Source organism: Schistocerca cancellata, chromosome 3, assembly GCF_023864275.1.
Source record: "Schistocerca cancellata isolate TAMUIC-IGC-003103 chromosome 3, iqSchCanc2.1, whole genome shotgun sequence".
Taxonomy (NCBI): domain Eukaryota; kingdom Metazoa; phylum Arthropoda; class Insecta; order Orthoptera; family Acrididae; genus Schistocerca; species Schistocerca cancellata.
In genome coordinates, this window is record NC_064628.1 from 407,752,166 (window position 1) to 408,011,091 (window position 258,926).

At 40.4% G+C, this 258,926-nt stretch overlaps 1 protein-coding gene and 1 non-coding gene across 2 annotated transcripts; both read right to left on the reverse strand.

Annotated features, from left to right (window-relative positions):
- Positions 1–32,620: 32,620 nt before the first annotated feature.
- On the reverse strand, positions 32,621–171,031 carry LOC126176729 (zinc carboxypeptidase-like). The gene is made up of 10 exons (XM_049923897.1): positions 171,006–171,031; positions 144,882–145,041; positions 131,379–131,515; positions 128,913–128,988; positions 102,977–103,121; positions 69,536–69,696; positions 68,253–68,337; positions 66,015–66,217; positions 46,090–46,174; positions 32,621–32,974 (listed from the first exon to the last, which is right to left on the reverse strand). The coding sequence occupies exons 2-10, from the start codon at positions 145,032–145,034 to the stop codon at positions 32,772–32,774; spliced, it is 1,248 nt and encodes a 415-aa protein (XP_049779854.1). The 5' UTR covers positions 145,035–145,041; positions 171,006–171,031; the 3' UTR covers positions 32,621–32,771.
- Trnas-cga (transfer RNA serine (anticodon CGA)) lies at positions 142,090–142,171 on the reverse strand. Its single transcript has one exon. It is a non-coding gene; the product is annotated as a tRNA-Ser (tRNA).
- Positions 171,032–258,926: the final 87,895 nt, after the last annotated feature.

A 258,926-nucleotide genomic window follows, 5' to 3' on the forward strand; every position in this document is an offset into this window, starting at 1 on the left:
TTCTACTTCCATGGTAAATGTTATGTTGGCATGGAGGCTGTTGAAGTGTCTTAGGAAGTCACCGAGCTATTCTTCACCATGGCTCCACACCACGAAAGTATAGTTGACGTACCTGTACCGTACCTTAGCTGCACTCAGTACTTCCCGGAAGAAAGTTACTGTGATAGCCTACGCAATTATGCAAAAGTTCCTACAGCACCTTTTGAACGAGCAATATCATACTGATACAGAAAAAATACTATTTCAAACTGTAGTCAAAGTGACGAAAGCGTATTTTTCACTAAAATGCGTCATTAAGCACAAGCATTTATTTTTCCAATACCAGTGACCCAAGCTGGAAGCAGAGACAACTTCCTCAAGACCACCGCAACAATTTCCACTGTGTTCTACTGGCGACACAGTACTCCAGCGAGCACCGCGCACGAGGTAATGACCGTGCCCACACGTGGCCATGTGAATAGCGTAGCACCTAACATGATTCACAACTCTGTAATTCCATGCTGCATAGACCAAAAACAAAGTCGTTATCGCCATTAATACTGATTTAGAGCATTCATTCTTACTAGTATCGCCTGTGATCGAAATCGGACCAATTACGTTTATAAAGTAACGAAAGTCAATTATTTTTAATGTACGTGATTAGAATTTATTCATATACCGATTCTTAATCCTTACCTGAACAGTATGCAGATTTTTAAGTCTTACCTGAGTGCTATGAGACAAGGAGAGAGAGTGGACGACGAGAAAGTGTGAGAGAATGAAAGACAAAATGATAATATTTGCTTTATTCTACAATTTGACGATACAGAAGCATAGTATAAATAATATTTTTAGTAAATATTCTTTCATCGTTAGCTAAGTGTCCTTGCTCGCTAGGCTCACAAACGTAAAATTTCAAACCACTGAAACATCGAACTCCACCTTTCGCAGCATAAAACTGACCACACATAAAAACTGGTTGCCTAAATAAAATCCCAACTTTTACGAGTATTTGTCCTTGTGATTTATTAATGATAATAACAAACGCAGAAATAATTGGGAACTGCGTTCTTTGAAAGTGAAAAAGTAAAATTGTACCAGAGTAAGTAGTATGTACATGTCTAGCCAAAACTCGCTTATTTTGTACTCGTATGATTCCAGTCAATAGTTAGCAATCAACAGTATTATTACACAAACATTTGACACTCATTCTGATTCCTTTACGTAATCCTTCTTTCGTATTTATATTTCTGATAAGAAGAACAATGCAGTTACTTATGAATTTTAATTTGTATGGTGGTAAACCACTTACACACAGAGCATTCCAAGACTTTAGTGGATAGCCATTGTTAATTTTGTATTCATTATCACAAATTATTTTTTCATATCTGTGACAAATTTTTACTTCACGAGGCACAGCACTGAGTACATCATTATTTATTATGGCACAGAGTTAATTTTTTGGCGCTAGATTAAGTGAATTTAACGATGATTGTGATAAAGTATTTTGTGCAATAGTGCCATAAATATCAGTAATGATATTATTTTCGTCACTGACTAATGGCTGTGATATTTCAATAATATTGTCACCAAACTATGGAAGTTTCCTTGTTTGTTTCAAAAAATCCACAGACTCTACTTTATGTGACAAAGCCCTAATATTTTGAGTTAAGGCATAATGACGAAATTTATGAACTCATTCTAACGTGTAATGCACTTCCAAAGTAAAACTGCATATGATCCATGTAAAATTGACGATTGGTAATATTTATCAAAAATCATCACACAGAACAACAGTTTCACCTCCATATGTTTATTACTTTCATCTGTACAGAGATCTCTAAATAATCTATCTATAAGTTTAAACACTTGATGTGGACACATGGTAACTTCATCAGCAAGAATCAGTGAACATCAGTTAAAGTATGGGCCACAGTAATTTTCTGATGTTTATATTGGGCACTGGATTTTACAAAATTGGAATGGGAAGCTTAAACAAATTGTGCAAGGTTCTACTTCAAATTAGAAGATTTGAACCTATGCCTCTAAAGACTGTTGCAGTGCAAACAAGATTCAAAGAATTTAATTTATTAATGATTGTATTTTGTGTGTTTTATCACAACCTGCATGAGCAGTTAAGCAAAACACATTTGTGCCAGTGTTATGGTACTGAACTTCAAAGTAGCACTGTCAGTTACAGTAAGCTCTTCACAATGAGCTTTTTTGCATAGTTCATTATATTGTAGCTCCTCATGTATTGGATCCCAGATATCCACTTCAGGACGTTTTGGCATTAACGTTAGAGTAGGTAATCCAGATAACCAACATATCAAATTATGACTATTCAAAATATCATCAGTTTCTAATAGTGCTATACTCTGAGAAATTTCTTCATTTTATTCCCTTAAGAAATCGCCACAATGGTATATTCTATATTCAAGCGAGAATACTAAAGCAACAGCTTTTATGTTTTAAGCACAAATTACACCAAATAAATGATGCCTTAGCTTTGGCGAATTCAGTTACTTTGCTTCATTAAAACATTCATGTCATTCGTGGTCAGACATTTTTTCACGTTTTCAGCTGCATTCCATTCTTGTCCTACTCTGAAGTAAATGTTTGGTCTATAGGTCAAATGAACATCAACCCTAGTGATAGTGTGCTACTGAAAATACATTGCAAATTCACAAATACACTGTACCACTTGAGTTGATGCAGCATAACGGCCATTCACAAAATTTCTCACTTTGTCAATCTAATCTTCTTCCTTCCCATGTAATCTTTCATTGCCTGCTTCTATAGCTGCACTATTATATCCTTTATATATTTATTTATAAATGTATTTAACACTTTCAACTGTAGTGCCAACTCTAGTGTTAACTGGTCCCGAGATTTTTTCGACTGAAACAATGTTTTCTTTCGGAAAGTGGTTCATTGACACTTGTGGTAAAAATAGCGGCAACATTAAATTGAATTGCATCATTGTAATGCCAGGAGTCTAAATTTTTATTAACCATAATAACCATTCAAATTACTGTATTTTCATTACCCGCTCTTGAAAAACATTTTCTCATCACAATGGAGGAACACTCAAAATTATTACTGCATTCTAGTTCAGTAGCACTTCCATGTATTACATTGTTGTAAGTGTAGCAGGACTGATTTTATTGCTCATTTAGTCTACAGCGAACAACAACGTCTGTGTCATAAAAGTATAATTGCCCATTATCATGTTGAATGACAATATAGAGAAGTCATTGGACGTGACCTGTGACAAAAAATGCCGTCTGTTTTAAAGCGATACACCCCACTTAAAACTGTGTGTGGAATTTTTGCCTCAAAACTGACCATATCAAATGCTGCATTGCAGGTACGAATATTATTGAATTAATTCTTTGATTTCTCATGAATTCTTGGATCACTTGAAGTAGTGCGCCCTTGATTTCTCATGAATTCTTGGAACATTCGAAGTGCTTCCTTGATAAGGCACTTTGAAAAAGGATTTTTATATTAATGCCAGCAAATTAACTTCTCACATACGACAGCACAATGTGAATACCGTTGCACCACGTACAGCAACCTCTAATGCGAACTGTTTTGCATTTCAAAATCTGCATTGTAAATTCATGAAACCGCAGTTGTAAGTGGCACTATTGTTTTAAATTACCGTCAGTGCACATTCAAAGGTATATAAATAGTTGTATTATCATTATGAATGTCCACATTCCTATTGTTCTGTCTGTGCAAAAATTGTGTGTGCCTGGCTCTGCGTCTTTCACTCTGACCCATTACAGTTCCCATTCCACGCATAGCCTAAAACGAAAATGGTTTCCGTATAGCAAGGGAAATTGGAAGTCACAGTTATTCAAAATGAAGAAATTAAAAATTAAGACCTTATTTCATGTTACCTGGGAATGGTGGCAAATGAGCAAAAATTACTCTCACAGATGTAAGCGAAATAACGAAACCACTGTATAACGTTACTTACAGACTTCGTTGCTATGATATTTTGACTCCACTGTTAACATCGTCGACCTAACAGTGGTTGCATTGTAGCTGCCCAGAATGTGTATGTTACTGCAAACGAACCATGTAAACATGAACGTCCCTAGAATGTGATTCCACGAAACGTTGTTACTTTCGTGTGTCATTTCTACCATACTGCCTGATCAGTATGTAGGGCAGAAGTTGGTAACACTTCAAATATTGCTGTTCACATAATGGAGATTCTACTGCGTGCTAGGGAAGGTATTATCAGAGTTATGAATATGAAAGCATCTACTTCCTTTTACCACTCTTAACGGCTACGTACACTCTTGATTTTTTTAAATACATCTATGGCAAAGTACATTTCGAATTATGTGTTTCATTGACCTCCTTGTATAAATAATATTAAAAATCGCTATTTCAATTTCCGTATTTACATATTAACATTATGGTGACCTGCGCCTCTCAGGTGGTAGCATAATCACGAAAATGCTTTGTAGCTAATCTGCAGCAGAAAACCTGCGGAACAGCTAGCAATTGCGTACTGCAACAGAGTAACGTTTTTTTCTAGGCAGTGGATATATTTGGTGTATTATGGAACAAATTAGCATAATTCGTTCATATGATAAGCTGTGCAGTTTGCACTCTATGTCGCCTATTTGCTCAAAAGATCACTCTTCTACGTGAATGAAGACAGAAAGTTTAACATATTTATCGCATCTTAAAAGTTTACGCTGGCGTGGCATGATTTAATGATGCACCTCAACGAAGGATCGGCTGAAGAGAACGTACAGATCTCGCATTGCACCTTTGCTGACCAAGACCATCTGATGTAAGGGGTGCTTTTCTTGACTTTGGGGGGAAAGGGAGAGGTTTTAAATGCTTCGTTCCATCAACTTTCGACGTCTGGAACTTAGCGGGATTGCGGTTCTAATTACGTGTAAGTACCACTGTTATTGTATCGAAGTTCTGCAATCACTGAAAACTGTCATAGGTAGCATGGCTTTCATATCCGCTTGGTCGGGTTCGAGCAACTTTGATTTTTAGGCAGCATAAGTAGCATACCAACAGAATTTGTACTTATTATAGACTCTGAGAGCACCTTTTAACACCGACGGAGCAACCCGTACCATAATAGTTGTAGCCAAGGTTAGTCTCTTTCAAGATTATCAAGATTTTTACTAATGAAGTGCGTAGTTCCCTTATCAGATTAATACAAGCATACAAGAGTTTGGTAAATACAGGCAAGTTTGGCACCGGCTGGAAAAGCACATGAATGACGTTGAGCTCAGGCATAAACATTTCTAGTCGCACCGTCATGAGATGGCCGGCAATCATGCTTACAAGAGATTGTGAGCGTAGTGCTCCGAAGGGGATAAGGGTTAATCGTTAGCCGGAGCCGAAACGAAACTTTAGCTCGTGCTTTTGAAACACTTAAACTGAACCAAATGACAATTTGACCCTCTTTCACGAGAGACTTTAAATTGTTATTAAAAAACGGAACGTAAATCTTTTGTTCACCTGCATAATGTGCACGGGGTACTGTGCAGGGAAATTGAACTTTATAACGCGACCAATAGTTCATCAGCGTGTTAAAACTCGAGCATCGTCGAAAAATACGTGTATACAGAACCAAGCGCCAGAGTCACCCAGCTCGTTGTAGATGCATAATGGCTAACGAATGCGAACTACAGGCAAACTACACAGGTGAACCTATTCTAATTCAGGAATAAAATCCACAGCCTGGCTCGTAAATTGATGTGTGTATACGCAGATGTAAATCCTGCTAATAATCAGAACCATTTCAGAACACTCGGCGAAGTGTCCGAACTTTCATTGGAAACTAACTTATGCATTACTAGCACTTAGGTTAGTGCTTAACGGAGTGATAGTTCATACGCCTGCGCTCTGGTCATCAAGCTGCGATGGTTTGCTGCCAAAGTATCAGCAATGAAGGTTGCAAGATACCACCTGTGGGAGGGAGAAAGAGATGTGGATTTTGATTTAAATTCTATAAATGAAATGCAAGGAGTGCTGTTCAACATATAAGTGGTTCATTCAGCGAAACTGCATTAAACGGCACATGCAATAATTATTGATATTTAATCAAATTCATTTAACAATCACTCACAAATTATTCAAATAATGATGAACAAAAATAAAAAATTTGGGTCGCCAGATGCTGTAGAAAGTGTCAAATAAAAAAACAACAAACAGAACTGAATTGACACCAAGAGCTCACAACAAGTGAATTATATGAGGTGCCTGCCCTGGTATTTGCCTTTTAACATGAGCATTGTATGACTTCATTATAATTTAACATATAAATAAATTACACAACACGGGTTGACTGGTATAATAAATGAAGAAGGAATAAAAAAAGAAAAACAGCTGAACATATTACTCTCTTAGCGGGCAAACGGTGAATACTGTGCCTTGTGTCTTTATGAGCATCTAACACATTGCAAGGAAATTGAAGACAGCGAAAGAAGAATGCGCAGCTAGGAAGGCGGGCGTTTTCTGTATTACCATATTCATAGAGTGGTCGGCGTGGCGTTGGAGTCGGCTGATTGCGTGCCGCTCAAATGGCTCTGAGCACTATGGGACTTAACATCTGAGGTCATCAGTCCCCTAGAACTTAGAACTACTTAAACCTAACTAACCTAAGAACAGCACACACGACCATGGACGAGGCAGGATTCGAACCTGCGGCCGTAGCGGTCGCGCAGTTCCAGACTGGAGCGCCTAGAACCGCTCGGCCACACTGGCCGGCTGATTGCGTGCGGCTGCATCGAGACTCTGGCGACGACGTAGTTGATAGCGTCTAACATGCCCTGCGCTGAAAATAGTGACCGAAACTTGCTACTGGAAGTTATCATTACTGGACGACAGTATGTGTCCATCTGCAAGTGCAAACCTACGCGAAACTGCATTCAACAAAGCTCAAAACTGTTCTAACAGTACTACCGTCATCGGACATGTAGTAAATCAAAATGATCCTGAGTTAAGCTCTTGATAACGCGCACAGTGAGTGAAGCTCGCGTACTTGTATCTAACAAACTTTGCTCTCTACGCTGTTTGCGACGAATTCAAAGTGCATTGTCTCATGACAAGCGATAACAGAATCGTTGCGATTTACCGGAAGCAGTCAAGAGTGAACTCCTGCCTGCTCACAAGGAAACCTCCCCGTCGCACCCGCCTCAGATTTAGTTATAAGTTGGCCAGTGGATAGGCCTTGAAAAACTGAACACAGATCAATCGAGAAAACAAGAAGAAGTTGTGTGGAACTATGAAAAAATAAGCAAAATATACAAACTGAGTAGTCGATGTGCAAGACAGGTAACATCAAGGATAGTGTGAACTCCGGAGCGCAGGGGTCCCGCGATCAGCGTGAGCAGCTGCGAAACGAGAGGTCCTTGGTTGAAGTCCTCCCTCGAGTGAAAAGTTTTATTTTTTATTTTCAGACAATTATTGTCTGTCCGTTTACTTTCTTTATTTTCGCGGACTATATTTGCTGGATTCATATTGCCCACGGAATACATCTCACGTATTTAATGCACTCTCGTCCAAAGTAGCGAACAGTCAACTGCCAGCCATGCAGCCTCGTTAGCAGGAATACTCTCTCTTCCGTGCCCTGTAGTCGACTGACGTCGTGTGTTTCGATGTTTGTTTAGGTGTAGCGGACAGATAATAATTGTCTGAAAATAAAAAGTTAAACTGTTCACCCGAACAAGGACTTGAACCAAGGAGCTCTCGCTTTGCAGCTGCTCACGCCAACCACGGGACCATGGCGCTCCTGAGCTCACACTATCCTTGATGTTGCCTATCTTGCGCATGGACTACTCAGTTTGTATATTTTGCTTATTTTTTCATAGTTCCACACAACTTTTTCCTGTTTTCTCGATTGATCTGTGTTCAGTTTTTCAAGGCCTATCCACTGTGCCAACTTATAACTAAATCTGAGGGGGGTGCGATGGGGAGGTTCCCTTGTCAGAAGCAATATTCGGTAAGCCCAATACTAGTGCTCTCCTCGCACCTGGAGAGAGAGACCCACTCCCCTCCAGCGTCTTGTCTCCGCCCTTCCGCAAATTATGTAGCTCGTACCATTTTTCAAAGCGAACATTAGATTCTTGCCAATGAAGAAGTCCCTTCAAAATTATCTCCCTCCTTGCCGTCGCATTCCGCGAGGAAAAGAGAGCGCCACTCTGTGTGAGACAGAGTATACAAATAAACCAAGACTTCTCCCTTTGAGTATTGCCGCTACGTTCCCAGGTGTTCTGCTCGCCGGAAACGGCTAAAATTCGCCGGACCACTTGAGATTCTTGGACATCCAAGTCGTGTTGTTGCTATTCAACTTGCCACTCTGTCCGCGTTACCTAGAATCGTGAGAAAACTGTTTTTCGCTCTAATTTTGTAGTTTCCGCTGCCTCGGGCACACGTGCGAATGTCCACGGCTTCCCTTGGCAGCGTGTTGATGTATGCAGCGTCTTCGCCTGTCGCTAATCCTGATATGTTACTCTGTGCCTCTGTAAAGCGTGCCGACATGGGCGCGAGACCGCCGCTCGCCCGTGGGTGCACTACCTGTGTCCACCTGGTCGCCGGGCTTCCCAGCTAGGAACGCATCAGAAGAATTCCTTTGATGCACAAAGTGTACCAAGTTTGCAAAGAAAAGAACCATAGCCCTTTACCGATGCTTCATATATTGCAATAAACTAATGACCGATTTTAAAAGCAATTATCTCCTTTAAATATAAACATGAAAAGCTTTGACGCTTTTCAAAGTTCCGTACACGTGTCGACATTACCACTGAGATCACTTTATACACTTCTGACATTAGTCTTGAATTATGTGAATGCTAGATAACCTGAAAGTTTAACCTATCTAGCATAATTTTTCGTAATGTCATCGACAGCTTGCTGTATTTTGCTGCAGATCTACAACTGTACAGTTAGTAGAATGTCTCGCGCAGTGGTAGGTATAGATGCACCGCATAGCGCCTAGAATGCTCTGGAAGCTTGTAACTTCCCCGTCCTCGAGATATGTAAACTGCTTCTGGTCACGTGCCCTTAACCATAGCCTTGTCGTTCCGTAGCGGCCTACCACCTTCTCTCTGTGACGTTCTACGTATGCCTGTTTCATACGACTTTCTGAGTTATATGCAGTTCTCTTGGCGGATATTGAAGCAAGACATTGATTTAAATATTAACACATTTCACAAATCAGTCACCTTGCCTTACAGGAGGTACGATGCTGTTTTAATTTCAGATGAAGCCTTTTTGAGTTTTACTATTAACTGGAATACTACAGCAAATTTCCAGAGGAAAAACATTAGTATTAAAAAGGTATGTGTAATTACTACACTACATGCCACGTGGAAATGTAAGCAGCAGAACTGAATGCAATAACTTGACATGCTTGCTAAAATATGGAAAAACCTTTGACTGTTTTCTCGATGTTTGCCTCGCATCCCGTAATGGGATGTTGACTATTTGTGGAAGGTAAATGAAAAATTATATCATAATCGTAATTGTAAAAATAAGTCCAAGATTACGTGGACATGCATGTAAAAGATATACACTTGTAAAATCGGATGGCTCTTTTGACAGCAAAAACTGTGAGACCTATGAGTAAATTAAAATTCATCCTATCTTCTTTCATATGGAAGGTATAGACTCTTAAAATTGGCTAAATCTATTCGAAACACCTTGTGTATCTAATTGCGAATTTCGGCATATGTAATTCCGATTCACCATCTCTGATAGAATGCTCAGCATCATACACTTTTGAAAGCATACGCAGTTTGAAAGAATTTAGTTTTCTGCGGTACTCGGAACTCTGTGTGATAGATGACACATTTGTGATGTTAGCGTGTTGTTCCTGAAGTTACGGAATCTAGGAATCAAAGCATAACATCAGACCAGTAAGGTGTGTTGAGTGTATGGCAGAACGGTTCACCCTATGTAGAACTCATGATTTAACAAGGAGTGGCTGCAACAAACTAATGGCTAGTTTTTGGCTATTTATGCGCTACATAGCTTGTGTTAATACCAATCAACGGTATGTAGCGCCTCTTAAAAAAGGATATCACAATGTGCTCTCCACTTGGAACTAAACATCCACATAGCTTTCACTTGAGACGTGACATTCACATAAATAATTTACCTGGATCTCTAACAGGCATTGTCGTTCTTTCAGTTATCTAACCATAATGTTGTTATTGTGCAATTCTGTACTCCCCTGGTCAGCCCTAACGAAGCGATTCTTTGTCAATAATATATTTTAATTACAGAATCAGTGACCATTTAACAAAAGGGAGCTCCTTAAAAGAATTTCACGTTTTTGTCGTTGTGACATTAATGTAACACTACATAATTTTTGCTGATATCATCTTTTTCTTCTGCCTTTCTCCTAAATCGGCACAGGGTCGACATGGTTGTGAACGATTTTGGCAGTTGAAGGAGTGACCGGATGCCCTTCCTGTTACCACCTCATCTCCCCCATCCCCTCTGCCCCACCATGAGACAGAGTATGTGTGCAGTGTGATCCGTATGAAAGTGGGCGACAGTTCTCTAAATATTTGCGAATCGTGTAACTGAAGGAACGTCGGTACCAGCCCAGTATTCATCTAGCGGAATGTGGTAACCCGCCTAAAGAACCGCATCCAGGCTGGCCGGTATATCGATCCTCGACGCTAATCAGCCACGTCGATTCGCTGTGGGGTTGGCGCACCTCACTGTCCTGGATGCGGCGCTCAAATACGCATGGCTGTACGAGTGGCTGTCAATTTTGCTGACGTACTGATATATTTCCCTTACTCGTTATTACCACCTGCTCAATTTATTACGTCATTATAATCTGTTCTTCAAATGTTTTTCAGTGGAACAAAAACTAAAGTTACTGTTAGGATGCAAAGAACAGAGGACCAGAGAAATTCTGAAGTTCATCTTCTTATGACCTTTGTCCAGTGTGACAAGCATAATAGTGACCGTTTACGACCAGCAGTAGGTGAACGTCAGTCGGGAGCAGCACTCACACCACACCTAAACACGACAGTAAAATAGCAGCCACCGGAGTTAATCGCTATGAAAATAAAATTTTCAAATTTGTAGTACATTTAAATAAAGATGTAGTAATTTCATAGCAGTATACTGAATTACAAAATTTGGCGTAGCCTGGGGTTGCAGAAGAGGTAGGAGTAAGAATGTCCTTGTCCTAAACATTATGTCACTACCAAACACACTCGCTGGCTGCTCAGCTTGATAGTGGATTCTGCTTAATATCGACGCAGGCTGATAAAATTTCTTTGTATTTGTTAAATAGCTTTTGATATATGAATGAACAGAACCAGACAATGTCATCTGAATTATGAACACGTATTTACACTGCAGTTAAAAATCTGCTTACTGACATTTTATCTTTTTCTCTAAGCAACAACATATCAAAATTTGATATCCATCTATCAGTATGTACTTTCACAATTTTTCTTGATTGATAAAACTGTGTCATGTATTACTATAGAACTGTTCATACTGATTGAAACCATTTGTCACATTGATGTCGACTACATCACGAACTCTTAATTCGTATGCAGTTTGTATGCACCGCTCACAAACAAGGTTTTACGTATATTTAGGATTTCATCCTTCAGAAGCACCGTCAAATGAGCAATTTACACCAAGAACGTTTCTTCATCAGTTGTGTCAGTAAAGCCCAACTGGAGTAGGTAGACTTTTAGTCTGTTCCTTTACAATCATAAAATGACATACCGATTACAATTTCCACTCAATATTTGTAATATAGCGTCATCGTTCAATAGGAATATCGACAAAGCCCTACTGAAACCAATATTCCAGTCTGAACAGGAAGTGTATCCCTCTTTTATTTTCAGTACATTGCGACCAGGTATGCTTTGCATTTTGAATGGAAACTGAATAAATACGTATTTCAGTATGTACGTCATACCAATGGCCATTATGTACGAACATGGTACAGCACACATTCTTTTTTCAACAATATGATGTGCATTGTTTCCTCATTGCAGTGCTCGTTGTAGCTTTAAAGGTTGCGGGATGAGACAGCAACGTGAATTCCTAATGCTCTACCCTACATTTTTAAATATATTTTATGTTAATTATTCTGGTAGATACATTATGGTATCACCTCAGGAGGTAATACCGCTTCTTGCTCTTGTGGGAAACATCACTGCCTACTCCGAGGGCTAAGTATACAAAGGAAATTCTATTTTGCGTCAGTAGCAAATATCTTGGAACACTTTCCGATACGTCTGTACTGAATAAAATGCACAAGTGCTCGTGGGGAAAGAAATTAGGAAAAAGTTTAAAAAGTGTACATTATTTACAGGTGTGAGGTTTATAGCTACAACACCCAGAATACAAGAGCACTGGACCACTTAATAGACTTGATTTGAACGACATGCTGCTCTTCACTGAGCATGCCTGGACAAGGAATAGTCTGTTCGAAAATTCTTAAAACCCATAAAGTATAGCTCAGTCAGATTAACCCTTATACGAAATATTAAATCTACTTTCTAAATGCAAGCATTCAGGACGGTATGACATCAGCAGCTGTATGTATAACTATCAGTACATTCACAACCTCGGCTTTAGTCATATCTGAGTTCCCCCCCCCACCCCTCCCCCCTCCCCGCTCCGTCTTCCGTGCCTCCACGAACTCCCACATCCCCACCCCCTCACCCACTATCCATAGATTCCGGTATCGGGAATATCATGACAAATGAGATTAGAATTGCACCTTAAGTACTAATCTTCAATGTGCTCTTTAATATAATACGTATCCATTCCTGTGGTCCAGTAATTTGATTGGTAGTTTTAAATTACCTTTCTATATCAGGTTTGACACAGGAGAAAATTATTACTTTTTTCTAAAGCTTGGTAACCAAAATGAAAGTGGTGTGTTTTGGGTTCATGCCCAGTATTCTATAGGAACTTAGTGTTACCACGACAGCCTCACTTTTATACTCGTGAAACTAATTTTAAGATGAAGCACTATTTTAAAGTTCTGTTACAAATATGCTGTTAATTAATATCTTAATGTTTTATTACTGATATCTGCTCTACTCTCATTTCTTGAGAGGTAAAACAATGGAGTTCCACATTACGAAGAAAACCGTACGTCTACATACGATGTGTTACAACGTTAATTTTGTGAGTATGGGGCATTGTTACCATGAGTTCAATCGCAGATGTACCACAAATTTTGTCTGATTATTCGTACTGATTTTATACCCGACTGTGTGGTTTTACCATCATTTTGCCTGATTTTTATGTAACTGTTTTACACCCGATTGGACGCTTTTATTTATGTTGATCTTCCTTATCTTACCATGTTGTACTGAGTTGATTCTTATTTCAGAATTTATGTAGCGATTTATACTTGAATGTGTGGTTTTACCACTCTTTTATGTCTGACTTTATGTAGTGTTTTATAACTGAATGTGTGGTTTTATTAACGGTGGAGTTTCTTATCTTGCCATGTCGTATTAGACTGTGTGTTAAAACTTTGTCTCTTGATCTATTTGTTGGTATTGTCACAATTTGTTTTCGTATGACTAGCAACATAGAGGAACTCACAATTTTTTTCACCAGTTTTCTGAGTATAGCAGTGACATGATAACGTACAGGACATGATGACGTACAGACAGCATTTTGCTTACATTACAAATAGTTACTAAAATATCTTCTTGTAAAGCTTTTTGATTGTATTTGAAATATGCGTTTTGTGATTCATGTTACTGCATGTGCGGTTAACCACTTTATATGAAACTGAAAAAAAGAAAAAAGTATGTAAATAAAGCTGCAGCCAGAGGGTGCCGTTCCGGTAAGTGCCTCCTATCCTAGTCTTCCTGACACCTTCCACGCTTCGGTGTCTCATTTTAGTGAATGAAGTTCAGCCCTGCACTGCTTTCCAAGATGTTTTTAACTAAAATGAACAGTCATGTGGCTGTCATATGTTATTTCATATGTTGCTGGTACATATCAGTTGTCATCAGTTTCGTTTGTACTTCGGCACTAATTTGTAATGTACAGAGTACTTACTATTTGGTTCCGGTGTTTTAGGATGATTTGATAATCAACTTACGAAACTAGTCATCAAGTGATAAAGAAAATTAATATTGCAACTTCAACGGTTCTCTGCAGTTTACTGCATAATACGAAAATATTCCTACACGAACGTAACTCAAAATGTTACTGCAATAACTTAATGAAAAATCTGGTATTAATATTAGCAATCACCGATCCTAAGAGAGGAACTATTTCCCCGGCTTCGTAATTATCTGTCCTCTGTGGTCTCATAACGATGGAAAAACCAGTGGAATAATTACTAGGTAATACTGGAGTGAACAACTACATTATGCAATAATTTTTGTATCGCAAGAACTCTCTGCCAACTAACAACCACAATATCTTAAACTACCGCCAGATTGCAAAACGTACAAATGATTCTCTCCTATTACAAAAGGTACCTTATGTGAGAGACTCACTTCACTGCGGTATAAAACCATCTTCTTCCGTAATTGGTGTCATAATTTATGTCTGTACTCATAGTTTTCCCACCAGCCTTCGTATCAGATTGGCATCGCAAGCAGAAAGAGCTTATAAGAATGTTGGAACTTTAATACTGGCAACTATTTATTTACAGCTCGTAGAAAATAGACACGTGTTTCAAAGTTTTAGTGATCTCCAAAATAGTCACCAGCATTTTGTATAACCCGTTGCTGGCGATGTTGAAGTCGTAGGATACTCTTAGTAGTGCCAGTTGTGTTGACAGTTCGTGCGGCGCGGTCTATTTCCCGACGAATTTGTAGCAGTTCTGAAGCAAATGCCGTGAAGTGCTTCCTTCAGTTTAGAAATCGAGTAGAACTCACGAGGGCTTAAGTCAGGGGAGTGCAGTAGGTGGTATAGCATTTAGCAGACCTATCAGTCAAACAAATCAGTAACAGTTTGCACTGTACGCGCTTGAGCATTGTCCTGCAAAATGATGGTCAGTTCCTGCAGAAAGTGTCATCACTTCTGTCTCCATGCTGTTCATTTTCGGAAGGCAACCTACGACCAGCTTAGAGACAGAAGTGATGACACTTTCTGCAGGACATGACAATTATTTTGCAGGACAATGCTCAAGCAACTGCATTGCAAGCTGTTACTGATTTGTTTGACTGATCGGGCTGCTAAGTGCTATATCAACTGCTGTAATCTCATTACTTAAGCCAACGTGAATTCAACTCCATTTCTAAACTGAAGGAAACAATTGACGGCATTTGCTTCAGAATTGTTACAAATTCGTCGGGCAATACACAGCACCGCTCCAAATGTCAACACAAGTGGCACTGCTAAGAGTATCCTAAGACTTACACATCGCTAGCAACGAGTTATACACAATGCTGGTGACTATTTTGAAGGTCAGTAAAACTTTGTACGAGCTGTAAATAAATAGTTGCCACTATTAAAGTTCCAACCCTCATATTTCACATAAAAAGCTTTCAGTTCTTGAGCGCAAACTGGCAGTCGTTTCGGTCAAAGATAATATCATTGCATCAGCTTTTAAGTAGCATCTTTAAACAAAGAACGTCGAATTAAGATAGTCTGTAACCATTTATAACTGTAGGTCGAGTATAGTGTCTTAAAAAAGTTCAGGCAGGAGCGGACCGAAGTTGAAAAATTCAGGCGAGACACCCCCTTGTTACAGATGCCGGTCAAGTAACACCAAGACACCTCAGAATACAATTCTTTGATACGTTGGACCAGATGCTTGTCAACGGAACTCGCGCGTCCTAGCGACAGTGCAGCTGCTTGCCAGACCCTGGGATCCACTCCATCACACGATTGAGATCACATTTTATCATGAGATATAGTTAAGCTTAGACGTAAATACTTATTTTTGTAGACCTTATAATCATCTTTATCTATTTATTTTTTATGTCTTGCCGGCAGCGGTGGCCGAGCGGTTCTAGGCGCTCCAGTCGGAAACCGCGCTGCTGCCACGGTCGCAGGTTCGAATCCTGCCTCGGGCATGGATGTTTGTGATGTCCTTAGGTTTAAGTAGTTCTAAATCTAGGGGACTAATGACCTCAGATGTTAAGTCCCGTAGTGCTCAGAACCATTTGAACCATTTTTTTGTGTCTTCGGTGATTATGTTTTCATGTATCATAGTTGAAAAATCTAGTCTTTCCCCACAAACAATTTATATGCGTTTCTCGTGAATTTTTTTCATTGTTTTGTACGCATAATAAGCAGTTCACTGTCCCCTTCAGGTCAGTTATACAAAAAATTATAGGCACTCTTCTCCCACTGGAAGACAGCCTCGATGATTCCTTTCCCAAAGCGTTTTGTGACGAAGGAGATCAATCAGATTCGTTTTATAAACTGGAGATATATAAAACAACTGACTGTGTTTGGAAAATTGCGTTTACCATACACACATCACTCTGTGGAGCTAACAGTAACAGTAAGGCTTTGGAGAGAGGATGAGGTAACGTGATCGTTTATTTCGTACGTCTGAAACCTATCAGTTATCAATATCTCCCATGAATGACCGTAAATGGCTGGGAATGTTTGGAAAGTGAGCGCATTTGAAAAGTTCCTGTGAGCAACCACAGCAAGTAGGGTAGTGGATGAGCGCTGTTACCGTAATGGAAGGGAATAGCAGAGGGGGTGTTGTGTACGACTTGTACTCAGTGATAAGGAATGGTGGGCTACAGAGGTGATGCGGCAACTGTCATTGCAGGAAAGCTGGATAGGAGCATAAATGATTAGCGAAAGAGTTACCACACTAGGCGGAAGTTTTGCTTAACATATATTTCTCCAAGCGTACGAGGACTCATTACAAATAATGTTGCAAGGAACAGAGTCATCTTTCATTGCTAACAAGGATGAACTAAAGCACAAAAGATGGTGTTGGAGCTACGTATAGGTGGTGTCCACGTACCATCACGTAGCGAGGAGTTTCCAAGTGGAAGTGGGCTGTCTGGTTGCCGCCGGCCATCCTATATCAGAGCGGCAGAGGACGCTCACAGTCCAGAGCCGCTGCAGTTGTGGCTCAGTGGGCGTGCCCCCATTAGGTCCACCAGAACCCAACAACTATCGGTCTCTGAGAGAGACTTGCAATTCTGTTGCAAACTTTAACAACTGTAAGGTGGTACTGATACGCGATACCAAAAGGGGCAATGTCAGAGATGTAATTTAATTCCAGATGTCACAGTGTGCAGTTCGCCATACTACTGTTAACAGTATCTCTCCCTACACTCCTGTTGGCCAAGAGAGGAACTGTATGGCTTCATGCTTTTTGGTTGCACTTACTGTCATTTTGTAAGTATACAGTCACACTTTTATGAGCAATTGTACTAGGTCATGGATCAATGTATTAGAATGAAAAAGTTGAATTTCTAAAAGTGCTTAATCTCTTTATTTCACGAAATGGTTTCACATATTGTGAATCTGGACTGACATCAGCTGTTTGCGGTTTGTGACAGACTGGGCCTCGAATTCGGATATTCCACTCACTGTGAGCAGTCGCCTTAACCATTTCTGCTGTCTAAGTACACCTCCAGTAAACACAGCTATTTTAACCATAAATAATCTATTTATTTCAGTTACGTTATGTTAAAGAAGTGGTTTGTGATCAGTTTTTGGTTCCTATTTCCAAATTTTCACTTGCTGAATGTAACTTGAAATGGCGCACTTTTTTCCTTCCGAAACTACCACCATGTGTCTGCTTTGTTGGAGGTGCTAGGTTATCATGAACTGTCTAACTACTAGCTTGATTGCAAATTATTTATAAACCTCTGTGATAAATAGTGTTTGCATGTATTGTTGTTTTAACAGGATAGTCTCTGTGAGCGATGTTACAACTTTGCCCAAGTGGAACTGAACTGAACACACAATGGCGAAGTGTTGAGTGAAAGTGCCTTCAGAAATTACTTCTTGCCCATTCACGATATCTTTTCCCACATTTCGAATCAGTTGTGGTTTTTACACGAACATATGATTTACCTGCACTAGATAGCACCTGGCAAGTGTGAAGCACACCACATGTTCTCCTTTCGAAAGCTACTATTTAGTGCTTCCATGCGTGTTGTAGAATGCAAAACTATGTGTCTAAACTATAGGGGTTCAGTCTAAGACCCCTACAGGTGTCACGAATCGGCCAACCAGGCTCGAGTCATGCTCGAGAGCATCATGAAAACGTTATTCACAACATAACAGTTATTGAGCAGAAATATAGGACTGTCTTCCTCAGGCACTGACAACCCAGTCAAGCCAGCAGTGTGCGAACCCAGCCAGCAGTAACGGGAGCACGTCGCCCATCAGTTCTGCTGCGTCACAGAAGAATCGCTTGGCAGCCGTTACTTCACGGGCAGATGATGCTCCCAGCGGACTCACAGCAGACAGCATGCTCTACGAGCTTATTTAGGAAACGCTCTCGCTGAAGCCGCACGGACAGGAGACTCGTCCAGAAGCCCAGCCTGTAACACTGGTTGTCATGTTTAATTCGACCTTGTAAGTAAGCAAATAATACGATATCAACTTTGTCTAAGGTGTTGCTATTACTTTCCCTTAGGAATCGTTTATGTGAATTACGACATTGTTGTGTAAACAAGAAAGGCACGATTCACCGTCTGCCGTTTGTAACTTCTCCATCCATCACAGATCATTTCAAATGTCGCAATCTTAATAAAACATTGGGCAGGCCACAATCCATTCAGTAGTCGGGGGAGTACCGACTAGAGTTCTATTAACACAGGTGATATGGTGAGTCTAATTCATCTGATAACATACTTGAGATTAGTAAAGTACCAACCTATACAGTGTAAAATTATTGGATCACTAGGGTTACTAAAGTGAAACTACACAATATGAAGATGCCAGGGCAATTGGATATGAAGCTAGAAAATGGAGCAGTAAAATACCTGTTACTAGTCATTAGTGAAATAGTGATCGAATGTCGAATGCATTTTGATCATCAATTTCTTTCGTAAGAAGGCTGCAGTTATCGATTTTTGTACAGGAAAATGTGCTTTGAATTTCGATGGTTAAGAAATAATAGTATGCTGGATAAAAACCAAGTTGTATCTTGCTAAATACTGCCAGGATTTGAGAGTAAGATTACTTGGGACAAAAACTGTGGTAACGTTGAAGATACAGAAAGTTTAGTAAAAGATTACTAAATCCACTACTATTGATTCACTGCTTTTAGCAGAACCTTAAGATTTATTCTTAAAATATGTTCATGTTTTGTATGCAAACCTGGTGTTGTCAAAAGGCATCAGTATAATTTGGAAGGCAGCCACCATGAAGTGTACTGTTAAAAAATGTAGTCTATTCCTTGGATCAAGATGGCAGCCATGGCTGCAAAATTTAAACAAATGCTAGAATGGTGAATCATTGAACCGTTTTTTACTCCCTTGTTATCAGTGGCAAAGCCTGACGTCAGTTTTCCCTTGGTTCTGAACGAAAGGTCATTTAATAAAATCATTGTAACTGTGAAAATATGTCCAGTGAACTAGGATGAGCAGCTAAAGAAATTTCAGGACGTAAGGTATCTTACTAGCATTGATTAAGAAGTTCCTGCTGGCAGGTGAGTCTTCCAAATGAATTTAGGAATTACAGGGCCTTTATCATTGGTGGATGTAACTACCAATTTTATGTGCTACCATTTGATCTCAATGTATGTTCAGGCATGTACGTAATCGCATTAGTTGCAGTACTTTACAGGGTTACATTATACGATTACGATGTACTAGTAGCCACACACACCTGGGATGAACACGTAGGTTTAATAAGAAAGACCCTTCAGAAGTTCTCTGAAGCAGAAGTACCTGCATACTTAAGGGAATCAAAGTTTGTTGGATACACGGAATCTTCTGAAGGAATCGTACCTGACCTTGACAAAATCAGTGCCTAAGAACACCTTCCTTACCCCAGCACAAAAAGATAGCTTAAGGTGTTTTCTGATTTATAATCGTTTCTTAGAAAGTTCTTATAAAATCAGCTTTTAAAGAGTAGTGTCCTTTTGAATCTGCTGAAGAAAAATGCACAGTGGGCGTGGACCAATGAGTGTAAAAAAGATTTTGATTCCATAAACGACACGTATGTTAATTCAAACATACTGCACCATCCTGATATGAACAAGAATTTCTGTTAGTCCACTCAAGCATCGTTTTCTGGTATAGGAGCTTGTCTGTCTCAGATAAGCAATGAAGTTGGAAATCCAAATGTTTGTGATATCAGTTTTGCAAGTTGAACCCTATCAGAATGCAAAAGTTCATACTCAGCCATAGAACTCGAAACAGTAGCAACAGTGTGTCAATTAAAAATATTAATTATTACATTTGTGGGTAGAAAATTAAAGTTTTCTAGGATCATCAAGCTTTAAGCATTTTGTTAGTTTACAAGTTACTTCATCTGCACTTAGTCTGCTGGTCCTTTTTCTGCCAAAATGCTATTATGAGGTCGTTCATATTTCTGGTAGGGATGACAGCATGTCCAGTGCTCTGTCATGGCTACCTCAGGAACTAGCCAAATACATGGAACTTATTGAGCAGTCTAATGTCTACCATATTCTACTCATGGAAGATAATAATACACAGACAATACTACCTAGATATGTAGAAGATCATTGCAGAACTACAGAATGCTGCCCCACATTTCTACGTTTTTAAAACATTGCTTACAATAAAATCAATAGATAAGATAAAATAATACCATACATTTCCAAAATGATGTTCTGTTTTTACAGTAGTGACTCAAGATCCAACGTATGGTGCGCTTGTGTACCAGTTTCATGCCTGAATGCACTAATCTGATATACCCATGAGACACAGCCAGCAACTCTTTAAAACATTGTAAGGCGGCAGATTAGATGAATGTCAATTTCGCACCTTACATGAGAGATTTTATACATCGTAATGAGAAGATGAGCCGGCCAGGGTGGCCGAGCGGTTCTCGGCGCTACAGTCTGGAACCGCGTGACCGCTACGGTCGCAGGTTCGAATCCTGCCTCGGGCATGGATGTATGTGATGTCCTCAGGTTAGTTAGGTTTAAGTAGTTCTAAGTTCTAGGGGACTGATGACCTCAGAAGTTAAGTCCCATAATGCTGAGAGCCATTTTTGAGAAGATGAATATGTCACCTGACATACTTCAACGAAAACGAGCAGTTTTGCCTATAAAAATGTACAGTATGCAATGCAAAGGGATGACACTCAGTTTACGGTATTAACACACCAAACCTAAATCTTGCATGTCAGTGAGCAAGAGGTGAAAAAAGCTGCTGGAGGAAACATTTAGTTTGGGGCAGAAGTGAGTTGTGCCATCACGGGCCCGAGTACAGCGGAACGCTTTTAAGGCAACTCATGGTGAGGGACAAGGAACGCGCCGGGTGATGCATGGAGGAGAACTGGTAGCGGGCCAGTGCGGCGTGCTACGGAAATAATCTTTAGAAAACTGCGTTGGGGAATTTCCAAATGGATACAAACAGACGAGCGATGCAGTCGATCATGTGAAAGGCGTGTGGTATGTTCATAGCGTACGCATGTAGCTTTTAGACAGTTTTGCTACGAGAGACACAAGACCGAATATTTCGGAGAACTCTCCTCTGATCCAGCGTAAATTGCAAAACAGGGCGCATCACACTCTGTACGACGCAAAGGAGGATTTGTGTGTGAACACTGCATTCACTTCAGATGACATTCAGTTCGAAATTAGCTGTAGCTACAACAGCGTAGAAACGAAACGGCCACATAGTTAATTGTTCTTGTGAGAACTGAGAGGGCATTTTAATATGCAAACAGTTCCTTCCATGCACGAGCATATCGCCATATTTCAAGATTAGGGATGGGTGCAGGTTTTCCCGCTTAACGAGAAACATAGGACAGTTTCTGCTTCACTACCCTAAATGTCATCCTGAAATATTGAGTCACGTCCAGTATGAACATCTTAAGTTTTTCCTTGGCTGATACAAGTCTTATCTCAAATATCATCAATTCTTTTACCATCAGCACTTGCCAATTTAGACTCATAAATAGTAGTTATACTAAGTACTAAACATTAATTCAATAAGGATAAGCTCATTTCCTTAATTTTGAAAGTATTTCTTCAGATCCTGATGGAAATACAACCACTTAATCTTATTGGTTCTAGGGTATGCCAGAAGATAACTCCCCTCATGCAGACTTCTAGCAGCCTTGTAAGGAGCCCTGTACAACAATTGCCGTTTTCAGTTTTTCTTTCAAAGAAATGACGATATTGCACGATTTTCAGCAAAATGTGTTCCTCTATTCGGTACTTCTGTGTCCGTTACTATTTTTTTGTCGTAATATATCTTCCTTATACGAGCTTGTTCAGTAAGTTCAATTAAAACTCTCCTTACCTTTTCTTCCCAGGGACTAGTGTCTCTGCATATACAACGAAGAGAATCGATCCATTAATTGCTCTCCTTCAAGATACCTATGAGTTCTGCAAATGTAATTCGTGTAATGTATAGTGGCAAATTGTTCAACACCTACTCAAAAAGACCTATATATTCTATCCACCTTTCTTGATTACTATGTACATAAGTCCTAATAAATTGGTTGAATTCTCGTAAAATATGTTATGTTGTATTTCCTTGAGGATGAAAGGAAACTTCATTTGTGAGGAAAAAATGTTTTCCATTTGTGTGAAGTAAAATCTGTAGCATTTTCTGACAGTGGAGTGGCAAGTTTGCCAACTGTTGGAACACAGTTTTTCATTACTCTCATTATGACGGGTCCCACTGCAGTCGACCATGTACCATATCATTTAATGTACTTAAAAAAAGTCATACAGTGCGACCACATATTTACTTCCACACTTACTTCACGGAAGGGAGTCTCTGACGCCAATAGCGACAGTTTCGGATGGCTTTGTTGGTATTATGGGGTGTACATCTCTATGACAGTACCTGTTTGTGGGTTTAGCTTTTTAACGTAATAAATGTTCTGCCACTCCACAACTGTTCTCTACCATCAGACATCGTCAAAAACAACCAGTGAGTGGTTTAAAATAAATGACTGAGGTAAGGAGTAGACCCTTATTCTATGATAGAGCACAACAGTGTTTAGCTGTACACAAATTGTTTTTAATTCAGGATTATTGTCAAGAAGTACACGAATTTACATAAATTGTAACATGACAATGTTAGGACACTTCTCATGATAACGCATTACGCCCTATTTAATCGAAATAATACTGAACACGACATTATCTAGTTTTAACCAGAAGGTTCTCTACAAATTATTCTTGCTACTACATCATGAAGTTGGCCAATATTACGACAAATCGTCCGATTCCAGTTCTAAGTTCGGTACTGTTTAGGGTGACAATCAAGTCTACAGAGGATGATAAGTTTTTATGACAAGGTGAGCAAAGGATTACTCAAGGTTGCTCGAGTTCACAGTGGAGAGAAGCTGGTGAACCAACAAGTTTATGCCTCTGCTGGAGGTACTTACCTTAGGTAATTTCTCCTACTCGCAAATTATGCTTGCAGAGTACACTTCACTGATAGGTATTTCTCATTCTGGAGTGTTCAATCCATCAGCAGGTATATATAATTAACGTAAATAGTGAGATGGTTTAAACACAAATGCTGCAGTGTTAATTATGCTACTTGCGGTAGAATTAAACCCAAGTGATGTGATGACGGTAAGTGAATTCACTATTTTCAACGAAGAAACTAATGGGAAGATTTATTTCTAGAAGTTGTTTGAACTTACTAGTTAGAAAATGGAAAAACCTTATCGTTAAGACGTTGATGTGGTGGTGACGAAAAGATAAAGGAATCGTTACACAGATCTATTCGTTAACGAGGGAGTTGTCCAATAAGACGTGTCGAAACCTATCCTGAAATTATTTACACAGGAAGAAGACAACGAAAGAAATGCACCGGCAAAATTTTAGCTGCTAAGAGGTACTGCAAGTATTAAAAAAAATGCAGAAAATTGCCAAATTCGTAGCGCGCCATGCTGCAGTAGAAATGTACACCCCTACTGGCGCTGTAGCAACTGCAAAATACACACACACAGTCGAGGTTGACGGTACACTTGTAAACAGGAAACCACAACACAATCCGATCTTAATTTGTTAAGGACGTTCCAGGTTACAATTCGTTGACAGTTTCTCTGACACTACAGTACATAGTTACTATTCTCTCCAATTAGCCACTCAAGTAACATATATTACAAATTATCAGTTGCTTTTTGTAGTATTTGTAAGTATTGACAATGCAGATAAAGCTGAATTAATACTTATTGAGTTCGAGTCTCGGTCCGGCACACAGTTTTAATCCGCCAGGAAGTTTCATCGTATTCTACTATTTATTGTGCTTTTTTAAGGCATGCCTCCTAATAGTCCTTTTTTTTTTTCAGTTTGACAGCAGTGTGGAATCCAATTAACTTTCTCATTTTAGCAATGCTGAATTATGAAGAACGTGGTTTCCAGCCGAAATCACCTACTTCTCATGAGAACATACTTATGTCTCATTTGTTACTTGATTTCCTTGACATTTCCTTGACATTCCGTCGAACGATAACGACATTTCGTTTGAAATTGTGGATACGTTACAAGAAATAGGAAATAACGACGATTCCATGAATTGTGGTTCGGACGACGTCAGTTGTGCCAGTAACAGTTCTGAAGAAGAATATCCTCCAAGAAAAAAACTGCAACAGCTTTCAGCGACAAAGAAAAGGCGGGAAAGGCAATGAAATATTGGTTAAACATAGGAGGGAAAAGGCGCTTCAAGTTACGCAGTGTGCACAGACGTTTTCGTTTCGTAAAATCGGAGCGTGAACCGTACAAATGGAAGACTGAATTACATGAAGTTAGAAATATGCGCCAAACGGAAATCCGAAACCATCTGAATGAAAAACTGTTCGAAAGATATATAACTGCTCGTGAGAGGTTATGCACCGTTACCTATGGAAATTTACGAGACTGGGCCCTCCGAACTGCTTCTGACATGAACATTGCTAATTTCCAGGCTTCCTCGACCTGGCTACGCAGGTTCAAGATATCTTACAGAATAAGAAGTCGCAGAATTACCAAGTTCACGTCACGTAGGCATGTAGAGTAGCTGCCAGTAATAGACAGTGATATAGAGAAATTCATAGCTGACGTTTAGACGAAACTTGTTGTTATCTCCGCAACTGCTGTTTATAACGCTTATCAGTCAGGTTTCGTGAAAGAACTGCGTGCATACCGCACTTTATCACTTCGGGGCGAAAAAAAGGAGTTACTTGCCCAATCAATGAATGCAATGACACATTCATGTAGGATAATTCCAGTGATAAGTATGAGTGGCTTCCTGTTTCCATAGCCTTGTATATCTGTCTTCAAGAACCGCAAAAAATGGTTCAAATGGCTCTGAGCACTGTGGGACTTAACATCTGAGGTCATCAGTCTCCTAGAACTTATAACTACTTAAACCTAACCAACCTAAGGACATCACACACATCCATGCTCGAGGCAGGATTCGAACCTGCGACCGTAGCGGTCGCTCGGTTCCAGACTGAAGCGCTTAGAACAGCTCGGCCACTCCGGCTGGCCAAGAACCGCAAGGCAAATTAGGACCAAAGATAAAAAATGGAATGTTTAGTTGCAAAAAACTTATAATCGACGTATCAAAATCTGCAAAAATGGGAAAGAATAATTTTCAACATTTCGTTCGAAACGTATTCCTACCAGCTGCAGAAACTAATGTATTGCTTTTGTTGGATTCACGGTCTGGACATAACAGCGCCTCTGTTTTTGTGGAGGACGACGAAAAATCTCCAGATGTAATGTGGCTTCCGCCTGGAATTACTAGTGCGATTCAACCTCTCTATAAAGAGTTTTTTTCGCCAGTGGAAAGCATTTTTCAGGAAATTACCAGGCAACATAATTTCCGATACAGCTCTCTGATTTCAGGTTTATCAGCGGAACAGTATTCTTAAGCTCCAGTCATTTGTACATTACCAGTTTTCCTCGTCACGATTTACGAATTTGATCAAGTATGCCTGGTACGTAGCGCAATATGCAGAACAGCGGCTGGGACCGTTTCTGACTCCACCCCAGTTCTGTCTAAATAAAACTAGTGGATGCAGCGAAGTGCCTGACTGCATCTGTTTTTCCTTTGTCCGGTGTTCCTGGTCCAAGCAAATGTTTATTTTTGTCGCTCAATAGACAATTCGCATTTTTGTGAAAACTACAAGGAATAAATAATGAACTGTGTCACAGGTAGTCAAATGTACAACATTTTTATAAATTTCCCTTCAATGGTAGTGAGAAGCAAGGGAAAATGGCAGCCAACTTACAAGGAAAATTTTGGGTCAGTGCTAAGGAGAGATGGAGATGCAGTTCCGTGTAAAGTGCACGATCTCCACGCATGTCACGCTTCCATACAAATTGAGACACATTTCTTCCTTCCCTGAGCCATTTTGCATACTCCGTCAAGAACAGTGCGCTCGCCGCTCGCCATGCAAAATAATCCTCATTGAATAGCAAAGTTTCTCACTGTGGCTCTAACAAGATAAAGTTGTATCTTGTATGCCGAATATTAGCTCCAAAAACTAAAAACTAATAACACAGTGTTGTAGGCAATGTTCGCTACCTTGTGTTCTCTTCCGTTCCCTCTAGTATAAACGATTCAATCCACATATAAGCGAATGGTAGCGAATTTTATGCAAATGCTCATTCGCACGTTTTGGCTTCCATTCCCTCCATTATAAACCAGGCTTTAAGTGCTTAAAATAGGTGTCTGTGAACTCCGCATAATTCAGCTACGCAGCGCTGCGTGAGTGATCGCAGAATCTCGCGCTAGGCGGGCTGTATAAACCGCTGTTATAAGCTATTCTGCGCGCGGCAAAAGTGTGTAACTTAAACATTTTTTACAAAATACTTGCAGTGCCTCTTAGCAGCTAAAATTTTTGCTGTGCATTTCTTTCGTTGCCTTCTTCTTGTGTAAAAATTTCAGGGTGGGTTTCGACATGTCTTATTGGACCATTCCCTTGCAAGTAATTTCTTACGATGTGAACACTTTATTACAAGTTTCGTCGTATTTAGTAGTTAACTTGATGAATAAGCACAGGGAATGTCTTTCCAGTTCTTCTGGAGTCAGTACATAAGACCGTTGGCTCGATGAGGAAGGTTCTACTGAAGCCAGACGTGTTTATATTCATGTATTTATGTTACCACGAAACGGTTTATATAGTTCTCTACAAATCTTGTAAATATTAGTGGATCAAGCAAGTTTTGCATAAGTATGACTTCCTAGTTTCTTGAGATTTTGAAGACTGCTCGGCTTTGAGCCTTGATTTTCTTTCGTATTTAGTTACCCTTTTCGTGTCCCACACGTTGACTTAACCTGACACTATATGCGAAAGACTTGTCACTCTACAAAAAGGCAAAATCGGTCTAACCATGCTGTAAATGGTCCTAATATGGCATTAGTATATACGCTGGTCAGGCCTCTCTGGTAAGTGACATGAGAAAGTTACTGCTTCCTCATTCTGCTGCAATGTATGGCAATAATCTTTATGCCATGAGGCGAACTAACTGTCTTTAACTATGTTAATTAGGAATATTATGTCAAATGGAGGAAATAATATAGAGTATAAGATGTTAAACCATTGGACTACGATGATGTGAGCTCGGTTTCTAGGAAATAAGGCTCATGATTGTGAATAAGCCATAACAGCGACGAACACTAGAAACGTCATTGTGCCACGATCTGAGCTAGTACTGTGTAGCAGTGTGTTGTTATGAGCTGCAAAACAAACTAAAAAAAAACTGCGAGCACATGCTTCCAACGGAACATGGTATTCACCAGTGATACACTCAGCAATGGGTTGTCTGGTACAAGCCTCATGACTGCGTAGTTGGTGTAAAGTGCGTTCTCTGCCTCGTGATGACTGGGTGTTGTGTGATGTCCTTAGGTTAGTTAGGTTTAAGTAGTTCTAAGTTCCAGGGGACTGATGACCATAGATGTTAAGTCCCATAGTGCTCAGAGCCATTTTTTTGTAAAGTGCGACGTCTGCTACACGGGACGCCATTTCCCACACTGAATGATGCTCTGCAACAACTCACGGAAGTTGGTAACCTGAGGTATGCCTAACCACAACTTTGAGCAGGGGCTTCCCGGATTGTCGCTATAAACACTAGCACGCCACTGTTGTTAAATGTGAACGCTAGTTTTTAAAACTAGAAGAACTTGCTGACGGAAAGACTAAAGAAATGGATGTTGTAGACATTAAATGAAATTAGGACTTACCTCATGGACTGTTTCATTATTAACTTAAGTAGCGTACGCTGCGTCAACAAAAGTGACACTTGCAAAAATTCGAATTATAAGAGACTCTACTTCCCTCAAATAAAACCGAATCCATTCCATGTACCAAGAATTCACATTATTGTTGTATATGATAAAAAGGACTGTTATTTATAGTCTAATGAAAATTTGTTTTAATATAATTTTCGTAAGTTTACGTCTACGTAGCAGTAATCCAGTTGTATAACAGTTTCATGTGATGTAACGATTCTATGGTGTATGATGACAGAGAAGAAACTCTGGGTGAATTATCATGCCTACTGTTCGATGGCGAGCTATCTTGCCGAAAATCTAATCATTCACCTGGATTCGATCCCATCTGATAATACCATCTCAACCAAGTTCTCTGTCTGTCACATCTGGTCATGCTGCTGCAACATTCAACTTACAACCATAACATAAACAACATGAAGAGCTCCACCTCAACTTTGTAAAGCAAGGATGAAATTCGTATTATGTAGCCATTGTCATCACCGAAGTAATAATATAGGAGTTACGAGGACTGTTCAAATTAATGAACTTCATGCGAATCACAGTTCGTTTCCAAAATTTTAAGCCTTTAATTGCTATTTATTTAAACTATCTGGAACATATTGAATTCCAGTCGTTTAGTAAGCGCTAAACGCGTGATATATTACTAATGGGAGCTCTATGCTGTACGTTATGACGACTGTCTTGAAAGTATTTGTTCGAAGACGACTATTGTATTATGTAAACTAGTTGTTTTAGACTTTTCACATTAATGCAAGGAACATAAAGGCTTATGTAATTTCACGCTAAATGAAATAGCGCAGTATGACTATCACAACTTATATGTTCCGTGCTGTCTGAAAGCAAGCCTCCGAAATGTTACAGCGGAATAGCTGCCGTTGTATTGTTGCCAATAACACCACCGCATTCAAGTAAGTATTTCGCTATCAGTTTTACCTAAGATGTTGCCGTTACATTCCCATTAAAATCGTTGATGTGAATTTACGACATTCTTTTGTAAATAAGGGAGACATGTTTCGCCTTCTGACTTTGTCCTTCTTCTCTCTTGCAGCAGCTTAGCATATAAGCGTCGTTGTGATCAATTTTCAGGAGTTTAGTAGTAATAATTATAATCTCGATATTTATCGATGTTTCGTTCGAAGAGCATTGCTGTTATCCTTTGTTATCAATGATATTGAAAGTTTGTGTGTTTCAGAGTGATTTGTACAGGAAAGAAATCATTTCGGTGACGTGTCGACTTGTGCGCCAACCAAGCACCATTACGTGCAGATTTGCACAGAGCAAAAAAGTCGAACCATAGCAGTCCCAATTTACCACACGAAGTCACTTAATACAGTGCAAAATTATTTGTTTAATATTTTCATGTTTAATTCCTGTGGTGGTCACTGTGGCTCATTCCGAATTTCGAACAATTCAGTTTCGTAAGAGTTTCAGCATTTCTTTTCTTTTAACGTGTGAGTCACAACCTGCAGTTAGCAGACAGTGACCTGCAGCGTCAGCGTCGGCTACGGGAGCGGAGCGAGCAGCAACAGTGAATCCTCTGCAGGACGGCGGGTATCGCACGGCTTCTCATCGCTGTTGGTCAAGTGTCTTGTAGGCCAGCAGAATGATGGCGGTTATCGCATCCCGTCAGTGGAGACTCAGAAGTTGGCGCCACAGCTTACAGTGGCAGAGTCTGTCAGTGGAACTTGCGACTCCATAGGTCATCGTAGATGATTAGGCGCGCATAGGGCCGACTGTAACACGGGATTGCTGCAACTCAAGAGTAACTAAGAAAGGTGGAGTACTTACGCGGCACTCTGTTGCGGTGGCTGTAGCACTGACATAATATGTACCAGTTTTCTTGTGTGGTCGGCTCTCCTAATGGCTTCAGACTTTCGTAACTTAGTCTTTCAGACGCTCCTTTCCGCTGAATAGTTACTGTTGCGTTACAACTGGGCTTTGTGGCACATTGCTCTGTCAATAGTCTGACGATATTTGTCTGTTGCTATGATGGCACTGTGTTCGGACTGGGGTGCTCCGCCAGTTCCATTTGTCGCAATCGTTTCCAAGTTCACCTCGGCATGCTCAGCATTTCCTCCTGGCTGGCAGTTTGCCTGTCATAGACTCAAATGGCTTGAATCGTGGCGTCGCTAGTAAATAACTTCAACAAATTTTTAGTGTTAACCTGCGATAGTATTCTGGGGAGAAGTTTCTTTCGTTTGCTTTTCCTTCCTTTTTAGTCGCTTTTATGCAGCCATTTGTCTCTGGTACCACACGTTTAATTCTCCTCTCTGTTTGTGCTGTAAATGCTCTGATGGGAGAACATTGTTGGAGTAGAAGTTACCTGATTCTCTGTCGATGCGTTCTTGTGGATAAAATGAGTCTTTCTCCATCCTTCGCGTTGCTTCATTGTTTCGAACATGAGGCTTGTCACACTTAACAACAGAATCAATATTTCCCCTGCATCCATTCTGTAATGCAGTACGGAAACGAAACCGAATGTTAAATCATATGTTCCTGTTTTTACTGTAAGTGCTCTCTATTGTAAACATGTTTCGAAGCTGCATGTCAGTGGCAGTTCCAAGCCTCATTTGAGTAAAATGTCATTTGTGTCGTAAGAGACTTAGTTTTCCTAGTATGTTTTTTTATACCACTCCGATCTCCATCAGCTGCTGGTGTATTCATCAGAATATCTGTCTAAAAGGAATAAACTGAGTAGTTTTCCATGAAGTAGACAACAATGCAACCACCACTACGCAACTTTCTACTACAGGCTTGCATAAAGGCATCCAAGTTATCCCTTGTGCAAAACATTACTAATCTCATTGAATGGCCTTATTTGATAATGCAAATTCGTTTGGTGGAACGAGAATGAAGTTGACAAAAATGAGGTAGGTGGAAATAAAAGATTATCAGTCGAATTCATGAACAGAGGCCTTATATGAATACTCTTTTCAAAATTAACGATATATTCCTTTTAGCAGACGTCTTATTATAGCGTTGTAACTAGAAGGAACCAATCACCTTTTATCTGGCGTCCCTATTCAAGGTGCTTTTTCTTTTGTTCGTCAACAATAAATTAGTTTCAATCGATCCTTTTTAAATGAACAGCAACGATCCAACTCTATTCAATACAAGCTTCTATCGTCCTAGACAAATTGAAGTTTTATAAAATTGATGCTATAGCCAACCAACGGATAATGTCATATTTAACCAAAAAACTGCTGAACGTTTTACTTAGTAATTCATGACTGGAGAGAAATAATATATGGTGTTCCCCAAGGTTCAATCTTAGACCCACTATTGTCACTCATATATGTAAACGATCCTCTGTCTATTACACAAGAAATGGCATTAGTTCTTATTGCAGATGACACTAGTATTGTAATCAGTCCATAAAGAAGCTGAAGAAATTATAAACAATGTTCCTAGAAGTATCTGCGAATGGTCTTAGCCTCAATTCTAAAAAGACACAGCCTATACACTTCTGCAAATATAGGGGTACTACACCACTGATATGCATAACACATGGTAATGAAATAACGCATAGGTCATAAATGTAAAAATTCTTAGGTGTCTGTATTGATGAGAATTTAAACTGGGAAAAGCATGTTTTGGAACACATAAAACAATTTAATTCAGCCACATTAGCATCACTGCAAATCTTTGGGAGAGAAAAATTATTGATTTGACATATTTTGCATATTTTCATTTAGTAATGTTATATGGAATAATGTTCTGGGGTAACTCATCTTTGTGAATGAAAGCCTTCATTGCTCAAAAACATGCTGTAAGAATGATATGTGGTGCTCACTGAAAATCATCTTGTTGACCTGTGTTTAAGTATTTGGATATTCTGAGTACTGCTTCACTGTACATTTGTTCCCTCATCAAGTTTGCTGTAAATTTTCCACTACATTTCAAAAGGAACAATGATGTACATAATGACAATATGAGGAGAAGAAAGACATTTGTTACTAAACATTAAGGTTTCCTTTAGAACAATAATGTGTGCACAATGCTGAAACTAGCAATTTTGGTCGCCTACCCAATTATATAAATTGTGTAACAGACAGAAACTTTAAAAAGTAAAAAAAAAAAACTGAAAAATTTTCTCCTTTTTAACTCTGTCTAGCTGTAGAATAATCTGTATTATTGTAATGTATAACAGGTGACAGGTAGGAATTACTGACTCATATCTGCATATGAAAAAAAGTTCTAAATGTTAAGCATGTAGCCATATTTATAAATCAATCTGCAATGTGAATGTAAAATGACTCATTCCACATCGTTACAATTTACATGCAGAACGGTACATGAAACTAACTTACATTTAAGTTACCTTCAATTTCAACTTTTTGGTTTTCTGACATCGGACCGTGTCTTGTAAGAATAAGGTTATCAGAAATGTTGATAACTGATTGCCTATTAAATATAATTTACTGTGCAATAATTGTGATGAAATTCCCAGTTATTTTATGAATGGCTGCTCTTGATCCGGACGAGCACATCACGTAGGATTGACAAGATGCTGTCGAAGGTCTCTTCACTGTTGGGGATGATCTGGTCAGCCGGCAGCAGCTGGCCATACTGCCCCTTGTCGCGCAGTTCCCAGACGAAGACGAAACGCTTCCCCAGCACGCCCATCACCCAATCGAGGCTGGAGCCCGCCGCCGCATCTATAATAGGAATGGGCGATATTTAACTCAACTGTTAAAGCAACACATTTACTGAGTAATTGGGGACAGCGTTCTACAAGGAGGATATTGTACCTAGGAACACATCATTTTTCCTGATCGTATTTAATCTAGTGACTGCTTTAAGAACCACATGAAAGGAATATGTGCTAGGAACCGACATAAGCAGTATCTTGTATTTTCTACTATTGTTGCTGTTGTGAGAAACGCAGGTATGCTTTGTGCAGCACTTGTAAATATTATGAGTTCTGCATATGTAAGTGCTGTATAATATGTTAAATTTATCTGGAGGATGTTGCTAATTCTTCAGTTACAGGACTGTATAATGCATGTTTTTAGAACAAGTTACGTAAAATGAGGACAGTTAAGCCATACTTCATCAGTCTGGCATTGTCTTGTACCTTGAAAAGGGTCTTCCACGTGGAGCACTTGATGTTTGGAAACAAACTTAGTTTCTTCAATGTCTTAACCATTATTCCTGTCACGAAAATGAAAATATGAGATAGTTCCCAGCAGTTCATATTTCAAAATGTTTTTAACACTTAGCAGCTTTTTGATGATAATTCTTGTTAATATGATTTCACTTACTGATTACTGGTGTGTAGTAGAGTAATAAGGTAACACATAGGCCTTTAAATGCAGTAATGACATAATTTCCTCGTTTACAACACTTTTAAATTTGAATAGAATATTTATTGCTATGTAGAAGACCACGTTTTACCTTAGAATAAATTTTCACATTTGGAAAACCCTTACTTTCTCAGAGTAACTTTTGTAATATCGGAAAAAGATTGCAGCACATAGGTAGGGAATTCTGTCATTTACGAGGGTTGAAATGAAAGTAATGCCTCCACCTTCGTTAATTGTGTTTGGATGGGCATAGTTTAATAAATCAAACACAAAAATAAGCCTTAGAATGTGATTTTTAATTACTAATGTTCACTTTTCCACATAATCACCAGCCAATTGGATACATAAGGGACTATTTTACCTCCGGAATATTTTACCCAAGAGGACGCCATCATCATTTTCATCATTTAACCATACAGTAAAACTGCATGCCCTCAGGAAAAATTATGGCTGTAGTTTCTCCTTGCTTTCAGCCATTTGCAGTAGCAGCACAGCAAGGCCATTTTGGGCGATGTTACAAGGCCAGATCATATAATTATCCAGACTGTTGCCTCTGTAAGTACTGAAAAGGCTGCTGCACGTCTTCAGTAACAACATGACTGTCTGGCCTCTCAACAGATGACCCTACATTGTGGTCGGACCTACAGTATGGCTCTCTGTATCGTGGAGGCACACGAGCCTTCTCATCAATGGCAAGGTCCATATATACATATACACGGCTCACCAGCTTTCTGGGTTGATGCGCCACCACAAGCACGGATTTCTCTCATGTGCCAAACTGTACATCTCAATGAGCATTTGCACATGAAGTCCTCAATTATTTGTTGAATCTGTCCCCGTCTCAGTCTTCTCGACAGTTTTTAGCGCTAGTACCACTGAGGTTATTTCCTGATGCCTTAACAATTGTCCTATCATCCTGTCCCGTCTTCTTGTCAATGTTTCTCATACATTTTATCTCATGGATTCTGAGGAGAACCTCCTCATTCTGTACCTTATTGGTATACACACATTTTAACATTCTTCTGTAGCACCACAGCGTTTGACCGCTTCGATTATCTTCTGTTGTGGTATTCCCGTAATCCAAGATTCACTACCATACAACACTGTGCTTCATATGCACAATCCCCCAAAATTCGTCAAAAACTTAAAGGCCATATTTGATTCTAATAGACTTCCTTTGTCTGGGAATGCCTGCTTAAGAGTTGTAGTCTACCTTGTGTGCCCTCCTTGCTTCATTCGTCATTTTGGTCTGAAGTAGCAGACTTTCTTAACGTTGTCTACTTCGTGATCAACAATTCCGATGTTAAGCTTTTCGCTATACTCCTTTCTGCTACCTCTCATTACTTTCGTCTTTCTTCACTGTACTGTCAATTCTTATTCTACAGTCATTAGGCTATCCATTCAGCTCTACAGGATCTGTCATTCTTCCTCGCTTTTGTTGACAACAGCAATGCAGTCTCATCATTGATATTACTTTTGTATTTCAGTGAGACTCTCCAAACTTCCCTTTATTTCCGTCATTGCTTCCCAAACAGCAGGGGCGAAAGACTGTATCCCTGTCTTTCATATTAACCATGTTTCCCTGTAGCTTACTTATAATTTTCTCAGAATATCTTGCACCACTATACACTGTTGAATGCTTTGTCCAGGTCGACAAATACTATGGATGTGTTGAACTTACTTCAGTCATGCTTCCATTAACAAGCTCAACGCCAGAATTACTTTTCGGTTCTCTTTACCTTACTGAAACCACACTGATCGTCATCCAGTAGATCCTTAATTCTCTTTTCCATTCTTCTGTATTTTATTCTTGGTAGCAAATTAAATGCATGAGCTGTTAGGCTGTTTGTGCGATAGTTCTCGCTGTCATCTGCCATTGCTAACTTCGCAACTGTGTGGATGATTTTTTTCCGAAAATCTGGTGATTCGTCATCAGTCTCGTGCATTCTGCATAAAAACTGGAATAAGCGTTTGGTTGCTACTTCCCAGAATGATTTCAAAAATTCCTCTGTTATCTACCCTTTCTGCCATATTTGATCACAAGTCTTCCAGAGCTCTTTAAAGTTATGCTGAATCCACTATGTCATCCCTATTGACTCCAATTTATTTTCTAACACGTCATCAGACAAGTCCTCACACTGACAGAGGTCTTTCTATGTATTATATCTACCTTTCCTCTTCTGCATTTACTAGTGGAATTCCCATTGCGCTCTTCATGTTTCACCCTCACTTTTCATTTCAATCAAGGATCTTTTGGCCTTTTTAAATGTTCAGTGGTCTTTCTGACAGTCATTTCTTATTCGATAACTTTTTCCATTAGCTGCATTTGTTTCTCTTTGGCTTCCCTGAATTTATGGTTCATTTTATTCCGAAGTGATTTATATTTCCATATTTCTGTCTTTCCCTGAATAATTGTTTATTTTGTTCTTTCGTTGATGAGTGCGAGTATATCTCATGATACCCAAGGTTACTTCACCTTAGTTGTACCTGCGTTTGTCTGTCCAAAATCCTTGGTCTCTCTTTTTAGAGATGTCTACTCCTCTTCAACTGAACTGACCCTTATGGTATTTCTCATTGCTAATTCCACATCTTTAGTGAACTTCAAATGGATCACATCACTGCTCACTTCTTAAGTATCCCACTTCCTCCTAATCTGGTATTTCCCATCGATTCTCATAAACTTCAGCTTTGCTCATCATAATTACAAATTTGTGAGCTGTGTCTACTTCTGCACCTTGGTAGGCCTTACAATCCAGTACCAGTATCTGATTTCTGAATCACTATGTGATCATGATGTATTCCCACTGAGTAGAATTTATGTATGGCGTTTCTGGACCAAAGAGAACACTTTTAGATATTTGTTGATGTAAAACCAAGATTTCATTTTTGTTGTTTCCCTGATTTAAAAATTTATCTATATCTGTGGACTAAAATTTTCATTTATTTAAAAAAATAAAAAATAGAAGTATAAAAATTTGAAATTTATTCTTATTCAATAACATCAACTCATTTATCTTTATTTTGATTTTTATCTGGATAAATAAAATGTAACTCAATAATTTTATCTAATTTATCATCATCTTCTGAAAATGTTTTAGTACAATGATCTTGAAGAGTAATTTTTATCTATCATTTAAAAGCAATAAAACATTTTCATCATATTTAGTTATTAACATTTAAGCTTTTGAAATACTGTAAGATTTATTCATTTTAAGTTCTGGTAATTTAGTGAACACTTCTGCACAACCATTATGACAACTGTTAACTTCACTTACTAGGTTTTCAATACTACCAATCATGTTCATTTTATTTTTCTTTTATTCATATATAAAAATATAGATTTTCAGAAATTAAAATGTTAATCAAAAGTTCTAAATTTTTAAAATCTAATTTTTTCAATTTGAAAGGTATCTTTACAATTATGGGTATCTTTACAATTAATCTGAATATGGGGGTAAAGTGTGGCCTCAATACAACTGTCATAGTAATGGAATGCAGTAGGATGTGCTGTACATCAGAGCTGGATGAAGCATGGAGTGGAATTTTAGCAGTGAGAGCATAAACAAAAATTCTGGTAAAAGAACACTTATTAGATCGGTAAGTTGCATAAATGAACGAGTATAGTGCCTGCAATCTATTACATTGCATATTAATTAACCCAGAACTTTACTGTGGAGTCCCCTAGACGTTCTATAGTCTATGGAAGAGGAATGTTCAAATGATGGTTTAATTACGAACACTTACATTCACACACACTTGAGAGACTAACAGGAAGGAAAAGAACTGAAAACCTTCACCACAGCACACATGGGTAGCAAGAACAGCTGTTCTCTTGATTTCAACATGCAAGATAGATGAATAAAACTTGTATTTTATAAAAATTAAGCATAATTAAAAATCATAATTAATTCAGAATGAAACTTGCACTCTGCAGCGGAGTGTGTGTTGATCTGAAACTACCTGGTTGATTAAAACTGCGTGCCAGACAGACTCAAACTGAGGAACTTTGCCTTTCGCTGGCAAGTGCTCAGACAAGGTATGAGGACAGGATGTGAGTCATGCTTGGGTACCTCAGTTGGTAGAGCACTTGCCTGCGAAAGGCAAAGGTCCTGCATTCTAGTCTGAGTTCGGCACACAGTTTTAATCTGCCAGGAAGTTTCATATCAGCGCACACTCAACTGCAGAGTTGAAATTTCATTACGTAAACTTCCCCCAGGCTGTCACAAAGCCATGTCTCCAGAATATCTTTTCTTCCAGGTGTGCTAGTTCTGCAAGACACGAAGGAGAGCTCCTGTGAAGTTTGGAAGGTAGGAGATGAGGTACTGGCGGAAGTAAAGCTGAGAGGACAGGACGTGATTCGTGGTTGGGTAGCTCAGTAGGTAGAGCACTTGTCAAATAAACACAAATAAATATTTTCAAATTATTTTAGTTTATTACATTACAATGGAAATCTTTCATTCTCATTTTCAAAATATCTTGGATAGTCATTAAAAAATTGGTTAACTGAATTTTACTATTGTTTCTTTTCATATGAACTACAACTAGATTTTCTGAAATTGCAGCAGTATGTCTGCGATTTGGTTTTTAAATGTATCATATGTGTTTTTCTGGATGTATTATTATTTCAATAATTTGTCAAATATTAAAATTTTCCATTGTCTTACCAAATACTAAATTATTCATGAACCTATAAGGTGCATTCAAGTTCTAAGGCCTCCGATTTTTTTTCTAAGTAACTACTCAACCGAAATCGATGAAACTGGCGTTACTTCTCGACGTAATCGCCCTGCAGATGTACACATTTTTCACAACGCTGACGTCATGATTCCATGGCAGCGCCGAAGGCTTCTTTAGGAGTCAGTTTTACCACTGGCTTAAGCAATAGCAGCTTGGTTGGTGAATGTGCGGCCATGGAGAGTGTCTTTCATTGTTGGAAAAAGCCAAAAGTCACTAGGAGGCAGGTCAGGTGAGTAGGGAGCATGAGGAATCACTTCAAAGTTTTTATCACGAAGAAACTGTTGCGTAACGTTAGCTCCATGTGCGAGTGCGTTATCTTGGTGAAATAGCACACGCGCAGCCCTTCCCGGACGTTTTTGTTGCAGTGCAGGAAGGAATTTGTTCTTCAAAATATTTTCGTAGGATGCACCTGTTACCATAGTGCCATTTGGAACACAATGGGTAAGGATTACGCCCTCGCTGTCCCAGAACATGGACACCATCAATTTTTCAGCACTGGCGGTTACCCGAAATTTTTTTGGTGGCAGTGAATCAGTGTGCTTCCATTGAGCTGACTAGCGCTTTGTTTCTGGATTGAAAAATGACATCCACATCTCATCCATTGTCACAACCGACGAAAAGAAAGTCCCATTCATGCTGTCGTTGCGCGTCAACATTGTTTGGCAACATGCCACATGGGCAGCCATGTGGTCGTCCGTCAGCATTCGTGGCACCCACCTGGATGACACTTTTCGCATTTTCAGGTCGTCATGCAGGATTGTGTGCACAGAACCCACAGAAATGCCAACTCTGGAGGCGATCTGTTCAACAGTCATTTGGCGATCCCCCAAAACAATTCTCTCCACTTTCTCGATCATGTGGTCAGACCGGCTTGTGTGAGCCCGAGGTTGTTTTGGTTTGTTGTCTCACGATGTTCTCCATTCATTAAACTGTCGCACCCACGAACACACTTTCGACACATCCATAACTCCATCACCACATATCTCCTTCAATTTTCGATGAATTTCAATTGGTTTCACACCACACAAATTCAGAAAACGAATGATTGCACGCTGTTCAAGTAAGGAAACCGTCGCCATTTTAAGTATTTATAACAGTTCTCATTCTCGCCACTGGCGGTAAAATTCCATCTGCCGTATGGTGCTGCCATCTCTGGGACATATTGAAAATGAATGCCACCTCATTTTAAAACAATGCGCATGTTTCTATCTCTTTCCAGTCCAGAGAAAAAAAATCGGAGGCCTTAGAACTTGAAAGCACCTCATATAGAAATCTTTTTCTAAATCCTTTTTTTTGTTTTAGTTTCCATTTCTTTATTACAATTATATTATATTTTGTAAATGGATCCAGTTGTTCAAATAATAATAATGCTAAAATTTTTGTTAATTTCACCGAAATTTAAACGTTTTTTAAGAGTTCCATGATTTTAAATATATTTTGCTTATTATTTAATGTTAATGATTTATGTCCTCCTTCTAGCGCTAATGTAAAAGCTATGTGTAAATATTTGCTATTTTTTGATATTGTGAATGTACTTCTAAATGCAACCATATTTATTGTCATCTGTTATTTTTTTATTTTAAGAATCCTTTCAGAATTAAAGCAAACTGGATTTAACCAACTGAAATCTCTAAATGATAGAAATGGAGACATTGGTCAACCATATACACTATCTGTATCTAAATTGTAATATAATTTGATTGTTACCTGTCTCAAATTTTTAGGTATTTAGTATCTGATTTAGCATATTTTTTAATACTTTGAGAAATTCCACCTCGAATTCCTGTGTCAAGAAAAAAAAACACTCTTCAGGAAAGATGTTGATATGCATTAACATCTTTAAAAAGGCATTCAGATCCTGTATTTAATGCTAAAGGTGCTTACAATAAATTGTGGGTACTTATCAATTTAATTATTTTACCTTCTACAGGCATATCAATTTGTACTTCTTTATGTTCTTTACAATAATTTCCATATTTTCTTGAGAATAAAATACCTTATCTATCTACGTAAGGATAAATTTTTGATTTGTATTTAGTCATTGAGATTTAATTGATTTAGATAAAACTGTTATCCAAGAATAATGTCAAATGTGTTTATCTCAAATTAATAGAAGAATAACTTGTTTTTCTTGTTTATTTTTTATGGTAAAAAGGATTCACAATCAATGTTTCATTGTGTAAACATTCATTGAAATATCTTACTTCTTTTCAAATTTTGGAATATCTGTTAGGTAAACAGGAAATTATATTTCCCCATTTCCAAAATTTCATCTAATTCTACACAAACTTTTTATGATTTTTGAACCTTTCAACCTGATCATTTAGTGGATATAAATCTTATTTTATTGAATAAAGAAAACGTTTCTGATCTGTGTTTTTACATTAATTACAGTTTTTCATTTTAATATCTTTAATGAATCGATATAAGAAGAACCAAACATGGATTTTGCCTGTTAACCTTTAATTCTGGACTATTTATATAAAATAGAGAAATTACTTGATTTTTTTTTTTTGCATTTCTTCCACTTCAGTTAAATTTTATTTGTTGTTTTTTATAACAACCTTGTAAATCAGTTGTTATAAAATTTTATTACTTGTTATAAAATTAAATTCTTGTGATTTCTAAAAATGGAATATAATTTCATATTAACCTCAATCACTATTCTTTGTGTTAAAGTATTTGTAAATTTAGTGGTTACTTCTCTTTAGTTTGATTAAAAAATTCTTGGGGTTTAACAATATTATTAGCATTTTTAATTTTGTTAGTTATTATCCTCGATTTAAAAGTCGAAATTTTTCTTATAATTCGTTGAGGTGATTTTAAAAGATTGTAATCATCTAGAAAATTGATTCCAGACATATTTTTCTGTTAATGTTTTCAAATCTTCTTCATATTGTTAATATTACCCTCAGATCTTGTAAGAAGATAGATAAATTGTTTTTTTATCAAGTTTCGAGTATTCTTGTAATTTTTTGTTTTATAGATTTTACAAATGGAAGTTAAAATATTTTAATTCAGTTCATTATCATTATTATTAATATTGTTATCTATTTTTTTGATAAGATCATTTAGTTATTGTTTATTGAATTGGGGTTAATTCTTTTATTTTTTTGTTTTACAGATTTCATGCAGTTCCATTATAGTTTTTTAAAAGTATTATTTGGATTATTAATATTATCAAAAAAATTTGGAATGAGAGTCTTTTAATTTTCTTTGTTAAGTTCACCGTAATTTTGTAATTTTCGTATTTTACAAATTATTCATTTATATTTTTATGTCTTAGTTCTCTCTTCTTCATTACTCTTATATTAAAATAATCAAATAATTCCTCTAGATCTTTTCTAGTTGCATTTGAATGGCCCTTTTACTTACAACAATTTTCTAAATCAGTATAGCTTAATCCACATTTCTCTTTAGAATAATTCTCTAAGATTTGAAATAGCTGATTTTCAAAGTAGATTTGGTTTTGCATTTACTGATGCCAAAAAATTAATCTTTTTAAAAACTTGAAATATTTACAATTGAAATGTACCTTTGGGTTTTCTTTTAAAATTTCAATCGATTATATAGATATATGAGGTTTAACAGACTTTATTTACAAACAGAAAAATATATTGGAAACTTAATTAAATTGAATTAAATGACAATTTTCTTCGTGGATACACATAAACACGATCTTGGAGTGCTTCTTAGTAAGGGAAAAAATGTGTAACATTTTTATTTTTTAAATGAATGAAAATTTCGTTCATGGATAAAGATAACACAATTGGGAGAATCTATTTATAATGAAAAATAATTACTATACTTTCAGTTTCTATATAAATAAAAATTCGATTTATAGATATAGATAAATTTTTAAATGGGGAAAATTACAAATATAAAATTTTTGTTTTGTATCAAGAAATTTTAAAAAAATATCCTCTTTGGTCCAGAAACCCCAAACATTTACTACTCAACTGGACTCATCTTGTCTCATGTGCAAGTATACTTCCTCCTCTTGTGGTTCTTTAACAGAATTTTGGTTTTCACGATCTGAAACTTATGGCATAACTCAATTAATTTTCCATGCCTCTGGCTTCAAGCTCACATCCTTCCATAACTCCTTCTTCTGAATCTTTCCCAGCAGTCCCAGCTCAGTCCCCCATGGCTATTAGACTATCATTTCTCTTGAAGTACTGAATTACTCATTCAATATTCCCATGTACTTCCTCTGCGTCCTCATCTACTGCTTGCAAATGTGGTATGTATCCATGAGCTATCATTGTTAGTGTTTATTTACTGTCAAATGTGGCAACACTCTGCCATAATATCCCTATTCATAATGAATCCTACTCCCAGTATACCATTTTTTGCTGCTGTTGATTTAATGCTACATTCATCCAACCTGAAGTGCTTACATTTCTTTCTGTTTCGCTCCACTTGTCCCCTACATGTCGACACTGAGCCATTACTTTTCCCTTTTCAGATTTTATAGCTTTCCTAACACTTTCAAACTTCAGTATGACTCGTAGAGCATTGTCCATTTGGTAGTTATTCATTCTTTGTATCATAGTCACTTAACCCATTGGCACTCACTTCTGTAGGAACCAAATGGGGAACTAATGTGGAATCTTTTGCCAATGGATAAATCGTAATGACACATTTTCAGTTATAACACATGTACTGTGGACTCCCCCTATGTCCCTTTGATTCAGTGGCTTCGAGTGTCTTCCGCGATCTGATGCCATTGATCATCGCTGAGTTTCCAGCGTTTTAGGAGCAGTTTTCCGCCCTGTGGGGAAGACAGTCCCTTGAACTTTTGTCCACTCCTCTGCCTTATACAAGGATATTAGCACAAAAGTCTTATACTGGAAGTCTTTGGCTGCCATTATGTATGATTCTTATTCAGAATTTTAAACAGTGGATATGTTGAACCCACATTGTCTAAATTATTAGCCATAGACCCTATGGCAAGACTACAGGCTTTGTTATCAGAGGATGAGTCATCTAAATTCTATTTAGGTTACCAAACCACTCCATGTCTTTATTTTTTTTTCTATTCATCTAAAGGTTTTCCTTAACTACTTTAAGCACAAGAAAGGCACTAACTGGTTCAATGGCTTCTTTGTTAACTTTTTCTTCCATGTATTTATTATATACCATTGTACACTTGTTAGGTACGATTTTCACTTAGCAGATATGGTGTGAAATATATTATATGTGATGTGACTTCGAATATGGCGCAGTAGCATCCTGATTTGTTAAAGCATATAGGAAAGTAGCTGAAGCGAGTTAACTAGCAGCAAATGGAATGACACTGATAAGGCACCAACATGTATCTTGTGTCACCTGACACCACGGGGTGTGCTCCATGCAGCAGTATTTTATGTAAGTGAAACAAATGTACATCCATGTTTCTACTTAGTTTCTTAGTAAAGCTTTTACTTTTTGCATAAGTTTCTCACTACAGTTGATAAAACTGAATATCATACAAGACGTGTGGATGACACATTAGTGTTGGTTATAGAGTCAATGACTTTTATGTTACACTTAGGTGACAAAATTCAAAGCCATGCAATACTTCCTAATATTGTGTTGGGCAGCCTTTTCCTCTACATCGTGAAGAAACTCGACATGGCATGAACTTAACAAGCCGTTAAAAGTTCCCTGCAGATATATGTAAGCATGCTGCCTGCATTGCCTTCTACAGCTGGCAAAGTGTTGCCAGTGAAGGATATTGTGCACGAACTGGTCTCTCCATTAATCCTATAAATGATCGATAGGAATCATGTCAGGCGATATCGGTGGCCAAATAATTCGCTCTAATGTGTGGAATGTTCTTCAAGCCAAAAGCAAAAAATTGTGGCCCTATGACATGACGCATTGTGATTCATATAAATTCCATCTTTGTATGGGAACATAGTCCATGAATGACTGCAAATTGTCTCCAAGTAGCCAAACATAACCATTTTCCATCCCAGTCCATTCCATGTGAGCACAGTGCAAACTACGATGGAGCCACCACTAGCTTGGACAGTGCCTTGTTGATAACTTGGGTCTCACCACACTCAAGCCATACGACAGGCTCTTACCAACTGAAACTGAGGCTCATCTGATCAGGCCAAGGGTTTCCAGTCGTCTAGGTTGCAACCGATATGCTATGAGCAGTGTTATTATCAAAGGGACTCGCGTCGGTCGTCTGCTGCCGTAGCCCATTAATGCAAGATTTAGCAGCACTGTCTTAACGGATACGTTCGTCGTACATCCCACATTGATGTCTGCGGTTATTTCACACTCTGTTGCTCGTCTGTTAGCAGTGACAACACTACCAACCGCCGCTGCTCTCCACTGCTCTCGGTCGTCAAGCGAAGGCCTCGGCCACTGCACTGCCCATAGTGAGAGGAAATGGCTGAAATTTGGTATTCTCGACACACTCTTGAAACTATGGATCTCGGAATATTGAATTCCCTACAATTTCCGAAATGGAATGTTCCATTCATCTAGCTCGAACTAACATTCCGCGTTCAAAGTCTGTTAATTCAGGTCGTGCCGCTGTAATCACGTCAGCAACCTTCTCACATAAATCACCTGAGTACACCTGACAGCACCACCAATGCACAACCCTTTTATACGTTGATGCAGCGCTATGATCCTGCATATTCGGCCACCGCACACACTGATATGCTTCACCCGCCAGACATGGAGCGTACCTAACCTTGGAGGTTGTCAACACAAGAGTGACTGAGCTGCTTACCGCAAGCCTCGTGCAGCCGCCACAGCCTCTGGAGGCGCAAGCTACGTCGATACGTTGTGTGCAGGTCGCGGTAAACAGCGCTGCAGTCACAGGCATCTATCTGCGTCTTTGCGGTCACCTGTCAAGTTGACACTGCATCTGTAGTCTCCCGCGGATAGTAGCTAGGTCACTGCTCAGTCCCGCGGGAGCCAGTGTCGCTCTGGGCTCCAGGACGACCATGGCCGCCGTCGAGTGTATACTACGGATACACCTGCTGCCCGTCAGACAGTGTCGTGTAGCCTTAGGTGTGAGCCAGTCCCAAGGGCCCGCTTTGCTGGACTGTGTCTGGACTGCCCACAAGCCACTACCTCGTGGGACTGTGTCAGTTCTGCATCTGGCTGCTCAGCGGTTGAGTGTTGATGAGTGAGCTCATAGCCTCGTGCAGACACAGGTGTGCCTCCACGGCACTTGCCTGCTCCTCGCCACTCCGATGTTCGTGCATTTCATCGTGGTGACAGTTAGGCATCGACGTATCGTTTGTAATCAAATTGTGACAATATTCGTCCTGACAAGCTGTACTGAGTTCTTTCGTAGTCAATAAATAAACATTTGTTATTACACCATGTGTATTTCATTTCTGTCAGTTACACCTCACACATAAGGGACAGAGCAGTGTTAGCCCATATTAATACCACTCGCACTAACATTACCTTCACTATGGATTTGGAGAAACAACATGGCATTAACTTCATGAATCTGACTATGATGTATGGTGTTGATGTTATTAGAATTATCATCTGTACTGTTAACCTCATTCAGAATAATGCTGACCACTCATAAGCTCAAAAGAATGTAATTTTCTCCCTTTTATCATATAAACGTTAATACATCTGCTTATATATTTGTAGCAAATTGCTTACATGTTTCTGAACTGTAGCGGCCATCAATCTCATGATAACCTCAAATTTAGTGTATTGTCTGTTTCTTTTAAGAGATTACTTATTATTATACTTACAGATAGTATCCACAATGCTCCCGAATGTGTACTGCGTCCCATATCTAGCAGTCAGAGCTTCCACAGCTTTAGTAGTTATTACAAGCTGAAAAGAAGCAGAAACTGAGTTATTATTGTTCGTTCTGCAATGCTGCTTTCATAAAAATTTAAAAAAATCTGTTCATAAATGCGCTGATAAACGATAACTGTTGACTCCTGGCAATCAGAGACAGTCATACTGTTTAAAGTTTTTCTTCGTACCACCAGGTTACAGCTGTCGATTCCCTACATCAGCATATAGACGGTAGCTACCACTAATGATTGATTGATTACATGATTGCCGAACAATGACTCGAAGCAGTCGAATCTATTACCTATCTAGGAAAATACACACTGAGTAGTTAAACGTGGAACAATCGCATGAAACCATGCGTAGGAAAGGTGGATGTCTGATTCATTAGTACAAACCCACAAGACGTTTAGTCCATCTACGAAGAAAAGAGCTTACAAAACCATAGGTTAGTGGATACTCGGATAGTGCTCTTTGTTTGGGACACTTAAGAGGTAGGATTGATATAAGAAACAGAAAAGATCCAAAGAAGATCAGATCCAAGGAAGAGCAGTTTTCGTCATGGGTTCATTTAGCAAGCACGAAAGCTTCTCAGAAGTGCTGAATCAAGAGAGATTCGAACTCCTACAGCGAATTACCAAGAAACGTTCTGCCCTTGCACCATTCGAGGGTAGAACAGGAAAGGGGAGTGCAGGAGTGGAGCAAGTATCAGAGGTACTACAAAGTTCCCACCACCACAAACTTTGCTGTTGCTTGAGCAGTATAGGTTTAAATGAAGGCGCATGTTTGTATGTTGGCGTACAATTCCTTATAATAAGATAGTCATCTAGTTTCCTGGTTGCAATCGCTCACAGCTATGGCTCATAGACTGCTGGATTGTGGCACTGCTAATGGAGATCAAATTGCCCAGTGCGAACTCTGAACTATACAGTTTTCTTTGTGCAATTGGAGAGGAACAGGTTATGTACCAGTACAGGCTTGCAGTCCCTTTAATGACTGAATTCATAATTATACGCAACAATAGAAACAACATTTTGTCATACAAGGTCTCCTCGGAAATACAAATAAGATCCACAACCGTGCAATAAACGTTTACTTGTATATCTGCATTGTGTGAGATCTGCCGCCTCGTGCATGTAAGAAGGGAAACGGTAAGCAGACAGCAGTGGGTAGACCAGAGCAACAAGCGACCTCAACAGCTGGAGTACGGTGGACTTTCAATCCAGTGTAAGGGATATGGCGCTTGTTAAGTGCACGGAGCTGGGGACAGCGACCACAACAGCGGACACTGTACACCTGTAGGAATACCACTGGAATAGTATCATTGAATTTCTGTTTCATAAGGTACGATCATAAAACACAGAAACCAAATATACCAAAGACATCGCAGCGACGAGACCAGCTCAATGAACTTCAGTTCATGATCATATGACAGTTATTACAGAAGATACATGAACTTGCAGTTATGAATATTATTGAATGTTAAGTAAAATTACACACACACACACACACACACACACACACACACACACACAAACAAACACACACAAACACACAAACACAAAACGCACACAAACGCGAGCGTGAGAGATACTCACCCTTCAGGTACTCTTTCGTAATGAGAATCATAACAAATTTAATTAATTTATGATTATGAAAATGTGGGAGCACACAAGGTCCATAACAGTTACATGTAGCATGAAGTCAGCATTAGGTACTCAGACTGTGTTTCTCTTAATCCATGTGATACAAAATTAAAAGTCGATATAGTATATATTTTATTGAATTCTAAAATGACATGAATGAAAATCATTCATAATTTAAAAGCGGTGCAAGTAATGTAGATTCCACAGGCAACAAGATGTTGAGCACGGAAAGACGCTTCATTTAAGCTTGTCATTGTTATCTATTTACTTAACGTATTTTTTATTGTTTCCTAAGAAGGCTTTAATTAATAACTGAAGTCCTATTGTAATGTAAAGTAGAGGAGAAGATAGTTAAGTCGGTTTACTGTTTTACATGTAGTTACTGAACAAACGATGTTTTATCTGGGCTCCGTGGTCATATTTTGATCGTTTCAGTAACTGGCAGAGAAGGTTGAGATGACTACCCTTGCGCATGGCCGGCCGGTGTGGCCTAGCGGTTCTAGGCGCTACAGTCTGGAACTGCGCGACCGCTACTGTCGCAGGTTCGAATCCTGCCTTCGGCATGGATGTGTGTGATGTCCTTAGGTTAGTTAGGTTTAAGTAGTTCTAAGTTATAGGGGACTGATGACCTCAGAAGTTAAGTCCCATACTTGGGCATGGAGTTTCAACGAAGCTCATAAATTGCAGCACTGTCCTCATAGTCAGCGCGAGAGCGGTACCGAGATGCTCAACAAACTCCACTGCAGGCATTACAAGACAGGCGTTGTGCGTCATGGAGAGGTCTACTACTGAAATTTCGAGAGAGAACTTTCTGGGAAGAGCCGGTCGACATATTAATCCCTTCCAATCACATGTCGCGAAATGACCATGACGAAAAAATTAAAGAGAGCCAAAGCAGAGGCTTACCGTCAATCATCTTTCCACTCGCCATTCGCAAGTGAAATAGAGTAGGGGGGGATCATGAATAGTACCATCAGTACCGTCCACCACGCACCTTTAGGTGGCTTTCGGAGTATGATGTACATGTGGATGAAGATGAACCTATGGTGGCTCCGCGGTTCCAAGTCGAGTGGAAGGACTGAACCAGAAACTTCGAAGGTTCTGGGGCAAGCTGGGCTACGAGTTACCAAACTTGAGTCACAGAGATGGAAACTGTACAGTACCCGTAAATGGGTCAGATGTGCACTACATATCAGAGGTTGCTACCCAGTTGGTGCACTGTGGGTGGTGTGCACACATGAGATTTTTAGATTAGGCGACCCACCATGCAGTCCTGATAACGACAGCTATGGGAGACCCGAGAGTATTTGTGTAAAATCCAAAGGAATGTCTCCCTCAGGCGAGAGTATAAAAATTCCTAGTAGATAAATGTCGAAGCATTCGCCACAAAGTGGCAGATTTTGGAGCGCTCCTGAAATGCGGAGAAGCTCACGTAGTACTAGGTCAGAAAGCTAGTTAAAACGTTAAGTTGGTAGTAGTGAGATTTTTAGGGATAACTTAAATGTACATCGAAAGGATAAGCTGATGGGAAATGGAGGTGGAGTATTTGTCGCAATAGGAAAGAAAACCAAATCTACCTACATAGAAATTGAAGCTACTTGAGAGGTTGTTTGGGCGAGATTCATTATCAGCAGTGTGCACAAAACTGTTTGATTCTCTTGACGTAACCGAAATCTTTAGAGAAAATCCAGTTCAGTTGCACGTAATTTCCCCAATCACACTGTATTTATCAGTGGAGACTTTAATCGTTCAACAATCAGTAGGGAAAATTACAGGTTTGCTAACGGCACGCATGATAAGACACCCTGCGGAACATTACTAAATGCCTTCTCTGAAAACTACCTAGGACACGTAGCTCGAAATGCCACTCACTATGGAAATTATTACAAATAAAGTCAATAAATAGATTTGTCCTCTTTGAGGACGTCCACATCAAAAGTGGTATCAGTGACCATGAGGTGGATTGTGGCAATTATGATTACCAAAGTATAAAGGGCAACTAAAACAAGGAGAAAGATGTATATGTTCAACAATCTAGATAACAAAGCAGTAGAGTCATATCTCAATGAAAAGCTGAAACTTTTAGCACAGGACAAGAACTCGAAGAGGAACCACGGATCAAGTTGCACTGGATAGTTACGCAGCCAGTAGAACAGTTGATGATGAGGGAGATTCTCCGTGGTGGATTGTCGCTGTAGAGGAACTTCTGAAAAAACGGAGTCTACTGCATAATACGTATAAGACAAAGCTAGGGCTACGGACAAAGAGATTGCGAATTGGACGCGTTTGAGAGTCAGAACAGCAATACGTGAAGCCCTCGATCACCTCCGTAGTAGAATGTTATTAATGATCTATCACAAAAAAAAGGAAATTATGATCGTATTTAAAGGCTCCTAGTACCACAAAAGTTAGCATCCAGTCACTCGTGGATGCGGTAGAAACTGAAATTAAGAGTAGCAAAACAAAACTACAAATGCTTAACTACGTTTTCAAATATTCCTTTACAAAGGAAAACTTAGGAGTGTTCCCCCTATCTAATCCCCGTATCACTGAAAATATAAGCGAAATAAGTGTTATTGTCAGCGGTGTTGACAAACAGCGGAAATCGTTAAAACCGAACAAATCTCCAGGGCTCGATGGAATATCTATCAGATGATATACTAAATTTGTGGATGAGTAAGCCTCTTCGTGAAGTGTAATATAGTGTAGACCTCTACAGCATGACCTGTGGTGTAGGGGAACCGGTACGGTAGCTCAGCGTGTTCAGCCAGAGGGTTGACTGCCATCTGTAATTAAAAAAAATAAAAAAAAAGACTGAGGGAATGGATCAACGATGTACTTGAACGGGTGGCATGGGACGCCTGCCCCGAACTAATACAGAGTACAGTAACGCGCAAATTGAGATAAAAAAGGGATAGTGTCTTTGCTTACTAATCAAAGCGTCCTCAGTCCCGGATTCGAACCTCACCACTGATTAATTTCTGAAAAAAAAAAGCTACATAGCGTGTGACCAGTAACTGAAAAAGTGTCATGATGATATGATGATCTTCCCAATGGAAAAAGAACCTGACTAGTTCTTCATTCGGATCACCGGGAGGGTGACCATGAGAAAAATATTGATTACGTAACTAATGATATCGTCCTACGAGTCGGCGTGAGGAATATCAGAAGTTTGAACGTGGTAGGCAGGCTAGAAAACCTGAAAACGAAAATGCTAAAGATCAGTCTAGATATATTGGGGTAAGTGATGTGAAATGGAGAAAAGACAAGGATTTCTGGCTATATGAGTATAGAGTAACATCAACAGCACCGGAAAATGGTATAACAAGAATAGGAATCGTTGTGAATAGGAAGGCAGGGCAGGGAGTCAGTCACTGTGAACAGTTCAGTGCCAGGGTTGTTCTCATCGGAATCGACAGCAAACCAACACCGATGACGATAGTTCAGGCATACATGCGACATCGCCAGCCAAAGATGAAGAGACAGAGGAAGTATGCGAGGATATTCAAAGGGTAATTCAATACGTAAAGGGAGATGAAAATCTGATAATGATGGGGGACTGAAATGCAGTTGTAGGGGTAGGAGTAGAAGAAAGGCGTTCGGTAGAATATGAACTTGTTACTAGAAATGACAGAGGAGAAAGGTTAATCGAGTTCTGTAATAGATTTCAGCTACTAATAGCGAATTCTCTTTCAAGGATCACAAGAGCAGGAGATATACTTGGAAAAGGCAGGGATATACGAGAAGATTTCAGTTAGATTACATCACGGTCAGGAAGAGATTCCGAAATCAGATACTGGGTTGTAAGGTGTACCCAGAACAGTTCTAGGCTCAGATCAAAATATAGTAACGGTGAAGAGTAGAATGAAGTTTAAGAAGCTAGTCAGGAAGAATCAGAATGCAAGGAGGTGGGATACGGAAGCGCTAAGGGATGAGGAGATATGCTTGACATTCTCTGAGGATGTAGATATTGGGATAGTGAATAGCTCAGTAGGCAGCTCGTTTGAAGAGGAATGGACATCACGGAAGTACGAAAGAAAAATACAGGTACAAATAAGGTAGCTGCGAAGAAGCCTTGGGTAATACAAGAAGTGCTCCAGTTATCGATGAAATAAGGGGGTACAAAAACGTCCAGGGAAATCAGGAGTACAGACATACAAATCATTTATAAATGAAATGAACAGGGAAGCTAAGAAGGAATGGCTGCAGGAAAAATGTGACGCTATCGGAAAAGAAATGGTTGTCGGAAGGACTGACTCAGCACGTAGGGCAGTCAAAACAAAATTCGGTAAAATTAAAAGCAAATGTGGTAACATTAAGAGTGCAGTCGGATATCCAGTGTTGAATGCAGAGGTGAGAGACGACAGATGGAAAAAGAACACTGGATTCCTTTGCAAGAGGGAGGACTTGTCTGATGACAGAGTAAGAAACCGCAGTCGATCTAGAAGAGATCGTGGATCCAGTGTTAGAATCATGATTTAAAAGAGCTTTGGAAGACCTAAGATCAAATAAGGCATAAGGGATATACAACATTCAATCACAATTTTTAAAATCATTGGGGAAGTGGCAACAAATCGACTGTTCACGTTAGTGTGTAGAATATATGAGTCAGGTGATATACCATCTGACTTTCGGAAAAAACATCATCCACAACATTCCGAAGATTGCAAGAGCCTACAAGCACGACATTTATCACACATTCACCTTCACAGCTCTTACATCCAAGTTCCTGACAAGAATACTATACAGAAGAATGGAAAAGAAAACTGATGATTTGCAGGAGACTATCAGTTTGGTTTTAGGAGAGATAAAGGCACCAGAGAGGTAATTCAGATGTTGCGGTTGATAATGGAAGCAAACTTGAAGAAAAATCAAGACATGGTCATAGGATTTGTCGACCTGGAAAAAGCGTTCGACAATGTAAAATGGTGCAAGGTGTTCGAAAATCTGAGAAAAATAGGCGTAAGCTACGAGGAAATATACAATATGTTCAAGAATCAAGTGGGAACAATAGGAGTGGGAGACGAATAACGAAGTACTCCGATTAAAATGCGTGTAAGACAAAATGGTTCAAATGGCTCTGAGCACTATGGAACTTAACTTCTATGGTCATCAGTCCCCTAGAACTTAGAACTACTTAAACCTAACTAACCTAAGGACATCACACACAGCCATGCCCGGGGCAGGATTCGAACCTGCGACCGTAGCAGTCGCGCGGTTCCGGACTGAGTGCCTAGAACCGCTCGGCCACCGCGGCCGGCGCGTGTAAGACAGGGATATAGTCTTTCGCCGCTACTAATAAATCTATACACAGAAGAAGAAATGACTGAAGTAAAAGGAAGTTTCAAGAACGGAATTAAAATTGAAAGTGATAGGATATGAATGATAACATTCACTGACGACATTGCTATCCTTAGTGAAAGTGAAGAAGAATTACAGGATCTGCTAAATGTAGTGAACAGTCTAATGAGTACGGAATATGGACTGAAAGTGAATAGGACATTGCAGTGGGCACGCGACCATCGGGATTCGATCGTTGATCAATGGAAACGTGTCTGCTCTGCGGGTAAATCACTGTTTTGCTGTACTAGGTTGCTGGGCGAATCCACAAACGCCGTCGTGGAAATGAACGGCGCCTCGAAACTTGCAGCGCGCCACGGAAGTGGTGAGAGCAGTATTATGCTGTGGGAGACATTCTCCTGCACTTAAGTGGGCCCTACGGTAGGAATCGAAGACACGCTGACAGTTGCAAACCACTTGCATCCCTTAATGCTTGATGTCTTTCCCTACGGTGACGTCTTTCATCAGTATATTGGTCCGTGTCTCGCAGTCATAACCGTGCTACAATGGCCTGAGGAGCGTTACACTGTAATCACGATGATATCTCGGAGATCATATCCTATGGAACCCATCTGGGTCGCTATTGGGCGCCATCACCGCGTACACGAAACAGCGGCCGATTATTTACGCGAATTACATGAGTTGTGGGTAGACATAGAACAGGCGCACACGCACTCTTACATGAGTTAACGGCTACAACATATCTCCACAAACCTACCAAGAAACTGTCGGAGCCGACCGGGGTGACCGAGCGGTTCTAGGCGCTACAGTCTGGAACCACGTGACCACTACGGTCGCAGGTTCGAATCCTGCCTCGGGCATGGACGTGTGTGGTGTCCTTAGGTTAGTTAGGTTTAAGTAGTTCTAAGTTATAGGGGACTGATGACCTCAGAAGTTAAGTCCCATAGTGCTCAGGGCCATTTTTTGAAACGGTCGGATCCATGATACGCAGAATCAGAGATGTATTTCATTCCAAAGGCGGACAAACGAGCTATTAAGTAGCTGGTCATAATGTTTTGTCTCATCAGAGTATAGCTTAACGATAAACACGGCAAATGCGAAGTCGATTGACAGTAGGTGGAAGGAGATTGAAGACTTGCTCAAGATCAAAACTGGTAACGATACTGTAGTGGAGGAAGTGGAGGAATTCTGCTAGTTAGGAGGTAAGATTTCACGAGACTGTGGCAGTAAGGAAGATATTATAAGAAGACTGGCACATGCAAAGCTTCACTGATATCGGATACTAATATTGAACTGAGGGAGACGTTCTTGTAAGTGTACATCATGGATACAGCATTAGATGAAAATCAAACGTGGACTTAGGAAATCAAGAAACGAAGACCTTAAAAAGTTGGGAACGTGTACTATCAAACTGTGTTAAAAACTATGTGGATATGATATCAAGCATGAAATCGAATAGTTCTAATATGAGTGACTTAAGATAGATTTCTATAGACGACGTTTGCCAAAAGACGGGAATGGTTAATAGGGCATTTGCTACAACGTAGAGGAGTAGTTAAACTGGCACTAAAAACAGCGGTAAATATGAAAACATAGTTCAAGATGGAGGGCAGCATCAAACGACGAAGAAATATAGAACTAAGACTTGCTACTTTGGGTAGCAGGTCGATCTTCGTAATATCCCACGAAACTATTATGCGTATGTTAGCTGACTAATGGTGCAACGGCTAACATGGGGGTAGGATATGACTCCTGACGTTTAAAATATGCAGAAACGTAGTCTAGTCAGACATTCACATATAAAGTTTGTGTTTGTTGTAAGAAGTGAATATGCCAGTAGTGTTCATCTGGGTGGTGTTAATTTAATCATCGTGTGAGCTTCGTTCATCTGAACTGAGGGAGGACTCTCAGGTATGCCTGCAACTATCGCATCCAGACGTACAATTCCGGTACCGTCGTCGACGGGTGTGGATGCTTGATAAGTACTTGTGTATTCTACAGGATGATGAAAAAATTTCATTACCTCTATGTATTATTATATATTACTTAGATGTTATAAATTGTTGTTTTTTCTTGTTGTAGGTGCTGATACAGGCTCAAATCACGGCTGATAAGTTCACTTACACCATGGAGGAATGGATGGCAACGAGGACGTTGGCTCACGAATGATCCTGTACAGGCAACTCAATAAGAGATGTTCAGCATTGTTTCGCTCGCAGGTTTCAGAAAGCTTACCCAGCCAAACCAAAAATTTTGCAGTGTGAGGAAAAGCTCTTTGCAGCTGGCTGCATAAAAGATACGTCCTGCTCAGGACGACGACCAACAGCACTGGAAACATATGTAGAGTCTACAACGTCTGTCGAACGTTCGCCGAAAGAGTCCATTCGTAAGCAGTCACAAGAATTGGAAGATCCATACTAGATCTACATCTAAGTCTCGTGGTGTGTGGTGGAGGGTACTTCTGGTACCTCTAACTTATTTCCCCCCTCCTATCCTATTACACTCGCGAATGGGAGTAGAAATAATGATTGACGGTAGGCCTATGTATTGGTTTTTATTTTTCAAATTTTATTAGCATGGCAGGCAATAATATGTTGCCCGACTCATCCTGGAAAAATGTTCTCTCGAAATTTTAATAACAAATCTCTCCGTGATGCACAATGTTTCACTTGTCACAACCGGCAAGGTGTTTTTTGAGCCGCTCTTCGTTGCATCTTCACTCTGCTCTCTCTCTCTCTGTCTCTCTCTCTCTCTCTCTCTCTCTCTCTCTAGCTCTCTCTTCTACCGGTCATACGTGCTAAGGATCACATACTGGTGAAGGTACTAATGAATCGGTGCAGAAAACGCTTTATAAGCCACCTCCTTCGTGGATGAGTTACATTTCCTTAAGGTATTTCCTATGAATCTTAATCTGACATCTACTTTGTTTATGTGGTCGTTCCACCTAAGATCGCTCTGTATAGTTACTCCTAGATATTTGGCGGTAGATATTGTTTCCAGAAATTTCTTATCAATCGTTTTTATGTACAGCAGTGGCTTTCTTTTCCTATGTATGTGTAATATGTTACATTTATTTACGTTCAGGATCAACAGCCAGAACCTGCACCATTGATCGATCCTCTGCAGGTCATTCAGGAAATCGATACCATCTCTGGCATTGCTACTTTGTTATAGACAACAGTATCATCTGCGAACAGCCCTAAAGAACATCCGACACTACTACATCATTTATATACATTGTAAACAATAACGATCCTATCACACATCCTTGGGGTGCTCCAGATTTTGCCTTAAAGTTTGTCCATTTTGTTTCTTTAAAAGTGACGTGTTGTGTTCCTTCTGTAAGGAAGTCTTCAGTCCAGTCGCAAACCTGGTCCAGTATTCGATAATCTCGTTTTTTTTCACTAAACAACAGCGCGGGACGGTATCAAAGGCCTTCCTGAAGTCACGGAACACGGCATCAACCTGAGCGCCGTTGTCTACAGTATTATGCATCTCATGGAGGAACAAAACGAGATCAGTTTTGCAACGTCCCTGTTTTCGAAATCAATGTTGATTACAGTAATGGAGATCTTCGTCCTCCGAAAACTTCATAATTCTGTAATGAACAAAAAACATGTTCCATAATTCTACAAGATTGACTCGGCGTTGCAGAAACATATAGAGAAAAGCATTTAAATCTTAGTTTGTAACCGAATTGAGTGATAATGACATGCAAAAGGTCATCAGGTTTTCGGGCGAGTGCTCCTTTTTTTACAACTCTTCCTTCGTCGAGGAAAGGGTTTTTCCGGACAAGTGTGCAATATATCTCGGTGCAAAAGTTAGAGACTATTTCTGGAATAAAGAAAACCCACATTTTGTAAAGTACATGAAAACAATCCATTACATGTCATGATCTGGGATGCAATGTCTACAATCCACTTGATGTTTCCACAATTCTTTGCCGGTGGTGTGAATCAAATTGAGTTTGTCACCGTATTCAATGATTGGTTTATTACACACCTGCAGGATAGGGGACTGCGTGGTCGTACATGCAGAATGGAGCACCAGCCCATTATATTCTCAATGAGGTATTTTATGATAAATGGATTAGACGTCGTTTTGTTACGAAAACGGTGGTGTACACACAGACACTCTGGAGTAAATAATGAAGAATAGTCATACTACCTGAAATATGTCCTCTGCCAAGATCCCATTAATACAATGCGATCATTACAAATATGTGGACACAGGGTGGGTCTTTTTGATAACTCTATAGTATTGTGTAATCCATGTGTTTATATCGACGAATGTAAGAATCAACACCGAGTGAATAAAGTTAATTCCTTTAGAACAGTGCTAATAATACCAACAAATCCAATATTCACATTTGACACACATATCACTAACGATGAAACATGGCGTCATTTCTCTGGGCCATTGAAGAACTTTAGAGTTCAAACCATAACGTTGATGCAAATTCTGATGATCATATATAATGTCATCTATTTTTACCAAATACTGTATTTTTTTCCTTTGTCAAACTACCTACTTGAGAACTCACTGCATTCCTTTAACTAACTTCGTTAGCTTAGTGAGTCAGTGACGTGACAGTGACGAACTATTGCCAGAAAATGTTTCTGCAGTTGTTTGGATTATTTGTTGTAAATGGTAGAAGCTTCTGTTTGAAGTTCAAAACTATTAACAGCTTTGAAGTTAATGAATTTAACAAATTTAAGAGCAAACTAAATTCAGATTCTTAAGAACTTTGGTTTATATTAATTGCTAGATGCGGCAACAAAACTGTTCAATGGAGAAGAAGAGTGAAAAGATCCACTACTAATCTTAACAACATTAAATAAGGTAAAACAATAATAGAATGTTTAAGCAAATGGCTTAATTGGCCAAGACACCGTACGCCTAATTCTACGAAACCAATTTTAAGATTTGACAGTAGCCACGTAAGTATTAATAAAAGAATTCAAGAGGTAATTTCATCACACGCAGACAATGATGGGCTTAAATAACTGGCGTAAATATTTCGCCAATCAGCACTTGGGTGAATTTCAGACAACTGTTACTACTGGGAAGCAATTAGAGTAATGCAGCCACCAAGTAGTAGCCGTTGCGTAAGGCGAAACAGAAGAAGTCCAACTTAACACTACGCTCAAACTCAGATTGTAGTTTATGGACAACCATGAACCCACGATATGACAAGTAGCCAGAGAGCTTAACCAACATACTTAGGTAAAGTTGCTTATACATCTAACAAGGGCCGGCCGGAGTGGCCGTGCGGTTCTAGGCGCTACAGTCTGGAACCGCGTGACCGCTACGGTCGCAGGTTCGAATCCTGCCTCTGGCATGGATGTGTGTGATGCCCTTAGGTTAGTTAGGTTCAAGTAGTTCTAAGTTCTGGGGGACTGATGACCACAGCAGTTAAGTCCCATAGTGCTCAGAGCCTTTTGAACCATTTAACAAGGAAAGATGCCTAAATTCTAAGACTCTTGAAAGTAACACATAATAAGACGACCGTTACGGCCTGTACTGAAACACCAATTAAGCAAGCAGAATAGTAAATTAAACTCATGAATTCACTCGGGAGTAGTACTATTTAGAGTGCGCACAGCCTTTAACCTATTCCAATAGAACGCATTGCGGCCCAATATACAATAACTGCGTACAGTTTAAAATAAACGGTCAAACTTTTGATTCGGTGAGGCACAAGTCTCAGACAGCACCTCCACAACAAAGCACCAACAGCCCACAACGTAAAAACGTGTCTCAAACTGATACTTTTATTTTTTTTTTTTAAATCGCTTCCCGAGGCATAGCCCGACAGGCACAAACAGCGGACGCTACTCACAGTCAGTCACTGGTGCGTCGCGTTCCTTGTGTACAAATCTGCTGGCCGTCCAAAAGGCCCTCCTGCCCTGCAACAGGCTCAGCGCTACGTGGTCACTTCCTGAACGCCGCGGTCCTTCCTCTGTGCTTTTTTTGGTGGTAAGTTCCTAAGGGATCAAACTGTTGAGGTCATCGGTCCCTAGGCTTACACATTACTCAATCTAACTTACTCTAACTTACACTAAGGACAACACATACAGTCAAGCCCGAAGGAGGACTCGACCCTCCGAAGGGGTTAGCCCCGCGAACCGTGGCAAGGCGCCTCAAACCGCTTGGCTATCCCGCGCGGCTGGGTCCCCATGCTACTTGGAGCCAACTTCCCAATTGCGAGGCGCCGCTGTCGCACCACAGGTGCATGCCCGGACAAAGATAGCAGCACGAGGTCACAACCGACAATTGAGAGATCTAAGCGGGCCACTCGGCTCACTACTAGCATTTGTGAGCACTCTCAGGTAGGAAGGCACTTTTATCAACTACAGGGTACACATTTCACTAGGAAAAGAACAAAAGAAAGAAATAAAGGATTCAGCCAGAATGCGCAAACAGGAAATAAATATAGAACAGCAGAAAGGAAAAGAGAGGCTGTATCAACACAGATATATCTGTACCATTGTTTTTTTGTGTTGCTGTTTTTGTTGTTGTTGTGGTCTTCAGTCCAGAGACTGGTTTGATGCAGCTCTCCATGCTACTCTATCCTGTGCAAGCTTCTTCATCTCCCAGTACCTACTGCAACCTACATTCTTCTGAATCTGCTTAGTGTATTCATCTCTTGCTCTCCCTCTATGATTTTTACCCTCAACGCTGCCCTCCAATACTAAATTGGTGATCCCTTGATGCCTCATAACATGTCCTACCAACCGATCCCTTCTTCTAGTCAAGGGGTGCCACAAGTATCTCTTCTCCCTATTTCTGTTCAATACCTCCTCATTAGTTATGTGATCTACCCATCTAATCTTCAGCATTCTTCTGTAGCACCACATTTCGAAAGCTTCTATTCTCTTCTTGTCCAAACTATTATCGTCCACGTTTCACTTCCATACATGGCCACACTCCATACAAATACTTTCAGAAACGACTTCCTGACACTTAAATCTATACTCGATGTTAACAAATTTCTCTTCTTCAGAAACGTTTTCCTTGCCATTGAGAGACTACATTTTATATCCTCTCTATTTCGACCATCACCAGTTATTTTGTTCCACATATAGCAAAACTCATTTACTACTTTAAGCGTCTCATTTCCTAATCTAATACCGTCAGCATCACCCCATTTAATTCGACTATATTCCATTATCCTGATTATGCTTTTGTTGATGTTCATCTTATATCCTCCTTTCAAGACACTGTCCATTCCGTTCAGCTGCTCTTCCAGGTCCTATGCTGTCTCTGACAGAATTACAATGTCATCGGCGAACCTCAAAGTTTTTATTTCTTTTCCATGGATTTTAATTACTGCTCCGAATTTTTCTTTTGTTTCCTTTACTGCTTGCTCAATATACAGATTGAATAACATAGGGGATACGCTACAGCCCTGTCTCACTCCCTTCCCAACCACTGCTTCCCTTTCATGCCCCTCGACTTTTATAACTGCCATCTGGCTTCCGTTCAAATTGTAAATAGCCTTTCGCTCCCTGTATTGTACTCCTGCCATCTTCAGAATTTGAAAGAGTGTATTCCAATCAATATTGTCAAAAGCTATCTCTGAGTCTACAAATACTAGAAACGTGGGTTTGCCTTTCCTTAATCTACTATCTAAGAGAAGTCGTACGGTCAGTATTGCCTCATTTGTTCCAACATTTCTACGGAATCCAAAGTGATCTTCCCCGAGGCGGCTTCTACCAGTTTTTCCATTCGTCTGTAGAGAATTTGTGTTAGTATTTTGCAGCCGTGGCTTATTAAACTGATAGTTCAGTAATTTTCACATGTGTCAACGCCTGAATTATTATATTCTTCTTGAAGTCTGAGGGTATTTCTCCTGTCTCATACATCTTGCTCACCAGTTGGTAGAGTTTTGTCAGGCCTGGCTCTCCCATAGCTATCAGTAGTTCTAATGAAATGTTGTCTACACCCAGGGCCTTGTTTCAGCTTAGGTCCTTCAGTGCTCTGTCAAACTCTTCACGCAGTGAGTGTTACTTTTCTTAAATTCAATTCTATTAACCCTCTACACTTAGTCAAGGTCCCGTAATGGTTCACGTTGTGTAATTCTGTGTGGATAGGTCACCTGTTTTCTGAACTATCATAATATACATTGAATCATATCATAATATAAATTGAATAACCTTACATTTAAACTGAAAAAGAAACCGCTTATGAGTTTGTCTAGTAAAATATATAAGGAATTTAGTATAAATATTGATTGTAATAAACTTTAGACATGAAACATAATTGGTGATTTTTGTAATTAGAGGTATTTTTGAAAAAGACATCCCACAGCCCCACATGACAGAGAATCAATGTACCTGTAAAAATATTGAAAAACTGGTGACAGTGCGTGAGTTGTGAAAGTTATTAAACATTGCAACAAAGCTGGTACATGCGGCGAACTGAAATATATTTATCCCGTCATGACCTGTCGTTAGTTAGGTTTCACGTCTCTGATGTCTATAAAAACGCCACTAACTTAACTCATGTAATATATAAAGCTCGGGGCCTAGTGGTCAGCACCGCTGCCTCCAGACTGGATGAGCCCAGGCTCTATCTATTCGCAAATAGATTAGAAATTTTCTTCCGACGGGACTCGGTGTTTGTGTTGTCCTTATCATTCACATATTGTTCCCTGAACGCAAAAGTCGCTGAAGAGGTGTCCAATAAAGTGAAATGCGCCTAGTGTCTGAAACGCGAACCTCTGTCTCGAAACATGGCAGAGAACCCAAAGAGATTCTGGATGTATGTAAAGCACACCTGCGGCAGGGTGCATTCAATATGCTCAGAGCTCAATAGTAGTGGTAATGGTACTCCAGACACTGCCGCTAGAGCAGACTTAGTGAGCATGGTTTTCCAAAATTCCTTTACCAAAGATGGCGAGGTATTCTAAAATTCCTAAAAATCGAATAAAGAAGAGATGCCTGCATGACTAACTTAGGCGTAAATATGTTTGGTGCACGGAAGCCACTTAAATCACTTAATGAAAACAAGGCCTCTGGACCAGACTGTATACCAGTCACGTTTCTTTCAAAGTATGCTGCAGCAGTAGCTTCATAATTAACTGTCATATACAAGTGTAACAGCTCGCTCGTCGAAAGATCCGTGCCCGAAGACTGGAGATTCACGCGGGTCACACCAATACCAAGAAAGGAAATAGATGTAATCAGCTGAATTACAGACCCATTTAAGTAACGTCGATTTGCAGTAGGATTTTGGAATAAGAGCTGTGTTCAAACGTGAACGAGTATCGCGAAGAAAACTACTTATTGACAAATAGCCAACACGGTCTCAGAAAATATCGTTCTCGTGAAACCCAGTTAGCTCCTTATTGTTAAGGAGTAATGAGTGCTGTCAACAGGGATAGTAAATTGATTCCTCGGTTTTGGATCATTAGAAGACTTTGACGCCGTTCCTGACAATCGCCTTCTAATCAAATTACATGCCTACGGAATATCGTCTCATTTGTGCCACTGGATTTATGATTTCCTATGAGAAAGGTCACAGTTCGTAATGACTAATGTAAAGTCACCAAGTCAAACAGAAATACTACCTGGTGTTCCCCAAGGAAATGTTATAGGCTCTCTACTGTTCCTGGTCTACGTAAGTGACTTAGGAGACAATCTGAACAGTGCTTGTTTGCTGATGACGCTGCCATTTATCGTCTTCCGAAGTCCTCAGATTTTCAAAGCCAACTGCAGAATGATTTGGGCAAGATATATGTATGGTGCAAAAATTGGCAATTGGTTTTAAGTAATCAAAAGCCTGGAATCATCCACTTGAGTACTAACGGAAATCTTTCATGATAAATGACAGGAATCTAAATGCTGTGAATCTAGCTAAATACTTAGGTATTGCGATTAACAATAATTTAAAACTGCATCAGCTAGGATTGATGGAGGACATCAAAAAGTTGAAAGTGGAACGGCTCGTGTTTTATTATTACGAAATGTGGAAGAGAGTGTCACGGACATAATGAGCGAATTGTGGCGGCAGTCATTAAGATAAAGGCGTTTCTCGTTGCGGTGGAACCTTCTCTTGGAATTTCAATCACCACCTTTCTTCTCCAAAAGTGAAAATATTTCACTGGTGTCCAACTACTTAGGGATAAATGATCATCAAATATAACAAGAGAAATGAGAGCTCGATCGGAAAGATTTAAGTGTTCGTTTTTCCTATGCGCTTTTTGAGAGTGGAACGGTAGAGAAATAGTTTGAAGATGGTTCGATGAACCGTTTTCCAGGCACCTGATTATGAATTGCAGAGTAATCGTGTAGATGTAGATGCAGATGGGGTCTCTGGGCCAACAATGATATACGATTATTATCATAGTACAAACAAAGAATGTAGTTAAACATTACATTAGGTCTACGTTCGTAAAATTTTTCAGTTGATCATAGTTTTAACGACTTTTCTGTACTTTGTATTTCAATAATTCCAGTCACTGTCCTAATTTATTTACTGAAGTTTTAGTATTTGTACTTGCTAATCTTGGAAAACTGCATAAACACAGGAAATGGCCCCTGAGAATATAAAGAGAACCAGTGTATCAGTTTTGATGTACAGGGTGATTTTGATAAATGTGGGCAAACTGCAACAAACTATCCCTAAGATAATAAGGAGTAAAAGGGGTCATATAGTCATATGGCCAGGATTGCGTTGTGCGGGAGGTTAATGTACTTCAAATTAGAGACAAAAGGTATGTAATACCTTTGAGAGCTCACGTGGAAACACACCAGATATGTGCGAATGTCCCCTCTGTACTAGTGTTTGAGTGGAATGGTAGCTACGAATCACCAACACTGAGACACTCTCAGCTTGTGGGTGGGGACTATTCGCAACTGTCTCATGGGACTAGTCATCCGTTCATCATGTCTGACAGGCGAAACACATCTGTTCTTCCTGCTTGTGATCCTGTCTCCTTTTCTGGTGCCTTATATGGTACGAACAGTGAGGCGGGTGGTACATGCTCCAGCTCAGTTCTGAATTTCTGTGCGGATGCAAATCGACGACATTTACTGTACTTCGACCACACATTGAGGCTGAACTGGTGCTGATGGTCTGCTGCAACAATATCACCAAAATGCTAGTACAGACTATTCACACTTACCTGCTGTGCTCTCATGTACGTTTTCAGTCACTGATACCAGCAAAGATATTTTATCTGCAGCTTCAGGTGGGTGTACCGCCTTTGGAACACATTCCCACACATTTCCATACGTCCATATGGCCTCTCTTTCAGCGTATCCACTTAGCGATCTTTTCCTGCCGTTTGTTCCCATTTATTATAATTGCCCTATGTATCAAAGCTGATATACAGGTGCAGAATATTAGTAATCGAAAAACTCAATACCAAATTGCAATGTTGAAAGGATGCCATAGCACATAACAAAATGATGATTCAAAATGTTCTTGATGTACAGAAAATTTAAAGAGTTTTCCAAGAGCATGCAATCTTGATCAGTTAGAGATATACAAATTGTTTTCCGCTTTTGTGTATATTGGGGAGACACTGAAATATTGCCGACATTAAATATATGGAAAATTAAAAGTTTCAGCGAGTCACAGAAAACTGATAATCCGAATCCTATTAATAACAGTTTCCTCTAAGTTGTTACTGTATATGTAACAACAGGAAAAAAAATTGCAGTTCTGTACAAAATGTCAAGCGAGTCATTCAATGCGTGTTTCATTTGTTGTATTTTCGTGAAAAAAAGTGTTAACTACCTTGGTGACATCATTTTGATATTATTGAGTGAGGTTTTGGGTAATGGTGATGTCGTTTCTAACGCATCTAAGAAACGTGAGAGAAGAACGAATTTTTTTCTTTCTTTACGATGACTTTTTTATTTTGTAACCTCTTAAGGTAAATTGTACGTAGTGAAACGAAGTATAGAAACATAAAATCTTTGAAGTCTTAAACAAAAATCGAAGTTTAGGCTACATTCTATTTTTGTTAGTTAGCTTTTTCTATTTATATGAGTCATCGCTGGAGCACTTTGAGCGAATCATCCATATTAACGCTCTATGATAAAAACTCCGCTTTTTAAAGGAGAATATATAAGTCTGTATGAAAACCTAGTAATGCAACTGGTTCGCAAGAGCACCATCAGTGGCTGCTCAAGTAGTTCTTGATTAAATCAACATATATTTGTAAATTAATTATGGCTTCACAAGTGATTTTCCCGTATTCACATTTCCATCTGCTCAGTATCCTTTATCAAATATCATCTCAATGCGACATACCATATATTCTAAGAGTAATTTATTATGCAATGCCCTGTCTGTTACAACCTCCCGCAGCACAGAGCTATGCTTATCTATTTATAACTCGAAATTTCGTAAAGGAAGTTTAACGAGCTGTGACAACGTGAAGCCTTTATGTATGTGTAAATCAGTGAGGCCCTTTAGCTCGGCCAACTGGCCTTATAGATAAACCAGTGGAGATATTGCCATGGCAGTCAGATGTGTGTTTACTTTCTCAGTCTTTCACACATGTAGTTTTCTGGACTGGTACAAACACATTCTGTCACGTAGTCATGTAGTAGACATATGCTGCCAGCGTTTAACTTCTACATTAATTATTGTGTTTTACCTATATTGCGTCCACCGCAAGGCCACTTTAATTCATAATTCAGATAACGAAGTCCGGGACTTTACTTTGCAGCTTTATACTGGGATTTATGTTAACCAAGAAGTAGGTACACAATTATTTAATGTCTTCAAACGAGTGCTAATAGTGTTTCAGTTTGGTCTTAATATTCTGCAGCTACAGTCTACTACATAAACGGTTAATTAGGTGCCAGTGACTGCAATAGTGTTACAAAGTCAGCATTGAGTGACGCTAACAAACAGAACAAAATAAATACGCCGGTCCTGAGGCAATAATGCTGTCACAGAAGACTCACCAGGTCGTCGTAGTTCGGTGCTGTCACGCTGTATAAGCCATATGGGAACATGAGCATCTGCCCGTAACTGTGGAAGTCCAGGTAGACCTGGAAGTCGTCGCCCAGACTCGCCAAAAATTCTGAGAAGGTCCTCGTTTCAACCTCAGAGAAGGGTTCTGGACCGGCGAAGTCCGATGAACACACCGTGGAGCTGGCACCTTCTTCTGTCGGTGAGGAAACACATATTCTTGTGAACACATGATTCCTGAGGACATTTATTCGTTATCTATGCAGTTGCTTCTAGATTTATGAGAGTGGTTCTTCATTGTAGCAAATTACAGAATGAACACCTTTAACCTAGATATAACTAGAAAATACCACTCATATGAATATTTAAACTCAAAGAGAATTACATGCTCTGAATAACCAGACATCACCCATTGGTATTTTTGTGATCTCTCAAAGGCCTTTGATTATGTAAATAATGGAATTCTTTTAGATGAGCTAAATCATTATGGCTTGAGGGGGCAGTGCACAAATGGTATAACTCATACTTAACTGGAAGAATGCAGGAAGTTGAAATAAGTGGTTCATGTAATGTTAAAACAACAGCTGATTCCTCAAACTGGGGGGCTATCAAGTACAGGGTCCCACAGGGTTCAGTCTTAGGTCCTTTACTGTTCTTGATATACATTAATGACTTACCATTATCGATGATGCAAAGTTTGTTCTTTTTGCTGATGATGCAAGTATAGTAATAACATCCAAAAACCAAGAACTAAGTGATGTAAATAATGTTTTTCACAATATTATTAAGTGGTTCTCAGCAAACAGACTCTCTTTAAATTTTGATAAAACACAGTATATACAGTTCCGTACAGTAAGTGGCACAACTCCAGTAATAAATATAGACTTAAAACAGAAGTCTGTAGATAAGGTAAAATTTTCAAAATTTTTAGGTGTGTCCATTGATGAGAGGTTAAACTGGAAGCAACACATTGATGGTCTGCTGAAATGTCTGAGTTCAGCTAAGTATGCTATTAGGGTTATTGCAAATTTTGGTGATAAGAATCTCAGTAAATTAGCTTACTATGCCTACTTTCATTCGCTGCTTTCGTATGGCATCATATTCTGGGGTAATTCATCGTTGAGTAGAAAAGTATTCATTGCTCAAAAACGTGTAATTAGAATAATTGCTGGAGCCCACCCACAGTCATCCTGCAGACATATATTTAAGGATCTAGGGATCCTCACAGTAACCTCACAGTATTTATATTCACTTATGAAATTTGTTGTTAATAATGCAACCCAGTTCAAAAGTAATAGCAGTGTGCATAGCTATAACACCAGGAGAAAGGATGATCTTCACTATGCAGGGTTAAATCTGACTTTGGCACAGAAAGGGGTAAATTATGCTGCCACAAAAGTATTTGGTCTCCTACCAAACAGCATCAAAAGCCTGACAGATTTAAAAATAAATTAAAAGAATTTCTAAATGACAACTCCTTCTAGTCATTGGCTGAAGTGTTAGATATAAATTAAGGGAGAAAAAACAACAACTTAAACATTAGTGTCATGCAATATTTTGTGTAATGTAATATCTTGTACAGACATCTTTTATTAACCTGACACGTTCCACATCATTACAAAGAGTCGTAATCTTGATCTATGGAACAAGTATTAATCTAATCTAATCCAATCTCTCTAAAGAGCCTGTATAGATTTGCTGTTGTTCTCTTATGTTCAATGACTAGGGTCTCACCGCGTTGGTCTGTTCTGTACAAGTCTCTTCGTCGTTGCGGACCTACCACAACCAACACCCATTTCAGTTATCTCCTCAGCTCTCCTCTCGACGTTGGTTGAAGCTCTTAGGGCAGTTTTCACTACGTGTCCTCTGGCAATTAGCCTAGAATAAAGTTAAAAGATAATGCCAATGGACACTCGTTTCTAAATCCTGTAACATGTTTTCGTGATCTGACAACTGATAATTCGTACCCGAGTTAAAGAATGACGTGTTTTGTTGAGTAGAAAAACAGACAAAAGTCAGTTACATACACGTATAATTTTTCCTTGATTATCTGTAACAGTAATTTTAGTTGCCCGTATGGGAGGATCGTAAATATATCAACGTTAAGAAGGTTATTTAATTCCTGCACCACTGTGTATAAAAACACAGAAGTAATTACGTTCAGCAGATACCAATGGATATACGAATATTGTGAAAGGGGGGCCAGTACTTGCTGTAGATTCAATACTTACCTCCCCAATGGAAGTCCCAGTTACGATTCGGGTCAGCCCCGTAGCATGGCGTGTATGGGGTGCGAGTCCCGCGCCAATTGCGATCCTGCGAACACATGTCAATCCTGACCACAACGGCAGCTGGGAAGCATTTCTACTCTATATCTGCCCCCGTAGTCTACAAGCTACTGTACTGAGAAACTCCAAGGTAGAGGCTACTTTCTAATCTTCATGATAGATCAAAACTTTATGCGGGACTGCGTTTCGAAACCGAAACTTCGCACTTCCCTGCCAACTTCGCACTTACCGATTGAGTGATTCAGGCATGACTCGAGACCTATCCTCACAGCATAAATTATGCAGTGCCTTTTTCTAGCTACGTGAACTACTTGCATGGTTACCTGTATACTTTTCTATCCTACTCGGACATAGACTGAAAATCTCTGTGCTCACTCTCAAGGACAGTCTGAACAAACAGGCACTTCCATGTGTAACGTCAGACATCACCTTGGCTAGAGACATTGTACTACATGCGTTTCCTGTTGTGGGAGGGGACAACAATGATTATAGAGTGAAATGCTGGCATTTAATGTATTACTGTCACTACAATGCACCAGCATACACTGTAATTAAAATCATTTCATAGCATAAATATACATTGTTCTGTTTCAGAACTGGTCATAAGAACCTGTAGAACATATTTTCCATCATTCTAGGAATCAATGTATTGATTAACAGTATGGGCCACTGTGCATACATCTGTTTAGTGAAAACACTCTTCAGTTGCTCATATGCATTACGAAATATACGAGGTGACAGTTTAGAGTTATTCGTCCTGTACACTAATACACCCAAGACAAGGTGTCAGTAGCCTACGTTTATCTTCATTGGCGCTACGGATGCTTCTTGAAACGGTGAAACAAGTTTTAGTGCACAGTCATGAAAATCTCTGGCCGGAATTTAGGAATATGTTTCTGCAATATATTTCACTGAGTGACAGCTATTTCAAATTTTTTAGGTTTCCATTCATATAACACAGTGTGTTCAAAGAAATAAATTTAGGAAGCAGTACTCTAAAGAAACAAATATACCGAGTTCTATCCGGATTTAATTGGACCAGAAAGAAAAACAACGACATTATAGTCTAGAGTTAATGTCGTAATATGTAACATCAAATTAACTGAATTCTTATCGTCATTCTGAACTGGACTTACATATCCTATATATTCGATTCATTCAACAAAACTGAATAGCATACAGACTATTAACCTGTTAAATTAGATGAAGTTTAGTGTGCTACTCACCGTGGTCCAAGTGTATACGTATCCATCAGGGTTGAGGTTAGGGAAGACGTAAAAGTTAAACTGCCTCACGATGTCCCTTACGACCGAGTCATTGGTCGTCAGTATCTGGTTGATGATCCACGTAGCGGTGGCAGGGCTGATCCACTCACCAGCATGGATGCCTGCCAAGTCATATTTGTAATACTTCCGATCAAAAAAATGGTTCAAATGGCTCTGAGCAGTATGGGACTTAACATCTATGGTCATCAGTCCCCTAGAACTTAGAACTACTTAAACTTAACTAACCTAAGGACAGCACACAACACCCAGCCATCACGAGGCAGAGAAGATCCCTGACCCCGCCGGGAATCGAACCCGGGAACCCGGGCGTGGGAAAGGAGACCACGAGATGCGGGCACTTCCGATCAGAAATGGTAATGTGTGTCAATGCAAAATTTACTGAAAAAAGAATCGTCTAAGCAAGACAGCCCAGTGAGTTTTAATAAATAATCCAGTGATTACGGGTTCGACGCCAGATGACAAAACAATTTTGTTCCTGTTAGTTGACGGGCCCCTCGCTGCCGTGTAAGTTTTGCGAATATGACGAAAGCCATTTTTCATTATCACTACATGATTCGTCGTGAAACAGGTTAATTTTCTCACCTGCTGCTTGTGCATGTACACTACCTGACAAAAATGTAATGCTAATGTAAGTTCGCCTGTATACACACCATTGACAGGTAAGTAAATGATTTCATTTGCAATTCTGTGGGACAGGTAGAACATCTACCGAGTGCACTGGTGTGATTTCTGGTTAGTGGTGTTACCAGACTTGGTGCCATATAAAATGGGAAGACTATGGTAATGGACTCATATATGCCGCGTAATCGTCTGAGATAGCAGTATCAGCAACTGATGGAGTTGGAAAGCGTGCAGCGACTGAGCGGTCTGTGCGTCCTCTTTAGGAGTTGTGGGCGGTCAACGCCGAAAGGTGTGGCGGCTATGTCTTCTGTGGTAGGAACAGCTGCTAACGGAACTTTCGTAGAAAAGAAATCCCAAGAAATCAACAATGAACTTCAATAGTAGTGACTTTTCTGTTGGTCAGCAACTATTGAAGATGTACATAGATGGTGCAGAACGATTGCATTAAAAGTCCAATGAGAGATGTGGTGAAACCAGTTCTACATCGTTGGCCATGGACTGACAGACAAAGTTTCGACAACCAAATAACTGACGCCGAATTATCTCTCTCTTCAAGCAACGCGTCAGTGCTTCATAGACTAGGATCTCTGTTCTCTACCTTCTCATGTGGCGTCGACAGTCTGCCAATATCGAGTGACGGTTTTCCGAGAGCATCACAGAATATCCAAAACGTTCGCTTCTCCTTTCTTGTGTGGTTGAGAGGGACAGTTCCTTGTCGCTTTTGGTACACGTAATAGTAATAACTGTCGACTGTACGGCATTTGGTGTGGCAGGTCTGACTGTTGCTACGTCTTCTTTGCTTCAGTCTGGGTCGGTCTGCTCGGACGCCTTGCTTCAGCGTTCCCAGCATAAGAGACGTGAGGTATGAATTTGCACGAGACAGAGTTAGCAACCACACGCTTACAACAGGTGTGATTCACATGTCTGTACACGTACGGAATTATATATGGGTGTTTTATAATGAATTACGATGTTTTCTCACTTTTTTACATTTGTATAAATACGTTTTCTACAATTTTCAAATATAAATACGATGATTAGGCGACACTCTTCTAAAACCATTACTGTCGTACATCGCATAGAGACGCAGTTGGCTACTTTTTATGTAAAAAGGACAAAAATGTTTTCCACCACTCTCATAATGTGCATAGGTTGTGATCCTTTTCCAGGTAACCTTCTAGGTAGAGCAACCACTGCTATGAGTAATCATCTTAGATATTAATAAACTGCTTAGCTGTATTTACTCCTTTATTTTTTGATCACTACCGGTTTTGTGGCATTAAAAGCCACGTTGTCAGGTGAACATCTGTATAACAATAAAACCAGAAGGAATAAAAACCCTGAGAGAGTCACTGATATAACTTCCTAAAATTATTTTAATATTTTAAAAAATTATAGAAAGCTGTTAAAACTTTTACGTGAGATAACTAAAAACTTTTTACTCATGTAACTAAAACATTAGTATTAAAACGCTGGGAACTTTGTACTCAACATTCGTTGTCGATTAGAACAAAACACTGTTAAAAGTAAAAACAGCCGGATTCCAATCAAATATGGTGGATAAGTTGTAAACAAATTGTACCATAATGATTCACTGGCAAGGTGAAAATAAATGAAACACCATTAAGACTTAATTCGCGGCCAGCATACAAAACCGAGAATTGATTACAAAAAATGTAAAAGTTTTAATAGTTTAAAAAAAAATTTAATGGTAAAATAATTTCAGAGAATTATCATACCAGAGGTTGTCTCAGGACTGTTATTCCTTCTGGTTTTGTTGTTATACAGATGTTCACCTGAAGATGTAGCTTTTGGTGCCATGAAACCGTAAATGATACAAAAATAAAGGAGTAAATACAGCTGAACATCCAGCATGTGATTTTTTTATCAAAAACACCTTTCTCAGCACTCTAAAATCGCCGTGTGCATCCATTTATTTCGTGAAGGCAAAGCAAGTCTGCATTATCGGTGCACTTTCGTCGCTGTGTGTTCAATCTTGAGCGGGTCAGTGTGGCTCGTGCGAGCTATTTAGTCTACCATCATTCCTCTAAATTCATTTCAAGCTTAGAGAGTGGCGCATATTAGCTCTTTATCATTACGGCAAGAAGACTTGTCAGCAAGGGAAATTGCCCATCGAATTGGCGTACACAGCAACAGTATCATTCAACAATTGTACCACTATCTTACGACAAAAAAGACTACTTGTTAGTGTTCACTGGACCACTGCCAGCAAAATATGGCTCGTAGATACCCTGAAGACAGCTTCTGACTTCTTGAAAGTAAATATGAAGGGCAAAGTCGATCCTGACAATACCCAGCCACCACCAGTCTTTGTTCCAAACGTCCATTGCGAACAACAGTATATACCACGAATACTGTGATGTGCGAAGGTGGTGGGCAAAGGAACTCCTGTGATGGAAAGTGGATCAGTGATGTTGGGTTATTTTCACTGATGAATGTAGTATTTATCTGACATCTGATGATCCAGGAAGAAGGGGAAAGAGGCGACGAGCTACCACTGCACGTTATAACATGCTAGGGTACACATTCAGCAGGGATGTGATTCACGCATGTTTTGGGCCAGTATTGCGTATAGATGTGGCAAGGCTTTCATCACTACCGAAGGTAATATGAGGGCCTATCTTGTGCTGGTGGGCGAGTTTTATCAAAGACATCATCCTCAAATCTGTGAAAATATTAGGTACACGTTTAGATCTTGTTTTGTCTTTTGGAATAATTCTTGAAATAAATTCATTCTGATGTCTTTAATTTATTATGGCCACTAATACAGACATTTTTAGCTCTAGTTTTTAATTCAATTACTCTCGTATTATTAAGATTCTTTCTAGGAATAAGCAATTATGCACTAGAATTAAATTATCATTCTTACTTAATCTGTTGGAATCAGTAATATTACTTCTTCTACAATAATCACACAAATAGGCCACAGTGAATTGTTCCACTATGGTCTATTGTTTAATATAAAAGTTTGATGAAGGAATTTTAAAAAGATTCTCAGAAAGATTTTTGAATTTTGATATATTCCATAGTAGATTTCATACATTTATGTGTATGTTTATCTTTATACGGTGGATTTGAGCCAAAACATTCTGTTTCTTTAATCTCTTGACAATCAACACATTTTTTGAGTGTGTTATCGGTCTGAGTCTGTTGTTCGCCATTTTTCATTGACAACAGTATCTTCGAATGTTTTTAACTCAGAATTCGCTAAAGTGATTTATATAACCTCCACTCACACAAGGAATTCGTTTACTACCGTATAATCTTACGTGATATTCATTTTACATTGTCTGCAAATTGTCCTGTAACCATCTTTTGCATATTTTTGTGAAGTAAAATTGTCAATTGACTTTTCAGTTTTGTAAAATGTACAGAGTTTTCATTGAACGTGCTCGATTCATACAAGAAAAATTTTTGGAAGGAAAAAGTAAAATTTTCTAGTTAATAAAGATAAATCAGCTATACCTGCTTTAACTGCTTTTTTATTAATTCATTATATTCATAGTATTGTCCTTAAAGAAATACAACAAACCATTAATGTGCCTACATACAGAATTCATTCCAGTAGGTCCTCCTGGAAATTTTCTAGTTGTAACATCTCATGGTTTATATTAAAATTGCATTCATCTATTTCATATAGGAAAGTTCATTGAAGAATAATACACCATTAACTTTAAAATCTTATGTAATCCCCTATTAGATATTGACTTAGGGTAGCCTGGTGCTAATTGTAATGTGTAAAATATATGATGTATGGCATATTGTCACAAATAAAATTAACTTCTACTTGATCTTTAATATATTCCATCTATCTTTTTCTTCTAAATCTTGTTTGAAAAATGTTAATCAGTTAGTTATTGGCTGTGATCTCATATCACTACCAATCCACAACCACTTTCAATAGAATATTTATAAAATGCCATTCACAAATGATGCATAATTGTACACAGATTGTGTACTGAGTCCATCAGAGCGATTGAACTTCTTCATCTAACATAAAGATTTATTTGGTTCATATGAAACAACTGGAATTGTTTGTGGTTTTTATGGTTGTGTTGTTGTCAAAAAATTTTCAATAGAGTCGATGTCATCTTGAGATAGTTCTAAATGTGAACCACTGTAGTATGTATACATTGCTGCTGTATCACCATCTGTGTATTTTAAAGTTAATGCATGACCAGTTTCATGAACCAAAACTACAAATAGATTTGCTTTACCTTTATCAATCTCCAAGTATCACAACTTTTTGTCATCCATATGCATTCCCACTGGACCATTGTTCATAGTTGGGAAACATGCATGACATAACACATTATTACCATTTCTGTATAGATCCTTTGGACAACTGTGACCATAGATTTAATAACTATGTATTCATCTGTTATTTATAATTAAAATATCAGGTTTTATGTTATGTTGATGAAACAGAAAGCAAAAATACTTATGTCATAAATTAAAGGCACTTTTTGCCATTTGTAATACCTTTTTAGCTGTACCTTTATAATACCGTTTTATATTTCTCTTATTCCATTGATATCTAGCAATTCTATAGTCAGTAGTTTTATGTTCCACACCATATGTAGGTTTATTCATAACGTTTCTTCATTCAGTTCACCAATGATTTCAAGATCATGTGTGGCATGAAATATCATTAATGCTTATCTAAATACATCAATCACTTGAGTAAGTTTTGTATCATTCTCAGTATCTATCAATACTCATTCAAATATTTCATTGCTTTACTCTTTTCATATGCAACTGCTATTTTCACAAAGAACATTAGTAGAAAGAGGTATTATAAGACTTGATTAAAAACAGGTTTGCGTGCTCTGGATCCAGAGGGCTATGCTGGCAGTAGTTTACCTACCACAAGAGTCACTCAAGCCGGAGAGGCTGAAGGGGAGGGGCCAGACAAAGTGTATCCCACAATGGCCTTTCTGTCCTCAGTTTCCTGTCCTCATCCTGTTCCTGCCATATCTATTTTTCAACCATTCTTTGTCGTAAGTAAAGAGTGGGGTGGACAGGATCCCTTAGCCATAAAGAAGCAACTCTGAACAATAAGTCTCTCAAGCAAATAACTTGGGTAGTATCTTGAAGAGTGGCTTTCCACTGGTCCACAAAGAACAATCTTCAAGCGAGCATGGAGGAAAATGAGGATGAGTCGGAGCATCCTGAAATCACTGGATGTAAACTCAGACCAAGACGGCAAAGCTTCTTTGGAACTGAAATATCTGACCAATTCACTAATACAACACAACATAGTATTGACAGCAGTACAGGAAACCAGATTCACAGATGATCATTCCATCGAGTCCCAAGGATAGAATCCTCAATGGAAAAGTGGATCAGTGGGTAATGAAGAACGTAAGTAACTTAGGTACAAGATTTGTAATCAGTCAGGAGATACTGGATTCAGTGACTGACTTCATCTCCCAAAGCAGTTGTATAACCATCCTCTCCCTCACATGTGTTAACAAGGGCTACAATGCAGTCAATGTACATTCCCCAACCAATCCAGACAGAACTGAAAAATTCTGGGAAGACTTATAAGATATTCTCTCTAAAGTTTCAGAGACACACACAGTCATACTGTTTGGTGACTTTAATGACCAACTGGAAGGAGGGAAAAAGTACAGAAATATAGTGGCCAACTATCCAGCACATATGAGAGCCATCCACAATGGGGCATGATTAGTGGATCTTTGTATGACTTTTGGGTCGTTCATGTCAAACACCTGCCAAGGGCTTCGATTTGTCCCAACACCAACTTGGTTGAATTCCAGTTAGATCATGTGGCCATTTCAAGAAAATCTCAAAAGGAAATACAAATCATGAAGGTGTTAAGAAGTGCCACTCAGACCACTACCTGTCAAAGATCAAAATGAGACTCTGGCCTAGAAACACTAGAGTACACAGAACTTCCTAGACGATTAGATCTGAAGTAGACTTAAGAACAGACAAGAAAGAGGCCAGGGACTGAACAGCACAGATTTCAACCTCTGGGACAAACTTATGGAGACTTTTGTGAAGATAGCCAATGAACTCGCCCCCATCACGAGAATAAGAAAACATCCATGGTGGAATGAAACCAGACAATGCACTAACCCAAACACTGACAGTTTGGGGGAAGTGGAATTGTCAAAAAACCAAGAATAATTGGGAGAACTTTTTGGAACAAAGAAGGCTTACAGGTAAGATAAATCTATGAACCAAACAGATCTTCACACAATATCAACCAACCCAAATCTAAGAGAGCTTCGCTAAAAATATCTTCAGAGATTTCTACAGAACCTACAAGCAGACACTCAGAAAATACAATCCGCCAAGCCTCCACTTATGAGACTTGCAGGGTAAACTGGCTTTTAACGATGAGGATAACTGGCATCTCTTATCTCAGTACTTGAGAAACTACTCAGCTGTGATCCACCCAGCGAAGACTTCGATTACAAACAAACCACACCAAACCCAGATTCTGTGCCTCCTTCATTGGAAGAAGTTGGACAAATCATTCTATTTCTAAAGAATAATGAGGAAGCTGGAGAGGACTCTATCGTTGAGGAACTCTGGAAATGTGCTGGTAGCAATGCCATGAGTAAACTCACTGACATCATCCACGACATCTGGGAAACAGCGAAATTATCACCTGATTGGAACACGGCTCTGAACCATCCTCTTCACAAAAATGGAGCTTTTACTGATCTGAACAACTACTGGGGAATTTCTCTTGTCCCGGTAACATACAAGAATCTCTCCAAGGTGTTACTAACAAGGGCAGAAGATAAACTAGTTGGTTAACTAGGAGAATATCGGTGATGCTTGAGAAAGACCCAATTCTGTGCTGAACAGGTCCTCAACCTCAAAACTGTACTGGCATACTCCAAGATGATAAACCGCAAGGTGGCCATCACCTTTGTTGATTTCAGGAATGCCTACGACTCTGTTGATAGAGAAATGCTTAACAAAATACTCCAGGAACTAGGACTGGACAACAAAACTCGCAGACTCATTCTAGAAACCTTGAGAAACACCCATTTTGAGGTAAAATTTAGAGGTGAGATCTCAGAAAGATTCAAGATAGAAACTGAAGTGAGGCAAGGGGATGGACTCTCTCCACTTCTCTTCAGCTGTGTCCTTGAGAAGTCTGTGAGAGAATGGCGTTAGGAACTGACCAACTTGGGTGTTCAGGGTGGTGTCTATCTAGGCCATAAGGACTGATTGTAGATTTCCTTGTTTTTGCAGATATCATGGCACTGATTCCTGATTCTCTTGAAATGGAAACAATGCAGGTAACCTGCCTCAGGCTGCCAATGTGGGTTTTCAAGTGTCACTGGAGGAAACAGTTCTTCACCAACATCAAAGAAGCCAACGGGGATATGGTGCTCGACTAGGGAAACATCAAAGAACTGAGAAATTTAAGTATCTCGGCGAATGGATTGAACACAATTTATCAGAAAAACGTCTTTATCCATGAGAGTCAACAAGTTGGAACAAGTCAATCGACTGACTATGAACACCTGCAATAAAAATGCCTGTCACACAACCTGAAACTTAACCACCACACATCAGTCATACGACCAAAAGCCCTGCATGTTATGGAATGTCTTTCCATGAACTAGAGAGGTTTGATGGAGAGTTTGTGAGTCAGAGAGAGGTGTATCCTCAGGGAGATCCTAGGCCCAGTAGAAGGTGTGGAATTCGGAAGGCGGCATAACTCTGAACTCTACAAACATATCAAGAGGCTCTCCAACTCTGCAAGAAAAAGAAGGAAGCTCTCTATAGCCAAGTTACAAGATTGCCTCCAAGCAGATTGACCAACAGTCTGTTTACCTTCTGGCTAAACAAGAAGATTCACATCATTTGGCAGACAGAAACCAAAAAGGACATTAAAGGAGTGGGAGTAACTGATGTCCAGAACAGACTTTCTGTGAGTCATACCCTCAAGGAAATCTGAGGATTTCAGGAGAAGCCTCAAAGGAAATGTACCCCTGTATAGAAGAAAGGAAGGAGTTACATTGGCAAAGGATGCGACAGTACTGGGCAAAGATCCAACCCCAACAATTGAACAAGCATTGTACAAAGTAGGGCCAGAAACGAAACAGTGTTGCTTAAATATGAAATTTATCAATGAGCTCAGATCTATTTTTTAAATTATAGAACAGTCTAATTCAAATTACTTTTATTCAATAGTCAGTCATCAAACTTGTGGACAAAAGTTTACATATAGTAATAAGCAAGTGTTTATGACTATTGAAGAAAAGAACAGACCACAATTTAAAGCTAAAGATGTGGCTAAACTCTTAGAATTTACAAACACAAGAAAGGCAATGTCAGATCATGTTAAGCAAAACATAGGAAAATGTGTAAAGATTTGAAGGATGTAGATTCATTACTCTTGCATCCAGAAATTTTTTTATTAATGAACCTGGTCTGTATTCATTAATCATGAAATCAAAAATGATGTTAGCAGAAGAGTTTCAAGACTGGGTTTATGAAGAAGTTGTACCATCACTGAAATCAAAGAGATGTATCAAGGCAAAATAACTCACTTAGGAACTACAAAGAAATTTAAGGATGGACATATAGAAAACTTAAATGGATTAGTAAATAATGCTATGGGAATCATAAGAGAAACAGGAAAATGGATACTTTATTACCTCACATTTTTCCTCAAACATTCGATAAGATTTTTTTGTTCTTTTAAATTTATTTGATGAAAACTGAATACCATTATTATGACATTAGAGCACAATGAAAAACTTTACAAAGGCAATTGTGCAGAATCGAAGACAGGCATCCAAATTGTGAAGATAAGTTACTACTTAATTACAATATGAATTCAATAAATTTATACCAAATGATAAAAGAAACTTCAAGAATTTTACTTGGCACAATTGTTTCACTATTTTAAATGATTACACACAAGAGAAATTGATTAATGATATAATTATTTTTAACCAGTTATTACTGTAAGAGATGCACAAATAAATTTTAATTAACTTACTTCTGTGTTTTAAAGTATTCATACAGATTTCTTCTCAATTTAGATTGTGTAAGTAATTCATATTCTCATTGGTTAACTGATCTCTGAATGTGGATATATCATGATCAAGATAAATACAGGTAGAAAGTATGGAAGTGTCAATTTTCTCATTAGTGTGTAACATACATTTACATAGAAAAATTTTTTATTAATAAAAAAATCTAATAGAAATGGTTTCCTATTAAATGGAACTAATTCCAAGTACATTTAATACTGAGGCACTTACAATGTATATATTTGAATTCATTAACCCTAAGAAGTATTAGCTAAATTTTAGGTACCTGGTTTAATGATATTTGGGTTCCATTATTTAAAAAAAGAATGTGTCAACCACTAACAAAAATTTATGTTTTACTAAGTTTGTAATTTCAGAGTCTGGAAATCTCGCCTCTAAAAAATTAAAACAAATTAAAAAGAATTGTATTGAGTACTTAAACACATACAACCTAGAGTATCTTTAAATACCAACATTTTAGGTTTGGCTTACTGTGACTGTTATTGATATTAAATGAAACAACACGTTTACTCTGGCCAGTCACTGTTTATTTATCTCGACAATGCTTTTTGAAGGTTTAAATGTCAATTATCAGGTGGATCTACATTTGTAGTATGATGTGTGTGTGTGTGTGTGTGTGTGTGTGTGTGTGTGTGTGTGTGTGTGTGTGTGTTGTGTCAAGGTTTTTGGAGGAACTTCTCGCTCTGGCTAGTGGAGAAAACAAAACTCTATTTCAGAATTTGGATTTGGGTTTCTTTTGAAAAAAAAACTAAATCCGTATATAAGGTTAAAAATAAAATTTGTAAGATAAAGTACCGGCAGTGGTAACAGGTTCCTCTCACTATCATAACATGTCACATATATACTGTCATATTTTGTAAAAAAAATGTGATGTCTGCAAACTACTAGGTTTCACCTTGTTTTATAAATGAGTACGAGGTTTAAGCTATATTAAGTTGATAAAATCGGATATATATACCACCTGAAATGTTTATTCCAACGACTGTATTCTACACCTCAAAATACAGGTCTCCAAATTTTTTAATATTTATTCAGTAATAATATTGTAATGATGTATATTCTTTGTACTTTGTGATAACGTTTCTCTCCTGCTATATGATCATTGTACCTAATAGTGTCCAGATGCCACATTTGTATACAAAATATGTCAGTATACATATGATGTGCTACAACAGTGAAAGGAAGCTGTGACCACTGGAGGTACTCTATTTTACTTATTTCAATTTTTACCATTAGATATATGTTAAGTTTTATGTCAAAAGGACAAAAAATTCATGTTCTGAAAATGTGGCACTGGCTAGTAGAGAAAAAAAACACAAGTTCCTCCAAAAATCGTAACATAAAACACACACACCTGTCACACTAACAAATGTAAATTCACCTGATGATGGAGATTTAAACCTTAAAATCGAGTCATGGAGATAAATGAACAGTGACTGATAGTTGTAAACTTGTTTAATTTAACCTAGAATATACTGAAATATAGTACAATGAGCTATTAGCTTTAGAATGTGAATATATTCAAAATGAATTAAAAGAACACAAATAATTTGAATAAAAAACATGGATACTCTTAACACAAATTGCAAGAAACTTGTTACGGGTATATAACTAAAGCTGCAGATAAAATTAAATATTACTATATTACAATTGAGGATATACTAGTGCACTATTTTTATTGTACAAGAGATATGAAATAAACCTCAACAACTTGGGAACAAACTAAAAATAGAAGAAGAACAACAATGACAACTAGCTATATAACTAATAGAAGAGAAAGCAAGAAGTGAAAAACTAAGACAATTAAACATCAAAATATTTAAAAAGGAAAATTTAAAGAAAAGAATTCTAAATAGAACTGAATATTTAAAATTGAACTGAAATTATAAAACCTACATCATCATTACAGACAAACTACAAAAATATAATTTCTTGAAAATTGATGAAATAACTACCAAGTTAATCAAATCAAAATTATCTCCACACAAAACAGGAGAGCATTGAGCTGACAAATCTTTGTTATGTGTACAGCAAAGAGTGTAACACCAACAAAATGACTGAAGAGGAATTTGAATCTGGTTTCAAGTGTTCTAGAATAGAAGAGGATAAATAAGTATACAATATGATACTTGATGAATTAAAAGATTACACAGATAGTTATGTTCAGAAAGAAAATAATTCATTATTGCACAGACATGATCTCAATAATGAAGAAATTAAAACTGTGTTATTTGACAATCAGCAGAACATATTCAATCTGTTACCATCACTGAAGAAAGCACAACTAAAGAAAACAATAAAATAATGAATAAAACATCATAATTAATAAAACATCAGCAGAACATATTCAATCTGTTACTGTCACTGAAGAACGCATAACTAAGGAAAACAATAAAATAATTAATTGAACTTTGTTAGATGGTTTACCTAGAGAGGAACTACCTCCAGTTATTTCTGAAATCTATCAACACTTTGCGGTCTAGCTGCTCCCTGTAGGGAGCGTTGCCGACGAACGACGAGCTATGCCTGCAGTGATGTATAAAAATGCATAGAAAACTAACTACGAGTTATACTAGCAGTTCGTGTGTTCCGTTACACAGCTTGATGGTTTAGTTAAGCGAAAAATCCGCTAGATAGCAGCACCAACTGAAGTAATGTTCGTTTCTATAGATTCTGTCACATCCATGCATTAGCAGTGGCGGCAAGATGTCACAGTGTAGATAAAGACTTAGAGATGAAGAAATTTTGGATGTTCTGGTCAACGATTCGGGTTCTGAAGGAGAACTTAGTGACGATTCTGAAGATGATAGAGATACTACAGGTAATTATAACATATTTACTGGAATATAGACTATGATACGTTGAAACATGTAAGAAACAGTAGGCTGCTCATACACGTTTGCTATGTATATTTCGAGTAATGTATTTTAGACTTATAATGATAATACAAGTTTATCCAGTTCTACATATGACTTATTTATTTATAGAAGAAGAGCTTCAGAACGATATTGAGTTAACGTCTCAGCAAGAAACGCCTCCAATAGGTCGCGAATTTCGGAATGGTAATTGCTCTCACTCCCTCTCCGTGCTTATAAATAATCAGTAGACTGTAATAAAAGTAAACAAGTCAATTATGTATAGAAATGATTTACACAAAATGTAATGTTTAGTTGTGCATTCCAATTTTTTAAATTAAATACCTTTCATTTTGTTTTTATAAAACATAATCCACTGCCATGTTCTTTCTTCCAACAATAAATCCTACTATACGACGTTTTTATTTTCCTTGTTTCAGGTATCAGCTTGTAATAACCGTGTAAATTTAAGTGAAGTTGGTAACTATAATGTGTTACTTCATTGTAAAGTTTAGGTTACAGTGGTAAAAATGAAAAAAAACTGTAATGATTTATCTCTAACCGTTCCTGAATTACGATTTTTTGAAACACGGCAAACAGCCCTAGTCTCATGTGCTAGAATGTCGTACTAAGTCCCAGACCTTAAAGTGTTAAGAACATTCTCACAAAATGAACATGAATTGAAAAACACTAGAAAAGTACTTCTATCTACAGGATATACAATTAAGAAAGTATGATGAGGAGAATATGTAATGACGCTGTGACTATTTTAACAGAGAGCTAATCCAAATTCAGAATTAAATTTTAAGTACCATAGTAAGTAAGATACATTTGTTTTTATAGTAGTCATAAAATACATATTTCTTCTCTATTTAGACTGTGTAAGTAATTCACATTCTCATCAGTTAATTGATATATAAATGTAGATGTAACATCATCAGCACAGCATACAGATAGAAAACATGGAAGTGCATTGTATGATACATTTATGTACACACATTTGTTAGAAAACAGTTTTTGTTGTTGTTTAATTCATCAAGGTGGTGATTCGTTCCCCCTACGAATACGCTAAAATATTTTAGAATGAGTGAAGAAGAATATTAATTAATCAGTCTTTTGAGATATAGGTATCAGTGAATTGCTGCCCCTTTTGAGGTGGTGAATGAGCGCTCCTAAGCTTCAATGATAAAATATCGATACTCTGCAATCAGCTGGGTCTAACTTACAATGAAAAAAGATCTTAAAATATATAGCGATATACTATGGAGATACATGTGTGAATGAATCTCTTACCTAATCAGTTACATAACATAATACAATATCTAGGTAGCACCTATGGTCTAGAGGTAGTGTTTTTGATTAGTAATGAAAACGTCCTCAGTCCCAGCTTCGAAAGCCGCCACTCCTTAAATTTTGAATAATAATCAACATTGGCGATCTATGTCTTGCAGCATAAGAAGTCGCCCTCAAGCTTCCAATGGCCCTGTTAAAGAGAGCAGAGGAATGTACAAAGCTTCTGGCCCCAAAGCTGCAAGAACCAGTAATCATGAATGGCATGAGGATGCAGAAGGTAATGGAAACCACTGCATTAAACACATATAACGTTTATCCAAAGGACATGTGGCCTGTTATTGAAAAAGTGTCATCATGATCTCTCCATTGGCAAAAGATTGTGCGAGGGGAAGGTGAACATGATAAAAGTATACAACAAACAACGAAAGTATAACATTCTATGAGTCAGGGCATGGAATGTGAGAAACTTGAACATTGTGGGAAAACTAGAAAATGTGAAAAAGGAAATGAAAAGACTAAACCTAGAGATAGTAGGGGTCAGTGAAGTTAAATGGAAAGAAGACAAGTATTTCTGGTCAGATGAGTACAGGGTAGTATCAGTTGCAGCAGAAAATAGTACAATGGAAGTAGAAATCTCAATGAATAGGAAGGTAGACAGAAAATGCATTACAAGGAACAGTTCAGTGATAGGGTTGTTCTTATCAGAATCAACAGCAAATCAACATGGACAAGGGTAGTTGAGGCATACATGCCAATTTCACAAACTGAAGTTGAAGCGACAGAGAAAGTGTATGAGGATACTGAAAGGGTGATTCAGTGTGCAAAGGAAGATGAAAATATAATAGTCATTGGGGACTGGAACGCAGATGAAGGGGAAGGAGGAAAAAAAAAGGTTGCAGGAAAATATTGGCTTGGGAAAAGAAATGAGAGAGGAGAAAGACTAACAGCGTTCTGTAATAAATTTAAGCTAGTATTAGCGAGTACTCTGTTCAAGAATCACAGGGGGAAGAGGTATACTTGGAAAAGGAGGGAGTTATTGGGAGATTTCAGTTAGATTACATCATGGTCAGGCAGAGATTCTGAAATCAGACACTAGATTGTAAGGCATAACAACGAGCAGATATAGACTCAGGTCACAATGTAGTGGTGATCAAGAGTAGGCTGAGGTTTAAGAGATTAGTCAGGAAGAATCAGTACACATAGTAGTGGGATACAAAATTACTGAGGGAAGATGAGATAAGTTTGAAGTTCTCTAAGGTTTCAGAAACAGCACTATGGATTAGCATAGTAAGCAGTACAGTTGCAGAGCAATGGGAATCTCTAGAATGGCCAGTCACAGAAGCTGGAAAGGAAAACAGGTACAAAGAAGGCAACAGCAAAGAAACCATGGGTAACAAAAGAAATACGTCAGTTTATCGATGAAAGAAGGAAGTACAAAACGTTCAGGCAAATTCAGCTGTACATAAATACAAGTCGCAGAGAAATGAAATAAATAGGAACCACAAGGAGAAAAGAAGAAATGGCCACATGAAAAATATTAAGAAATTGAAAAAGAAATGATAGTCTTAAGGACTGCCTCAGCATACAGGAAAATCATAACAGCTTTTGGTGAAATTAAAAACAATGGTGGTAACATTAGAAACGTAAAGTGAATTCCGCTGTTAAATGTAGAGGAGAGAGCAGATATGTGGCAGCAGTACACTGAAGGCATGAGGGGGAAGATTTGTCTGATGTGATAGGAGTAGTCGATTTAAAAGAGGTAAGTGATACAGAATAGGACCAGAATTTAAAAGAGATTTGGAGTTCTTAAGATCAAATAATGCAAAAGGGATAGATAACAATCCATCAGAATTTCTAAAATCATCTTGGGAAATGCCTACAAAACGACTATTCATGTTCATGTGTAGAAAGTATTATTGTGGCGACATATCATCTGACTTTCAGAAAAGTATCACCTCCAAAATTCTGAAGACTACAAAACGTCACCAGTGTGAGAATTATACGACAATTAGCTTAAAAGCTCATGCATCGAATTTGCAGAAAGAAAAGATACAAACGATTGGAAAAGAAAATTGAAGGTGTGTTAGGTGATTATCAGCTTGGCTTTAGGAAAGCAATTCTGACATTGAGGTTGATAATGGAAGCAAGACTAACGAAAAATCAAGACACATTCATACGACTTCTTGACCTGGAAATACCTTTCGATAATGTAAAATGGTGCAAGATGTTCTAAATTCTGAGAAAAATATGTTGTAAGTGCTGTAGAGAGAGACGTATAATGTACAACACATACAAGAGCCAAGAAGGAATTATAAGAGTGAATGGGGAAAGGATATCAATGAAATGCTGGTAACATTGCTATCTGAGTGAAAGTGAAGAAGAACTACAAGATCTGGGGATGGAACGAACAATCCAATGAGTATCGAATATGGACTGTGGAATATGTGGAAAACATTGACAAGGAGAAGGGGCAGGATAATAGGACCTCTGTTAAGACATCTTGGAGAGACTTCAGTGGTACTACAGGGAGCTGTAGAGGCCAAAAACTGTAGAGGAAAACAGAGATTGGAAATCATCCACCTTATAATTGAGGACGTAGGTTGCAAGTGCTATTCCTAGATGAAGAGGCTTACACTCGAGAGGAATTCTATGTGGGCCACATAAAACCAGTCAGATGATCGATTACTCAAAACATAATAATATTTGGCCCTATTTCGGAAAATAAAATAAATTAAATTAAAAAATATGGTTAATAGTATTTTTGATATTCAGAATAAAAATGAACAAATATTTATGTTCCCAGAACGAGATTTTCACTTTGCAGCGGAGTGTGCGCTGATATGAAACTTCCTGGCAGATTAAAACTGTGTGCCAGACCGAGACTCGAACTCAGGACCTTTGCCTTTCACGGGCAAGTGCTGTACCAACTGAGCTACCCAAGCACGATTCACGCCCCGTCCTCACAGCTTTACTTCTGCCAGTACCTCGCCCCCTACCTTCCAAACTTTACAGAAGATCTCCTGTGAACCTTGCAGAACTAGCACTCCTGAAAGAAAGGATATTGCAGAGACATGGCTTAGCCACAGCCTGGGGGGTGTTTCCAGAATGAGATTTTCACTCTTAATATTTATGTTAATTGACAATGATACTAGTCTGTAGTAACAAATCTGCAACAGGTAAAACAGGCTTTACTTTGTGGCTGGTCTATATACCTTAAAATTATCAGCTAAAAAAGAAGTGAAAAAATTTATGAAACAACGTTATCCTTACCAACCCAACTGTTATGTAAATTAACATATACTTTATCTCCTTTATTCTGTAAAACATTCTCAGCTAGAAATACATGTGGATATTTTGTCTTCCATAGTTCATACTCACAAAAATTTCCTTTTACTTATTCTCCATCCAATGCCTTTAATTTATATGTGATTCGAGTATAATGAATCACATCATTAGTTTCGAAAATTTCTATTGGCCAGTTAGCTGCATAACTTTCTTCAAAATTCCTTTAAGTTTGCTGATATTAACATTACTGCTAACTTTGTATTTAGGTTTATTATTAGCTGTGGACATGGTTGGTTTATAATTTATTTTATTAACTTCTACTCGCTTAATTTTTATTTTCGAATTTTTTGCCTTATTATATTGATCAACCAATTTTTAACTAGTTCCATCTATTTACAATTACCTTATGGAGCAAATTTGTTCCACATCTCTTCTTTAAGTTTTCTATTAAATCCTTCTACAAAAGATGCTTCTAAATCAGTAAAAGTTGATGATGATTAATATTATAAGTTTTAATCAGTTATTGAAATTACTTAGTGTAGAATTATTTACCATTATTGAAAGAGATTTTGGGATTGCTGCCAGCCATGAACTTCAGCCCACAATATTTGGCCTGGACACCTGCCAGTCATCTTAATGTCAGCCACCTAAGTCTGAGGACGACATCTTCCACTCTATATAGGATGCTGAGAGTATTGCTCAATGTGACTGGCAGGTGACCAGCATATGTGTAAAAAACATAGAAAGGAGTTAACAAATATTTAAAACTTTAATTTATTTTCCAAATTCCTTTCAGTATACCAGAACATTTCTACTAGATCAGTTCGCCATAAATCATCTACACCAAATGAGGCAACATGTCTTATTTAATAAATTTTTCTCATTGGTTCATGTAACTCATTAACTAGTTCTTCATGAACATTAGAAGTGAGACGTTTCTGTGATGTCATCAGTCATATGACTACACTGCTGCCTGAGAGATCAATCCCCCAGATGCGATTCTCTCGGTAAATGGAACAGAAGATGTGTTACCCAAAGAGTACACAGCCAATCGCAGTACTTACGCTCGCCACGAGGAGCCACTTTATGTGCAGCAGGAGAGTAGTGCAGTTGTGCCAGTCTATTGTTTGTAGTCACACTCAGTGGTCAGCCAGTGCCAATGTTAGTCATCGTCTGCAGCTCAGTCATTGCTGCCATCAAGTCTTTGTAGCTCCGTTCCAAGTTAGTCTTCAAATTGACTGGATTCGACATTCAAGATTACGAGAGATTAATTCGTCACTGTAAGATTTGTGACTTGTAAATTATGTCATTCTACAGACGCTAAGTCTACTTGTGTCTTCTATAATTGTCAACCGACTGATCATGGACTACATGAAAGTTAAGAAATAAATAGTTTCTTATTTTGTACTCCTGATAATTAATTGTGTTTTCCTAGCATAGTAGAACCCATTTCCTTGGCTACCTCATACTTGTCACCTTATGTTGATGGACTCGATTATGGTGGAAGATCAAGAGCCGTAAGTTTCATCACCCATTCACCACAAATTTTTTAACGATTTTAAGCTTTTTAGCTTTACATATTTAACAAATTACATCAACTCTTTGTTTTACATTTTTTGTTGTTCTATTTGGACGATGTGTACTGGTATATGTTTTTCATATTAGACATGAAATATGATTGTCTGGAAGGTTATTCGCTTGTATAAGATTAAATATCACCAAATCAAAGTAATTTTGCATCTATTGGGAACATTTTACCTTTATCTTTTAATTTTACAGCTAGAAAGTTTGATTTATGCAATATTTTTGTTGGGTACATATCAGTAGCTATTTGATACTGATTATCAAACACACTTAATGAAATATCAGTATCAGTAAATGGTAAATCTTTTGTGTTTTTACCAATAAAACAACTTCTTTAAGGATGAATATATACTCATCACTATATGTTTTCTTTTCAGCACTTGTCCTAAAAGAAAATTCAACTATTTGTTAATCATATACCCTACTTTTTAGCACACCACATCTATCTAAAGCATAATTAAGAGCTATATTGATGTTATGTATCTTTTAATGATTATCTTCTGTAGAATTATCATAAATTGTATTTAATTTATTGAAATGTGTTACAATATTTTCGTATTCAGCTTTTATAGCAAGATTGTTTGGTTTCATTATAAACTGCTAACTAAAGTGACTGATAGCTGCACAACGTGTGCTGTGGCTGATGCAGACACCAGTTCTAAATATTGGTTGTAACTCCACCACAACCTGGCCTTAAAATCAATACCACTTGTAGATGCTTTGAAATGTTACTGATATCATTTTGGAATTGCTTAATTACACTGTTTGTTTTTCTGTACACTAATGATTTTAATTCTGCATACACATTATAAACATCACTGAGATTGTTGTTGAAGTGATTAATTAATCTTTTTGTTTTTGAATTTCTCTTTTTTAATATCAGATTGAAAATCTTTGGTTTTGATTCGAATATTTTTTATTTTTTTATAGTTTATTTGCTCACTGATCTCACCTTAGTTCCAAAAATGTCCATGTATTAAACTGTAAATATCAATAAACTTATAATTATATTCAGAACAAATACATTTAAACAGCCTCAAATTCCTTCATTAAGCTTTTTGCATTCGTTGTCTATAATAGTGTAACTTATTTGAGCCAAGGTATTTAAGCAATTCTTTAGAATTTTTCTTCCAAATGAATCAAACAGAAGTTTAGTATCTTAATTCTTCTAATAGCAGATCTAGTATGAACCGTAATGATCAGAGGTATCTTATTTAACTGTTTCAGGTTCATTTTCTCTAAGATGCATATGTAATACGTTAGTCACAAAAACGCCATGCAAGTATCTGGTTTTTAATGTTTAGCAAGATTTTCTGTAACAAAATTGCTTAATGTATTAGGATTTATATGAATTATTGTTTTACAGTTTATTTTATTGAAGACTACTTCTCCATCGCTAAATTATGTCCACTTTTAGATCGTCTAATTCGGTATCACCATTTTTCATGTCTGTTACTGCTTTTGCAGTACCAGCTGCTCCACATGCTAGTGAACCAGCAGTCAATACATACGGCAATACTGCCAATGATAAAGATAGAAATCCACCATCATGGCTTGTCCATTCTGAACCTTCTTTGTTTTTTGTTACTTGTTTCGACAAGTTTTCCCACAACATGTATACCTAATGCTATGAGTAAATTACCACCAGTTCATTATTCTCTCTTTCATTTTTGTGCATCAGTTGATAAATTGTGAGAACTGGTCATGGTTGATTTTAATTTTAATTGATTTTGGTTTAGTTTTGCCACTAGGTAGCAAAGAAATTTTTCTTTTTCTGTTCCACAGAATATCTTTAAAGCTTTTTTTAATAGCATTTCCTTACTATGACATTTACATTCTCAATTTATTTCCGTTTTTTTTCATTTTCTCAGCATTCTGGACCTTGCATATGTATATGATAAATAATCTTTGCTAGTTTTACATTTTTCCTTAGTTTCTTTTATTTTACAGTTATAAGAATATGCTAAAAGTACATTCAATAAAATTGACTTATCATGCTTATTTATTTCATTCTGGTCATCAATTCTGAGTTCTTTTCTTGATGAAACTATTACAGAGTTTAGAGATTCAATTCTAAAATTTTCAATTCCTAAGTTTCTCATATCATGTGAAATGGGTTTTAGATTTTGCTTTCCAACATCATCTTGATGACATGCCATGCTTTTTACATAATGTTGTAGTATTCCTAACATATATTTTGTTATTAATGCTGTATGTAATCTTATATATTGTGCTAGGAATTATATTCATTTACATTGACACATTTCTTTAAAAAATAATAATACTTTATTTACCATCCCTACTAATTTGCATCAGTATCTAGACACATGCCCATTTTCTCTTTCCAGAAATTATTCCCCTTTCTGTTCTTGCTGTTAATTTTTCGCCAAGTGATGAATGTTTAGTATACATCCTCTGTTTTGCAGTTAATTGCAGTTCTTTATCAGCTTAATGTCTGGATTTTAAATCTTAGCACTGTAGGCTAAATTGTGTTGTTCACAACTTTTATCTAATGAATTTATACCTTTATTGCCATATGCTAATCTCTATTCTAGTTTAGAATCAGGTTTGCAATATGACAGTGTGGTAGATACAGGTCTAGCCTTAGCAAATTTCTTTAAGCCCAATGTACTAAGCCTTTTCAATATTTGACACTTTTTCCAAAATTTGTGCAAGCTACTCAAAAATCTAAAGAGATGTGGTATTCTGTTCAGATTTTAGATAACAAAAACACTAAATTCATTTTTAACATTTATGTTATTCCCACTTTTTCATTATGATAATTTTTAGTTCTAACTATTTCTGCACCATGAGTAACTCCTAATATATCGATTTAATCTCTAATATCATTCATATATATATATATATATATATATATATATATATATATATTCAGTTGGTTTTTCTAAACATTCTTTAATTAAGCCTTCACCAAATTTTTCATCTTCATTTGAATTTAAATTTACTGTTAATTTTTTCGAAAATAGACACGAACTATTTCTTTATCAAACACTTATATTTATCACCTTTATTTTTGAGTATTCAATTATTTTCAGATTAAGGTTCTCTTGAATGGAATAATATATCTGTGCAATTTGATAGATAAACAGTGTCATATTTTTTACCCACATAATCCATAATAATATGTTTTTTAGATAACAGATTCATTAATCCATCTGCACTTTCATATTTTTTTCCACCAATAGTTACTTCATCTATCTCGAATTTTGCTAGTAAATTGCCAGCCTATATAACTGTGCTGACAGGTTTCAATCCAAAAACGTAGTCTTCTCTATGATTAATGTGCCTTTACATTCTTTCACATATATTTATTTTTCTGCTTCCACATTTAGCTTGAGCTCTCTTCTTTTTTATTTTTAATATCTTTGTTATATCTACTCAACACATTCTGTATTTCTGCTTCACTGAATGTATAGTTGTACTTATCAGGATTATCATCAGACCCTTCACATTTTGGACTTACATATCAAGGTACATCCCTAAATTCTTCTATGTAGTAACTATGATGATATGGAATAATTTGATTTCAGTGTTTTGGTTTCCTTCAATATCTTTCAGTACATTATGATCTAAATGTTCAATTTCTTCTTTTACTTTTTCTATTGCATCAATAACAGATTGATCTTTTTTATATTTTTGTGTTCTCTTCTTATTTGTTTCTTCCAAAACTTGAATTCTTCTTTCAGTGTTTCTTTTTATTCTATTTTGCTTGTCTGTTTTAACTACCTCTGGGCCATGTTTCAGAAACACTTTCAAAGGATAAGAAACTTTTACTGAAATCTGCTTTTATGTATGGATTTATAAAATTAAAAAGATAATGTATTCCGCTTTTACACTTAACAAAATATAGGAAACACTTGTATCTGGCCCACACTTAGCTTCATTCCAAGCCCATGAATAATTAGTACAGTGTTGACAATTTTTTTCTAATTTTTCATATTCTGTTACATATTCAAGAGCTTCCTTAAATGCATTTATATGTTCAATCAAAATACCATCATCATGGTCTAATAGATCAACAATATCAACTTTTAAGGGCCTCATTTGATAAGGAAATATTTTATATAATATCCATATTTCCTATAATTAGGTTTCTACTTATATATATTGCAAATGAATCGATACTGATCATTCCTGCATTTACTAGACGTTTCTTCAAACTCATCAAATTTTTAATCACCTCCAATAAACTCACAACAATTGTGATTTAAATTGCTAACATCTAGTCCAAAAATATTCAAAATTTAGATTGTTATTTACTATTTCTTTCAGTATTTTTTAATATGTGTGAGATAAATAAAAACAATCTATTCTTTTATTCTCTACTACTTCTTACTTTTCAAGAATCAACTTGTCAACTAATACAAGTGAATTAGAGGTATGATTTCATCATTGATTTCAATAAATGTAGTTTAAATCTCATTGTTTTTGTCTTCAACTTCGTTACATTTTTTCATAAATTCTAAATATTTCGGTTGATGTACAATTTTTGAATAAACAAACAAAAAAATTACCTTATTCGAATTCAACCATCCTGGAGCCAGAATACAATTATATCATTAATGCAGTTTTTTCGCAACTACTTGGACCTATTACAGCACATCAGTTAGAATTTGGTAAAAGCTATTCATGTCTATTTGTTGATTTCTTCTCTCAAATTCTTAATGTTGGTTACCAACCCATATTTATTTAATTACATAAATTTTTATTCATATTAAATGAGTCATTAGATTCAATGAATGGTAAGTAATCTGTCCTAAAAAAAGTGAACTGTACCTATACAAAGAAGTTTTAATAATTTTGCACTGGTGGGTTTTTAATACTAAATTTATAACTCTTAATGTTACCACAAAATATATCATGATGTAGAAAGAATAGAAATTCCTATTGGCCAATAGTCTGAAAAGCTTAGAAAAGGTTATGCAAATATTTACATTAAAATTTTAAACAGGCTTATTGTTGAGTGTGTTGTTAAGTTATATGTGTATATGAGTATATTATTGGACGTGTGCTTGGATTAAGTAATCAAATTATTGAAGCTGATAAAAAAAGCAGTTACTTACGATGATCCTAAAGTTATTTGGTTCGAATTGATCAACATAACTGACGGAATGTTTGTGAAGCACATCGATAATTTTCATTGGAAAACTAATATTATTGCAACATCAATGGGTAATTATTAATTCGGTGGACCAATAATTCAGGAACCACAGTTTACTGTATATATTCCAATTATTGGACTATACAGAAATTAGAGACAACTATGACTGATGAAAATGATAATTTGATTAATTTCAGTGGTGCTACTATAAGTTTTTTACAAATGATTTAGTAAATTTTGATCTTTCATAATTAATGAACAAAACAGAGAGCTATGAAGTCTACTCATTCTCTTTGAATGACAAATCAAGAAAATAATCTAAATATTCCTAACAAGAACACAGAAAACAACATAATTATAGGAGATGGATGCCTCATTCTTACCATGCTCAGTTGTACATGAGTTTCAGTATTACTGGTGCAAATGGTACAGATTATCCTAATCATGATAGGAAATCTATTAAAATTACTTGATAATTATGTGGCAAAGCTATATGATTTTATAACCATAAAGATAGAAAATAATGTTATATCTGGAATAGAGCTTCCTTTTATTTCATCATCAGCTTTGTTGTATGACTGTGTCTCTTGTTGATAGATTAAGTATGGAAGGACATGTACTGAAAATGGAAAAGCAAGGAGTAAAGAAAGTTAAGTAGTTTATGCACTGAATATGCTTCGTAGTTTCTTTAGGGATTGTAAAGAAATTTTTTGGGTATGGGATCTTACTGAAATTTTTACTTGCAGTTTCAGTGTTGGTAATTCTTTCGTTAGAGAGCCTGACTGCAATGAACCTAGAGTTGAAGTATATGATACACTTCCAAAAGAAGATAAAATTGTAGTAGAATGAATGAAATTCGTGTACCGGTTGTTAAATTTGAACCGAATTATTAGCCTTAACAGCGAGAAATTGTACTAAATTTTCTAAAATTCCAGTATCTTACTAAATATTACAAATGTTGAGGTATCAGGGTTAAGAGGAAAGAAAAATTTCGAGCTAGATCTCACAAACTGGTATAAATCAATAGAATTTTATTTTTGTTTTGCTTCAGACTAATCGAAAACAGAATCAGTTGGCTGATTCATTACTGTATGATGACATAAAGCTCCATAAACTAAATTTAAAATATGGAAGAAATGAAATATTTCCTCGAGAAGTGTGGAATTCAGAACCACCAGATAATTATTTGAAAGCTTTTGATCCTTTTGTTTATTTTAAACGAATTACTCAGCTGAAAGGAAATGCTAATATAAACAATTACAATTTTGTAACAAATTATCGTGTATATGTGATTAGCACAGCACATGGAAAATATATTATTAAAAGTGAAAAGACAATGATGATGATGGTGGGTACATTTTACAATAAGATACCAAAAGACGCTCTTCTCTAAATAGTCATGTACGCTAAGAAAAATTTACATGAGACAGTCAACACAGAATACTTATTGAAAAATTTTAATTAGTAAATGATATTCATTGTATTTTTCTGGAGAGCTCTTTTCATATGGCTTACGTTAGCACTTTGAATTTTTAAAATCAGTTCATATTTGGCTGAAAAATTTACGAAAATCAATCTGTTTTGCTGGTACTGGTTGTGGATACTGGCTGCTGTGATATATTGCATAGCTCCTACTTTTTGCGTGCCTCAAAGCTGACTGAAGTTACTATCTGGTACAACCAGAAGGCTGCTCTATGCTATCAAACCATAATTTCCTGGATGACATTAGCTGCTGAAGCTGGTTCAGGAAACTGCTAGTAGATGTCTCATTATTGTTCTCAAATCAACTTTGTTCCTCCAATACCAACTATATAAAAGTTCATTATTTCCATACCCTGCAAGGAACAAGTACATTGGCAGTACTGTTCTTATTTGTATTGTCATCAACTGCTCAAACCCATCCACAAGAAGATGAGGACATCTGTCATCAGCAGTTCTACCATCTACACAAGCTGCTGCCAAGACATGACCAGAAGACGAAGTTTAGTGGACGATGGTTAGCATCCAAGATACAGACCAAGAGCGACACTCAGCAAAAAAACAGCGAAAAACCTGAAGAATATCCTGAGGGAAAAACCCAATCAGGCGCCAAAAAGCTTTAAAACTAAATTAAAATTTTGTTAATTGTATACAAAGGTGTAAATAATGATAGTGAAATTAATGATTTCGAATTTTGCTAACTTTGTGACTCACATTATTTTTAAAATTAATTCTAGTGCATTAAAATGTTTATTATTTTCAGCGAAAATTTTATTTTATTCTATATAGCTTTTAATTAGGAATGAAAAAACGTCCCTAATTTTTTAAAATTCTAGTGCACTCAAAATGCCTAACATTTTCAACTTAAATGTTATTTCCCTCTATAGAGATTTTAATTAAATAATGTAATTTTTAGTGTGCTCAAAATGTCCATTATTTTCAACTAAAACTTTATTTTGTTCTTTGTGGATTTCAAGTAGTAATGAATAACTTTGCTAATATTTTAAAATTAATTATAGTGCACATAATATTGGCTTTTATTTTTTTATGCACTTGGCATTTATAATTGCATTAACTTTTTTAAAAATTCATTTAATTATTCATGTTGTTATATTATGTCGCCCATCAGATTAGCCGAGAGCGCTAATGTGCTCAGGTAAGCGCGCCGGCCCTGGCTCGAATCTGCCTGGTAGATTAACGACGAGGGTTGGTGTGTTTGCCAGCCTAGATTTCGTTTTCAGGCGGTTTTCCACATCCCACTAGGTGAATATTAGGCTGATTCCCATGTTCCACTTCAGTTACATGACTTGCGGAAATTTGAAAACAATTGCACTATTTAAAGGTGTACACTAGACACAGACAACTGGGGTACACTACTTCTGTCCCGGGGGTATGGGGTGGTGACAGGGAGGGCATCTGGCCACCCTCTGACACCAACACTGCCAAATCTGTAGTAAGAGGGCAGACCCTATGTTGAAGTGGGATAAAAGCCAAAAGGCAATAATGATGATGTTATATTACATTGTATAAACTTTTTCGTAAGATAATGAGTTGAAGTTTTTTATCTTATAAAAACATCATATAATATAATTATAATTAAATGTAACTAATTCAATAAATAATAAGAAAGATTAATGCAATAGAAACATGGCAAGTGCGCTCAATGTACCCACTTAATACTTTTCTAAAAGCCTACTTTTAATTGGGTTCTTCTTATTGTTTAACAGTAAAAACATGGAAACAGCAAGGCTTTTAAATTACCTAGGTGCTCCCATACAAGCAATTATTACTTCACATTTGAACAGAATTTCTGAACATGTGTCCTGGAATTGTTGCACTTTGTGTGTTCTGGAGTTCTTGTAGGTCATCATTTGTTGTTTAGCCATGCCATGCTCTATTTATTCGTTTTCACACGTACACTGCAGTATTCCAATAAGCTAAAACACAGTAAAATAGACGTGATGCCTGAAATATGCTGCAGTTGGCGGTTGATTAGAGGAACAATACGTGAACAATGTGGAATCATTTGTTTTCCATATTTATTGTATCGCTATACCCTAGTAAGTTAATTAGACATGATACCTGAAACATGTAGCACTTGCTGGTTGATTATAGCAGCATTACATGACCTATGTGGAGTCGTTTCTTTTACATATTGATTGTATGGCTAGGGCTTCTCAAAAGGTATCCTATTAAAACACTTTGCAAGGCGAACGGTATGCCATTTAACTACAGAGAAGTGTCAAACAATCACGAAGGTAAATTCTATTGGAAAATGAGAAAATTAATAGTACTGATGAGGTACTACCTGGATTAGAGTGTTAGTGTTTAGAAATACAACAAAATATAGGGGCCAGAAGTAATAAATGCAAACATTTATAATTTAATACAGAATGAGGCTGAAAAAATAAACAGCACGGAACTATCTTGCAAAAAATATTATTTCAGTTATTAACAGCTTGGTTGTGGCAGCGCTATTATGTCCTTTTGGTGTCTAGAAGTGCATAGATGCTGATCTACATTCTGAAGACAATAAACTTACTGACAAAGTTCTCTTACTTCAACAATACTGTTGATTTGAAAGATGTTGTTTGAAAGGGAGGCTGGAGAGGGTCTGTTCAATATCTGCTAAGTTTGTAGGAAAATGAAAAAAACGTGCTGGACATGTAGGTAAACCGTAGAGTGCAAACCAGGAAAAGCTGGAAGTGAAAGACAGATCAAGAAAATTTTTGGCGTCAATAGAATAAGAAATCAGTACACAAGCAGATGTAGCCAGTAAGGATAACAGATTACTACATTATTATATGGATATCTGACATGGAAGAAGAAATGGTGAAGAACTTACAGCTATATCAGAAATAGAGTCATCTTGTTTTGGAATTCAAATCAGTGTCTACTGTGCAGGGGCACACCAATACTGACTGACAAGACTATTGACTCCAGGAGACCTGATATATTAAATATCATCTAAATAAATGTACAGGTACAACATTATGAAATTTGATACTGCCAATGGAGAGACAGAGTCAATAATTAAAACACTGAAGAAATCTCAGGGAAATGATGGAGTACCTAGCAGAATATTATACTTCAGTGCTGTACATGCTAGCACTGTACTTAGCTACGTTTGTAATTTTTCCATTAAGAATTATTGTCATAGATTAAAATATTCAGTAGTAAAGCCACATTACAAAAGAAGATAATGTTGACAATTTTAGACCTATTTGTATACTATCACTGTTTGCTAAAGTTGTTGAAAAGACTATGTAGTAAGAATAATTAATCATTTTACTTCACACAATTGTTATGAAATGTGAAGTTCGGTTTTAGAAGTGGTTTGACAACTGAAAATGCTATATTCTCTTTTCTCTGTATGGTACTGGATGGATTGAACATAAGGTTTCTAATGCTTGGAGTCTTTTTGGCTTTAACTAATGTGTTTGATTGCGTTGATTACAAAATATTGCTCTAGAAGTTGGACCATTATGGAATACAGGGAGTAGCTCACAACTGGTTGACCTCTTACTTTAACTACAGATAGCAAAAGGTCATTATTGACAATGTTGAGAGTGGTTATGATGCAGGATCTTAGTGGGGCACAGACAAATGTGGTGTGCCCCAGGTATCAGTGTTGGGGCCACTCCTGTTCCTTATTCATATACATGATATGCCCTATAGCATTACAGGTGATTCTAAAATATTCCTGTTTGCTGATGATACTCACTTGACAGTAAAAAATGTTGTGTGCAACTTGGGCACTGTTTGAAATAGTGCAGTTCAAGATATAAGTTCATGGCCTGCAGAAAATAAACTAATGCTAAATCACAGTAAACCTCAGTTTTTACAGTTTCTAACACACAATTCAGCAAAACTTGACGTTTCAATTTCACAGAATGGGTGTATGATTAATGAATCTGAACAGTCAAATTTATATGTGTCAAGATAGACAGTAAACTGTCATGGAAAGCCCACATTCAGGATCTAAGACTTAATTCTGACATTTTTACTATTCAGACGATGTCTGAAGTAAGTGATAGTTCGATACAAAAAATAGTCTACTTCAGTTATTTTCATTCACTTGATACATATGGTATTATACTATTTCTGGGTAGCCCTTCCCATTCTCAAAAGATATTTTTGGCTCAGGAACATCGGTTGGAGCAGTAAGTAGTGTAAGATGGCGAACCTCTTGTCAACCACTCTTCATTAAATTGGGTCTTCTGATATTGGCCTCTCAATACATACATATTGTTTACTGTCGTTTTTTGTTAAAATTTCAGCTTTATTCCCAGGAATTAGCAGATTTCACTCAGTTAATACTAGGCAGAAATCGAATCTGCATTTGGATTGCACTTCCTTGACTCTTGTACAGAGAGGCATGCAGCATACTGCTGCATCCATTTTCAGTAAACTACCACAGGAATGCAAAAATCTTAGCAGTAATCCACGTGCTTTGAAATCTACACTGAAGAGTTTCCTCATGGCACACTCCTATTTTTTCGACGAATTCCTTGAAAAATCAAAGCTGATTCCTGCATTATATTGTTGATTGCATTTACATATACTTTTGGATTTTCTTTTTTTTCGGTTAATAACATTTTATTTTATCTGTTACTACTTTTCTGTTGTAATTTCATGTACTGACGCGTTACATGACCTTGGAGATTTGCTCTTCAGTTTGGTTTCATGGAACAAGAAGCGTAAAATAAAAACTTAACAAATAGACTGCCACACACCATATAGCGGAGATCTTGAGTCACAGATAGGAATAACGAAAATACTCTTAAACAAATAAGCTTTTGGTGAAAAGTCTTTTTTCCTAATTAGACAACACACCCTCACATATTCATGCAAATGCCACTCATACACACACACACACACACACACACACACACACACACACGACCAGTATCTCTGTCTCCAGAGACAGCCTGGCATCAGCAACCTGAGACAGTGATCATCTGTGTGTGAGTTGTGTTTCATAAATGTGAATCTGTATTTTGCCTAATTTGGAAGAAAGTCTTTTGGCCAAAAGCTTACTCATTTAAGAGTCTTCCTGTGCCTATCTGCTACTCAACTTCTCCATTGTGTGATGAGCAGCAATCTAACCTTTTCATAATATTGTCGTTATTCCATCATGAGTATTACATTGTTTAAATGTTGTTGTTGTTGTTGTTGTTGTGGTCTTCAGCCCTGAGACTGGTTTGATGCAGCTCTCCATGCTACTCTATCCTGTGCAAGCTTCTTCATCTCCCAGTACCTACTGCAGCCAACATCCTTCTGAATCTGCTTAGTGTATTCATGTCTTTGTCTCCCTCTACGATTTTTACCCTCCACGCTGCCCTCCACTACTAATTGGTGATTTCTCGATGTCTCAAAACATGTCCTACCAACCGATCCCTTCTTCTAGTCAAGATGTGCCACAAGCTCCTCTTCTCCCAAATTCTATTCAATACCTCCTCATTAGTTATGTGCTCTACCCATCTAATCTTCAGCATTCTTCTGTAGCACCACATTTCGAAAGCTTCTTTCTCTTCTTGTCTAAACTATTTATCGTCCACGTTTCACTACCATACATGGCTACACTCCATACAAATACTTTCAGAAACGACTTCCTGACATACTCGGTGTTAACAAATTTTTCTTCTTCAGAAACGCTTTCCTTGCCATTGCCATTCTACATTTTATATGCTCTCTACTTCGACCATCATCAGTTATTTTTCTCCCCAAATAGCAAAACCCCTTTACTACTTTAAGTATCTCATTTTCTAATCTAATTCCCTCGGCATCACCCGAGTTATTTCGACTACATTCCATTATCCTCGTTTCGCTTTTGTTGATATTCATCTTATACCCTCCTTTCAAGGCACTGTCCATTCCGTTCAGCTGCTCTTCCAAGTCCTTTGCTGTCTCTGACAGAATTACAATGCCATCGGCGAACCTCAAGGTTTTTATTCTTCTCCATGGATTTTATTACCTACTCCGAACTTTTCTTTTGTTTCCTTTATTGCTTGCTCAATATACAGATTGAATATGATCAGGGATAGGCTGCAACCCTGTCTTATTCCCTTCCCAACCGCTGCTTCCCTTTCATACCCCTCTACTCTTATAACTGCCATCTGCTTTCTGTACAAATTAGAAATAGCCTTTCACTCCCTGTATTTTACTCCTGCCACCTGCAGAATTTGGAAGAGACTATTCCAATCAACATTGTCCAAAGCTTTATCTAAGTCTACAAATGCTAGAAACGTAGGTTTGCCTTTCCTTAATCTTTCTTCTAAGATAAGTCGTAGGGTCAGTATTGCCTCACGTGTTCCAACATTTCTACAGAATCCAAACTGATCTTCCCCGAGGTCGGCTTCTATCAGTTTTTCCATTCGTCCGTAAAGAATTTGCGTTAGTATCTTGCAGCTGTGACTTATTAAAGTGATAGTTCGGTAATTTTCACATCTGTCAACACCTGCTTTCTTTGGGATTGGTATTATTGTATTCTTCTTTAAGTCTGAGGGTATTTCGCCTGTCTCATACACCTTGCTCACCAGATAGTAGAGTTTTGTCAGGACTGTCTCTCCCAAGGCTGTCAGTAGTTCTAAGGGAGTGTTGTCTACTCCGGGGGCCTTGTTTCGACTCATATTTCAGTGCTCTGTCAAACTCTTCATACAGTATCATATCTCCCATTTCATCTTCATCTACATTCTCTTCCATTTCCATAATATTGTCCTCAAGTACATCGCCCTTGTATAGACCCTCTATATACTGTTTCCACCTTTCTGCTTTCCCTTCTTTGCTTAGAACTGTGTTTCCATCTGAGCTCTTGATATTCATGCAAGTGGTTCTCCTTTCTCCAAAGGTGTCTTTAATTTTCCTGTAGGCAGTGTCTGTCTTACTCCTAGTGAGATAAGCCTATACATCCTTACAATTGTCCTCTACCCATCCCTGCTTAGCCATTTTGCACTTCCTGTCGATCTCAATTTTGAGTCATTTGTATTCCTTTTTGCCTGCTTCATTTACTGCATTTTTATATTTTCTCCTTTCATCAATTAAATTCAATATTTCTTCTGTTACCCATGGGTTTCTACTAGCCCTCGTATTTTTATCTACTTGATCCTCTGCTGCTTTCACTATTTCATCCCTCAAAGCTACCCATTCTTTTCTACCCATATATATGAATATACAAGTAAAATTAATGATATTACCGTTTATCTCACATGCACTATAAAGACCACAGAAATGGTCAAACAGAGAAATTACAAAGAATGAGCAATTGAAATAAAACATATATGGCATCTACAGCTGTGGGAACATCATGCTGAAGGAGTAATTTCAAGGAACTTCCGTAAAAATATGAAGACATGTCAGAGGGAGTTTTTAATGAGAACCATTTTATTACAATTTATGTCACAGTGTTACAAACGTTACAGGAAGAAAGAGGTGGCATCATGACATGATGTATTTACTCTTTATATGCTACAACTGCTGTGGAAAAACGTTTAACTACTGAAAACACTTTACAACTATGAAGAATCTGTTATAATTTAATAATAATGTGTTATGAACATAAGTACTATAATGATGTCAGTAATGTTAACGAGGTGGAAAGAGCAAAAGGTGACAACTGCATTGCTGCAACATTTTCTTAATTATTAGTTAATGCCTTATAAAGTGCTCAAATATATGTAGACAAACTCCACTGTCAAACCGAACGCTAATCAAAATTACTACCGAATTCTGGACGTCATTTAATGAATGATCTTAGTATTTAAGAGCTAATACTCTAGTGGAAGAAACAACGCAGGTTCCAACAGAGAATGAGAGGCTGATGTTAACATTTTAGTTTACAATGCACTGATATTTCTTGATGATAAAATTAGTGTTCTTAATAAAGGACTAGATCAACTATAATTAACTTATAAGTTAATTTAATATTATTCATGTGCGCGAGTATATGTGAACACTCTCTCTGCAATTTTTCTACTTTTACACCATCGTGGAGCCATTCCTTAAAGCGATTAATGGTGCTTCATTTGTAACACTAAGTACTTGTGTTAGGTTCCTTCTTACTTACCTCCCTCAACGACTACGATGGGGTTGCCTGGTGCAAAGGTGATGTTCACACCGAGGATCTCTCGGCCTTCGTAACTGGATCCTCCAACTATCGGCGTCACAACATCTGAGTATGTCTCTGACAGAGAGTTCAGCCATTCGTGGATCTGTAAGTCAAGTGAGCGATTAGTGTGCGATGCATGGTAATTTTCTACCGGTGTTTCTCACTGTTCCTAGTGAAATATTTCAGTAAAACTTCCGTTCACTGTGTACAGTTTCGTTGAGTTTTCCAGCTGACACTTGAATTTTTGGTTTTAAACAAGAAATTGTGTGAAATGTCTGTGGTACTGGTATTAGCTGTGAGTTAGTAGTGTTAATAGAAGTAGTTTCTTTTTTTAGTAGAGAGCGAAATTCGAGATCACTATTGTTAGTTCTTTAACTGATTCTACTATAGTAATTGAACGTAGATGTTTAAGTTTTTTCTACAATTGTTAACCTTTTTACCATGAATGAGAAGTGAGGGCTTTGTTGTAGGTTTGTGAGTAGTAATTTCATTGGGGTGTGGGGGGGTATGGGGTGGGGGGGGGAAGCAGTGGGGACTCTAGTGGGCGTTCTAGGGAGGTCGAGATCATCTCCTGGAAATACAAGATGACTATCAGAAATAAGTTAGTAGAGTACCATAAGCTTAAGATCAGGGCCCTTCAGGTTCAGTTACAAATAGCTGTACTTTGCGCATCGCCAATAGATTTGACCAAATGTAAGAGTTTAGTGGACAGGAGCCTGTAGGAAACATGCAGCGGGCTTCAGCGCTTAAAGACACTAAGACAGTTGCAGTTTCAAAGAGAAAGAAGAAGGTTCTGTTGATAGGTAGTTCACATGGCAGAGGTGTAGACGAGCAGTTGCAGGGAGTGTTGAGGAGTGAGTGCCAGGTCACCAGCATTGTGAAGCCTAGTGTGTGGTTAGCTCAGGTGACTTAACTTAGCGGTATTATGTAGGAATTTTAGAAAGAGGAACAGGTAGTGACTGTGGGTAGAGCTGGGAGTGGTCTGGACAGGGACAGAGAGTATGATGACCTGGAAAAGATACCTACTGAAGCTGATCGTACAAACGTGCACATCGCGCAACTGTTCAACTGTCATGAGCGGCCACACCTTGGTGCTGCTGTTAGGCATGTTAACATGAGGCTTGAGAATGCACTGATGCCAGAGGGCATGGCTCACAGTGCAGGGGTGCCAGATGAGTCAACCACACTAAGACTGCTGCATCAGGTTTCACTACACATTACCTGCACCTCAATAGGTATGGGAAGGGAAGGATCGCAAAGATTATAGGTGTCAGCGTAGTGGGCGGTGGTGGGAAAACTCATGGGAAAATTCTGCAAAAGTTACTGTTGGACCTGCACCCTTTTTAGATTTATGTCAGCTAATAGCTATCAGAGCTTAAGGGAAATCTCGCTAACAAAGAAACCACCTTCAAAGAAGGTCAGATATCCAAGTAGTGAAGGAATTAGCATATTTCGTCAAAACTTAAGAGGTATTAGAGATAAAAATAGTGAATTGCTTACAGATGTAACTCTGACATTATTGGTAAATTAGGGTATCGTTTAAATAATGTGACAATTCAAAGGATTGCTTTGCCAGGATACAAATCTGCTAACCATTTTACAAGGAGTTCTTTGTGGAGTGGGAGAATGACCATACATGTGAAAAATTCCATTTGAGTCTGTAGATGTATCAAAACATTGCGCAGAATAGGTGTTTGAATGCTGTGCAGGGGCCATTGAATTTAGTGTAACTAAGCTCTAATCGTTGTTATTTATAGGTTTCCTAACTCTGACTTCAGAGCATTCCTGCTCAAGCTAAAGTGTTCTTGGTTCACTTTATAGGAAATACAAAAATTAAGTTCTATGTTGTGACTTCAGTATTAGTTTTATATGAGACTGTGCAGAAGAAAGGTAATTGGAAGATCTCCTAAATTCATATGATCTGATGAATAATGTAATTTTATTTATTCTTCATTACTAGATGGGTTTTCTGTTAGCAAAAGGATAAATGGCCTTTCAGACAATTATGCATAAACTTTAACTCAAAAATGTTTTTGTACTCAAACAAATGTTACATATAATTACAAACTATGTAGAAAAGCTATTCCAACAGCAATAGAAAGGTTTTTAAATCCCATTAAGGAACAAGAGTTGCAGGATGTTTATAATGATGGTATCACAGGTGACTAATACAGTTTAAGGCTTTCCTTAACACATTTCTGAAACTCTTTGAAAGTTGTTTTCCATTAGAGCATTCAAAATAGGGCACTAGCAGTAAAGTCAGGCCTGGGTGACTGACTAATGGGGTAAATACATCATGTAGAAGAAAGTTGGAATTTTATCATAGTGTTGGAAGTAGCCACACTCTAGCTACAGTAGTCCATTACAATCAGTATTGTAAGGCGCTTAAAATGTCATGAGGAAAGCCAAGTGTATATGGTATGCACATACAGTAGCTAATTCATTGGATGAAATTAGAATCATAATGTCAATGGTGGAGGAAGTGTCTGGTCAGCAGTACAAACTCAATGATATAAAGACAGTACATAGTAAAAATGTTTTTGTTACTGATAAGTTGGATATATAGATACAGTATTTAACGATCACTCTCTGAACAAAGCTGGTGAATTAAATAAAAACTTAGTTTGTACAGGGAATCGTATAAGTCTCTTCGGATATGCCTTTCTGAGACCGTTATTTGAAATACTCACTGTGATACTGACAAGGGGGAGACTGAACCAATAATTAAATCACTGAAGACTAAGGACTCTTATTGATATGACAGAGTATCTAGCAGAATACTAAAATACTGTGCTGCACATTTTAGCCCTGTCCTTAGTCGTATTTGTAATTTTTCCTTTAAGAATAGTCAGTTTCCAGAATGATTAAAATAGTAACAAATTTATATTATAAAAAAGGGAGAAAGGAATAATGTAGACAATCTTAGACCTATTTATGTGCAATCAGTGTTTGCCAAAGTTCTTAAAAAGGATGTGTATGCATGGATAATTGATCACTTCATTTAAGATAATTTGATGTCTGACGTAGAGTTTGGTTTTAGAAGTGGTTTAACAGCAGAAAATTCTATATTATCTTTTCTCTGTGAAGTACTGAATGGGTCAGACAAATTGCTAGGCATCTTTTTTAAATAAGAAATTTGTATGTGTTGATCACAAAATGTTGGTCCAGAGGTTGGGCCATTATTGAATACGAGGAGTAGCCCTCAACTGGTTCACCTCTTACTAGAATGGACAGCAAAATGTCCTACTACACAATGCTTAGGATGGCTATGGTGCGAGGTGGACGTGAGGCACAGTTAATAGGTGGATGACATAGGGATCAGTGCTGAAGCCACTTCTGTTCCTTGTTTATATAAATGATGTACCTTCAATTGTATTACAGTGATTCTAAAATATTTCTGATTGCTGATGCTGCTGCTTAGTAATAAAGGATGCTGTGTGCAATGTTGGCATTGTTTCAAAGAGTCCTGTAGAAAATAAACTAAAGCTAAATCACATTAAGACTCAGTTTTTACAGTTTGTAACATACAGTGCAACAAAATTCGACGTTTTAATTTCACAGAATGGGCATAAGATTAGTGAAACTGAACAATTCAAGTTTCTAAGTTTTCAGACAGATAGTAAGCCATCATAGAAAGCCCATGTTCAGGATCTTGTTCAAAGACTTAATGCTGCCATTTTTACTACTACTATAGTATCTGAAGTAAGTGATAGTTCTACAGAAAAGGTAGTCTACTTTTCATTCGATTATGACACATGGTATTATATTTTGGCATAACTCTTCTGATTCTCAAAGGGTATTTTTGGCTTAAAAACTTGCTGTTCAGGTAACGAGTGGTGTGAGTCCTCAATATATTTATATATTCTTTTATGTTGTTTCTTGTTAACTGTATCAGCATATTCAAGAGAATTAGCAGCTTTGTCTCAGTCAATACTGGACAGGTATACAGTCTGCATTTGGATTGTACTTCTTTCACTCTTGTGCAGAAAAGCGTGCAGTATTCTGCTCAATTCATTTTCAATTACCACAAGAATTCAAAAATCTTAGCAGCAATTCACTTGCTTTCAAATTAAAACTGAAGAGTTTCCTTATGGGTCATTCCTATTCTGTCAACAAATTCCTTGAAAAGTTAATCTGATTCCTGTGTTATATTGTTCACTGTGTTTATATAAACTTTCAGATTCTTGCCTTTTTATGATTCATAAAAATGTTATTTTATCTGTTATTACTTTCTGTTGTAATTTCATGTACCAAAAGTTTCCACGACCACGAAGATTTGTTTCTCAGTTTGGTCATACCTGAACTATTGGTATTCTTATCGCCAACTTTTTGAGAGCCAGCTGCTCTCAAGTCGATGTCTGTAAACTACCCAAGAAACTGAAGAAGATGTGAAAATTACTTGTTTGATTATATGTTAAATGTACATTAGTGAAATGTCTTGGAATACTCAGAAATAGCAGTTTATTGAAGAAAACTATCGACAGCCGATTTGAAACTCAGTGCTTTGTATCAATGCTGACAGTTCAGATTTATTACTCATATTTATTCAATTAATTAGTTCCTGTTTTCAGATAAAAGTAGGATCTGGAAGTAACTCAAGGTCATCTTTATAATTAATAGCAGTAAACATAATGATTAACATTAATAATTACAAGAGCCACAGTGAATTAATAAAATTTTTCCCTTCCTTTATAGACTGTTATCTACCAAGTCCCAAAACCCAGCTCCACATTACATAACATCATTATTTAAAATAGAGAAAAATACTTTAAATAGGAAATGTTATACTACAAAAGGAGGAACGATAGAAGGGAAAGATTTGTGTAGCTACAAACAAATGTTAAAAGTTTTATTAAATATGCTGGCAGTAATGGGAAAAAAAAGGTCAAGAAAATTAAATTACACACTGCAATGTCACTGGAATGTGAATCTACTAACAATCACTATTCAGAACTTTGAACTGGTGGGAAACTATGCTTATGTAAAAATATCGCCTTGAATATGATTAATACATGCAGGCCTGCACTGAGGACTTTTGGTGTCCCTGGGTAAAAATCCCTGCTGCCACTCCCCTTAGCCCCCCCCCCCCAAGACTTGAAATATGAACTTTTTCCTAGCAAGTGGACTTGTTTCTCTGTCTGTGTAATGCTTACCTATGAGCTGCAAACTTAAAACAGTGATTTTATAAAAATTACAAATATAAAATCTTGATAAAGTGTCACACAATGGATATAAACGCAAATAGTATAATTGTGCTTTCATTAAAATTTAATATAAGCAATACATGCCACTTATACTCCCTTTAGAAGGTACCAGGGGGCAAACGACTTACTTTTTTAAATAACAAAGGGTTTTTCTTTGCCCTGCCATTTCGAAACAAGTTTATGATTTCTCCATAGTCCAATTCCACGGCCAAGTCTGATTCAGTAAATAGGACACCAAGATAACTAAAATAATGTCCTTAAATAATTATTTACACATCTTACAGCAGAAAAACACCTATCAGTTATGAAATTAGATGGAGGAGTACTCAAATATATTGAAAGAGTTATGATCAAATTTTTGTAAACATTCCTATCTTTAGTACCTTGCACAGTTCTGGAAGACAATGTGACTGGTATTCATTCATTACCCCACAGATGAAGCTTTTGAAGTGTAAACATTCAAGTAGAAATATTGAGTCTTCCAGATGTGAACTGTACATTTGTTGAAGGCAGGACGACATTTTCTGGACTTCAAGTGGACTTCGTCAGGCCTGACGAAAACATAAATCGTTACCGGAAGTCTTTATAAGAAGAAACTGTCTTGTTCGTCAATCAGTTTACGAAAAATAAAAAGAAAGGATATCTACATCTCATTGCGTTCATTAGTATTCTCAATACCTGAAGCAGATTCATAGAAAAATTTTTAATTTCTCTTATCGCTTTTCTTATCCCGAAATTTACTTTACTGAGTTTTAGCGGTTTAATTTTTTTGACGTTAGTTCTTGAAAACTCGATATCCTATTTTCATTATTTACAAGAAACAAATTAAAGAAACTTATCACTTAAGAACAGTGGCTGCGTCAATATCTACTTGTGTTTGCTGTTTTACAACACTGAATTTTTCGAGAATTTATTTTGTTTCATTCCGTTCATTGCGATGGGGTCCCGGGGTTTACCAGTTCCGCCCCTCCTCCAAAATAAGCAAGAACTCAGCACTAAGTGTGAAATGTTCCTCAACCACAATCGGCATTTCATTTCCTGTTTCGTTTGGTGGAAATGTTTTTCCTTCATCCTTGAGTTATTTGGGTGTAAGCGTTTCTTCCTGGTCTTCTACAATATGGCTTGAGGAGAGTGATCTCCTGTACATCTCTGAGGATATTATGAAAACTTTTCTGATATCCATGCCGTAGCGTGTACGAGCGGTACCAACCGACCGCACTGTGTAATGTTAATCCGCTATATAAGCGGAGCTCTTTTCGTAACGAGGCACTTGGTGTTCAGTTACTGTAAAAGGGGTTGGCCTACTTGCCATTAGCTTACTAACCTTTCAAGTGATTTAATTTGTTGATAATTGCGAATTTTTATTTTCTAAAATTTTATTGTAAAGTTTACCTAAAGAAATTTTAAAACTGATAAACGCTCCGAAAGTTTTGAAGTTGATGTTTAATCTATTGTAAGGTTGGTTTAATTTTTTGGTATTTGGTTTCATTGCAAGGTCTTAAGTAAATACTAATTGAAACTCTCACGGTTTAGTAAGCAAAGTAATTACCAGTCTTGAGTATTTAGAAAAATAAATACATTTTTTTAGATAGCGTTAACATGTATTGTCCCAGCATCCTCCCTACTACATATCGTTGGAGCTACCCATTTGGTCCTAAATTAATCAGTATTTTTCCGGTTATAACTGTATAACTGTGAAATAATTTAAATTATAGTAATTTCTAAACTGCCGGAGCAAGTTGTTTCATAACGGTATCAGTTTGGCGAGGAATAGAGTCCACTAGTTCGATCCTGTATACCTTATCTAGCAAACCGTTCCATTGACGATTAGATAGCGTAGAAATACAAAACTGCGGGGATATTGGCTGCTACGTTCCACCCGCTGTTTTCTATGGGATTATGACTGATTTAGCGGATCAGCTGAGGGGTAACAGAATGACTGTGTGCTCATCAAACCAGGAACGTACGCTTGCAGTCATGTGAACACTGCTGCTATCTTGCAACACGGGTGTGTTCACAGCATACTCATCTTGTGGTTGTAGAAGAAAAAGCAGCACTTCGTCACCGAGAATGTTGAAATAATCAGCTTGATTCATCCAGAATGAGATTTTCACTCTGCAGCGGAGTGGGCGCTAATATGAAACTTCCTGGCATATTAAAACTGTGTGCTGGACCGAAACTCGAACTCAGGGTCTTTGCCTTCCGCGTGCAATTGCTCTACTATTTGAGCTACCCAATCAATGGTGGAAGTAAGGCTATGAGGACGAGGTGTGAATCGTGCTAGGGTAGCTCAGATGGAAAACAATTGCCCGTGAAGGGCAAAGGTCCCTAGTTCGAGTATTAGTCCAGCACACAGCTTTAATCTGCCAGTAAGTTTCATATCAGCGCGCACTCCGCTGCAGAATAAAAATCTTATTCTGGAAGCATTCCGTAGGCTGTGGCTAAGACATGTCTCCACAATATCCTTAATTCCAGGAGTGCTAGTTCTGCAAGGTTCGCAGGAGAGCTTCTGTAAAGTTTGGAAGGTAGGAGGCGAGGTACTGGCGGAAGTAAAGCTGTGAGGATGGGGCGTGAGTCGTGCTTGGGTAGTTCTGATGGTGGAGCAATTGCCAGCGAAAGGCAAAGGTCCCGATTTCGAGTCTCGGTCCGGCACACAGTTTTAATCTGCCAGGAACTGTCAGCCTGATTCATGTACCCAAGTCATAGCATGTATTAACATTCCCAAAACGTGACAGAGCCATAGCACAACTGTACAATGCCGTCCACTCACAGCGGGTTAAATGCTTCGTTGAGCTGTTAGCACACTCGACGACTTACATTATTTGAAACGAGGCAAAACTGCAACTTGTCAAATGTTAAAATGTGTGTGAAATCTTATGGGACTTAACTGCTAAGGTCATCAGTCCCTAAGCTTACACACTACTTAACTTAAATTATTCTAAGGACAAACACACACACACACATGCCCGAGGGAGGACTCGAACCACCTCCGGGACCAGCCGCACAGTCCATGACTGCAGCGCCTGAGACCGCTCCGCTAATCACGCGCGGCTGCAACTTGTCGTATATCACTACACGGCTACAGTAACCGACTGTCTACTTTTCGCATTGTTTGTCACACTAAAGCCCAGCGGCTTAGCGTTCTGCTTTGAGTAATGACCTCTTTCAAACGCCCACATTCCAGATGTCTGTTGCAAGAAGACTCCTTCGCAATATTCACCCGGAAACTGTTTTAAATGGAACAGCGTTCACCGACAGCAACAGTTCCTGCCGGGTTGGAAATCGATTGACAATGACAAGGAGTAACATTCGTCTCCGATCTCTGCCGGTTAGAACGCTTTCACGAGCGCTCTTCCTACTGCCTGTTATGCGGTGTAGCGAAGTCTGTTAGTACCAAACACCGGCCTCAATCTGAGTAAGAAATTTCTGAGAATTTACGTATGGAACGCGGCACTGTGTGGAAATGTATCATGGACAGCGTGTAAACCGGAAAAGAAGAGAATCGAGTTCCAGATGCGGTGCTACTGAAACATACAGAAAATTATATGGGCAAGGAGGATAAGAAATAAAGAGATCTCTCGTAGATTCAGCAAAGAGAGCAACGTGTAGAAAACACTGGCGAGAAGAAGAGCTAGGATGCCAGTGCTACTATGAGATTAAGGGAGGTATGACGTCAAACGGGCCGACTTCAAGGAGAGGCACCACAGAACATTTTAATTTGCTCTATCTATACTTTTACAAATTAATTCATAAAACTTTTTCAGCATGACCAGGAAGGATTTAGGATTCACACTCATAGCAGTGGAAGTTCAAAAACACGAAACAATAATATTTTTTAAATCTGAAATTTCATGATTTTTTCACTTGCTGTTGGCTGCATTTGTTGCTATAGGTACACTTTTCTTCATAAGTAAGAGATTCTTCGATTAATTTTGCACAGCTTACAAACCATACTTACAGGCGTATGAAACTCTAGAATTTATTTAATCTATGGAAAAATGAATAGGCTGTTACGTTTTAAACTTCGTGTTTAGATAAAACTCGAATTTTATAGTTAATTGTCTCCATTTTTACCACAGTTTTTAACAGATTTAGGAAATTCTAGAGTCCCATACACCTGTAAGTATGGTTTGTATGCTGTGCAAAATTCATCAAAGAATCTCTCTTACTTAAGAAAAAAAGTGTACCAACAGCAACAAATGCAGCCAATACCAAGTGAAAAATGATGAAATTTCACATGTAAAAAAAATTGTTTTGTTATGTTTTTTAACTTTCTCTGCTATGAGTGTGAATCCTGAATCATTTCTTGTCATGCTAGCAAAGTTTTATGAATTTATTTGTAAGAGTATAGACAGTGTAAATTAAAATGTCCTGTGGTGCCTCTTCTGCTCCAAGTCGGCCCGTTTCACGTCCTACCCCCCTTTAAGAAGAGGGTACAGGAGAGAAATTCGTGGTAGTCCGCTTCAAACCAATCCAAAAATTGTAGATGCCCATAAACCCCTCCCCTCTCCCGCTTCAAAGCATGCCTGCTTCATTTACGGATTGGTCAAGGGCACATCCAAACAAGACAGCTCTTTTCTGCCATTCGGTCACGCCTTCGCGTCTACCAATGAACCCATAAAACCAACTTGCACATACACGCTTCAGTGCCAGGAGTTACTTCAGCGGTGGAGGAGCACTTTAGGGCCTGGCAGCACATTCACCTCATCTAAAGAGACTGGAGTCATCTTTTAAGGAGATGTCGAATTTTTCATCCAGTGATGTAAGAAATTTTACTGAGTAGTTAACTAGCATCAGTCAAGTGGCATATAAGCACTTGATACAGAGAATTTCCGTGTACCTAACGACCTCTGGTAATAAAAAGCAGGCAGAAACGTAAGTCAATAGAATGAAAAGTAGTCCAAGTTGCAAATATTTTATTTATCATTTGTTGACTAATTTCTGGCCGAGACCCATTTTAAAATCAACGTAATAAAGTAGAAAAGGATATTTTCAAAGATTTCAACAAAATGTGTAATGTACATGCACAGTGTATAAAGATAATTGAGTTACCCGTATGCACTGTGAATATACAATACACATGAATGTACGTTACACATTTTGTTCAAATCTTCTGAAATGCCATTTTCGACTTTGTTATGTTGATTTGAAAATGGGTCTAGTTATCGAATGTAAAGCGAAATACTTGATACTTGGAATGGTTTATCGTCCTATCGATTAACAGAGGTTGCTGACTAGAGATGGGGGATCCGCTCCTGAACTGATTCATAGAGTTGAATCTTTGAAAGGAGTGAACAATCAGTGATTCAGAAAAAAAGAACGGTAGCTCCAAACGTTTCCCACGGCAGAGAGAGAAAGAGAGAGAGAGAGAGAGAAAAGAAAGAGAGAGAGAGAGAGAGAGAGAGAGAGAGAGAGAGAGAGATGGGTTGATGGGTTTATATTGCAAGTGCTGAAAATTGTATCTATGAATAAAATAATAACTTAAAATATGTTTGTTTCAACGTTTATTTGTTATTTCTCTTCCCTACGCCCATACAAATGTTTCCTCAAATTTTCATTCTCATACGATCTGTTATGATGCCTCTGCTGGTCAGAGCACAGTGCACGCCACACAACACAGCCGGCGCCGGCCTCTGCCCTGCTTCTACCTTTGCTGCCTGCATTGTGCAGTGCCCCATTGGATTTTCTGTTTCACATATGCCGTGCCGTCTCTGTGCATCCTCTGCCGCGTGCAGTGTCTGGTGCAGCTTAACTTAGCATCGCACTCTGTCGGCGATCGTTGCAGTCGCACGTCCTGCCCTCTGGGCAGTTGATGCGAGCAACAGGACAGAGAGCCTCCTAGCGGAGAACTTAAGAACTACTTGCAACAACCTGCTCGCAAGAGAACGGACGATTTGTCTCGGAGCGGGTGACTGGTGGCCGTTTACCGCTCCCCCACCCTCGGAACTCGCCCGCTCAACGCTCACCCCACTGTTCTCGACTCTAGCCAGAGCGTTGAGCAAAGCAACTCTGGTGTCACTCTGGTCTCTGCGGTCTTAGCTCACGCAGTAATACAGGTCACGGCTCGACCTGCTTGACTCAGTGCTTCTGGATCGGAGTTCGTCTCTACTGGATATTGTTCTTTGTAGTAATACCGCTATGTATAATACATTATTATGTTATGTATACATCATTTGTTTTTATTTTATTTTTATTTGTTTAAACTGATCAGATTAGGTTCCTGATGACTCCTCTTACTATAGGATTTTTATTATGGACACTCGAATTTACACTTTAATTACGAGTGAACCGATAAACGTATCGCAAAATGTGATACACGAATATTTTCCTTGTTTTATTCTGCATAAGGCTATATGCAGCACTTTAGTCTTACAGTCAAATTTATGTTTTTTTTTTCTTATTCTGTTACGGATTTTGCGATTTTAGGCGTCTTCAGAAGGAAAGGTTCACTTTAAAAATATACGGCTTGCGATGTATTTGTACAAGGTTAATGAAATTTTAATACATTATAGCCAAATATATTGTTAATGTAAATCTCAAGATACAACATTTTCCGATCACCCAAAAAACCACGATAGTGCAAAATAAATCAGTAATAAAAAACTTTGTCATAGGATCAAATAAGATCAAAATACAGGTATAGTACTGGAATAAACCAAGTTTAAAGGGCAATATGCCTTCCATTTATTTTCTATTGTGAATGAGTGGTGAGTCATGAAAAAGAGCTAGTTCATTTCAGGGAGTGAACAGTTCTGATCCGATCTCTGAAAAGAACAGTTTTGCCCATCTCTATTGCTGACCCAAGTTACACCAGCATGCTGGAAGCTCGTCGAAATGTGTTTCACGAAACGACGATGAGATTTTGATTAGGATAGGATAGGGAGCAAAATCAGACGTCTCCTTGACGATGGGAACTTCCAGATTTATGTCTTTAGCGGTTTGTGGAAACCACCGAAAACCTCGAACTGGATGGTCAGCTGGAACACCTGTTCTGCCGTATGTGGGTCCTCTGACTTATCACTACGCCATCTTGATAGCTAGTAACAAAAAGATATTCGGTCTGACGAATTGATCACGATAACACAATATCATGTTTTCTGCGCATTCATAAAACTGTATAGGGGAATGCGCAGTCAAAAGTAGCAGGGTCAGTTGTAACACATTAGATCCACCGGCAAATGTAGAATTTCTCAGAAGTGGAAATAGGCTTCAGTTCACTTCAATCACGTGGATAATTACTTGACAGTTGTTCATGTGGGAGAGTGGGACTTCTATTTAGCACAACGAAGTGAAAATGAATTTTGAAATATTTCTTTGTGTAGATTTCTGGGTAAATGAATTATTTTAACTAATACATAAATATATGTCAGAGATTACATTTTTGTTTCTTATAGGAATTAATTATGCATTTTTTCGTACGAATGGACCTGTTCAGAGTTAATATGGCGGTAAGCGCACAGTTGTAACAGTGTACATGGGGACAGTCATAAGACGTTACAATTCATTTCCAGTGAACACGAATTATTTTTGTACATCTGTCATAATAGTTACCTTGTTTGATTAGTGTCGACAAGAAATTATTAAAATAATCTATTTTAAGCTCTTTTACAGTAAGTTAACAAATGTTATGCATACAACAGATTCCACAAGAAGCTATGGAATTACTGCCGAGGTAGATTTAAATTCCAGAAAATCAGTCAGGAGTGTGGCGAGAGAATCTGGTATAAGTCATGTGTCACTGCAAATGATTTGCCAGAAAATGACGAATCAATTATATTCGGAAAGCAGACCACAATCCACATATTCATACATTCAGTGCCCAGCAGAAAACAAAACCTGCAGATTACATAAAAAATTCTTGCTATTACTGTGCCTCAAGTAGAAACACCAAGTAATAGTTTGTAAGGAGTCTCTGAAATTGGTAACTTGCTCGTTTAAAGATTATAATTTTCTACTGTCGGGTTCCGCGCTAAGATAAATTCGGACATACCAAACTCGTAAAAGAGCCAAAGTGGCCCCGACGATAGATTGAGAGAACCCTGGACTACAGGAGCAAGGCCCCTAAAGCGTCTGAGGTTGCAACTTTTTCACCTGAGGTGGTGCGTCCGTTTCCTAAGGCCAGGACGAAGAAAAACTTGATCAAGACGTCCGGAAAGTCTCACAGGCACTCCCCAAAAACATGCTCTTCAAGGAATGGATATTAAAAATAAAATAAGTGTTGATAAAGAAAGTTTCAAATTGCCAAAGAGAAACTGCCCCTTCAAACCATTTCAGTTTCAGCACTACAAAACAGAGTGAATGTAATATGTGATTAAAAAATACGTACAATAACGGCAGATTGGGAGAGGAATGGGTCCAGTGCATAACATCTTCGGAGTAATCTCATATTACATGCACGAAGGGAGAAAAACGTTACGAGGGCTCTAACTGTTATCCAGAATAGGATATATCGATTGTCTACATCTCTTACGAATATTGGAATGCTATAATTTTATCTCGTAATGTTGTAATATTTTTATGATAACTTTTAGCTTTATCAGTAAGTGTTGAATCACAAATCTACAAGAAGTCTTTTTATAATGTGTTAAAAAGTACAGTGGTAAATAATAGTTACAGTACTTGTTACAGCGTCGCATTTAAAGAGCACTGCAGTCAAACTACATATGATCTGGTTTTATACTTACCATTTCTCGACGACATAGATCACAAACAAAACAAATTTTCAATATTAATTCTTTTTGGCGCGCTAAAGCTTATATCTGACACAAACTGTCAGCACACAGACAAATGCAGACAGATTCATAGATTTTTGCACTCAAGTTTCTAAGTAATTGTGACTTATATAGTTTCATAATAAAAAAAGTACTTCCACATAAATATGTCGATCGGAATACTATAGCACATTTACAACTTTATTATTGAGACTTGAAAACTTTACCTCAAGAAAGTAATATAGACTACCTGGACAGTTTTAACGTAAATGGGTTTCTGATTGAAACGGGAATTCTGTCTCAAAAACAGCTCGCATACATATCTAAAATGGGTAGTGTCCTGAAGACATTTAGGAGACTATCCCTGTACTTCTTTCAAGGCCACAACGGGCTCTTCAGGCTTCTCATTTAATTTAACGGCTGTGAGCTTAAGGAATTGGACTGTGTTTCAAATAACTTTCGGAAATGCAGTCGGATGACGTCGTCGCCAACCATTGCTATTTCGTCAGGAGCACACACTGCCATTTTCAAGACAAAACTGCAGCAATTAAGCTCTATGCAAGCGAATTTAAAACCTTTGTGTTCACAGAGACTCCGCAAAGATAACACAAAAACACAACGTAAACACTATCGCCATCACAAACCAAAGATAACCGAAGTCACAAGTCATCGTTAGTTAAATTAATAATCAACGGGTGAAATAGCATAATGTCGGTCCCTCTGTTTTTTACAATGGAGAGAGCAGGATTCCATGCAGAATTTAAAGAGAAACCATCACCTCCATTTACGAGGTTACTTTCTAATTTAATTTCAACAGCTTCCTTAATAACACTATGCTAATAGCTGGAAGTGCATACCAGAATATCTCAGTTGGTATATTCCGTAGGATGACCGGTCCGAAGACAATGTTTTACAATGGGGGATTGGCTTGGCTGTTGTGTATGTGCAGCTGTTGCTCGGTACATCGGTCCTCAACAGTCCTGATAGTCTGACCAATATGTGGCATGCCACAACTGCAAGGAATAGTTTAGACACGCGCCTTATGCAAACCAAGATCATCCTATACGAAACCTAAAAGGATCCTGATCTTAGACGGTGGTCGAAAAACACTCTTCACATCACATATCCAAAAAATACGACCAATCCTGTTTGAAATGCTTCCTTCATAAGACAAAAAGGCTGTAGAGTTTAGTGCTGTAGAGTATTATCATCACTCACCCGGTGCACAGTTGGTCGATAGCGCAACACACATTTGATCTGACATTCACTATAACCACACTGACGAAAGGTGACTTCAGGCTAACTCAGCTGACAGCGCTTCAGAGTCCGAGAGGGTATGGGCCCTGTGAATCAAGGTACGCAGTACCCTGTCATGTTAAGCCGTATGGTGGTAACTATCAGCCTGCAGACACAAGTCAGTGTGAGTAGGTCTCCTATAAACGGCATGTCCCAACGTACCAACACACCAAGGAATGGACGACAGCCATCCTTTTCCACTTTCACCGTGAAATAAATATTCGGGTTGGAATTGTGTTCTATTGTAAAGACAGCCGCCGACATGACGATGAATAACGGAAGAGCAGAGAGTGCTGTGAGACGACGTCAGCCAATAGTAAGCTGACACAAAGGCAGGAGCAGCATCTACATGAAGAGATCATAAGCGCCGCGCCGCCATAGCCGCAGGGAGTGGAAGACAAGCCACCATAGGAACACCACAGCAGTGACTTATGAACTGTATTGTTTTGCTTTCACTGAAATTGTATATACTGAAGGGCATTGATCATTTACATGGCTCCATTTACTTGTGACACACCTTTCACACCTTTGTGAACATGCAAAGTTAAGAATTGTCAATTTAATTTACTGTAATAAACTCCATTAATACGATTTGCCTGAGTTGTTTTGCAGCGATCCAAGAAAAACAGCATCTTAGGCACTGTGTATTAGACAAGTGGTCAGACACAAAAATTGGCGACAAGGACTCAAAGAAAAACCCCGTGCCCCACAGCCACGGGATTTTCTTTTGCGATTTGCTGGCGCCTTAATTTTCTCTTGTCTCTTCTTTGCAGGGGTGTTTACATGCTCTGACAGTCTCTTATCGTATTTTTGCTAATCAGTGTTTTCATGTGGGCATTGCAGAAATTTTCTTTGCTTTTGTACTTATATTTCTTGCTTGCCTTGTCTATTTCTTGCGCATATGTCTCTTCCAACAGGCCCACTCCATCTATCCCAACCCCTGCTCAGTCGCCACAGCTACCAGCTTTAGATGCAACACAGCTAATACAGATATTTTAGTTTCAGAGCCAGCAAATATCCTCGCTGCTGAACACAGTACAGCAGCTCATGGTGAACCAAATTACTAATGCAGCATGCAGCTCCCAGTGCTACACCGCCTTTTCGCCAGTATCATGAACAAGAATAAGAGTGGCTCGAGTGGTTGCAACTGTTTTAAGACAACATAATTGCTCACAATGTACCAGGTACTGTGAAACTTCCCTATCTATTGTCCACAGTAAACAGCGCAGTGTTTAGGCTCTTACAAAAAACTGTTCCCTAACGCCACACCAAGTGAAATCTCATATGATCAGGTTGTAGATTCGCTAGTTATTACGACCAACAAGTGAAAATAGTAGCAGCTACGTATCAATTCTTTAATTACAAAAAACGGTCAGAACAAACTTACTGCGAGTGGGTAACAGATTTGCAGGATATGACAAGGAAATGCAAATTCAAATGTGCTTGTGGCGCTTTATATTCAGATGTTATGTTGTGTGATGCGACCGTGTACAATGTAACTGATGTCAAACTCAGAGAACATATTTTGAAATAGTCTGACCCATCATTTCATCAAGCAGTGCAAATACTAGATCAGTATGACTAAGATGCCCTGTCAGCCAGTAAATCTGAGCAGCCAGCAATTTGTGAGGTTGATTCCCTTATTTGCAACTGGCCCATTCGGCAGTGGCAGGTCGCGCTCGCCATGCCACATAAACAACTCTCCACACCACGTAGGCAGCTCGCTAAACAGGCCACTACACGGATGTACAGAATTAAGCCATGCTCACAGTATTATTCGCACCACAAATAGCAAGACTGCCCCTCCTGATAACTGCAGTGTTACATTTGCGGCAAGAAAGGACATGCCCAATCCGTATGTTTGCAATGGAACGAACTTAAGAATTCAGCCCACTCACGAAAATCTATTCACAAGGTCCATGTCATTAATGCAGTATATTCGAAGTCTGCAACAGGCAGTAGCAAAACTAGCAAGCGAGCAGTTTCTTTAATGCTATGCCAGTACAACAAACTTTTTGTTCATTTGCTTCCTTGTGGGAACCGTGGGAAATTTCTGTTGGACACAGGTGCCTCTGTTAAATTGCTGAATCGTCAGACATGTGAAGTATTAGGCTTCCCATACCTGTCTAAAGCTAGTACACACCTGACGGCTTACAATAAACAATACATTCCCGTTCTCAAAAAATGTACTTTGCCTGTCATGTATCACTCGCATACACGACTTTTACGGTGCTACAATCACGCGATTGTGAGAACATATCTGATCTTGATTCATTTGATTTGTTACTGGCCGGTGTGGCCGAGTAGTTCTAGGCGCTTCAGTCTGGAACCGCGCGACCGCTACTGGTTCGAATCCTACCTCGGGCATGGATGTGTGTGAAGTCCTTAGGTTACTTAGGCTTAAGTAGTTTTAAGTTCTAGGGGACTGATGACCTCAGATGTTAAGTCCCATAGTGGTCAGAGCCATTTGAACCATTTGATTTGTTTGGCTTTAACATTCAGCGCAGTGTGTTGACAGTGTCTGCATTCCGTGATTCCATGCAAAAGACAGTGTAGCTATCTTGCTGAAAGAATTCCCAGAACTCTTTTTTGAAGGTTTAGCCAAGGTTAACCATTTTGTTGCACATATTACTCTGAAAGACAATATTCAGTCGAAATTTTGCCAGGCCAGAACTGTTCTCATTGCGCTATGGCACAAAGTCGCTGCTGAACTTAAAGAATTGTAAGACAGCGGAGCTATTGTGCCCATACAAGCTAGTCAGTGGGCAAATCCACTGGTTTTGCTCCCCAAAACCTCAGGTCGCAATCACCTCTGTGTTGACTTTAAGTGTACAGTGAACTCACAAACTGTGATTGATTCTTACTGATTGCCACGCCCAGAGGATTTCATGGACAGATCAAGCGCTGGTCGCTACTTTTCAAAAATTGATTTGCGTGACGTGTATTTGCAAATACCGCTCGATGAAGAATCTCCAAAACTGTGTGTGGTGAATACTTATTTGAGCTTGTTTAAATATTTGCATTTACCTTTTGGCAGCGCTTCCACATCAACCATTTTCCAATGATATTTGGAACAGCTAAAAGCTCAAGTGCCAAACTGTACAAACTATTTGGACGATATTGTCATAGCAGAGCGTACATCTGAAGATCATACTGAATGTTTGCGTGCTTTGTTTCGTGTGTTATCTGACGCAGGACTAAAGTGTAAACCGTAAGAGTGTGATTTTTTAAAAACTGAGTTGCACTATCTTGGTCATGTCATGAACAGTCAATGTGTATATCCTCTTCAGTCACATTTCTTAGCCATACGAAATTTGCCAGTTCCTCGCTATGTCCCTGAATTAGTCTTAGGGAAAATGAACCATTATATTCGGTTCATACCGAATGCTGCGCAAACCGCAGCTCGACAGCACCGCTTGCGTCGCAAGCGTCTGGGCAGATGACAATCAAGTGTTTTTTCAAAAACTTAGAGCTGCATTGCTCAGTTATCGATGCTTAGTTCAGTTTGATACTGACAAATCAGTTGTATTGCAAGTTGACGCTTCCTCTTATGGAATCGGTGCAGTGCTTTCGCACAGATTAGGTGAGAAAGGCAGGCCTATCGCTTTCGCATCAAAAGTGTTGTCTAAAGTTCATTGTCACTATTCACAAATTGAGAAAGAGGCTTTGGCTATTGTGTATGGTGTCACCAAATTCCACCACTATTTGTATGGCAGAAAATTCCACTTAGTAACAGATCACAAGCCTTTGCAGTCCTTGTTTCATCCGACGAAACCGGTTCCTGTTCCAACTGCCCAAAGATTGCAAAGATGGGCTTTGTTGTTGTCTCAATACCAATACGAGATTGTGTATCGTGCGATAGCTCAACATGGTAATGCGCACGCACTTTCACATCTTCCGTTTGTCCCTGATACAGACGTTGACGCTTCAGCTGCATCTTGTTGTCACATCGATCCTCAGGATTCTGAATTGCTTCTATCTTTTCCACTGAACTATAGGAAAGTTGCACAGGCGACGGAAGCTGATTGAGATTTGAACATTTTGCTAACATACATTCGCTCATATTGTCTCGTTCCTGGCATAACATAAAAAACTGTTGAGCGCCGATACTTTGCACATCGGTACAGCCTCACTATACAGAGAGGTGTGATTCTTGTACAAAATGACAGTGGTCAGTCACGTGTGTTGACCCCTAAAGCTTTGCAAAAGAAATGTAGCAGTTACTTCACCAAAGGACACTGCAGGATTGTTAGTACGAAACAGTTAGCGCGTCGACACTGTACTTGGCAGGGTTGGACACCCAGATAGAACAGATGACGTCACAGTGTCAGGCATATGCGGAAAGTCAGTCCTCTCCGCCACAAAAATTCTGTGCTTGGCGTAAGTCGCAATCACTATAGCAATGTGTGCACATAGACTTTGTGGGCCCTTTTTTTGAATACTCGTAGGTTGATTGTGGTTGACTCGTATATCAAGTTTCCTTTTGCTGTGCAAATGAACTCAACAACGGTGTTGTCCTCTATTTTTTGCCTCGAAGGTTTACCTGAAGTCATAGTGTCAGACAACGGTCTTCAGTTCATGACAAATGAATTTGAAATATTCTGTGAAAGCAATGGCATACGGCATCTAACTAGTGCACCGTTCCATCCACAGTCAAACGGAGAAGCGGAATGTTTTGTCAGAACTGAACCTTCAACGAGCAGATGGTCAAACTTCGCTCCGAACACACCAGGGATCAAACATTGCAATTGTTTCTCGCCTCCTATCGTTCGGAACCACGATATGGACCATCGCCGGTGGAACTGCTTCACGGCCGCACCATCGGACACTGCTCCACCTGCTCCACCCTCCTCAGCATCAGGCGCCCCATGGTATAGTGTTTTACAGGGTTTTCAGCGGCAGCAGATAGTGGGTGTGATGTGAGACCGTCCGTCGACTTGGCCCTTGCATGTACCTCATTTCAGGTCCAGACGGGCTGCAGTGCCAACATCAAAATCAACTTCGCCACTGTCACGTGCACGGTAAGCCTTCTGTGTCTCTTCCCCAGATGCATGGATACCGAGGACGCCGCGGCCACAACACTGCCAGAAGGTGTCATCACGACACCGCGGAACGACCTCATGGAGACGGAGCTTTCGCCTCCTCCGCCTCCTCTCGTCCTACAGATGGAACTGGACCCGCCCACACTTAAGCAGTCGACGCTTTCTATATCTGGTTATTGGCCTCCGATAGTGGACGCGTACCCTTCTGGTCCGTTTTCTGGGGGACATTTCCGCCAGAGCGAAGGTCGGATGGCGGGGTACGTCCGGATGCTTGACGTCCCCTGCAGCAGCAGCTTCTGATCCAGCTAAGCGTTCACACTCCTGCCTCCCCCGCCGTCGTCGCGCTCCCTGCACGACGACGGTGCGTTGCTTTTGGGGAGAGGAATGTTCCAGTGTAACGACAAGTGCCGGTACGAAGATGAAGAACGGAAGAGCAGAGAGGGCTGTGAGACGACGTCACCGAATAGTACGCTGGGACGCTGGTAACCACGTAGTTGAGCGACCAGCAAACCAAACATAATCAGTAGTATGCTGACGTGAAGACAGGAGTGGCATCTACACAAAGAGAATACAAGCGCAGCTCCACTGTAGCCGCGGAGAGTGGAAGACGAGCCGTCATATAAACGCCACAGTAGTGGCTGATGAAGTGTAATATTTCATTGCATTGAAATTGTGTATACCAAAGGACATTGATTATTTGCATGTCGCCGTTTGCTTGTGACACACCTTTATGAATACACATAGTTAAGTATTGTCAATTTAACTTACTGTAATAAACTCCATTAATACGATCTGCTTGAATTCTTGTCTAGCAATCCAAGAAAAACAGCATCCTAGGCACCCTGTATTCTCACAGCCACGATGTCAAACAACAATAGTATACTCTTGAGGAGTGGTGCCTTTATATCACTCCTGTCTGGAACCTGAGTATCGGGAGAATGACTCATGCGTGCACAGTGACAGACGGTCTCAAGCGGGTTCAGTCGAGTATTTAGTTCTAATTTTCATCCACCAGAGTACAGTAGCGGACAGAGACATTCAAGGAACAGATCAAGAGAATATTTGTGAGATTTGTTCTGTTTATTTCTTGAACGCTTTTTTGTTTATTTATTTTTGTACTGTTTTGTATACACCATGTGTTCAAAAGTATCCGGACACCCTCAAAAACATACGGTTTTCATATTAGGTGCATTGTGCTGCCACCCTTTGCCAGGTACTCCATATCAACGACCTCAGTTGTCATTAGACGCCGTGAGACAGTAGAATGGGGCGCTCCGCGGAACTCACGGATTTCGAACGTGGTCAGATGATTGGGTGTCACTTCTTTCATACGTCTTTACGCGAGATTTCCACATCGCTAGATCCACTGTTTCCGATGTGATAGTGAAGCGGAAACGTGAAGGGACACGTACAGCACAAAAACGAACAGGCTGACTTCATCTGTTGACTGACAAAAAAAATGGCTCTGAGCACTATGGGACTTAACATCGATGGTCATCAGTCCCCTAGAACTTAGAACTACTTAAACCTAACTAACCTAAGGACATCACACACATCCATGCCCGAGGCAGGATTCGAACCTACGACCGTAGCAGTCGCGCGGCTCCGGACTGAGCGTCTAGAGCCGCTAGACCACCGCGGCCGGCTGTTGACTGACATATTTCCTGTTGTATCAGTACGTAAAATCTGCCTGTTAGCGACGTATGAGATTTCAGACGACTCTGCTACAAAACTACATCCACTACCGTTAGTTCCATCTCTGAGGTTAGTTTCAACTTGGCGTAATCTACTGCTATTCTGAAGCAACTTATTTTCAACCTCTTCTACCTGGTTAGTTAGCTGAAGGACATTTTCTTCAGACACACCCACTCGGCCAAACACACTTTTTACTTCATTCATACATTTGGCATATTCAGAACTGATTTTACTGTGTAACAATTTGTTATCATTTACACATATAGACCCTACCGCGGCTAATTTGACCTCTACTCTCTGCACACTTTCTTTTATAAAATCTACCCTTTGTTTCCAACAGCAACTTTTTTCAAGGCATCTGTTAATTCACTTTTTACAGTTTTAGTGGACTGTTGGCAGTTATTCTCAACTTGGTTTTGGAATGAATTTGAAGGTACTCTACCTAGTTTGTGGTCAGACAGACAAGAAATAGGATTTCTTACGTCTAAATTCTTGGGAGGGTCTAGAATTTGGGGGATTATCGCTACTTAACAGTACGATACTCTAGATAAATTTAAAGAGGCGGTTTTAAAGAATATTGAGGCAAGCAAAAACAAATGGAGTTGCTAAATAGCTTCTGGGCTGGGGAAAAGATTAATTCCAGAAAGGAAAACGTAAGAAAGTGTGCGTTAAAGTGGGTGACAAATGTAAACTTTAACAGAATTAACGTGTACCGTGAGAACAGCAGGAGCAGAGGTGCCAACCGCGCGGAGTGGCGCTATGTCACGGATTGCGCGGCCCCTCCCACCGGAGGTTCGAGTCCTCCCACGGGCATGGGTGTGTGTTTTGTTGTTAGCATAATTTAGTTTAAGTAGTGTGTAAGTCTAGGGACCTCAGCAGTTTGGTCCCTTGGGAATTCACACACATTTGAATTTCAGCAGAGGTGCCGGGAGCTGGCGCTATCCAGTAAATGATAGGTGAAATAAAGGGGAGCAGGTGCATAATTATCGATCGTATTTTCCGATGCAACAAATGGGGTAAACTTAAGAAATGCTACAGAATCCCAGAATCCGTTAAACTAAATGCCGTCTGTGAAAGACGTAATTTGAACCCGCTAGCAAAACCGTTTGTACGCGTTACAACTAAACAGACAGGGATTATAAGTGAGGAGCAGAAGAAGGTGGTAACAACAGACGAAACGAGCTGCATAAAAATCTGCACATTTAACGGAGGTTTAGGGGAGTTTTTGGACAGACGTAAGCGAAATAAACACTGTATTGCAGACGAAATTGGTGATGTATCAGCGGAAAATATGACAGAACCTGATTACCAGAGAGTCTTTAGCAACCAAGTTGAAATCGAATAATGTTCTCGGGAAGGAGAAAGTACAGAAGCTGCAGAATTACAGGAGATTATTGATGTCAGTGTAGAAGAAATACTAGCGTCTGTAACTGACGACGTTTGTGAGGCTATAAGGGAGAGGCAGGAAAATGGTGACCAAAATGGAGTTCAGCCAACTAACTGTGGACAAAAGAAAGAGAGAGAGAGAGAGAGAGAGAGAGAGAGAGAGAGAGAGAGGAAATAGAGAATGGCGAAACGCCGGGAAAAATTTTTTGAGCTGTAATTAGTGGAGAGAATAGTTAGTATGGGTGAGAAAAGTGATGTGGGTAATTCTGCGAAAATCTGTGTAATTTCAGGAAACAGGGAAGGTTTCGATAGAAGGGAGGCTGTGAATGATTTGTAGGAGGAGTGTTCTGACACTAGCAACGAAAGGAAGTTGTTGAGTGAGCCAGCAATTAGTCTGCAAGTCTATAACGAAGCAGTACAGTGTTTAGCAGATAGTGGTAGTGATTTATGTGCTGTGAGTAAAAAAATGGTTAGAATCGTTGCCAAACAGAAGTGAACTTGTAAAAATGCCAGTAATGGGAGTACAGATAATTGTAGCTACAGGAAAAGTTAAAAAAACCTGTTGAACACGAAGTTCTGCTGCCAATAAAAATAAATGGTATGGAAGTACTCCATAATTTCCTTATAATTCCTTATCTATGTATAAAAATGCTAATTGGCGTAGATTTCTTTAAGCAGTACAAAGGGAGATTAAATCTGCTGCTATGAGTTGAGAGGTAGGTACTGGTTTAATCCCTGAAAGGAACCGCGCCGCCGCACTCCACATATCTGAAAAAAGCATGCAGGCTTCAAAGCCTCCGACTAGAAGGCACGTTCCTCGAAATCATTCGTAGACGAACTGCAATAAGGTGACAATGGGCTTCCCGTCGAAACTCCATCTCTCTGTTCGTACTTCTGGTTATTGAATAAAAAGCAACTGGAAATCGACACATGTTGGAAAAGGTTCGTTAATTCAGCACCAAACCTAACCTCAATCAACAGTAATGAATCAGACAGAAGAACACGAGTGAAGAGAGGGACCGCATCAAAACCTAGTAGAATATCACAGTCATTCAAACGCAATTCCCCCAACCGACGTAAGAAATCAGCCGAGTTCTTGATGTGGTGCTCGTACCGAACCACTATAGGACTCAACAGAGTAACAAGATGTTTTGCTACACGATATGTCAGAGCTCCAACGCTACTCAAAATCGACGAAGAGGTACCTCTTCCTTGTGGACCTTAGGGAGCCATATAACCTGCGACATGCCTCCCTCCTAGTGCCCTCTTCTTTCGATCATGAAACTAAATAAGTCGCATTCACGTGGAATCTTCAGTACGAAACTGTCTGCATCTCGTTGTATGCCGACAGTTCGTACCAGATCAAAATTCTTCAGCGCTCCAAAAATAATTAAATTGAAATGAAAATTTGCTTGTGATCTGTGCTGTTGAGAAATGGGATATATAAATCCAAGTCTTATATAGTGCGACTGCATTGCCATTTACATCTTGCGCGTTTGCAGTTTTGCCCGCTTCCCTCTAATCGCATTCAGACAGTGTGGCTTGACGGTGGGGGAAATGTTTGGCGAGGCAGAGCCTATGTCACTCATGGCTGGACATGCCCTGCGAGTCGAAATATTGGCTGCCCCTACTCTGCACCAAATGAATATATTACGACTGATTCCCATTTGTGACCTACACCTGAAGTCAAATGTAATACAACAGTTTTAAATACAAAATTAAAATATTGTGTAAAATAGCATAGGAATATGGCTAACGAACACATCTTCATAAATGTAAAAAAAGGAAATGGAGAAAAACGAGGATTCCCTTCAGTTGATTCTATAATGTTTCTACCACAAGAGGATTGTTAATTACAAAAAACTGATTTTTGTTAGAGTTGAAGCCAGGCTTACCTACAGTAACCAAAGAGCAGTTACTTCTCTCTTGCAAGAAGAGACGGTAGGATAGCATCGCGGCGGCTTCTTTGGAATACATCTGAAACACTAGCTCAGTTGTATAAACATGGAAGAAGGAATTGGCCGTTATTTTTTAAAATAATCGTCCTGATGTTCACCTTCAATGATCTGGGTAGCTCCAGGAGACGACTCGAAGCACGTTGCACCAGAGTACGAGACAAGACGTTTGACTACCACATATCTCGCTGTTTGTCTCTCCCAAGTGCTCCTGGTTCTGTGTCTCAACATTGCTACCTACTCGTGCCAGTGCACTGGTCAGTAGGTATTTCCTGACCTGCACACGCTGCAAGAGAGTCTGAATGTGTGGGGTTCAATGCTGTGTCTATCCTGGAGGTTATTTCATTCGCTTGTCGCTTCCTTCACCTCTATCACAGTTTTGTATCAGTGAAAAATGCCAATTTAGGAGTCCACATTCCACTGTTACTGGCTGGGAGAGTCACTTTAAAAGGATGGGGGATGTAAGACCTTGTCGCCTCCTATAGGACCACGTCTATTAAACTACTGCTGTTTTCAAACCAAGCATCGGGCTCGGGACAACATTATCTCACATGGTGTAGAAGTGACTAAGATTCTACCAACTTACCTCTTCGAGAGCAACTTACCTCTTCTAGGGTATAGTAGTCTTCCCAACCAAAGGATTCTCCCTGTCTCCGGACTCCTCTCTCATTGTCGATAAGTCTGAAACGAGGGGTTTTTAATTATTGGTGACAGTAGGCAGTTGTGTAGAAAAAACTGAAGATCAGTGCTTCAGTTTGTGACTGAGAAAGCACTTAAAGAACTAAAATGGCAGGAGCTACAAAAATAAGTAAGGTCTGCAGTAGCTATCCATTCGTTCAGTCTGGTATTGAAACACTTTAACTATGGAATTTTTCATCTTAGTTACTTACTTTATCTTTAAGCTGTTGGCTAAAATAATATATAACAATAAGGAGGACAACGATTCAAAGACGCAAATTAATTTTACGGTTAATGAAGGGAGTCTGCCTCCGTAGCTGAGTGGTAAGTTGGGTTGACCGTAATACGAAAGAGTATGGTTCGATTCCTGGTACTGTCAGGGATTTCCCCTTGGTGGCAGGACTGGAACGGGATGCAGTCAGTCTCGTGATGCCAGCTAAGGAGATAATTCACCGGCTAGTCGCTGCCCCAAGTCACGAAAACCGACAACTGCCGAGAGAGCGGTGTGCTGACTACAAACCCCTGCATATCGCATCTAGTGACGCAATTGGCGAAAGATGACACGGTGGTTGTCGGTACCGATGTACCTGCTCTGGCCTGTGGAAGGAATTCCTTTTTGTGTGAAGATATAAGGTTAAAGTCTAACGTCTTTACGTCTAAGTCATTTTGAAAGAAAACCTACTCGGACTGGACGTAAATGGGGAGTAAGGGAGCTCTACGCTATTTTTGAAGGAATTACTCCCAGCATGCACTTACAATGATTAAGGGAAGCAAAGGGAAACATGAAACAGAACGGTCAGCGATTTCAAGTTCTCTTGAGTGCTTGTCCGTTGCCTATCTACCGACCTGACAGAAAATCCTAAGAAATTTTGGTCTGATGTTAAATCAGTAACCGTATGTCCGCCCCGGGTAGCTAAGTGGTCAGCGCGACGGAATGTCATACCTAACGGCCCGGGTTCGATTCCCGGCTGGGTGGGACATTTTCTCCGCTGAGGGACTGGGTGTTGTGTTGTCCTTATCACCATCATTTCATCCCCATCGACACGCTGAAGTGGCGTCAACTCGAAGGACTTGCACCAGGCGAACGGTCTACCCGACGGGAGGTCCTAGCCACACGGCACTATTAGTAACAGTATGAAAGCAATGTGTTCACTGCGAAGAAGAATAAAAGAAAGAATGGATAAACACTAACCTTCTTTTTCCAAAACTGTTTCACAGAAGCAAATCTTACTATGGTTGCTCCTTTAAATCATCACATCAACGACGAAATTAAACATACCAAAATAAGCGATCATGGGATAGAAATTTTACTGATATTGCTGTACAGAGAAGAGGCCACCGGATCTGGTGAGATACTGTATAATTCTCCATAGAGAACGCAAAACGACTTCCTCATCCGACTGTAGTGTACCGTAGATCGCTGGAGGACAAAAACCTTCCTAATGAAAGAGCGCAGGTCGCTACAGTTTTTCAAGATGGGTAGTCGAACAGACGCATGAAACTACATACCTGTGTCGCTGATGTAGATATGTTGTAGAATTTTGGATCATATTATATATTCGCGCACTATGACCTTGCTGGAGACCGAAAGTGGAACGACCATATGTAACTAACAGAAGATAAGACAGATGCCACATCGAGGTTCATTGGAAGAATCCGAAGGATGTACAATCCACCCTCAAAGAAGGTAGCTTGCTGACCCATCGCTCGAAAAGTACTTGAGTACTATTGATCAGTTTGGTATCCGTACCAGAACGGATGACAGGCGATATAAAGAGGATACGAAGAAGAGCACCGTAGTTGGGTACAGGGCTACAGGTCTATTTACTTAATGCGAAAGCGTCAGTCAACTCCAATGGTAGACGTTACAAAAGAGGTGCTGGGTATCACATTGTGGTGCACAGTCAAAAAGTGTGCTTGCGTCCATGCGTCCCTTGAAGCGTCCATGAATATATTGCTCCCTTCTATGTATACATCGCGAAAAGGCTACGAAGATAAAGTTAAAGAAATTCTAGCTCACACCGATGCTTATCAACGTTTGTTCTTCCCGCGGACGCTTCACGATTTGGTTAGGAAAGTGGGTTAGTTATAGGGGTATACAATTTACCGTCCACCACACACGATAATGATGTTTGCAAAGTGCAGATATAGCTGTCCCAGTCACTGTTCCATCCAACTTAGTGCAAAGACAGGACGCATTAAGAAAGACTGTAGACCGACAGAAATTCTTAGAAAGCGGAAATCAGAGTAAAATTTGTGGAAAGCATGGTATTACATGTAGAAACCGACGAATCACGGGCAAAATCTGCAAGATCAAATTAAGACAAAGTCAAGTTAAGGATACGATCACAAGATGTATCATACTGTGAATAAACGGTAAAGTTAAGACCTACGTCTGCACGTTGTCCACGTAGACGGTCGCTTGGATTCCATTCGCTTCGAGGCCTTCCAGGAAACTGGTTTGCATCTCCGGCGAGACCATCACGTCTGCAGGTTTGTTCACCACTCTTGGTTCCTTCCAGAACTGAATCTGTAAGAAAGGTGCTTTTAGTATTAAATTTTGAACAGAATAAATGCGAATCGCTTCCTATAATATGTGTCTTAGCAAAGTGCGGAAATAACACAGCTCAAAAAAGGAAGACATCAGAAAACAGGTAGACTTGATTTTCTTCTAGCAGCAATTTATTGTAGGTTAGAAGGGTACCATGTTCTTGGAAAATGTCAAGACCATTCCAGTTTTGAACAAATTCTATCGGACAGAAAGGCCTACTTCACTGGCGTCCACCTGTTGCAGAATCGTGGAAAGCGTTTTAATCTCACTCAACGTAACTATTTTGAAAAAAGGAAACCTCTTCGTCGCTATAACTGACGCTGCTGATAGCAACAACCTTAAATTTTAGTTTTTAGAGTTGAAGATGGCCAATTTCATCAGACACCAGTTAGTACAGTCAAAGTAAAACACTAGATCTGGACTGATTTGTTCATAAAATATGACTAAGCGTTTGCCAGAAATTCAATAAATGGCCGTTTTCTCGGCGGATTACATCCTGTTCACTCTTCAGAGTGGTAATCGATGCAACTGTATTTGTTACTACGGCGAAACTTGATATCATCTGCTGAACATCTGTGAAAATGATGTTCTCGGACGCAGCAGTGTATACAGCAGGGGAAAACTTCATTACGGCTTCCCACCAATGATGAGACGTTGTAAAAGTGAAGAGGTGACATGCTCAGTAATTAAACCTGGTGTCTCTCCTAAGAGCCACCAGGTGCTTTTTCTCTGGTGTTTCGGCAGATATCTGCAATTTCATTTATGCAGACAAATACTGGTACCACGTCCTTGAAGTGAATCTTCGGTTTCTTTCCCGTTACAGACTACATGTTTTTTTTTTTTTAATGGAGTTTTAGGTGCCCACTCCATAGAGTGGTTCCATATTAATCTAGTGCGTTATTCGCTTTATCCTTATGTATTCATAGGAACAGCAAAATGTGAAGAATAACCAGGAATCCAGAGCTTCTCAGTAACGCTGCATGCTTGGCGGTAGGAGTCAGCGCGGGCCAGGCCGGTGCTGTCGCTGCTGCAGTGCTGGGCATTCTTCGTGTTTTACTGTCCCATTTAACACACAGCAATAAAACTAATGTCGCACTAGACTACTTTAGAACAACTCCATAGAATTAACAGGTAAAATACGTGTTTAAAAATCATTTTATTTGTGAAGGGAAACAAACCGTCGCTTTGCTGTGTGGTGAGCAGTATTTGTCTGCGCTGACTTCAGCTACACTCTGCAAAAACTAAATTGCAAATATTTGCCGAAACAACACAGAAAATGCGTGTGACTCTTAGGAGAGACACCCTGTATACATTATTAGGCCAGTGATTGATTCTGCAACACGATAACGTTCTAAGATAAAGGGTTCGTCTAGTGTCCTAATATCTTCAGTAGCGAAAGTTCAGCTCGATCTCTCTGCCCGAATGTCACAGAAAAAGTCCTGGAAGCTCTCCGAGGTCTTTCAAATGCTTGCTGTCTTCCTTCCCAGATCAAGGAACAAGGCATTCACTTCCTATGAAACTTTAAAAGTGCTTGATTATGGATTTAAAGCTAGAAGAGCTGACTTTGTGTTTATGCTACTCTACAACTCTAGTACCTTCGGGAACGTTTGTCATGGGCGCCATAAGCCTAGGCGTTGTCGATTGGTCATTAGTGCCGGTTACAGAGCTGCTTTCGCAACCCCTTCGTTGCGGTTAACAGGGAGCTACGAAATTTCAAACATGCAGCCTCTGTGGATACGAGATAGCTTCGCTTACGCCAAGTCTCTAGACAACATGGGCCCGCATCTCGTGGTCGTGCGGTAGCGTTCTCGCTTCCCACGCCCGGGTTCCCGGGTTCGATTCCCGGTGGGGTCAGGGATTTTCTCTGCCTCGTGATGGCTGGATGTTGTGTGCTGCCCTTATGTTAGTTAGGTTTACGTAGTTCTAAGTTCTAGGGGACTGATGACCGTAGCAGTTAAGTCCCATAGTGCTCAGAGCCATTTTTTAGACGGAATAGTAGCTCTAGCTGAGTTTGCTATTCTTTATCCATTCTCGAAAAGTGAACACGTTGGGAGCTAGTTCATTATTACTTAAAAACACTATAGATCTAAAACTTATTTACAAATTAACAATGCTACTGTAAGTATTTGATGTTTTACAGATAGCATCAAGCAAATTAACTTGGCAAATATTTTAATATTACTGATTTACCAAGAATGATTCCACCGCACTTCACTGTAATCTTCAAAAGAGCAGTGTACAGTTAATCGATTATCTCTTGTCTCTGCGTTGCGTTTTACTATAGAATGAATTATGAGATTCTGGTTTGTCCATATTCAATGCACCATAAGATTAAGCAAAGTCGAATTATATTTTTACTGAAAATTTTCTTCTGATCCCAACACTTCGAAATTGTCATGTCTCTGAATTCCGTACAATTAATTCCAAAAATTTTCATGTTAATCCTTTCCTTTCAGTATTTCAAGGCTTCCTGCATTTTGCCCCTCATCATTACGATAATTTTTGTGGTAAAGTCATAGTGGAGCTCAAACGTTTCTCCACCTGTGACATAAGACTACATGCAAAAGTTGCATACTGCTTGTACGATTTTGTCTTCCTGCCACAGAAGTGAAACACATAGGTTCTCCATTACGATGTACCTAAACAAAAATTATTTTCGATTAAGAGAGTAATAATAGAAGGTAGATGATTAAAAATTCAGAACAATGAAGGCGGATTGCTACAAACGCCAATTTAGCACGAAGTCTACATGCTTGGATATGCAGGTGATCAGCGTTCCAACGCAAGCAGAGAGAGTAGTAAGGAGTAACGCCGCCTGCGTTCTGTACATAAGGAAAGATTACGCAGTGAGTTTCTCGTTTAGAAACTGCATTTGAAGATTTGAGATAAGATTGTATTGTGCCTCCTGTAAAAAGGAGGATCCGACAGTAGCAAGATCATGCTCTGTGAAGACTTCGGCTGATCGTACCTGGGTCTTGGTGCACGCATTGTGTCCGCATCCAGTGATTGTTACGTGAATTTACAATCAATGAGCCGTACTCAACGCTTGGCAACATCAATGCCTAAAGCGAATAACGCCCAAGTGGACAGACGTTGTTGGCTCGGCCGAACACGATCGTATGACCACAACAATTGAATCGGTGCAGTGGTTTGTTTGCAGTAAGACAGAAATCTCCGAAGACATTGTTACGACGTCAGTAGCACCACTGGCTGTCAGCATTGCGACTGTTGCGATTTCCATTGCCGCTGCATGAGACAGAGGTGTGCCGACGGTGTTACTCCCATGGACTTCACAGTACACGTGGGTGCCATCACATATGCTTTTCAGAAAAGTTTCAGTTTCGTCTTCAGCAACTCGATGGACATTTCCGTGTGAGGAGGCACCGAAGGAGCTGACGTTTCCAGATCGCATTCGTCAACGTCATACAACAGCAACACCTAGCGCTCGTACCAACTTTGGGAACACAATACGGTTAAGTGTGGTTTCCATAGCCAGTAATTTGGACAGCATGCTCTCCATCTCTGATGTGTTAAGACCGGCAGCATTGCGCTATTTTCAAGGTGTCTACGACGTTATCTTTCAACAAGATAACCCAAGCCCGCATGTAGCCCGCGCTGTCCCGACCTATCTCGCCAGAGGGGTTATTCGACTGTTGCCCTGGCTAGCTGTTTACCCACTGAAAACGATTAGCTTCGGGTTGTCTAAAGTCTGGCACACAACCACACGTCGGCTTCTGTGATGGATGAACTTTGACGGAGCGTTGAAGCAGCGTAGAGTAAATCTTAATTCTACTCTACGGCAAGCAGGGTCAGAGCCATTCTTGGTGCCAGAGATCACTGTTCTGTACTAAACTTCACACCTTGTATACCCACGTCTACCCACAAATTTAATCGCGTATTATTCCTCCTATACTGTACATGCACAATACGCAATATTTCGATATTTGCCTCCTTGGTATTGAAATTTTAATGTCCAACAGTATGTTTTAGATAAAGCACTTCAGAAAAAGAAAAAAACGCGAGACCACGTAAAGTTCGTAAAGTTCAACGTCTCTGCTTATCTGTGTGGTATATAAAGCATATTACAACATAGGTGGTCAATGTCTGTTGCTATGAATCGCCAAATGACCGCCTCATCGTTTCATCATCGATTCCTCTTATAGTACAGTTAATTTTTTTTTAGTTACAAGAACAATACACACTTTTTCTAGAAGACCTAATTTCAAAACTTCTATACTGTCCTAAGTTTTCATGTAATAATGGTTTCTATAAATGTTTATGGCATCCTATTGCAAACTCACCCCAACTTCCTTGTATGATTTTATCATTTGATATTATGGAGTCTGAGTTTTATTCACGCCTATTATAGGCGCTTGGCTGCCTCATTTGTTAATAGTTCTGAGGGTTACAGCTTCAAGCTACGTCTCACTGCTTGCTATGGCTGGTGACAACAGGGTACCTTCTCAATTACTGCCCGACCTATTAAATGACTAATATTAATTTACTTTCATCACTCAGATTAATTGTAATAATGCAAAACGGATAACGCTTCCTGGCCGAATCAACAGTCACTACAATCAGTGGGGGGTGGGGGGTGTAGAGATTTGCTTCTGCCCATAAATTGTTGTACTTCAACTTATGATTCTTTCTCATTTTGAAGTTGATTTTCTTCAGTTATTTAATTGCCCTCCTGAATAAAATACAATCAGTTATTGGGAATATACTTTCAGTGGGAATGAGTGAAGGTTTCCTTCATATCAAGAGCACCATAGGGATCTTGCAATACAAAGTTTCTCATACTGACAATTATGTTATAGTTTCATCTCTTCTTCAGACCAGGAGTTTCACGTCTGAAATGCTAAATGTCATAATTCCCAGTTGGAATTAATCTTGGTCTCCTGGAGCTAATTGGAGATCGTCACACCATTAGGCAGCAGGACGGTTTCATCTAATGCAAAATATGAGTAATATCGTCGCAGAAAGTGAGATCCTCACTGGCACACAATATAACCACTGCGGTATGAATATCACTGTTAGTGGGAAAGCTAAGCATCGATCAGCAGAGAACGGCTCTTACAAGCAGATCGCATAATAACGTAAGTGCGCTGAAAAGCTATCATGCCACTCTTATAATTAAGGAAGGCATTAGTCAACGGAAAACTATTCGTGATTATGTTAGCAAGGAACTGAATGACACTTTAAAAATCACATCAGAGAAAATACTTAAACATGAAATGGATGTGCGATCACTTTCAAGATCTATATTAAAGACAGCTCACCGAAATTATCAAAATTACGTTAATGTGCGTGATGTTCTTAGAGAACTTGCTGTAGCGGTCTACAGAATTTAACTGAGACAAGCATTACAAAATTATATTTTAGATGAGCTACCACCACAATTTTCAAATTATATTAAACTTCAGGCACTACAAATGCTAGCACATTTCACCATACAGTACTGACTGCATATCCAAGCTATAATGATTTTGATATTCACTCAACTAATATTGTATCGTGAACCTCGGTACGGTGCACAAAGAATCCGAGGCCACACGTTGTAGACCATGTGGTACCGCCTTCCATCGCAAAGAAAACATGAAAAATAATCATCATCAATCAATAAAACTACGTTCACTAGGCTGCTAAATTCCTTAACGGGGGTAAACATTAATAAAAAACACACACTAATGATTACTGAGCACTGAGAACAGGTACTCTTACTTGGTGTGAAACACGTGGTTGAGAAGCAAGTACAAAGGAAACGAATCCAAATTTGTAAAATGATACCGGAAAATTATCTCAATTTAGCCTGTAGCTCGTCTAATAACTGTTCTAGCAAATACGCTTACATAATTATAGCGATTTCTCATAGTATCCGGTACCAAAAGAGGTGCAAAACAATATTCACACCAGTCACCAAGAAAACCCACGACTTGTTGGAACTGATCCCGTTAAACTATTCTTGTAAAACTTCTAACATATATAACTATTATTAGCGGTTGGTAATAGCCCGCAAAACTTATAAATTTTGTAGCTTAACGCTCTTTATGTGTTCAGCACGAAGTGCACTCAGTTCTGTCACACAAAGAAAAGATCATCAAAATAAAATAAAATTTATAAACACCTAATGGAGTTTCCAAACGCCTTCTAAACTATCGATACGTAGTGAAAATATTTGCAGACCTCTTTGCTGAATCTTTGCTCACATGCTCACAGATTCCTCTTTGCAAAAGTACCATCTTCTACTCACCTATGGTTAGTTCTATCCTATCTACAAACCAAACAATCACATTTTGATTCACTCATTTTCATGAGAAAGTGAGGAGAGGACTAAGAAAGTGTGACAATTTAAATGCAGTTTCAGTTCCAAATGGCCATTGTGTGAGCGAATTATTGCGCGTGGCGTCTCCTTGTGCTACCAACAACTATGATTACAACATAACGATCTCTTGTTTCCAGCCAGGAAGGCTTTAATGAACCTTACGAATAGTATCGCTTCGTTAAGTTTATGTAGGGTGTTTCATGCAGTTCTTCTTTCTCTTAACTTCATAAAATAATAAGTTGAAGGTATATGTATTGTGAAAGGTGTTAGAAACATGAAAGTAGTTTATTCAGTTATTTTCGAGCTACGAGTTACAATTTCTAAATAACATAATATTATATTTTACTATCAGATAGTTGATCTATTTAAAAATAAATATATTTAAATGGAATATCCATCAATTGTACCTGGGAAACTAAACTTGTTCAAAATTTAAAGGGTAGATGCAACATGGAGTGCATAAACTTGCTAGCGTCACAGAGAGACAAACTTCCACCACTCTCTGTTTGAAGTTACCTGGATTTGCGTCTTCGGAGACATATGAGGTTTCTTAGATATCTCCCAAGAATAAAGCTACTAGTGTTAGATCAGGCGACTGTGCAATTCATACCTGAGGTCCACGGCTTCCTGACCGTCTTCCGGGAGATCTGTTGTTCGGTTCTTGCACATCACGCGCAGATGCACAGGGTGCATCCATATACGACCACTAATGCCTAGACTGAGATTTTCAAGGACTGCACGTAAACAGTCGATAGCAAAAGATCGTTACATGTCATCTCTCAGAGCAGCTGCGAAGTAGTGTAGATCGATGATTTCCTTTCCACCTCCTTTGAGCATCTAAATGACATACCCATCTATGATTTTATCTTGCTCAGTAATATGTCGGTTCACTGCATCACTGAACGTGTACTTATCAGAAAACTTAAAGCTTTGTATCGCATCCAGAGTGAAATTATTCATGGGCCATTCGCAAGAAGTAACTCAGATTGAAATCGTTTCCATGCAGGTCCTATGTCCATGAAAGGTGGTACGAATAAAATTCGTGACCGTGCACTATTCTCCAGCTGATCCCAGAGATTGCGGCAGCTTCTCGTAAGCTGGCATTTGAATAGTGGTGTAGCTCAGAAAAAATAACGACTTCTACATGATAAGTTTTTGTTGATATTGGTCTATTGGTCTATTGCCAGCACACCTTCTGAATCTAGTTTGTCGAAGTCTTTGTTTAACACGAAAGAACATAATGGCTGATGGAGCTCTTCAACAAGGACATTTCAAGGCATAAGTCGTTACTACTTCATCAACCATCGCACCAGCATGAGCCGAGCATTAGCAACATGTCAACGTATTCGTTGGATGTGTATGTCATGAATGTTTCACGTTAATGTCCATGGCAAATGGCACTTCATTTGTTTTTGGATTCCGACCTGCCGTGCTTAGGTAGCGTAAGGAGGAGGAGGAGGAGGAGATTAGTGTTTAACGTCCCGTCGACAACGAGGTCATTAGAGACGGAGCGCAAGCTCGGGTGAGGAAAGGATGGGGAAGGAAATCGGCCGTGCCCTTTCACAGGAACCATCCCGGCATTTGCCTGAAGCGATTTAGGGAAATCACGGAAAACCTAAATCAGGATGGCCGGAGACGGGATTGAACCGTCGTCCTCCCGAATGCGAGTCCAGTGTGCTAACCACTGCGCCACCTCGCTCGGTAGGTAGCGTAAGGAGACGTTGTACAAACTAACCGAACGAAATTCCCTACTGCTATATGGGGTATCCAAGGAACGTTGTTATATCACCGAAGCCACGACTCCAGATCACTTCAAACAGCGCATCGAGGATGCTTATCGCTCCTTGACATCACACGCTGCATCCATCCTTGAAACGTTCGTAAGTTCTAGACCCGTAAATAAAATTGATAGAAATTTGATTCAAATATACACTCCTGGAAATGGAAAAAAGAACACATTGACACCGGTGTGTCAGACCCACCATACTTGCTCCGGACACTGCGAGAGGGCTGTACAAGCAATGATCACACGCACGGCACAGCGGACACACCAGGAACCGCGGTGTTGGCCGTCGAATGGCGCTAGCTGCGCAGCATTTGTGCTCCGCCGCCGTCAGTGTCAGCCAGTTTGCCGTGGCATACGGAGCTCCATCGCAGTCTTTAACACTGGTAGCATGCCGCGACAGCGTGGACGTGAACCGTATGTGCAGTTGACGGACTTTGAGCGAGTGCGTATAGTGGGCATGCGGGAGGCCGGGTGGACGTACCGCCGAATTGCTCAACACGTGGGGCGTGAGGTCTCCACAGTACATCGATGTTGTCGCCAGTGGTCGGCGGAAGGTGCACGTGCCCGTCGACCTGGGACCGGACCGCAGCGACGCACGGATGCACGCCAAGACCGTAGGATCCTACGCAGTGCCGTAGGGGACCGCACCGCCACTTCCCAGCAAATTAGGGCCACTGTTGCTCCTGGGGTATCGGCGAGGACCATTCGCAACCGTCTCCATGAAGCTGGGCTACGGTCCCGCACACCGTTAGGCCGTCTTCCGCTCACGCCCCAACATCGTGCAGCCCGCCTCCAGTGGTGTCGCGACAGGCGTGAATGGAGGGACGAATGGAGACGTGTCGTCTTCAGCGATGAGAGTCGCTTCTGCCTTGGTGCCAATGATGGTCGTATGCGTGTTTGGCGCCGTGCAGGTGAGCGCCACAATCAGGACTGCATACGACCGAGGCACACAGGGCCAACACCCGGCATCATGGTGTGGGGAGCGATCTCCTACACTGGCCGTACACCACTGGTGATCGTCGAGGGGACACTGAATAGTGCACGGTACATCCAAACCGTCATCGAACCCATCGTTCTACCATTCCTAGACCGGCAAGGGAACTTGCTGTTCCAACAGGACAATGCACGTCCGCATGTATCCCGTGCCACCCAACGTGCTCTAGAAGGTGTAAGTCAACTACCCTGGCCAGCAAGATCTCCGGATCTGTCCCCCACTGAGCATGTTTGGGACTGGATGAAGCGTCGTCTCACGCGGTCTGCACGTCCAGCACGAACGCTGGTCGAACTGAGGCGCCAGGTGGAAATGGCATGGCAAGCCGTTCCACAGGACTACATCCAGCATCTCTACGATCGTCTCCATGGGAGAATAGCAGCCTGCATTGCTGTGAAAGGTGGATATACACTGTACTAGTGCCGACATTGTGCATGCTCTGTTGCCTGTGTCTATGTGCCTGTGGTTCTGTCAGTGTGATCATGTGATGTATCTGACCCCAGGAATGTGTCAATAAAGTTTCCCCTTCCTGGGACAAAGAATTCACGGTGTTCTTATTTCACTTCCAGGAGTGTACTTGCACGTTATTGATTTAAATACAGCAGCTACACGATGGAGAAAATGTTCCGTTTAATAAGTTACAGGTCGTTGCTCTCTTTGAAAAATAATTAAACTATGTTCTTAACACTGGGGGAAGAGTAACGCTTCTTTCGTTTACCTATCTAAATAAATATTTTTTCACTTATTACTTTATACTTATTAAGAGATTCCTAGCTATTCCACTGTGATCTTATTGAAACCCAACGTTCCGTTCATCTTACTGAAACCCAAAGTTCCGCCCCATCTGCGCAGGACATCTCGTTGTAGCTACAACTGCACTCGAAGATTTCCTCTGCAGACGGAGAGGAAAGATTCGGTTTTAATAAGAAATCATCCCACCACAGCATAAGTAAAGTACCGCGTGCTGGCCCTAGACGGGTCAATAGGGCCGGTCGACCGCTGTGTCATCCTCTGACAATGGCGTCGTCGGACGCGGTATGCAGGGACGTGTGGTTAGCAAGCAGGATGTTGGGTTTCTTGACCTTGGGACCTCTACTAATTGACCAAGTAGCTCCTCAGTTGGCCTCAGAAGGCTCAGTGCGTACCGTACCAGTTCCCCTAGCTAGCAAATATCCGTTGCAGTGCAGCGTCTCCCACACGGCAGTAGAGATGATGATGTTTGGTTTGTGGGGCGCTCAACTGCGTGGTTATCAGCGCCCGTACAATTTCCCAACCTTTGCTCAGTCCAATTTCGCCACTTTCCTGGATGATGATGAAATGATGAGGACAACACAAACACACAGTCATCTCGAGGCAGGTGAAAATCCCTGACCCCGCCGGGAATCGAACCCGGGACCCCGTGCTCGGGAAGCGAGAACGCTACCGCGAGACCACGAGCGGCGGACAGAAACGCACGCAGTCGGTAGGACTCGAACCTACGCTCCCAGAGGGAATCTGATTTCGAGTCAGACGCCTTAACCACTCGGCCACGACTGCCGGTGCACGGCAGTAGGCCGCGCTGGCTACACACCTGCGGAGGGCGCCAGGGCTCACGCCACAGTAGGGCGTGAAACAGCAGGGCTGAAAATGCGTAAGTACCATTTACTGCTTCGTATCAGATTCAGATTCAAATTTCGCAGAATGGTTTCGAGCGGCCGCTAGTGGCTCCGTCTGATACACGAGAGAAAATTGCGGTCGCATTGCACTCGAAAGGGATGCGATCACGTTCAGTGCTGTGGAGCCCCACAACGTCCTCAGAGGAGATTTGAGAGCCCGGGGGTGTCGGCAGTGTCACAGGTTGTCAAGAACGTCACCCTGGTGCTCATGGCTCTACGAACTGTCGTTTTCGAAATCGAAATTTGAGGGAATCACTGCCAGGCCAAAAGTATGGTTTTATTTGCTCCCTTTATACCACCCTCTGAGCGGCGGTTTTTCTGAAATCGTTTCCTCGGCCACCCATAAGAAAATCACGTGATTTCAACACTTTGCGTCGCGGTTCTGATCTCCATCGCAGAGGCGTCAAAAGAAGGGGTAAAATGTGGGTAAGAGAGAGAGCGCGACCTCTTTCCCACCGTGTGATACATACACGTTGGTGTTGAGCAGAGTTGTGATGAAACTTCGTGCCCACCTGACACGTCACATGAACTTCTCAGCTCTGACCTTTTATTCGCCTGTGCCGACACCTTGCTCTCTGAAGAGTCGGTGAGATCGCAGGGTGCCAAGTTCCTGCATCATTACTGAGGAAGTATGTAGGCACCTTTGAGGAAATTTCTTCTGCGTCGCAGTGGGAGAGAATTACGGATATTCGAAAAAGTGATCCTTTACTTGTGTTGTGCAGTCAACATTCACGTTCTTTGTAAGAAAAATGATACTGACCAGTGTAACTGAAAGCAATGCATTATTCCATGTGCTGCCTGTCATTCTCTCCGCTGAGTCCACCGCTTTCAGACCTGATTGTCCTTGACGGATTATCACTGTCTTTATAGCTTAGTGAACTTCGAATAGCATCATGAAGTCTTTCAGCGGCACTCGCGTGATTTCCAAGCTGCCCAGATCAGTACTCTCAACTAGCAATACTTGGACCACTTTCACAAATGTACTGTCGAGGTCTAGTGAGCTTCGACGTCACGTCTGTCTACACACGGAGGCAGCTACTAAACTCGATGCTACTATTCGAGGGTCGCTTTAATAAAGACCAGGAGAAACTCTTCCGAGACGCGCTTACCTCCGTTTCCTTCCACATGTGTTGGTAAATTCTACGAAGAGGTCGTAGGATGCATGGAGTTCTAATGTAGTTCCAAGAAAGAATCACCTACATACGGAGCACTTCGTAAAAAAGGTCTTGAAACTGCACATTTAAAACCTAAGGCTTTGTACAGAAACGTGGAGGATACATTCATGAGCTGGTTGCATGGTGAAGAAAACCTACGTCACCGTAACATACCCGACAAGTGAACATTAGTTTCACAGTGGAGATGGAAGTAACTGAATGCTTAACGTTTTCGGATATTCTGATAAAGGAGAATCCTGATGGCACGATGAGGCAGTCTGTCTATGAGGCAGTCTGTCTACAGAAATAGGACACAGACTGACCTATACCTTAACGCTAATAGTTGCCACCATATAGTGCAACTCAATTCGATGCTCACCAGTTCGACAGAGCCACATTCATTTGCAGCGAGAAGAGTCTGCATCTGCTAGAAACTTTCCGCAGGAACTGCTACACGGAGACAGAAATAAGACTCGCTCTCCAACCATTCATTTGCCGTTCGTCCCGTATGCTGGACGAAGACTGTTAAGATTACCTTGGTAATGGGCAAACACCACATAAAAGTTACTTTCTAGCCAAAACTCAAAATCAAGGACATGCTTCGCTCACTAAGAGACCAAATAGGACTGCAGGCATGGCAGGACGCAGTGTTGAATCTCGCAGCGCTCTATTATACATCTCTGAAGTGTTCACCTCAGTCAGACGAGTGTGCTGTGGCAAAGCACGTGACGAAAGTGCTACGCCGTACCAACGCGTTGTGAGATTATCTTCAAAGACGTGACGGAACCACGAGCACATGACAAGCTCATCAACCGGGACGACTGTTATCAGTTAGCATTCGGCGACAGTAACAATCCGCCAACAACATTCCAGTCTAAAAGCGGCGGAATAGAAAAGTCTACAATTCATCGGCTATGAGAAATAGCTCACCACAGCGTCCCGACGCTTCGCATGAAGATGACGAGTAGGAAACCAGTTGAAACGTTGCTACAAGACATCGCTGCCTACCGGCAGTCGCCCCATGCAGATGTCATCAGTTAACATGAAAATGACTCCGAGGTGCCGCCGCCATACGCCTCAGAGTGCCTTCCGAAAAATGGATGTTGATGGAGACATTTCGTGTTGATTCATAATTTTTCGGTAGGAACACGACAGAGTTCAATTAACAAAGTTTTTAAAATTAAGTATACACACGACTGATGCAAGAGACACTATATTTGTGGAATCGTTATCAGTATCTTTACCATGGCTATTAACGAGTTTACGGTATAAGACTCGATCACATCAAGCTTGTGAGCAATCCTAGGACCGAAGAAAAACAATCTGCGACTTAATGTTGTGCGCTCCTTTGAGCACAATTGCAATCAGGTCGCTATGCAGGGCAAACAGACATCTCCTTAAATAACAATGCAGACGTGTCGCTTACAGAATACTCACGTCGTTGTGGTACTTGGCGAAGCTGGCCAAGAAGCGCAGCTGCTCGTCGCCGGCTGGATGCACCCGGTACACGCGGTACTTGTCGTAGCGCATCTTCTCGCTGGAGATCACCACCACGGTGGTCGCCAGTAACACAACAGCTCTCCACAGCATCCTGAAACTGAGGCCAGTCACGTTACTTCACTCTCCGACAATGACAAACGTTGTGGTAGCTTTCGATATTAGTGAACGTATAGTTCTCAAATTACGACACACACTGAGAGAGAAGCAGAGAAAGAGAGAGAAGGGGAGAGAGAGAGAGAGAGAGAGAGAGAGAGAGAGAGAGAACGCACTACGGTGTAATTATCCTAATGGGACAGAAATCGCTAGAAATGTTGTACATGTACACCCAAACATATTACAATTTCAGAAAATTTGGTTAATTTATTGCGGAGAAAGGGCTTTACTAATTGAGCAATTTGGTAGCGTGTTGGTCAACCTCTGACCCTTATGCAAGCAGTTATTCGGCTAGTTACTGACAGAAAGATTTTTTTAATGTCATTCTGAGAGACAACTTGCCAAATTATGTCCAACTGGCGTGTTAGATGGTCAAAGTTCCGAGCTGATTGTAGGGCCCTGCCCATGGTGCTCCAAACGGTCTCACTTGGGGGAGGTCCAGTGACCTTGCTGGCCGAGGTAGGGCTTGGCAAGCACGAAGGCAAGCAGCGCAAACTCCCCCCGTATACAGGCGGGATTACCTTGCTGAAATGTAAGTCCAGAATGGCATGCCATGAAGGGCGAAAACACGGGGCGTAGAATATCATCGACGTGTCGCTGTGTTGTAATTGGGCCGCTGTTACGAAATTAAAAGGCTCCCTAGACCGTCACTCCTGGTTGTCAAGCCGTATTGCGGGGGACAGTGGGGCCGGTATCCCACTGCTGTCTGGGGCATCTACAGACACGTTTTCGCTGGTCATCGAGGCCCAGTTCGAAGCGGGACTCTTCACCGAAGATAATTCGACGCCAGTTCGTGAGATTCGAGGATGAACGCGCCCGACACCCCTATAAACGGGCATGTTGGTGTACAGAAGTCAATGGTAGTCGTCGCAGATGGCGGCCTGAACTCAGCCCCCCTTCGGTGAGCTGCCAGTTAATGGTCCTAGTCGTTACTGAAGCATGATTTGCGCATCTGACTGCTGATAATGATGAATCCTCGGCCTTAAGTGCCTCTCTGACGATTGCACGGGTTTCACGTTCTATCGTCTCTCTAGGTCGACAACATCCTTCTTGACCCTGTGTTCGGCCATGGTTCACCAATTTCTGCCAAAGTCGTTGACTAGTGGCATAGCTCGTATTCAAACGTGAAGCGATTCTCCGATTATTCCAACCGGTTTCTTTGAGCCTAACTACATAGCTTTTCTCCAGAGCTGACATTTGCGTGTATCTTTCACGCACCTGGATGCAAGGCTGTGTACATGTAATGAAATTCGCAAAGACTTCATGCCCTGATATCGATATGTGCCATGTTTGCTATCGTTGTCAGCTGTGCGGTGAAAGTGCGCTGCAGTGTTACACATTCATCCATTGGCCGCCGAAGTTTACAAATTTTGCGTTTTCCATCGATACCTGTGTGAATATCAATGAATGAAGTTAGTAGACTGAATATATAAGACACGAATATTAGTGTCCCTTCACTCCTTTGAAACTTGTGATATAATTCTATTGGATTCCCAGTCATTTAACAGTCAAATATCAATTGAAGGCAATAGATCGAAACACAATCGCTTCCGAATGAAACACTTTTGTTCTTTTTAGCCTACATTAATTCCGATGAAACATAACAAACACTTTTGGCTACAACTTAAAACTGCTTCAAATTAATAAGTTTGTTGGTCTGCCCATTTTCCGCAGCAAGTATGTAAATATTCGTTTTATAAGTTGAAACGCCTTTTTCATCCTGCAATATGTACTCGTATTTACGTATTTATGCTTCTAGACGCGTTTTACCTTTCACAGTAAGGCTTCTTCAGTCGATTTAGCCTCTAATAACTCAGTCTGTTTGTTATATATAGATTGGAATACATTTCGTGCCATTGTTTTCGCACAAATAAATTATTACTTACAGTTAATCGTGTGTCCGATCGAAATTTACGTTTCTTTACATCTGATCACAAGTTAGAGATAGCGCAGTCACTTCACTAATAAAACTTTGGCACATTTTCACGTCGTTATTTTTTTGTCTTCTAGTTTTCATATTTCGTTAGGTAACTGTTGTGGAACACCATTGCTGATCTGCCAAGAAATGTAGAATTTTTTTGCAAGAACTCTGAGTGATTTTCGTCTCAGCTGTTCTTTCCTTTGGCGTCTGCTTGATTATTTCTATGAATTAGTGTTGCCAATGTAAGAAAAGTTGCTCTCTCTCTCTCTCTCTCTCTCTCTCTCTCTCTCTGAGCTTGTGCGCGTGTGCGCGTGTGCGCGTGTGCGCGCGAGCCTGCGCGTGTGCGCGCGCGCCTGCGCGCGTGCGCGCGAGCCTGCGCGTGTGCGCGCGAGCCTGCGCGTGTGCGCGCGAGCTTGCGCGTGTGCGCGCGAGCGTGTGCGCGCGAACGTGTGCGCGCGAACGTGTGTGTGCGAGCGTGTGTTTTTCTTTGTGGACGCTTACGAGTGTGCATGCATCTGCTGAGGAGTGGATTATTTTGTTTAGAGGTTACATGGGCGCCACCAACGAACACTGGGAAGCAGTTTGCGTGGCGTTAGCCTAATGCTTATCTACTTGACTGTTTACCATTTTATCCATTAATGCGTGTGGTGAATTGTTTGTCATGAACACTTTCATTCGAGAAGTTTACTTTTCTGCTTTGATTTATTCTACATAACAATGTTCTTAAACTGGTCAAGGTGACTTCCATTCTTTGTTATATTTTCATCTCTTTTTGCTTAGTGGTTAGTTTGTGATTTAAGTTCTCCGAGAGACTCTGCAAATGTCTGATGAATAGCCCGTATCTCCAGGATCTCATATCCACTTTTTACCGTATATAAAACTTTCTACATCTTCGATCCACGTATTTCCTACTACATGCGTTACGTTTTACTATATTGATACCTGATTTCTGGTATAAATGTATATGTATATGTCTTGTTGGTTTTAGAAAGTATTTCTGAACAGAACGGACTGATCTGCAAATTATGATTACGCCTCGTTCTTTGAAAATATGACTTTTTTTGTGTGAGTTTGTTTGCATATTACGGTGCAATGTCTTGTATTTTGTATTATGTCGTTCTGATTTTTCTGTATTTTTTGGTTTTATTTTGTTTGTTTTTATTTGGTTGTTTTGTCTCTGGCTTTGTGTTTACTGTTATTGTTTGCTTTTTACTTTTGTTGTTTACCTTGGTGGCAATGTTACTACTGTACCCACTGTTTATGGCTAATTACATTGTGATGTGTATTTCATTTTGATAGTTTTCTTTATTGAGCGGTAGGGTGTTGGGTCTGAGGAACATTTGTCGAAGTCATGTTTATTTTTGTGAGTTTCGATTGTTCAATGTTTCCTTCATGATGTTGTGGGTTAACTGCAAATTTCAAGTACGTACATGTGTTTTTCTTTCTTAATAACTGTAGCTAAATTTAATTTGATTATTGGATTGGTTTGTTATTGTGAATTTAATCTTTTTATGTATCTTGTTCTTGACCAATATTTGTTCGTGGTTCATCTATTATTTTTCAGGATGTCATCTACGCATCTGACCCAATATAAATGTTCTATTCTTTCGTCACTTCTTCCGTAAAAATAATCTGATCAGCATGATTTATAAAAATTTTTGCTAATGTTTCTCAAACTGAGGAAAATGTTAATACATCCTCTAGTAAATAAAATTCATTGTTGAAATGGAAGTGGTTTTATTCTATTAGAAGATTTTAATTAAAAACGCAGATCATTGGAGCTTATAATAGAACAAAACTACTTCCAATTCAGCAATGAGGTTTATTTAGAGGAGGACGCATTACCAATGAGTTCCTCAATTCTGGTAGCCTCAGCAAATATTTTCATAAATCGTGTTGAGCAGATAATTATAACAAAAATAATTTGAAAAGAATGCAACACATTATAGTGGGCCAGTTTGATACCAAAGCAGGAAAGAAATCCTTTTGAAATAACCAAGAGCGTATGCCAAACAAATCATTACTCACATTGTAAGACAAAATGGTAGAGTTGCACGTCGTCATGAATGTGTAACAGGTAGCGTCTCCTAGTTACGTGCTGCTCATACGTACATTCAACTTGAAGCTTGGTTTCCTTTTCTGAGGAACAAATGCGTAAAATATGAACACCAAACAAAAAATAATGACATGAAAGTTTGTGGACTATCTCGCTTGATCCCCTGCAGTTTCATTAAGTTTCGATAGGTGTCCGCGCTAAACGAAGCTTTCAAAATGGCGTCTGCAAAGCTTTGAGTGTCTTTTGGGGGAAACCCGAAGCATTGCAGACATTCATAAGCGCTTGCAGAACGTATATGGAGTCCTGGTCGTGGGCGCGGCGTCTGTCATCATTGTGAAGGTCGCAGAAACCTGTCCAATTTCCATACGGCTGTCACTCCTGGAACGTGCGAACACACTCATTCGAGGTGGTCGATGGATCACAATCAACATCTCGCTTTACAGGTGGACGTCTTTACAGGTAGTACTGATACTCTCGCCCACCAGTTGGGGTACACAAAGGTGTGTACCTGCAGGGTTTCTCGCTGCCTAACGAAAGTTCGTAAACAACAACGAAGCACCGTCTGCGATGAATTACTTGCGTGTTACGAGGCCGATAGTGGCAATTTTTCCCAAACATCGTCACAGCTGATGAAACAGGGGTTCATCACTTCTAAACGGAAACAAAACGGCATCCATAGAGTAGCGTCACACTACCTCTCCTCTGAAGAAAAAGTTCGAAGCCGCACCCTCAGCCGGTGAAGTCATGGCGAAGGTCTTCTGGCACTCTGGAGGGGTTATACTGTTTTATGTCCTCCATCACGGTGCAACGATTAACTCTGAAGTGTACTGTGCTAACCTCAGGGAATTGAAGAAACGCCTTCAGCGTGTTCGTCTCTACAGAGATACAAAAGAACTTCTCCTTGTCTATGGCAAAGAAAGGTCTCACATAAATCTGCACACCAGAAAGAAGCTCACAGAACTTCAATGGTCTGTTCATCCTCATCCACCATTAAGCACGGATCTTTCACTTTCAGACTTCCATGTGCTGATCCAATGAAGAATGCACTCCGCAGGAAGCAGTACGTGTACGATGAGGAGGTTACTTATGCAACAAGACGTTCGCTCCAAGCCGGCTGCTGTGACCGAGCGGTTCTAGGCGCTTCAGTCCGGCTGCGGTCGCAGGTTCGAATCCTGCCTCGGGCATGGATGTGTGTGACGTCCTTAGGTTATTTAGGTTTCAGTAGTTCTAAGTCTAGGGGACTGATGACCTCAGATGTTAAGTTCCATAGTGCTTAGAGCTATTTGAACCATTCGCTCCGAATTCGACCCGTAGGGTGGCATCATGCGGGCATACAGATCATCCCAATATGGTGGCGTAAGGTCGTCGCGTTGAACGGAGATTACCTTCGAAAATCAGGATTTGTAGCGAAAAGAGGAGGGATAACGTGGTGAGTCGGAATTCTGAATAAAACTAAAGGGCCTTCTGAAAAATAAGTGTTGCATTACTTATTGAACGCTCCGCGTATAAGTATCGCGTATAAAAGCCAAACTGTGTTACTCCGGATTAAATTCACTGGAGATGCCTTAACGTGGAAGACGAAAGGTGTGTGCGACGTAAGAAAATATACATTGCGTCAGGGAAAGGTGTCTCAGTTTACAAAATCAGTATTGTTTGAAATTATCCTTTTCTTACCGTTTCACTTATACTTACTGTATCTGTTGCTGTCGTGTGATTCTAGTTTCCACTTTTGGTTTTACCGAGATTATGCGTAACATTGCTAATATTTACTGAATGGGACAATCACTTTTTATTCTCAGTGAGATATCACATTTTTGGGGGGATAGCATCCATGATCAAACCACACAAAGACTGATACCAGAAGCACAACGGCATCTGTTTTTCAACAATTTTTAATGACAGGTGATCTGTCTCACCGCCATTCCTCGATTTAGACAACTAGTGTCCCATCAAAGACAATGTTTTATTGTACATAGGTAGGGAAAGGGGAAGAAGGTTGCTGGATTCGACTTGCGACGATAACGTACCGGAGGTCGAGCGGTCAGGATTTGTAAGTGGGCATCCAGGGCTGCCGTTAAATAACAGAACAGGAAATTACATAAAATAAAGAGAATATGTTTCAGTGTACGGTATACAACGGACGCGCCTAGGGTCGGAAGTTACCAGATTTAGGTGTCTAGGAAGTCGAACAACTAACTGAAGCGGGCAACGGAAGGGGAGGCGGTTCTTGTCAGTTAAATGTTAGTGACCGGTCATGGAACGCAGATTTAGAGGCTCTACCTCCCAAGAAAGACGTCTGTTCTGCTCGAGCTCTGGATCATAAGGGAGCAAAGCAACTGTGTTCCGCACTGCAGAATGCTCCAGAGTCCACACACGTTACCTGGACCCCACGCTAGCTACTGGCTAAAGTCAATGGCGTGAATTATCTAGCAACTTCAGCGTAGGCCTCAAGGCGACTCTTGTCAGACCTGGACAGAACTGCCTCGGTTCTGAAAGACAGGCAGCTTGTGTAACGTAGCTACGGCGTAAGTTGCTCTGGGAGATAATTTGTAAAGATTTCACATGGCCTTTAAAATAAATATTTTAAACAAGTTCCCTAAAATGCTTCTTGACTAGCTGCCACCTTGTGCATTATTCAATATGAATCAGTTACAACATCAACAAAAATACAACGACTGATTTCAAAATATACTGCCTTGACAACATATAAGTCCAGATTAAGATTCCCGTAAGCCAACACTGTCATTTAATGTACGTAATAATATCATTGTTACGGTATATATTGGCAGCTGCCTGCTAAATTTTATTTGTTCCGACTTAGCCCAGTCTGCACGTCAATCCAGCTGAACGAACAAAGTTTAAACATGATTTTCATGCAAAAGGATCCAAAACTCTCCATCCACTACTATTGCGATGTCCCGAATTTCATTGTGTAAAATATAGATGGAAACTAGCGTCATTATTACGGCGTGTCCCTCGGTTGATAAAACACTCGTCCTGAGCTTTAGGAGGTTGAGTGTCAGACGGCAACAGTGGGGGACTGACACCAAATGTGTGCCGTAAGTGCTGCATCAGTATTTTCGTCTTTAACAATTTTATAACGTCAAAACTTATGTTAGCGATCTTGGTACTCAGGCAATATCTGTGTCATTCTTGTGTTGCTATTTTGCTGAATCCACAAAAAAATTGAGTATTGTTTATTTTATTAACAATAGACAACGCAGTTAATAAATCCCCAGACATGAAGAATAGTCTTCAATCTACACATATAGGTAAAACAATGAGATCCAAAAAAAGAAGTATATGGACATAATTTGTGGATTTACACTCCTGGAAATTGAAATAAGAACACCGTGAATTCATTGTCCCAGGAAGGGGAAACTTTATTGACACATTCCTGGGGTCAGATACATCACATGATCACACTGACAGAACCACAGGCACATAGACACAGGCAACAGAGCATGCACAATGACGGCACTAGTACAGTGTATATCCACCTTTCGCAGCAATGCAGGCTGCTATTCTCCCATGGAGACGATCGTAGAGATGCTGGATGTAGTCCTGTGGAACGGCTTGCCATGCCATTTCCACCTGGCGCCTCAGTTGGACCAGCGTTCGTGCTGGACGTGCAGACCGCGTGAGACGACGCTTCATCCAGTCCCAAACATGCTCAATGGGGGACAGATCCGGAGATCTTGCTGGCCAGGGTAGTTGACTTACACCTTCTAGAGCACGTTGGGTGGCACGGGATACATGCGGACGTGCATTGTCCTGTTGGAACAGCAAGTTCCCTTGCCGGTCTAGGAATGGTAGAACGATGGGTTCGATGACGGTTTGGATATACCGTGCACTATTCAGTGTCCCCTCGACGATCACCAGTGGTGTACGCCCAGGGTAGGAGATCGCTCCCCACACCATGATGCCAGGTGTTGGCCCTGTGTGCCTCGGTCGTATGCAGTCCTGATTGTGGCGCTCACCTTGAAAGGTCTCTGTTGGATTCCTTTCATGTTTAATTTCTTAAATCTGTTGCCATTTATGGAATAAATTCCTCTTCTAAATGTACTGTGGCGTTTCTGACTATCTGGGAGGAGACTGAGCAGTGGAACGTGTTACTTTTACACATAAACAAGAACGATCTGTCACACTACTACACTTTAAAGCACAGTTTATATGTAATTCTTATATGTAATTCATGTCACACAGTCTCATACGGAACCTACATCCGCTTTCTTTTATATACTGTATATGATAAGATACTGTCATCCCCCTTCCCTTTTGTGTGAGAGGATGAATGAGCATATGTATTTCTAGTTGCATGCTTGAGGGTAGCAGACAAGGCTGTCTGCTAGAGAACAGTAGGACCAACGTCGGAACAGGTAGCTACGCTTCCTAAAAGCAAAGAGGTTTCTATCCTTAGTATGGTCCTGTCCGTCCGTTGTCATGTTGGTATAGGAAGCTGCCCCTCTGGCCACTTCCGTTGGTCTTTGTGAGACCGAGGAAGCACGCTGGGCGGTAGGCAGTTGCTGTGTGGCCGTGGCGAGCGTCTGAAGTGGTAAGATCTCCGGCTAAGCGCGTGTCTGTTAAGTCCGTAGGACAATGGATTTCTTAAGTTCAGCCTAACTGAAAATTTAATCACCTTGATTTCAGGTTTAGCTCTAAAATATCTAATGCTATCTTAAAGTGCAGCGGAGTGTAATTCTCGTGTTAAATTCAGATTATTTTGCGGTAGTTGCTTTGTTACTACTTTGTGAGTAAAGTGGAACCACGTGTTGATCAGTAACTCTAACTAAGTTCATCAATCTTAAATGCGAATGTTTGTGTGATTATAACGTCTCGTCTTGACTATTTTTTCAATATAGCAACTTTTCTTTATGTTCAGCTCACGTGGGGTGTACTTTGCGAGACCACTACCACGTGCTTATATAACTGTTTGACCCATTAGGTTAATAGTAAGACGTTAGTAACCAGTTCAAGGTTTTTTCTTTTGTCAAGTGCTTTTCGATCTAATGTATTTTAATTATCAAAATTATTGTGGAGTTGTACGCTTTGTGTAAACCAAGTTGACCACGTGGAGCATGTGGTGTAATCATCAAAGTAGCCCTCAGCTATTCTTTTTGCGAAGACTTCACAAAGAGTTAATATGAATTTAGTATACCAGTGTGTGGTAATTACATGACGGACAGGATTGTGGTATGAACGTAATTTCTTTGGGTAAAAACTGAATCTGTTGGTTGTGGTTAATTTCTTCTTGCTTATGTTTCAATGTTCTTCGTGTGTGATTTTATGAATGCAGTGTTGTATACAGTCTCCCAATCTTCGCCCCATATTTTATGTGTTCCGTAAGATTACAATCTCACATTCTTTTCAATCGTAAATAAGGCACCAGCTCAGTTATAACTCACGTATAATATGCTGAAATTTCAATGAACAATCTTAAAATAAATTTCCAAGTATAAACTGATTTCTTTCTTTTTATTTAAATTCTCCTTTTTATATATATATTTTACCGGTTTTGTATGACTATTAAAAGATTATCATTAGTGTTAGTCTGCTAAATATCTGATGAAACAGTTGCCCAGTAATCCACGGTTAATGTCCCCAGACAGATCACGGCTTTTAACCCACTTTCATTGTCTATTAGCTCCGATTTCAGTATACCAAAATTAAAGTAACAATATTACATTTCAACATACCAAATTAAAGTTGCAACGTTACACATGGCGACCCTGTTCTGTGATTCCGCTAGACTCTGGAATCTCTGAAATGTTAGATTGCGAGCGTGTTATAATCTTAATTTTTTTCCCTACAGCGCTCAAACAACTTCTGCGTTGTTTCCGAGCAGACTTTCAAAAGATTCACGGCGTTGTTGATCGGCGTTGCGTTGTTTGTCTTGTTTTGTTTTTTATATTTGTGTGTTTTATATGTCTGTGTGTTTTTTATTCTCGCTTGTAAATTCCACTGTTTCGATCTAAGATAAAAATTTGTATTGCGTGTAAAAAAGTGCGTACTAGGTTGGGTATCTTTCGTGTGACTGTCGTAATTTTTGTGGGACACATTTATTTTGATTAGTGTGTCGCATACCGGTTATAAATTGCACTAATGCAGACACGTAACCAAACTAAAACTAAGCGGTCCGACAACCTAACCAACATGGACCAAGGGGATACTTTAATTTCGAATGTTAACGCGTCGGGCGGTTCCGAAAATGCAATGGGGAATACTTCAGACGAAATGCAAGACAGGACGAACGGGCTCACATCAGAGCCACAAATTAATTTGCCTCCAACTAACCAAATTGATTTGGCAGAACTCATGAAAGCCTTATTGCAACAAAATAAAGAATCATTTGAAAAATCGTTCCGAGAACAAAAAGAATCATCAAAAAAATCGTTCCGAGAACAAAAAGAATCATCCGAAAAATCGATCCGCGAGCTAGGCGAACAAATGACGCATAAATCTGAAAAATCGATCCGGGAGCTAGGCGAACAAATAGACGAAAAACTAATCCAGCAGACAAATAAAGTCGACAAGTCGATGCAGAGAGTGTCCGATGATATCTCACAAAGAATAAACAATCTGGCAAGTGAGATAAAAAGTGATATTATGAAAGAATTAGGCCGTACATTTGAACAAATCGATGATCGTCTGCAAGCTTTAGAACAGAGCAAGCGGAGGGGCGATACCGAATCTAAAGAAAGCGAAGAACGGCTACTTAGGAATTTTGAAGAGCTGAGGGAAGAATGCCAAAGGGAACACCAGCAGGTAATCTCGAGGGTCCAGCAGGCGGAAACGCATTGTCCCACGTCCGTTAGCAACACAATAGCGGACAACAGTTTAGCGATCCACGCGTTGGAACAGCAAATAGAACAATTGAAGCAGACTGGGGCGGAGGACAAGAGACAAATTGATGATAAGATTGCGGCATTAGCGGACACTGTAGGCACGATGAAGCTGACGGAAAGCGAGAACAATACTACACCGGTAGCGGCCGCAGAGACCGAAGAAGTGCGTTCGCTTCTTAGATTTCAGAAGGGACAGTTTGAAGTGAACAGACAACACAAAGCTGTAACAGGCGAATTACAAGAACGCGTGGCGCATCTGGAAAACCGCATGGCGTGTGATTCCGAACTCGCCAATAGCACTAAAAATAGCCGGATGAACAGTGCAGAGAGGGACTCCGGCCACGAGGGAGATTTTGACGACAGGAAAGAATGTAATTTAAGGGGCAGACATGAGAGAAACAGAAACATTCAAGGGCCTCGCCAGGAGGAAATGCGGGGATTTGATTTCAAACATTTCCTTACGGTGAGAAAGTTTGAAATATTCCGAAATTCGCAAAAGGAATACATCCACGAGCATGGCTTGAGCAATTTGAGTTCTGTCTTCCTCCCGACTGGGCAAGTTCACATAAGATAGAATATATGTGTGGCTATTTGGAAGGCGAACCGGCGATTCGCATGAGGTCGGCAGCGCGTCACTGCAACTCCACTCGGGAGTTTCGACAAGCATTTCTGTCCGCCTATTGGTCGGAAGCGGCACAAGATAGGGTCAAACATGGCATAATTATGCTGCCAAATTTGAACCAGTCTGGTTTCGGCAGCCCTGCACGCCTGTTCGACCACATGCTGCAGGCAAATCAATTTTTATACGACCCATACGGGCCTGCGGAACTAATTAGGATATGCATCACCAAATTGCCGATGCACTTGCGGCACGTCATTCTTGCGGGACGATGCAAAGAGGACGTGGAAACGTTTAAAACACTTCTCCAAGAGTTGGAATACAATACAGGAGAATGCCCGCCTAATCAGGCACAAAGTTATTACGGGGCAGAGCAGCGCGACCGCAATCGTGGCCATATTACTAATCAACGGCGTGACTGGTCGTCGCGACGCGAACGGAACAATAATCGGGACCGGCCGTACAGAAACTGGGGTAACAGTCGCGAACACAGGTGGAACAACAGAAATGATCGAGGACGTAGACAGAATCGTGAACGCTACAGGTACGGCAACCAGAATCGACACTATGATGAATACGGTGGGAATAGGACTGTAGGCGGAGCACCTCATGATGTCGAAATTCGGCCGGCCAACCCTAGAAATAATCCGGCAAATGGAAATGAACAAAACCGGCAATGACAAACGATCAGCGCAGAAGGCACCCAATCGGAAGAAATGAGCGACATGGCAAATGACTAGAAAGGACAGTGAGAAGTAGAGAGGACGGTGAGGAGAAAGAATTGATTAGTTTAAATTTGTGATGTATGCATTTTGAATAATATGTTGGTAAAAAATTAATGATAAAGATGTTTCGATGTGATGGATTGAAGTGATGTTTTAATTTTTTTCTCTCCTTGTGCAATTAGGATTTAGTTTGATTCAAACGTGAAGATAAAAGGTTTCTTTGTGAACGAGTAAAATGCTGTTTATGTTTTTTTTTGTGTGTAAATTGAAAAGAGCCGCTCCTGAGAGAAGCAATATCTGCGTTGAATTAGTGCATAAACTCAGGGGAATATCCGATCTGTGGGTATTATGGGTCTGGCAAACCCAGGTCCCCAGCTGTTAGTAGCCTTGTTTCCGATTTTCTGCTTTCAGTGCTACTATCTATCTATTACTATTCTATATCTGTCAGTATAAATGAGGATCTCTTACTATAGTATGCGTGCTGTATGAATATTTTAAGATAGGAGAACTCTGAGAAAGGAATGAGTAAGTTTGGAATCTTGAAAACAGGATGCGATAATACGATTGTTGAACCATTGGCTTCCAATATGCGATGATATGTTAATATTGATGATATATGTCTTTTTTGTTCTTTATAGCTGAGTACGTAAAGTGCTGTCTGTGGATTTCGTAAGTATATTGATTCCCTTCAAGGTGAAAGAAGAATTGTGGTTTGTGTAATTTACGTGGCTCTGAAATATTATTGTGGTAGTCAAATACGAGCAGCTTTTCAGCAAATGGAGAATGGAACGGAAATATGGATCCTTTTTGTAGTCTTGATTGATGTTGAGCCAAAGTCTAAAAAATTATTCTGCGTTAATACTTGTCCTAGAAAAGCGACGTTTATGTGTTTTGCTGATGCTGTGAGCATTACAGCTTACTGTTTTCGCTGGTGCGGGATGCACTGCAGCCTATATGATTTGTACTGAGGAAATTTCCCTCTTGAATGTAGAGGATGATTAAATAATTTTGATTATGGGAACGAAGGAAAGCTTGGTTTAAGGTAATAATGATAAAGCAAAACATTTGTCATTTAAACTACAGGAGGATTCGGATCTTTTGTGTCTGTTGTAAGTTCAATATGTTAAGATGATACTGTTTTACAGAATAGAGGTGACCACAATTTTGCCATTCATGAGAAATGAATCCAGAATAACCACCACAGGCGAAATAACTGATTTGGAAGCGAAAGGTAACGTAAAGAAGGGACGAAATCGCAGCAAAATGGGTAAGAAAATGTAATATAACCTGTATAATGCAAATATTTTTAACCTTCTCAGAGTCATCTGCGTGATTAATTGTTGTGATAACGTAATTTTAGGTGAAATTTTCTTACTGTTTTATGTGTGAATATATGAGTATGATAAATGTATAATTGCGAGTCTCTTTTCAGGTGTGCGAACTGGTATAAATGTTTTGGCGTGTAAATAACCATTGTTCTTTTTAATGTGTGTGTTTAAGGAAAGTTCTCCATATTTATCATGTGACAAGACGTATGCCGCGAGCGTCAAGAAGAGGACGAATTAGAACAATGTTGTAGTGGTATATACACGGTGTTGAAATAGCATTGAAGTAGCTTATTGGGTTAACTAGTAGTGGATAGAAGTAGAATATTGAGTAATGCATGTTTATGGGTAGTTAGTTTGTAGAATAGACAACAGGTGTGCATGTATGTGTGTGTAAATAACATGTGAACCCTATGCTGTCCTGACCTATACTTGCACAAGGCATAATCCTATTCATTTTAGTGAATTAATAAATAGCATTTGATTTATTAAAACGTAAGTGAACCACATTAGTGATGTGGATTTAAATATTATATTGTCAGTTTATTTAAATTTTTATTTTTTATACTGTCAAGTCATTTCACTTTTATTTTTTTTTACATTGTCAAGTCATTTAAATTTTATTTTATATTGTCGATTCATCTAATATTTTTATTTAAAAAAAATATTAAGTCTCACTATGTTCTTAAAAATTGTGAAAGACAATACTAAGTGGTATTATGTATGACATTGTGTAATCACATAAGGATGATGAAAAATTTCTGTGAATGCAGTTGAGAACCTGAAAGCGAACCGGCAAAACTCTTAAGAGACAGCGGGAGCAGCCGGACTAGTTGTAAACTGGCGGGTTTCCCAGCGGGACACGCTGTCATCCGGGCCACTTTGGGAGCGCGGCCGACAACAAAAGGAGAGTAAGCGGCAAACACTTTCCCTTGTACCTGGAGCTAATGGGCGGCCGCCCCGGGCGACCTTTCCTCGAGGCGATGACCTGAGATGGGCGAGCGGTCCACCGCGCGGAAATCCATCTGCTGGCAACGCACCACACGCACGCGACCGTGACGAGACGGCCGCGGTGAAACAACACAAGGGGCGTGGAGCCTTTTGACAGGTACTGCCCAGAGAAACTTGCAGACGTCAACGACGCCTATCGACATTTCCTGATGGATGCCTACTGTCAAGCGACAGTAAATCTTGGTTCGATGTTCTCTGGTCGCTAAGGGTGGCACAAAAGAAGAGCCATTAAGTGTCATCCTTGCCCAGGAATATCAACCTGGCGTGTCAAACGAGGATACCGCACGAATTTGACAATACAAACATGGAACCAAATCGAGATGTACGTGACACGAGAGAAACTTCATGAGAGGGCAGAGACGGCGGGATCGCACGCAACAGATGGACAAAAATCCCTACTGATAGCTGCGGCAACGAACCCCCCCCCCCTTTCCCTTATATTGTGCCTCGGAACAGTGGAAGTACTGAGTGTGTCAGTGAACAGTGATTATACGGTTCTTAGTCCAGTGCATATACGTGTGTTTCTGTCAGAGAAACTCTGACTCGTGTGTTTTGCAGGAGTTCGATTTATTGGTGTTTATTAGACTGACTCTTGTACTTTGCAGGTGTTCTATTTATCTTTTTTAGACTTTGACTCTTGTATTTTGCAGGTGTTTTATTTATAGGTGTTTTTTTTTGTTTTAGATGTTGACTATTGTACTGTTTTATTTATCAATGTTTGTTTTTGTGTGATGTATTAGATTTGTGATATTTTGTTTCGTAAATTCATTGCTGTGGCATTGCTTCGTTTATCAGTCAGATAGCTTTTTATTCTCATTGAACTGTGATCGATTAGCCTTTGCTTGGGGCATATTTACTGTGAGGAACCCCTTAAGGGTAACAATCACATAATTATTGTAGTTTCAGTATAATGACACAGTGCTCATTGTTTGCTAGCTAATTGAAATATAGTAGAGTGATTAAATGAGTGCCACATAGTTATTTTAATTCTACAAATTATTAGTTTTATACGATATAGAATTTTTTTGCGATAACCACTTTGTAAAACATGTTTTTTCTCTTATCATTTCGTTGCTTTTGCAGATTGTGCATTGTTATGTTCTGCTTTTTAATACCGATGTTATTTGATGTTCTTTTTTTTAATTGCTGTGGCACCTTTGCTATTTTCATAAATTTTGCTTGTTAATAAACAGTCATAAATTTTCCTGTGATCAGTTGGCTCTTGCAGTGAGCAAATACTGGTGAACTCCATAAGGGTAACAACCAGAAATTGTTTTCATATTAATGACACAGGAACCATTGTTTTTACTTGCTGACCGAATTAGGTCTACACTACCTTTTAAATAGGTGTCACAGATTGTATTCTTTTTTTCTGTATGAAATTGGTAGATTCTAAAGATGTGTTGAAATTATTGTGTTTTAGCAAGTAGCTGGTGTCCTTCTGCCTTTTCTTTTACACTTTTGGTTTAAGTAGGGTGTGAGAAGCCTGCTTGGGAATGTCCTAGCATGGCCAGAAAATTCCCTGCACAGTCTTTTCCCGGAGCGTTGGGGTTATGAAAGGTCTCTGTTGGATTCCTTTCATGTTTAATTTCTTAAATCTGTTGCCATTTATGGAATAAATTCCTCTTCTAAATGTACTGTGGCGTTTCTGACTATCTGGGAGGAGACTGAGCAGTGGAACGTGTTACTTTTACACATAAACAAGAACGATCTGTCACACTACTACACTTTAAAGCACAGTTTATATGTAATTCTTATATGTAATTCATGTCACACAGTCTCATACGGAACCTACATCCGCTTTCTTTTATATACTGTATATGATAAGATACTGTCATCCCCCTTCCCTTTTGTGTGAGAGGATGAATGAGCATATGTATTTCTAATTGCATGCTTGAGGGTAGCAGACAAGGCTGTCTGCTAGAGAACAGTAGGACCAACGTCGGAACAGGTAGCTACGCTTCCTAAAAGCAAAGAGGTTTCTATCCTTAGTATGGTCCTGTCCGTCCGTTGTCATGTTGGTATAGGAAGCTGCCCCTCTGGCCACTTCCGTTGGTCTTTGTGAGACCGAGGAAGCACGCTGGGCGGTAGGCAGTTGCTGTGTGGCCGTGGCGAGCGTCTGAAGTGGTAAGATCTCCGGCTAAGCGCGTGTCTGTTAAGTCCGTAGGACAATGGATTTCTTAAGTTCAGCCTAACTGAAAATTTAATCACCTTGATTTCAGGTTTAGCTCTAAAATATCTAATGCTATCTTAAAGTGCAGCGGAGTGTAATTCTCGTGTTAAATTCAGATTATTTTGCGGTAGTTGCTTTGTTACTACTTTGTGAGTAAAGTGGAACCACGTGTTGATCAGTAACTCTAACTAAGTTCATCAATCTTAAATGCGAATGTTTGTGTGATTATAACGTCTCGTCTTGACTATTTTTTCAATATAGCAACTTTTCTTTATGTTCAGCTCACGTGGGGTGTACTTTGCGAGACCACTACCACGTGCTTATATAACTGTTTGACCCATCAGGTTAATAGTAAGACGTTAGTAACCAGTTCAAGGTTTTTTCTTTTGTCAAGTGCTTTTCGATCTAATGTATTTTAATTATCAAAATTATTGTGGAGTTGTACGCTTTGTGTAAACCAAGTTGACCACGTGGAGCATGTGGTGTAATCATCAAAGTAGCCCTCAGCTATTCTTTTTGCGAAGACTTCACAAAGAGTTAATATGAATTTAGTATACCAGTGTGTGGTAATTACATGACGGACAGGATTGTGGTATGAACGTAATTTCTTTGGGTAAAAACTGAATCTGTTGGTTGTGGTTAATTTCTTCTTGCTTATGTTTCAATGTTCTTCGTGTGTGATTTTATGAATGCAGTGTTGTATACAGTCTCCCAATCTTCGCCCCATATTTTATGTGTTCCGTAAGATTACAATCTCACATTCTTTTCAATCGTAAATAAGGCACCAGCTCAGTTATAACTCACGTATAATATGCTGAAATTTCAATGAACAATCTTAAAATAAATTTCCAAGTATAAACTGATTTCTTTCTTTTTATTTAAATTCTCCTTTTTATATATATATTTTACCGGTTTTGTATGACTATTAAAAGATTATCATTAGTGTTAGTCTGCTAAATATCTGATGAAACAGTTGCCCAGTAATCCACGGTTAATGTCCCCAGACAGATCACGGCTTTTAACCCACTTTCATTGTCTATTAGCTCCGATTTCAGTATACCAAAATTAAAGTAACAATATTACATTTCAACATACCAAATTAAAGTTGCAACGTTACAACCTGCACGGCGCCAAACACGCATACGACCATCATTGGCACCAAGGCAGAAGCGACTCTCATCGCTGAAGATGACACGTCTCCATTCGTCCCTCCATTCACGCCTGTCGCGACACCACTGGAGGCGGGCTGCACGATGTTGGGGCGTGAGCGGAAGACGGCCTAACGGTGTGCGGGACCGTAGCCCAGCTTCATGGAGACGGTTGCGAATGGTCCTCGCCGATACCCCAGGAGCAACAGTGTCCCTAATTTGCTGGGAAGTGGCGGTGCGGTCCCCTACGGCACTGCGTAGGATCCTACGGTCTTGGCGTGCATCCGTGCGTCGCTGCGGTCCGTCTCAGGTCGACGGGCACGTGCCCCTTCCGCCGACCACTGGCGACAACATCGATGTACTGTGGAGACCTCACGCCCCACGTGTTGAGCCATTCGGCGGTACATCCACCCGGCCTCCCGCATGCCCACTATACGCCCTCGGTCAAAGTCCGTCAGCTGCACATACGGTTCACGTCCACGCTGTCGCGGCATGCTACCAGTGTTAAAGACTGCGATGGAGCTCCGTATGCCACGGCAAACTGGCTGACACTGACGGCGGCGGTGCACAAATGCTGCGCAGCTAGCTCCTTTCGACGGCCAACACCACGGTTCCTGGTGTGTCCGCTGTGCCGTGCGTGTGATCATTGCTTGTACAGCCCTCTCGAAGTGTCCGGAGCAAGTATGGTGGGTCTGACACACCGGTGTCAAAGTGTTCTTTTTTCCATTTCCAGGAGTGTATTAATCGACTAATGTATATTTGTGGCGTTATTTTCACTGCGAAAAATAAGCAATATTTATATCTGACATACAGCTGATGATACTGTTTCCGTTCACGCAATGATAGTGCACACCAGCTTCTTTTTTGTGTATAACTACAACTCGAAATTTGAATAAATTCTGTTATACAACGTAACCAGTAAGTCCAGTGGCTTGATGCCGTCTTCGATGTCTTCCTGTCGTATTCCAATGTCTTTATCACTATATCGTTGTTGTCCCCTATATATTTTCCGCAATTTATTTTCTATATTTGGCAACGGCCTTGCCGCAGTGATAACACCGATTCCTGTCAGACCGCAGTTAAGCACCGTCGGGTTTGGCTATCACGTGGATGGGTGGTCGTCCGGGATGCCGAGCGGACTGCACTCAGCCCTTGTGAGGCCAGCTGAGCGCTAATCGATAGAAAAGTGGCGGCTCCGTCCCCGATACTGACAACTGCCGTGAGAGCGGTGTGCTTACCACATGCTCCTCCTCCTCCGCATCCAGTGACGCCTTTTGGCTGAGGATGACACGCCTGTTGGTCAGAAGCGTTGGACCTTCCGAGGCCTTTCGAACGGAGTTTAGAGTTTTTATTTTTCATATTTAAATTCCATGCTGATTTGCTCCTTCCATGCTTCAGGAAACTATTTCTGTGTGTCTGATACGAGGTTCCCTCCTGCTCTTTTCTATGCCTTTACATTTCGTTCACTCGCTGCCCATATAATGATATACCAGTTTCCTATAACACCTCATTCCAAATTTTTCCAGTTTGTTCTTATTCTGATCTCTGGATCTTCTATAGAGGTACTCTCTCAACTTCCTTCTCGCGGTCACGTTATTATTTCATATAACTGGAGACATCTTTACAATCTTCAATGCACTTCTTACTTCTCCTATGCTTCTGACACTCCAGCTTAATATTGTTCCTTAAACAAAATTCCTTTCCCTTCGTTGCAATTGCATCTTCGCTAATTTAGATTCTCAGCAATATTTACGCAAGTTTTAGAGCAAAAATTGACCAGTCAGACACCACGAGTCGTTTACGACATATCGTATTTCGAAAAAGTTCCACACCGGCACTTGTTTGTGTCCTAGCAGTAGGTCGTGAGTGGACGATGAGATTTACCAACGCAGAAAACGCCGACGTGCTCATGGCGCGCAGAGAGTGTCGGAAGAATTCAGTTCGTTCTTGTACGGTGTATGCGGCAAGATATCCTAACAAACGTCAACCACTTCGGCAATAATTTACCAACCTCTTCAACCTGTTAAGTGAAAGGTGATGGTGTAACACCCAGAAAACGTAACAGATGGAAACAAGTGACAACAGAAGGGGAAATTAATATTCTTGTTGCTGTTGCAGCTGATCCGCACGTCAGCTCCCGCGCATTCGCACGAAGAAGTGGCATGAGTCAGGCAACTGTCCTAAACGTGATGAAGCCACACTACCAATCATGGCCAGGTAATCCGCCGGAACATGCAAGTTTGGTCTATTGAAAGACCCGGTAGGCTCCCTCAGGCAGAACGTCAGCGTTCGTGGAATGCAAATGTGTTGTTTGGGACAGTGAACCATCAGTCAACCTCAGCACGGATGCTGGAAGACGTACCTCTGCAGACTAGGTTCAATCTGTGGTACCAGCCATCAGGCTGTCCAGCCCTTAGTGCACGAAGTATTATAGCAAGTTTTCACGAATTTCTCTAAGTCGTTGGAGTGGACGCAGAGGACCTGCACCTTGGCTGGCGCGTCCCCCGGATTTGGCAGCTGTACTCTTTTTTCTGTGTGTTTGGGGGAGGGGGCGGAAGTTGAAAGACGCTGTCTACAAGGACTTACCATAAAACCCGATGATATGATAGACATATTACTGCACTCTGTTCGGACGTCCTCGCTGGAATGCCAGCACGTGTGCAGCACCCGTTCGTACCAAGCTCTTAACTCGCAGCTTGTGTTGCCGTTGTCAGTGATCATTTTAAACACAACCTGTGATGTTTAATGGTCTCGTTACTGGTCCGAATACTTACAACCAGTGCATGCACTTTTGTTGTTCTTTAGTGTGTGGAAACACAAGTATTCTACAAATGCCGGTCTGAAAACTTTTCAAAATACGGTATCTCGTAAATGACTCGCATTAGAATCCTGCAATAAATGTCTGACATTCTAATTCGCCGTAGTTTTAACTTGTTAATGTCACTATGCATTGTTCCATTTAAGAAATTGTATGTTTGCACAAAATACATTTTCTACGTATTCTCACAATCTGTTGGTCGGTTACCAGTACGAGCCCGTGACTATTAATCTATTCTGTGAAAATCGCACGTCAATAGAATAGTCAATTTCCGCAACATTTACGGTACAATTTTTAGGTGATTCACCACGTATAACTCTTGGCGTGGACAAGATTCAGTAACTGAGCAAGTTGGATGGAGAATTGACTGTCTCACTACTCAGTGGAGCCAGTTTTTCAGGAAGGCATGTGCGCCAGAGGCAGGGTTGGCGCAACATGTCGACCACTCCTCTATGTTTATGTGGCGGTGAGTTGACAGCTAGCAACTTTCGTCTTCCTTATTCCTTGGCTTTGCGGTGATGCCCTGCGCGGGGCTCTCGCTCTCAGTGCCTATTGTCGGTGATGATTACTTTGAATATCCTGCGCTGGCGTAATATTTGTAGGCTCAGATCATGCAAAGAAAATCTTATGGTTAAAGATTTGTGCATTGGTTTGCAAGGTAAATCCAGTCAACATGGAATGGGTAAAAGAGTATGTCACCGACACGGGAAGGAATGTAGGGATCTGACACGAAGTGTGTAGTCGACAGTAGGTCGCCATGTCTTCAGAGCCCTAACTAACCGTCTCTTCTGATACCTCTGGTTGCTCGATGTCTCATCACTGTCTCTTCTCCATTTGACATCTCTAATTCATCACTGTCTCTTCACTATTTTCCTGACCCACCAATTGTTTCCTAGAAACTCCTGCTTCGCAGTTTTGTTACTCGTCTCCCTCATTCCTCCAGGGAGTTGAGTTTTCCGTCGTATTGGCTTGTTCATTGAAGAGGGCAATTTGCAAACCTACCCAACGACCGACTGATATAGCGTAACAACGCCTTCCAGTCTACGTGCATGGTGAAAATTTCTGGCATGTGAACTATACACTTTCATCTCATTATCACACTGTGTCTTGCTGTGGCAGTTCCCAGTGCCGGCTGCAATCTCCCCAGCACATTGTTTCAAATATTGTTGTCCATTCCTGAGGTGTCAAGAAAGCAGTCACATCACAATAAAGCCACTTATTTTGAGAGGGGGAGGAAAAGAGATAGTAGGGTGTTATTTGTTTTATATTATGACTTAACATCAGAAGTAAAATTGCTTAGCGCAGGCTATAATAATGATGTCAGCAAGCATGCAACAGTAAGCGATTTTATGGGGTTCTCTCAACGCTCATTTAATCGACTATTCTACGATTTCGAAATTGTCTGTTTTCACTGCACACATATTTGTTGATTTTGTATTGATATTCTTGATACAGGCATGCGGGATTCCACTGGAGATTGAGTTATGCGGCATATTTGGAATAACTGATGAGAATGAAGGGTTTTCAGATCACAAAGGGAGACTATTATATAAATGCATGATACAAAAGAGTAAAGGGCACCTAAATTATATTACTAAACTCTGTCTTGTGACGTGAATTAAATATAGGTCTCATAACATGTAATAGGCAAGGGCACAGGGAAGGCATTGATTCTGCTGGGAGAAAAGCCAGTTTCGTGGTCAAGACGGCACAATAACATAACAGCTAGGATAAAATTCATGAAATCCATGCACACGCGTCACAAGCACCAAACAAAATCTACTTCCGCCAACAAGTCTCATGGACCCGTTCAAATACCAGACAGATAGAGCAGAGAGCTAACATCAGTACTGAATTCGGGACTACCAGATAAAATCGTAAATTTGAGTGCGATAGAAAGTCTCTCGAGCATATTGGCGTACATTTAGTGCGAAATCTTCTGTCCACCAATGTGTACAGATTTAATAATGGCAGCTGCTAACTCAAGAACACGTGGGTTGAATTACACTCACTGAGTATACTCAGTTAACGAACTAGCCTTTTAACAACTACTCACGTGTGATAAGCGAAAATGTTCAACTAATATGCAAACAAAAATTTCTGCATACACGTATAAACTGTACTTAACAGTTCTGTAGCCTTTACTACTTGTGTAATACTTGGTGATTCGTTGAACAAAGGCTGAGACATTTTACACAAGAACTACGTGTGCCTAAGAATGATGGTTTAGTACACAATTCGGTGTACAACCCGTGCAAGACTACAAAATTCATGGAGTGAATAAGCAATTGGCAGAAACCTCATACTGTTTAAGTAATTCACACATCTTGCTCATCCTGAATGAACAAAGCGTATCGTAAACGATAACATTCAACATTCGAAATTCAGCAAAATGAAGTGCAACAAGATACTGCAGATAGTTCTCAAAATAAAGTGTAGCTGAAGTAGATTAAACGCCCTTATAAACTGCATTAACTCATTCTGATATCTTCCTGTCCTAACAAGACTACCAGAACAAGTCAACTAGGCTCATTAAACGGACATTATTGTCACGGACTGGAATGTCTGGGCTTCATTCAAGTGTGACCTGGAAGGATCTCTCTTGCTGTTTGTCCGGCTTTTTGTGGCGCTACCACTAGCAAAGTGAGACAGTTACTTTAATGAAGACATCTTTGCTGGATTTAGTGAAAGTTGAACATTTTTTGCAGAGAACTTATTGCAGCAATAATGACCACTAAATAAATACAAATCATTAGCTTTCGTGGTAGCACCTGTTTTGGTAATATAACTTCTCGATTTAGAGTTCCGAGAAAGTCTCACACACTGGTTCTGTTTTAATATTCCCTCTCGTTTACAGCACCCAATGACAATGTATTATTCTCCTTTCTATTACAGATCTTCTGTCTTGTATTGGCTTTGTTCATCCTTTACACATTTACAGTCCTAGGCCACTCACTGAGTATAAAATGTTCCAAGTCTTGCCTATTTTCTGACGAAAGGACTTCAACATCTTTGAAATCTGTGTTTATGTCTGTTTGACTTCTGTTATCATATCCATCATGTCAGCAGCTTACAAAGGTGAGACATCAAACTGATCGCCTGATCCGAAAAGCATGTCTGCACTGGCGTGTGCACTGTTTTGAAACTTTCTGGAAAATTAAAACTGTGGTCCAGATCAAGACTCGTTGCCTTCTGCAGGCAATGCCCATACTGGCTTAGCTGTTCAGGCAAGAGTGACAACTGTTCATCATAGCTTTAATCTATCACAGTTTTAGTCTGTCAGGAGATTGAAAAATACTACACACTTTGCTAGGGAGTGTAAAGATTCATTGAAATAACGTCCACCGTCTAAATCGTGATGACCTTCATTCCAAAACTGCCAGTCCAGCTAGGTATGTAGGAAAGTTTCTACAAAGTCTGGAAAATAGGAGAGAGGAACAAGAAGGACTGAAGCTACTAGGACTTTATCAGGGTCTGTTCATCTTTTCCTCATCCCTTCCTCTTTCCATCTCTTTCTTCATCCATTTCTCTCTCCATCTCATTCTCACTGCACTCTCTTTCCTTCTTTCCCTCTCTCTGTCCATCCCATCCCTCCTCTCTGCCTATCTCCCACTTCCTCCCCTCGTTATTGTCTCCTTATTCCCCCTTTACGTTTGTCCATATCTTCCTCCTCCCCAGTCTCTGTCTGTCTCCTCCTCACCCTCTATCTGTCATTTCCTGCTCTCACTTCCCTCTACCCATTTCCTCCTCTCCTCCTCTCTGACCATCTCGCCTTCCCTCTCCCTGCCCATCTCCTTCTTCCCCTCTTGCTTTTCCACCTGCCCACTAACCCTCTGTCTCTTCCTCTTCCCATTGTCTCTGTCCATCTCCTCTTGACTTCTCTTGCTTTTCCACCCGTGTGCTATCCCTCCCTATCTTCCATCTGTCTGCTAGACCTGCCCCCTCCACCATCTTACTGACCATAGCTCATCCCATTTCTCTCTGACCATTTCCTCCTTCCTGGTTCTCTTTCCATCCCCTCCTGCACCCTCCCTCTTTCCATCTCCCTCTTCCCACCTCAAGTCCATTTAATCCTCCCTCCTTTACCTATCCATCTCCTCCTCCTCAATCTTGCTGTCCATCATCTACCTCTCACCATAAGACCATATCTTCCTCCTCCTTTCTCTCCATCTTTATCTCTCTTCTCTCTACTCTTCTCACTCTTTCCACCTCTCTCTGTCCATCCCTATGACATAATAGTAAGTAAATCGTTTACACAGTCGTCGCCCTCTCTACCCAACAACGTCTCAAGGAGCGCCTACAGGCTGTTCTCCAATGTTATATCTGTTCTTCTGCAGCACACGTTTGAAAAGAGTCGCAGTGCAGTACTCAGACCTTTCTGGGGTTGTTAAGTTTCCACTAAATTTGATAATACATTACTGAATACAGATTAGTAGCGATTATAGCTAACACAAGGAATGGACATTAACATGATCTATGTAGACTACACTATGCTGCACTACACTGCTAGACGGGAAACACATTCTTACACATTCTGTATGGGAAAAAAAAAGTTCTTCCGAGAGAGGTCACTTACCCCCACCACAAATACTGCTTCCTCTTTAGTTTACCGACAGGTAACACAAACTCTGAAGGTTTATTATTGGTTCCCACTGACTTATTTTAATAAAGGCTACTAAAATGTAATGTCCCTATATGAAATACTTTTTACAACAACTCCAGATTCACAACGAACTTGTACGTCACTTCTGAGACTTGTCTACAAGGCGAATGTTCTTGTCCTGAAGCATCATCTTGCGATGTTTTTTAGACATGAACTCTCAACAAAACTTGAAAGAGATGCACTCAGCTTGGAACAAGCAATATGCAGTTTCCATGTTTATTGTCAGAGAATTACTGTAGTGAGAAACTGATAACAATGAGTGAATCCTGACAACACAAATCAGGCCACATAACAAATACATAAATTAAGTCAAATATCTAAAAACACCCGAAAATTATCTTTCGCTAGTCCTGCCTGATAACCACAATGGTTGAGATATTTTGACACTAATCTTTTGTGAATGGATTGTCATGAGCAACGGCGCATGCTTAATATGTATCATGTTGACAGAGATTGAATCCAGAGAGAGCCTTTATGCGTCAGTTGGCTTCAATATTTATGATACATTAAGTTTAATCTCAAACAATATTTTGATTACACAATGACATTTTATACAAAACTGTGAAATCGTCATAATACAGCTAAACAACATTCGATTACTTACAGTACTGTTCTTCGTCCAGTTAAGAAATCTGTCTCTAGAGTTACTCTTATAATATCTCGACTCTTATACAACGCACAAAAATATCAGCCATTTACGAACTGTCTTTTTCTGATTAGATAACACTTATCACGTCAATAGACTCAATTAAGTACCAGTGGAAGACAATGAACTTTATTTCGTAACGACACATTGTATTCATATAACTGTATGGACAGACCGCCTCCTTACATGTGTGGTCAGTGTGACTGTCTGCCATGTGGAGGACCTGTGCTCAGTTCCTGATATGCAAGGGATTTTTGCTTGGCTGTGGGACTTAATAGGGGTAGTGAGTCTGGCCATGCCAACTTGAATGAGAAGTAGCATCTCCAAGGTCTGCAAAGCCGACAGCGAAACAGTGTCCCTCTCCAAAGTAACAAAAAATACACGAAGTAATCCCCATTACAACACAAACAACAAACAATGCCGTGTACAAAGCGGAACAAAGTTCACGAAACAACACAGAGGTTTAAATTTATCCATGTTATATGGATGTTGTTTTAGGTCTGCGACTGTATTATAAGATTATGTGGAATAATTTTTATTGCTGCAGTCACTTTTTACTAATATTTTATTAGTGTAATGCATTTTGGCAGCATGCTGCCATCATCAGGTGTATTTTACAGTTACCTATACATCAGGTGATAGCTTATGTACGTTAGCTGTGTATGCCAGTGGACTTAAGAACCGAAAAATAAACCTGTATGGAAGGATAAAACTGTTACAGTGTGTACATAATGTGAATAGCATGATTAGGTAATATATTAATACGTTTTCTTACATTTCTGTTGGCGATTTCATTTTCTGGCACATAGAGCACAGTAACAAGTAACTCACAACTTAGCATTTTCACAAACATCTGTTTACATCTTTCCAAAGAGTTTTAAAATCTAAGATAAACTACTTACAATTTCAATGACTTAACATCTTTCCAGAGAGTTATGAAATCTTATCTGAACTACTTGCAATTTCAAACACAGTAATATATAGCTGTAGTGAAGATGAGGACTTCTATTTGTATGTATTCGCAATTTGGAGAATGTTATATGGATGCTTAATGAAAACTATTCCGTCAATGAAAGAAACATTTCCTGTTGCAGAAGTTTTTGAAGAAGTTAACATTTTTACTTTCACGTTAATCATTTCACAATACATCTCTATGTGCTGTGCCATGAATGAAGATTTCCAGTTCTTCATATAAGTCCATTTTGTGTCCCTTATTCTTTTTATGTAATATATGAGAACATTTGCAATATCGTGGAATGGGTGGCCTGTGTCTTTTATGTGGGTAGCTATTGCCCATGTTACAAAATTACAAACAAACTTTAACAGATTCTAACTGTGACATACACATAGACTAAAATCTACTCAGTAAAAAACAATCAGCAGCTAATAGACGAAATTGAAAACGTCAACATTCCTCATTCAGCCCAACTTGTATCATCTGACATTACAAACCTATACACTAACATCCCCACCCCGAAACACTGAAATCATCAGTTCAAACGTCATAAAACATCAAAAACTATATTTGCCCGAAATTACTGAATTCATGGATCTCCTTGAACTAATACTAAACTACAGCTATTTTACATTTTATGATAAGATCTACATGTAATAGAGGTCTTGCAATGGGATCAAACCTAGCTGGTACAATTGCCAACATATACATTAACCACCTTGAGCAAAATACTCTTGCTAAAAAATCAAGCTCTATGGATAAAATAATTTACTATAAACGCTATGTTGATACATTACTCCTGGTAGATGGTGACACAAATGATATTAGCGACATACTCGACACTCTCAATAAACAAGATAGAAATATAAAATTCGCAGTGGAATCTGAGAGCAATGGTAGCATCAATTTCCTTGATCTAAACATCAGTAAAGAAAACAACTAACACATCTTCAAAGTTCACAGAAAGGCAACAGCAACAGATACCACCACACACTGCTCATTCTGTCACCCTACAACACACAAACTTGCTGCATACAGAGCACTAGGTAACAGAGCCAACAATATACCAATCGGTAAATATGCTCATCCTGATCAGCTCAGCATAATAAAACAAATACCTTTAGCAAATGGCTATTATGAAATATTAATTGATAATATTATGCAAAAAAGGAAAAACAATAAATAACCACCTTCCATATACGAAATTAAAAAGAAGCCCATGGCTTGCATACCTTTCACAGGCAAACTCTCCTACAAAATAGCAAACACACTCAGACCACGCGACATTAACATTGTCTTTATAACACACAACAAACTGCAACACAAGCCGAGACACAAAATACACACACAGACGGATATACACTCACAACCAGGCATCTACAAAATAGTATGTTACACTTGCAGATCCCTCTATATAAGCCAAACTGGGAGAGGCTTGCAAACAAGATATAATGAACACATAAATGCTTACCACATTAACAAAATAGATCGCAGAATCAAGTCAGTCACCAGGAAGTTTCACCTCCCGACCTGTTGCCAGTTATGCAGCCTGTTATTTTCGTTCCACATAATTCAGCGTGACGCATAAACACAAAATTTTCGCAAACTCAGCGAGCAGCAGCAGCGTTTAAATCCAACTGAACCAGCCATCAGCGTTCTACAGTCGTTTCAGGCAACACCTATTCAGCTGACACCTCTTCCTGTTACAACAAATTTACCTAATGGTATCGTCCGGGGTCATCAAGGTTTAATCGTTGATCAATGAAAACGCATTCTAAGAGCGAACATGTATGCTGCTAAGCAAGTTGTCACAATGTGACCTCAGTGTATTTGGTAAGTGACAATAAACCAGCACTTCCTACCTGTTACTAAGTAACAGGTTAAAATGAACACTCTTCCTCACTTGGCAAATGGAAGTGAATGAAAGTCTCCATGAATCAATGTATATTCTAAATTTAGTGAAATATTAGTCTAACGACCTGCTCGTCTAGTGTGACGTGCAGCACTCTAGCTTGTGAGAAAGGGAGGTGAGGCAGATTGAATACACTCTTTGTGTCAAGATCAGGTGCCAATCCGAGTGTTGATTTAGGCTGTTTCTCACGCTTATTTAGGATAATGTTGGGTTGGTTCCAAAATTCCGTTTGAGAGAGTATGACACACAAACTGATAAAATACGATGACATAAAGGACGAAGTTTAAATGATTCACATACGACTTCCTTTCCTTGTGTTACCTTAACGAAAGTGGCTTCAGGAAGAGCAACCAAGTTAAACAAGAATTCGGAATTTACTGAATCCTATGAAAGTGGATTACTAGACAGGAAAAATAGTACAAAAGAGAAGAAAGGGAAATATTAGTTACTGAAACGCCCGCTAAATCACGCATGGCTAACAGGTAATTAAGAGTGTGGAAAGGGCCAAGGGAGTTGCGGTCGGATTCATTACACAATTGTAAATTATTACCATTTAGTTCACAAATACACTTTTGAAAGAATTAAATTTGCTTCGCGGATGAAGGCCTCCAAACAGATGCTTTAGGATAAGTTCAATTTCGAAAAGACATGACACACAGATTTACGAATAAGATAAATCGTATACATATATTGAAGCGGCATACGAAACGGCGGAAGGCCGCCGGAATAGATCTTCAAAATTCCAAATATACTATGATGGTTACTCAAGGCATAGGGCCACAATTTTTTAAGATGCTAACACGGCTGTCGGCAAACAAGGTGCACGGAAAGAGAAACAAACGCAATAAGATGGCTGAAGGCCACAAAGTTAAAGTCTGCAAATTAAGGAAATATATATTGAAACAATCGATAAAACAATACATTAAAAATTTCCTTTTTCGATCACCAACGGCGGAAAGCCCACAATAACTTGTAAAATCTTTCGGAGGAAATTACAATAACCTTTCAAGAGCAGAAGACGATAATGTTTTGACTTGAAAGAAACTCTGAGAACATGTTTCCAGGGCTGAAGGCCCACAACTATCCTTGCAAAATTAAAATATAAAATACAGATAAATCACAACAGCATTAACACTGCCAAAAGGGTAATTATGAGAACGGCACTCAGGAGTCTGCAGTGGATCGGTCTGCCCTCGTTCACTTAAGCGAGACAAATGGTGAGTCCAACTACACTTAATTCGTGAGAACCCAACCAAGGTATAGTCACGGATTGACCGACCAACCGCTTGCTTGCCACGACGGAGTACACGAGAATTAAAGGTCCCCCCAAAAAAATTACAAGTATCACTATCTCCAAACAAATGCGTATGTGACCTGAGCTGCCAAAACTACACACCATAACAGGTGAGTAAAAGCCACTGCCTAAAAACTACGTTAGCGGCCAGGACGGGTAACCAGAACACTAACGGCCACAAGGCAGAAAATTCCGTTGGTGCACATGACTATGGATACATTTATTTGGTGAATTCCACCTCACGGCGGCTATCTCGAACGTTTCACTCGTTGTTGCTCACAGGAAAACCTCCACAACAGCAACGCCGGAACCGACAACGTAACGCTCAAAACCACTCAACCTTCACGTCCTGGGTAGGTAAGCGACGATGCTCGTACCGATCGGACAGATCCAGACAGACTCTTAGAACGCGCAGAGACCACCCGCGGGTCCAGTCGATTGCGCCGCACGGAGATGTCCTCGGACCAACCCACCGACCAACAGTCCATCAAAAGTCAGGCCCGACGTAAGTAATGCGTGGCGGCAACGGTCTGGCGGGCGATGTCCAATCAGGGCTCACTGCTGCTGCAAACCTTACACTGGCTGGCCCAGGCTGCGCTCCAGACGCGTTGCAACTGACTGCCAGGGTCCAACTCACGACCCGAACTGTCATCAGTTCCGGTTGGGACGCGACAGCGATCGGACGTGTCGGTACTTCCGCGTAGTCGTAGCGCCGCAAGCCGTGTTTATAATAATTCTTGGATTGTGACCTGGGATATCCTCAGTGCTTCTTCACTACCGTCGTACACAAGCTTCTTAATTTACTCACAGCGCTCCCGACCGCGCATATAGTGCAGTTATGGCTCCCAGTGTACCACGTAAAAATACCCTGTGTTTTGCATTTGAGAAATCTTCCAGGAATGTGCAACCGAGTTCTCTAGAAATCCATGACTGGATAGTAGATATTATTGGCATCACATCCGATCAGGTCCACACAGCATATTATGACATGGCGGAATACTGTTTCTTTGTGAAGTTTTTGGACCAGATACAACTGGAGAAAATTTTGGTGAATACTGGTGGGAAAGCAGTGTTCCGACATCGTGATCAGTCGGTGAGTACAGTTTCAATAACTAACGCTGACTTTGAGTATAAACAAGTGCGAGTGTTCAATTTGCCACCTGAGGTTGAGAATTGTTTTCTTAGAGATGTCCTCGCCAAATACGGTGACATCCGACAGATTAGAAACGAAAAATGGTCGAGCCGTCACAAACTCCAATGTTATAGTGGGATTCGCTCAGTTGACATGGCCGTTAAAGTCAATATCCCATCCTATATAATGGTTTGTGGTTATAAGGCTCATGTCATTTACGAGGGGCAAGTAGGTACTTGTTTCATCTGTAACACGAGTGGCCATTTACGAGAGGATTGCCCACGGCGAGTTGTCGTGCTTCGAAACAATCTGCAACAACGACAGAGATTAACATTGGCTGATGTCCTAACTCAAAATCAGACGCCTTCTGTGACTGACTCCCAACCGAGTGCATCTGTGTCAGAGGACAACGATCTCGGCAACGGCACCTTCCCACCCTTGCCTCAAAAACCCGTGGCCAGTCACCCCTTAGCCACCGGTGTTGCATTATCTGTCGGTAACAAACGACGACGTACTATAAGTGACGGTAGTGGTTCCGGCGAACAGGCAGTAAAAAATCACACCGAAGACGCGGAGCCACGGTCCTCCAAACAGGACACGCATGTGTCGGATGGCTCAGTTACGACCCGCCAAATTCCCATTCAACCGCCCGACGCAGGAACTGTCAATACGAGTGCAGCCGAGTGTTTACAGCAATCCGTTCCGATGCCGCTTGCCGACTCGCCGCAGGTGGCCAACACACAAGTGGCGGCAGTCAGTCAAATGCAACTCGTAAACACGGCGGATGAAGCACGCGGTGTAGAGCATAACATAAACAGCCGCCAACTCGAAACTGCTTCCACACAACACGAGGACCCGGACAGCTGTATACAAACAGCCAGTGCGGCTCCAAACAAACACAGTGAGCCTACTGACGCCGCGTCTTCGGACTTGCCGTCACCCGTTCCGAAGCAAGGACTTTCACATACTGCTTACAGCCATGACTCGCCGACTCCGCCGTCTTCAATGACACTTCGGACGCCTTTGCGACGGCAAAATAAAGTTAAACCAAAGGACTCCGTGGCTCGAAGTAACTCAAAAAGTAAAGTCAGCGCAAAAACTGGTACAAAACCTGCGGATGTAGGTTCGAAGTCCGACGGTGAGATGGACTGGGCTTCCTACGCTTCCCATCACCCACAAGTCTCGGACGATCATGAGTCAAGCTTATAAGTTTTTGTCCCTGAATATTAATAGAGTTAGGACAGATTTAAAATTAGCAATGCTACGGCAGTTTATCTACGAGTCCGAAGCTGATATAGTTCTGTTACAGGAAGTGTCTATCTTAAGTTTTCATGTATCAGGATTTGCAACAATCGTAAACACCGTGGCGGACGGGGGTACAGGTACGGCCATTCTATCACGAGACGGAATCCCAGTGAGCAATATCGAAATGTTGGACTCCGGTAGAGGCATAGCTTGCCAAATTTTTGATGTCACCCTCGTCAATATCTATGCTCCATCTGGAACGACCTTAAAATCAGAAAGAGCTAACTTCTTTAAACAAGACATCATATACTTGCTACGCCGCAACCCAACCCAGTTGATAATTAGTGGTGATTTCAACTGTGTGATCCACAGGAAAGACCAATCGCCAAACTTTAATTACTGTAGGGAACTACATGATCTGGTGCGTCACCTGCAGCTGAAGGATGCGTGGGAACTAAAATTTCCTACCCTGGTAAAGTACACGTACCTGACCACCACCGCATGTAGCCGTCTAGACCGTTTGTACATCTCTGAGAACATTTGCCAACATGTTCTGGACGCCGATGTCATTCCGGCAAGCTTCTCCGACCACTGCGCCCTCTGTGTCACAATAAATCTGGACAAACAGCATACTAAATGGCATAGGATTCCGTGGAGCCTAAATGTTTCTATTCTCGCCGATGCCATGCTACAAGATGTCATCTCCACGACATGGGCGGATTGTCTCAAGCAATGCTGCAGATATCCGAGCAAGATAGCCTGGTGGAATGCTGTGGTCAAACGGAAAATGCGATTATCTTTAAGGAACTACAGTTGGCAACGGGCGCAAGATGTCAAACGCACGATTGATTTTTACCAAACAGTTCTGCGAGAGTTGTATGCGACTACGACACCCACCAACACACAGCTGACGACCATCAAACAAATAAAGGCGAAGCTTATAGGCATAAAGCGAACGCAGCTTGAAGGACTGAAGATCAGATCTAAAGCAAAATCGCTTCAAGAGGACGAACTAGCATCGCTGTATCACCTCATAAAACATTGTGCCCATCGCAAGCGAGCTTTTATCGGGGAGCTGGACACAGATGATGGACTCCGTTTGACCCGACAGAGTGATATTCTTACGGCAGTTTACCGGTACTTCACGGATCTGTACTCGCAATGCGATACATATGGTGATGACGGCGGCGATATCGTGAGTGCTCTGCCCACCGTAGTCACGCCTGCGGACAACTTGGCGGTCGTACACGATTTTGCTCCAGACGAAGTCCTTGAACTGATTTCTGGCTCGCCATCAAATAAATCCCCTGGCCCTGATGGTTTGCCACGGGAATTTTATGTGCGCTTCTGGCCCATAATCGGACACGCATTTACAGATGTTCTCAATGAAGTGATGCGAGGGAGTGACGTGCCGGCCGAAATGAAGGAAGGCAGAATTGTATTGATACCAAAAAGCAAACACCGAAAAACCTTAGATAACTTCCGACCTATTACTTTACTCAATTTTGATTACAAAACCTTCGCCAGAGCACTCAACAGCAGATTGTCTCCGTTAATGAAGCAAGTGATTCACAACCATCAATCATGCATCCCTGGTCGCACTATTATGACGCCCCTTGCGGAATATAGAGATGTAATAGCCATAGCGTCAGTCACTAACGTGAATCTCGCATTGCTGTTTATCGACTTTTGCAAGGCTTTTGATCGCGTCCGCCACGAGTACCTCCTACAGCTACTGCAGCGGTGTAATTTTGAGCAACGGGTTATAAATATCGTGCAACATTTCGTCACGGGAATTACAACCAAAATCAGTGTAAATGGACAGCTTACTCAACCCATCGAGCTCCAAAGAGGAGTGCCGCAGGGGAGCCCTCTCTCCATGATGTTATTTGTTTTATCACTCGAGCCGCTCTTACGCTCTATTCATGACAAACTTGCAGGCCTTTCGATCGCCGGGACGTCCTTCGTGGTTCGTGCTTACGCCGACGACGTCGGAGTGTTACTGCGCAACGACGGAGACGTATCAACCCTCAAGACCGCGGTAGACGAGTACTGTCGTGCTTCCGGTGCTAAAATCAACGCCGGTAAATGCACCTTTGTCAACATTCGAGGATTCGACGCAGTTATTATACCTTGGGCGAAGCGTGTCGAAAACCACACCACTCTGGGGATGATTATCGACAAATGCCCGCTAAAAATGAATGCAAAAAATTGGAAGCAGGTCACCAATAAAATGCAAGTTGCCATCTATGAAAACAATTGGCGGTCCGTTAACATTCTCCAACGCATACGACTCCTCAGCAGTTATATATTCTGTAAAGCGTACTATATGGCCCAACTGTTTCCAGTACCCAAAATGCAGGCCAAACACTTGATGAAACTCTCTAATAGATTTATCTGGCAAGGGCATCTGTTCAAAGTGAAATACACCACGCTGACGTCTTCCAGACAGGCCGGCGGACTAAACATGCCTGACATTAACCGAAAGTGTACTGCGTTATATATTAAACGAATCACCCATTTGTTGGACGAGGAACCTCTCAGCGTAACCAGTTGGCTCTTCCGAACCTTACAACCCACCGATACGCGTCCACCCATTGATGTAGGTAAAATACATTACAAACTACGACATGTCAAGCAGTTTTTTCTTGAAGTAAGCTATATTGATGGACATTATTTCACACAGGATTTAACGACGACGCACCTGTTATTAAAAAGATGGACATCTCCAATAGTCCGAAATCCTATCGAACTTAGATACCCGAGTGTTCATTGGAAGGCAGTTTGGGACAACATAAGTTTAACCATCCACACTGCTGAAGTGGCGTCCACATGGTATAAAGTGGTAAACGATGTTATACCCACAAATGAAAGGTTGCATAGAATCGGTTTAAGTGACAGTGATAAATGCGTCCGCTGTGGCCTGGTCGATACCTTACGCCATCGCTTCACTTGTGGCGGTCATCTCATTAACTGGAAATGGGTGCAGCAGAGGCTGGGCCTGATTACCCGCAGCAGCCCAGCCAGCCACTGCACCGACATCCTGCTCTGGCCGTACGCGAAACATTTTCCCGCTACCAAGAACAACACCGTGATGTGGATGTTAGGACAGTTTGTGACATATATCATCATCCACAATAGTGAAGATAATCTCATTAGTTTCGAGGCTTACATGAGAACGGCACGCTGGAAGATGAAACGTTACCCGAATTTCAGGAAGATGTTTGCTAACATGTTGGACATCATTTTTGAAAAACAAGGCGTAGGATAATTCTCGATGCCGGTAATGGCACAAATCACATGCAAGACTATGTAGCGAACAAAATACACAACGAGTAAGGGGTTATACCAGTTCCTAGGACTACTCCCGACTTCTCAATGGTGTAATTAACTTCATTATGACGTTTTCATTAATTTATGTACCTGTGCATCTCTTGTTATCCGTTTGTGTGCTCCAAATGACTTTGAGTTTGGACGGTTATGAATCAAATGACAGAACTGTCATTCCAGTTAAGACAATCAATTATATATATGTTTGCGTTTCGGATCTATGTCTCTGTCTGGACTGAAGAGGCTACTATTTATGTTCTATTTTGTAAGCTTACAAATGGCACTATATTGAAATGTGTTCTTCAGTCTATTGTAGGATACAATTCGTGTTGAATCAGTTCCAGCACTTCAATATTTTGTTTTTGTGCTTATGTATATATATGGTTATTTTAATAAAGAAAAAAAAAGGACGCGTTGCAACTGACTGCCAGGGTCCAACTCACGACCCGAACTGTCACCGTGAACTCTCCTCCTCGCACCTTCTGACTCACCCCACAACAGATGACAACCCGGAAGTAATAGCAGCCTAGAAAAGATGCTATCAGAGGGGATATATCGATACGCGCTACTAGCGTCAATGATGGTCAGGCAGAACAGCAACTCAGCAACGCCAGTAATTTAAATCAACGTGGTGAGATGGAAATACGTTAAACCAGGGTGTAAAATACCAAATGGTGGGACGGCGAGCCATGCAGGGCTCAGTTACATGTTCAGGGTTGTGGAAATAACGAGAACTGATTATGTGATGTGAGATTCATTTGCTTAGAAAACACTGCTGCGATTTCAGATTTCTTCTGCTGGGGTATTACGAAGTAACAGTGGAAACACTGAAAACGGTCCGAACATTATTGGATATGTAATGTTTCTGCAACATGATAATAGTTATTGATAAACTGAAGTGTGCTGTTTATAAATGAGATATGACCTTACATATACGACTATATTTCAGCATAAATTTGAAAAATTTGTTATTATATACCGAAACATTAACAAGTTATTGAAGAATAGGTGTGATAAAATTTTAGTGCTTAAATGTTGCTAAAGCCATGTCACACTAATACATCTTATAGTAATGAAGTATTTGTAATCTTCCACAAATCAAATATGCGATTTCTGTCTTCTCCTTTAAATATTACTATCATTGTATTCATATTGATTTTCTGAAATACTAGTATCATATAACTACTTTCACTTCAGCTTTACTGCCTATAATGGACAAAGTTGGAAGCATTCTAAAATGTCTTCCATGTACACGAAAGCCCAACTAGCAATATTCAGCAAAACACGGACACTATCACAGTAGATTCCACTTTCATCACGAAAGTTTATCGGAATAAAAATCTTTTATTTCCGTCTATGATCACAAAATTGTTAGGCCCTTAGACTCCGGTTTCGGTCAGCAATACTCATCTTGAGATATGTTTTAAAATATCACGTAATGTAATGAACCTATAGGATTGTCACAATCGTTAGGTCTTTAAACTACTGGTTTCGGGCAGCGATCACCATCTTCAGATCTGTTTTAAAATACGTCCTAATATAATGAAGCCATAGCATCATCACTATGGCTTCATTTTATTAGGACATATTATAAAACAGATCTGAAGATGGTAATCGCTGACCGAAACCAGTGGTCCAAGGGGCTAACAATTTTGTGATCGTAAACGGCAATAGAACAAAAATATTCTACACTTTCTGAATCACTGGTCTACTCGTGACAGTGTTGCAGCTTGTGGAATGTTTATCAGACTTGAATAAATTGAAATGAAATGATACAAGGAAGGAAACTGTCCAACGAGGCGTACCACACATCACCTACAAGCAATATACACTACTGGCCATTAAAAATTGCTACACCAAGAAGAAATGCAGATGATAAACGGGTATTCATTGGACAAATATATTATAGTAGAACTGACATGTGATTACGTTTTCACGCAGTTTGGGTGCATAGATCCTGAGAAATCAGTACCCAGAACAACCACCTCTGGCCGTAATAATGGCCTTGATACGCCTGGGCGTTGAGTCAAACAGAGCTTGGATGGGGCGTACAGGTACAGCTGCCCATGCAACTTCAACACGATACCACAGTTCATCAAGAGTAGTAGTGACTGGCGTGTTGTGACGAGCCAGTTGCTTGGCCACCATTCACCAGACGTTTTCAGTTGATGAGAGATCTGGAGAATGTACTGACCAGGGCAGCAGTCGAACATTTTCTGTATCCAGAAAGGCCCGTACAGGACCTGCAACATGCGGTCGTGCATTATCCTGCTGAAATGTAGGCTTTCACAGGGATCAAATGAAGGGTAGAGCCACGGGTCGTAACACATCTGAAATATAACGTCCACTGTTCAAAGTGCCGTCAATGCGAACAAGAGGTGACTGAGACGTGTAACCAATGGCACCACATACCATCACGCAGGGTGATACGTCAGCATGGCGATGACGAATACACGCTTCCAATGTGCGTTCACCGCGATGTCGCCAGACACGGATGCGACCATCATGATGCTGTAAACAGAACCTGGATTGATTCGATTTGCCATTCGTGCACCCAGGTTCGTCGTTGAGTACACCATCGCAGGCGCTCCTGTGTGTGATGCAGCGTCAAAGGTAACTGCAGCCATGGTCTCCGAGCTGATAGTCCACGCTGCTGTAAATGTCATCGAACTGTTCGTGCAGGTGGTTGTTTCCTTGCAAACGTCCCCATCTGTTGACTCAGGGATCGAAACGTGGCTGCACGATCCGTTGCAGCCATGTGGATAAGATGCCTGTCATTTCGACTGCTAGTGATACGAGGCCGTTGGGATCCAGCACGGCGTTCCGTATTACCCTCCTGAACCCACCGATTCCATATTCTGCTAACAGTTATTGGATCTCGACCAACGCGAGCAGCAATGTCGCGATACGATAAACCACAATCGCGATAGGCTACAATCCAACCTTTATCAAAGTCAGAAACGTGATGGTACTCATTTCTCCTCCTTACACGAGGCATCACAACAACGTTTCACCAGGCAACGCCGGTCAACTGCTGTTTGTGTATGAGAAATCGGTTGGAAACTTTCCTCATGTCAGCAAGTTGTAGGTGTCGCCACCGGCGCCAACCTTGTGTGAATGCTCTGAAAAGCTAATCATTTGCATATCACAGCATCTTCTTCCTGTCGGTTAAATTTCGCGTCCGTAGCGCGTCATCTTCGTGGTGTAGCAATTTTAATGGTCAGTAGTGTACAACATAATATTGCTAACTAGGGAGTTAAAACAAAATACATACTGACACATACCACCTGATCCACACGCTGCCAGTCGGCGCCGAAAGTCCAAGACAACAGTGAAGGGAAACTAAAAAACAAGGTGGTGGTGGTGACGTGAAACTAAAAGAAACTCAAAATGATGGTGGAGGGGGAAATTTTAAAAAAATCAGTACGTCAGAACCAGCTCATTTGTGTTTTGTACCCGACCCCCATCCACCCATCACAATTTCCTCTCCAGTCAGAATCAGTGTAGTATTAAAATGTATCAGTCAATCACAGGATAGTATTTTAGTTGAAATTTAACGCAAGGTTGTAATTCAGAATAAGCGAAAAATCAAATTTTATTTTCTTGCATTTTTTAAAGGTATGAGTGTCTGGAATTTTGGGACGAAAATGTCTTTTAACCCGCGCGATACAGAAGTTTCTACAGTCCATTATTCGACGCAGTGTCATGTCCGCCGTGGGGTGCTCTCAGCCGGTGACGCCCAGATCAGGTAAAAATCTTGTCGTGTCTTGAAGCACGTTCACAAAATGATTTATATTGCAGTACTCATCCGAACATATTCGCCGAAAGAGCTGACGGACAATGTGTGCACACTGCAGAAGGCAACATATCCAGCTCAGCCAGATCGGCTTTTCTCGCCAAGAAGAACGATGGAATGGCTGTCCAGGAACAATCAAAGTTAAGAGGGTCCTGAAATTGTAGACTAAACGTAAGTAACGAAAACACTTTTTTCTCAAACTTTGATCAAACTTGATCAAAATATAATATTTGGCTGCTATATCGGATTACCCAGTTTGAATTTAGAAAAATCTAACTTTAGATTTGCGTTCAACTATATCAAAAATATTCGATAACATGTAATTTTTATGCAAATTGAACTAATAATAAATACAAAAGTTTTCTTTAAACTTTAAACAGATTTTTCTCGAGAAACGATTTTTCAAAACTGCGTGCAGTATAGAAAAAATCCGTTCACCCTATTAAATTCCACATTCGACCCCAAAAATTAAGCATTTCTACTGGGAACTTATATGTATAATATATAAAATTTGCTAATATTAACTACTTTTTGTAAAGTCGTAAAGAGTGCCACAAATCCCCAAAAATCGAACTTAAGAGTTCGAGTTAGCACCATATCGTTAAATTTAAGGTTACTTCGTTGTGGTTAGGGATAAGCTCCCATAAATTTAATGTAGTATCGAATGATGTTATCCATTTTTGATTTCAAATAACTCCTGAGGAATTACACTCCCTGCAGTCTGCGTCCTTCAAACTCGCAGGCCTTTGATCAAACCATAGTCATTGGCGCCATTTTTTTCTTTCTTTTTACTGAAAATCGAAAATAAAGTTCAAGTACGATCGATCTTACTGCAGAAACAAATCCTTTGAACTTCTTTTCATTGTCTCAAAAAATTTCCAATCTTTGCCTACTTTTTGCTCATTTGAATGAGAACCTGACATTAAACGAAATCACAGTGTAGCCACAGAGCAGGCTACTTGACAGGGCTCAAAAGTATCAAAATAATCTAAATTTTTGCTCCATTTTTTAACTTTTAGTAGTATTTATCTGGAAACTTTGGTAAAGGATGTATATTCTAGTATTTCACATCCAAAATGTGCTGGCAAAACACACACACACACACACACACACACACACACACACACACACACAAACACATGAATTCTTTATGAACCTGCAGGTTAAGTAGCTCTAGTGAGTGTACGAAGCATCATTTCTGTACCATGTTATAAGATACAAATCAGTCTCAAATTACTTATTTTCAATATGTAAATTGTTCTGCGATTCCTGAGAAGTGTTACAGTGTACTTCCAAAGTCTAAAATGTCTGCTAAACTATGTCAGCAATACAAATAACCCAACGTTTCTGTTAAGTGTCACAATGTTATTGGTCTCAAACTAAATATATTTCAAATATAAATCATTCTATGATACTTCTCAAGTCTCACAATGTTCTTTCCACGTCTGAAATGTCTGCAAATACAAGTTAGAAAGATAAAAAAAATTCGATGTTTGCATCAAGATTCACAATGTTATTTTTCACATTTATAAACATATTTCCTTCAAAATTTTTACATAAAACAATGCTATGGACTCTAAAAGTAAGTGGCTCAGTGCTATATCCATGTGTAAACACTTGTGGCCAAAAACCTTCATGCTGAGAAGACAGCTGCATTTCAATGGTCTAAATCAGGCAATGTCACAAAAGTAACCTGACAAAAGATTATAACTACAGATAACCTAAGTTATCTAAAATGATACCCTGAGCAAGCAAGCACACAACTGAGACAATATCAGTCATTGCCAGATACTTTAAAAAGTAATTAATTCCATTATTTAAGTCGACTCTTAATGAAAGACACAATGTACTCTCACATTTAATGTTTCTCCATATAATTGTTCTGTGATCCTTGGCAAGTATTAGAATGATATCTCCACATCAAAAGTACACAAACGGTGTTGCCATTTAGATCTCAAGCTATGTCATTGGTAATTCATAAACCAATTACTGTAATCACCTGTTGTTTTTGCCAATTTTTTGGTAATACTTCACTTTAGTAACAATTGTTAAAGTAAGACTGTATAATGTCCAATGTTCTAAACTTGAAAATATAATCGATTTTAAATAACTATCTAACATTGCTTATTTTTTGGATTTGCACTGGACATAGTAGAGATTACTTACAAAAGAAAATTCCGAGGAATTTTGCAATATTTACCAATCAGAACTATGATGCACAGGCTTTCTTAAACTTTATTTGGTTTAATTATGTACCTAGTGACACCAAAATCTAGTCAAAATACATTACGTAAAAATAAAAATTAATATTCCAACATAGCTAACTCTCAAAACATGATTTAAGGAAGGAAGGAAGAAGCTGTCTTGAAGAGTTTTGTTGCGATGTATGTAAAGGCAGCAGTGAGGTAGTCGTAATGTTGTGTTTGATAAAGGATGTAAGACTGAAGGAAAGTCCAGAAATATTCTTAAAAGAATTTGAGAATGTAAAATGTTAAAAGGTGTTCGAAATTCTGCAAAAAATGGAAGTAAGCCGTACAGAAAGAAGAAGAATACACAGAATGTACAAATATCAAGAAGAGAATGCTCTGATTAAACCGGTGGTAAGACAAGGATGATGTCTTTTCCGCCTACTGTTCAATCTATACCTCAAAGAATCAGTGTCAGATGTGAAAGAAAGATTCAAGAGTCGATCTAAAATTCAGGATGAGAGGGTAACAATGATAATATGCGCTGATTACCTTGCTTCAATTAAGGTGAAGAAGAATTACAAGATCTGTTGAATGTAGTGAATAGTCAGATGACTGCGAAATTTGGATTGAGAGCAAACAGAAGAAAAACTCAAGGAATGAGAAGAAGCAGAAATGAGAAATGCGAGAAGCTTAAGAAGCAAATTGGGGACCACAAAGGAGAGGAAGCTAAGGAATTCTGCTACCATGGAAGCAAAATGATACATGCCAGAGAAAGGAAGTGGCACATAAAAAGCAAAGTAGCACATGGTAAGACGAATTGCTGGTCAAAGCAAGTGAGTAGTATTAAACATCGGCTTTAATTTGAGGAAAGAGTTTCTGAGAATTTACGTTTGGTGCACAGCATTGTATGGTAGTGAATCATGGATTGTAGGAAAACTGAAACAGAAGAGAATCGAAGTGTTAGTGACATGGTACAACCAAAGAATGTTGAAAATTGTCTGAAAAGTTAAGGTGACGAATGAGGAAGTTTATCTCAGTATCGGCAAGGAAAGGAAATTACTGAAAATACTGACAATAAAGAGGTACAGGATGACAGCAAATCTTTTAAGACATTAGTAAATAATTTTCATAATACTAGAGGGAGCTGTTGAGGGCAAAATCTCTAGAGAAAGGCAGAATTGGAATATATCCGGCAAATAATTGAGAACATAGTGTGCAAGACGTACTCTGACATGAAGAAGGAACATATTCATGGCAGGCCGCATGAAACTGGTCAACAGACTGATGATTGAAAAAAATCACTTACACTGTATATTTTAGTAATAAACAGAGAAAATATACCAGTTTTTTACGATCATCACAAGATAACCAAAAATGGTGGTTATGGTGGTGATGGTGGTAGAGCAAGACAGAGGTGACACATAGCCAAAGATGAGAGTGCAACCCATCAGATATGATAAGTGCGTATCTCAGAAATACAATTTTTTCCACTAAAATAAAGTTATCATTCATTGAGTTCATAACACACGCAGGTTGCTTACACAAAACACAAGCATAGTTCAAGATTTCTCATTACAAATGAAAATTCAAACTTAACTGCAGTAGAAAAGGCGTTATTTCTCAGAAATGTGCGATTTAGAGCAAAAAAATTACTCTCATAAATTAATATTGCATTGCACTATTTAAAAAAATAGTATACATTCTTTCTGTATTGACACTACTGATAAAAACGTACAGATTAAGTAGTACTAGTTAACAACCAATGTTCGATTGTTGTACCACAGTTGATAAGCACAAATTTTGTTGGTACTATAATAACTTTTTCCACAACTGCATCAGCTTGTCCTCAAAATTGTTTCAACTTGGCCCCAAAAGTGTGTCAGTTAACCCAAAAATCGTAACAACATTCTCCAAAGCTGTAACAATGTGCTCCACAACATATCAGAGTCCCCAGAAATAAACAACTTGCCCAGTAACTGTAACAGCTTGCCTGGTAAAAGTAATAACTTGTCCTACAATTGTAACTCCTTGCTCTACGTATGTAACAACTTGCTCATCAAACTATGACTTTCCTGAGAAATTTTACCAGTTTGCCCCATAACAGCAACAGGCTGATGCACAGCTGTAAGAACTTGCTGCCAAAACTGTATCAACTTCCCCATAATTCCGTCAAACTGCCGCCAAAAATTTATCAGATAACTCTTCAACAGTATCAGCTTGTTTCACCACTGTAATAACTTGCCCTTCAGTTGTATAAACTTGCCACAAAATTGCAACAATTTGAAGATAAAATGAAATAACTCACCTGACAACTTTAACAATTTGTCTCACAACTGTAATACATTTCTGAACAACTGTAACAGCTTGCTCTGCATCTGTAAGAACCTGCCGAACAACTGGTCATACAAATGTAACGTCTTGCTCTTTAAACTGAATCAGATTACCTTTAAACAGTAACAATTTTAAACAAGTCTAAAAAAATACTAAAACTAGGGCAGCCACAGCTATGACTGATTGACCTTCATACAGTATAAGACAGATGTTTACATACCAGGGTTAAAACTTTAAAAATACAGAACTGAATCACAAGTGCAATCGCCTGCAATAGCTGTATTTATTGGTGTTGATTAGACTCATACATACCAGTTTCACAAGTTTTAAGTTGCCTCTTCCGGTGTACATCTGTAGAGAAATTTTTATAATTAATACTTAGATGATGAGGCATCGTAATTCTATGACGTATTCTCAAACTATTGAGTGAGTGGATGTATGTAAAGACGAAAATATTACACATCTGACTAGCAAATACCAAAAGATGGTTGCTTACAATGCTGTATCATATGGTATAGGATGCTATTACAGATTGCCATAGACTAACAGTTTGCATGGCTAGGCAAAGGTTTCAACCTTCTTCAATAAGTAAAACCAACATCAATGATGAATGACTAGTCTGTAAAAGTGAAGGAATGGAATTAGGAATCGGAACTGATTCTCGACTAAAAAACAGTGAAGCGGTAACTAAAATGTAAAAGGGATGTGGGCAGTCCCATGTAAGGTGGAACAACCAACAAAAATGGGACTGACCTGTACTAGTACCACTATGAACTGTCTTTGACCTGAATGACTAAAATATGTTCCTGTAGGCCTCTGTCAAGCAACAGATAATGCACCCATAAATGTTATTCAGGAAAAACGTTGGGTCCTGGAGTGACTGAAGGATAAAATGTAAATAAATTTAATGATGAAAATAATAAAAATAACCTATAAAATATACTGAATAAAATGATTTTAACACGATTTGGGGCCACCAATGAACAAAATGAAGAAGATGTGCTGAAGATCGCATTTACTGGAATCTGTAATACTCGTAGTGGTAATCGTAGTGGCTGGCAATATAAGCTACAAGACGCCCAATGTATTACCAGAGCATATGCAGTGGCTGCTATCTGGATATCGAGATCGTATTTATTTATAAAAATTCTTGTACCATTGGATTTTACATTCAGTTTTCTGTTTTAAAAGTTTTATCACCTATATGTAAACATCTGGGACATGCTGTATGGATGGTCAATCAATTACGTGTAACTCTAAAAATATCCTCTACAGATGAAGCATCTCTTCCCTTGAAAAAGTAACAACTAGCTCCACAATTGTAACAACTTTCCCTGCAACAGCAACAGCTTGTTATCAACTTGCCCTTCAATTGTTTTTACTGCTTCAGTTTGTACTAACGTGTCCCTTTATGTGAGACAACTTGCTCCAAAACTATATGAACTTGCCTTGTATCTGAAACAACTTGACTGGGAACCATAACCATTTGCTGTACAAAAAAAGAACTTGTCTCATAACTGAAAGAAAACTGAATTCTCAACTGTAACAAATTGCTACTACAACTTTAATAACTTGCTTTCTGAAATTGTATCAATTCACCAGACAACTAGAGGAACTTGCCCACAACATTAACATTATCCTCCACAATTGTAACAACTTGGAAAACAACTGTAACAAATTGCCCACATCTATAACACTTTAGCCCCAAAACTGTATCAACTTGACTCACATCTGTAAAGACTTGCACCAAAATTGTAACAACTTACCATGCAACATTAACAACTTGCCTCACAACTTTAACAAAAGAACATTCCCAAGTGTCAAAAACGATGTTAATGAAACTGGATGGATGTGTAGAGGGAGAGAATGATGCAAAATTTTTTTTTTTTTTTGGTTGTGCTCAATTTCAACTTTAAGGGGTAAAGCACACCGTAAAGAGTAATTTCGCATCTTATGTCTGGAGGGTATATCTTCGAAACGAAGATACATTCTAACATGTGTGGGACTGGTTCTGACGTATCTTCCTACCACAGTTGTGCAAGGACGTTCTGTGAGTGTTTTAGGAATTTGGTGTTGAAGCTACAGCCTGCAAGGTAGGAAGATACCATCTCACGCATCCAGAGTTCAGAAGAGTGCAGCAGTGTGGAGAGTAATGTAATGAGACAGCGATCTCAATGTCGGTTCTATTACACTCCCTGTACAGGAAATGTTATCACTAGCGGAAATTAGTGTACGGGTTTGGGACGAACTGCATGTTAGCAATGTTGTGGATTGGCAAGACAGCCAACCCACTATGACAGGAAGCCGAAAGGCACGCGTTTAAGCTCACGCAGGATGGCGTGAGGTCTTGAACTGACAAGGAAGCTAGACTTTAGCAAAAAAGGTCGTAGCTGTTGGAATACTTTACTTTAATCCATAATTGGTGAACATAGCTCTTGACGGTACATGTTTTACAGCATCAATAGTAACTGGTAATGGCGCCTTGCTAGGTCGTAGCAAATGACGTAGCTGAAGGCTACGCTAACTATCGTCTCGGCAAATGAGAGCGTAATTTGTCGGTGAACCATCGCTAGCAAAGTCGGCTGTACAACTGGGGCGAGTGCTAGGAAGACTCTCTAGACCTGCCGTGTGGCGGCGCTCGGTCTGCAATCACTGATAGTGGCGACCCGACGTATACTAACGGACCGCGGCTGATTTAAAGGCTACCACCTAGCAAGTGTGGTGTCTGGCGGTGACACCACAAGCAAAAAATGAAAATCTTAGATTTTCGTTATCAAGCTTCTATTTTATCCCTAAATATGACTTCTTAATATCGTAATATCATAATTATAATATATACAGGATGGTAAAATAGTGATATGGTGTGTTTACAACTGTGAAGCGAAATTCCTAACTATGCTAAGGTTCTTTGATAGTACACTCCTGGAAATGGAAAAAAGAACACATTGACACCGGTGTGTCAGACCCACCATACTTGCTCCGGACACTGCGAGAGGGCTGTACAAGCAATGACCACACGCACGGCACAGCGGACACACCAGGAACCGCGGTGTTGGCCGTCGAATGGCGCTAGCTGCGCAGCATTTGTGCACCGCCGCCGTCAGTGTCAGCCAGTTTCCCGTGGCATACGGAGCTCCATCGCAGTCTTTAACACTGGTAGCATGCCGCGACAGCGTGGACGTGAACCGTATGTGCAGTTGACGGACTTTGAGCGAGGGCGTATAGTGGGCATGCGGGAGGCCGGGTGGACGTACCGCCGAATTGCTCAACACGTGGGGCGTGAGGTCTCCACAGTACATCGATGTTGTCGCCAGTGGTCGGCGGAAGGTGCACGTGCCCGTCGACCTGGGACCGGACCGCAGCGACGCACGGATGCACGCCAAGACCGTAGGATCCTACGCAGTGCCGTAGGGGACCGCACAGCCACTTCCCAGCAAATTAGGGACACTGTTGCTCCTGGGGTATCGGCGAGGACCATTCGCAACCGTCTTCATGAAGCTGGGCTACGGTCCCGCACACCGTTAGGCCGTCTTCCGCTCACGCCCCAACATCGTGCAGCCCGCCTCCAGTGGTGTCGCGACAGGCGTGAATGGAGGGACGAATGGAGACGTGTCGTCTTCAGCGATGAGAGTCACTTCTGCCTTGGTGCCAATGATGGTCGTATACGTGTTTGGCGCCGTGCAGGTGAGCGCCACAATCAGGACTGCATACGACCGAGGCACACAGAGTCAACACCCGGCATCATGGTGTGGGGAGCGATCTCCTACACTGGCCGTACACCACTGGTGATCGTCGAGGGGACACTGAATAGTGCACGGTACATCCAAACCGTCATCGAACCCATCATTCTACCATTCCTAGACCGGCAAGGGAACTTGCTGTTCCAACAGGACAAAGCACGTCCGCATGTATCCCGTGCCACCCAACGTGCTCTAGAAGGTGTAAGTCAACTACCCTGGCCAGCAAGATCTCCGGATCTGTCCCCCATTGAGCATGTTTGGGACTGGATGAAGCGTCGTCTCACGCGGTCTGCACGTCCAGCACGAACGCTGGTCCAACTGAGGCGCCAGGTGGAAATGGCATGGCAAGCCGTTCCACAGGACTACATCCAGCATCTCTACGATCGTCTCCATGGGAGAATAGCAGCCTGCATTGCTGCGAAAGGTGGATATACACTGTACTAGTGCCGACATTGTGCATGCTCTGTTGCCTGTGTCTATGTGCCTGTGGTTCTGTCAGTGTGATCATGTGATGTATCTGACCCCAGGAATGTGTCAATAAAGTTTCCCCTTCCTGGGACAATGAATTCACGGTGTTCTTATTTCAATTTCCAGGAGTGTAAGATGCTTGATGACCATGTCTGGGGGTCGATAAAATACAAACAAATTAGCTACAGTTGGGGCCAGAGATATTAATTATGCTAAAATATACAATTAAAATAACCGGTTAATGGATGGGGGTTGGTAAAGAGGAATCAGATAGAAGTACTCAATTAAAACAATTCAATACCTTCAGGGTATAAAGCACTCTACAGTGGCTGATCAGTCTTTTCCATCAGATCGGCTATCTCGCGTTTCTCCTTCAATGAAGCCTGGCAGTCATCCATATGTTTAACCACAAGTCATGGTTGAATGAACAAACAGAAAAAAATAGGTTAGATGCAGACGACCGCAGTTCTGAGTGTCAGTTGGATATCATTTGCTGGCGTAGTGTGAGTGCGCGTGTTTACCTTTCGTCTGCGGCGGACGCGGCGCCTGTAGGCGCAAAGTGTGAACCGGAGAACCTATTCTAAATCTCTCTCGACTGTTAAATTCCAGTCTTATTACATTTCCAGCGTCTTCGGTGAAGCTCAGACTCCTAGTTGTTCCCTAAATAAGTTAATTGGCATGGTACACACTATTAGGCTCGAACAGCGTGTACGTCGTTGCCCTCAGATCGCTCGCAAGCGTTAACTATCAGTGTTCAGTGCGATTCTCCGTACAAGGAGACCTTGCAGTTTAACTCCTTACGAGTTAAGACGAGCCTATGAGCAAGTGGTCACATAATGACTCTCGCAATCGTCTCAGCGCAGCACGAGTAACCTTGCTCAAGCACTTGTCCATTTGCTGCAAGAGAAAGAGCGAATTATCAGTCTGCAGTTTGCCTATATCAAAGCTGGTGGCCACACATTTTCTTCCTGGTCAATCAGAGCGTTCGTACTAGTCATAAGTCTGTCCGCTAGAGTTTCTGCACCCCATAACAGGCGTCATTTCTTTCTTAGGGCAGAGGATAACTTCTGCCATCTGATATTGAGGTAAACAGCTTTCTATTTCATGCAACGTTTACTACAGGTGGCTACAGTGAGCCACCAATGTTTTGAGTTAGGTTTCTTTGGACGTATGTCTGCCATCCCCGACTGTGTTCCTGTGGAAACGCTTTCCAAAGGGTCATTGTTAAAAGCACGGACAAGTCCTGCTTTTGCCTCTGGGGGTCTGCACAGTGGCTCTGGCGTCTCATTCTGTCTGTTAGATGTCCTGTTGTGTGGGTTTTGACCTGACATTGGGACAGGTGTTGCTGTCGTAAAATTCTCCTAGCCTCAGAACTGTGTCTCGTAGCTCGGGTCTGGGAAATAACTTGCATGTAATTACTAGTGTGAGTGTTAGTGTTTCATATTCACGAAATGCTGTCTTGTTTAATCTCTTTGTCTATCAATAATTCCTACATTTTCACTTCACTATATTGTGTGACATATCGATTTAACTGAAATCGTTTCAGGAATTTAATGTAAGGTGTGTTATTTGTTTGGCAATTTACATATCACCACCCTTCCATGATAATTTTTGTACTGAAGTTAGACAACGGTTGAGGCAGTGTTTAGTCAGTCAAAAAGTATAATTTTTCTCAAGCATTGAATATTGGTCAACCATTTGATCTAGACCTCATTCTATTTCATTTTATTGGTTTGTGTGCTTTATTTTTAACATGGTTAAATTTGTTATTGATTTAATTTTCTCCTTTAAGTGAAGACTAAAATCAGTTTTTTGTTTTACTGATATCATTTTCTGTTTCTTATTTTTTTAAATGTGTGTGTGTGTATTTTAGATTTTATATCGAAGATGAGGAGACTGTCACATTGATCTTTTAATGTGATTTTCTTACTCACTTACAGTTTAAATCAGCACAAAAAGTTAACTTATTTTAAACATAATACAAAATATATTTTTACATTTTGTTGTTTGTTTTATAAAATTATTGTGCTAACAACCATTATAGCAGGAAAGTACCTCTCTAGCAACTCCTACTCATGTCAAAATTTTAAAACTTTATATTAATGATTTATGCAAAATTTAAAAATATTATAGTTGCAAACAATGTTCATACGCACATATTATTCTCTAAAAAAATATTATTCCAGTAGACAATTTGGTTTTTAAGAAATTTTGCATTGTGAATTATGCATGAATCAAATTTTAAAATATTACATTTACAGACAGTAAATTTACTTAACAGAAATTTTATATTTAAGACACAATATACGTGAACAGGTTTCCTTTTTAACATATTATTCTAATTAACATAACAAGTACATAAAACAATTCTTTACAAAAATATTTCTTCTTTACAAAAATGTTTCTCCTGCATTACTCATGAAACAAAGATTATGAAAAGACTGTTATACCGTTCTTTTCAGACACTTACAAATATTGTCTAGAGAGATGTAAATTGCATCAATACAGCGAAGTCCTACGTTAATTGTTGTGTGTTTTGCAGCTTTTTAACTGTATGACACTGATCTTTACGAAATTCGACCACTATTTTCACATGATGTCTACGAATGTTCTCGTGTGAGGCTGCCGACAAATGTCTTTGCATGAAGTTGAAAGACTTCTATGAGATGTTTGTTGCCAAACCTTTGGGTGGGCAGCGTCGTTCTTCATCGAATTTTGCAACAGCATGTTGCCATAGTGTGGTGTTGCCCTCATAATAATGTGGACCTTTTAGTGCGAAGTCTCGTGGAGTACTGGCTCTAAAGACGTGTAATTTTTCTTCTAAAGACATTGCTGACGGTATTTATATTTTTGTACCACTTGGCAGACAACCAGTTTACAATAGGATGGGTATTTGGAAATATTTTCGTCCACCTTCTCTTTTCAACATCAGTCTTGGGACTCTCCATCTTCTGTTCTTGCAAGTAGTTCCTTTCTTCAGACTACTAGTTTCTTGCCTACTAGTTGTTTCGAAGTTTTACATTCGTTAGGGCTTCAAACGTTGATTAGGACGTATAGTTCAGCATTGTTTGACTGATTTTCCTTCAGGTCCGTAGTTCAAAATAATATCTGAGTCTAGTGGCGACAGTGCGATTCTACAAGTGATTTTTTTCCAAATTGTGTCTCGGCCAAGCCCGGGTTTCAGCGAGGCGTTTTGTTTTTACTCCGTGCGCTAGTTGCGTTTTTTTTTTTCTGTCGAAAGTGAAATTTTCCAAGGCCTGGACCCAGCATCTATCTTCAGCTGCTCATCGACCCTCCTTGTACTTTCTTTATCACGGAAAGCTTGCTACCGCAGTTAGGTACAAGGGTTGCCTTGGTTCCAACTAGCCACCCTTCTCCTACCCTTGCTGGCGCCTTCGCGTCATAAAAAAATCGTTGATCTCGTCCATCCAGATCCCACATACATTTTCGGTTGTCGTCCACCGCATCGACGTGGGCAGTTGACGATCGAAATGGCTCTGACCACTATGGGACTTAACATCTATGGTCATCAGTCCCCTAGAACTTAGAACTACTTAAACCTAACTAACCTAAGGACATCAAACAACACCCAGTCATCACGAGCAGAGAAAATCCCTGACCCCGCCGGGAATCGAACCCGGGAACCCGGGCGTGGAAAACGAGAACCCTACCGCACGACCACGAGCTGCGGACAGTTGACGATCGTTTCTTGCAAGAGGTTTGAACACAAAAATCTTTTCTTATAATCTACCTGATGCCCAATTCCTAGATTTAGGCCTCTTAAGAAATTCTTTAGATGTTTTGGCGTCCTATCTCTGCATTACAGTTCTAGTTTCTCTATCAGGTTCCAATTTGTTCCCGATGTTTTAAGCTAATGGGACTCCTTATGTTCGTTATGTGTGCTGTAGTGGTGTGGCATGCTAGTCTTTCATGGTAGTAGATTATGATGTATCTAGTTAACCTTTGCAAACTCTACGTTTCATGTTAGTTGCTACATATAAAAATCTCTAGCTCTTCTTTCGTTTACACTCATTTTTGTCCTACCTGATACATACTCAATGACTTCTTTGATATTATTTACTTATGCCTATAATTGATTATTCATCATATCTTTTAACATGGGTTACATAATGAAATTCAAAACTTTTATCTATCTCATTCTATGCACAGTTCGTTCTGTCTGTACCATTCTGTTGGAGTGGTGGAACATCGTTCCTTAGGTGTGGAAGGCTCTTGCTCTTTCACCTATGTTTGACACTGTACAGTCCTGGCTCAAAGAGGTGTGTAGTGCTCTCAAAAGTGACGCTACCTTTTCCTATGTTTATCACAGCTTGTCCTTGATTCAGAAAATCTGCACCTATTATCAATGTCCACCATTAATTTCGGCAAGATAATGAAATTAGCTACGATCTTTTGACGTTGGCACGAAAGAATTAACTGTGTTTGTTTATTGACGTCCGCAGCATGATTTTTGACAGGACCCTTCACTTTAATCTTCTTCATTTTCAAGATAGGTAGTTATTCATTAGCATTGCATTGGTTAAATAAGTTCTCCAAAATCGCGGTTAACTCGCTTCCGTTGTCTAGGACTACATTAACTGGGATTTTTGCTACCACGACTTTCATAACTATATATATATACTCCTGGAAATGGAAAAAAGAACACATTGACACCAGTGTGTCAGACCCACCATACTTGCTCCGGACACTGCGAGAGGGCTGTACAAGCAATGATCACACGCACGGCACAGCGGACACACCAGGAACCGCGGTGTTGGCCGTCGAATGGCGCTAGCTGCGCAGCATTTGTGCACCGCCGCCGTCAGTGTCAGCTAGAGATGGGTCGAACTCGTTCATTCCCGTGAACTGCTTCATTCATTTCACTCTTTGCCGTGAAGCGTTCAAATGAAGTAGTTCATTCATGAAGTACGGAAGCCTGGTGAAGTTGCCCAGCTCGCCGCGGCTACGCTCGCTTCGCCTCGCTCGTACAATGTTGTTGTTGTTGTGGTCTTCAGTCCTGAGACTGGTTTGATGCAGCTCTCCATGCTACTCTATCCTGTGCAAGCTTCTTCATCTCCCAGTACCTACTGCAACCTACATCCTTCTGAATCTGCTTAGTGTATTGATCTCTTGGCCTCCCTCTACGATTTTTACCCTCCACGCTGTCCTCCAATGCTAAATTTGTGATCCCTCGATGCCTCAGAACATGTCCTACCAACCGATCCCTTCTTCTAGTCAAGTTGTGCCACAAACTTCTCTTCTCCCCAATCCTATTCAATACCTCCTCATTAGTTACGTGATCTACCCACCTTATCTTCAGCATTCTTCTGTAGCACCACATTTCGAAAGCTTCTATTCTCTTCTTGTCCAAACTAGTTATCGTCCATGTCTCACTACACTCCATACAAATACTTTCAGAAACGACTTCCTGACACCTAAATCTATACTCGATGTTAACAAATTTCTCTTCTTGGGAAACGCTTTCCTTGCCATTGCCAGTCTACATTTTATATCCTCTCTACTTCGACCATCATCGGTTATTTTACTCCCTAGATAGCAAAACTCCTTTACTACTTTAAGTGTCTCATTTCCTAATCTAATTCCCTCAGCATCACCCGACTTAATTTGACTACATTCCATTATCCTCGTTTTGCTTTTGTTGATGTTCATCTTATATCCTCCTTTCAAGACACTGTCCATTCCATTCAACTGCTCTTCCAAGTCCTTTGCTGTCTCTGACAGAATTACAATGTCATCGGCGAACCTCAAAGTTTTTACTTCTTCTCCATGAATTTTAATACCTACTCCGAATTTTTCTTTTGTTTCCTTTACTGCTTGCTCAATAGACAGATTGAATAACATCGGGGAGAGGCTACAACCCTGTCTCACTCCTTTCCCAACCACTGCTTCCCTTTCATGCCCCTCGACTCTTATAACTGCCATCTGGTTTCTGTACAAATTGTAAATAGCCTTTCGCTCCCTGTATTTTACCCCTGCCACCTTCAGAATTTGAAAGAGAGTATTCCAGTCAACATTGTCAAAAGCTTTCTCTAAGTCTACAAATGCTAGAAACGTAGGTTTGCCTTTTCTTAATCTTTCTTCCAAGTTAAGTCGTAAGGTCAGTATTGCCTCACGTGTTCCAACATTTCTACGGAATCCAAACTGATCTTCCCCGAGGTCGGCTTCCACCAGTTTTTCCATTCGTCTGTAAAGAATTCGCGTTAGTATTTTGCAGCTGTGACTTATTAAACTGATAGTTCGGTAACTTTCACATCTGTCAACACCTGCTTTCTTTGGGATTGGAATTATTATATTCTTCTTAAAGTCTGAGGGTATTTCGCCTGTCTCATACATCGTGCTCACCAGATGGTAGAGTTTTGTCATGACTGGCTCTCCTGAGGCCATCAGTAGTTCTAATGGAATGTTGTCTACTCCCGGGGCCTTGTTTTGACTCAGGTCTTTCAGTGCTCTGTCAAACTCTTCAAGCAGTATCTTATCTCCCATTTCATCTTCATCTACATCCTCTTCCATTTCCATAATATTGTCCTCAAGTACATTGCCCTTGTATAAACCCTCTATATACTCCTTCCACCTTTCTGCTTTCCCTTCTTTGCTTAGAACTGGGTTTCCATCTGAGCTCTTGATATTCATACAAGTGGTTCTCCTCTCTCCAAAGGTCTCTTTAATTTTCCTGTAGGCAGTATCTATCTTACCCCTAGTGAGACAAGCCTCTACATCCTTACATTTGTCCACTAGCCATCCCTGCTTAGCCATTTTGCACTTCCTGTCGATTTCATTTTTGAGACGTTTATATTCCTTTTTGCCTGCTTCATTTACTGCATTTTTATATTTTCTCCTTTCATCAATTAAATTCAATATTTCTTCTGTTACCCAAGGATTTCTATTAGCCCTCGTCTTTTTACCTACTTGATCGTCTGCTGCCTTCACCACTTCATCCCTCAGAGCTACCCATTCTTCTTCTACTGTATTTCTTTCCCCCATTCCTGTCAATTGTTCCCTAATGCTCTCCCTGAAACTCTCTACAACCTCTGGTTCTTTCAGTTTATCCAGGTCCCATCTCCTTAAATTCCCACCTTTTTGCAGTTTCTTCAGTTTCAATCTGCAGTTCATAACCAATAGATTGTGGTCAGAATCGTACAATAAAGCTTCGTAATACTTCATAATTTTACCAACAGATGGCCGAACTATGAAGTAACATCCACGCAACGTTTTGCGTCTTACAGCGTCTGAGTTCACTTAAATAATGCATGGTCGAAGAGGACAAACGAAAGATAAACAGAGAAGCCTGTCACATATAAAGAAGGTATTACGTTTAACCTTGCTCGACATTTTCTCATGAAGCGCCAAAAAGAGTCTTCATCTGCCAAGTGAAACCTTATTTGTTGTATTTATGGACTGAAAACTAGGGTTACTAACGAAATTCAGTCCAATTTTATGTTCCTTTTAAAATTTAATCCAAAATAGAATGAGTATGTTTACCACTCTCACAAAGTCTATATACCTACGTTAAGTAATTATTCAGAAGTTTTCCAGTAGATTTTATTTTTGTTGAGAATAATAACCCTCTAAATTCAAAACGTAAACTGTCACCTGTAGTCATTGGTACAATTTCAGGTAAAATCCCTTTTTATTTTATTCGGAAAACAATTTTTGTGTCTCTTCACGCTTATATATTGGCTAGCAACTCGCGATAGCGTAGAAGTAGTGAAATTTGGGGTTTCTTCGCTGATTTAGGTGATGGGAAAGCAAAGTGCAACTGTTGTTGTCAGTGTATTTCACTGCGCGATTCGTCGACAGGCAGTAGAGGGAGGACTGAAGTGAAGGGAAAGTGAGTGACGTAGCGCCAATGTCGTGGGAGAGGGAGAGGGGAAGAGAGTGAGTGAACGAACTAGAAAAAAAGTGTGGAGTGTGCTATCTGTGGAGAGTTTGAAGTACCAGTTCATTGAAATTGAGTGGTTAGTTCACACTTCACTGGAGTGAAGCGTTCATTTGAACGACTCATTCACGAGCTCCCCATCACTGGTGTCAGCCAGTTTGCCGTGGCATACGGAGCTCCATCGCAGTCTTTAACACTGGTAGCATGCCGCGACAGCGTGGACGTGAACCGTATGTGCAGTTGACGGACTTTGAGCGAGGGCGTATAGTGGGCATGCGGGAGGCCGGGTGGACGTACCGCCGAATTGCTCAACACGTGGGGCGTGAGGTCTCCACAGTACATCGATGTTGTCGCCAGTGGTCGGCGGAAGGTGCACGTGCCCGTCGACCTGGGACCGGACCGCAGCGACGCACGGATGCACGCCAAGACCGTAGGATCCTACGCAGTGCCGTAGGGGACCGCACCGCCACTTCCCGGCCAATTAGGGACACTGTTGCTCCTGGGGTATCGGCGAGGACCATTCGCAACCGTCTCCATGAAGCTGGGCTACGGTCCCGCACACCGTTAGGCCGTCTTCCGCTCACGCCCCAACATCGTGCAGCCCGCCTCCAGTGGTGTCGCGACAGGCGTGAGTGGAGGGACGAATGGAGACGTGTCGTCTTCAGCGATGAGAGTCGCTACTGCCTTGGTGCCAATGATGGTCGTATGCGTGTTTGGCGCCGTGCAGGTGAGCGCCACAATCAGGACTGCATACGACCGAGGCACACAGGGCCAACACTCGGCATCATGGTGTGGGGAGCGATCTCCTACACTGGCCGTACACCACTGGTGATCGTCGAGGGGACACTGAATAGTGCACGGTACATCCAAACCGTCATCGAACCCATCGTTCTACCATTCCTAGATCGGCAAGGGAACTTGCTGTTCCAACAGGACAATGCACGTCCGCATGAATCCCGTGCCACCCAACGTGCTCTAGATGGTGTAAGTCAACTACCCTGGCCAGCAAGATCTCCGGATCTGTCGCCCATTGAGCATGTTTGGGACTGGATGAAGCGTCGTCTCACGCGGTCTGCACGTCCAGCACGAACGCTGGTCCAACTGAGGCGCCAGGTGGAAATGGCATGGCAAGCCGTTCCACAGGACTACATCCAGCATCTCTACGATCGTCTCCATGGGAGAATAGCAGCCTGCATTGCTGCGAAAGGTGGATATACACTGTACTAGTGCCGACATTGTGCATGCTCTGTTGCCTGTGTCTATGTGCCTGTGGTTCTGTCAGTGTGATCATGTGATGTATCTGACCCCAGGAATGTGTCAATAAAGTTTCCCCTTCCTGGGACAATGAATTCACGGTGTTCTTGTTTCAAGTTCCAGGAGTGTATATATATATATTCACAATGTTCTTATTTCAATTTCCAGGAGTGTATATATATATATATATATATATACACTAGAATGAGATTTTTCACTCTGCAGCGGAGTGTGCGCTGATATGAAACTTCCTGGCAAATTAAAACTGTGTGCCCGACCGAGACTCGAACTCGGGACCTTTGCCTTTCGCGGGCAAGTGCTCTACCATCTGAGCTACCGAAGCACGACTCACGCCCGGTACTCACAGCTTTACTTCTGCCCGTACCTCGTCTCCTACCTTCCAAACTTTACAGAAGCTCTCCTGCGAACCTTGCAGAACTAGCACTCCTGAAAGAAAGGATATTGCGGAGACATGGCTTAGCCACAGCCTGGGGGATGTTTCCAGAATGAGATTTTCACTCTGCAGCGGAGTGTGCGCTGATGTGAAACTTCCTGGCAGATTAAAACTGTGTGCCCGACCGAGACTCGAACTCGGGACCTTTGCCTTTCGCGGGCAAGTGCTCTACCACTTGCACTTGCCCGCGAAAGGCAAAGGTCCCGAGTTCGAGTCTCGGTCGGGCACACAGTTTTAATCTGCCAGGAAGTTTCACATCAGCGCACACTCCGCTGCAGAGAGAAAATCTCATTCTGGAAACATCCCCCAGGCTGTGGCTAAGCCACGTCTCCGCAATATCCTTTCTTTCAGGAGTGCTAGTTCTGCAAGGTTCGCAGGAGAGCTTCTGTAAAGTTTGGAAGGTAGGAGACGAGGTAATGGCAGAAGTAAAGCTGTGAGTACCGGGCGTGAGTCGTGCTTCGGTAGCTCAGATGGTAGAGCACTTGCCCGCGAAAGGCAAAGGTCCCGAGTTCGAGTCTCGGTCGGGGACACAGTTTTAATCTGCCAGGAAGTTTCATATCAGCGCACACTCCGCTGCAGAGTGAAAATCTCATTCTGGAAACATCCTCCAGGCTGTGGCTAAGCCATGTCTCCGCAATATCCTTTCTTTCAGGAGTGCTAGTTCTGCAAGGTTCGCAGGAGAGCTTCTGTAAAGTTTGGAAGGTAGGAGACGAGGTACTGGCAGAAGTAAAGCTGTGAGTACCGGGCGTGAGTCGTGCTTCGGTAGCTCAGATGGTAGAGCACTTGCCCGCGAAAGGCAAAGGTCCCGAGTTCGAGTCTCGGTCGGGCATACAGTTTTAATCTGCCAGGAAGTTTCATATATATACACTCCTGGAAATTGAAATAAGAACACCGTGAATTCATTGTCCCAGGAAGGGGAAATTTTATTGACACATTCCTGGGGTCAGATACATCACATGATCACACTGACAGAACCACAGGCACATAGACACAGGCAACAGAGCATGCACAATGGCGGCACTAGTACAGTGTATATCCACCTTTCGCAGCAATGCAGGCTGCTATTCTCCCATGGAGACGATCGTAGAGATGCTGGATGTAGTCCTGTGGAACGGCTTGCCATGCCATTTCCACCTGGCGCCTCAGTTGGACCAGCGTTCGTGCTGGACGTGCAGGCCGCGTGAGACGACGCTTCATCCAGTCCCAAACATGCTCAATGGGGGACAGATCCGGAGATCTTGCTGGCCAGGGTAGTTGACTTACACCATCTAGAGCACGTTGGGTGGCACGGGATTCATGCGGACGTGCATTGTCCTGTTGGAACAGCAAGTTCCCTTGCCGATCTAGGAATGGTAGAACGATGGGTTCGATGACGGTTTGGATGTACCGTGCACTAGTCAGTGTCCCCTCGACGATCACCAGTGGTGTACGGCCAGTGTAGGAGATCGCTCCCCACACCATGATGCCGGGTGTTGGCCCTGTGTGCCTCGGTCGTATGCAGTCCTGATTGTGGCGCTCACGTGCACGCCGCCAAACACGCATACGACCATCATTGGCACCAAGGCAGAAGTGACTCTCATCGCTGAAGACGACACGTCTCCATTCGTCCCTCCATTCACGCCTGTCGCGACACCACTGGAGGCGGGCTGCACGATGTTGGGGCGTGAGCGGAAGACGGCCTAACGGTGTGCGGGACCGTAGCCCAGCTTCATGGAGACGGTTGCGAATGGTCCTCGCCGACACCCCAGGAGCAACAGTGTCCCTAATTTGCTGGGAAGTGGCGGTGCGGTCCCCTACGGCACTGCGTAGGATCCTACGGTCTTGGCGTGCATCCGTGCGTCGCTGCGGTCCGGTCCCAGGTCGACGGGCACGTGCACCTTCCGCCGACCACTGGCGACAACAGCGATGTACTGTGGAGACCTCACGCCCCACGTGTTGAGCAATTCGGCGGTACGTCCACCCGGCCTCCCGCATGCCCACTATACGCCCTCGCTCAAAGTCCGTCAACTGCACATACGGTTCACGTCCACGCTGTCGCGGCATGCTACCAGTGTTAAAGACTGCGATGGAGCTCCGTATGCCACGGCAAACTGGCTGACACTGACGGCGGCGGTGCACAAATGCTGCGCAGCTAGCGCCATTCGACGGCCAACACCGCGGTTCCTGGTGTGTCCGCTGTGCCGTGCGTGTGATCATTGCTTGTACAGCCCTCTCGCAGTGTCCGGAGCAAGTATGGTGGGTCTGACACACCGGTGTCAATGTGCTCTTTTTTCCATTTCCAGGAGTGTATATACGAGGGTAATCCCAAAAGTAAGGTTTCCTATTTTTTTTATAAGTACATAGACCTGTTTATTTCTACAATAGCTTACATCAGTTTACAGCTTGAATATTTAGCTATTTTTCGACATAATCACCATTTCTGTCGATGAATTTTTGTAGACGCCGTGGCAGTTTTTGTATCCCCATGTCATACCAGCTACCGGCCATGCTGTTCAGAAAGTTATGAACCTCTTCTTTCACCTCGTCGTGGGATCTGAATCACTTTCTGGCAAAATGTTCTTTTAACCTAGGGAACAGGTGATAGTCATGACTATATGGTGGGTGGGTGATTATGTTCCACTGAAACTGTTGCAGGAGAGCAATGGTTTGCTGAGTGATGTGTGGGTGAGCTTTGTTATGGAGAATGTGTACGTCCTTGCTCAACATTCTTCTTCCCCGGTTCTGAATTGCCCGTTTGAGTTTTTTCAGAGTCTCACAGTAGCTGTTAGCGTTAATTGTGGTCTCAGCGATTCAGCTCTGACGACGAGGTGAAAGAAGAGGTTCATAACTTTCTAAACAGCATGGCAGCGAGCTGGTATGACATGGGCATACAAAAACTGCCACAGCGTCTACAAAAATTCATCGACAGAAATGGTAACTATGTCGAAAATTAGCTAAATGTTCAAGCTGTAAACTGATGTACACCATTGTAGAAATAAACAGGTCTATGTAGTTACAAAAAAAGGAGACCTTCCTTTTGGGATTACCCTGGTATATAGTTAAGGCTCACCGGCCATTTGACCATCTTCTTCTGTGAGTATGCACAAACAGTGCCCGAACTCTTAAGGGGGATCGGCAGTAAAGCCGCAATTAATGAGTATGATGGGTAGGGGCATTATGAATATAGTGTGGGACAATAAGTTGCGAATGTGTGTCTCGCGGGAGGCGCGTCAGAGGTAAGTCCCTGCAGTCGCACCATCTCTGTCCCCTCGGTGGCTCGGATAGAGCGTCTGCCATGTAAGCAGGAGATCCCGGGTTCGAGTCCCGGTCTGGCGCACTCATTTTCAACTGTCGCCGTTGACTTATATCAACGCCTGTGTGCAGCTAAGGGTATTCATTACCTTGTCCCTTCAAACTGGTTGAATCTCAACCGGTGTGCTCTCTCCTTTCTCATCTACCTGCATTAAAGCATCATCTATTGAATCATATGTGAATCATTTCAGGATTTTTACCTGTGAATTCGAACCTTCTGTCGGATATGTCACGACCACTATCTCTCTGTCTTCGGCAGCTTCTTCACATTTAACTAGCGAGCGAGGTGGCGCAGTGGTTAGCACACTGGACTCGCAGTCGGGAGGACGACAGTTCAATCCCGCGTCCGGCTATCCTGATTTAGGTTTCCCGTGATTTCCCTAAATCGCTCCAGGCGGTTCCTTTGAAAGAGCACGGCCGACCTCCTTCCCCATCCTACCCAAAACCGATGAGACCGATGACCTCGCAGTTTGGTCTCTCCCCCAAAACAACAACACTTTTAACTTCGTCTTCCATTAGATCAACTTCATCTTCCTTTTCTTTCTTCCTCGAAACTCCCAAATAATTACATCTAAATGCCCTTATTATGTCTCTGTAACTTCAACATTATACACATTCTGACCTGTGTCCAGTTGTAATTTATTTTCAACTTCCGTCGACTGCGCATTATCCTCCTTGAGTTCGTTTTCCTTGTTCTCAGCCTCAAATAATTCTACAATTCTAATTACTTCGCCCCTATTCTGTTCTCCCATTGTGCCTGTCTCCGGTAGTTGGTTTTCTTCGTTGGTATCCTCCCAATTAATTTCTCCCCAACATGATGTTGTTGTTTCCTACCTTCGTTTGATTCCTGCGATTCTATTTCCTCATGTATTACCTGTCGCAACCAAATGTTTATTTCTCTCGACGATACGTTATCCTTAGTTTTAGTATTAAATAACTCTGCAGTGCTGCTTTGCCTTTTAACTCGACTTCAGTTATACCTGCTTCACTTTGCTGCGGTAGTCTGTTTTTTGTGAAATCCTCCCATCTAATTGCTGTCCAACCTGATGTTTGTGGTATCTCGACTCCATTCGGTCCCTCCGGTTCTGTTCGTTCATCTTTCACTTCTCGTGAGAAGGTGTATATTTCTCTTGTTACTTTGCTGCCACTTGCTTTGGTAGGTACGTACACTGTTCTCTTGACTTGGGCTCTCTCTTGTCAATTCGAACGTTTACCGAGGTATGGTGGCTTTATCTCCACGTCTTTTTTCGATCCTTCCTGTCTTTGTTCGACTTGGTGACACAGGTTTCGTTGTTGGCAATTTGTCGGGCTGTTTGCCCTCCAATACCCATTGCGATTACCGTGATTCCCCCTGTAATAGTTGTTGCCATTCCTCGGTGGATAAGCGCTGCCATTTCTTCTCCCACACCCATGACCGTTTCGTTGTTGGAATCTATTGTCACTTCTCGGTGCGAAGTTATCACGCTGCTCGTTATAGCTGACATTTCTTCGTGAGGTCTCCGGAGCATTTTGCGATCTTTCACTTACGTTTTCACGCGGGTTTCGCTTTTTTCTTGCCTCAACCCCCGATAACATGAATTCTAGTTCTCTCAAAATTTCTTTGAAGGCTTCCACGTCGTTGCCTCCGTGCTCTACCAATGACTGTTGGTATTTTAGTGGTAGCGTCATGGTACACAATTTAATCGATCCTCCATCGCTGTATGGCAAATCAAAATTGGGTTTTCTTTGCCATTGCTTGGAAAAATTTTACAGGGCTCTTCTCTACCCAATTCTCGAAGTATATATTTTGTAATAGTTTATACTCCGCCCTATTTTGCACTTCACTCGACCAATAGGATGAGAGAAATTTATCTCTCAAATCTTCATATGAACGACATGTAGCTGTTACATTTTGCATCGTTTCTGCTACTGTTCCCGACATAGGGGCACTTGTAAGGTCTAATTTGTGGGTTAATGCCAAATGCTCAGATAGTCCTACTCTGAACTGATCAACGAAGGTTGATGGATGCAGTGAGTTACCTTCACGGAAATGGTGAAACTTCCTTATGGTGAGGAAATGATCGTTGTCTTACCTTGTTATGGTACCTTACGAAATTCGAGAGTCCTCACCATTTTTGTTCTCGATCATTTCACGTGTTAGATTTTCAGATTGTGGTAGATCCATTGGATACTGCCCAATGTAGCTTTCGCCTAGTCTTGCATGATGTCCTTGTAATGGAATACAATGACTTTCTTCCATTGGCTCTGCACGAACGGCTGTATGCTATAAACTTCACGCCCTTGCATTTCCCTGTCACGTATTGGTTCGATGTGTTGCCTGTCTAATCCTGCCTCTTCATCATGTGGTCATAATTGTTCCACGAAGTATGCTTGAGGTACCAAATGTCTTCAGGTGCCTTCTCCATTTCGTAAGTCTCTAAATGTAGGTGTGGCATCGCAGGTGGTCGGCTGACGCGTAACTTCTTCTCCGCCTGTGACTGGAATTGTACTTGCGAGAAATCTTTTTTCATTTCTTGTGAAATTTCTTGCCGTTCTGGCGACGTTATTGACTCAGAAGTGTTACGAATTCAGAGCTTGTATGATCTTCATTACTTCTCTCTTGTATAGTTCGCAACTGTTCTTCTCTGAGTTTTTCCAATTGATTCGTTTTGGCATCTATTCTCACAATGCGAGTTTCGTACCCCTTGAGAACCACTTCCGTGATGCGTTTTTGCAACACAATGTCTTCATCTATTTGTCATGTTGTGCCCGCTGCTTGGCGTGTAATTGCATTGACCTGTTTTGTTCCCTTTGCAATTTCGCTGTGAGTATCAAGCTTTGTTGTCATCACGTAATGTTTTGACATCTTCATTTAACGTTTTAATTTCACCCTGAGAGTAGTCACTCAACGTTTTTATTTCTGTCTGGGTGTCACCCCGTAATGTATGCATGTCCACTCAGACTTTGTTAATATCTGTTCTTAATTGCGTGTGACCTATTATTAAATTTTCGAGAACATCTCGGGATTTTTCTGCGCCTTCCTCAATGTGACGTAATTGTTCTTTGACCTCCATGTTGTGTTTTCTAATTTCAAGCAGTCGTTTTGTTGTTTATGCATTCTGCTTACATATCTGTGCCTGCTGTTGTTTCCTCTGTTGTTTTATCTCTCTGTTTTGTATGGTTATGGTGTGCGTTAATTGCTGGAGAATTTCCGACAAATTAACGGGTCCTACTATGTCTTCTTCCAGCGGGCTTCGTTCTGAGTTTGCATTCTCGTGTCTATCCCCAGATGATTGCAGTGAATCATGCGGTGACATATTTCGACTTGTACTGCTTGCCCTCGGTCGTGAGGGAGGTCTGATTACATGTACTATGGTTTCTAGACAATCAAGACGTCCCTCAGTTTCCTGCACCTCTGTATTACGTTGGTCGTCGCTTACAGCCCCTTGTTCTCGGTATTTACGTCCTGCTGCGCCCCCTGATCTATTTCTAGCGGCATTGTGTCGACTGTTGTTCTGCCCTGAGGCTCCCGTACGTTGTCTTGCTGGGTGTCAAGGTTTCGTTCTGCCATTGCTAATTTCTCTGATTCCCATCTTTGCAGTTTTAACTGCTGCGCCCTACTTCATGTAGTCATGCGATCATACGACCTTACTTGCTTCATAATATTATTACCTTCACTCTTTGTCTTCTGTTCCTAGTTCCTTTGACACAATAACAAAACTGTACGACCTTTACTTACCAGTTGGGACAGAACCAACTTATGAACGCTGTATCAGCCAGCTGTGCCCTTGAAAGAAAAATTTAAAGTTAACAATGGAATTACAACTACACTATGGGGATACTACGCAGGTGTCTCAGTGAAATGCATGTCTCTGTGTCCCTATTTACTTCTAAGTAGCCATTGATATTTATCATTGGTTAATGCAACATAAAAATGTTAAACGAAAATTATTTTTTAAGAATATATTTTTCTAGTCTGCTAATTACATATGTTCGACATCTTGCCGTGGTATTTCACCATCCTGGCAGGGTCATCGCCATCTAAGACGTATGTGAGTGGTTTTGATCTGTCTACCTACCACAGTTGTACAAGGGCGCTCTGTGAGTGTTATAGGAATTTGGTGTTGAACGTACAGCCTGCAAGGTGGGAAGATACCATCTCATGCATGCAGAGTTCAGAAGAGTGCAGCAGTGCAGATAGTGATGTAATCAGACAATGGTCTCAATGTCACTTCCACTACACTCCATGTATACGAAACGTTATAATTAGTGGACAATAGTATATGGGTTTGAGAGTAACTGTATGTTACCAAAAAATGAAAATCTTAGATTTTCGTTATCAAGCTTTGTTTTTTCCTAAGTATGACATCATAATATCGTAATATCATAATTATAATACGTACGGGATGGTAAAATATTGATGTGGGGTGTTTGCAAGTGTGAAGCGAAATTCCTAACTGTACTAAGGTTCTTTGGTTGTAAGATGCTTGATGACCATGTCTGGGGGTCGGTAAAATACAAACAAATTAAATACAACTGGGGCCAATTAATGTATGGGGGTCAGTAAAGAGCAATTAGAAAGATGTGCGTTAACTGTTAAAACATAGTCTGATACATTTCCTACGTCTTCAGTGAAGCCGAGACACCTAGTTCGCCAGCTGGGGTGGCCGAGCGGTTCTAGGCACTACAGTCTGGAACCTAGCGACCGCTACAGTCGCAGGTTCGAATCCTGCCTCGGGCATGAATGTATGTGATGTCCATAGGTTAGTTAGGTTTAAGTAATTCTAAGTTCTAGGGTACTGATGAACTCAGAAGTTAAGTCCCATAGTGCTCAGAGCCATTCGAACCATTTTTTGAACACCTAGTTCCCTGGCTAAGTTAATTGGCATGGTACTAGCTATTTAGCTGGAATAGCGCGTACGTAATTGCCATCAAACAACTCGCAGACGTTAACTATCAGTGTTCGGTGAAATTCTCTGAACTAGGAGACTTTGCAGTTTAACTCCTTACGAGTTAAGACGAGCCTGTGTCTAGAAGTGTTCGCATAATGACTCTCGGAATCGTCTCAGCGCCGCGCGAGTGGCCTTGCTGAAATACTTGACGATTTACTTCAGGAGAAAGAGCGAACTTTCAGCCTGCAGTTTGCCTATTTCGAAGTTGTTGGTTACACGTTTTCTTTATGGCCTGTCACAGCGTTTATACTTGTTATAACTCCCCCCCCCCCACTTGAGTTTCTGTAGTCCATCACAGGTGTTGTTTCTTTCGTAGGACATAGTTTAACTTCTGCTACATGATATTAAGATAAACAGCTTTTTTTCATGCGACTTTTACCGCAGGTGGCTACAGTGAGTCACCAATGTTTCGAGTTGGGATTCTGCTGTCATTTCCAGCCATGTTACTGTAGAAAGGCTTTCCGAAGGGTCGTCGTTAAAGGCAGGGACAAGGGCGGCTGTTGATGCCAGCAGTCTGCATGTTGACTCTGGTGTCTTATTGGGTCCACTAGATGCCCTGTTGTGTGGGTTTCAGCCTAACACTGGGATGGACTTTGCTGTTGTGCATCTCATAGCTTGGGTCTGTGAAATTACAAGTGTGAGCAAGTGTGAGTGTTAGTGGTTTGTATTCATGAAATGCTGACTTGTTTATTTGCTTTGTCTGTCAATAATTTGTACATTTTCATCTAACTGTATCGTATGACATATCGATTTTTCATGAATTCAGTGTAAAGTGTGTTATTTTTTGGACACCTTACAATATAAAAATGTTCCTTATATAAAAATTCATATGTAATTAATGTTCTTGGAAGCTGTGTAATCGAATTTTGTTATAATTAGAAATTTTCCAAAATACCGCACCATCATCAATTAAATTCGAAAAATGAAAAGTTTTGTTACAACTTAAATATAAGATGCTTCCAATATACAAACATCTATGTGTAATAAAGCTGGATTCTGAAATACCATTTTTGGAAAGTAAGCTGTACACAATTTATTATTTTCAACATACATTATTAAAATATCTAAACTTCCTTTCTTAGACTACTCCTTTATTTTACTTGTATTTGTTTTAAATTGTTATTATACATTTAAGAATCATTTCTTTCTTGTTTTATAGTTTTCCATTTATGCATGTATATTTTGTTAATAGAAAATACTGTTTAACTCATTATTGTGATACAAAATCATTACACTAATGGTAATCTGTAAATAAACGCTGAAAACATAACGTTTTCATACAATATGTACATAAAATCAGCGCAATTTCTTCACATATTATACGTGCCAAAGAACACAATAAAATACAGTTAAGCAAAACACAGAAGGCTTTAAAATGGCCATCGGTATCATTCCAAATATCCTGATTTGTATCAGATATATATCAGAACATGGTAAACCTTTGCTAAGAGAACTGATTATGTGCTAGACACTGCAGTTTGGTTCTATTGTTTCTTAAGTAGAGACTGATTCAACAGCACTAGTTCTAAGTATCTCCCCAAAATGTTCTTCCATCATCGATAGCTGTATACATCTCACGATATGTGAAACGAAGATGTTGAAAAACTTTTCAGGCAGCTGTTCACACAGAAGTTGGTGAAATTCCTACTACTGTAGTAATTTCCACTGGTGCAATGGTTAATGTAATATCAAGTAATTTTTAAGAGAATGACTGAAGACACTAATGTATCTACCTTGCTGATACAAAATTGCGTAATTTCTGGCCCTATTGGTGCTAGATCTCTAGGTATAAAGACGCAGGAAAAAATTTAGGTACATTTCGGAAGTAGAACTGTATATTACATGTTTCTTATTGTAAATGGGTTAACCATGAATTGTATCTTGGGCATGTATTTCTTTTGAGGCTGAGAGACAAAACTACACCCCTGTATCGGATAGTGTTATTTGACAGATAATGCTAAAATATCACAGTTATTGAAAACTGAGGCCTAGTATAACAGATTTCGCCAAGGGGTGAAAATGAAAATGATAAAACTTAAGGTGCTTTACACCTACAGTAACCAGTTTCATTCCTCATATTACTTTGCTAATGTAAATAACGACGTGTCTACTATTTAGAGGAAAACCATGGAAACCAAGTGTCTGAATTATGATCAGCATGTAGAACTCATTCTTAAAATGTGTACCGTTATTTCCTGAGAAACTGAAATAATAAAGGTTTATCAGTGTCATAAGGAAGAAGTGTCCCACAAGAGATACTGCCATGTGACGTACTCCATTTCGTGGGCAAAGAGGGAGAGGGTCAAGCAAGCCATTAGACTCTAACAAAATAAAGTGCTTATACCACCGTAAAGATATGAAAAAGTGTATTTAATGATAATAAGCTTTTTGATCTGCTCCTTGCTTTTCACTTTGATTTTTACTTTTCTGTATTTTTAAATATGAATTGTCATTTCTAGGCAAGAATATATGAACTTTGTTTCGAAGTAAAATATCAGTGAGGCCAAAACGAGAAGGGTGAAACAAAATTCACTTTTGTGTGTGTTTGACTGCGTGTGAGAGTATTGTAGCTCACTAAAATATGAGCTTGTGTTGGTATGTGAATATGGCTTTAAACTGGTCATTAACCTCTGCACATTGCTATCGTCATGTTTTTTTTATATTAGTCAGTATGAAATACCATGAATGTTAGAACTGTTCATTTCTGCGTATTAACTTTATGTGTGCATATGGTTGTGCAGATAAGAGGGGAACATAGGCACTGTTCTGTACTTCAGCATAACGTTGTTTCTCTTATAGAGTACTGAACCCTGTATACCAGAAATAAGTGTAAATATTAAACATAAGCCAGAAAATGATGCATATTTCTATTGTAGTGTGATATAATCGGTAGAAAATGTGACATTTTATAATGCTTCAAGTCCAATGGATGATACAGTGTAATCATTGAACAGAACTGTTGTAAATAAATGTATTTTGCCAATAGGACAATTAATGAAAGAGACAATTTAAAGCAATTCATTCTATTATTAAGAGATTGCACAAACCTATTCCTTTTTGTAATTGTACATGTATTTATGCTTCCCCTGTCAGTACAATCTGAAATTGATGAGGTTCACTGTACATAGTTACTACTGAATATTCGTTTTATTTTAATTTTATGAACGATAAAATTCTATGGTATTGTGTTCAGTATGGGCTACGAATTACCGAGTGTATATTTAACTATTGTTTGGTCAGGGATATTTTATCTTGTGCCTTCAGATGCATTTCTTTTCATGTAAGCGGTGGTTTCAGCGCAACGTGTTCAATATGTAATCCGATACGGATAAAAACTACGAAAAGCTTTACACATGAGTGAATTGTGGAAAAGTAACGAATGTTACTTAAATTATTTGTGAACAAAAATTTACGATCCGTGGGGTAAAGAGAGACAATGTTCTGTCACATATAGAGGTAAATCTGAAATAAACACACATGTCGAACTGATTGCAAAGTGAATGTCTCTGCGTAGAAGTATGTGTGAAGTGAACATTTAATCTGGACTTGGTGCTACTGAATAAGTGCGTATGTTTGCTGAAGCTCAAGATGTAGAATGCTCATTTGAGTGAGTTTAGTGAGTTGATTGGATGACAAGTCTTTGAGAACATGAGAAGGTGCACAGTGAAAGTAAACTTACCTAAGCCGTACTGGGAGTGTGGTGTTGTCGCTAAGTTAATCCATGGACAGTCATTGCCAGCCGGAAATCCCGCCGGATTTGTGGAGCATTGACACTTACAAACAACTATACAAAGACGGAGTTACTGCCGTTACAATCCAGCGACTGTTACGGATGTGAGCAACGACGATTACTGCAGTATATCTAATCGTCGTTCCCATAAATCAACGCACTTAACTATTGAAAGTTATAAACGTTTCAGCTGACAACCATGAAATAACATGATAAAAATGCTCTGCAGAGTTTCTTATTCATTGTTTGTTGTAGCGTCCTGTGGTGAGCAGGAAAGAACTATCAATCAAGTCTGAACACACTACAATATCTTCTTGGCATGCACTAATTTCCAAACACAAGAACAACAAGAACCAAAACAATTTTTGTGGTGCAAAACCAAGATGAGAGTACAAAACAGTGGAAAGAAAATAATAACCAAAATACTCTCAAGACAATTACAAAGATACAACTTTCTGCTGAATGCTACAGCAAGTGTCTACTATGCTAGAGCCAGCTTAGGTATTGGCCAGAACTATCCTAGCTGTAGGTACACACTGACGGTCTGACTACTGGTGTGTTTATAACGCCTATTCGGCAGAGTGCTACACGTAGTCACATTAGTTTCAGTTTGTGGATCTCTGTCACATGACTTTTCACGAAGTATTTCCGGGTTTATGCCGAAAGTCTGTTGTTATTTACGTCCATTGGCGATGTATCGATCTGAGATCTTGAAGGAAGGTCGGCAGTCCACCTTGCTTGTCTGTTGTGCGGGCCCTCGTACTGACAAGGGACCGCTACGATGTTTGTAGTTGAGGATTATGTAAATAAACCCATTTGCGAAATGTAGAGCTGGGAGAGACACTTAAACTTCTGAAATAATGTGATAGGTCATCGCCTGTAAGCAGGCTCACTAACTAAAAATAAAAGCGAGTAAAAATTCCCCAATGTATTGGGATCATCTTAAGATTTTTGAAAATAACTAATAATTGTGATATTATGACTGTGTTAACTAGAACTTCATTTCCAGGGAAGACCAAAATAGTTTCGTTATTATGTAATACTGATAACACCCACTTAAAGTTTCATGTTTACTCTTGATTAGGTGCCTAACAATTCCCTGAGAACATGTGTAAATCCAACCTGATGTACCCGATCGATGGCTGTTCCAGCGGCTTCTGCATTTGTGTTCCTACCGATTTGCGAAGACTTGTGGGACGACGACCAATGTCCTCTTCGGTTTCGTGTCTATCAAACCTTACCACATCTGATGCCAGGCGTTCGTATCAACCATACCATGTGCTCTTTGTAACAAACATTATAAGTGAAATTGCGAATCAACTTTGATCACACAAGACGCACAATGTTGCACCTCCTCTTTAATTCATTTCTAATGCTGGAAAAAACATACAAATATAAACTTTTAAAATAAATCCGTTGGACATCGATTACCAACCGATGAAAATGTAAGCTAAAAGTATGCCTACATCATAAATAAACAAACTCTAATAGAGCAAATGTTTAAAGGAAAATTCACAAACGTACAAACCATTAATTTATGTTTGTTAGCCATATGACCACATAGATACCTAAGCGAATTGATAGTTTCAATTTTCATGGTGATAAATGATGATACAAAGACTTTTTTTGTACTGTTTCCCGTGACCCATATCCGAATGGGGAGGCAAACCTTATAAATGTTAGCTTGTGCACAGCTGTTTCATTCACAATTTCTTCCATACACTAAAATATGTTAATGTATCTGCCAAATAAACTACATAAGGCAGCGTTGAAAGAAAAGCCTATCCAAGTGACTGAATGCCCGAAGTGAGCGCTTTTATGCCTGTAACTCCTAGCATTCAGGAGGGCAATATATCATTATTTTTTTTAATAATGACATTATTTGAAAATGTTCTTTTCCTGCAGAGACAATATTTAAAGCCAAAAGAATAAAAAACTGTAGTCATGCGATTTCTAGATATCAAGGCATATTGCTAATAAGTCGAGCTGTCTACTGAGTTATTTTGCATTTTGAAGCTGATGTTTTAGCTTCAGTTGTCTTTTCACTATTAACTTATCTTCCTCTGTTCAATCATGGTAGAAGCATGATGTAATTACTTTGTACTCTCGGCTTACAAAATTATAAGTTAAGAGTTAACTGCTTAACTCTTTTTCACGGAATAAGATGATGATGATGATGTTTGGTTTGTGGGGCGCTCAACAGCGTGGTTATCAGCGCCCGTACAATTACCCAATCTTTGCTCAGTCCAATTGCGCCACTTTCCTGGATGATGATGAAATGATGAGGACAACACAAACACCCAGTCATCTCGAGGCAGGTGAAAATCCCTGACCCCGCCGGGAATCGAACCCGGGACCCCGTGCTCGGGAAGCGAGAACGCTACCGCGAGACCACGAGCGGCGGACTTCACGGAATAACATTTCCTCGATTAGATGTATTGTTTATGATATTCAGAGACCTTCTTTAAAGGGTTGAAGCCGGATTGTTCAATGACCAAACCACTGGAGCTTCGTTTGTGCTGTTACGTTCATCATTCTCTTAACAGAGAAAGAACCTTTCATCAATACTGAAGTCCGGTATCTTAATTACTACGTTATTTTAATGTAACAATTTTGTTATACTTTCATGGCGGAACGTCACTGGACAACGACGGCTGACAACCCAGACACGTTGGTTTGAGATGTGATCAATTATTTTTCTCTTTTCGGCGACGGGAATGAAAAACGGGCTCTCTTATTTATCAGCTCGCGAATGGTTGCTTATAAAAGGAATTAATGCCGCGTATTGGCCAAAAATAAAATCGCGTCGCTGTTACAATATGCCTTCGTGACGCGACAAAAAACACTGAGGCGTTTCTTAATGTCGTTTAGCTGCAGCATTGTTCCGCCGCAGAACCTCTGTCGAGAAGACACATTTCAGTAGGTAGCGTTCTTCCAACTCATTCGTCCACATTCAAATGCGCGCTGAGAATATATGACATACTAGTGACTACGGCTTAAGACAATGGTGCATAGCTCAGAGTTGCCTAACAGATGATTTGAAGACTGTGTAAGGGATAAGCATGAAGGGACAGAGTCACAAACAAATGAGTAAAAGAAAGGTGTTTAAGACGTCATTAGCAACATTTATGGAATGAAAATGGTGGAAGTCAGAGGAAGTGACGAAACATTACGCAAAGCAATTACTTTCTGGTATCCTACTATTAAGAACTGAATGGAAGACTATTAGACGATACTGGGAAGACGGCCTGATGTCATTGGAAGTGTAAAGCTCAAGATCAAGGTCGACATAAAAGTCTGCAAGAAACATTTACCAATAGCACGATCAGCGACCAGTATTGGCGAAGATATGAACAATAAGGTAACTACGGCCTCTTTTTGTTTCCTTATTGCAAAAAATAGCAATTTAAGCAGCGTAGGCCGAGCGCAGTGCTACGGTCTTAAGGTAGACTATTCGCATTCGGCGCAGCAAAGTTCAGATCCTAGTTTTGACATCCAGTTTTAGGTTATTGATGCTTCCTTAAAAAAAATCCCATAATTATCGGAGGTGAATCTAGCGAAACTTTCTGCAAAGCATTATTGACGGGTTTCCTTCCTAATGTATTAACGTTGATGACATACAAAATGGCACCTTATTTACAAGGTGTACAACTTTGCTTCCGCCGTTTTTTCCCTAACATTTGAGGCTTTAATGAAACAAATTGGTTACACATGTATCATTCAAAATATTTTCTATCTCGAGCCACTATTTTCTCCCATCTTTCGGGCAGTGTAACAATACTCCGTCGAAAAAAAATGTTCATCTTTTGAAGCGATCCATGAATCGATCCAATTTGTGACTTCTTCATGAGATCGGAAGTGTTGGTCAGCCAGGCCATGCGCCATTGATCTAAACAGGTGATAGTCAGAGGGAGCAATGTCTGGAGAATACGGCGAGTGGGGTAGGACTTCCCATTTTAGCTTTTCCAAGTACGTTTGGACTTCTTTTTCAGCGTGGGGTCGAGCGTTGTCGTGCTGCAAAATCCCTTTATCGTGCCCCTCGCTGTATTGCGAGCGTTTGTCTTTTAATTATCTGCTCAAACGCATTAATTGCGTTCGATAACGAGCACTTGTGATTGTTTCACTTGCTTTTAACACCTCATAGTACACGACGCTGAGCTGGTCCCACAAATGTAGAGCACGATCTTGGAGCCGTGAATATTCGGTTTGGCCGTCGACGTGGAAGCGTGGCCGGGATATCCCCATGATTTTTTGCGTTTACGGTTATCGTAATGAACCCATTTTTCGTCCCCAGTCATAATGTGATGCAGAAATACCTTCGGTTTTTTCTCTGAAGCAACTGTTCACAAACACACAAACGCCGTTCAACGTCTCTTGGTTTCAGCTCACACGGGACCCAAGTTCCTTGTTTCTGAATCACGCCTATAGCCTTGAGTCGTTTCGAAATGGCTTACTGTGTCACTCCCACTAATCGTGCCAATTATTCTTGAGTTTGACACAAGTCTTCACTCAGCAATTTCTCCAATTCTGCATCTTCGAAAACATTTTCTCTTCCACCCCTATGTCGGTCTACGACGTTAAAATCCCCGTTCTTGAAGCGTTAAAACCACTCACGACACGTTCTTTCACTAATAACATCCTTACCATACGTACTTGAGAGTATTCGATGAGACTTAGCCGCTGTTTTCTTCATATTGAAACAAAACAGTATCATCTCCCGCAAATGACGAGAATTAGGCTCGTAAACTGACATTTTCAATCAAGAGGAGCTTTATGATGCAGGCACAAATCGACTAATGTTTGAATGAGGTTATGTTGCCCGAGGTCCAGGCTAACTGCCTGACGTCTGCGATCTGTTTCTTTCGACCGCTAATTCGTTGTCGCCACCTATCGGCAAACGGCGGAAGCAAAGTTGTACACCTCGTTTGTCGGTGAGAAGCTTTCATTCGTTCCAGAAACTTACCTGCTAGTAATTAAGTTAATGTTAATACTATGTATTAAGATTGATTAATACTAAGTGGTCGATTCCAAGCTGTATGCATTAGTCTACATTAAATAACATTGTGAAATAAGAGTATTTGAAGTGACCGTAAGGCTGTCGTAATGCCACTTGAGTTTAAGGCTATATGGGCGGAAGAATTACCTTTCGGAGATAACGCCTTTCAGATGCTCATGTCAACAAGGATAAGTGTCTGATAACAAAAATTTGAACGGCAACTCAACTGCAAATCAGAAAGCCCCGTGTTTTCCGGTTCAGTTCACGCACTTCACTTATATCACTGTAGTTTTCTACGAAAACAAATAAGCGGATACGGATTTAAAAAAAGTGGAACATCTACTATGGACCTACAAATAAATTCATATTTATCTTAGTTTTTGCTTTTAGTAGGTCAACGTTGCCTAACTTCTTGTTGAGTACGACATCAACTAATGTTATACTGTCATTGATTTAGTGGTTATGATCTTATAGTCCTGTTGTAATAATTCTTTCCATTTTTCGTTAAGTCCCACCACTCTTAACACCAACCTGTCCACATCTTATTTAAGATTTATTCGATTTCCATGACATTATTAAACTTCTAACTCTAAATACTCCGTATTTTGAACTCATCTTTCCTCCTGCCAAAGGTCAAACAGCTCCAGTCTTCTCCGAGATTGAAACGAGGGACTTTTCACCTTTTGACTTTTTAAAATGAAATACGTTCACGTACTAAATTTCAGAATACTCTGGGTAACATCCACTCTCTTATCCTCCCCGACGTCTTTTACCTACGCTCACCACCGGCACTTCTTGACATAAATAAATCTGAAAAATATCCTTCTAGCGATCGACTTACATATCGGTCCCTGTTTGAAACAATATTTTACAAAAATGGTCACTTTTCTACAGCGTAAATAAAAAGGTAAATCTCACATTCCTGCACCGTTTCGTATTCTTTAGCATAATATAAATGATCCTGAGGGATGAGAGTAACCCATCATGGTTGAATAATCATATCATAACTTTACAAGTAAAAGAAAAGGGAGCCTAAAAGCATGTTCAAACACTAATGCGTATCCTCGATGACAAATGGAAGCTGAATAAAGTTCAAACAAGCCTAAGGATAGCTATGCGAGAGGAGGAGTTCGTTGAATTGAAAATGAAGATATTGAATTCTAAATTGTTAAAAAATCCTAAAAAGATTTTGGCACCATGAAATGTAAGTAAATGGATCAAATTTGTCTATCGGGTTCTTCCTGCCAACGAAACAGAACGGTGAGCATGAGAGGTGGCATGAGCCCCCTCTCATATTTCTATCTTACGATTCTCCTCTCTAATTGCATGCGGTGGAAAGTTGCTATTCCTTCACACGCGGACTTCCCACGCAGTTTCTCTCGTCACCCGGGTGGTCCGGTGACAGGCGGGCTCTGTTGATCTGGAAAGCGTTAAGCCGACGGGTGTGAGGAAGTCGAGTGAATGCTTTGCAGACGCCGACATTGTCAAAAGACACGCCCGGAGGGGTCTGAAGTAGCGGCTGGGCTAGAGGTTCCGTTACTTCGCAGAAACTTAGCGAAAACACTTTCTGGCGGGCTACCAGCGAGGCGTGGGAATGACTTGTGTACCCAGGCAGCTGTGGCGGGAAAATTCCCGCGCTTTCTGCAAAACAGTAACTGTGATTGGCTTGCTCAGGGCATAGCTCCGTGACGTAGCAAAATCAGCGCAGAAATTCGCGCCAAGAATCTCCATTGGTGGAATGGTAGTGCTCCGGCAATAGAGGGGAATTTTCCGCCGGTTTTCGAGTTGCTGGTTGGAACGTTTAACCATGGCCACTGTCGTGGGGGCGGGAATGTTGTGTGTTCGGCCTGTACGGGTGCTCTAGGTAGTCGTCTCTCGCCTTTCGGTCGAGGACGTCGAAGCAACCAGCCACCGCCTCCGGTATGCCAGATCATGTTCTGGCAGTCAAGAAGACAGTTTGGTAAGGTATGTCCACAGCACCGGCAGACAGGGATTTTCCTAGGTGATCATCAGAGCTCAGCAGAGCGCGCCTGTTCGTCTTTTTCTAACTTTGTTCTGTCTTGGGTAGCAGCAATTTATGTTGGGTTGGCTATGTGTTATCTCTAAGATTTGAGTTTCAAGGAATTGGCTGCACATACCACTTCGTCATAATCCTCACAATCTAGTTTAGGGACAACTTCACATTCACAGCGTTTGTTTGAGTATCCAATTTGAGCCAATTTGATGTATTGTAAATGTTTCATGTGTTTTTGTTTATTATTTTGTGTTTAGTCTTAATAAATCATATTGTTATTTTGGACAGAACTTTCATTCTGTTAATCAGTAGAGCAACCATATCATTCCTCACTATGTTAATGAAACCTTCGTTTATTTAACTTATTTATCAAATTAAATTATTGCAGGTGCCAAACTCTCTTCTACTCCACTGGCAGGGTTGATTAGAGTCAGTTCGCGTATTTTTTTTAATCTTTGTGCAACAGCAAAAGTCGGAGTTAGAATGGGGGGGGGGGTTATAGCATCATTTACAAATGTAGATTCTAGAAGAATTTAGTGTTAAATGCACTGCTTGCCCCGGCACCTCGCATAAAATGGCGACCCTTAGCCTCGGATCTTTCCTGGAATCTTCTGATAAGCAAGTATTATTAGTAGTAGGGTCACTCAGAATTTTTTTTGCTTAATTTTTTTTATTGATTAATACCCAAGTTTGTTTTCTGGTAGTTCCGCGTTTAGTTTTAAGTAGCCGCGCATGATTACAGTTTTTGTTTTCAGTGTATATATTCTTTTGTTCATTGTTTTTGTGTTCCTTTGATGGTGTGTCCGTATCACATCACACTTTGTCGGGTTTGTGTGCGGTTTCTGTACCACAACAAATCGTGCATATAATTACAGCGTTGGAGAGGCGTTGTTGAAATTTTATGTCTATGTGTAAAAATATATGGAGTAGATTAATTTTATTGTGCATTTTAGATAAATTTGTTTTTCATGAATGATAACGAGAAGTAAGGCACGACTATTATCGAGCGAAGCTAAAACAAAAGAGGATAGCATAATGGGTAAGGGGCAGTTTACTGACGGGGATAGGTTCGGAGATGAGATGGGCACATTTTTAGCAGGACAGGACGCCAGGGTCTTTGATGAGGAAGGTGATTTGGACGCGATCTCAGAGCAGCGTTGCGGCCGTGATTATGATAGTGAAGTAGAGGATGAAACAGAGACAGGCACACAGGTCGAGACGGTAGCAGAAGTTTATAATCAAACGAACGAGAGCAGACAGGGGCTAGCTCGGTCACGTCAGAGCTCTAGCGCCCAGGTGTCCAGAGTTACATCTCCCACGTTTGAAGAGGATCAAAAAGATGACGTAAACCCAATACTGAGCTTCCTACGATCAATGAAAGAAGAAGCTGACGAGCAACGCAAGAAGGAGAAGGAAGAAGAGGAGAAACAACGTAAGAAGGAGAAGGAAGAAGCTGACGAACAGCGTAAGAAGGACACTCAGGCAATAATTTCGCATATAGGGAAAATTCGTGGGGAATTACTAACAATAAAGAAAGAATGTGGAGAAGCAAAACAAATGTCACTGGTAGCACAAAAAGTAGCAGGCCTAGCCAAAACGGCAGCATCAGGGGCAATGAAAGTCGCGGAAGCAACTTCTAAACTCGCAGGGCGCTTGCGACGTACAACACAATCCCACTCAAAATCCCTAGCGTTCTTAAAAACTCAGGGTATTATCGCGGTTGCGAACAACACGAAACGAATGGAAGAAGTAGAGAGTCGGATAGCAAAACTAGAGCAAAACGGGCACACGAGCACTGCGCGTTCGGATACCAATGATGGAGTACACAGAATTGTGTCTCCGAGGAAAAGCCCGCCGTGCTCTAGCCCAATGACCGAGTGCGGAACTAACAATGCACACGCAGAAACATCGAGTAACAGATCCAATAATTGTAGCCCACTTGTGAATTCTGAGTGCCACTTCCACTGTGATACAGAGGTAGCACATCACAGTTGTCACCAAGATAGAACAGGACACTCAGCAGACGTGCAAGTATCGGAAACGAGTGACAACACTAGTGCGAGGATCAGACAGGATTTTGATCACAATCACTTCCTGTCGATACTAAAATTCCAGAAGTTCAAAGAAAATGGAGGGTCGATGCATCCGAAGAGCTGGGTGATGCAGTTTACAAATTCATTACCGGCATCATGGCCAACACAGGCAAAATTAGAATTCATGTGTGGACACATCGAAGGCTAAGCCGCGGAAAAGATGCGAGGTGTGGCAGCGACGTGTCGGACTTACCAGGTATTTGTTGGTGCATTCCTGCGGACCTACTGGTCAAAGGAAACGCAAGACAGGATTAAAGAGGAAATAATATTTTGTCCTGAACTGGAAGTGTCCGGGCAGAGGAGCGCAACCAAATTTCTTGATGATTTACTCAAGAAGAATCAATTTTTAGATAGTCCATATAGCAACGGAGAAATCATTAAATTTTGCTTTTCCAAATTGCCAGTTAGGTACCAACAGACACTTGTCGGGAAGTGTGGATCTGACATAGAAGCATTCAAGAGTCTATTGCGCGAACTCGAAGTAGTCTTTGATAAACAAGACGCAAAGGACAGGAAGAAGGGGCAAAGTAACAAATACCAAGGGCCAGGAAGGGAAGACGACAACAGATCGCATAATCGCACTGGTCAGTTAGGAAACCAGGGTTACAGAAGTCAAGGTTACGCTATTCAAGGTTATGGAAACCAAAGACACGGAAACCAGAACGTCAGGGAGCAGGGTCAATCTAGACAAGGAATCTGGGATAGGAGGAATAACGAACGGCAAAGCGACTGTAATTGGAGAGAGCGAAACCAAGGACAACAGTGGAACCAGGAGATTGAAACTAGACCCGCAAATCCTAATGCACGTCAGAGGAGGGGGAGCTTAACAAGGGATTGACGCCAGACTAGTGCGAACACAGGCCGCCGGAATTTCGCACGTAATCTCGGACCTGGCCAACTACGGATGATACAATACGAAGATTTATCAGAAATTCTGCTCGAGGAACATAAAGCACCTCCTCGACAAGATCGGCAGCCTCTTATCACAGTAGCAATAGCTGAAAAGAGTATGAATGCAATAATAGATAGTGGAAGCTACATAACAGCAATATCGGAGGCAGCATACAAGAGGTGCTCTCAGGAGATGGACTGGCCTGTCCTATTGGTTAAGAAAACCAAAATAAAAGGGGCATTAGCGGGTAAATGTACGGAGGTCACCCAACAAACAAGACTGGAATTCTCCTGCCAAGGACACAAAATAGAGTCTAACTTCTGGATAGTGCCAAATCTGGCGATCGACATGATAATAGGAACGGACTTCCTAAATGAACATGAAGCGGTAGTTGATCTAGGACGAGGTGAAGTGGTTTTGAGGAAAGGGAATCCCGTCCACATTAAGTTCGACGACCAGCTGATCCCAGCTCAACTACCGTCTAACTGTGTACGGATAAACTATGCGTGTCTGAAAGACAGAAAGGAAGAACAGGTCGACGTTGCGGGTAGGGGAGAGGACACGGATGAGAATGAAGTCGGAATAATGGGAGAAATAAAGGAGAAAATAGGAGAAAAAGTGGAAGCAATAAAGAATATAAGGTGCGACCACCGCAAAGAACTTCATAAATTACTAGTAGAACATGCGGAGGTCTTTCTTCCCAAGACAGGATCAATAAAGAAATTCCAATATGAATTTCGTGTACGTCCGCACAACCAGTTTCGTGTGCCACCCTATCCAATCCCCTTGGCATATCGACAGAAAGTAGCAGCTGAAATTACGCGTATGCTGAGTGAAGGAATAATAGAACCTACGGCTTCAGCCTATAATAACCCGTTAAGAGTAGTCGAGAAGGCAGATGGTAGTATTCGTTTAGTCTTGGACTCGCGACAAATTAATACCATAATAGAACCCGAAACAGACAGACCGGAACGATTAGAGGAACTCTTACAAAACTTCCATGGAAAATCAATCTTCTCATCAGTTGATCTAAAATCGAGTTTCTGGCAGATCGAGCTCCATCCAAATTGCAGACAGTACACAGCCTTTTTAGCATTTGGAAGATGTTACCGGTTTCGTCGTCTACCATTTGGTTTGAACGTTTCATCTGCCGCATTCATTTGGGGGCTGGACGGCATACTAAGCGATAATTTGAAACGTCATGTCACCAGCTATGTGGACGATTTGCTGATCGCGGAGAAATCTTGGGGAGAGCACAATGTGGTCCTCGGTGAACTCCTTGCGACATTCAAGGAATACGGAGTGACTATCAATATCGAAAAATCGAATTTTGGGACGTCCTCTGTCAAATTTCTAGGACATGTCATCACGGGTGAGGGCATTGCGCCAAATCCCGAAAAGATCGAAGCGATTGAAAAGTTTCCCATTCCTACGACTAAGAAGCAGTTAAGGGGGTTCTTGGGGATCATAAATTTTTACAACCGCTTTATACATGTCAAAACTCAGAGCAGTCCTAGGTTGCATCAACTTACAGGAAAGAAGATACCTTGGGAATGGGATGAGGCGGCCGAATCCGAATGGACAGCATTAAAATTCGCATTATTACAAGCACCCATCCTATCACACCCTAATTTAGCAGAAGAGCTTTGCATAGTAACGGACAGTTCATACTCAGGTCTGGGTGTCATGGTGTTCCAAGACTATGTACATGAAGGAAACAGGGTGTGGAAGACAATTGCGTTTGGTAGCAGAGTACTAGCCAAGAGTGAGAGGAATTACTCAGTAACCGAGTTAGAGGCGCTGGCTATTGTATGGGCGTTTGAAAAATTCAGATACCTTCTGTTTGGTCGCAAGACAAGGGTCTACACAGACCATAAGGCACTCGAGTTCTTGATGACTGCAAAGCTTAATCACAGGCGGCTCATTAGGTGGGCATCATATCTGCAGCAGTACAACTTCTCGATAGAATATATCCCTGGAAGTCAGAACATTATTGCAGACGCCTTATCACGGTCACCGATCGGATTTGAGCACAACATTGAAGAAGATCTGGAGGAAAATCACTACTGCCTTTTCTATATGCAGAAAGTAGCCTTTGAAAATTTTATTACCTGTAGTATGCAGGACATCAAGAAGGAGCAAGACAAGGACCCTGCCCTAGTGTTATTGAAACAGAAATGGATAGACAGAAGACACACCACCATCAGGCAGTTCTACCTCTTGCGGAAAGGCATAATTTTCCACCGAAATTATGCAAATGACACTGAATGGGGGGTATGCATCCCTGAACACCTAATAAACTAGGTTATATGGCATACTCACCTCAGCTATGGACACTTCGGACCACGAAAGTGCAATCTCACGCTAAGGACCATGTGTTACTTTCGAAACATGGAGCGTCGAATTCGGAGGGTACTGTCGGTGTGTAAAGACTGCCAAAAGGCTAAGCACACCACTGTGAGCATGCAGGCACCATTATACCCAATCGTACCGACCAAATTAAGACAATTAGCAGCAACAGATTTGATGGGACCTTTGCCAAGAACAAGAAGAGGATATACTTACGTATTAGGTATAAGGAGAGCAGCTCACCACAATGCTTATGAATTGGAGACGCTGAAAGGAAAGAATTCCATAGGACTCCACCATATCTCTCACATAAAGGAGTTCGTGGAATAGTAGTAGTGTAAGTGGTGTACATAGTAGAATGGGCAAATACAGTACATGAACCTTGCTATAGTAGTAGTGTAAGTGGTGTACATAGTAGAATAGGCAAAGATATGAACCTTTCTTCGGGGAACAATAATCGTTGCATTAATAGATTAAGATTGTTAAAGTAATAACACGCTGCGTTTTCTCGCATAAGAATTTATTGCTGTTAATTTTTTTTGTCTATGTTCGGGATCTCCTCTGTCGTTGCGATAAGAGGCACTACCTTTCCATGAGCTATGTTTTCGTCCTTTCCTATCTGGTGTCCATGTTAAGGAATAAAGATGAGTGACGAGACGTCGCACAAACGGGCGCATACAAGAACGTGCTCTTAGAAGCGTTCTGAGAACTCGTGATACGCTCAATAGCGGCCACAACCAGTTCGTGAGACGTTCATACCAATGCTTGCAGGCACGCGTCAGTGCACTGCAAGAATGTGGTATACTGCGTGATTTCGAGGATGAATATGGGCAGTATAGTTTTTTGCAGAGCTGCGCCAGCATCGTTGTCTTGCAAGTCGGGGTGAACCTGTGGGCGTTTGACTCCAATGGTGCCCTAGACGAGAGAAATGCGGGCATAAAGCCTACCATGCCAATGTGCTGGTTGGGGATTTAGCGTGCTGCTCGTGACTATCACAGATGAATAACCAGGGACTTATACTTGGATATTCGTGACATACTGTGTAGCTGGCGTGTGTTGGGCGACTGAATCCTCAACAGGAACCAGTCCTGGCTTGGTCATATTACATTGCTTCTGGAAAGGTGTGCTTTGATCGCGAAAACCACATCACATAGAGAAGGAAGTTGCAACTATAAATTTATTGTCTTGTATAGCCATGGCTAACCCAGTCTCTGGAGTTTCAGTGAGGCATAGTGAGAACTCGGAGGCCATGTCGTACGGCGCGCACATCACTGTCGTCAATAGCGGCGAGCAGCGAGACATCTCAGCGGAACAGGAATTATGTAAGAGTGTTGTATAAGGTAAAAAATAATAATAATAATAATAGAGAGAGTACCATATACTAGGATAAATTAAACTTTAGGATTTTACACTAACTAGATCCTTAATAGTGTGGCGGTTTTCTACCACAAGTGTTCATCAGAGCGCGCCTGTTGAGATGCTATTTTTCAGGTCACCAAACCACAGACCCGAGATGGAGGGACGACGGGCGAGCGAAAGTAGCATAGTTGCATGTTCTTTATAGCACAGTAAAACTTAGACCTGCATAACAACATAGTTTAATTAAAAGACATAGAATGTAGATCGTTGGCAAATGGTAGTTAATTCTTGAGCATGTCTACTGTCGATCTATATAATTAATAGTAATATTAGTGCGGGCCCATACATTTAGCTGTTCATCCAGTGTAGCGTCACACACCATGTACAGTAGTGTGACCGGTCTGTATTTTGTTATAATGATAGCCATAGATTAATAGCTATAAAAGTAAAATAAGAGTGTCTGAAATGACAGACCATCAATGTGTCATTATGTAAATTTTGTTATAACGTAGAAGGTCATGGGAAAAAGTTAGGCATAAGATTTTTGTCAGAACTGTGCAGATGACGGGTATCGTGGCAATGCAGAGGCCAGCCAGCGCAAAAACAAGAGGTCTTCGGCTACCTGCCAGAAGGCGAGCGTCCGGTCCTGCAAGCTGACAGTCACCGGGCCGTATACCTGAGGGATTAGGCGGGATCCTCGCCGGGCCACAAGCGAAAGTGAGGCTGGCCGTTGACACTGACACGCGACCCACATGCGACAGCCTGCTAGCTCTCCGGACGCGGCAGACGTTTGGAGGAATTCCCTGCGGCTGACCACGTTGTCGTGAGTACACGAAGAAGATCACATATCGTGTCAGAACCTGCGCCTCATGTGCCTCAGGACAGAAAGGGACGCTATATACTCACCTGTTTGGGTTTTTACAACTCACTAGCATTGGCCGATCTGTATACACAAAGCAGTATCGTGCCACACTAACAAATGTATGGTCTAATTTCTAACTTCTCCTCTCTATTAGAGAGCAGTTTTAGCAATCGTCACTCCTAGTTTGATCCTGTATGGATGACCTCACACACTTGTGGAGTCACTCCACGTGCCATCATCCCTCGTCGAACTGCAATATTGGGAAACGTAAAGTACTGTCCAGCGAGAGAAGAGACCTACACTAGTGATGTATCCCAACAAGTAGACCTCAGAGACAATTAATCGACGTGGGGAGAGCCTATCACTGTGTCTTCCTACCGTACTGCCGTGATCATGTGCGTAAGTCTTGGTGCAATCTCATCAGAGTACTGCAGATGCAACAACGTAGCAACAACATCCGACGTTTAGCCCTATGTGATGTCAGTACTGTGGAATTTGTGAAGTGCTTCGAATATTTCTAACAATGTGATCTAGTGCCTCATTCTCAGCACAGTCGTGAACTTTGTGCAATGTGCACGCACAACTTGATGCCCCATGCACCTTGTTTTTTTTCTTAAATTTCTTTCTCTAGTGTTGTTTTTGTAATGTATGTTATACCTTGTATGTGTTTATGTTTTACATTGTAATTCTTATTACAAATTACTGTATTGTTCTCCACACCATGTTTTTTTTTTGTATTTTGTATTTATTGTTGTGTGTATGCAAACAGTGTGCCTGAAGTCCCCATAAACCGAAGCAGATACCACCACTGTCATTGTGAATGGACCATCAGTTCAGGGAACTTTTGTAAAGGTTATTCTTGCTGCAGGGAGACAGAATGAATCGGAGGTTGTAATTAGATTCTGAAAGCTCACAAAGAGATTGTTAACTTAAATAGTATCATGTGTGAGTGAGTTCAAGTTAGTTTAATGATTAAAATTGTTGTAACATCTTGGGCATTTAATTGCGGAGCACTCCAACTCTGTAAAGAATAAATTGCTCCATATTTGGCTCACATGCCCGGGCCATATTTAGAGAGTGAATGTCTGTGTGAATCGGTGTTTGGAAGGGGCTCCCTGGGTATGGATGTGTGATGTGTTAGTGTTCCATATTAAGAATGTGAAGTTGGCTACATCATAAATAATCCTCCCTCTATGAGCTGCATTTTTCAGTTGCAGTGATTTTCTTTATAGAGTGCGGCATGTGCAGCCAGTTTGCGAGATTGTTCTTGGGCGATTGACTCACTACCTTGCTCCTAAGTGAGCCAAACGCTCACCAATTACAATCTAAAATGGCGTAGGGGCTATGAGAGGTGGCATGAGCCCCCTCTCATATTTCTATCTTACGATTCTCCTCTCTAATTGCATGCGGTGGAAAGTTGCTATTCCATCACACGCGGACTTCCCACGCAGCTTCTCTCATCACCCGGGTGGTCCGGTGACAGGCGGGCTCTGTTGATCTGGAAAGCGTTAAGCCGACGGGTGTGAGGAAGTCGAGTGAATGCTTTGCAGACGCCGACATTGTCAAAAGACATGCCCGGAGGGGTCTGAAGTAGCGGCTGGGCTAGAGGTTCCGTTACTTCGCAGAAACTTAGCGAAAACACTTTCTGGCGGGCTACCAGCGAGGCGTGGGAATGACTTGTGTACCCAGGCAGCTGTGGCGGGAAAATTCCCGCGCTTTCTGCAAAATAGTAACTGTGGTTGGCTTGCTCAGGGCATAGCTCCGTGACGTAGCAAAATCAGCGCAGAAATTCGCGCCAAGAATCTCCATTGGTGGAATGGTAGTGCTCCGGCAATAGAGGGGAATTTTCCGCCGGTTTTCGAGTTGCTGATTGGAACGTTTAACCATGGCCACTGTCGTGGGGGCGGGAATGTTGTGTGTTCGGCCTGTACGGGTGCTCTAGGTAGTCGTCTCTCGCCTTTCGGTCGAGGACGTCGAAGCAACCAGCCACCGCCTCCGGTATGCCAGATCATGTTCTGGCAGTCAAGAAGACAGTTTGGTAAGGTATGTCCACAGCACCGGCAGACAGGGATTTTCCTAGGTGATCATCAGAGCTCAGCAGAGCGCGCCTGTTCGTCTTTTTCTAACTTTGTTCTGTCTTGGGTAGCAGCAATTTATGTTGGGTTGGCTATGTGTTATCTCTAAGATTTGAGTTTCAAGGAATTGGCTGCACATACCACTTCGTCATAATCCTCACAATCTAGTTTAGGGACAACTTCACATTCACAGCGTTTGTTTGAGTATCCAATTTGAGCCAATTTGATGTATTGTAAATGTTTCATGTGTTTTTGTTTATTATTTTGTGTTTAGTCTTAATAAATCATATTGTTATTTTGGACAGAACTTTCATTCTGTTAATCGGTAGAGCAACCATATCATTCCTCACTATGTTAATGAAACCTTCGTTTATTTAACTTATTTATCAAATTAAATTATTGCAGGTGCCAAACTCTCTTCTACTCCACTGGCAGGGTTGATTAGAGTCAGTTCGCGTATTTTTTTAATCGTTGTGCAACAGCAAAAGTCGGAGTTAGAATGGGGGGGGGGGGGGTTATAGCATCATTTACAAATGTAGATTCTAGAAGAATTTAGTGTTAAATACACTGCTTGCCCCAGCACCTCGCAAGCATAGATCGAAAACCAAACGACGACGCTCAATAGAAGAAAGTCCACAGCATCTCAGAAGATACCTATTATGTTCGATGAGAACTGGGGACGAACTTGCACCATTCTAGAAACACTCTGGCGTAAGTCTCTTCAGTATTGGAGCATCACCAGTGGTTGGAAAAAGGCACAGATCGTTCCATTCAGTAAGAGGGGCAGAAGGAAAGATTTCTGTTGTTATCTGACAAACAACGAATAGTAAGTTAACTATGGAACAGTATGTACTTGTTTTGCAATCACGTTGGAAGCGCTGCCGAAATTACAATGGTATTTGTGATTTGTTTTTGGAACATTTTCCAAACATTCAACTTCCACCTCGACAAGATAATCGCAATTTAAATTTGTGATGTTGAGACAATGGGCTGGTAGTGAAGCTTCCTCGTTCAGGTATTCCAAAGTGTTACTACAGAAAAGAATGTTAATGTTGTTGCACAATTTTTTGTGCAATCATCCATTTAATCTCAAAGAAGCTCATACCTAGTTTTAGAAAAGTATTCTTTGGAGTGACGAAGGGACTTGGAAGGACAGAGTGAGCATACTACTAGGATTTTACAAATCCCCATTTCGCTATTGAGACAGAGCTGAACTTTTTCTGGCGTGAGTTCATGGGCTGGGTTGTTCAGTGGTGGGTCAACCGGACCTTATTTTTTTAGCGGTAATGTCAGTTTGGTAAATTCGTTGGATATGCTTCAAGAAGTGTTGTTAGAACTGGAAAATAGGCCGTTTTATGAACATCTGCTGCCGGTTCAGGAAACGTTGACATAACAACAAGGTGAGCAGAACTATTCATGGTGTTATTGTCAGAGATTTTCTAAATGAAAACTTTGATGAAAAGATTGGCAAAGGGGTACTACTGAATGGCCTCCACGGTCCCCAAATACCACACCTACGGTTTTATCGGTCTACGGTGTACTAAAAACTGAGGTTTAGTTCGTCAGGGCTGGAATGTGGAGCATTTTAAGAACTTATCTAATGGGAATTTGGAAACCTACAAACTGAACTTCCAGAAGATTCGTTGCTGTGGAATGTAACTCGTTAGAGTCTCTTTCATAAGAGAAGCAAAGCAGGTATTTTTTGTTTAATGAACTAATGATATAGGTATGAAGCGAAATTGCGAAATAATGAAATAATAATGAATTAAGGAAATGTGATGAATGATATGAAGCAACTTGGTATCATGTAGTATTGTGGGAATGGAGAAAGGAAGTAATAATATTAGAAGCATTTTGTGAAGCAGCAACGATTACGTACGAAAATAATTTAATGGAATAACAAAAATGAATAATTGATGAAATGACGGCTAGGTACAGGCAAATGTGATTCTAGTGTAGTGAACAATCTATGTGGATTAATGCAGCATTTGGAACTAAACATGTAATTCATGACACTTTGAAAAGAAATGGAGTGAAATACCAATGTTCTGATAGGTTGTTACCTAAACATTGCAGCATATTTTATTATCCCTAATATTACAACGTACTACTTATGTTTAAGGTACAACTAGCTTAGCGCTCGCTGCTTCACCTGCGTAGACTGTATCATCTTCAGAAACATTTTTGTTTTTCTTTCCTCGAATTCTAGTGTTGTTCAAAAATAATTGTAAGATATTCTAAACTTTTCACGTTAGTTAAGGCAATAGAAGCATGATATTCTACTAAAGCACTTCTAACAAAAAGCGATTCTGGTTGATGATATTGGATATCTTTGTTAATACTTCCTTTTGATATTTCAATAAAAACTTTTGTGCAGTAATACATGTCTCTTAAGAGGTCTTACACAAATTGTCATGGAAGTACCTTTAAATACGTTAATTTCATCCGCTATTTCACGCCCTACGGGGTTAATATCCAAAAAACACAATAAACATGTATTTTTTTATTTCTGGACGAGAATTCAAATATAAATTATTCTGAGATTTAGTCCAAAAATGTTTTCGTAATGTATTTTACCCTCTTAGGGACTGCATTTCCAAAAAACCTGAAACATATATTTTTAAAATTTTAACTGAGAAACGAAGTACCAATTTTCGTAGTTCTAGCTTCAAAATTGCCTTTAAAGAAAAATTTTTTTTAGAAAGCTTTTCATCCCCTATTTCGCCCCCTCAAGGAAGGAACATCGAAAAATTCCTTCTTAAACGATGCCTGCAGTATAAGATGCACACTCTCTGCAAATTTAAAGTTTCTATTCTTCGTGGGCTGGGCTGGGTGATGACAAGTCAGTGAGTGAGTGGGTCAGTTAGTTGGGACATTGCTTCTATATATAGATATGGTTTTACTGATGCAAACGAACGAGATGTATTTATAATTAGTCAGCGTAATCAAATGAAGTTATCTGAGAAAAACTGAATAGCAGGTTAGGTACAGCACACCGTCTATTCGTTTTACTGACGTGGTGGAAATATATTTGCGAGATATGTATCTGAGACGTTTTCTAAACATCTAATCTCCATCTCGACAAGATTCGGGATTTGAAGAGAGTGGGCTCATAGAGGAGCTTCCTCGTTCAGGTAGGCCAATTCGTCACTGAAAAAAAAAATAGTGTTGTTGCAGTTTTCTGTGCAATCAGTGACTCACTCTCAGAGAAGCCGACAGCAAGATTTACAAAAGCATTCTTGGGAGCGATGAAGGGGCTTTTAAGATGAACGGGAAAGTGATCAGACACATTTTTGTCTACTGCGATTCTACGAAAGCCCATTTGGCTATGGAGGCAGAGTCGAGCTCTCCTGGCGTGAGAGTATGGGCTGGGTGCCCCTGAGAGCTACAACCCCAAGAAGAATAATTGTGCCATATTCTTAATGGTAAAGTCAGTTCTGTAAATTAGACAGATATGTTTCAAGAAGTGATATTAAAACTGGAAAATAGTCCGTTTTTTGAACAACTGTAGCCGGTTAACGAAACGTTGATATAGCAACAAGATGAGCGACACCACATTATGGCGTTATTGTCAGAGAACTTCGGAACGAAATCTTTGATGAATGGATTGGCAAAGGGGGTACTGCTGAATGGCCCCCACAGCCCCCAGGTACCACACTCATGATTTTTTCGGTCTGCGGTGTACTAAAAACTGAGGTTCATTTCACCAAGATTTGTGGTGTGGAGCGTTTGAAGAGATGTATCCAATCAGAATTTTTAAGCCTACAGGTTACAGAAGATATGCGACAAAATTTGTAAATAGTTTTGAAAAGATGTCATGTTTGCTTGGAACAGCGTGGATACCACTGTGAGCGTCTCTTATAGATTCACAGAACTTTAAATGTAGTTCTGTGTTGATAGTAAATTTATTTAGTATTATTGCACCAAACTAAAAAAATATTTAATCTGCACTTAATGTGAGATGTAAAGACAAGAATTGTATGTTGAACTTTTCATCTTCCATGAAATGATTTAATTTGGGGGGGGGGGGGAGGGGGAGACGAAAGATGAAACCGAGCAATCTGGAATCTTTAAATATCCTGTTACTGCACCCCTGTCAATAAGTCTTTTTTTCCATTTTGAAGTTAGTAATACACATCGAATAGGGGTAGTGAGCAACATGGCGCAGTGGTTAGCACATTCGACTTGCATTCGGGAAGACGACGGTGCAAACCTGCGTCCAATCATCCAGATTCTATTTTTCGTTACCTCTCTCAATCGCTGTAGTAAAACGACGGGTCGGTTCCTTTGAAAGCCCACGGCTGATTTGCTTCACCGTTCTTGGCACAATCAGAGCTGTTGCTCCTTCTGTAATGACCTTGATGTCGACAGGATGTTAAACCCAAGCTTCCTTCCTTCCATTCGAGTAGATGTAGTACATAACGAAATCCATGCAAACATTACAGTACATTTCTTACAAATTCTTTATTCCTATGAAACTCTTGATCCACTGATTGCAATAATATGTTTAGTATTACTGGGAACACAGTTAATTAAAAGTAATGAATAGCTGATCTTATTATAAGCCCTGTAAAGATGGGTTTTGAATGAGCTAATCAGTCATATAAAACATGTTGACAGCACCCATTAGAAATACTCTCATGCAGTTTTTATAGCAATGTATTTTTATTACTGAAACTAATTACTTACCAGCTGATTAATATTTAAGTTCGAAAGCACCTACTTTTTCCATTGCAGATTGTGCTGTTATACTTACTAGATTTCAGATTTTGCAACTATACTTCTGTTTTCCTGTCAAAAATTATTTGCGACATTAATTAAGAAATTGCATATATATCTTAATTAGTGATTACAGATCTAAAGACTGGCCTGTATTCGTAAGTGGATTACTCCCAATACGGATGTAGAAAATGGTTCCATGACATTTTAAATTATACTAAACCAATACATGTTTTTACAATTACAGTCAGAACAACACAGCATCAAAATTATCAAAATCTGACATTACCGTTTTCCAAACCAAACTGAATTTTACGAAATCGTAATACATTCATATGACAATATAAGGGCAACAGTACCCTACAATGTTAAGTGCAGACACAGAAAGCTCACGAGCAACATTTACGTAAAAATCTGCTCATGCTAATCACTCACATCGCACCACGTAAACATATCCGTTTTAAGGCAACACATGATAAACAGCTATGTGTAAAGAGGGCGCGCACTGCCTTTGCTAACGTCTCTGTGGATGTTGTAACATTATGTGATTGTCTTATCATTTTAAATCATTCACTAATCGAGCAGTCGCTCGGCAACAGCTACAGTTAGCAAATAATGTTGCGAGAATGTAAAAGGTGAACGACCTGTGACGTAACTTGTTTATTGTCGAAGCGCCGTCAGAGATGCAGTGAGTTATTGACTTTGAAAACCGCGGCGCGAAAAACGGACAGAGGAAGAACACTTTTACACATTTTTTTTTGAGGTACGAGATATTCTCGATGAACAGTTACTCATTCTTCTCTTGTCTCTTGTAACTTGTGTCGGACGCGCATGTCTTGCCGCCGTATTATTATTGTTAAAATTAATATTGTTCTAGTGTAAAGTAAATGTGTATATACTAAAAGTGCCTAGCAGTAGATTTATTGTGCGACGTGTATGTGAAAACGTCAAAGGAATTGTTTTCATTAAGAGAAGTGCCAGTCAAAACGGCATCCATGTTAAATCCTTCATTGCAGTGTAAGTTCGTCTATTAATTGCCATAAATTCAGAGTTAAATGGAACTGGTGTATGGACTATTCATTTACTATAGAATCTATGTCTCACTTCTTCATGAAATTATTTAATTTTCTATATGTTTCTGCCAAATAGAGAGTTCACAGTCACGAATTCTTTCGTCGAGTTCGGACGGAAGTTGCATGCGGCGAAATATTTTCTCCGCGCCATATTCTACTGGTAAATGCATGATAAACTACGGTCCCTTAGGAAATTCATGTTGAGCTATCCAAAATAATTATATTTTGAATAGGCATTTACTCTCCTCTGCAATGCAACTTCCGACTGATCAGACGATCCAACAAGAAATAGCCGCACACAGTCGGCGTTCGCAAATATGTTTCCACCGCTGATTATAGCTATATGTTACAGCACAAAAGTAACATATTGTTATAATTAGAGACTACGAACGGGGACATTTATAACTGTATGTTTATGTATACACATTACGTAAACATATCGTTATAATTGGCGCCCGAACAGGGACCTGAATTAAAATATATATATATATATATATACTCAAAGGAATAAAAATTTATATAAGATACGCATTGTGGGAATATTCATAAATAATTGTAGCTAATCTTGTGCTTTTTTTTTTGTTACATGGCATCAAACACCATCCAATAAAATTTCCATTGAGCGAAAGAAACGAGATATTCATAGCAAATGACGGAAGAGAGATTATTTTTTTTTGGAACCAAATTTGTGCGAAAATCTAGTTGCAACGCCCAAGGCAGTCATCAGTAACGTAAGTTAAAATTTTGTTAGCCGTAGCCAAGCTTCCTTAATTTCAGCCGACATTAATCAATTTGTGACGATCTTTATTAGTTTGCAGTAAAATTTGCTTTGAATTCAGTAGATTTCATTTAGTAGATTAGTAATTTCTTCAAGTATTGTTTAAATTCCATTGTTGTGTATTGCATATCATTTGTTTTTAAATGTCCGCTGCCTGTTCACGGAGCTGACCAGCCTTAGTTTTCATTTATTTTGAACAGTGTGCAGCCATACTTTCTTTACGGTCCAGAATAGTCTCTTGTTCTCGTGACGTTCATCTCCCGACATTCCGATCTTGTGACGTAGCAGTGACAACCGACTCGCAACCGATAAATTACATCTCTGTCGACAGCTGACGGCCGTAGCTGAAACGAACTTCATTGACTTACTGTTTGTAAATAAGTGAGCTATGGCAGACGATAAAATGTCATCACTACATTCAAATGAACGGAATGAAACGAGTGAAGTGTCGCGTCGCTTACGGTCCCGCACGGTAATTAGTAGGGCTGAGACACCAATTGAAACAATTGTAGAAAGTGAAGTGGGAAATCTTACGGACTTTGGTGCCTCACACCATAATGTTACCGGTACTGAACTAGACAATGCCAACATAGTTTCTGCCACTAGTAGTCGTAGCCATATACCGGTTACAAGGGAGGCAGGTGAAAGCAATTCAGGGTTAGTGACAGACGATGTATTCAAACAGCTACTGAGTCAAATAAGTCAAATGATGCAGGACGGAAATCGCCAAATGGTGAATTCCATTAAAAATGATTTGAAAGACGAAAATAGACAAATGTTAGCCTCACTTGAAGATAAACTTTCTACAGTAAGCGAAGAAATAAAAACTGTTAGAGAAAACGTAGCCAAAGAAGTAGCAAAGCAAGTTAAGGATGCTGTTTCTCAAATGCGAAGTGGAATAATTTTCGAACTGAATGACACTTTAGCTACCATGCAAAGCGAGACAGCTGACATCCGAAACGCAACCAAGAATCTTGACTCCACCGTAACCACGGTTAATCACAGATTAGACAGAGTAACTACGCAGGTAGAAAAACTAACTGAGGGAATGTCAAACTTGACTCTGGAAACGGAAACGAAAGTAAAGGAGAGGCTAGATAGTCATGAGATAGAATTTAGAGAAAAGTATGAGAACTGGATTGCTGGAAAGGACAAATTTGTCGAAGATAAAACTAACAAAGACCTAGTAGAGACTGTGAAAGCAACCACTCTTGGTATCTTGTCAGCTCCTGGAAGCTCCGGATGTACCGTAATGTCTGAACTCGGTAGCATTAGGCGTACCCTTCAGCAAGAATTACCAAATTGGAAGCAACAGGTAACGGAACAGCTAAATAACCTGAAGGCACAAGTGAGTAGTAGTTCCCGATTACAGAGACCGAATTATCCTAACTCTTTAGCCTCAGAGGAAGAAGATGAATTATTTCGGCAATTCCGAATACCTGTTGTATCTAATGAACACACTTCACCACCACATATTCCAGTTAGTCACCGAAATCAAGAATCTGACTCAGTAGTAAAAATGATGAAGGAAGAAAGCATGATAAAGCATCGAGTTTTTCAAACCTTTAACCCAGAAAAACGAAATATCCACCCAATTGTCTTTCTTCGTGGATTCTCCGGCATTTTTCCAAATTCGTGGACTGATAGACAGCGAATCCAATTTGTTACCGGATATATAGGTGGCGAATCGGCAATACGGGGAACAGAAATGGTTGATAAGTGTCGAACATATGAGGAGTTTGAGCACTGTTTCCTCAGAAAATTTTGGAGCGAAGGTGTTCAGAAGCGCCTTCGTAAAGAAGTCTACACTCCTGGAAATGGAAAAAAGAACACACTGACAACGGTGTGTCAGACCCACCATACTTGCTCCGGACACTGCGAGAGGGCTGTACAAGCAATGATCACACGCACGGCACAGCGGACACACCAGGAACCGCGGTGTTGGCCGTCGAATGGCGCTAGCTGCGCAGCATTTGTGCACCGCCGCCGTCAGTGTCAGCCAGTTTGCCGTGGCATACGGAGCTCCATCGCAGTCTTTAACACTGGTAGCATGCCGCGACAGCGTGGACGTGAACCGTATGTGCAGTTGACGGACTTTGAGCGGGGGCGTATAGTGGGCATGCGGGAGGCCGGGTGGACGTACCGCCGAATTGCTCAACACGTGGGGCGTGAGGTCTCCACAGTACATCGATGTTGTCGCCAGTGGTCGGCGGAAGGTGCACGTGCCCGTCGACATGGGACCGGACCGCAGCGACGCACGGATGCACGCCAAGACCGTAGGATCCTACGCAGTGCCGTAGGGGACCGCACCGCCACTTCCCAGCAAATTAGGGACACTGTTGCTCCTGGGGTATCGGCGAGGACCATTCGCAACCGTCTCCATGAAGCTGGGCTACGGTCCCGCACACCGTTAGGCTGTCTTCCGTTCACGCCCCAACATCGTGCAGCCCGCCGCCAGTGGTGTCGCGACAGGCGTGAATGGAGGGACGAATGGAGACGTTGTCGTCTTCAGCGATGAGAGTCGCTTCTGCCTTGGTGCCAATGATGGTCGTATGCGTGTTTGGCGCCGTGCAGGTGAGCGCCACAATCAGGTCTGCATACGACCGAGGTACACAGGGCCAACACCCGGCATCATGGTGTGGGGAGCGATCTCCTACACTGGCCGTACACCACTGGTGATCGTCGAGGGGACACTGAATAGTGCACGGTACATCCAAACCGTCATCGAACCCATCGTTCTACCATTCCTAGACCGGCAAGGGAACTTGCTGTTCCAACAGGACAATGCACGTCCGCATGTATCCCGTGCCACCCAACGTGCTCTAGAAGGTGTAAGTCAACTACCCTGGCCAGCAAGATCTCCGGATCTGTCCCCCATTGAGCATGTTTGGGACTGGATGAAGCGTCGTCTCACGCGGTCTGCACGTCCAGCACGAACGCTGGTCCAACTGAGGCGCCAGGTGGAAATGGCATGGCATGCCGTTCCACAGGACTACGTCCAGCATCTCTACGATCGTCTCCATGGGAGAATAGCAGCCTGCATTGCTGCGAAAGGTGGATATACACTGTACTAGTGCCGACATTGTGCATGCTCTGTTGCCTGTGTCTATGTGCCTGTGGTTCTGTCAGTGTGATCATGTGATGTATCTGACCCCAGGAATGTGTCAATAAAGTTTCCCCTTCCTGGAACAATGAATTCACGGTGTTCTTATTTCAATTTCCAGGAGTGTATAATGCAGAACAATTTGACCCCAGGAATAGTAGCCTGAGAATGTACTTCGAAAAATATCTTGGCAAAATTAGTTATTGGGATAACCCTATCAATAGTAAAGATGTAATTATGATTCTCAAGTCTAAATTACCCATTTCGATTCGTGAAAAGCTGATAGCCATACCAGATGATGATCCAGATACCTTTCTGTCGATATTAGATTCCCTAGACCTGATCTATGAGGACATGAGAGCTAACAAACCGCGGAATACTCCGCACAATTCTTGGCCACAACATTACGACAGTAACGGCTATGAAAAGCCAGGGAACGGTTCAAAAAATAGTAACGATTGGCAAAACGGAAATAAAGGCAGTGGGTATCCGCACAAAAGGAATAGACATAATCAACACAACCGATTCAATCCCGTTTATAACACGACTGGTAACCAGTACGGCAATCAATCGTACAAGCAGAAGTTTGGAAACGGTTTCAGTCAAAAATGTTGGCAACAGCAGAGCGGATCGCAATGGAATGTACCGTACTCGCGCAGCCAACACTCAGATTACGGGCAGCAACAAACAGCTGATAAAGCCCACTCATACCAACACAACTCCGCGCCTAGTAAAAATCAAGCGCAGGGAATGCACAGAAACACACAGTTTAACGGCAAACCACAGTGTGAAGGTGGATTTCACAGTAACAATTCCGGAAATCATAATAGTAATAAAAATCATCAGACCCCGCGAAGGCATTATAATCCCCCTGTATTTTTCGCAAACGCGGAAGACAGTAACACGTATTGGACACCAGAACAAACGCAGCAACATTTTGACACGAGGTTTGTGCATAACAGTAATATTGTTCCTCAGTGTTCTCACAATGTCAGATTGGTCGAACTTTCTAATGATGAAGGCCAATCAAAACCACACAAGCAGGAAAACTAAGTCCAGCATCTGAAAGCTCCCTAGGTGATGCTGTGAGACAGAATGGGGCCTACCACTTCGACGGAGAGACTAACCATGACGTACTTGTACTGAGATACAATGACGGGATTGAAATGAGACAAGAACTATTACAAGAGAAAGAGACAACTGACGGTGATGAACCGATAGATGACCAAGTGCAAGCTATGACAAACATATTAATAAGGTGTTGACTTATAAAGTAGACGAAAAAGTCTTGCTAAAAACACACTTTAAACCATCGTTGCTCTTACACAAAAATCTAAAAACACACTTTAAACCATCGTTGCTCTTACACAAAAATCGAATATGGCAAAGTCTTTTTGAGGGACCTTACGAGATCCTTCGTATACCGCATACAGGTTGTTATCTGATTTCTGATCCCGCAAATGGAAAAATAAAAGTATTATACCATCACTCTGATCTTAAAAAATATCATGCTACAGAATAAGTCAAAAGGAAACCTTTATAATGACAAGAGAAGGTTAGCCGCTAGTGACTAAGTGACAACTGATTTGACTTCGTTAAAAAAAAATGCTTAGAATATATTACACGACAGTGAGTCTATCTTGCTATACAGCAGACAATTTAAAATATGTTATCTTGAGCCATAATTTAAGTACAGACAAGCTGATAAAAAAAATTCTTGTTTAACAAAGAAAGTGATCAACTCCAAGAACTCTAGTTTTAAGATTTAGTTTTAAGGAGATGATATTTAAGAGAGAGAAATGAAATATAAAGCGAAGGATGTGCCTAACAAGCCGGCTTCTGCGATATGAAATGCTAAAGAAGTGAAAATAAAACATAGTATGTAAGAATTTTTTTTTTAGTCCAAGGAGCAATGATTGAGAAATGAAATTTATTTTCGTCAAGGACAAGGGTCGCTTGACAATTAGTGGTTCCTGATCCCACTAAAAAGGAAAACAAGTAACTAGCTTCTAAGTCAGCTATGTCTAGATTAAGTTCCAATGTACATAGAAATCTGGAACAGGTTCATCTCTGCATTAAAGTAACGTAATATTTACGAAGCATGTGAGTTACTTGTAAGTACCAACATGACCACGAAAGCGCTATCCTTCAGCTAGATAAACAAAGTAGCATTAATTGTAATTGCAATACGCAGGACAGATACATTCAAAGCCATAAGTGAAATAAATACCAAGTATAAGAGCGTAAGTGGCAAGGACAAAGCAATTATGACTTAAGGTCATATATAGAGGCCAATGCAGTGTAGTGCAAGCAGGCGTCAAGGCGAGAATAAAATGACAATGAAACCGCCGGCAAAACAAAGTAGCTAGTTTGTAATTGGAGCGTGTACGCAGACGTAGAGCGCAAAGGAAAATTAATTTCTAAGTCATAAGGAACAAGGAGTTGTTTGCTAGATTTCTTCTTCTATGTACTATTATATCTATGTCTTTCTTCTGAATTTGTGTAAATACCCTAACCCGCCTAAACCCGTCCCGTAGACTTGACGTCACAGACTGAGAAATGCGGTTGACGTGGAAGGCTGGTTTGACATACGATTTTCAAAAGGAAGCGCGTGAACGAAATCGGGAAAAGCTAGTTTTGAAATGTCTTTATTTTTCCTTTTAAAGTCAATCCGAGACGCAAACCGAGATCGCGATAAGGAATTTGAATATTTTCTTGAATGGTGTTCTGTTCTCATGTGAGAGGGCGATCAAATGTGACTGATTGGTCCTCACATCTAGTAAAAGGGAAATTTTTGTTGAAATGACAGTGATAATTTTAATGAATCTAATAAATAAAAAGAACGATTCAAATGAATTAAAATAATAATAATTGCTAGCAGATCGGAGAAACTAATGTATTGTGACTGTGAACTAAAAGCATAATTAGTCTTAGAGAAAGATGAGGAACAATGTAAAGCGAAATGTTAAGGTAGTTACCAACAAAGTAACAGAAATTGAAATCGACATGATAATCAGAGCTCTGACTTAGCAAGCTTCAAAGTGAGACAAACTATTAGATTATAAACTGTAAAAAAATTGTGTACATAGTAGTGTATAAGTGAAGGCTTAAAATGGTGTGGAAGTCTGCCACAGACACGATGAAGAAAAAAGTGTTAAACGTGCAGATAGGCCGACGGACAATGATAGTCCGGTTGTGTAACCGAAGGCGGTGATGTGATTACGTGCAGTGCATCGGAAACCAAGTGTGTTAGCTGCTTTGCAAACTGCGAGCGCCAGCCTACCTTAAGATCTTCAAAATCGGCTGGAAAATGTGGAGACAGGGATGGTTTCAATGGAGCCTCTGTCCCTGGTAATCCTCGTCCCTCCTCACCAGCCTCAGCAAACCACAAAATACCACAACACCATCGACGCAACGTGTTCACTGAACCGTGCGCGGAAAAGCTGAAAGTACCGCGTGGTGCCTAGTGAGCGCCTCGAGTTGCGATTCAGCTCTAACAATCAGCCTGTGTCAACGTACATCGACGCAACAAACGCGTTAAATTTAAAGTGATGTACTAGCACAGCACTCCCGCTGCAGTTCGACGAAACGGACTTTCCATGAAAGCCGCTCCTAAAATAAAAGACTCTTATATGAGTTCACAACAAATCACATACTATGCTAATGTTATATCCCGTGAATGAAATGTGAACAGCCAAACCACAAGCGAATAGTGACAAAGTCAAATTCCTATGAATCCCAAGTCCTAGAATTAGATTTAAGCTTAGTTTTTAGACTAATGGGTATTTATATTTCTTTTGTTACATGTAACGTGTGTACGTAACGTGCGAGTGAGACTCGCCCGCCAGAGCTGATGAAAAGTTTTCTACTCGGAGACCGCAAAGTAGCGATCCAACTTCTCAAGGCATAAGCTTCACCTGGAGAAGAATCAAATTTTAACTTACCTGTCAATACACAAACAGTGAAAGCGTAAAAATCATGACAACTAGTGAGCAATGAAAAATGGACACGTGTGAGAAATTCCATGTGTGAGAATTATATGTGTATAAAAATGGACACGTGTGAGAAATTCCATGTGTGAGAATTATGTGCGTATAAAAAGATGAATCCTATGTGTTTTCTTTCAGGAGCAAAGAGCCTATGAGCTCTGGACAATAACTTGAGGCCACAAAGATGGTCGGTATGAAAAAAAAAAAGACTAATGAGTATAATGTATAATGTCCATTGTAAACTTCGTAGATTTACTGTCTTAGTTTTTAAATTTTTTTGTGTATCTTTACCTTAAGAACTGTCTTTGTCTATGAATGAGAGATCACCATATTTGTGTAATCATAATAATCAAATGACAGGAATACTGTGTTTGATCAATGTATATCTGTAAAGTACTCAATCCCATAATGTTAACGGCGACATGTGAATCTTGGTAATCTCCTTGATTTCCAAGATTCCCATGGAAGGCAATGTAACATTATGTGATTGTCTTATCATTTTAAATCATTCACTAATCGAGCAGTCGCTCGGCAACAGCTACAGTTAGCAAATAATGTTGCGAGAATGTAAACGGTGAACGACCTGGGACGTAACTTGTTTATTGTCGAAGCGCCGTCAGAGATGTAGTGAGTTATTGACTTTGAAAACCGCGGCGCGAAAAACGGACAGAGGAAGAACACTTTTACACATTTTTTTTTTTGAGGTACGAGATATTCTCGATGAACAGTTACTCATTCTTCTCTTGTCTCTTGTAACTTGTGTCGGACGCGCATGTCTTGCCGCCGTATTATTATTGATAAAATTAATATTGTTCTAGTGTAAAGTAAATGTGTATATACTAAAAGTGCCTAGCAGTAGATTTATTGTGCGACGTGTATGTGAAAACGTCAAAGGAATTGTTTTCATTAAGAGAAGTGCCAGTCAAAACGGCATCCATGTTAAATCCTTCATTGCAGTGTAAGTTCGTCTATTAATTGCCATAAATTCAGAGTTAAATGGAACTGGTGTATGGACTATTCATTTACTATAGAATCTATGTCTCACTTCTTCATGAAATTATTTAATTTTCTATATGTTTCTGCCAAATAGAGAGTTCACAGTCACGAATTCTTTCGTCGAGTTCGGACGGAAGTTGCATGCGGCGAAATATTTTCTCCGCGCCATATTCTACTGGTAAATGCATGATAAACTACGGTCCCTTAGGAAATTCATGTTGAGCTATCCAAAATAATTATATTTTGAATAGGCATTTACTCTCCTCTGCAATGCAACTTCCGACTGATCAGACGATCCAACAAGAAATAGCCGCACACAGTCGGCGTTCGCAAATATGTTTCCACCGCTGATTATAGCTATATGTTACAGCACAAAAGTAACATATTGTTATAATTAGAGACTACGAACGGGGACATTTATAACTGTATGTTTGTGTATACACATTACGTAAACATATCGTTATAATGTCTGCGATCAGGCGTTACTCGAGCAACATGTATGCGAAAGTTCGGAAACGTACGCCTAGGCTGAATAATGCGAATGTCTATTCCGAGTCTGTGCTCGTTTATTAATCGAATGATACCATGTAGAGAAGTCTAAAACCAACACTCACACACCCAGTGAATCCATGTGAGTGAATTAACAGATCAGTTTCCACTAGTGACTTGTGACATGGTTCATGCATTTCTCATTTAAACTGATGTGTGAATGTGTAACACCCCACCTGTTACTTATATGGTTTCATGTGTGTCGACGCCAGGTAATTGACTAACAGATCAACAGAGAGTGCAAAACTGCAGCAATCTCAGATAACGCAACGAAAGTAATAAGGCCCTGTGACTCCTGATTGAACTGCGGTGGCACTGTTGACATTAATTGAATCAGAATTGATTCCTTTTCATTAAAAAGAGGTGCACATTGATGTTATATTGAGCTATTGAACACCAGATGCAAATGTTGAACATAAAATTAATTAAGAAAGTGACTTGGGATTTCAATTACTTGATTGAAAACAGATGCAGTCGATTAGCAAAGATTTATTTTAACTCACGACCTTCAATCATCACATTACATGACTCTCCTACCAGGCAGTGGTAATAAATTGCGTTTGCGGGGAATAAAGCGCGATAAATAAAAGTAATTCCTATCGACTGACCCAGGCGTAATGCGAAGTGCGAGAATAATTCTACAATACACGGCCCATGAAACCCTCGTGGAAACTTTGTCGACGTGATCCAAGAAATTAATCAGTGGTTGGAGCGGGAGCAATATCACCGAATTCAGCGAGGCGGGGCGGCATCGTTATGCGGATGTCAGCCAACCTCGTGGTGCTGCAAGGCTGTGCTCGTCTATTCACTTCTAGCTATCTTGCTCAGTACATAGCTGAACAAAAACTTTCTATCTCCAAGCTCAATCGTTCCGTTTGCTAAGTCCTAAACTGCAGAGATGTTCACTCTCTCTCAGGCAAGCTGAGTAAAGAATGCCACGTCCACACTCTAGGCAAGCTGGGAACGGAAGACCACTACGGAGACTTCTCCCAGTCTGCTCTTCGCCTCGGTTTCCCCTCCAGCAAAATCACTTACGCCAATTGCAGCGCTAGTTGCGTTAATTATGCGTCGCTTCCCAGCGCCGACCAATGCCTGCTCTGGGAAGTCAACAAATTCCCACAAAATTTCCCTTCCTCTCAACTTCTGCTATTTAGCTCCTCCCAGGCCACCCATCAAAGGTTAGCGTCTGCACAAAACACCAATTTTTCAGGAATAGTGACTCCCAGGAGAGTACTTCAAATTCCTTGGTCCTACATATGCATCGGAGGCTGGCGTATTTCATTCTGTCACCCTTCACCTGATTTACTTCATACTCTGCGGACCATGAATCCAGTGTGAAGTTGCTATAGTCACGAACACGCATATTTTGGCGTCTGTTGACCACTCCACCGTAGCTTTGCATGGCTTTCTCGCATGTTTCACTGAAAACAGGACGATAGACATTTATCAACAGGCATACAAGTTCTCTGTCTGCTTCCTGGTACACCAGCATGGGGTCAACCACCCACTCACTGTCGCTCATCTTAAGGCAGCTGGAGGCCGCGCCCCGTTACCGCTTTCTCAGAGCTTGAGCCGTTCTAAGCTACCTATTGTCGCTTCCCTTCACTGCTCCCCAGTCGGCCACAGTCAGTTCTGAATACTTCCCTGGGATAAATTAGCCTCCAGTAAATCGACGTGTTTCCACAAAGTTTTCATGCCGTGTGAATTGCTTTAAAACCATCACCCAACATTAATCATTCCAATATGCCCATACTATACCCTCTACAAGATGCATTGTGCCTTGTCAGTTACTTTTGTTCAGCCCTACTGTTCGCTCAACGTGAGTTCAGTGATCTTTAATGACTCCGTGTAAGGGGCACAGTTCTTGCCATCTTATAAATGATTTGAACGCATTTCATGTACTGTGATGAAGAAAATATTCGTCCCGTTGCGTTTCGCCTCCAAAGATGTAATAAAGCCACTGTTTACATTAACAGAAGCCGCAACTGTCATTTGTTCATTGTCGTGATGGTTGACTGTTGTGAAAATTCAGTCAGTAATGTATTATACTGATGACTTTAGGGTTAAAGGGCCCACTCGTACAATTCATTTAATGTGAAAATTGTAACTGATCATCATGGATTTAATACCACCAACAATTGTGAAAAAGTCAAGTGAAAAATTGTTGGGTGGTGAGCATTGTTGTAACGAATCTTAAAAACCAATTTTTACGGATTCTGAGGACGTTTTTGAAGGGATTGCAGGTATGTATTCTTGCAAATGACTTATGGATGCTATTACTGGCACAAGCTTCGTAATTCCTGCTTAGCAAGATTTTTGCTAAGAAAGAAAGTCGCTTTAGCTAGTCCAATTAACTGTTGTATTTACCAGCATTTGTCAGCTGGTGTAGAAGATGAACATTTGCAATCGGCACAGTGTAGTTATGTTTATACACTCCTGGAAATGGAAAAAAGAACACATTGACACCGGTGTGTCAGACCCACCATACTTGCTCCGGACACTGCGAGAGGGCTGTACAAGCAATGATCACACGCACGGCACAGCGGACACACCAGGAACCGCGGTGTTGGCCGTCGAATGGCGCTAGCTGCGCAGCATTTGTGCACCGCCGCCGTCAGTGTCAGCCAGTTTGCCGTGGCATACGGAGCTCCATCGCAGTCTTTAACACTGGTAGCATGCCGCGACAGCGTGGACGTGAACCGTATGTGCAGTTGACGGACTTTGAGCGGGGGCGTATAGTGGGCATGCGGGAGGCCGGGTGGACGTACCGCCGAATTGCTCAACACGTGGGGCGTGAAGTCTCCACAGTACATCGATGTTGTCGCCAGTGGTCGGCGGAAGGTGCACGTGCCCGTCGACCTGGGACCGGACCGCAGCGACGCACGGATGCACGCCAAGACCGTAGGATCCTACGCAGTGCCGTAGGGGACCGCACCGCCACTACCCAGCAAATTAGGGACACTGTTGCTCCTGGGGTATCGGCGAGGACCATTCGCAACCGTCTCCATGAAGCTGGGCTACGGTCCCGCACACCGTTAGGCCGTCTTCCGTTCACGCCCCAACATCGTGCAGCCCGCCTCCAGTGGTGTCGCAACAGGCGTGAATGGAGGGACGAATGGAGACGTGTCGTCTTCAGCGATGAGAGTCGCTTCTGCCTTGGTGCCAATGATGGTCGTATGCGTGTTTGGCGCCGTGCATGTGAGCGCCACAATCAGGACTGCATACGACCGAGGCACACAGGGCCAACACCTGGCATCATGGTGTGGGGAGCGATCTCCTACACTGGCCGTACACCACTGGTGATCGTCGAGGGGACACTGAATAGTGCACGGTACATCCAAACCGTCATCGAACCCATAGTTCTACCATTCCTAGACCGGCAAGGGAACTTGCTGTTCCAACAGGACAATGCACGTCCGCATGTATCCCGTGCCACCCAACGTGCTCTAGAAGGTGTAAGTCAACTACCCTGGCCAGCAAGATCTCCGGATCTGTCCCCCATTGAGCATGTTTGGGACTGGATGAAGCGTCGTCTCACGCGGTCTGCACGTCCAGCACGAACGCTGGTCCAACTGAGGCGCCAGGTGGAAATGGCATGGCAAGCCGTTCCACAGGACTACATCCAGCATCTCTACGATCGTCTCCATGGGAGAATAGCAGCCTGCATTGCTGCGAAAGGTGGATATACACTGTACTAGTGCCGACATTGTGCATGCTCTGTTGCCTGTGTCTACGTGCCTGTGGTTCTGTCAGTGTGATCATGTGATGTATCTGACCCCAGGAATGTGTCAATAAAGTTTCCCCATCCTGGGACAATGAATTCACGGTGTTCTTATTTCAATTTCCAGGAGTGTATTTGTATGTGATAATTTTGTATTTGGTGTGCCAATGTGTAGCGATTTTGATGGTAGTGGGAAATTCATATGTAGCATGAAGCGATTTGCAACACCGATAGACAATATGTTGTAAAAATTTTGAAGCACTAGATCCAATGATTACAATATATGTCTGTCGAAACCCGTCAACCAATAAAATGCTTTTTAGTGATGTTGGCCTGCGAAGTTTTCTTCAGTTATCACAATGAAAGCGCACAGGGAATTCCACTGTTGAGCACAGACAAGAGAACGCGTTAGTGGAAACTGTAGGTTGGTTTGTTGATTTGCGAGAGGGGAAAAAACAGCGAGGTCACCAGTGCCAACGGATTAGGGAAAGATGGGGAAGGAAGTCGGTCGTGTCATTTCAAAGGAACCATCTCGGCATTTGCCTGAAATGATTTAGGGACATCACGGAAAACCTAAATCAGGACGTCAGGACGCGGGTTCGAACCGTCGTCCTCTCGAATGCGAGTCCAGTATACTAACCACTGCACCACAACGCTCGGTGTGAGAAGAGTATATTCAAGGCCTGTCTTTTACCTGTCTGATGAAGTGACAGAAGAAGAAACTGGAACAGAAAGGGATTCAGTGTCAAAGTCAGAATTTATAAGAGCTTGGAAAGACTTGAGGGACATATAACGTTCCACCGGAATTTCCAAAACATTTGAGGGAGTGGAAAGAAAACAACTTTTCACGTTGATGTGTCGAATCTGTGAGACCCGTAACATACTATCGGAGTTTCGAAAAAAAAATCGTCCACACTACTCCAAAGATAGGAAGAGCAGATAAATGAGAGAACTGCTGCACAAGCAGCTTAACTCCATATGCATTCGATTTGCTGATAATGATGATATATTAAATAATGGGAAATAAACTGACGATCTGTTAAATGACGATCAGCTTGGGTTTGGGAGAGGAAAGGCACCCAAGATGCTGCCCTGACGTTGTACTTGAAAATGGAAGCAAACCAAGAAAATTCAAGACACATTCTTAGGATACGTCGACCTGGAAAAGCGTTGGACAACGTAAAATGGTACAAGATGTTCAAAATTATAAGAAAAATAGGGGTAAGCTATAGGGATAGGGGGACAATATAGAGTCTGTACAAGAACCAAAAGGGAACATAAGACTCGGATTAAAATCGGTATCGAACAGGAATGTAGTCATCTGTCCCCAATGTTCAGTTTATACTCTGAAGAAGGAACGACGGAAATAAAAGGAGCTTTCAAGAGTGGGGTTAAATTTCAGGGTGAAAGGTTACCTATGATAAGATTTGTTGGTGATATTGCTGTCCTCAGTGAAAGTTAAGAAGAATTACAGCATGTGTTGAATGGAATGAACAGTGTAATGAGTACAAAAAAATCGATTGGCAGTAAACAGAAGAAAGACTAAATTAATGAGAAGTAACAAAAATAAGAATAGTAATAAACTTAATATCAAAACTGGTGATCACGAAGTAGACAAAGTGAAGGAATTCAGCTACTTCATAAGATAAAGACCCATGAGAGAAGAAGCAGTGGGCATAAAAAGCAGACTAGCGAGGCCATAGAACGCATTTATGGCTAAGAGACGTCTACTAGTTTCACTTTAAGAAGAAATTTCTGAAAATTATGTTTGGAGGACAGCATTGTGTAGTAGTGAATCACGGACAAAGGAAAAACGAAAACAGTAAAGAAAGTGTTTAATACGTGGTGCCACAGAGGAATGTTAAAAGTCACGTGGACTGTTAAGATGATGAATGAGCAGCTTCTACACAGAATCAGAACAGAAATGAACATATAGAAAATACTCACAGGAAGGGTCAGAATGATAGGATGCGTGTTAAAACTGCGCATGGTACAAATTTCTGGGAAGACAGAGAGTGGAATACATCCTAGAGATCCTAGAGATGTGGCGTGCAAGTCCTACTGTGAAATGAAGTGGTTGTACGGTAGAGGACTTCTTGGCATGCTGCGTCACAAACAGCAAAGGGCTGATAACTTAAAAAAAAAAAGAAATATATCGCTTGAGATCATTGGGCTTCTGTTTCCTGTGCATGTATCGTCTGTAGTAATGTGAAAATCTATCTGGCTAAGTGGTAAATGGTTCATTAGTGAAGTCGGTCACAGATGTTACAGGGGTGTTTGGTTTGTAAATTATAAGTAATGATTTTCGACTGAGAGCCTTGGGATTTTTCCGTATTATTTTCTTAGTCTGGCCGTTTGTAAAAATTGTTTCTATGTTTTCATTACTTTCTGTAAGATTCTTTTATGTCTTCTTGTCGGATCACGTGTTATTTATTTGATATACTAGCTGTGGATAAATCCAAATGCTTTGGCTGTATACTTCTGTTGTTTCATAATGCAGTTGTGTTTCCTGTATCAACCTTTTTGACAGTGGCACTTTTTTGCAGCTGTCTTTATATTTTCTTCCGTAGTGGATTTGCTGTCTTTAATTATGTCTAGTGTATCTTTAGTTGGTAACTTTCTGGTTAGTTTAGCATTAAATTAATCTGTTATAACTCTTTCCATTTTTTTGTTTTTGTTTTCTGTTGTAAAGTTCTCTATTGTTTTGGACACTTTTCAACCAGATGTTTCCTTCTTCAGAGAAATTTATGTCAATTAGGACAATCACTCATTCATGAAAGGTGTTTGTATCATGATGATGCTCTGATGGGTTGGACTTCAAGTAATTTAGAATTTTGGTGAGTTTCTTTTGTTGACTTATTTGTTGTCTATCTATTACAGCATCTATCTACGTTCTAATCCTCTACCTTAGTTCATCAAAAAATTGTAGGTATTTTGCATGGTTAGCTTGTTGTATGTGCAGTGTCTATAATTCAGTATTGAATGCTCTTTTTTTGGAAAAAAGAGACTATATTTCTTACATTAAACGCATAATTTCAGCTTTGCGTTTTATCTCTTGTGCTGGAATGACTTGTTTCTTATAGTTATAATTACGCAAACTGGTGATTATGTTACAGGCCAAACACAGTTAGATTTTGTGTTAAGTATTTTCCTGTAGTGTGATCGTTGTGTTCTGGAACCTTACCAAAACTGAAAAACAGAAAATGTTTCGTTGTTTGCAGATGCCAAGTTGAAAAATGCAAAGTAAATATGAAACTTAAACATAAATAATTGATAGCGGCATGTGAAGTGTGTGAACAAATTTAAACCCAGCTTTTCTTAGCATAAGCGTAACTTTACATCTTATATTGCTTCAACTCTGTGATGAGTATCTTTAACTGTATATGTTAACTAACGTAAGAGTTTGATGCCTAATTTTCGATGCTTCTATACAATAACTTTAAGCCAAAAGTTCACACAATCTGCACAAAACGTTAATATGTAATAATAGCCTTCAAGAAGAGAATAAATAAAAACCGACTGAAGAAATCACAGAAAGTACTGAAACATCTGTGAGTAGAACAAATGTAATCAGACGGCGTTTTGTACAGGGCTAATTGCTCCCTAGTTTTTTAGTAATCACGGAAAAGGAGTTGCCACATCCAAAAGATGATTATTTCAGCACCAAGTTAAATAAGAGTTCCCATTAGGTTAATCCGCTTCTGTCACACACTTTGTTTTGTACTATAACCGTAACGTCCTTCCATTCCATCACATAAATGTTACCTGATTGTCAACTTCAGTTCGTTCTGCTTCAGAGAATTTCTCCTAAGTACTAGGTTAAATTTACATCTACGTCCGTACCCCACAACTTACCTAGGTGAAAGGTATTTCTTGTATGGCGGTAATATGCCTCGTTCCCTGTTCCACTCGCGAATAGTCCTCGAATCTCTCTTATATTACTTTTATGGCCCTTCACCAGTTGTACGAAGTAGAAATAAACATAACGTGGGGAAGCAGTATTTCTTTCCACGAATTACAAAACACTTTCATCTTTCTTACTCGGTCTTGATTTGTAGAAAGCAGCTATCTCGCTTCTCCACTGTTTCCTCCTAAATTGTAATGTTCAGTTGTTAACTGTTCTTGTTATTCCACATGTCGTTTATCATACTTTACTTGACTGTGCTCCGATATTATTGCTACGAAGTCTTCGTATTAAATTTATCTTTTTATTTATAAATTTTTAATTAATATTAAAATGAAGTATCTTATTTTTCGTAATATACTCGTATATCAGCGTGTGGACTGATATAAATAGACGACCTGGCTAACCTCAACTACAGAACGTATTTCAGCACTGGATATAAACGGGATTGACTTTACCGATCATTTTGCATGTCGTACAGATTGTTCTAAACCATGGCTCTTCTTCAAGCAAAGGAACTCGTACTTCTGCGTCTTGGCATGTAGTGTGCAGCTTTGAAGAGGTTGTGAATTAGTAAGTACTTGGGGACTGGACAATGCTTCATTTACATTTCATTTCATTATCTTATATAAGCAATTCATCCACGTTAAAGAGGAACAAGTGCAAGGCGTTTTTGTGTGGATCATATTGGATTACTTTTCTGGTGACAGGCGCTGGGTTTTATGAGGAGTAGGTTGTTATCACAAGATTGTAATATGTGTCCAAGCTTATGAGTAATAATACATTTACTATCAGCAACAAGTTATTCTTAGGATTAGTTTACTCACAGGGAGTCATTTTTGGACGCCGCCAATAGAATTAAGTAGAGTCTTTTTGCATGCTATCTGGTTTTTTGGGAACTGACTAAGGTAAGATGATGATGGTTCCTGTGTCGCTGACTGTTGGAACGTTACGTGTGGTAATACTGTGTCACGAAATTTTACGATTTCATCTGAAAGAGATATTAGAACAGTATTAAATGATTTTTCAGATAGTTCACCTTAAGCTGATGAGTACACGATGGGGGAAACAGTCTCGTAGCAAAGGAGATTGGTATAATCAAGAAGCTAAAACATGTTAGTGGTACTTGCAACTTTCAAGAAGCTATTCACTTATGTACTCGGTATTATTTTCAGATATGAGGGCCTTTATCACCCTGATTCGTTAATTATATGAAAGTGTGTACTTTGTGACTACCACAGAGGTGTTTATTCGAGTCAGATAGCGTTCGAAAGTTTTTCATGGCCATTAGGAGTTTCATTTTGCATATCAGTAGAATATCATGGCTTGCTCATCACTATTTATCAGAATGGTGGAAGTATTTTCAAACACACACACACACGCACACACACACACACACACACACACACACACACACACACACACACACACATGCGCGCGCGCTCGCTCGCGCGCCTTTGAACTACAACTGTAAAAGGAATTTTGTCCGATTCAGTAGCAGGTATGTCACAATCTCAGGCTATGAAAGCAGCAGCGAGACAACCATGGATATATAATGAAAAGCCAAAGAAACTGGTACACGTGCCTAATACCGTGTACGGTCCCCGAGAGTACACAGAAATGCCGCAACACGACGTGGCATGGAATCGACTAATGTCTGAAGTCGTACAGCAGGGGACTGACACCATGAATTCTGCAGGGCTATCCATAAATCCGTAAGAGTATGGGGTGGTGGATATTTCCTCTGAACAGCACGTTCCAAGGCATCCCAGATATGCTCAATAATGTACATGTCTGGGAAATTTGGTTGCCAGCGGAAGTGGTTAAACTCAGAAATGTGTTCCTGAAGGCACTCTGCAGCAATTCTGGACTTATGGGTGTCACATTGTCCTGTCGGGATTGTCCAAGTCCGTCGCAATGCACAGTGGACGTGAATAGACGCAGGTAATCAGACACCATCCTTACGTACGTGTCACCTGTCATAGTCGTATCTAGACATATCACGGGCTCCATATCATTCCAACTGCACACGCCGCACTCCATTACAGATCCTCCACCAGCTTGAACAGTCCCCTGCTGACATGCAGCGTCCATGGATTCATAGTGTTGTCTCCATACCTGCACACGTCCATCTGATCGATACAATTTGAAAGGAGACTCGTCCTACCAGGTAACATGTTTCCATTCATCAACAGTCCAATGTCGATGTTGACGGGCACAGGCGAGGCATAAAGCTTTGTGTCGTCGCTAAGGGTACACGAGTAGACCTTCTGCTCCGAAAGCCCATATAGACAGTCTCTCGTTGAATGGTTCGTACGATGACACTTGTTGAAGGTCCAGCATTGAAACCTGCAGCAATTTTGGAAGCGTTAGACTTCTGTCACGTTGAAAGATTCTCTTCAGTCGTCATTGGTCCCTTTCTTGCAGGATCTTTTTCCGGCCGCAGCGACGTCGAAGATTTGATGCTTCACCGGATTCCTCATATTCAGGGCACACTCGTGAAATGGTTGCACGGGAAAATCCCAGCTTCATCGGTACCTCGGAAATTCTGTGCCCATCGCTCGCGCATTGACTATAACACCACGTTCAAACTCTCTTAAATCCTTGTTGTGGTGTCACAGCCAGGCACCACACTTGCTAGGTGGTAGCCTTTAAATCGGCCGCGGTCCGTTAGTATACGTCGGACCCGCGTATCGCCACTATCAGTGATTGCAGACCGAGCGCCGCCACACGGCAGGCCTAGTCTAGAGAGATTACCTAGCACTCGCCCCAGTTGTACAGCCGACTTTGCTAGCGATGGTTCACTGTCTACAGACGCTCTCAATTGCAGAGACGACAGTTTAGCATAGACTTCAACTACGTCATTTGCTACAACCTAGCAAGGTGCCATATTCAGTTACTATAAGAACTATCTTCAAGAATGTATTCTGAACAGATAATATTGTGAATCATGTACCGTCAAGAACGACGTTCATCATTACTGCATTAAAGTTAAGTATCAAACTAATAATGTCCGCTTTCTGAATTCTCATTCCTTGTTTATGTTCCAGACCTCACGTCAGTATGGTTCTTCCCTCCTCACGCCAGCCTGCGTGAGCTAAAACGTGTGCCTTTCGGCCTCCACTCGTAACACAGTGTTGGCTCTTCTGTGACTTTTTACTTGCTTCCTTTTCGATAACCAGCCGGTGTGGCCGAGCGGTTCTAGGCGCTACAGTCTGGAACCGCGCGACCGAAACGATCGCAGGTTCGAATCCTGCCTCGGGCATGGATGTGTGTGATGTCCTTAGCTTATCTAGGTTTAAGCAGTTCTAAGTTCTAGGCGACTGATGACCTCAGAAGTTAAGTCCCATAGTGCTCAGAGTCATTTGAGCCTTTTCGATATTTAGAACAACAATATATTAGACAATCAACTTCGGTTATGAGAAAATCAGTTTAGCTGTAAAAGTAATGCACATAAAGACTTGAAGGTTAGACCAGTATTGCAACCCGTTAGTCAAGGCCGATGTAGTTGCTTATGCCACTCTGTTGTTGAGAATAGGTACAATATGAATGTCTACAGTTCAAAAAATGGCTCTGAGCACTATGCGACTTAACTTCTGAGGTCATCAGTCGCCTAGAACTTAGAACTAATTAAACCTAACTAACCTAAGGACATCACACACATCCATGCCCGAGGCCGGATTCGAACCTGCGACCGTAGCGGTCGCTCGGCTCCAGACTGTAGCGCCTAGAACCGCACGGCCACTCCGGCTGGCTCTACAGTTCCGTGTTGTTTATTAACCTGTTCTGAATGATGGAATGCGTAATGTGGAAATGAAAGCTCTATCAGAGAGTTGCACCGGTGAATTATTCTCAGAAAATCGCCAGAAGATGACAGGTAAGAAACTTCCTGAAACGTCGGTCCGAAACCAAGATATTACTCGGCTGATGGCTGGGGAAAATTACCAACTACTTGGTTTAAGTTCATACTGATAGATAGCGTCAACATACGGATCTAATAACACTTCACAAGGTGAGACTATATAAAACTGCACAGTGAAGCCAGTGCCGTCAGTCCAGTGTGAGTTAAGCAATTCTAGTATAAATTTTTAGACGTGATATAATTTTCAAGTGTTTCAACATAAGCTCATTTGGAATAACGGGGTAGGTATTTGATTAATCTTTGTTTTATATGGCTGCCTATATGTGTTTCGCAGCCAATATTAATTTATACTGTATTCTTGTTAATCCTACTCCAAAAATCAGACTTTTGAAGTAATCGATTGTAGCAAGATGAAATGGGAACATGTTAACGACCTCTATATCGTTCCAGTACAGGTTACTTCAAAGCAGCTGCAGTCAGTAATGTAATTCATTGATTCAAAGGATGAAGGGACGAGTCTTATGACCCTCCTGACTTAATAATCTGCTGCTGAAAGCATGGATCGTGTTCTGGTTACAGATGATAGCCAGACTGAA

Bases quoted from the DNA above. Each gene is read 5' to 3' on its own strand.
- LOC126176729 (XM_049923897.1), bottom strand. From the start codon at position 145,034: ATGCTGTGGAGAGCTGTTGTGTTACTGGCGACCACCGTGGTGGTGATC. The intron at 103,122-128,912 runs GTAAGTTGCTCT...CTTGACTTACAG, and splicing joins ACTACTATACCCTAGAAGAG to ATCCACGAATGGCTGAACTC. The intron at 68,338-69,535 runs GTGAGTAGCACA...ATGTGTTCGCAG, and splicing joins ACGTATACACTTGGACCACG to GATCGCAATTGGCGCGGGAC.